This window comes from Anguilla anguilla, chromosome 9 (genome assembly GCF_013347855.1).
Source record: "Anguilla anguilla isolate fAngAng1 chromosome 9, fAngAng1.pri, whole genome shotgun sequence".
Classification (NCBI taxonomy): Eukaryota; Metazoa; Chordata; class Actinopteri; order Anguilliformes; family Anguillidae; genus Anguilla; species Anguilla anguilla.
In genome coordinates, this window is record NC_049209.1 from 26,010,211 (window position 1) to 26,298,568 (window position 288,358).

Sequence of the window (288,358 nt, forward strand, 5' to 3'; positions counted from 1 at the left end):
AAGTCTCATTTGTCAGTGAATTCTGCATGGCTTTCATTTGGTATTATCTCTTTGTATCATGCTGTAGGCTGTGCGAAGAAATGCAGTCTTGTCTCAAGGGGACAATTACTGAATAGCAAAAAATCCGTAGCATGTCTGAAAACTTGTAAGGGAAATACTATGTCAAGTTACCTGACTGTAGCTAAGTGAGGTAACTTTACTATCTGTGGCTTCTAATGGCGTTGATTCGTCATACAATTGTCGCAATAGGCTATTAAACTCCTCCTCTTTACTGACTTAGACAAAAGATCATTGTTTAGGCTATCTTCAAAGCATAACGAATTCACGACGTAGTCCTACAACTGGGCCAAACATAAAACTGTATTTTTCAAAGTATGTATGTCACTTTACAATATATAGCATATCGTAATTACATATGAAGGGTAACTTCGAATAGCCTACTTTAAATGGACAGTCGAGACAGCAAATTAATAGAAAGGATTGGGTGCCATCTACTGTCCATCGCTGGTAATGGACGTATTTCTGCCTAAACCAGGCAAAACAAATTGCTCCTCCGTAATGATGAGCAATCTTTCTCAACCCGGGGCACGTGAGCGCGTGTACTTTGCTCCACCAACATTTTGATTATTTGGGCTTCATTGAGACTTTAATTCAGCACAGACTAGAATACATGACCTCTTCTCAGATAATCTGCAAAGAAAAGTGAATAAATAGCCTACTGATTTGGGTTCTCCATCCCTCAGATCATTTTGATCCTCTGAGAAAGATTTTCAGTGATAGTGTGTTGTACTAGATTAAAGACAATTAAGGACAAAGTTCGTTTATTTTATCCAGCCCTTGTGGATCTTGTGATCCTTGAAAAGCTGATTTATTGAAATAATTGTTCTTGGTCCTGAAGCAATTATTGGCACAAGTAACTAACCTTAATTAGTTTGATTTAATCATTTGAGGGACACAAATGCGGAATATCTTTAAATACTGCTACAGACATACTCCTATTGACGGTGTGCTGTAGCCTGGTAAATAGCATTGATAGCATGATGGTCTGCATAATGTCTGCTCTCTATTTGAATCTGGGTATCCTTGTATCACCCAAGGCACCCAAATAAATCATGGCTGTTGAAAGAAAATATCTAAGGGCTAATCCTCTTTAATCCTCAGTGATTACCACTTTATATAGGCTGGAGAGCTACATAGGCACAGTGCCAACCGACAATAACCGAAGGGCAAAACAATGCGTTTACAGGTACTCATGTCTTCCTGTAAGCTGCAACCACCCAGTTCTTTCACGAAACCTCCCAGGCAAACAGATGCCTGTCAAGTGACATTAAATCAATGCTACTGTTCAATTAATAGCTGTCTAACCTATAGAAAAGGACCCCAACTGGAACAAAAACCAGCATGAGCTATGTGTTTGAAAGAACCCAACTGGGCGGTTGGCAATAGCAATCACCCATGGAAATGTCTGTTGACAATAATTAAATACATACCAGGACTGCTCATATATATTGAGATTTTACTCTCTGAGAATTTTTCTTTAAAACAAATGCCACTTGTCTCAACATGTTTCATTCCTCAGCACTTAGAAACTGAAACTCAGTACTAGATACTGGTTTTGGGAGCAGGTTTCATGCAACAGTATAACTTTCCATGGGGAATATTATTCAAATGACAAAATTAACTTGAGGAATGTTTTCTAGGAAATGTTTTGCAAACCATAGCATCAAAATAAGAAAGCTACTTTTAACTTTTTTTATCAAAATGGAAAAAAAAGCCCACGGAATAGATGAGATTCCTTCTGGGAACGTTGAAATACTAACATAGGCAGTGGTGTGTCCTACTCTCTTTAGGTGCGGTGGATGACCAGAGGCAGAGTTTATATATGGTTACACACTATGAGACCCAGCTCTAAAATCCCCAGTGAATACTATCCATTCTGGGGAGTATGTGATAGCCAGCTACAAGCCTATAGCCACTGAGCTATTTCCAGGAGCAAGAGTGCAAGTTAATCACTGATTATGGTTCTGTGTGGTATATATATTCCAAGTAGTATGATACAGAACATGCTGCATTCATACAGTAACTCCCCATATCAAATTAGGGAACTTTTCTAGAAAACAGCCACAGCAAATTGCATGGCTTAAGCACAGATGCTCAAATACAAACAGGAGCAGATGGTTAGATGACTTGTATTTTTAATTATATGGGTACACAAATTAAACTACATTTTGAATTGCACAGTTGAACAGATTTCAACTCAATTTGACAACCTCTTCTGCCCTCTCCTTACTCAAGCTATTAGACCTGTTGCTAGTTAATTGACATATGGATGGAATTTTAACAAAACTGTTTAATTAAATTAATATTTTTATATTAGCAATATATTAATATATTTTTATATGAGTACAATAGGGACCATATGTACTGCATTCATTTAAAAATAAGAGTTAAATTGACACTTTTACAGTTTGCACATTTCAGCGTAACTGCTCAAAAGTATACACTGTCTCATTTATGTATGGCTTAGCAGTAACAGACTTAACATAGACCTCAGAAGAGCCAATGATATTTTTCCATTGCACCGTCATTCTATGGATTATCCAAATGATGTGCATATTTGAAATGATTTGTTTTCGCCTAGTAATATAGGCGGTCACAGTAATATATAAAAGAGAAGAAAAACATTTAACCAATGCTCTCTCTCTCTCTGTCTCTCTCTGTCTCTCTCTCTCTCCTCTCACTCCCTGCATGTGTGTGTCTTTCTATGTGATTGTGTCCATTTCTTCCGTGCAAAAGAGCAACTCAGTGGTCTGCTGGTTCACTGAGCAATGACGTGCTTGTTTTGCTGGAAGAAGCAATTATGTCTCTCACAGCAAGAACAGCCAATGGGGAAGCCTGGGAACAGCTCTCATCTCCAACATTCTAAAAGATCACTTTGTCATCCTTGTCCCTCTCAAAGCGGGCTGCATTCAGATTTATCCACTCTTTTCATTGATCTACTGGTAGTCAACTACCATTACTTTGAAATTTAATGAAATTAAATTAGCTGAATTATTTTTGACACCATAGTATTACATTTTCATATATTCACAGTGAAGTGAAGTTGGAGATCATGATCTGCTTGAGAGATACCTGACACTGCAATATTCTTGGATTAAGAGTGGATTGTATTTAACATCACAACAAGGGAAATGAGGCCTGGAGCACTGGAGTAGCTCTTTACACATTTTAGACCCTGAAAAACTGTAGACCCTGAAAAAGTTGATTCATGAAATCTGCCAAATGTGCCATCTAATTCTTTGAAGGAATGTAGATTGCAGCAGGTTCCACTACACTATGATGCTGGTAGGTGAAGGCCCTTTAAGCATGAAGCCAGTTGAGTGCCTTATCCTGCAAAAACATGGGGAAAGAAAATTGTTTAGACTAAACAAAGACCCAATCAGAGCGCTTAAGTGCTTAACACTTTGGATCTTGGGCAGTTCCTTTTGGCCTCCACACAATGCTCTTGCCATCACTGTGAAGAGAATTTCAGTCTCATCGGTCCATAAGAGCTTTTTCAGGAACTCTGCAGGCTCTTTGAAGTGCTTCTTAGCAAACTGTAACCTGGCAATGTAGCTACCTAGCCATTTGCTTCTTGTAGTGTAGCCTCTGTAGTTCTGTTTGTGAAGTCTTCTCTGTACAGGCCTTCCTTGGTCTACCAGGCCCTTTGCGATTACTGAGCTCAGTAGTGCTTGCTTTCTTCTTAATGATATTCCACACAATAAATTTTGGTAAGCCTAATGTTCGGCCTATTTCTCTGGCTGTTTTTTCTTATTCTTATGACTTTCACTGGCACAACACTGGTCCTTGTGTTGACAAATGGTAATAACAGACTCCAAAGGCAATAACAAAAATCTATAATCATGTCTAGATTCTGAAATCTCTCTTATACCTGCACAAAGGAATTTAACCGAATTAACCGGGATTACCCATGAAGCCATTTATCCCAAAACATTGTGGTGCCCTGAATGAGGGGAACTATGTACAAAAAGTGCTCAATTTCTATATTGTGAAACCAAAATGTGTACAAATCCCCTGTTGGTAAAAGCCGAGAATCTGCACTTCAACCACCAAATTGTTTGATTACAAATCTAGAATTGTGGAGTCCAGAGCCATATCATGAAAAAATGTCTTTGTCACAAACATTATGGATATGCCATATATTTGAAATTTATATCATATTTACTGTATTATTCGTAGGTAATACACTGTGAAATGTGTAAACACTGTGTAAACAGTACAAGAAACACTGTGGGTGCCTGCAAATGGCATGTCTTTAAAAAGAGCCATCAGTTTCCAAATGTTTTTGTAGGCAATTTGGTAGAAAGATATCACATTAAGATGTTATTTGTGTATTGTTTTCTAAATCAAACAATGGAGATGTGCTACAATAGATATGAGAATAATGACAGAATGTGCCGCGTTAGGCAGCAACGGAAATTTAAACCATTTGCAAGTGGGTCACAGATGAGACAGGATGAGAAGCTGTGAGGCAGCTTTAGAACAGACAGCTTGCGGGAACAAACAGAAAAGGAGACATTAGTCATCAACTGGCTTGATGTTAAAAGGAAGCATAAACGATTTTCAAGAAACTTTAGAAATATGTAAAAATACCAATGACTACGTCAAAACCAAAGCCAGCCATAGCCTTTGAGCTGCTTATATCCTTTGGGTTGGGCTGGCTCTGCTCAGTCTAGTCAAAAAACACTTACAGTTTCTTCTGTGATTGGCTGCCTGATGCATGAATTTGTCAAGTGTCCAGGGCTGAATTTGCACACTGTCAGCATGCTTCCCATGAGCAAAAGAATGAGTAATAGCTACCCTTCTTTTGAGAAAGAATCAACTTTATTTACGCACATGCACTTGTGTTATTCACACATTGTTTTATGGACAATATAGAGGAATGTTTGGCACCATTTTTAAAAAGCATTTGACCTTCATGAGAAAATAGTTCAATAACCCCTGAAATACACACTGATATAGATCAGGAAGTGAAGGAGAACAGAGATAAGTTTGGAGTTTAATATCCATGACATGCAGTGGCAGGGGTAGAGACATGAGCTGGCGTGAAGATGTACTGTAGCAAGTCGCTATCCCCTGGCCAAGACACCCGCTCTGGCCCCAGGGGGGTTCTGCCAGTTAGATGAACGGGCAAACCTGCTGCAAAACAGCACGTTAAATCAATGCACGTAAACATTATACATTATACATCCCTGATAGAGTACATTTAGTCCCGTCTGCACTCACATAAACACAGCCAAAAGGAAGCAGCACTGTGGCCCCTCCAGAGCATTTACTGATCCCACTGAGCAAATAGACTACAAGCCTTTTACACAGGTCATGAAACTGTACCATTCACCGCTGCCTCAGAAATCAGCTACCGCCCAGAGGCACTTTCTACCAGCCATTTTGTGGAAGTTCTTAAGTTCTGAATGTTCTCAAAAGTATAAAAACAAATGAAGGTCTCGCTGTAGCTCTCCCGCGAGGCTGGAGTCCTGGTGCTGCTTTTCCGTCTGAAAGAGGCCTGCGGGCTCCAGCCCACAAGCAGGACAGCGAGGGAGGCTTTGAGCCCCTGGGGATGTTAATAATGGAAAAAAACCACCACACCCACTCTCACCCCTCCTCTCCAATGGACCTACATATCTGTGTGTACATTAGTTGCAGGTTGCATATAATTTAAGGTTCCCTGACCCAGGAAATTAAAAAAAGAAAAATACAGTACTGCACAGAGATACACAAACAAACAGTAACATGAAATATATCCTGGAAACTGAGGAATTTCTTTGTTAGCACAAGTAGGAAAGATGTGTACATAAATTATATATTCATTAAATAAGACCAAGAGAGAAAATAAGGATGGTAAGTGGAAGAATAAGGGCACAGACTAGATTATATACAGTGGGAAGTGACTATTTAGCTTATGTTATGCCTGATTAGTTTAGCCTTCTTTTTTGAGCAAAGGATAATACCAGTGGATTGTGAAGCCATTTTTACTATGACATATTTGAAAACCACCTTTGACTAGGGAGATGAGACAGAGCTTAGATGGGTAGGGAGGCAGATGTGTACTGTGGGTGACGTCTCCTAGAAGGCTGGTGATTGGATGATTATGGGATTAAGATCGGAGACAAGGCAGTAGCTGTTATGTTCTACTGCTATTTTAACGGGCATTTAGTGCTGGAGGGCATGAACGCATGTGACAGGTTTTAAGTCTGTGTGTTGATTACAGGTTTGTGCTTTCAGAGATTGCCATTACTAACGTGTTGGGTGGGCCTATGTTGTACTAAATGAAACTTGTATGCATGGTGGTCTATGTTCCTTTTTGTGCTAGCATTCTTGTAAGCAGGTAATTGCTGAGAGAGAAGAATGATCTGTCCATTTTCAAGACCCTGAGATAGTCTGTCCTGATATTTTGAGTGGGTGTGTGAAGTAGTGAAAAGAATTCAGAAGCATTACATGTTTCAATGGGAATTTAATAGGATCACTCAAGTGAAGATCCTTTTACAAATAAAGTGATTTGAGTGAGTGAGTGAGTGAGTCTCTGTTACTACAAAGTAAAGACTTGTTCAGCTGTGAATCTGGGGGTGGCTGCAGGCAGGAGGTAGTGGTACAGTTTAGTTTGGCACCTTTATGAATCTAAATGTCAGTGGAAGGGTATGAGGGAGCCTGTGAGACCTGTGGAAATTTCTGCAGCCAATCCAGAGGCTGTACTGTCTAGTTCATGGCATGCTCTTTGGACGAGAAACTCAAGTTTGGATGACAAGCGGTAAGTCATGAAGACAGGAGAGGCATGTGCACTGGGAGTTTTATGCTTATTAATTTGTGCAGTTTAGTTCTTTGGGTTTTGTCTTTTCAGAAGAATGTGCATTGCCTAAGGATAAGGACACAAGACAGCTGGGCTGAGGGAGTAGCAGGACTGAAAACAAGTTAGTATCTGCCAAATGACTTAATTGCAACATTTAGCAGTCTAATCAGTGCAATATAACCCATGATTTGGAGGACTTTCCATCTGTCAAAATATTGTGGGATTTTTTCAGGGTTGATATCTGTTAGATAGTTACATTTGTGTCTTTTTGAATATGGCAGCATTTGCTCCATTTGAAAGTGAGATCTCGGAGTATTCAGATCTGATTGTGTTCACAAGAGTCTGTTGGTAGCGCCTGATCCATGCGGACAGAGGCAGATCCTTATCTGATTTACAAACTCTTACCAGAATGCGGTTTGCTCAAAAACTGTAACCCTAATGATTGTTTGGAGCAAACTGTAAACCGATTCTGGGTTATTTCATTCATCGGAGCGTGTCCCCACGCCCACATACACGCATCTTTGCCTGCCCGCAGGGTTACATGATAATTTCATTTGCTTTCATGGTTCAGACTGGGCACAGCTATTTTCCTAACCAAAGGCTTATAGGCAAGCTTAAACAGTAAGAGACTGTATCAGTGGGACTACATACAAGAAGTGTTTCACTATCTTGAGCTTGGTGCAATGAATTCTTTTTGAAACATACACAGAAAATTTAGAGTTTTAATTAGACAATAACACTATTTATGAATCTAGAAGGGAGGGTAATGTACTCCATCAGAGTAAGATGTAATACTCTGCTGGAGCTGATTTAACACACACTACATATTTAGCTACGTAGGCCTGTGTGTGTTCTGGTGTTCTACAGTGTGATGCCATTAACAAGAACCTGGCAGCTGCAGTGGCAAATGGATTGATTTGATGAAGTGATTTTCCTTTACTATTCCTATTCAATTCAGCGTGAGGCTCGGGCGGGCGGGAGCCGCGGGTGACTTTCTGATTTTAATTCTTTCGTAATCTATGCGATAAATCAACCCTGAGAGCCGGGTGAACCGGAGAGATTTATGTTTGTGCTTCATTATTAAAAAATGCGGGATAATTTCCTCCTCTGAGTTGGTGGGAAAGATATTGCTCTAACATTGGAGTGGAAAGTTGACAACATTTTTATTTAAAAGACCGCTCAACTCATTGGTTTATGTTTGCATTTTCATCTGGTAAATGGCAGGTTCCAGCTCCTGCTGTAACCAGCACAGAACGTTTGAATTCCTAAATACTTTACTTTTTGTCAAAACCAACAAGTATTTAGGCAGAGATAACAAATGGATATTTAATGACAGCACTACTGCCATTTACAAAAAAAGATGGCAGCAGATCTTTTCTTAGGAAGGAAAAATCCTTTCAGGTATGCTAAAAAGCTGACCACATATGTTATAGCGCAATGATTGAGTCTGTCGTCACTTTTTCAGTGACTGCCTGGTTTGTAAACCTGAGCTCTGCCAATAGGAGCTGGCTGTATAGTATTGTTAAGCTGGCAGGTAAGATCATTGGGATGAAAACTATACCAGCTACCTAAGATTTATTACAAACAGACAGTCAAGAAAGCCAGAGCCATTCTGCAATACCCTCAGATCCCTTTACAGGAAGTTTGGGGTTCTCCATTCCGGCTGGAGATTCTGACTCCAAATGGCCCGATCTGAAAGGGGGAGAAACACAACCCCTCATTACATTACTGGATGGAGGTTCATGTAACATGAAAGTGGCATAGGAGGTACATGTGCAGCATGAAAGAGGGGGATTTAGGTCATAAAAATTATCCCAGATTGGGAGTGTCCCACAGAGTGATGGTACTTAGTTAGTCCGGGTATAGTCTGAAGGGATGAGTCTTCAGACCACGGTGGAAGATGGGCCTCTCAACTGAACCCCTGTGCCACAAGCCTGCTGAGGAGTCTGGTGGTGTTGGTCTCAAGACTGCACTCATTATTACTGCTGCTTTAAATGTTTTGAATGGTAACATGATGCGTATGGCCTGATTGTAGGCTGTTTTGACATTTTATTGTTGTGCCTTTCTTGTCTGTTGTGTGTATTTTTTTTATGGTTTTGTGGTTTTATATACAGTACACACCAGCCTGTAAAAAAATTCCCTGTGGGGACAATAAAACTGAATCGGAATCTCAATCTTTCTCATCCCACTTTTAACCATATACAACAAACTGACCACATAAAATAAACATATATAATTCACCATTTGGGGGACAGCCAGTCAGCTCACTCACCCATTCACCCGTTCGCTCGCTCACTCACTCGCTTGCTCACTCACTCGCTCACTCACTCACTCACTCACTCAAAGAACTGATAATGTGTAGTACAAATGCAAACATCAAATGCAGAGACTGCTGTGTCAAATGAATCATGTTTCCCATGCGAAATGGCAGCTGAATAAAATGACTCATCATCATCAGTTTAAATCTTTTTTATTGCGTGAAGTTAAAAGAGAAATGTGAATGAAAATGTGCCATATCAGCAAAGTTTGTTGTTCTCAAACTGCTTTATAATTGGATTCATGGCTCAACACCGCCTTTCCTGACTTTGATTAGGGAGTTTGAGAGTCGTAATTCCCTGAGGAGGGTTTTGACTTGACATCAGGTCAGTGAAATTAATGGAGGAAAAAGTGAGGAGGGAGGGAGGGAGAGAGAGAGAGCGAGAGATAGAGAGAGATACAAAGGGGGGGGGGGGGCTTTAAGTACTGTAAGCCATTAAGTGCTGTAGAATGAGCCAGCTAGCACAGACAACTGAGCAGCACAAAGGGCCATTAATGAATTAAAGTTATTCCCAGTGTACTTCTGAAGGGCCAACCTGAAGCTTCAATGTCATTTCTCTCCCGCCCCCGTCACCCCATCTCTGATTTGTTTCTCGTCTGAAAACCAGCAGGCAGCCAGGGCTGATGAACTGTTCTGGCAGCTATTTCTTGTGCTTAATAGTGTTTGGAAGAAGATGAGAAAGAGAATTATTTTCCCTCATTCACTCAAATATAATTAATTTTTGTTGATTTAGTATCAGAATTCTGAATTTGTCAAGCAGCCACTCTGGTCTCTGACATTTATCAATACCATTTCCTCCTCTTAAAATCTTCCCTCTCATTATGTTTAAAAAATATTTTAGTATTTCTACTCAGAGTCAGAGCCCGTGAATAATTGTTGAGGCTTCAACCACTAATTCAGGGAACCTAATCCTGGCATTTTGAGTGCTGACTGTCCTTATGTTTTTCTGCACTGCCCATACAGGGATGTTGTTTGTTTTGGGGAGCAGCTGGTCTATTTTTATCTCTGCTGCGGCTCCACCTTCCTCTCTCTCTCTCTCACTGAAACGCAGAGCTAGGCCACCGGCAGTCTGCTTGCATTTCATGCACAGGCACAGCGGAAGATGCTGTTATTGTCCTGTGTTTACCACGGTCTGTAATGAGTGCTAGCACTAGCCACGGGGTGTCATGGTGATGACAAAAATGGCACTTGAAACACAGCGGTGGAAAATTCCGCTTCTAATGGTTGTCTGAGTCTGCTATTCGCCTGCCTCTCCCCTACAGTGGAGTCACTATGGGGTCCAGAGGTGGGCCAGGATCCCCTGCTCTTTCTGATATTATGGAACTTGACTGGAGCTGTTTGTGACTGCTGCTCTCGGGTGTGTGTGTGTGTGTGTGTGTGTGGTTTGTGAGTGTGCCTGTGTTCAACCATTTGTGTGTGCGTGTGTGCATGCGTCTGTGGCTGTGTTCACGCATTTGTGTGTGCATGTGTGCCTTTGTGTGTAGGTGTGTGTGTGCGCACGTGTGCATGTGTGTGTCTGTGTTCACGCATTTGTGTGTGCATGTGTGAGGCTATGTTCACGCATTCGCATGTGTGTGTGTGCGTACATGTGAGCCTTGGTCATGTATAGGACAGGAGAATTCTCTTTTTCCTGTTATGTCTGTCACTGTGTGTGTGCCACTGTGCTTCTGGTGCCGAATCACAATCCTGGGAAAGGTTTACATATGGAGTCTCTTACCCATATTAACTCAAATTTAGATTCAGGAAATCACTTAAGCATTCCTTCTTTGAACAATCGTTTTAATCTTTAATATAGTCACCTTCTTGACATAACACATCTGATATTTGTCATTTCATTACTTCTGTCAAAAACCCTTTTTTATGTAAAGAAGACCCTGAAGTAGGCATGCCAATCAGCAATTTCAAATCAGAGATACACTCACCCTCATTTTGCACACCTGATATGAGAATGTCAGCTGTTTGGCCCCTGTTTTTATCTGCATTCTCAATAATTCCTTCACTGTACAGCTTCAGTAGAAGAGATGTGACCTTAAGCAGTGCTGGAGATTTTACACCGCAGGCATCCAGACTGCTTTACATCTTCATGCTTTAGTAATAACCCCACGCACAAATTGTTTCCATAGTTTTTAATACGGTGTAAAAAATGTTAAAATTTATGCATGCATTTGAAAAATATGGGTATATATCACAGATTTATCATAGTATATTGTATACGTATGATAATATATATTATGTGCGTGCGCTGCACTTCTTAAATGTATGTATAAATGGCACATACTGTGAATTATGCTTCTCATCAAGTGACTGACATTATACCAATACTGTACTTGAACTTTTTATTTCTTTTTATGCTTTTCTTTCATAAATGGCTTTGTGGTAGATTGATATTTTCCTAAGTGTATGTCTGGTTTGTATGCTCATGGTCAAGACAGGTACGGTGATGTAAAAGACTCCCCTGAAAGTGCATGTTTCTCTGAAGGGAAATGTAATTACAGCAATCAATGTCTAATCAACATCAAGCCGCACAGCCCAGAGTTAGCAGGCAGGGACACGGACGCGCAGGAGAAACGCAGGCAGGGTGTGAATCTAATCTGACAGAATCAGGAAAACAGCTCAATCAACCCTAATAAGATAAACAAATACTGCTCCTTTAATGATGATTAACAGCAAACATTGTGAAATTGCACACCCAGAATGGCTCACAAGCACAGAAGACTAAACTACAATATATGGCATCTGAAATGAATTGCGCTTGCAACAATAAAAAAATCTACTTTTTTACTCTGCTATTCTTTATACAGTGTTACAAATCAAAAATGCTGTTAAATACATATATCTCCACTAGAGGGAGTGCTTGATCTTTTCTGTTCACGTGGGCGAACATCATCTCATCTTCCTCCTCTTTTTTTCTTAAATGTATAAAAATGATGATTAGCGCAGTAAATTGAGAATCGGAAATTGGGCACAGCTGCTGATTAAGAAGTGTGGGGAGCTCATTAAGAGCTCATTAAGTGTTGCCTCAGTCCTCATTACCAGTGTTTACAACACAGGCAGCCTCGCTCAGGGACTTCCTGCAGATTCTCGCTGCACACATGCAGAGCGGAAGTGTGGCAGAAACACACAGAGATGCGCCGGGTCATACCACAAACACACCTGGTCATGCTCAAGGTCTGAGATTTGCACTCAGGCTCGGACACATACGCACACATGCACACACACACCCGCACACACAGACACACGCACACGCACACACACAAACACACATGTGCACACACACGCACACACACAATGCTGACACACAGACATACACAGAAAGTAGACATACACTGTACCCACACAAACAAAACAGACATTTACATGCACTCACATACACATGCGCACACCCTACCACAGGAGTTGAACCCTGATGTAATTCCATATTTTTTAACAGAGTGCTTTATTTCAACCTTAAAATTCAACGATAATGAGGGAAACCTCCATTAGGAATGATGTATTTTTATGCTGCTTTCCCCCAGAACAAGGCATAAAAAAGAAGCCAAAAGTTCATGAGAGAAAATTTAATAAATCAGTTTCTACTTTGCATTAACTTCACAAGGTACTAATTGAAGGTGTAAATTTAATGTTCTATGGGTAGAGAGACTAGTCCTTTAAAACAATGACTCTGCCGTTCAATGTCTTTAATAAAATGGAGGAACTTAATACATTTCTCATTCTAGACTTATCTTTTGAAAGCCCACAGTGGTGCCAGATTTGAGAATGAGAAGGACACAGCAGTATATTCTGTTGAATGGAAAGCTTTTGTTGCTCTCTTTATAAGGGCTCTCCTTATTAACTGTCCAACTAGGAGACTTGAGGGGCTTAGAATGAACACCTCCCCGTATCTGCGCCTGCGTCTCAATAAGGCCAGCCATGAACAGCAGGGCTTTAGTGGTGAAGGCCACATCATGGAGGTGGCGTTATAAGAGCCGCATCGGTGCGGAGAGGGGTCGCGGTGTTAGAGATGACCTCGAAACGTGACTGCGCGCGTCACAGATCTCTCGCAGCGGTAAACAGATCAATAGAGATCACAGGCCCTCCCGCGGGTTACCTTAAGCTGCGACCCACTCCGCCGTCGCATTTCTCAGCTGGCCAACCACCCCTGCAATCATTCTAATATAACAATCCCGCTCCTCTTTCCTCCGTCAGAATGTGTGCCCGCGCGCTCGGGAGAGTCTCCTCTTCAGTGCTGGCGTATAATGGGGCCATTACCTTGTTACGGGAGCCGGCCTCTCGTTCGGAGGCGTGAAGCTCCGCGTCTCTCCGATCTCCCGTGAGAGGAGTGTGAACGCTCTCTCGCTCCCTCTCTGCCGTGCAGACCGCTGTGGTGCTGACTGACTCTGCCCATGGTTCTCTGGCTGTGTCTTCCTAGCTAAGCTGAGACACTGAAATCTGGGGGAACATTCCCGTTAGAGTTCCACTTTGGTTGTGGGAACGTTGTTTATTGTTTCAGACCAGTTCTATCAGTCACAGAAAAGTGGTACAGATGTCAAAGCGAACGTTCCCCTGAACATGCACTCATGGTTGTCATTTAGTCATGAAAATCAAATGTGATCGAATTTGTGTCAATAACATTTAAAGATATTTGATTTGATGAACATCGTTAATTCTCCAGGTTAAATGAACATCAGTGATAACAATCAACATGATTTTTAAACTGGAATAAACAAACTCAATAACATTCTAATACCATCAGTGGAATGCTCTGACTGCCTTCCAAAAACATTCCAGGGTTATCAAGGAAACTAGACAAATGACCTTGATGAGTACAACATATTACCATAACATTCTGGGAATGTTTTCAGAAACCAAAATTTTGTTGCGCTAGCTTCTAATGCGCACTGAAACCAGTGCTACAGTATTCATTTTCTTTTTTTATACCTAACTGACTTTCATCACCATCAACAGCGACAAGTTTGACAGCGTTGAAAGTTCACCTGCCGTAATGTAGACTTGTGTATGGTCAAACTGAGATAAAGGTCATCTTTCCCGAAATGTCAGTTGGTTTGACTGGTTTGGACTGCAAAATGAGACAGAAGAGAAATATGTTTGTTGCAAGACTGATTTATTGTTTCTTCGGTCTGTACGAAGTTTGCCCAGCAGTCTTTGAACTTTTCTTTCTTTTCTGGCATATCCAGCAGGGATGAAATGCTGAAATAGCTACACTCGGGTTGAAATCAAAGGCTGAGAGAGACTATTACAATTTACCTGCAAGCGTCAACACCTAGGGTCCAAGCACCTGTTCTGCCTTCCATGTGCCTCTACTGATGGAGTGGAGCACGACATCAACTGTGAATCCTAAATGATGCCCTAGTGATTGCATTTTTTTTTTGTGTGTGTGATTTTGGCCCCATGTAGGGTCACACTGCCAGCTTGACACGACAAGTTTCAGTAAACATGCAGCGATACAGTAAGTTTGTGATATCTGTCAATTAAAGGCATACAGGTTTATTTACTTTGAAAATATTATAAAATAACCAGGCTAAGGCATATGTATGATGCATTGCCAATCACTGTATTTACATGCTTTTGCCGAAGTTGTGCACCTTTACCTGTATTTGTTATTCTAAAATGTGTTCGGGATGACCCTGGGTGTGGCACTCTTTTCTGCACAGGAAGGGGTCGGTGTGGTTACAGAGCCTGTGGTTTGAGATTTCAGATTTCAGCATTGTTTGTTGCTGTCTAGCTGCTGCATTGACAGAGATGACAATACAGCGAAGCAAATACAGTAAAGCAAAAAGACAAACCGACAGGGCTTATTCAAGAACTGGAGTTAACCTTGAAATTGGTTTTCCTCAGTGGCATCAGTTGAAGTTCACCAAGGGGATGAAAAGCACTGCGGAGTTGGCTTGTTTCCAGCTGGACCTGTAAGTAATATAACCTCTAGTTATCCTGCTAGCTACATTAGGTTACTAAATGCCCGAAGTTGAGTAAGCTTACTCTGGGAAGTAAGGGAGTTAAAGACAGAGGAGCAGAATTCTTTGATTTGTAAACAGAGGACCACAGCAAGGCAAAAAAATCTTGCATAGTATAACTTTAATGTTGCTTCTTTAGGAGCGTTCTACTGCCACTATTGTGCTGAAAAAGACGAAGTGACCGCTGCAAGATCATTTGCACAAACCTGTCAGTTACAGCCACAGAAATACCTTATCAGAACACCTTATGTGATTTTCAGCATATGAGAAATAAGTCACATGGCAGGTTGGCTTTCATTGTCAAAGAATGTCACTGGAGTGATGTCTCAATCATGTTGGTTTTATTTCTGTTGGCTAGCTATCTTTTAGCTTATGATTAATTAAGTAGTAGGGTATATTCATATGTTCTGATAATAATATGCACTGGCATATTATGTCTGGCTTGGTCTGCAGCAATGGTGCTCACCAGTTAATGGTTTGGCAGCTATGAAACGGCTGTCTGAGGCTTGTCTGTAAGACCAAATGCCGCACAGGCTGGTTAATAGTACATGATGCTTCACAGGCTGATCAGTCTACATACAAATAGCTGGCAATAATGATGCTGCCTCACTGATTAGTTAACAATGCAGCCTCAGAGTAGTTGGTTAATAGCGATGATAACTCACTGGCTGGTTAGTGTAACAGCCGCAGAGTGGCTGGTTATTAATGATGACACATGCGTGAATCATGTGTTATTAAGTATTTACATTATGTGTGGATACTGAGTTTCTAGCTGTTAGCTTGTTTTCCTTTCCTTTCCTTAAAGCATGTTTATTTATATTCCTGTAATTATCTTGACTTTGTCCTTGTGTTTATTTTAGTTTTTTTTAAATCACTACACCATTGATTCTGGTTCTTGCATTCCCTTCTCTGCTCTTGAGTCCAGACCTGTTCCCTGTAACAATTTATTCATATTTTATATAGCGTCATTTGTGTGCACTGACATCACAGTATTGCGCTGTGAATAATTATGGTGTAGTCACCCACCAACGAACACATTAAAATTTAGGGGGCTGGAAATGTCATCGATAGCTTTTATTCATAACAAAATGCCTTCTGCAATCAATTTATTTGCATTTGCATTTTGAAGATTTTTGTCAAGATAAACTTTGCTACCGTAAACTCTAAAGCAAGGCCAAGCAGGGAATTTATTCTACGGCAACATTCCCTTGGTGCGTGATGGATGATGGGTGCTGATGATATTTAATCTGTAATATAAACAGGAACAGAGTCAAAGTGCTCCGCTGAATCTGATGATAAGAAACAGTAGACACCATTGGTTACTGTGAATTTTAATCAACATCACTAGTGGCCTGAGTTTGCACAGAGATAACAAATAGATAATCTTATATACGGTTGTGACACACAAATAATAGCATGCTCACTGGGCAGATTCCAACTCACCATCCAATAACTGTCTATATTCCCCAGTCTCTTTAAATGGTTTGTTACCTTCTGAGAGATTCATAATGGTACCAGTTAACCTCTAACCAAGTCTTACTTTTACCACACAAGTAGTGAGGAGAATAACTGCAGTTACTCAACGTAGCTGGGTCACTCTAGGTAGAAATAAATAGCGCCTGTGTAGTAACTTTGGGAGGAATTTCAAATAACTTTTTGGAGAACACACTATAAAACATAAAGTTTGGAGCCAATGACAAATCAGTATGTTTAATGACCTTTAACCTGTGGTAAACAAATCAATGTTCTTTGGTGTTTGTCAGTGAGTACTTAACAATTTTCTCTCACGTGTAAGGGAAAATATCAGTGAAATCTCTGTGAAAGCTCACTAGTCACTCTAAGTAGGCACATACCTCAAAATAATATGCAAGCAAATCCATATTAGCTAAATAAACTGATAGTTAGTTGAACTGATGGCTCAGCTGGATGGTTCCTCTCAGTACCCCACAGTGAACTGTCCGGTGTTAATTCCACTCTAACAGAGTTTACTGTATATGATTCCAGTAGGACCACATGTACAGAGTAATTGTTAATTTAACGCTGAGCATTTCACCGTGAATAAGTATGCGCACGTTTGCGTATGTGCATGGTTGCATGTGTGTGTGCGTGGGTGGGTAGATCTGTGAAAGTGCGTACGTCATCACATCTATTCCCCAATGTCAGTGTCGGAGCCGTGAAGCACACACTAGACACTTGAACATTTGAAAAGACATCGAACCAGACTTAGCTATGGCTAAGACTGAGGGATAGAAGGAGGAGAAAGGGGAACGTCGTCTTCTCATACTCACTCCTAATTAAAGGATGTGATGGCGAATTAACGCTGCTCGCTACAATCCGCTCTTCTGGAATCTGCTCCAGTGGGTCAGGGCAGGGTGAGACCTTTTCCCTCACCCATCTGAGGCTCTAATGTCCCTGCACCTCCAGAGGTCACGTACCTCGTTGTGTAAAAATGTCAGGAATGCTATGTCCGCTCTCGGCTGCATTGTTATTCAGATCGTGTGCCCCCCCTACTCCCTAGAAACAATAAATTAGCCCAACAAATCAATGCGCAGGATTAATCTGTGGTTAGCAAGGGAGAAAACGGCACCGCTGCCTGAATCTGAAATTGCGGTGGCATCGGGCAGAGCGCGCCCACGCTCTGAAGTGCCGAGGAAAAAACAAAAACTGCCATAACTTTGAATCCCATTCAACGCAGGACACTTATCCTGCCATTTGGCGGGGGAAAGTGGCACCTTTGGCTGGGGTAAAGAGGTAATTTGCAGAGCTGGTTCAGCGGGGACTGTGATGTGCTTTCAGAGCGAAAGTGCAGAGAGCGAGCGGATAGGCTCTGTGCGTGGGAAGGAGGGAGCTGGCATTTGTGTGGGCATTAGCGCATTAGCCCAAACTTCCTCCCCCCCCCTCCGCTCTCCCCCTCCCCTGCCCGCTGGCGCGCCTGTCACACGCCGCGCAGGCTGAGGCGGAGGGGCCAAACGCACCCGGGCTGTAATTGAACGTCAGAGCCGTGATCCACTCTGCCGGTGGGGCTTCCTCTGCGCGGGGAACGAGCGGCGTCTCTAAATATAGCAGCGGAGCGAGCCGAAGCCGCCGTGTCCGCCGCCGCCGCCCTGCTGATTTCCTCGCAGCGGGGATTATTACCGCAGCCTCCAAATCGCACAGCTGAGCCCCTGCCGCACCCCTGGGTCTTCGTCCCTCTCCCTGCCCTGTCACGTCCCGGAGAAGCCCTGGGTCAGCCCCTCCCCGCGCGCGGATCAATCTGGCTCCGCCCGCCACCTGCCTCCTGATGATAGCCGGTCTGGATGCTGCGCTGGGCCCACAGCTGTCTCATTTGCTTGTCTCAGGCTGTTCTCCTCTGCTTTTTATTTCTCCTCCCTGACTTCATTATTTCAGTGGGTCCCGGAGCTCATTTTAAAAAGGAGCTTCTTCGCTTCATGATGCGTGCGTGGGGTGGACTGTGCGTGTGCACTTGTGTGTGTTTTGATTGTTTGTGTGTGTGTGTGTGTGTGTGTGTGTGCGCGCGCTTGAGAGAGTGCCAGGGCATGTGTGTATGTGTGTGTGTGAGAGAGAGAGAGAGAGAGAGAGAGACAGTGTGTTAGTGCTTGTGTGCATGAGTGACAGAGAGAAAGGGATGAGAGTGTCAGAGGGTTTGTGAGAGGCAGAGAGAAAGAGATAGAATGTGTCACTGTGTTTGTGTGTGGGCATGAAAGAGAAAGTGTTAATGTTTCTGTATGTGTGCACAACCAATGGGAATAATTCAATACATCATTCATTCATGACATAATGGCATTTCATTAGTGTAAAAAATAAAAATAAAATTTGAGATTCTTCCTCAGAAATACATTTTTTTTACAATCTACTGCTCCCCTTTGATTTTATGTTTAAAGATTCAAGATGTCTCATTCTCATTTGTATTTTTTATTATTATTATTTTCATTTTTTTTGTATTACTGTGTTCTGAGACCTCTTCTGTCTCGTCTGCCTCAGTATGTTTGCCTTCTAAATTGTGGCTTTTGGATGTATGTGCACAAGCTCTTCCTCTTTGTGTCTGAAAGCCATCACTTGCAGATAACACATGGTGTTTTTGCAGTTTACCACTGAAAGACAGAACAGAAAAGAAGACCACATTTTATTGATTAAGCCCCAGACGGCAAACGACATCCCCAGTATTGTCTCGTAGACACTGTTTTCAGAGCTGATTGTTGAAAGAGTCCCTGCTGTTTGCTCATTGTCCTCAGTCTGTTTTCTACCACGCGTTTCACTTCTACCTCCCTGGTTAGTTTCATTTTTAATAGAAATGTAAAGTTGGAGCAGGAAATCGCTTAAGCCTCCCTGAACCTCTCTGCGTCATCGCAGCCCCTCTGATAAGTCCACGGAACATAATAACACTTGATAAAAAAAGATAGGAAAAGTATGTTTTATTCATTTGCGAGAAAGATGCAGAAATATTCCCAGAGGAGATGAGCGCACATCAGTGGCGTTACCCTGTTAGACTCTCCTGGTGGGTATGTGAGACTTGGAGTTGTTAACGAAATCAGTTTCCAAAATCGACAGTGACAAGAAGCACACACTTACTGTACGTAAAGGGATAGAGTCTCCCTTAGAGCAGTTACTGGAATTTTATACTGGGGGAAGATGTGCATTTTTATCATCACAACATTACATTTGAGAAAGGTATAGCATTAGTATCATTGCTATACCTTGGAAGAGGATATGCCTTTGTATCATTAACATAACTGTTCTCTCTAAAGAGACATTCTATCATTATATCAAGTATCATTATTGCAACTTTACACTGGCCAGATGTTCTCCCTCATGCAATGAAAATATATTTACACAAACTGAAAACTGTACAATGAATGCACATTTGAACATATGGAGCCATTCAATGCATATGGAGCCACTTTCAATGCATGCCAATATATTGTCCTTTAAAAAAAAAAAAAAACATTCTGTTGGTTATGTTCAGATATACCCCAATGAGACCAAAAGGGCGATGATTTGTGTATTTTTCAATATATATACGTATATATTGTGTATTTTGCAATTTCTATATATTATATTACATACGTCAACAATTCTCATAAATAAATCCATCAATAAATTTCACAAATAAGGAAGGATCACAACCTGAAATCATGTGTAGTTAAATGCTGAAAGTCTTATGAGAACAGCCTTCCATTGTCACAAAAACTGATTAAACTCATCAACAACAATATATTGAATCTATGTAAACAGAAAATATGAGGGTGCCTAGATATCATAATTGGGATTTTACGCTCAGGCTTCTGGCTCTGTACACTTGGTGCTGAATCTTTACTCGAAGGACCAGTCCTGACATGGTGGCATAGCTGAAATTTCATGCTGCTGCATTTGCATATATTCAAAATGTACAAAAATAGTAATTTACATGTGAACTTAATGAGGTAAGGATAAATGTCAGGATATTGGAGCTTGCTTGGAATGAATCCACTTGTCCCCAGTGAGTCTGCATCTAGACATTTTTAAATACCAATCATTTTTTAATTTCTCACCCAAAAGACTTCCCAAAATACTCATATAACATCCCAACCAAAATATCCCCATCCTCTTTTTTTGCTAGGGAAGTTATGCGATGCCTTACATCAGGCAGACTTCTTCCATAGATTAGCACATTAGTGGTGTAAGTGAAAGTAATGAACTCTATTTTTGAGAGAGAAACCTTTATCTTTTTTTTTTGGTAAACTTTACACGTGAAATCAGGGATCAGTAACTACATATGTAGTGACTCCGATGAGGTAGGGGTGTCGGGATTGATCTGGATTGATGCGCACTTTTGTTACACATTGTTCATAAAAACCAATAAAGCAGACACTTTCTCTGCCAAGGTAACGAAGACAAAATATTTGAGAGCACCAGTGAGCTGTGTGAATTATAGACACAAGGGGTTCATCCCAGCAAATGTGCTGCCAGAGCAGAAATCACCAGATGCCATTTGCATTTGATTTAGATGACAGATTTGGTCAGAGGCCAGGGTGGGTGAGCTGTAATTAGTTCAGGGAAGTACAGTTTTGATGACTTTCAAATGAACGGTATAATCGGGCTGGTTTACATAGGATTATAAGATTACACCCTTTCTCTTCCATAGCTTCCACCAAAGGATTACCGGGTCATTCCATTTCACGGTCACATACAACTGTAAATTAATTGCAATGTGAATTTTGTTAAAAAAGCAGCAGGTCAAGGACACCACAAGGTTCTTACACCAATATATCAGAGGGAAGATACTTGCGCACGTGGTACAGTAGCCTACAGACATCGGATGTGTATACGTACTCCAGCAAAGAGAGTTCCTACACACCAGCTCTCTTGCAAATTTCAACATGATTTATTATTGAAATGTCAACTGTATTGAAAAGAAGTCAACTACACTCTAATGGTGTCCTTATGGAAATGGACCTTGGTGCTCTACGATGTCCGGCTGAAGGTCTGTCGACCAAATCTGGTATCACAATTTGCTAATAAATAATAGTAACATTTGCATGTCAGGCACTCTTTTTCCATTAGATATATTTATGAAATGTGCATTGTGGAAAAAGCTTACTTTTAATTTAATCAAGGTCTTGCTTTTTTGGTATTTTTAATTTTAAAAAAGGTAATTTTTGCTAATTTGCCACAACTAGGTTTTCAAGAATATACCGTTGTTCAATAAAACCAACAGTTGCTCACTGGTACGTTGATGGTTGAAGTTTTGAAGTGAGAATGAACAGTGGGAGCTCTCCAGCAGAACTGGGGCAAACATGTATTTGAAATATTTTAACTCTCATGATGACAGGGGAATCTGAAATCACTCCAGATCCAAGCAAATTTCCAGCAAAACAAACCAAATTGTGCCACAATATAAAATAACTTTGTGTTGAAAACACGCATTTCTCTTTGTGAGGACTTGACACAGGACTGGTCCCCAGTAGGGATAAACATACCCAAGGCAACAAGGTTGCCAGCGTGGAGACTTATAGACACGTGATGCTTTGTTCTCCTGGTTACTGCATGTTCTCACATTCTTTTCTCAAATCCAGAAACTAATAAAGAAAGCTGACAGCCTGTATGCTAAATAAACATTAAACATATTTATGAATGCAACATACAGATAAATGCAAAGGTATTGAGACAATTGTGTACAATTGGCTTTTTTAGTTTATGAAGTACACTCTGCAAATGCTTCCTAAAGGATATAACCCATGCCTTGACACTCACAGCTTTCCATTTGTAAGTAATTACAGTAATATAGTAAACCTGTGAAAATTGAAACAGCTCATGGTCATGTGTGCCAATACTTATGCTGGCTAAGAATTGGGGGACTTGACTCATTGAATGGCATTGCTGTAATACAGTTCAATGTCTGTTTAAAAAAATCACATGAAATAAATGTGGACATCTGCCACATAATTGCTTGATTTGAAATACAAAATTGATATGTACAGAGAAGAAAAACTACAATTTGACAAAACTGTACCAACAGTGCATTTAACTTTATATATAGAATTATTATGCATAATTAAAATTATTATGTATTATACATAATGGGAGTTGTGTGGGAGTTTTCTCATATAGGTGGTTCAATGATGAGTTTCTTTGGCCATTGCCAGTGTGCACCTGAACACACAACCCCGGGCGCTGCCTGTGTACATATTTAACACAAATCGTGATGTAGCACAGTAAATTGATTCGGTCTTCAGTCTTCTTTGGTTGGCTCCATTCAGCCATTTTCTCAAAACTGTACTTTTCCCTACTCTTTCTTCTGCCAGAATGAAAGCAAGAGAAATTTGAGGAGAGAAGGAAACAGTTTATAATTATCCACGTAATACCACTGGATAAACAAAGAACATGCAGAAGTCAGTATTAATCGTGTATCTGAGCAGGTGGTGTTTGGCACATTTTCTCTGCTACACAGGGGTATTTTGAAAGCCCATTTGCACAAGGCTAGACGCATCTTTATGGATGAGTTTTCTCCCCACTGTGGTTGGAGCTGAAAGGCACTTTTCACTTTCACAGAGCGTGCAGGTGGTCATTTTAGTGGCATGAACAATCCTATATTTTAACAGGCTCAAACTAACATCAGCTCGAGATTACCATGACCATATCGCCCATTACACAGGTGGTAGCGCAGAAAGAAAGTCTCAGCAAAGGTGTGAAGATGCATCCTATCTGCACTCTCTCACTCTGTCTGTCTCGCTCTCTATCTCTCTCTCCCTCCCTTTCTCCCTCTCTCTCCCTTCTGCTTTCATGCTTGTGCTTTCTTTAGCTGGTAAAGCCACAGGGACAGCTCCAGAAAATCAGTCCATGGAGACTCATGGAAGGGAAAGAAAATCCGTGACTGAATTAAAGCTGTTTACGCCAGGTTTCTGGAGTAAAAAAAAAAAACACAACAACAAACATTTACTCTCTTTCACACAGAACTTGCTCCCTCAAAGGTTATTTATGTTTTACCTCACAGTTACTGATTGACATGCAATCAGAGCTTGAAAATTATTTTTATTTTTTGAAGAAGAAAGGCAGGGTAAGTGGCCCTCACAAGTCAGTTCTATAAAGGCTTGACACATAAAAACAAACACTTTCCCTCCACAGTGTTTGTTTTCAACAGCTCTACAGTAGGGTGCCTTACAATCCATGTGTCTGTCACCTTCCGGCGATTGTGGGACTTTGTGGCTCCGTGTGGGGGAGCTGGTGGAGAGCCTGAGAGACTCTCTGCTTGATGTAGATAGCACAGATGGGCAGGCTGGTCGCAGGCCCTGAGGCACATGACAGTGCAGCTGGGCGCATGGCAGCCCTGGACCTGCAGCTTTGGCTAGTGGCCAGGCAGTCCGCCCCCGAACGTTCCCCCGTTTGACACGTGTCGCTCTCCCTCTCTCCCTCTCACACCCTTTTCATCCGTGTGCCAACGCTAAGCTACGCTGTCAATAGGATAACTGCTTCACTGTGCAATTCTATTTCTGTGCCATGTCCATTACAGCAGTTTTAATGGCGTCCCAAATGCTCAATGTTTTTAAGAGTAAACCCTCGAGGCCAGTGATTTTCTTGGAAATGACAACACATATGTAAACAGCGTACCCTCCCCCTCTTCTGTTTTTTATTTCTTCAGTTTTCATACACACAATGCTTCAGCGTATCCTTCAGTGTTGTGTTCACAGCCACACATGCTCTGCAATGTTCCTTACAGGCAATGTTTGAACAACATATGCTACCTATTCAAACTTATTATTACTTGGTATGTATTATTTTCCAACCCTTGTACAAGGCAAACTCACTCGTTAACATATTGTACATAAATTAAGTGCTCATGTTCCTGATCGTGGTCTCTTCTGCATTTTTTGCAGTGATCATGTTTGTTTTTTGTAAAATGTTGAGTGTAAGAAAATAATAATAATAATAATAATAATAATAATAATAATAATAATAATATATCATTATTATTATTATTATTATTGCCACCATCATCACCACCACCACCATCATCACTATCATAATCATCATCATCATCATAATTATGATATCACACAGCGATGGTGCAATCATTTTCCTGCCTTTGCCCCTCTCAGCTCTTTGTGAGTCAGATAAAATTGTTTTTTTACCATTCAGAAGAACCAGATTATCTTTTGTCTTTTACATCCACTCAGCAAGGCTGAACAGAGTAATCATTATCATCCATCTTTCTTGGTCCAGAAACTGTTTTTCCCACCTTTGAGTCTCTCTAGCTTAAATTACAAGAAGCCAGAAGTATTTTGTCACTGACTTTAGGTGGTCTACCTCTTTGTGTTGCACAGTCAGCACACAGAGCATGTGCAGAGTTATCCCTGCCTCTGGTCATTGGTTCCATCAATATTCATTTGCAGTCAGCTACCCATGTGTGAATTGTCGTGGGAGTTCTTTCCTGTTGCTCTGACGTCATGGCAGCAGTCATGCGCTCTAGATTTCTTTACTGTACAGAGCTTATGACGTACAGCAGCCAACCATCTGCAAGCAGCCAGCAGCAGAAAGTCCATTTTATCGATGTGGGCAAAGTGTCAAGAGCTGCTGGTCTGCCGTGCGGAAAAGCAATGCTTTTATTGGTGCAATGTCAGGGGGGTTGGGGACATCTTCCCATGTGTTGGGGACAGGAGTGTGTGGTTGATGGGGGCAAACTGCCCATGAATTGACACATTTTCAAGTGCTGTGCAGTTTTGTGCATGGCTGCCCAATAAGACTCTGTAGGAAGTTTACTTTTCAGGTCAAAGGACAATAACAAAATGGCAGAATGCCTCACAAATGCAATGGCTGGAATTCCTGATTTATATGACCCAGCTCTGGGAAGCTACTGAGACTATTTTTGGAACAATTTAACACTGTTGTGATGACAAATTGCATTAGCCATCAATAGCCAGGGGACAGAATAACACAGTTGACGAATGGCACAAATTATGACAATGCAAAAATGTGAAACTCTATTCACAGTTCAATTGCAAATCAATGACCAAATAAGGGACTTATTGCTAAAAGTTTGAAATTGAAAAACTAACAAACTGGAAGCAGTTTTGAAGTGAATTTGCATGTATTGCAAAACAGCCAATAATCATAATATTCAGAAGAGTTCATAGTTTTTACTTTACAGGATATGGACTATTGTGAGACTTTTTTTAAAACACCTTTAATACATTCACTCATGGGATCACTTACCATGACTATCTTCAATGGTACTACTTGGATCCTTTAACTTTGATATAAAATAAATTTATCACAGATATTCTACTATGACTTCAGCCCAAGCTTCTCCAACTTCTGCTACAGCCACCTCATAATTTACATCAAGTTCATTCACAGTACAGTTGCCTTCAGTTCTTTCACCTTTCACCTCCTAAAATGCAGTCAATAAGAGGGCAGACTCTGGATTCTGGATAGACTATTTTTAAATGACCAGGTCAGCTTGTGTCTAAAATATGCACTTATCATAAACAGCAAAATGAAGAAAATATGTCAGTGTATATGATGGTACGCTCAAATTGTCCGTGCAACTGCTGTGCAGAATTTTTGGAAATGATTTTGCAACTGATTTGACTAATGTGGCAATTAAAGTGGCAGCAATCGCAGATGTTGGCTGAGCTGTTACAGGGTTCTTCCATAGTAGCGTTTAGTTGTTGATTTAATTGGACAGCCATGTTGTAAATATTATTAAAATAATAATATTTACTACATGATATGAGTGTGTGAGTGAATGGTGAGAGAATTGTGTGTGTGCCCTGCGATAGATTGGTGGCTTGTCCAGGGTGTATTCCTGCCTCTCACCCAGTTCATGCTGGGATAGGCTCTGGCCCCTGCCCAGAAAAAGTGGGTGCAAATAATTGATGGATGGAAATATTAAACCTTGCATACATTTACTTTAAAAACTTTGTAGCTTCCTTTGAGGTAGGCTATTTGGAAGTCAAACATCGGCAAGTGAAGTTAGATTGTTTTTTTAAATATTTTAAATGTGTTTTTATCACACACCATAGCAACATAATATGGCATAAAATTCCACTCCACTGAGAACAGCCATGTTCCTGGATGTCTATGGTCTTGCAGATTTTCAACCCAACAAAGCACACCTCAACAGCTAGAGATCTTGTTCAGCTGCTAATGAACAGAATCAGGTGTGGAAAATTCAAAAGCAAAATCAAATCAACTGAAATCCATTTTATTTGTACAGTTCTTTATACAGAGAACTGTTACAAAGACACTTTACGGAGTAACAAAAGGAAGCTGGGCAAAAACCCGGCCTGATCTCCATGAAATGCAAGTGAGGTAAAAACTCTCCAGTGGGGATAAAAACAATCAAGAACAGTGGCAAGAAAAGCTCCCAGGAGGAACCTGGCTACAGAAGGGGAGCCCATTATTCCCTCTGGCTCGGTGTATAAAATGGATGGCAACAGAAATGTAATGAGGCATCTATCACAGAAAATAATCAAAAGACTTGAACAGGTTACAGTTGAGCCATTAAACTAGCTGGTAAAGTACAAGGTCCAAAAGAAAGGTATAATATGCAGTTCATAGGGATGAGGTGATGCATCTGGGGCTCCAGGTTGTGTCAAGATGTGGATCTGAACCAGGAGAGGGACAGGGCTGGAGTGGTCTGTAAACTCAGGCCAAAGGACAGGGCTGAAGTGGTCTGTAAACTCAGGCCAAAGGACAGGGCTGAAGTGGTCTGTAAACTCAGGGAGATGGAAGGGCAGAAGCCCAAGGGAATAAGAACGAGAGAAAGCGAAGGCCTGGTGCTGTAGAAATCTGGAGAGTAACAACTGCAAATTTGTGGAAAGAATACGAAAAACCCCAGGGCACTATGCTATGGCAGCACATCTAAAAGATGTGAAGAGAGGGTTGCTCACAACCATGAGAGTGATCCTGGACTGACAGTACCCCGACACGGCACAGAACAGCAAACCTAAGCATTTACTGTACATGCCGTGGCAGGGAAACGGCACAGTCAGCTCATCTCACATAACAGTTCTCTGGTCCTGATTTACTTTAAATTAGGGTTGAAATGAAAACCTACAGGACGATAGATCTCCAGGAGCTGGATTGAGCAGTCCTGATTTAATCTATGTACTTGTACTCTACAGTGCATATATATTTCTATTTCATATCTTGCCTGCCATTAGGCACCAGGCAATAGATTTTCCACCACATCACTAATATTCTGCCTGGCTAGACACATTGGATAGAAAAAAGCTTTGTGCAGCCAATCCCAACATGGATTCAATTTGCCGCACAATGCAATGCCTTGTGAATTCATGTGTGTGGCCTGAACATGCTGACATGCTGCAGACACAAATGTTCCATCATCATGCCAAAAATTGATCCGCAGTGCAACTGTATGTAAAATTTAGTATGTTCAGTGGTACAGCACTGATATCCTTGGGTGAGCTTGGAACCACCAGTGACCCACGGTGCTGCAGCTAAACCTCACATTGTCTCATATGGCCATGATGTTGGGCAACTGTCGCCCCTCCCTCTTACCTTCAACTGCTTTGCAAGCCCAGCATTCTACAGAAGCCATCATTCACAAAACTTGCGTACGATCACATTTGATCGTAAACTGTGCAAGAACATTTCCAAGAAAATTTCGCCATTCATCATTTTTTTCTTATCTGTATTTGTTCACGGCTATTTCCTTATGCTAATCACATGAACAGGATTATGCATAAAATTTACAACAGTCAGCATTCATCATCTCATACACTTGGGGTACGCATAAAAACAAAGGTCTGCACATGTGTCATAAATCCCATATTGTTTTTTCGTAGGAACATTTTTAAGAACAAAAGTAAGAATAATTTAAGAAAAGTTTAGTGAATGAGGCCCATTGTGATGTTCCCACCATGCTATTCCCAGATCTCATTTGTAGCTCTCTGACCTGTCACATTTTGACATCTATTTTCTTCATCAGACAGAATCTAGAATTTTCCATGAAATGCTTTGCATTAGATCAGTGGTGTCAAACTCGTGCCATGGAGGGCCGTGTGTATGCAGGTTTTCATTCCAACCAATTAATGCTGCCTTAATTGAGTCCAATTACTCATTCAGCCATATGCATTCAACTGCATTGAAGCACAGAATATAAGAAAATTTTTATTTAGACAATGCGGGTCACCATAGACGTCGGGTCACCATTGTGCACAAACCTGCATCCCTAATTCATCAAATAATTTAACTAATTATATAATCAAGATCTGAGGCTGGAATGAAAACCTGCATACACACGGCCCTCCATGGCACGAGTTTGACACCACTGCATTAGATGGTGCTAGCCCCTGGCTCCATTATCTTCTGGATAAGAAAATGATCATTTACTGTACGTTAAGTGAAATATAGTACAATGATATCACAATAGCATGCAGTAAGAATGAATGCAATGCAGTTTGCTTTATAGTGTTCTTTGGAGTATACTGCACTGTAGGGCATAGAGCAGACTGTAGAAATCTATTGGTTCAACAACAAGTTCAACAACAAAGCCTGCAAGCATACCATATGCACACCTGAACATATTGACAATACAGCTCTTTTACTCTGGCACTGCTTGTTTCAATTCATACTTTATATACTTGCTTCTAGGTTACCACAGTCCACTTTCTGGTCAACAGCTGCTGAACTGACAGAGAGATATTTTTATAAGACATCATTGTCTTTCAGGTAGAGGACATTGTTTTCAAGGATCATATTTTAAATAGCGGCCTACTGTTCAGCTGTAAATGTTTGTTGAAACCCACGGACATATGGTCTTTCCTCAACCTTACAGTAGACAGCACAAAATACTTTCCATTACAGTAGAAAGGAATGCAAACAGATGTCCAAGCGAACTGTATACAACAGAAGATGGATGCAGTGCAATTTGTGCTATTCTCCCAGTGGTTGCAGTAAATTATGGATAGTGGTTGCATGCAATATCATTACTTATATGTGACTTCAACTGATTGAGTCTTTTTACTTGTTTGATGTGGACAGTTGCAAATTCACATTGAAAAACGGAATTTTCAGATGTGTTGCACCATAGTGTTTGTAGCTGATGCTAATTTCCAATGCACATCCCTAGAAGGGCTTATGGTATAACAGAAAAATGGAAAAGACAGATTCAAACATAATTACATAGGATTTTACACATGGGTGCAAATATGAATTCCGTGCTACATAATACAGCACTACAGTGTGTTTCATAATACAGCTATACAGTGTGTTTCATAATACAGCTATACAGTGTGTTTCATAATACAGCTATACAGTGTGCTGCATAACTGGGATGGCAGGTATGCCATCCCGCCAAGGTACGCCTTGGCGGGGGCATGCCCCATACCTATACAGCACCGAGAGTTTGGCACTTTTCAGGGTTCCCCACAGAAATGAACAGCTAAGTGACTTGAAAGAATTGAGGAAATATTGGGTACCATTGCTTTGGAATACATCTTATTTAATTTCGGTGAGGCAAGATAGCCTATATTGTTTGTAGTACCGTAACTTGGCGTCATTTTGATATCAATACTTTTAATGGCAGGCCTGGATTTTGGCAGTCTGAATGAATGAGTTATAGATGGTGTATGTCTTAACTTGGCATTTTTGTACGTTGGAAACGTGTTTATGAGATCCAATATACTTTCACCATTAGAGCGGCAAGGGGAATGCACAGATTAAATGTGTCCAAATTAGGACCACAATTTGGGGCTGTACAATGAGAGAAGCAGGGCAAAGGCTGCAACCAAATTAAACTGGCTGTGGTATCAATAATTAGGATATTTAGATAGGAGCATATTCCATAATTCACTGTATCACAGCATTGTGCCCTAGTTAGGGGAGCAGCAGAGGTACCCGTAGTGGAGCTACGAGTTCAGCTGTATATTCCAGTCATGTGTAGTAACTTAACGTCTTCAAAAATCAAGTAGCTTTTAAGTACTTATGCTCAATTCAGCAAGTAAGCTAGTAGTGGGGCTCAGTTAAGTGTCTTCCTCCTCTAGCATTTTTTGCAAAAAAAATGGGGAATGCTGTGAAACTACAAGTGGGTTCAATTAAATGCTTTATACTTCAAATGCAATGCTTAATTAGCCATATATATTTTTAAAATGAAAATGTACATTATATTGTCCTTGCTCAACTCAACCACTATTTTAATGGCTACTAATGGCTTTGGAAAGATAATAATGTTCTTTATGTCAATAAGGTCAATTTGCCCGCATGTAATAATATAAATTTGATCTCATGTTTTTTTTTTTTAAACGATGTACTATGCAAGTGTTCTTTCAATCAACGATTAATTAACATACCACAAAAATAGTACATTCATCCAGGTCCTTGCAAAAATTACTCTTGCATTTTTAGGATCGCTATCTCCATTGACCATTATCTTGACCTGTGAAAGTCCTGAATTGAAATGCCATTGATTTACTAATTAACCCTTTAGAAAACAATGGAATTGTATAATTCATCTCTAGAATCCCAGGATAATTCAAGGAAAGCAGCTGTTTAGTCCGTTTCAATGAGGCAAATGAGATAAAAGCAAGAGAGCTAGCATACTATCACAGTTTTGTTTGTACAATAACATCAGCTAGACTTGCAATTGGGATGAGGAATATTCAGATATTCAAATGGAAACATTTGAATGCTGACATATTCAAATATACCAGCCATTGCAAAAGCTAGCAAGTCATCAGAAACCTCTCAGAGTATCTAAAATACCCTTCATCGCACACCAAAAAAAAAAAAAAAAAAACTGCCTGGGCCAATTGGAAACGTACGCTAAAATTTAAATGTCACTTTTTTAAAACCCACAAAGGGAACTATCACTTTAACCTTTTTTTCTTCTCACACAACTTGGTGGTTCGCTGGAACAGAGTTCTGTTTACCGGCTTTGCAGTGCCAAGAGGTGAAAAGGCTGAATTGTCAGTCAGCCTTGAATCATTGCTTATGCTGTTGGGCAAATGGCCAAGCAGTTTTACTGACCTGTCACCTCACTTAACTTGCCCGAGGCAAGCATTATTGTTGAGCAGTGTTTATCTGAATGGAATACCGTGCTTCATTTTGCAGTGGGATTTGGCTGTTCTGTAAAGTGAAAGTCTATTTAGATAGCTGTGTTAAATGTTTTGAGAGCATGGACCTTAGATTGCAGAGATGTGCTAAATCAATTTACTGTAGTAGAACAACTGTAACAAAAGTCCTGAAAACATATATTGCTTTCTTTTTTCTACCATATATGTGTGAATTTCAAGTAGAATTGCACTCTAAAAAACAATTTGCTGCCTCTACACAATAAATTAAGAGAACAATTTGCTTTGAGATGTTTGAGTAATGTCTACTTGGGGTATTATGCTATAGCCAAGTCAGACTAACATAGCTAGTTTAAGGACAACCAGTGTGGGTTTCCTCCAGAGCTTTCCTCTAAGCTTAATTACATTGAACCCACTTAAATATTCATGTTCAATATTCATTGGGATATTAAGATAACTAATCCTTAGACTCAAGTTGAATCATCAAGTGACATTTTTTTCATTTCTACTTTCTATCTTTTTTAAATTGTTGCTTCAATATTTTTGAATAAATTACTCTTGTCTATGGAATCAAGAACAAAAGCTATCATTTAGATGATTTCACCTTTTTTTAGTCAACTTTGGTGGTCCATGACACACTGCTAAACATCTTGTGTTTGTGACAACGTTCCTCTAACTAATGAACTTGGCCGGAAGTAGGCAGGAACTGAACTCATTTCTGCTGGGTGAGACGCAGCTGTGCTGACCCACGGCTAAAAAAAGATGAATTCACCATTAGCAGAGCATCTAGCCAGCATACTGAGTGGATTGCTACGCTACTCCTCAAGGTATCAAAGCAGGAACTGAGGTGAAGCCTTGATAAATTCACCTTAAGTTCAGTGGTCAGTGCAACTGCCTCTCACCAAGGTAGATCCGAGTGCAATTCCTGCCTGTTCCTAATTAGAGTTCATTAGATGGATATGTACTGAAATGCAAGGTCTGTTGTTTGGATTTACAAAGTTGACCAAATATAAATAAAAACGGAGAAATCCCCTGAATGATTTTTTTTTTGGAAAAGGTCATTTATACAAAAATATTGAAGTGACAATTTGCAAAAGATTTGAGTAGAATTAAAATAAATAAAAAAAACTCTTAATAATATCCAAAGCAGAAATTACTGATAAACCTCAATGCTATTGTTGCCTTCATTTTTTGAGTAGAGGCATTGAATTATTTTTTATTGTGTGATGATCAGTGCTCCTTTGGATGGAAGACTTTTAAATCCATACATTCTATAACAGTGATCACAATAAAATCCAAAATCATTTCCTTGTATCTCAGACTAAGCAAAAGGAGAAAGATAAGGGGAATCCCAGCACTACCCCTATGCCCCCCTCCCCCGTGAACACCACTGGAGGCAGTCGAACACTAGAGCTGGAAAAAAGCGGATCCTATGTAGACAACACCAGAGGGGAGGGCAGGTGAGCCCACGGAGGTACTAATGTATAGAGTGCATTTCCAGTTCAGTGCCAGCAGCGGCACATCCTAGGCATCTCCTATCACGTATTTGGCTACAGCTCTGCCAAAAAACAAGCTCAGTCGCGCGCCAACTTGCCGGCGGTAGCTGACCCTTAAGGTGCAGACGCGAGGACAGGGAAAAGGGGGGTGAGGGGAGAGGGGCGCAGGAATCGGGACTAAAGACGACCGACTTCGCTGAGAAGACACGCATGAATAGACTTAAGGCATATTTCAAATAAACACAAACAGAACGGGATGGCAAAAGAGACTAAAGGAAGAGGTAAAGTAGATCGATATTTTTAACTGAGAAAATACTCAAGAAGTGATTCAGATTTATGTTTGTTAGGAACTCTATTATACTGCATGTTAACAGGTAGGACGACTATGCGGACAATATACGTATGCACACACCGACACTCTATTCTTTGAACAATCTGTTGGAATGCATCGTTTCAGCTGAATTGTGAAGGAATTAAATGGTGTGAATAATTATAAATGGCGAATTTACGTTCAATTTTAATGGGTTTTCTTTCTCCGAAAAGGCACTTTAACTAGCTCATAAATGCCACGAGAAAGGTGTGTACAATATAGTCTGATGTGTCAGGGTGGAATAAGGTGGTTAACATAGCAGTGCGCATTTCGCGGATTTACAATGAGGTTCGCAATGTATACGCTGGTATTGTGTGGTATTTGTTTTTAACTGGTATTTGTTAACACACAGCATCGAAAATGTATCAGCTGAAGGTGATTACTGCTCTGTTCTAGTTTTGTCATCAGACCAACACGGAAATTCAGTGTCTACCGAAGCGCAGCTTCCACTGTTATGTTCAAGCGAAAGCAAAGCGCAATTCAGCTTTTGTATTTTCGAACTTGAACTATTTGTAGCCTGCATTCGACTCTCGCGACCCTCCCCTATACAACACGGACCGGGACTTCAAAGCGCCGCAATCCCAGCCAATTAACGCATACTCATGTTATAGCAATTTCCTAATTCGCAATTGTTCTGCATTTTTAAGTTGGAATCATTTTCTAAACATTCAGCGTGTCTGCTTCATGCTGAATGACCAGACTAGGGAGCTGAAATGGGATCGAATTTGTACGTCCTTGGACCACTTCTCGCCTCTGAGAAAATTTGGGTTTTGACTGGGTTCCTCCAAAAGCAAGGTCAGGGACGGGGCTGTGATACCTAGCAATGTCGTTGTTGAGGATTTTCGTGAATGGTATTCGAAATTAAATTGTGCATTGCTCCTTCAAGGATCGTAAATCAGCAATGTAAGCCAGAAATCCTATAATCAATTGTGTCCAAGACAACCCACTTTGTTCCGAGGTGACAACATACGACATGTATCGTATAAATGTATCGTGTTTGATGTTCTTATTGAGCGACAGCTTTCGAACAGCGATCCCCTTGACACACGCGTTACTGCGACGTCTTGCTGAATGCATTTCTGTTTTGTGTAACGTTTACATTTTGATTGAAATTGTTTTTATGAAGTGTTGCATTAAAAATAAAAAATACGAGTCAAATCGTTCGTTTGTTTGGGCACAGTTCATAAACGGGAGACTGTCTGAACACCTTCCACGGGTGTACAGTAGCATAACCTACACTTGTGTTGCGCTGCTATTTGAACGTACTTTAGGTGTGAAACAAACGTGCTTTATGAAACAGATCTGCAAGATCAACAGTCCTTTCGTTTTTTTTTTTTTTTTTGTGGTGAAGGTTTGGGTTGAGTAAGCTAATGTATGTGTGACTGCATGTCTCTATTGTGCCTTTTAAAATGTCCCACAATTGCTACAGTATGCCGCAGTTTATTGTCATGCATTTTGATAGAAAACGTCCCCAAATTATATTTTGAACCGTTATAATGCGGTCTACCCTATTGTGAGGAATTTTTTCTGCTGTTACTGCTGTAGCTGCATTAGACTGCTTGCATTGGCTCTAAAGTATTTTATGAAAGTGGAGGCAACTTGGATTTGTAAAATTTGAACATTCTTAATACTTTTTACAGAGTATTGTTCAGAGTTGCTTTGACGATGTGGAAGCCTTTGCACTGTTGTACTCCAGCAGCCAGGATATCTAAAAAATGAATGAATGAATGAAAGAATAAAAACCTGGAGTGGATGGCTGAGACTGTTGAAAAGCAAGGCCCATTAAGTCATTTTTAAAAAAAGATTATGAATCCAATTCCCTACCCTAGTTCTCAAAAAGCTCAATAGTCTCCTGTTCTCTTTAAAATAAAATGAAATGCTGCTTCCTTTTCCATCTGTCATATACTTATCCAAAAAGGCAAGCTTGTTTTATAGGTTAGCAAATGAAACAACACCCCAAAAAGCTAGTTGTGTAATTTCAGCCATTGAAATGAACTATATAACCATAGCCATTAATGAAGTACAGAGGTAGGCTATACAAGACAGTGAAAGGGTACTTCATGTTCACCTAATGACGCACGAGTGGGCAAATGTCTGTTCCCCATCGATCATAAGATCTTACAGCACCAAAGTTAATAACGATACAAGAACCAAAATGGCCGTGGCTCTGAAAAGAGACAGGTGTCTCAGCTGTGGTATTTTCACACAGGAGATCAATTGATAGATCAACAGAGACAGGGAAAATGTTGAATGGCATTTCCTTAAAGCAGCTCTGTTGAAATTTGAAAGTACGAGGCAGGAAGAGGGAAGCATTGAGCAACTCCACTATGGGAGGATTACACCATAGCAGTATGAGGTAGTACAGTACTGGGTATGTGTTTATGTGTATGTGTGCATTTCAAGACTTTATGACTCAATATTTGACAGGAATGTGATTTTCTTTGTTTTATTGACTGCTTTACTAATCTTTTTGAAAAAGAAATGACTGCTGTGCCATTTTAAATAAGTCCAATAATCTGTAATGGGACAAATGTTCCAGCTGTAATCAACTTTACTCCCTTTGAAATATTCACAAAAGTGCCATTGAGACCACAGGAAATAGAGACTGAGCAACCTGAACAGTTGGGGATGTTGCTCTAAAAGGGTTGTTTCCTGTCCTCAAATACTGATTTATGTTTTTATTTTGGAAGTTGGCTTCCTGTTTGGAAAACATTAAGAAAGACTATTTCTAAACATTATACAACAGTTTGAATTCTTCCCTGTCCGTGCAAAGGAGCTACTACAGTATGCAGCTTTTAATCTCCACACTCATAAATATTCATAACCAGACAGGCCTGGAATTAATTTTTGATTTGGGTTGACTGGCAGATACAAAGATTCTATACATGATAGTGATTTGAATCAGAGTAATGAACATTCATGAGAACCCACAGGATGTATCCAAGGAACAATTTAAACTGAATCCTTTGGACCTACTCGGTTATGAATACAGAAGATCCAATGACATGTAAATGTGAAAACAGCAAATGGGAAATATCTGGGGGTTGCTTGGTGGCTCATCATGTTAGGGCACTGGATTGGCGCCATGGCCTGGTATCAAATTCAGATTGTGTCAGCCGTACTCTGGCTGGTAGCCTTGCAGAATGACACACAATCTGCAGCAGCCTCTCCCAATGATGGAGGCATTTACGTGGCTGGCCTGACCATGTCTTATCGATCATCCATACCGTGGCTTTGACCCCAGCTGGTCTGTTGGCTGCCGATGATCAGCTCGCTCCATCTGTCTGTGGAAGCTCTACTTGGTGGCCGGTGGCAGGGAGTAGCAGTGACTTGTTTCGTAGAACGGCATGTGTGATCCTGCATTCATGATAGAGTCTGCAGTAACAGGTATGGTTGATGATTTGATTAATTCAGTTGGGAATTCCAAATTGGGGAAAAAAGTGAAGAAAACAAAACAGATTTTTACAAAATAAAGCGATACTTTATGATAGCATTAATAGCCACTCACACCTGATTGCTAACTGGTATTCTATATACAGTGAATCTTATCTACTACAGATAAGTGCATGTTTTTGGTTTTATTTCCATCCAATACTGCTGTTCAGATCTTGAATTATACTTGATTGTGACTTTTACTGAGTGTTCTGTTTGAATAGTGAAGCCACTTTTGTCATCAGAACAGGAAGCCATTGTGGATCTGTGTAAGCAAATGTTGTCACAAGTCTTGTGCTAATTCAAATTTCAGGCTGAAGTTTCAGACAATTTAAAAGAGTCTTCACTAATGAAAAAATACACAAACCGAAACGCAGTGTTCTGCACTTTCCATGCACTCACTAGTAATCGTAAAAGGTTAAATACTATAAAATTAAGACGGAACTCTTCTTGGCATGTGTAATCTACAGCTTTGTCTATTCTATGTGTTTATGGGGCTTGTAAATCCACAGCTATTCTTTATGGCTGTTTTTTTTCACCTACTGCTTGCATTATGAGTCCCTTGAATCATAAACAGAGTTAGCAGGAAGACCCTGTCCAAGGTTTTTCTGAATATAAAGTACAGTACTGGTATAATCTGCATAAAATATGGCCCCCTTGAATACTGTAACTCTGCTGAATGGCTTTTTACCGACAGTGAGTTTTTATGTTTATGTTTTTGGGTTGTCTGTCTTTCCGTCCGTCCGTCCGTCCTTCTGTCCGTCTGCCCGTCCCGATTCTCGTGAACGCGATATCTCAGGAACGCCCAGAGGGAATTTCTTAAAATTTGGCACAAATGTCCAATTGGACTCAAGGATGAACTGATTAGATTTTGGTGGTCAAATGTCAAGGTCACTGTGACCTCACAAAACACATTTTTGCCTTGAGCGAATACAAAACACGTTTTTGCCTTGAGGGAATTTCTTCACATTTGGCACACATGTCTACTTGGACTCAAGGTTGAACTGATTAGATTTTGGTGGTCAAAGGTCAAGGTCACTGTGACCTCACAAACCACGTTTTTGGCCATAACTCAAGAATTCATACACTAATTATGACAAAGTTTCACACAAATGTCTAATAGGATAAAATGATGAAGTGATGACATTTTATATCCAAACTGGCTACCGGTTGGCGGAGGCACACAACCGTGAGGCGGTATTTCTAGTTTTTATTTTTTACTTAGAGCTAATTTGAAAGTACAACCCAAACTAGAGTAGAAAAGATACACACAGGAAAACTTTCCTTTCGGTGTTCAGTGTTAAATCCATTCGAACAGAGTGCCATAGGGACTTGCTCTGTTCGAATTAAAAGTGCTCTATCAGGCTTAATTTTATACTGCGCATTTCGCTGTGCAGTAAAAATGATGGGCCACGCAGCACATCCTGTTTGGGAATTGTTCCAGCGTGCAGATGAACGCCAGCGTCTATCAATTCTAGATGCTGCCACTGATGGCTGTGGCTGGCAGCAACGCAGGGCGACGCATAATTGGCATTGGCCTGGGAGGGATCAATTCAGTCGGCCGGCAACTTTGAGCTGCGGTATTCAAAGAATCAGTGTGTTTGACATCACATGCCCGAAATTAGCCATGGGGGTTACAGCAAATAAGTGGATACATCAGTGCAATCCAAACTGAGGAGAAAAGGGGAAAAATGACTATATGCATTTTCTGTTATTGTGTGCTTTACACCTCTGTAACAACGCAGACTTCATTTATAACATTAAATGATCATCATTTGTTTAAATTAACGCGTTTATTTTTACTTGATTATTGCACACCTCGTTGTATCCTCAATTGCCCATCTTTACTCATTTCATGTTGAGTCATGCATAATCATGCGTGAGTGTTACAAGAGAGTACCATGCTTAGTAAGAATAGCATTGAATGTCTGCTAATGTGTCATTGCACATTAGCGACAGTTAAAGGAACTTTGATTATTTTCCTTTTTTATGTATCCTGATGCGTTTTGTGGGAAAATAACTATGAAGACATCTTTTGCTAATTTTTGTAAATGAAGTCAATTTATGACATATTTTAACAAAAAAATCTGTTTAGTTTATTCTGAAATATTTAATAGTTCAACATGTATTGTAAAGTGACTGGTTAACACTGTTTAGCAGAAACATGTTTTTTTTAAAGGAGAGAAGATAGTCCATCCTCCTTTTGTAATCATTCTTTATTCAGATAGAGGGAAGCAGAGAGGGTATGAGATAGAGAACAGCACAGAAATTGGCTTCAACCCCCCACCACATGGGGGGATTTTTATATGGCTTGACATGCTACACTGCACGTCTCACCAGCAGGTTCATTTTGATTTGAATTACTATTGAATCATTGTCCACAGTCTCTGCCTCTTCACATTAGTGCAGAGTACATATGAAAAGCTAACATAAACATACTCCGCAAAACACACGCACACTCACACACACACACGCGCACGCGCACACGCACGCACACACACACACACACACACACACACACACACACACACACACACACACAATTCTTTCATTCATCACTCCGGACCTCAGCTAAACATAACAACACTGGCGTGGGTGGCTCCCTGTTATTTGGATCCCAATATGACCCTGTGAGCTGTAGCGGATGCTTGCGGAGATGTGGAGAAAAGGGAAAGGTCGGTTTCTTGGGAACTGAGAGAAAACACAGGCGGGGGGACGTATGGCTGCGTCACTAATGACGCAGTGAATATTGGCAAGTTTCATTGATCACTGGAACCGAGACTCAAGTCACTAGAGCTTAGAAAAGTCTGCTTACTTCATTGATGAATTCAGATTATTTTAATTTGAATGTCATTTTGGCATAATAATGTTTTTTAATGATGTTTTCCACAAAACTAGCAGAAAACCAATAATTCATGCATCTGTTAGAATTATGATAGCTTACATTGCCAGTGTATGCATTCATGCATCTTTTCACACAAGACAAGCAGAAGAGCAGAATAGCTGCAATATGAATCTTATTTCCCCTCACTTCATATAAAGGCAGACTGGGAAGGGCATGAGAAAGGGGAAAAAGCCAGACTTCCTGTTTCTTTCAGGGAATGACCCAAAGCATGTCCCAGATCACGTCACACTCTGCGACACAAACACACACAAGCACACACGCTTACAAATGCATGCACATTCCCACGTGCACATACGCACACTTACACATGTACATGCACGAACACATAGAGACATGCAGGCAAGCACACACAGAAACACACACGCATGCACACACTCATGTACACACACAAATGCACACACACACACACACACACAGTGCAGAGCCCTGTCTCATGGCAAACTCCTGTGTGAATGTTACATAAGCGCCTGCTGTAGACTGCTTCTGTTAAAGTGTTTGCGGGCACTTTTGTTTCAGTCTCTGAAGCATTGGGAGTAGCAGTAGTCCAAATCCATCCCCCTCGCTCTCATACCACCTGTAAGCACTGAAGGGGATGTTTGTAGGAATATCAGACGGCTTACTGGCTATAGTGTTTGCAAGAGGCTTGATTCATTTGCCTTGGGAAGTTCAGCATTGATGTCAGCTATGCTTTCCTCTCGCTTGGAAATAGGTATCATTTATTTCTTTCGCATAAGGCCCCGCTTCTGTCAGAATTTTAAAAGGAGAATTAAGGATGGGGCTCCTGGGTGGCCTGTGCAGGCGAAGCACTTGTTACTAGCACAGAGATCAGCTTCCGGATTGTTCCTGAACGTTCTAGCGAAGACTGCGACTGGCACCTGTGCCAGCAAAATAGTCTTACAGTAAACATCAGTGTAAAGATATGTGAAATAAAGTTTGCTCCATAGCTGAAAGGGGTCTTATAGTCATAACACTCAAATCGCAGTCAGTCAGTTTATTTGTGTGCAGCTCATTCAGTTGAAAGCCTTCAGCCTTCTCAAAAAGTTGAAATAAAAGAAAAATGGCTAAATTTGACCAAGTGGAGGACTGAATAGTGCACTTAAAGACTGACAGGAAGTGGTGCCGCTCAGACTTATGGTGTGTCCATTTCTGTGCGTCTGAAGGACCTGGTGCTGTGAAAATTGTTCTATAATGGCCTAATACTCGCCGCCATCATTTCAACCACCTGACACATTGAGTGATAATAGAGGAGGGCAAACGAAGTAAGGGAATATTGGGCAGCTCTTAGCAACCTCGGGAGTCTGCTCTGGAACCACAGACTTGTCTGCTTAAAACCCTGACTAAAAAGAGTTGTGTCCAAACCCAGACAAATGATGTCACAAGCGACACAATGTTTCTTTTTCAAGGGAAATATCCCCCCCCCCCAAAAAAAAAAAAAAAAAAATAGAAACATCTTGCTGAAAGGTATGTTGGATACATATCTGTGCAAAATAAAAGTAATCAAACATCCAGGTCTTCTCTGATAAATGACAAACCCTACCCTTTATTTCAAACCTGCTCTGTGTTTCTTTCTTTCTTTCTTTCTTTCTGGGGAGACCCTATACCCAGGAGGATAAAGTTCATAGTGGACAAACAGTGGACCAACGAGGCTGAGGAGGTGTGCGTGCATGTGTGTGTGTGTGTGTGTGTGTATCGTCATCTGCTCTGTCATTTGCTAACATTGAATTTTTGGACGGATAGATATCTGTTTTGAGTATTTATATATTTTTACGGAAACCAATAATGATAAACTTCCAAAGTCATGCATGGCTGTTTAAAAATGTAAAAAAATGTTGCCATCCATATCTTTAAGCTTTCTTTTTTGGAGACTGAAACTAATGTAATGCAGAAAGTTTTCTTCTACATGATTATTTTTTGTTGTATTTCTTTTGAAGCAGTGACGCATAATTAAATGGTGAACCAGGGAAGGAGGGTGCAAATTTACAGTGCAATCACTAACGGTGCTGTTTATTCTATGATTAAAAAGCAGTGATACTGCTCTGGAAATGTTGTTCACATTGTTCTGTTGTCACATTATTTTATACAGAGGAACTTTTATTGAAAATCATGATTGTTTGCAAATCAGTTTCCAAGACAATGGACCTATGGGTGCGAAAAAATACCAATCAATCGTAAATGAATAGCGCGTTCACAGATCTTGTGATTTGCATAAATTGACGCCCGAAAATACCATATAAGGAGCTTGGAATTCCATTGCAGGCAATTTAAACAGATGGCTGAGAACAGAAAAAGAAGAAAAAAAAAAAACTTTTCTGAAGCGGAGATTGAAGTGCTGTTAATGGAAATACGAGCCAAAAAACATATTTTATTCAGTAGTGAAAGCAGTGGAGTCTCAGAGCCGGGGAAGACTAAAGCCTGGCAAGATATAGTCGTTGTGTGTCTCAAGTTGCGCGTACTATGCAATGGGTAAAACGAAAATGTTTTGTTATGAAATTGGAGGCAAAGAAGAAAAATCCTAGCAAAATGAAGCACACCAGCCACAGGGGAATGTAGCCTAGCTGTCTATGCTGGATGAACGCATCGGCCGTATAATAGGAAAGGCGTCCCTGTTTGGAATTTCCCCAGAGGGTGCCAGCGATATGTTTTCTCTGTTCTGTGCCAGTCGCCAAGAAGGCGAGGATCGAAAGCACTTGAGCATGTGTTGGGATTGCACAGGGACGGCGTGCGGATATTCTGAGTTCTGGATCCAGCGTGTTGCACAGACTCAGAAGGAGATGTTTGGCCAGGGCAGTCGGAACCAACTCATGAACATTTTGTCATCCCCAGCAAACAAATTGGCCCAGTTATGAAGATATGTTCTCTCCGAAGTGCGCCATGTGTAAAATCTTCTGATAAAGCGAGGTCAGCCATAGCACGGAAGGCCTAAGCAATGACATTTTGCGCACTATTTAAAGCAAACCTGTTTTATGGAATTTACATTCAATTGCAATTAAGCATGAATTGGATTAATCTGGATTATGCTAATGAATCATCACCTGTTTTAATGTTGAATTTGAACAATTATAATATAATTTTCAATTGACTTAATTCAAATCATTTTACTAGTCTTTTAAAATCAAAATAAAAGATGAATGAATTGAATAATAAAAGCACAAACACGTAAAACGAGCTTTACAATCAAGTATTTTTTGCACACAGTACAAACAGTTTAGAGTAAACTGACATACAAAAGCTTTGATAAATTCCGCATTGTTTGCCTAAATGTATTTACGAACAATTAATTTAGTTTGGCTCATAGTGCATTTGATAAATGAGGCCCAATTTGTTTTGTAAAAACTGGATTGTTTGACAAGTAGTTCAGCACCATCATAGAAACGTTCCACACAATATCCTGGTACACCTCACAAGACTAGAGTTTTGTCAATAGTACAATATTATTTTTCCCAAGAACTTCCTGGCTTTGAATTCCAGCCCCGGCCTTTCTGTGTGGAGTTTGCCTGTCCTCTCTGTGTCTGCGTTTTCTCCCACAGTCCAAAGACATGCAGGATAGCTTAATTGGACAGTTTAAATTGGTATAGGTATGAGCGTGTGAGCGAATGGTGTGCATGCCCTGAGATGGATTGGCGGCCTGTCCAGGGTGTATTCATGCATCTCCAATGCATGCTGGGATCCCCCATCTCCCACTATAGACCATGACCAAGAATAAGTAGGTAGAATAATACATATAATAATACACTTACTGTATTATATATATACTCATTTTAACAATTATTCTTAATAAATATTGTATGTCCTAAGGAGGGTATCATCAGTTACCCAAGTTAAGAGTGCTATTGCAATTCCAATTTTAACCTATTGCTCTCTGATATATCAAATACAGTACGTGTGATAAAAGATGTGAAAATATCTTTGGCTTCACATTGTTTAGATTTGGTCTGTTTGCTACCCTCAAGATAAGTTGCGCAGTTGAGCTTCGGCTGAAGTAAACACTCTGCTAGAAAAGATGCAGGCAGCTGTCACCATCCATTATTCAAAAATGAAAAGAAGCTAATTCTGTGACCTATTTCAGTCATCAGTTGAAGCAAATTTGCATTGCCCATACTTCAATGCTGAAGTACAAACAAATGGTAAAATTAGAATATGAAAGAATCTTCTTTTTGATAATAATAATAATAATAATAATAATAATAATAATCATCATCATCCTCATCATCATTGATTTAACGTACAAAATAGGTACATTAATATATTTTGCATGAATTGGATTTTTGTCCAAACCTTCTCCCCCTTGCATTGTGAAGGTCAAGCAAGCTGTTCCCTGCCTTCTGGAGGGTTTATTTTGAGAGGGGACAGGTTGGGCCGGAGTGTGGCCAGTACGTCGTGGATGAAGGCATTATTTATTTGGAAAAACCGGCAGCGATGGCCTGTCTCCAACAGAGCTCGTCTCTGGCGTCTCCACATGGCTGAAACTTCCTGAAAATGCAGAGTTTTGGGAAATCCACTTTGTTCTAGACCACTTGTACAATTGTGGAGGTTCCGTAAATGGGTATCGAGAGTGTCATTTACATGCTTAAAATGCACTTGAATGTTTCAGCATATTGAATGGGGAAACGGTCTGGGGTTTCCAATGCAGTCATGTTCTGCCAAGCTACACATACACACAGCACTGCTATATCATCAAAACTGTACAAATATAATACAATGTGTAATAAAATATTTTGCAATGTATAAATATAATCACAAAATGCTAAATCTGAATGTGAAATAGCAAGTGTAAAATGTATGTAACTTCATTTATAATGAAGTTGAAGGAGCTGTGCATTACATTTGCAACGTGATGAAGGGAGCAAATGCTCAATTGTGAAATGATCCAGTACATTTCTGGACATTCTTTGACATTTTTTTGGACAGTCTGATACTTTTTTTCCAACCTGGTCATTTACATTTATTTTCATTTTGGGGTTTAATAAAAAATATATCTCCATGGAATGATGTCCATTTTATATACATGATTATCTAGAACAGTAAATCAGTTCATAAACAATAAGTAAGCTTGCACACAATTCTCTTGAAATCTCAAAATAATGTAGCTACAGTGTAAATCATTCCATGTACTATGCTGATAAGTGTTAACCAAATGCTCGAGTAGCATTTTGTCTGATTAATTGCCTTTCTTTATTAGGAAGTGTCAGCATATGTGATAAAACACTTTTCAAAAAACCTGAAGAGGACCATTTTCAGTGTTAAATCTGGTACATTTTGCCCTGATAGAGTATATTACATCCATATTCAATTCATAAACTCTGTAAGTGTTAAATTAACGTGAAGCAATTGACTGTGCAGAACAATACGTCTCAGTATATGTGGTTTAAACCTCTCACACAGTCATTTCATGTAATTTTGCTGATCTGGGAATAATTAGTTGGTGAATAGCCTGAAGGCCAGACAAATGTTTTTGAGATCTTTTCATCAAGACATTCATTATCTGCCCATATTCTCTGGAGCAACTTCTCAATAGAATTCTAAAATGCACACTTGGTATTCTCTACTGCATACTGTAACAGAACAATAATGTATCTTATCTATACCATACCATACGTATTCCATATCCTGCAAAATCTCAATGGAGACCTTACTCAATTGGGGTGAAAAATGAAAATACTTTGAATTAGTAGCAGTGTAGCCCCTAACACTGTAGATTGATGGACCAGCACCATATATGAATTTGAGATGAAGTTGCGATTATCTGACTGAATAAATTGCTCTGTTTGGACTTTTGAAGCTTCTTCACCATCCAGTTTGCAAATATACAGCAAACAGAGATGAACAGTTTTGCAACAACTGCCATTCAAAGTGAAAACAACATGGTTGGCTGTGAAATCTGAGCTGTACAATCAGAAAACTGACTGGAAAACTGAATAGGAAAATATACGAAAAGACGTATTACAAGTGTGAGTTTCACTTTACAATATGTTCAGTGTAAAATGATTCAAGTTTTAAGTAAGGGTAGTTTTAAGTAACAGATAATGCTGAAAACTGGAGAACTTAAAATAAAGCATCACAACACTAGTTATGCCATTACATGCACTTCAAAATTGCACTGAAATGTATATGTATAAATTACTGACAAAACGTGCTACAGCTACCGCATGTTATTATGGTTATATAAGGCATTTGTAATACACATGATGTAAAAGGGGACCTTCCCACTGATGACTCTGGCTTCACAGTAGTGGGTGTCATATCTCTAGGCTGGGAGTGATTGACAGATACAGAATATACTAACAGGTAAAAGCAATTTAAATGGAAAGAGCTATGCAAATGGTGACAGTTAAATCATCACACTGAAAAGGCATAAGCAAGGAGCGTGGCATAATACAGTACCCATTTGCAAAGCCTTATTTTTACGATGTATTTTGCATTTTCTTTTTTTAATTTCGGATAATCTGCCGCGCTTAGAAGTGATTAAAATGAGGAACGGGCTCAGAGCAGGGTCCCATTTTCACACGCTATTTTCCATTTGCTTTTCCGTTCGGGATCGAATCGGCTCACGTGGCAGACAGCCTTGAAGGACTGCGGGTTTTGTCATTCAATGTCCACTCATGAATATTAATCCCGTTTCCATCAACTGCTGCATATCCATCTCCGGAGAGACATCTCCGGTCCTGCGCGCGCGTCCATCTTGCCGAGGTTCCGCCGGCGCCTCGCTCGTGTTCAGACGCTCCCGGGGCATCGCTGCGAACGACCCCCCTGTAAATTGAATCATGTTTGCATCGTCTGCTTCGCCCCCTGGATGGTTCATTCCCAATGGATGGACTGCTGTCAGTCCCGATTGGAGATAGTTTTACAGTTACCATCTCTCTGTTGTTCTCCCCTCATAGCGAGAAACACTTTTTCATATTTGGGTCCAATTTTTTAAATCTTTTTTTTTTTTGTTTTTGGGGGAATCAATTATTAAGACTTATGCATACATTCTAAGGGCCCTACTTTGGTGACAACGATTGAGCAAAAATGCACCTAGGTACTACATTTAGGCTGATATCTAGTAATACTGCATATCATGTTATATAAACATACTGACTGCATTAGTGCAAAACCATCCTAACAGTGCACATTTTTACAGGGCATGTGTTCATAATCCTCAGTTTAAACAGCATTTCTTCATAAAGCACTGCCACTATTTACAAGAATGACATTGTCACACACACACAAGCGCATGACAATCAAATATCAAATAGTGTTTATATTGGCTAGACAGGAGTAAAGCGACAAGGCGGTGGCCCGAGATTTGGTTTCCAGATAAACGTAGCAGCTCCAGTGTGGCAGCTTAATGCCACATCGTGAGGCGAAACACTAAAATCTAAATGACGTAATCTGCCAGCTGTGGTGATAGCAAAGGAAAGCAGCATTTGAAATCATAGCACACCCTGCTCAGTCTGGTACATTTTTTTTCTTCTTTGATTTAAAAAAATTGTTGTCCTAGCGCAGTGTCAGTTACTGCATGTGGCAATCACGCCCTGAAAATGTCATGATTTAATGCAGTTTTAAATGTAGAAACACTGTAGGGGGAAACACCTCCACGAATTGTAGAATAGTGAGGAGAGATCATTAAAATGTGTCTGTCTAAACAATTCTCACACATAGGCACCGATATAAATATATATTACCTCATGTGGTGATGAAATGGTGCAAAAGTATAATCAGTCTCATAAAGTTAATCATTAAATCATGATTACGAATTTCAATATTAAATATTAAAACAATAACTAATGATGTAACAACATGCGTAAGTTCTTTGCGGTGGTAGGCTCAAGCACTTATCCAAATAAATCAGACCCACCATAAGATTTAATAAAATAAAATATATTAAACCAAGAAACTTCTTAACTAAAACCCTAAAAGGCTAATAATATGGAAATGGGTCTAGTGTTGCGTGTGTGTGTCTAGTCATATGTGTGTTCACCAGCACACGTTGTGCAGGAGAGAACAAAAGCTTGTCCGATAGAGCAAAATATGAACCAGCTTTTAGCATGTGGTGATAAATATGGCCTGGAAACCAGAGGAATGGCATGTACAAATGGCTACTGAAGTTAGCTATGCCCAGCTAACCGCTAAGCCAGCGATTTTCGCGTGGCTTGTTCGTCCACAGAAGCTCTGACTTGGGCACCAACTCGGGATCACTGTTGCAGTGTCTGTAGAAAAACCGGTCTCCGTCCCTATATCGCTGGAAGCTGTACCGATCTGTACCGATCTCTCAGAACAGGGTTGTGCAGCCTTGCTATAAAGGTTCTTCTGCGTTTTCCAGAGTGAATCCTATAAAGGTTCTTTTGAATTTCCCAGAACAAATCTTACCTGGGCCCCCTGTGCATCACTTATGCCGTCTAGTCGATCTCAGATTTTTTATTTATCCTCTTTAGTCCCTATCCCACCTCTTTTTGTAGTGAACATGTTCGAGGCAGACCTCTCCTAGCTGTAAGACATTTACTTTGTTGTTGAACATTGGTATTTCAGTGCAGCTCTCCTCGGCACAATGAATTCAGCCACTCTGTGGAGGTTGGCTATTGAAAACATGCTCTCTGATCTTTTTTTGAATGCGCTGAGATGTGCTGCCAGTTAACCACGTTTTATTTTTGGGTTACACTCTGTGTAGCAGTGATGAGATTACAGATATATACAGAAATAACTCATTTCTAAAATTTATTTATTTAGCCCCTCTTTGACTTCGCCCTTTGACTATTCAGAACACACAAGTGCTCTCTGTGGTGGAGGCGAGAACGCAGTTAGCAGAAGAAGCCAGCCGAAAGCTACTACACAATAATGCGGTGTCAAAATAAAGTCACTTTTGCTGTTTTTGTGGGAATGTTTAGTGTACAGACCTTGGAGATGTATTAAACCTACTCCACTATGTATCTGGATGCATAGCAGCTCAAACAATAGGGAGGAAGGAGCAGAGAACAGCCAGAGAAGGCCAGCGTGTGTTCAGGCAGTCATGTTATTGAATAGGCATTTACTTCCAGACTTTCTTTTTTGCTGACTGCAAGTTTACTCTTAGTGCACTCTTCTCACCTTTTTGTGAGAAAAAACAAGTGACGTGCTTTTTACACCTAACCCTGAACGGCAAATTAAGCAGGAACAACTTTTTTATTTCAAGACTATTAATCAGAATAAAGTTCTCTCTTCTCATACATACATGAATGCACCCCATGGTTTCTGCTCATATCCTGTTTTACTTTGTCAGTCTGTTAAATTGAAAAATGAAAAATGGCCTCTTAAATGATTGATCCCACAAATCCTGGGATAATTCTTACTACATTAAATGAGGCAAAGTGAAAAAAGTCCATTTTCAATTAAACAAGCAGATTCCATCAAAGATCAATAGGTATATGTGTGCAGGACTCTAGACTGTAATAGCCCTCTTTTCTGCATACAACCAGGTGAATAACAATTTTGCATTGATTTTGCATTGAGATTTACGTGCAAGCTATTCCATGAATGATGTTCGTCATAGATGTAGTGAGAGACAAAGCTGATCTGCTTGTGGTATTCCAAATATTTAGATTTTACTTTATGATCTGTGTGCTTATATCATAATTTTTGTTAGGACTGTAGATAGCTCGATCATATAAAATTGCCATTTGATAGTCCTTTATCACGATCTGGTAAAGAAACTAATTACACTCTACCAAACTTGAAGGAATGCTGGTTTCGTAGTCAATCAATCTTTCAATAATTTGTATAGTGGTATTTGCACTCAGATAATCATGCAGTACCTCAGAAAAAATAACAAGAAATGAAAAACTGCTGGAATGAGAAGAAATAATGGAATTATTCTAGAATGAAAAAAAGAATGTTGATTTAAGACTGAGTGCAAACAGGCAGAAATATGTGTGCTTTTATGACAGTAATCGCTTTGGCATATAATTTTTTATTTTTATTTTTTTTAAACAATGGTTATGAAGTCTGTAAAGATGAAAAATGTGGAACCAGGAAAGAACCCAGAAAAACAAGCCATTAACCTTTTCATATCCAGATCCATCTATTTACAGTGAATTTGTTTGAATATCCTTCTCCATAAAACCTAAAATCTAGTAAAACTACTGACACCATGACGTTTGTTCCTATGTGGTTATATAAAACCAGATAATGCTACTTAAATCACTGCATGTTCAGAAGCTGTACTTATCGCGTATGCATACAAATTTATTGATTTTGCTTCGTTTCAACTTCTGGATTCAACATTTGTCATATAAATATACTTGGTAAGCACTGGCTTAATTTAATCCTGGTTATGGCCTGTTCTGCTGTAAAAGCTGTTCTAAAAAAAAAACAAAACAATTGCAAGTCAATCCAAAGGACAAATATTGATTGAATCTTGAAAATTCTACTGTGCCCAATTTTATACTAACAGACCCAATTATTGGTTGTCTTTATTCAAGGTTTTGCACAATACCTGCAGCAGTACATAAATGTAAGTTGACTGTACAGAGGGGTTATATGGAGTACATTTCCTGCCACTGTTTCTCATTTATTTGTAAAACAATTGGGATTTTGCTCAGGGCTAAAAACAACTTTATGCATCGGAGTGAGTGATGGACAGCAGGCACTCACTCCCACCAACCCATAGCCTTGAGAGCTCACCATCATATCTATTTATAATAAAAGCTTTATGTAATCCTCTTTCTCACTCGGTGCCCCCACATAGTCCAGGGTTTTTGTATTGCAAAGTATGCCTGTATTTCATTGAAATATCCACATCCACAGATATATAATTTCACGTTCGGCAGTTTGACTTAACTGAGGAATTCTTTGGTGTCATTGTGTGCAAGTGACCTACATGTTTGGCCTATGTTCAGTATTCATCATGGCCTTTCATTTGGTCCCGTTTTCTGTTGAAATGCTGTTAAACATTTGAATGTCATGGGTCTTTAACTAAGCTACATTTTGGTATGATACATTCTTTAAGTTCAATGGTACAACAATATATATATACTTGTAGATGCAATGTTGTGGGGTTGGTATGCAATGCCTACATTGTATTATATGACAATTATTTATCAGACTTATTCAAAGTGACGTACATTACAAAAGAGAACATCAGACACCAGAATACAAAAAATCTATATCAAGAAGGCTCAGAAGGTCCATTTATAGTCAATGAGTGTAATGTTAACCTAACAAAAAACAATTTGTATCATTACACGAAAGTAACATGAGACAGATAACATGTCTTAAGACACCTGTTCCTATAACATCATACAAATAGACAGCCAGAGGAAAGCAAGAAAAAAAGCAAGAAAGAAAGAAGAGATGCTGAAATGGGGTCAAGGGAGCTATGGTGCAATCTGAAGAGGCGAGAGTTCAGTCTACATCTGAAGATAGACTGGGCTTTTGTTGTCCCATCTGTACAAAAAGACTGCATATCTAATACACTTTTCAGAGACCAGGCCTGAACTGATGCATGCCTCCAATACACAGTATTACATTTAACTCAAGGCATTGGATCAAACCCGCGTGCTGTGCTTTTGGGCTGAATTTCATTAAGTACCTCAGCAGTTTGGAAGAAATAAACAGTACACAGAGGTCAGGGGATTAAGAATCCGAGAGGGATTCCATATTCTTTCTTCTGCAAGTAATTTTCTGCAAGTAACACAAACTCAAACCCTCTCCCACAAACATGTCTTTTAATTGGCCATTGCGGCCTAATTTTTCGCTGCTTGCAAAGACACGCAGCACCTGCGTGCCCGACCTGCACCTGTGCTCTACGGGATGTCCACAGCCTTCTCTGACCCGAGTATTTGGTGAGGGGAACCGACAGTTGCCTAATGCGGCGCATTTGTATTCACCAGCGGAGCATATGCGAGCGTCGCGTTCGCTCGGGGCTCAGCCGGGCGAAACGCGCAACAAGCCAAAACTTGTCCTGAAAACTTGCGAGACATATGCTAATGGGGCCGCCCCTCGACCTCGGTCCGGTAATTCACGCATGCGAAATGCTTTCATTTGAATTTGCGACTAACCGTCGTGTGTTTTTTTGGAAAGGGGAAACCGGGGGGAGGTCAGAGCGGCTCCCTGGGTGTCTGCAGGCAGGTGTCCCGTCGCTGCCTGACGAGGGCCATTAAGGGGTGCCCCGAACATGCGGAACCACGGCTGGAGCCCCAGAGGGGGGAGCGGGAGACGTGAGGGGAGGGAGAAGGGCCTTAATCTCCACATTCTGCTGCTTTGCACTGGCACAGGGGCATCAACAGCTCAAGCTGCCCAGCCCACAGTAGCTCCCTGACCTTTACTATGCTTTTGAGCTTGCCTTTCCAAATCTTCAACAACCACTAAGTATAAGTGTAAAAGTGAATAGCGCTTTAAATGAAAATGCAGTTCATACATAATTTATAATATCTTTATAAATAGTTAATAAATGGCAGTAGTAAATTGGGAATTATCCCTCTTTGCACAGAATAATTTTTTTTTTCTGTTGTCAAAAACCTGTTAATCTGATTAACCGCATTTGATCTGATTAATAGCCATTGGCCCTGCCCAGATAACAAGTTGTTACTTATTTGGTGCGTATGCATATTTTTCATATCATTTGCAAGAAAACAATTCTGAAGAAAAATCTAAACCTACTCAGAGAACTTTAAAGTCATTGAGGAAAAAAAATGTTCTTGGGAGCTCCAGAGTGCTGTGCCACATTGAGGGATGTATTCCTAGTGCAATGATGTACAATGACGTCATTTATGTGTATAGTTCCAACCAAATCTACAGCATGTCAGTGCCAAGTGTAATGAGGAGGGATCTGTATCTCACCAGACTGCAGGGTATTCAAGCCCGTGGCTCTCACATTAATTTACTGAATGCTAATCAGTTTGCCCCATCTCAGTGGTAAGACGCAGTGGGTGTTGTTTCCTTTTTTGGATATTCGGTTGTGCTTTGACCTGAAAGAGTAGAGCTTAGTTTGGATCTGACCTGCTTTCAGACTGAAGCAACCAATTTGACTACGCAAATGTAACTTTATGACACGAGTGGGAACAGAGACTGAACTGTTTTTTGTCTTTTAAAATGGTCAAACATAAGGGTTTGGTACAAGAAATGGCCTTGTAATGGCATTAATATGACAGATCTGGGTGTTATGGTATAACTACACCAATTGCATAGCTGTGGAATCACTGACAGCGTTTCTTCTGTGTATTACCCCAGCTCTTGGTTAGCTGATAAATACCCAAAATAAACATAGTTTCACAACTGGTCTGTCCTCAACTGGGTTCAACCTTCAGTCAAATCTATATCAAATCTGGACACATAAAGAAGACATACATTGATAAGATCCAATGCACAGAATGTGTTATGATGTGATGCATTTGTGTATGTGTGTTTGCTTCTCTTCTGCCAAATGTAGATTTAACTACACCGACTGACTGTTATGGCTTTCATCTTCAACAAGGCGTGTGCAGCATAACGTACATCACCGGAGCTATATGAACAGTGGCGCTTCAGAAATGCTAAGAAAAGTCATTGCAAAGTCTTCTCAAGAAAATGTGGGTATTCCCTGTGGAGCATGGGAAGTGACTCATTTACCTCTGACAAGGAAAACATACTGTTCACATTGGCTTGTCATTTATTTTAATTGCACATTTTAACAAGATGTAATGGGATCAAATGTTATTAACAAGCATGTTTAACCGAGGGAAGTCACAGGTGGTCACATGAAGCTCCATGCTGCAAATGCATTGCAGTTGGAATAGCATGGCTTCTGTGTGTAGTGTGTTTCCCAGTGTACAATGTCTGCCGTGGAAATGCATGGTGTTGCTCAGGAAAAGCTTGAGCTGCTGTCACTCTGGCCTTGGTCACATACAGGTGTCTGTGTGATAGTCCTGGGTGCTGAATACATACAGGTCATATATACAAGTCCTAGAGGTGTCTTGAGGCAAGCAAGTGTAATTAATGGCTAATGTTTGCAATGCTAATGACCCACACGTCTCATCAATGATAAATAGAAAAATCAGCAAGGTGCTTCCACAAAAATAAAATCTGAACTATTATGTTAGCTATTCATATAGCACCAACATAGAGATTCTGGAGATGCCACAACGATCTTAATTTTGGGTATGAAGGGGGAGGAAAAAATACAAGGGCTAATTTATTAACTGTTAAACTGTTTGTTAAAAACATTTTCTTGATGTTGACATTCCTGCCATCAACATCCCAATTATCTTTTTTTGCCTTCACTTAAGAATGCCAATCTGGGAATTCTTGAATTGAAGATGAAATTAAATGAATAATAGTAGTGTATCTGTTATTCAAGGTTGTTTAATCGTCCTATCTATATGCGGGGTTTATTTTAAAATGAGGTGAATTACTTTACTTGAGAGGTTTTCAGTTGCTCAATTAAAAGAGAAATGTACTTGCTTATGCTGAATTTAAATTGCTACAAGCCCTGTGAATTCTATTCCGTTACAATCACTGAAAAAATAGTTTATCGAAAATATATTTATTCTCCATGTACTGATTTTGTAGTTTTGCAAGGCGCTGCGGGTGGAACCGCTCTTATTATTTTCTGTAGGTTTGAGGACTGTCAGGATAAGAGGGAAGTAGGACACAAACACCGATGTGTGAGTGAGAGTCTGCTGCTTCTAACGAGCAGGAGAGATGAGGTGTGCGAATGCAGCTGTGGAATCATTCCACGCATTCCTGAGTGCAAAGGAAATGCATTAAAAGGGACACATTTTGGAAGCATTTTACGAACTCAAATTGCTGCCATTTTATGCAGTCGTTAAGTCTTTCTGGCTATTGGGGCCATAGAAGTGCTTGTGATTAACAATTAAAAATTTATAATTTGGATGCATTAAAAATTCTGATCTCTGTCCAGGTCTGCATACCTCCCACTGTGGACAGAATAATAAGTAAGAGTAATAATAATAAGTAATGGCTCTGCATATTTTAACAAGGCATCTACTGTGTTTAAACATATGAATATTGCATCTTATTCGTGAGTGGAAATTGTTTGGCCTGTATGTACCATTTTTAGAAAGATTTGTACAGTTTTTCCTCATGGGGAAATGTTTGAACAGCTCTGATTTACAGTACGGTAATAATATTCAAAATCAGGTTTTCTTGGCGACTGTGTGCTCCGCGGAAGTGGATGGCTTCTACTTCTGCAGAACACATAGCAGGCAGTTGAAGTCCCAGGTGGTGAGAAATGTGAAAATACCTGCATTGATTTGTGCCAGGTCTAGAAATACTGTGATGGCTCCTGTGCTTCAGGTGCATTTTTTTTCCACTGTTGGTATACATGGGGGCCCACTTCCCTCACTTCCTCTTGTTAGTATGAAAAATGGCACCTTAACAGAGACGCACGTTTGTATGCGGTCGCCTCGTCACCTGCTTTGTACTGCTAATCTCATGCATGTCACACTTCTCAAATTCAATGCAATGCTAAAGCTACTTAGTATTAATCTAATATTTTTTCATGTGGAAATCAGGATGGTGTGCATTAACATTTTAATCAGACACACTTTAATTATTCATATAAGTCCAAGGTGAGGGAATTCAGGAAAGGTTAAGTAGATTATGGGCATTAAGACTTGACATTTTGACTATGTGCCCTATGAAATCAGATGTTTATTTATGACATCATATGAGCTTGTTAATATCAATTTGTTTTATTGTGGACACATTCAACTGCTCTGGTCATGCATGTGAGTTGAACATTACACGGATTGGATATAGTTCTAATTGCTTCATAATTAAGCTGGCATTATACCAGTAAAAGAGCAGAATGGACAGTGTTTGGTTGAAAAAATGTATTGTTTTCTACACTCCAGCTTAGATCCTTGATGGTGGCTATGCTGACGTCATACTTGGCAGATCTCACTCTGTCAGCATGTCCCTGGCATCTCTACACCCAGCCCTGTGTGACATTTGTAAAATCTCTATAGTTTTTATATGACAGTTTTCAGCATTTTTTTTAGGTCTGGCTAATAAATGACATCTTCCAAAAACAAACTTTACTTAGAAGGTTGCGGTGTTTCCTGCTTACTCATCTCGTTCATAGACAAAGTATTTGGTTTTTACCGTGGTTCCCTGAGGCATAAACAATTTTACACCACTGACAGTGTGTGGGCTCCAGCGTTTTAGCTTCCAAATGTACCCTCAGCAGTGGGAATTATGCACGTTCCTGACAACACAATATGAACAATGATAAATCTAACTCTGCTTGAAATATCCGCTTTTTATTTCAGTAAACTTAATGAATGTAGTGATAGGTAATTTATTAAATGTGCTCATATAAAATATTTGTTGGACTGGAGTGGGGAGTTGCATTTAATAACTATTTTAACAAGTAATGCAATGTAACATTTTTAAAGACGTCATGTTACATTTTATCCTATTTCATTCATTTGCTTCGCTTTTACTGATTTTGTAACATAGAGGTTGCAGGTTCAATTCTATGGTGACGCACTGCCATTGCACTCCTGAGGAAGGGAATTTGACTGAATTGTTACGGTATTCTATTTCCTTCAATATATGTGGATTGTGTGTAAAACAGAACAAAACAAACGTAACCTACGCATGTCTGTCTAGACAAGAGCAGCTATTCCATACCAAATGCAATGTAATAGCCACTCTGCAGTGCATCAGTGGCGCGTCTGGCATAGGTTGACTGTGGGGGGCCTGATCAAATATGGAAATGGGGAATAGCTATCAGAGTAAAAACTCGCCCTCTCAGGATGACACTAGGTTGCTTACATTTGGCACTGGCATGGTCAAAATTCAGTTGTGGACCGTGGAGCACATTTTAGATCTGAGATCCCTGCTTCATTTTTGTGTTTGTACCCTGGGGTTTATCCTGATTTTGTTTAACTGAAAGTAAGGGTATAATTAAGCACAGAAATAATGTGAGTGCAAGGCGAACGATGACAAGATTTCAACCCAGCACTGGGTGGTCCTCGGAGAAACAATGTTATAACGGTAAAGGTCACTGACAGAAATAAGAGAGACCTGCTTCCCTATCTACAGTATGTCCCGGGGGTCTAAATATCTTTTACACTATAGTGGTTCACACCAACAGTGATCACAACAGCTGTTCAAGATGACAGCCAAGGACTGGTGGTTTCACTTACAGTATCGTTTTCACTGTCATTTTCATCTGGTCTCTTTCTCTAAACCATAAGGGGTTTGCTTGCTTGAGGAGTTTAACATTTTTTATCACTCCTAAAAAATCATACATGCAATGAACTATGCGCATGTATACATTTATGCTTACATTCTTTGTTTGAAATGCTACATAACTGCTAGAAAACGCTAGATTATTGTTTTGTTATTGTGTTGATTTCAGGCAGATGTCTCAGAATGTATGCATGACAGGAACCAGGAAGATGAATGAGTTCAATTAAAATCCTACTGAAGAGGCACCTGACTTATTTCCCTCTGTGCTGAGAGACATCTCTGCATGCTCACCGCTCACTCTTATTAGTTGGGCTATCTACAGCTAGGAGAGAGACATTCATCAAAAGGAAAAAGAAAAAGAGCTACATAGAGCTGTACCTGCAACTCTGAGCCTGTGCGTCCATAAATAAGGACCTAAATAAGGCTCTGTCGCTCATCACTTTCTGCATGGCCATCCTTTAGTGAATTTTCTCTCACATTGGCTCAGGTCTTTCCCAGAAACTCAGTTTCAGGGGCATAGGCTGCTTATGCGGAGCAAATCGCATTCCTGGGATAACATTAAATGCGAATGAGAAGTACAGCGAGTTAAAAATGCCATACGGGTCACCCCTTTTTGTATCTGTTCCAAGCTGCTATCCATAATGGACTATCCACAAATTTATCATGGCAGCTATCAATATTCCAATTCCCCATTTTAACCGTTGACTGAACATCCCTCAGGATATGTGCAAGAGCGAGTCTATTATTTTAAGAACCAAGTGCAATGGCTCCACAGACAGCTTTTTGCCTCAACCTATTGGAGTTTGATTAAATTCATAAAAATAATTGTAAATTTGATGTACTTGAATAAAATATGACAAAAATATTTCCAAAATCTAATTAATGAGGGATTTATGGTGCTGGCCTTGTTCTGGATATGAGACCAGAGGGTCACGAGCAATTATGATCTGAGAAATAAATTCAGAAAGAAAATGCGTGTGCCGTGAATGACAAAGGATATAAATTAAGTAGCATCGGTCACGAAGCCTGCAGAAAGCATGGAGCAACATTAGGGACCAAAGCTGCATTTCCACTGACCAGCCTCTCAGCCAGCTATGGGACAGCATTACCTGAGGCAAGTTAGAGGCATTTCTCTAACAAATTGACTCCAAGCAGCAGTGCATAGGTCAGCCAAGCTATGAAGGTCAGTTTGCTCTATGTGTTGCTTTCTGTGCATAAAAAAAACAAACAAATAAATCAATAAAGAATGCCGAGAAAGCAAATTATATTTGACCACTGAGGCACATCACCCTTTGTCTATGTAAAAAACAATGTGTAAATGTGTGTGTGTACAATGTGTAATGTGTGTGTAAATGCCAAGCAGAGGTACTATTTTAGTCTTTTCTGCTAGACATACAGAACCATGGTTTTCTTCACACGTGATCAATGCAGTATTTTACCTCTAAAGCTGCACTGTGGGCCATGTCATGATTGTCAAACATCATACACAAAAATACAAGTATCAGGATATCTTCTTTCACAGTAACCTAACAAGTAATGGTACACGTCTGACAAGAGGCTTGACAAATGTTTTTTGGAACAAAATTCAATATAGGCCAGTTTAGACAGCACTAGAATATATAAACTGAGAGGTGAAATTATCTAGGGGTCAAGAGGATTTCAGTCAAACTCCAGGAAAGGAAATGCAGACACCATACCGTGTCACTTTTATGTCTGAAGTGAGTTAGTGTGTTTTCCAGGCTGAAATTTGCATTCTCAAATTATCCCTTAAAGTGGTTGCCACACAGATTTGACCTCTCCCATTTCACAGAGAGCTGAAAGATGATGCTGGTATTAAACCAAAATGACTGTGAAAAAGAAAGCTTTTTTGTGTGGTATTGAAAAGATGGAATGCACACCAAAAAGGCCAATGTTCTTTTTCTGCTGTCAGGATCATTTGAATTTGAATTGCTATGTCCAGAAAGGCCACACTTCACCGGGAAGTGTGAAGATTAATGTCCATAAATAGAAAGATACAGCTAGAGTTGTGTTTTTGTGAGGTCTTGAACAACATGTGCAGTATTGAAAAGGGTGTAAATGTTTTAGCACATCTCAAATGCTTACTGTTGTAATATTTTCAATGGGCACACACAAACTACTCTAACAAGCTAATTAGAAGGAACAGGTGAAGGGTTTTGAATTACAACTGTTGCAGATTCAGTTTTTAGTTTTGAGACCACTCATTTGGTGGTACCATTTCTTAGGGTCAATGCTTTCATAAAAAACAATAACAACAACAACATAAAGATAAGTCTCCATGTAAATGGTATTATCCAGTAATTATACACTACCTGGAAGCCATGACAGAGCTTTTATTGCAATCAGTTACTGTCATATTACAGCACACTCAACAACATAAAAATAGCTGCATGCCATGCCCTATTGACAGCAAATTGAAAATTGGCCATGGATTAAGAAAAAACAGAGACCTTAGTACAAGCATTGTTAAATGATTGCATATGCACTTCGACCAAGTTTGTTATCACTGAAGATATACACGCATTTCTTGGCTTATATAAAGAATGAAAGATGCGGAGAAACCCTGGGGGCCAGGCAGCAACCTTGTGACTGTCCAGTTGTGAGGGTCGACCAACCGCCAATTATAAACTCACAATCCGCCTTGTGACTGTCCAGTTGTGAGGGTCGACCAACCACCAATTATAAACTCCCAATCCGCCTTGTGACTGTCCAGTTGTGAGGGTCGACCAACCGCCAATTATAAACTCACAATCTGCCTTGTGACTGTCCAGTTGTGAGGGTCAACCAACCGCCAATTATAAACTCACAATCCGCCTTGTGACTGTCCAGTTGTGAGGGTCAACCAACCGCCAATTATAAACTCATAATCCGCCTTGTGACTGTCCAGTTGTGAGGGTCAACCAACTGCCAATTATAAACTCATAATCCGCCTTGTGACTGTCCAGTTGTGAGGGTCGACCAACCACCAATTATAAACTCACAATCCGCCTTGTGACTGTCCAGTTGTGAGGGTCGACCAACCACTAATTATAAACTCACAATCCGCCTTGTGACTGTCCAGTTGTGAGGGTCGACCAACCGCCAATTATAAACTCACAATCCGCCTTGTGACTGTCCAGTTGTGAGGGTCGACCAACCGCCAATTATAAACTCATAATCCGCCTTGTGACTGTCCAGTTGTGAGGGTCGACCAACCGCCAATTATAAACTCACAATCCGCCTTGTGACTGTCCAGTTGTGAGGGTCGACCAACCACCAATTATAAACTCACAATCCGCCTTGTGACTGTCCAGTTGTGAGGGTCGACCAACCGCCAATTATAAACTCATAATCCGCCTTGTGACTGTCCAGTTGTGAGGGTCGACCAACCGCCAATTATAAACTCACAATCTGCCTTGCCAGTGGAGATGTGCAAAGGTTGAAAAAAAAAAAAAAAGGGCGAGTTGGAGAGCCAACCCCGGTAATGGAAGCCTTGAAACCTCTCTTTTATAACAAGCTACGCTGCACCCGTACAAACAGTCCTGGACCCAGTTAATAGAGGAGAAATGAACCTAGAGGCGACGACACGATGAAGGTCCACGATCAAAGGCAGAAAGTCGGGCGGTGCTCTGGCCCAGAATGGGTGGGGAGAAAAGGCTTTATCGCTAGAAACAGGCCCATAAAGGAGCAAAACCTTCTGTGACTCCATTTTAAGTGCCGGAGGTATGCGGAAAGGGGTGAAACCTATGAAAATCACTTACGCACGTGTCACAAATAGTCTTTTTTTTGTATCTGTCTAAAATAGGTGCTGCATGTGTGGCATTTTCTGATTTGATACACTGGGAAAAGGGAATGAGCATCTACTGAAAGTACTGAACAAGGTCATATTCATTCAATGCTGTCATTTAATGTATAAGCCGCCAGAATACGAACAACACAAAATTTAAAGCAAGCACATTATGTGGAGCCATTGTCCACAATTCAGTTGAGTAAATCACATGGATTTTTCCAGTGTATTCCGAAAGGAAGGGAATCAGGAAGTAAAGAAACGCGGATCCCACAAGCCAGCAGTTAATGGATGATAACATTCAGCTGCTTTCAACTTTTGACATGCGTAAATTGTAAGTAAAAATACAAATAGAGCTGCATAAAGATTGTGGAAAACGCATGCACTACCTCCATCATCCGTCAGCATTTGAGCCCATAGAAAATGCATTAGCTTAGTCCATTTTTGACTGATAAGAAATCTTCATTTGGCTGCCCCTGAGAGGTTTTTCTATTGATTCTAATGTCAGCCGCAGTCGTGCATGGATGAAAAGAATATTAAGTGTTTTGAAAGATGCTTAAGTAAGAACAGTGTTTCAAATGTCACTTTCTTCTACCACGTGCTGTAATATATCCAGTATGTGTTGCACATGATGGACTAAAAACAACTACTACGCAAGGAGCTGGGTGCAAACTGACGACCAACTGCAATGGGGGAAAATTATGGGTTATCGCTCCTATTTCGCTCTTATACACTCTCATTCCCTCCGTGTGAAATGAGTGGATTTGATATGCAATCAATTGTAGGAATGCGCTTTTAAGTGCAAGGCACGTCATTTAATAATATTGAACGTTTGCATAAGATTACGTAAGCAAAAAAATGTGCATCTTCTTCACTATTGCATTCATTTAGCTGACAGAAATAATCATGTTAATGCAGCCTCTCCAAAGACACAAAAGAGAAAATTTGCAGCATCTATAAGAAGCCATTCATCTTAATAAAATGCAATTGAAGTCTCAGCTGCTATATCAGGACCTTGAGATGTGAATCTGATTGCTATTCTCAATTTGCAACTCAAGCGGAGCACATTTCGTTTTTGTAAATCGGTAATTCTATGAACTTCTTGGTGGCTCATCCCGTTAAGGCACTGTTGCAGTGCACGGAAACTGGTCTAGTATCAAATCTATGCCTGTGGCAACTATGGCAGTTGGATGATGTCTCATTGTGTGCTAACGACCCTTGTGGTTTGCCTGTTGAGCGGCACATATTATGTTTTCCTCTGACTTGTGTCTGTGCCTGACTTGTTGACCGTAGTGTGTAAAGAAGCGGAGGATGACGTGCATCAGAAGAAAGCACGCACTTGCCTGCACTCTCCGGAATTGAGAACGGAGGTCACGACGAGCGCCACATGAGCTCCTTTGGACCATATATTTTAAAATAATAAAAATAATTCTTAACAGCAAAAGACGCGGATTTGGAAAATATCTTCTCTTGCTTCCTGAAAGTAGAGCAAAAATCATTTTGGGCCATTGCAGCTCTCTTCCTTTGTTTTATAATAGTCCGTTTTTCTCTCGAGACCCATATTTGTTCTGTGCCAGAAGCAAAACTGCTAGCTGAGTCACCTTTCAGACTTCGGCCCTTCTCAGGTCACTGGAAGTGAACTCAACCGGAACCAAGGCAAAGAGCTGATTTGGATAGGGTTCAAAGGGATCATACGAACATAAGGTGGTTGGAAGTCACTGTGTGGGAGAGTGTCCGGATGCAGACTAGAAATTTAGCATTATTGATTATGAAATGATAAAAATATATCAACAGCCTGAAACCTTTGTTGTTGCAGAAATCTTTTTCATTACAATGGCATTAATTCACTCAGGTTCAAAGTACAGACTGTCAGCTTTAAAATGCAGGTATTTACATATTTGGGTGAACCATGTAGGAATTGCAGCCATTTTTATACATAGTTCCCCCATAGTCCCCTGTCAATGCCAGTAAAACAGGCCATGCTGATGCTGAGAACTTAAAATGAATTGATCGGAGAACTAGCCAAAACGCTGGGTGTGTCCAGTCAAGTGGTGCATTGTTAAGCAAGAATGCACTAGCAAGCTCATAAATAGCAAACAGCCTGGTAGACCACAGAAGACCAGTGTAGTGGATGACCAAAGAATACTTTCAGCTGTGAAGAAGAACTGTTAAGAACACACTCCAGGATTCACATAGACATGGATGCAAATACCCTTAGATGAAAGCTGACAGTTTACCCCTCAAATTCATTGTTTCATTGCACATTCAATGTGCTGGAGTACAGAGCCAAAACAACAGCAATTGTGTTATTGTCCAAATAGTTATAGACTGCACTATACATATAGTATATATATATAGTGTATATGTATAGAGTGTATATAGACACAGTACTATATACATGTATCACCAAATGAACAGACAAGATCAGGTCAAAGGATTTTCAGCTTAACGCCTTTTATAAGTCTAAAACTGGAAAAATAACAAAACTCTTCTTAAAATAATGTAAATGAAAACTAGAACCAAAGATTACTCCACACCAGCAACCACAATAGCCATTGAAGAAAAGGTTTCTCTTTAGGCCTGGGAGTAAGGCCAATTATTAGGTAATGAGCAGCAGCCGTGGTAATTGCAATTGGCCACAGCTACTGCTCTACCTGCATGTAGGGTCTACACTGCCCCCTGGTGGCCAGTGCTCCATCTCCCTTCCTGGCACCACTATATATAGTAATCCTAAACATATTTAATAATGTTGAGGTCTGGACTTTGGGGTGACCAGTACATTGTTCTGGGAAAATCAGCAGCTTTGTGTTCTTAGCAGTCTGCTTTGGGTCATTATCTTCCTATAGAATTACTTTGTTCCCAATCAAACCTTGTACTGAGGGTATTACATGATATGTTATGATTTGTTGTATTTATTGTAATCATTATGCCTCTCAAATTTAGACTCCTCAGTCCATAAAACCTTACTTCACATCTCACTTGTAGTTTTGGTATACAAGTACAAATTTTCTTTTGTTGATTTCCTTTTCTCAGTCATGGGTTTTTGAGAGCTACACATCGTTTTTGACCCATAGCTTTGAGTTGTTTTCTCACAGTGGAAGGATTGACAGAAACACCTGTGGTTTTCTTCAGATCTGAAGCAAGAGTTGAGCTTGATTTTTTTTTCTGCCTCTTAAAGATAAAATCTTCAAGTACTATCTTTGTGATGGTGATCTACCAGTTCTTGCATGGTTGTCAGGAATCCAATTTTCTCTGTATTTTGCTGAATCTTTTGAACTCCAGCTTAGGAAACTCTTGTTTTTTAGACTTATTTTCCTTTATTTGACTTTTACCGTCCTTATACAGTTGAATTATCTTATATCTAATCTCATCGGAAATAGCTCCTTTAGCCATTTTACCGTAGATGCACATGATAAAGAAATCTGAAAGGCAGCTAAGGTAGTTGTTTGAATGTTGGAGTCACTTTTAAAGGCAAAGGGTTCTAACATAACATTGTTCACAGTTTGCTAACACATTTTGTTGGGAGGACACAGCTGTAAATTGTTTGTTGATTGGAAGGATTGAAGACTTGGCAGAGTGCACAAAAGGAAGAGTGGGAAAATACTGATAGACTTGATATCATATGTAGTGGTGGAGGCTTTTCTGTAATTTTCTGTGAAATATATGTTTCCTGCGTTGTCTGACACTGAAAACAATCATTTGCACTGCATGGCTGATTTGACTGGTAACTGAATAAATGAAAGGTGTCCGACTTCTGCACTGTTCTGTATATACAGACATGTACAAACGCACACACAGACACACACCTAAACACATCTGCGCATATGCACACATACCCAAGCAAAGTCAGAATTTTCATTAAAAGTACAGGTGGAGGCCCCTTTAAATTATTAAAATAAATATTGACGTTCTTGTGAGTATTTGTAAATGACTTGTAAAACTATTAATACTGAGCTCCAGGGCCAATGAGGATGGTGCTCAAAGGGTCAGTTTCTCATTCTTGTGTGAAAAGTTGAGAGTTGAGCACCACTGATCTGGCCGGGTACATAATTTACTCAAAATGCTTGACTGGGTGTTTTTCCCCCTTTTAAAAATGTTAGTGAAATCTTTTTGATTGCCTTGGCACTTAACCGTATGACATACAGTACAGTTTATTCAAAGGTTCCCCATAGACACACAGTTATTAGAATGGACCACTACAGTGCAAATGTATGTAAAGATCTTGTGTACAATCTGAGCAATGCAACCTTCACATTGACCCGCACTGAAGCAGCCTCTCACCATTTTGATGGTGAATAAAATACATAAATAATTTCATTAGAATTTGGGCACAGGATCCTTTCGTAATCAAGTTTGCAGTCCTGAAATTACTGGCTATTATCTGTTATAACACATTCTCTCTCCTCTGCCCACTAGCTGCTGCACGCAAGTACAGCGCCTCCCACTGGAGGATGCAGAGCATTGCACAAGAGTCCATCGACAGCTCTGATGATGAGTTTTTCGACGCCAGAGGTCAGTGACCTCCTTATTTTTTCCTCGCATTTCCTTTGCCAGTTCATTTTATTATTGTTTCCCCTCATTGTCCTTTTAATCAATAGAAATCACTTACTCTCTCATAATGTTTTACACTGCGCTCCACTTAAAGAGTTGGATTAATTCAAGGGCACGTCAGACAGGGTCCGTCTCTTGAATTTTCTGTGGTGCAGCTGAAACTGAATCCCTATTTTCAGGTCATGTGTACTATAAAAATCTCTCATAATTGAATCACATGGTAACATGTTTGTGGCACTTTCAGCTCCGCGTGCTACTGTTTTTGATACTATTATTTCCTTGTGTGTTGCTGAAATTTATAAATAATTGACTCCCCAAAACAATTATTGTCTTCCCTGCAATAACTGGCAACATAAAATCCCTTGACAGAAACATCCCTTAAGGTTTAAGGAGTTATAGCAATATATTGTAAATATGAGGACCTTTTTGCACATTAGGCGTGAGATCACAAATATGTTTTTAGAATAACTGAGTATTCTATTGCTGATGTAACAATCACTGCTATTAATAGAAAGCAATGGAGGTCTAGAACAGTGACTGAGAAATGTTGAAAAAATATTCCAAAGAATCCTACTCTTCAAAGGGTTTAGGAAAAAGGTAATCCAATCAATATATGGTTTGCCAAACCTTGTCTTTCGATTCAGCATTTTAATTCAGTTATCAACATCTCACAGGCATCATTGATATAACCTGTAGTGCCAATAACCTTGAGGTGGAGCTATCACAGAAATGGCTGTTTGCAATGTCTTTCAACATACAAGTGAAAAGATGGTAACATGGCATTGGAATGCAGAATTTCTCATTGCATAGAAGATTTATTTAAAAATCGTAAACATAATGGTAAATGTCGATGTACACGTACTTGCTGTATTAAACAGGATCACATTTTTTTTCCCCTATTTGTGTCCTGCATCATCATTTGTAATTTGTCTGAATCTTGGGCGCATTACCTTGTCAAGCAGATCATTACATGCATATTGTTTGGGTGTTTGTATTATCCCTGTGGATAGGAAATTCATTTTCCCCTCCAAAATGTATTATTTCGGTAGCACCCTTGTAAAATCTCTGAGACTCTCCTCGAAATCCAAGGCTGCGAATCCTCAAATAGAACTGAGAAAATGAACTTTCATTGAAGGTGAAGATGAAGTTTGAAAGATGATAAGCACCTTGAAAGACGGCTTGGTTGAAATCCCGTGAGAGCGTATCTCGAGTAAAGCTACGCCTGTAAGTTCAAGCATCTTCACCCTGACACATACAGCAGTGCATCTCTTACAGCTGCTCTGTGTTTTTGGAAATACGTTTTCATCAATATCAGTGCAATGCAAATGAAGTATAACTCACACTCCAGTTTTCTTTATAAATGCAAATATAGATTATTTTTGTTTCTTGAACAGATACAGATGCAGACAGTGTTGTCTCAGTAGTACCCCCCTTATATAGGTTATATGGTTCAAATACAGGAATTTTTTTTTTTCTCAGATGATAACACACACATAAAAAAAGCCTTCTAGCATGGAAGGTTATTTAGAGGGCTTTTTTTGGGATGCAAGATAATATTGGGGAAATATTAGCCATCAGCTTAGATAGTAGCAATCATAGAAAGAGCTGTTGTCACAGAAATTCATTACCATACACTGTTTATTCCCTCAAATTCTGCATTCTGTAATCAGCCAGAGTTTTCAAAACAAAGTGGTTCACAGCGTGAAGCAATCAAAGAAATAGGCCAGTTCACGTCGTGAGCCAATCAACATTGAGACTGACCTTGCATGTCCACATAACAGTACATAAAGCTTGATGCATTGAGAAAAAAAGAGTTTCACCAACGGCAGACAAACAACCTGCTTCTGCATCGCTGGCGCTATCTAATGCCAAAAAGAAGAAAAAAAAAGATGAATGACAATAATTAACTTAATTTCAAAAAGCAGCTCTGCTGAAATTACAATTTTCTTTACAGAAAATAGCAAAAGAGGGGGTTATATTCTTTTTATTTAATATGATTAAAAAGCGACAATATCAATACCCGGTAAACACAGTTTTCTCAAATCTAGCTAGCTGACTGACTGCACTACTGTTCAAAAGTTTCAATCTCTTGCAGTGTAAGGTGGGAATTAGAGTTCTAAAGTATTGTGTTACTATTCATGGGGCATGATAGAGGCAACTTGATTTCTCCCATAATGCAGGCAGTTGTCCTTCGGAGAAGAGAAATTGTGTTTAACTTTGTGTCCTGCAGATTTGACATTAATAATAATAAAACTTGATTGAACTGTTGTTACACGGATGCAATGGAAATATTTTATGTTTGCACTGTGCATTTTTTAAAATCACAAATGTGAAAATATTACACAGCCCTGCTAGTAGCTCTATAGACTCATGCTCTCTGCTTAGTAATGAAGTAAGCAAATTAAATTTTTTTGTTACACATAAATTAGTTAAATCTTTCCTTCACATTGCCATTTGTGCTCATCAGCTTCTTCCAGGGATGTGGAAATTGGATTACAGTTTATGTTTGTTCCCCAATGTAGGACATGGTAAAATAAGTATTGGTAACAACCAGCAAATATCAGTTGTTGATGTCAGCCCCAGAGGTTCTGTATTATATTCCATAATTACTTTCAATGTTTTTTTTCTATTCATCCCCTCCTCCCCTCACCCCAGAACACACACCACAATAAGTCCCGGATTGCTCCGCAGTCCCACTCATGCCACCCCCATGCCCAAGAAAAACAAAATCAACTATCAGCAAATTCAACTCTACTAAAACCAAATAAATAAATAAATACATAAATAAATAAATAAAAATCAATGCAAATCATTCTCTAACTTCAAAATAAATATAAGGCTGCCATTTCCTTGAAAAATGTGTCAGGGGAAAAATGAGCCTCTGAGAGAATATCTAATTCAAACGCAAATTATTGACAGGTTAATGTTTGTTATTATTTCACAGTACTTGTATGAAAGCGGATGTTGTTTATGAGCAGGATTTGCATGCAGTGTCGCATCCCTAAGAACACAATTGATATTTTTTAAAGGAACGTCACTGTCGCAGCGGAGAATGTAAATGCGTTTGACGCAGGGACACTGGCCCATCGGAGAGGCGTGTGCGCAACGTTGTTGACAATAAGCCATTTCCTGTGATGGAGAGGCCAGGCAATCAAAACCACAGAATGTAACCTTAACTTTGTAGTACATGAAAGGATGTATTCTTCAAAATTCATATTCTGGTAATTGCCTGAGATGGATGCAGCCTCTTCCGTCACAGTACTGCTCTTACTGTCGCAAGCAAGATGTTGCTGCTGCTCCTCCGCTCACACAACAGCGCTGCTAAATTTGCATCCTTTGGTCAGCTGGAACAAATGTTGATATTGGCCCAGACACGACAGCAAATTCTTTTTAAAAAAATTAAGAATGTCGCCCCCATTGTACCTCTACATAAAGTTACCATATGCTTCTTCTGTGCCAGTGTTGTTCAGCTTGTGTCCCGGGGGGCTGCAGTGTTTGTTGGTATTTGAGGTTTTCTTTAAGACAATTAAGGCGTTGAGAGCAAGGTGAGTAGATGCTTTAGCCAATCAAAAGACTTAAATTAATCACTGGTGCTGAAAACCAGCGGAGCCTTTGGCCCTCCATGATGGGACACTGACGCCTGTGCTTTGCACATATGGTAGACACATGCTGGAGACATAACTGGAGAGACACAGCCAGACACAACTGCACCCTCACTCTCTTTGAGAAAATTTCTCTCTCTCAGGGCTCTGGAGCTAAGTACATAGGTTTTCAGTTATCTGGCACATGGCGTCTAATGTTTTGTTGTTGAAAATAACGATAATCATTCACTTTCAGTAGTTGAATGCTGAATGTACTGTAAATTACATTCTGAGCATTCACGTAGTTGAATGCTTAATGTATTATCTGTTTCTGAAATACCAATTCTATTCTTTGTTTATTTTTTAAATGCATATTTTAGAGCGTTTATAGCCAAAGATGTCATAACTAATATGGTAACTGCTGAAAATGTTGTCAGCTGGCTGTGCTGCTAAACAAATGAAGTGTCCTGGCTTTATCAGATTTACGGTAATGTTCTTAATCTAGCTGACTAGCTAGCCATACGATTTTCTGGTTATTTTGCACTGCCTAATATAACATGCCTTTTGTGTTTCCATGTGCATTGTGTAACAAGCTCTTTGTGTTGGTCTCCTCACTTCCATTTTAAATAAAACACTGTGACACTCTGGTTATCCGAGCAACATGAAACATGCAGAAGCAGATTTTTTTCGCCTCATTTCGTCCAATATCCCAACAATCCTCTCTAAACATAAAGGTTTAGTTATTTTATGAATGTGGTAGCAAAAGTAAATAGCAAGGTATTTTGACCCCTACTGTTACCTGTCACACTCCCTACCCATTGTGCAGTAGGACTAACATAACTCAGCTGTGAATCAACAATTAAAACTGTCACATAATCTGTAGAATCCTGTCATATTTACTGTTATTTTAAAACGACTCTAAATACTTAACATTTCCCTTATGGCATTGTCATCTGGACATTTACTGCAATTTTTTGTCATCTCAACACAAACATTGGTATGAATTTATCATCATAATCTGAACCTTGTCTGTAGTGTAGTTGTATTATTGTTGAACCAAGATATTGGCTAAAACTTCATTTTCAAAACACAGACACAGGCTGAAACCGTGTTGACATAACCCAGGCATTGGCTGTAAGCTTGTTGTCATAACCCAGACATTGGTTATGTCTGTTGTTGTAACCCCAGACTTTGACTATAATGCTATTGTTATAAACCTGCCATGCAGGATAAGTCAGATGCTGGCCTTGAAAACCTTATATCACTGACTTGGTATTATTTCATAGATTCCTGCCGAAAATATCATTCCATCAATAAATCATCACATAATTAATTCACAGAAATACTGTATCCAACATATAAACACAATCTATGTGTAAGACAATATTGCTCCTCTTATTTCCTGTAGTTTTTTTCTTTAGTGAAAATCTTATGTATGTGCTAAAAATACCATGCATACACATGAAGGGACAGTGGATTGAAATAGCATAAAGAAATATGATGTGCAAAACAAGACAAAATATTTAACAATTTTTTTGTCTTAATTTTCAGCGTTATTTATTCATGAACTGTGAATGTGTTCATGATCTTACTGAGGCCAGCTCCACCAGCTGTGCTTTTTTTATTGAATTTACGAGTTGATAAGCTTTCCATCGGGTTAATCCAGATGTGATATTTGAGCAGGTGAATTTGAATAATGATTTCCATTTGTGTGTGCCAAATTCAGGGACAGTTTTATTTCAGCTAACTCCAGGATTCCGGGCAGAAGACATTTGCTTTGTTTTTGTTTTTTTGTTTTTTTTTGTCCACATATCAGCTAATTTTAATTAAAGTGCCCTTCTGGGTTGTTAAAATAAATAAGCCGAGGTCTGCCCGTCTCTTGGCAGTCACCGTGGTAGAGCCAGACTGGGGAAGTGGGGCTTTATGACCAGGGCGCTCAGAGAAACCATCTTCCTACCTGCTAATTCAAATAAGTCCAACACATTCATGGCTGATTTCATTTTGCTTGACTGGATTTCATGTGACAGTTAGCTTCGGGCTCCTCACATGGTACTGCTTTAGTTGTGATGATTAAAAAAGCAAGTGGTTTCATGGCTAAATATGAGCTCTTTGTTATAATCAAGATGACTTGTCACCCATTTGTTTGTCACAAAGAAATCATAATTAATTATTTTCAAAAGTGCCATTATGCTACACTGAGCACAATTAAATTAAAAATGAATCAGTTTCTCATGGGTGATCAGTGCTTATTATTAGAAAGCTGTTTAATTGTGAAAACAATCAGAAACTGCTCTAGGATCGTTCCGGTTTAAAGGTTAGCTCTCTTCATTTCTGTTCTTCTGGCTCATGGGCCACCACTGGATTGGGGGTTAATTGCTTGGCAGCCGAAGCCTGTCTTGGAGGGAGCGTTTGGACATCTGGCCGCTTCTCGCCACAGACACGGGCGTAATGAGCTCAAAGTGATAGGAAGAATGAGGCTGCAGTAAAGCAGGCGCCTGCAGGAACATCCCACAGAACAGGCTAATTCACAGCAGAAAAGAACCATCCCTCAACTTTAAGGAGCCCTTGGGGTAGATTCCCTGACTCGGGCTAATGTCAGGTCGTCACCGTGATTCTGCTAAGGTGGCAGTCGTCTGGCTCTCGTTCATTACTTAAACATTACTGCGGCGCAGTTTCACAATGCCACTTACAGTTTTTTGAGAACCATCAGCACTCTGTACAAACAAATCAAATTAGTGCCTCATCGGCACAGATACCACTCCTTCGTTCGCAATATGGCCGCATGTGATAAACGATGACGTGTTTGAAGATTTGGCTTTCATTTTCTGCTTTCGTTGTCCACAGTCTTACTGCTGATCGTGGACAATGATATATTGCTGACATACGTTTTGCAGTATTTCACATAGAAAATTTTTCACATGAGAATTGCATATGTTTATAAAGTGTCACATTGTTGACAGCATCATTTGGGAGCCCCACCAATAAAAAACAGGCGTATGTAGGGCAGCTATGGGGAGGGGCCAGCTACCAAAATAGCGCTCCTCAAAGAGGGCAATTCAAACTGGTGCAGGCAGAGGAAGGATGGAAAGAAACCAGAATTCTGTAACATCTGAAGTATTATTTATTTTTTTTTTTAAATAGAAGGGTACACTCTGTAGTGTTCTTCTCTGTTCTACCCACATCTCTGCACTATTTCTGTCTGTCCCTGATGGCAAATATACTTTTGGAGACCGACCGAGCAAATCCAATATCAGATGTCTGTGAAATAGACGAGTTCCGAGTTGACATTAAGTCAGAGCATTGGAGACAGTTTTTTGAAAAGGGTTTTCTTGAGGCGTGTTTGATTTACAAAAATAAATAAATAAAATCATTTATTAACTGATGTCCTGTAGGTCTTCCAGCAGCAGCGTATCCTCCCACACGTTCCACCTCATTACTGGCCTCCTGCATGAGTGGCTTAGCGTTGTGGACCCCAGCCCCTGAAGATGCAGTCACTCAACATCTGCTAATGCGGAGATAACAGCTAACCAAACACAGCCATGCACTGCCTGACAGCGCGAAACTGTGACACGTAGCACCAGTGAAGTGCAGCTCCTGTTGAGGCAAGCCTGGGAACGCTTATAGCACACGCCCTACTGTAGCTCTAGGTTTGAGATCAACCTCACTCTGCACTATCATTCCCACATGCAGTAAGCAAAGCAATGGTATCATGTAATTGTTTTTGTCACTGGTGCATGTTTGTTTAGAACCTAAGCAGACCTATGACTGTGTCAGGTTCCATTTGAGCTAAGCAGGCTGAAACGTTTGAGCCTTTGTCCCTTCAACCTCTACAGAGGCAAAATAAATAATAAAAACGCACACGCACACACTTTAACACAGGCCAGTGAATGTAGATAATGACAGGTAATTTTCTATGCTGACAGGTGTGAATTCTCCTGAGTGTACGGAAAAGATGGCCGTCTGTCAACATTGTGCTGTACTATAAGTAAAGATGAGGTTTGTTTAAAATCAGAGAGGCTATTAAAGGGAAGGGGGTTTCTGTGTGTCAGTCAGTACACTGGTTAAAAATAGAACAGAGGAAAAAAGAACAGGAAGGTGGTTTGAAATGGCAAAGCTTTGTTTTTTGTTTGGGGCTTTTTTTTGCTCAAGGTCTCTTTTTGTCGCAGCTGTCACTGTTTCACTCTCCATGTTGCTCTGTGACTCTTTTTTTTTTGAGTTTTTCTCTCCCTTTCCCTCTCCCTGCCCCACTCTCCATGCAGCAGTTCCTAAGGACCTCATTTTCTCTCTCTGCTGGCACTCCCCACTCTGTCTCCCAGGGGTCCCACAGCTCTGTTCCCACACAGGTGGGGCATATGCGGAATTAACATTCCAGTTCAGCTCAGCATTCCATGAGTGAAATAATCCTCTTTTTTATGTTTTAAACATTTCTGCATTTGAACCCACCCCAACCACCCCCCCCCCCCAACTGTTATTCCATGGACCATTTTTCAACTGAATGCGCACACGCTAAGGTCACTTCGTGAGATATTGCCAGACACTCAAATAATTAGATGAATTGAGCCCGTGGGAAATAGTGTCGATTGAAGCCCGCGTTTTGTTCAGTGTGCCTCTGTTGTAAGCTGCCAGCGTTACTGTAGGATTTCAATTTCATCTGCCTTCATCTCTCTCATTCTCCCTTTCTCCTATTTCCCCCCCTCTCTGTCCAAGCTGTCAGTTTGAAGGGCACCTCTCTCTCTGTCTGTCTCACTCTCTCTCACACACACACATTTTCTCTCTCTCTCCCTCTCACTCTCTCTCTCTCTTTCCCTTTTGTCCCTCGACTTTCAATCTTTCATGGTTGGCAGTCCAAGGGGAGTGTCTCGTTTTTTCTCTTACCTCTCTGAGTCAGCATCTTCTCTTTCTCTGCCGCCCACCATGTCATTCATATGGCTTTCACGCAGGCATTCCTGGGCCAGTGTGGGCTCTTGATATTGGTTAGATATTCTGTATTTGCTTTCTTTATTATTAAATCTATAGATTTTTGAGTTCATGTGAAAGTGTATCCATTCTTTCTCAGATGATTTCTTGCCCGAGCTTGTGGCTGCTCTTGTGTTTTTGCCCCTTCTCTCTGTGAGTGTCAGGGATCTGTTTTAGCTCATGTAGCTAAATTTGTGTGTGCAGGTGTGTGTGTGTGTGTGTGTGTGTGTGTGTGTGTGTGCGTGTGCGTGTGCACATAAGTACAGTGTGTGTGTACTGTGTGTTTATGTGAGTAGAGTATTTGCTTGTGTGTGAGTAGGGTCTGTGCATGCATATATTTGCATATGTCTGAGAGTAGTCTGATTTTGCATGGGAATGTAATGTGTATGTGTGTGTGTGTGTGTGTGTGTGTGTGGGAATATGAGTGTAGTGTGCACACGCATGGGTTTCAGTTTCAATTCTGTGGTGCCTTTTGATCCTGGGGTCTGATATTTTTGCGTGTGTATGCAGTAAATGTGTGTGTGTGTGTGCGTCTGCATGTGTGTGGGTGTATGAAGTGTCACGGCAGAACTGATTAAAATGTACTGCACAGAGTTAACAGGAGAAGCAGAGCTCATCACAGATGCATGCGGTGGCAGTGTCCATGTACTGTGCCCCTGTCACCCATCCACTGTGCATCTGTCAGTCTGTTCCACAGTCCACCACACATGAGCTACCGTGCTTTTTCCAAGCTCCCAAGATAATGTAGTGAGGACAAAGATATTTAGTCTTCTGTAGTCTTTATCATTCTCTTAGGGTCTTCTGTAGTCTTTATCATTCTCTTAGGGTCTTCTGTGGTCTTTATCATTCTCTTAGGGTCTTCTGTGGTCTTTATCATTCTCTTAGGGTCTTCTGTGGTCTTCTCAGTATCTCTCGGTAGGCGTGGCAGCATATGGACTTTTAATGCTGATTCTTGTGCTGCAGGTTCTTTTCCTCTGGTTAGCTATTGCCATTAGAGCCTTTATTTGAATGTCCCCATTAAATGTCCAGCTTTATATATCGATTGTACATGTATGTTAAAAAAATAAAATAAAAAAATAAAAAGCATAAATTTAATGTGCCATATTATTTATTTACAAGTGATAGTTCTGTGAATTGTTGCCTGATTAATATGAAGAAAGGAGGAACAAACTATGGTACCTTGGAGGAAATATTGCAATATATAGAAATTAAATATATTATGAATATCAGAGGAGAAATCATTGTGGCTTTCAGATATTTCAATATATTTCATGTAATAATTGCATGGCTGTGAAATTCTGCTTATTTACTATGTATTTTATTCCATTTCCATAAGGGTGAGACCTGTTATTTGTTATTATAGAGCCATGCCAATAAAACAGACCATCCTTTCCCATTCTCCATCTTTCCTCACCCCTTCACAAACCTCTCCTCCTCTTTCTCCCCTCAGAGGTGCTGGAGGGAAAGAGCGCAATGCTGCTGGGGATGAGCCAGTGGAACTCCAATGACCTGGTGGAACAGATGGAGACCCTGAGCCACATGGAGCGCTCACAAGGTATAGCAGGGCCCCTGGTGATTCCTATTGGGTGCTTTACTGGGTACAGCAGGGCGCCTGGAGATTCCTATTGGGTGCTTACATGGTACTGCAGGGCCCCTGGAGATTCCTATTGGGTGATTTACTAGGTACAGCAGGGCACCTAGAGATTCCTATTGGGTGCTTTACTAGGTACTGCAGGCCTAGGGTGCCTGGAGATTCTGATTGGGTGATGACAAGGTACAGCAGGGCACCTATAGGTTCCTATTTAGCAACCACAAGGTACTGCAAGGCACCTAGAGATTATGATTGGGTGATGACAAGGTACAGCAGGGCACCTATAGGTTCCTATTTAGCAACCGCAAGGTACTGCAGGGCACCTGGAGATTCCTATTGGGCACTTTACTAGGTACTGCAGGGCACCTGGAGATTCCTATTGGGCACTTTACTAGGTACTGCAGGGCACCTGGAGATTCCTATTGGGCACTTTACTAGGTACTGCAGGGCACCTGGAGATTCCTATTGGGCACTTTACTAGGTACTGCAGGGCACCTGGAGATTCCTATTGGGCACTTTACTAGGTACTGCAGGGCACCTGGAGATTCCTATTGGGCACTTTACTAGGTACTGCAGGGCACCTGGAGGTTTCTACTAGGTGCTTAACTAGGTACTGCAGGGCACCTGGAGGTTTCTACTAGGTGCTTAACTAGGTACTGCAAAGATTAAGAATACGCACAACATCCATAACCATGGAAATAAGTCTTGAGTGGGGGGCACTTGGCCAAAAGGACACTTATTTTATTACTGTCCTGCTGGAAATTGCAAAACTTGCTCGGCGCACAAGCCCCTTGCCAGTTAAAGGTGACTTGCCAATTCCACTGCGGTACTGCTCGATCACACTCTTTACCAGCCTCACTTGAGTGTCCCTGGCCTGTGCTGTGTCTGCTTGGGGCAGACTCTCTAACGTTTCCATAAATTTCTCTGACAGCTGTACCACTGCCTATCACTGAGCCCCTCCACACCAACCGTGACAGACAGCATTATTGGGAATGTCGTATAATATTTTCCCAGCAAAATTGTTGTTGCTTGTAACAATACATTTTTCAGGTACCGTCACTTTAAATGAGATGCGTGACTTGTGCACAAACTGATTCTGTGACCTCTGTATGACTCAGCATGTGTATGCAGCTCTCCCTCTTGTTATGTATGTGTGATTTAGAACCAGGGGACCAGGGATTGATGTTCTCCCTGGTCACCAACTCCAGAGATATTGCAGTTCAGTAAGGCCCTGCTGCCAAAAAGCAAATTTACACATTGAAGTCCATTCAAAACTATGAATTATATACATATATATATATATATATATACACACATACAGAATATTACACTATTTTGGATGGTGCTTTTAAATTCAAAAATTTCTTTGCACCAAACAAATTACTCTCCAGGGACTGATTTTTTTTTCTTTTTTTCTGAGCCCCACAGAAGATTCAAGATTTTCTTTCATTCCCATTCATCCCATCTTGTTTAGGTACCCAGTGCACATGCTCTGGTGCTAAAAGCCCCATAATCAAACATGGCAGCCTCATGAACTGGCCTCATGCGCCTCATAAGAATCCATGGAGCAGTAAGCAGAAGCCGTCTCCAGTGCTTATATACCTCGATGTTTAGGTCCCAGGCTGGACAAGAGATTCTCGAAATACCCTGCGCTGGGCCTCCTTATTCTGCCTCACAATGGCAGTTTAACCAGCTAGCCTCATATATGCCAGTGGAATGTGGAAGCTTAAGTCTTCTAAGGCTATCTCCCGAAAAAGAAAAAAAATTACAAGATTAGGTAATTATGCCCCCTGCGAATCTACATAATTTTGCATACATGAGAGGTGCCTTTTCTTTATGTTTTACTGATGCAGTCATACTTGAATCATAATTAATATAAGGATAAGTTGGCAGCAATGAAATTACCTGTAATTAGTATTTGCATAAATCAAGGTTCACATCTTTGCTAATCAGCTGGAGTGGTTTACAGCTTTGTTGATTTCCCTAGCCGTGTGAGAATGCGAGCCGGCAGTTCTCCAGCTTGAACTGTGCTGTGTGCTCCCAGCCAGGCTGTCTGCTTGCAGACCCTACAGCTCCACACCTGGAGGGTATTTCATGAAGCAGGATTACCGAGTTAGCTGGATAACTGTGCTGAGTAAAACCCAGAGCAGCTCTTTTTACTTCAGTCCATGTTCCAGATTTGGGAGAGTCCCGGGTTTTACTCATGGTTATCCAGCTAACTCAGTAATCCTGCTTCGTGAAACAGGGCCCTGAAGAATACCTACTTAAATAAGCATGCTCACCCACACAGTAAAATGTTCTGTGTAAATCAACTCTTACAGAGGACATGTGACCCCAAATGAATTAGGTACTCTGTTAGAGTAGAATCAACACTGGACATTTTACTGTGTATGCAAGTGCTGCTAGTTCCTGTGAAAGAGCGCTCCCAGTTTCCGGGCTAACGTCCCACAGAACCACTGGCATTTTTATCTGTTTTTTTAAAACAATGGGACATTATTTTACACAAGACTTTCTATAATATCTATAATTGTATATATTTGTAATTCTTTTTGCCTTGTCACTTCTCAGTCTTATTTTTTACTTTGTGTTCTTTTATTTGTAATAATAATAATAATAATAATAATTATAATAATAATTACTACAATTGCAGTCACCAAATATATTTTCTACACTTTTTATCTGTTCTTAAATGTTTCACAGTAACAAAACACAGCAAACGTTTCAGTACGTTGACTACAGACTAATGTAATCACACCATGTCAAAAATAAAGTACTCATAAGATTCAATTAGAAATTATTTGTAATGCACACTAATTACTTTTAAGATGTAACTAGATTCAAGATGTAAATGTCAATTTTTCATAAGGCACAACTGCCTCGAAAAATCTCTGCTAAGATTTGTCGGTCTCAAGTGTTGAAGAGCTTGGAAATCATCATAAAAACGACAGGGACAACAGCTTAAGTGGTAGCCTACAAGTTCTCACCCTTCAAGACTGAAAAGATGTCTTCCATTTAGTCACTCTGAGATGTATTTGTGATTCAAAAAGGCTGCACAGATGGAAGAGAGATTTAGGTGGGAAAGAATTTGAAATGACTTGTGTGCAAAATGAGATTGAAGGCCAGGGCTTTGGCCAGATGTATTCATATTTTATGCAAAGAATTTCCATCTTGTCTATGTATTCCCTTATACTGCATGTAGTTTGCTTAAGCTCTTGAATTTTATTATTATTTTGTGATCATTTTAGAAAGTAGCTTGATGTGCTATTTACTCTGTAAACTGTCGTGTACATTATATGGTTTGATAAGAATAGTCATTGTCTATTTTATCGCCTATGTACAGAATTCACAAGCATTACTGCTCATTTATATGAATGGGAAGTACAAATTTAGTATTTTTGTGTTTTTTATTGTAAAATGTCTTAAATTTTTCTTTCATTTCACCATGGTTGATGAATAAAGATTATTTCTGATCCATCTGCATGTAAAAAGCACAAATTTATGATTTTTGTACACGTCAGATGAGTCATTGAATGTTTTCCCATCACCATTTTTGTTTAACTAGCTAGTGAGAGCTACATATGAGAGGATGCTTTCATGGAGAGAGTGAAAAGTCATACAACCCTCATATTTCCCTTTACTTATAGTAAAAATGTCCATGTTGATTTTCATCAATAAAATGACCAATCAATTTTTATTTAAAATTAGTTGGCGATCACAGAAATAGTTGAATATTTCGGAGCAATTAGTATATTAGCTGCCATTAAAAATATATACAGTGCAGTCCATAAGTATTTGGCCAGTGACACAATTTTTGTTGCTCTGGCTCTGTACTCCAGCACATTGGATTTCAAAAGAAACAATGAACATGAGGTTGAAGTACAGACTATCAGCTTTAATTTAAGGGTATCTACATCCATATCCAGTGATCCATGTAGTAATTCCAGCCCTTTTTTACACATAGTCACTACTTACAAATATAAGTTAATATAACTGATGGGTCTTCTCAGTGAGGTTCCTATGAATACTTGCTTTCCAAGGCAAAGTTTTGATGGAATTAGCAACAGTACCTAAGGAGAGCAGGATTTGGGAGGTGCTTCACCTTGCAGTAGGACAATGACCCAAAATACAATGCTAAAGCATCCAATGAGTTTTTCAGAGCCAAAAAGTGGACTGTTCTTGGTTCCCGTTCCTGTTCAGGAATGGAAAATGGCTGCAATATAGGCCAGCTAGAGAATCACCAGGGAAGATAGTCAGCATCTGGTGATGTCTTTGTTTCACAGACTTCAGACAGTCATTGAATGCAAAGGATTGGTACTAAATATGATGTCTTTATTTAAAATTATGTTAATGTGTCCAATTACGTTTGGAGAGAGAGGATAGATAGGTAGATAGATGACAGATGGTATTTGAGATTTTAGTCATGTTGTAGCATACATAACTGTAGCATACATAACTTAAAATTTTGAGAAATATTATGGAGACATTGCAGTAAATGTTTCTCAGAATTTCAACTGACATATTCATACATGATATAGATATATTGCAGCATATACAGTATATCTCACTATTTCACTATATTTAGTCTCTCCATATTGTAATATTCTTGCCTCTGTAATGTAATAATACAACCCTAGCGCTGTCCCAAGAGGAATCCAGGCATCTTCCCAGATAATCGAATTAGCGCTCAAGACTGTTTTTCTAATTGACACTGTTTCCTCTAATGTTCTTTCCACACCCTTGAGTGTTTGACGACCATCACAATCCTTATTGAAAGCACGCGTCGCGCATACTGCTGTCATGTGCGCAGATGACTCTGTGTGTGTGGGTGTGCATGTTTGTGTGTGTGGTCGTGTGTGTGTGCGCTTGTGTGTGTATGTGCCAGCGTGTTTCTTACCAAACCAATGAAACAGCTGATAGGATCTACGACTACAATTCTGGGAGACGTGCTTTGCCGGCCTTTCCATTGCACGTAGAGTAATTGCCGTCTGCGTACAGTTAATCATATGGCTGATTATCTCTGTGCAGTGATTTCTCTGAGGATCAGCAGGCCTGTGGGAGGGCTGCTGTCTGCTCCAGGATCATGCACAGAGCCTTGTGTTTTCAGCGCAATACTGGAGAAACTTGTTCAAACTGTGAGCACACACTGTAGAGAAAGACCCTCTCATACTGTAGAGAAAGATTCATGTAGAACCCGACTGGAACCTTGCATGCTAATACGTCATGGCTTGAACACTTCCATAAAAGGCATTTCTGTTCTCTGAAGATGGGAAGGATGCTTGTTTCCCCCTTGCTTTATTCACGTTGCTGCTTGCTTCTATTGATCGGTTACTCGGTCTTATGGGTTTAACTGTTCATGGTTTTCAGGTTCTGACTTTTTAAAGAAAACGCCTCCTGCTGAGATGTCATTGAACCAGCTTTTACACTGATTCCGTTATTATGATCTGTCATGGCACTCTTCAAATATGACATAAAATACATAATTATAATGCTTTTAAGTTATTAAAGGGGAATTTCACTTTATAACACTTCTGAGGTCATTTTCACACCTACCCGGGCTTTTGTGTGCACCCCAGACAGTTTTTAGGTTGCTTGCTTCAATATTTAGATATTTAGATATACCCGTGTAAGCAACCCCCCCCCCCCATCCAATAGAAGCCCATTCAACATTCAACATCAAAAAATGAAGGGCGACACATTCATTAGAAGGACAATATCAGTCACGAGAAGAAGGGATGGGTGTTTACAATGAGTCTAACGTGGAGTTTGATGTTGAATGGGCTTCTATTGGATGGGGGGATTCTTTGCTTACACGGGTATATCTAAATATCTAAATATCTAAATATTGAAGCAAGAAACCGAAAAACTGTCTGGGGTGCACACAAAAGCCCGGGTAGGTGTGAAAATTACCCCAGAAGTGTTATAAAGTGAAATTCCCCTTTAATCAGGATGTTTTTCTAGGGCAGCCATTGAAGTAAATAACCTTGTGCACCAGTGCCCCATAAAAACTGGGTCCTACAGCAGTGAATCCTGCAGGGGACTGAAGCTTCAGTAAGGTGGTAGAGCTGTATCCATAACATCATTTACCCACTAATAATGCTCATCTACTCATTTCATTTTCCCCATCATTTTTACTTGCCTGGCTTGCAAATTGAAACATACAACACATACACACATGCACACACACATGTACACGTACACACACACTCACACACGCTATGGCTATGGCTAGAGCAATATGAAGAGAAGTAGTGTATAAAACACAGAGAGGGGAGTGAGAGAAAAAGTGAGAGAAGGGGTAAAAACATAAAAAAGAGGGAAGTGATGGCATGAAAGAGAGAAGGGGAACAGAGGAGAGAAAGTGTGTGAGAGTCACGTGGATGGGAAAAGAAAACAACTGCATGCCAAAAGTAAGCTGAGTCAATTCTGAAATGCGGCAAGAGCAAAAGAGAAAGATTAAGAAGGGAGGACATGAACTCCAAAGGCATCAACTTTATGGAGATTGGGGGAAAATAGTAGGTAATTCTGTAATTCCAAAATGGTTTTGTTGTCAGATGCCTTTGGAAACCATTCGAAAACACAAGGCCTCAAAACCCGGTACAAGGAAAAAAGGCTGAGGATTGCTTACAAAGAAGGAAGTGTGACAAGGATGGTCATTTCACAATAGGAGCTCTGCAGTGTCATTGGCTTAAAGAATAATTGAAAAGACATGCAAATGTTCGTAGTGTGCAACCTGTTCATTTTCTCTTTGTGGTGTGTCCAAAGAGAAAAGGAACACAGCCCCTTGAAATGTTAAAATACATGCAACATGTTCCTCTAATACCCCAATCATCATGCTGTCACGTTCAGTTCATTACTACTAGTTTAATTTATGAAAAGGTATTTGTGCAGTTTTTGACAAGTCACCCAATTTTAAGTCACATGTTTTATTTCTATTATTGCCACTTCTTTATAAGAACTGGTCAGTCATTTGTCGTATGAACATGATATTGAATGTGGTCCAACATAGCTGAGCATTTTAATAAGTCTGCATACACTTTTTTGAGACTTTTAGTCTGTTCAAGAAGCCTTTGACAATGTACGAAAGACATAGCACAATGATTTTTCGGAGAAAAACAGATTTAATCTGGCCTTTGAATATTAAAGACCTCCTGTCTGGCCTTGTTGTAGATGTATCCTTTTGTCCTGTTGGTAGTTTCTTTTAAAAAAATGTATTTATATTTCAGCATAATATTGTTTATTTTAAGGTCATTTGCCAACATGGGTTTAATGCAAGTAGATTTCACATGTACAACACCCTCTCCTCCAATTGTGTGCGGTGGAATTACCAGCATTGCTTACAGCAGCATCTGGATATAAACCAGGTTATGGCAGGGACTAACAGTATTGCAAACAAAAAGCCAGGCCAAGTTGAAAAAAAAATTAAATAAATATCTGCCTAATGAAAATACACCTCAGAATGCACACCTTCCATTCGCCATTCCAACAGAACGTGAAATGCTGTGAGTCACTGAAAACAATCGATTTGGCCCTGATTTTTATCAGCAGTTTTTGACACAGTCTTTCCCTGCATTAAGCCGCTGTGTAATTTACCCGCACACAAGTGAAAATGAAGCCACTCAGTTGAATGTGAATACATTAATATTGCTCAACATCCATTAAAACCACACTCCTGGTTATTGAGAACAGGCAATGCCCAGAAAGGGAGGTGTTGGAGCCAAAGAGCCGCCAATCCGGTAGGGGAATGCGCCAGTGAGTTTATAAACAAAGGCCTCAACCACTTAAAATGTGAGTTACATAAAAAGTAAGGAAACCAAAAGAATGATGTTCTTACTTCACCATTCTCTGATGCCTCAGAGAGACTGCATCCTGAAACCTGAATAACCTCGAGACACATTGTGTAGCCAAGCCAAATCTGATCAAATCTGCAACAGCAGATGAGACAAGAACGGTGAGTTTTCTAAACAAACAAACAAACAAACAAATAAATAAATAAATAAATAAATAGAGGTTTGAATACTACTGAGTCCACTCTGCACATCAAAATGTCAATAAACCAATTAAATCGCTGTTTCCGCAACAAAATGTAGGCTATGTGTCAGCTGAGTGAATCTATCTCATCTTTAACTCCGGAAGAGTTGAGATGCTGAATTTCAGAGACTATACCCGCTGTCAGCACTATAAAACCAGTAGTTCAGACAGAGTAAAGTTTCTTCCTGAAACTTTGTAAATCTATTTCATTGGCTGAAGAGTTTTTGATATGAACTGACCTTTAGAGAGATGACAGCCTATCCCATGACCACAGGGAATTCAGGAAAAAGATTGTACACTAACCACCCAATCAAAGAACATGAGCTCACATAAGCATGTGTAGTAGGCTGTAAACCTAAATGGTGAAAAAACAGCCCAAGGCTGGTGCAACGTTGGAAATAAATAGAAATACTTTTGTGTTGCAACTCTTTACTGAAATTCAGCATTTAATTGATACAATGAATTGAACTTCTGGGTTTGTGTCAAACTGTGCAACAAACATACTGGTCAACGTATGTATAGAGTTATCTTTTTTCATTGCTAAATGATGCACAAGTCTATTTATGCGAAGCTACACTCAAATAGCCAAGAAGGCAAATAAATGTTATGTTTCACCCTGCTGCTTAAGACATCTTAGGAGATGGGACAATACAATTTAAGTGTTTGGTGCACTGAAAAAAATGCTTCATTGGATAAACCTAAATTTTAAATTTTGTTACACCTATATTTTTTTGGTTTTTTTTTTTTGGTGTGGGAAAAGTCAATCCCTGATAAAATATGTTTTGTTCAAGAGATTCATTGACTTGGTGAGTCCTTCCAAACATCCTCTGGGCTTAGATCGACATTTAGGTGCTCAGAAAATGCCCTTATCCAGGGTCCCGTAAAAATGGATACATGCAAGTTTAGGCAAAAAACAGATGCTCAGTCATCGGTGTCAGAGCCAACAATTGCAATCAGTACTACAACCTGCAACAAGCGTTTTAATTAGTAAATGGGGCTGAGAAGCCTGATTGTTTCACTCTGCCTTCTGCATGCTGCTGTTAATTAATAGATGCTTGTTGTTCTCTGTAATTAGAAAAATACTGCATAGGCAGTCTGTTTAATGCAAGTGCATATTTTAACCTTTAATGTGTCTAATCGACTGATTGTAAAATGGCTTGAGCCTGGGAAAGGCCCCTGAAACCCTCCGGAGGCCCAGACCATTTTTTAGTGTGCATTTTTGATTTCTCCTTTCTATTTGTTACTAGTAGCACCAGATAACTACTGAAATAATGCAATGTCTGGAAGTACTTTTTGAAAAAAGTGATGTCCTTGTATGAGTGCAATAGGTTTATGTTCATGCAAAATTATATAATTTATATAAGATGTGATATACATTTATTCTAATTAATACAGTTGGATCTCTGTAGCGCCTCTTTGTGGTTGGATTGGGCTAAGCCTTTAGGGCGGGCTAGAGTCGTGCTCCTACTGTAGTGTCCATACCAAGTTTCATAACTTTGTGGAAACAGTTGTGGAATTATCAGCATTTTTGTGATAAGCCTGCAAATTCATTGGATTGTCATTCAGCCATATTTTAACATAATAACCACAATGAAAATAAAACCTGTATAAACGTATGTGATGTAAGGCAAAATACCAAATTTAACGCAAATTGGTCCATTTTTGTAGGAGGAGGGGAATCATTTTAAGTTGTTTTCAAAAATTCAAATGGTGAAGAATTTAAATAACTTTGTCAAACAGTTTTGGAACTATTCACATATTTGTGATAAACCACACCCACTGCAAATTCATAAGAACGCCATTTGGCTATATTTTGACATGACTTGCTGTTGGACCCCTATTAAAAAATTTAAATCAATGTAGACTAATTGTTCATGCAAAATAATATCACATAAAATACACACACAGGCTGAATAGTTAACATGGAGCATGAATTACAATGGTAGCTAGTTGTGCTTTTTCCCCACTACGCATGAACTTCATGGGGATTAAATCCCAATGTCCCCGTACAAGTACTGTGGGATTAATGATGAGCTGGCTTGTGAGTATCACTAGAATGTATCAAATCTGCATGCCAGACCTCATTTTAGTACAGAAGTACACTAGGGACAGGGGTTGGAAACTAGCAATAGCTATAACCTCTGTATGCGGTACATCAGTTACATCAATTTGTTTGTAACAAGTTGAAGTGGTACTATGTTAACTCGCATTGTCCTTACCAATAAACTATATGAAATGAAATGTTGCAAGTTAAGAGAAATGGAGCTCAGGGAAGCCAAAATTTTATGTCCTCGTACAAGGACGCAGAGTCTCAGAATGTATAAGTGTTATCATTATATATCTTGAGTTAGATATTCCAATAAAAAAGTGTATCAATATCTAAAATATCAATTTAAAGCTCTATTACACACGTGTTAAATGGGTATTGTCAACTGAATAATTGATCATTGTTAAGATAACAGCCCTTGTTGGCCTCAAGCATTCATCTGAGTTCTCACAGTTCTTGAAGCTGACAGCTGCAAGTCTTTCCCCACCCTGTGTGTGTTACCCCCACCCTAAATCTTCACAGTCCACTAACGAAGCCCCAGCTGGGTGCACCTTGGTGCACCTGACATGAATCATTCTGCACTCTGCGACACGACTGACTGAAAATGTGCCAGGCTTCCACTGTTACTGTTCTCACACCTGCGGCAGGGATTCGAGAAGTGCATTATGGGAAATACAGACCTCTTTATCCCTGGTCCACCCAGATGTCTGTAGATATCACCTCACTGGCATTTAATCGCCCTCAGTATTATAAAGCAGCTTTTCTCCTGTGTTTTAGATTCAGCATTTTTGTTGATTAAAGAGAGGGCATACAAGGGAACTAGTGAAAATGGAAAAAAAAAAATAATAATTGTGTGCTCCTCACCTCACATGTTTGATTTCTGAAACTGTCTTTTTCAGAAGGCTTTTCAGAGGTTTAAATTCTCAAGCTGTTGAAATTTTTATTTTATGTACCACAAAGCTGTTGTTTTCCTGGTAAAATTTATTCTCAAGAGAACAATAGCCGCATGGTACTTTTCATTTTGATAAGATGTTTTATCCTTTATTTTAAGTCCCTCGAAGAAAAATAACTCACAAAATACCCTGTTGCATCTGCCTCCACCCATTCTTTTTCCAATTAATTTTTCCATTGTGATGCTGTGATAAGTGTGCCTTGTTTCTGAGGAATGGCACGCACACAACCTGCTACAGTTAGCGCCAGACTGGAGATGTGTCAGAATAAGCCACAGATGTGTGAGACATCCGTTTTGTATACATTTCTCCCCAGTCTGACTTAACTTTTGCAAATTATCAGTTTATTGAACAACATTTTCTGAACCACCGAATGGTACAGTCAGAACCACCCTCAAATGGGAAACAGTGCTACAGAATGGTGCTTTCTGGTTTTAAGGCCAGTTTTGTAAGCATTATACTGGAAACTCGTTTTCTTGTATGCTATCTCACCCAGTGAATAAAACTGCTTGTTTTATATTTCACTCATGAAACATTTTGACAGACACTACAATAATGGACAGGAAACCATTTTGATTTGCTTACGGTGTACAGCTCTTTGTGTTATAAGGCTAAAATGGTAGCTGTTGCCTATGTATTTGAGCAGATAACCAGTCCAGCATCCTGAGTGAATGAATTTTTTTTTTCCATTAACAACTTCATTTCTATCCCCATTTTTCTCATGGTATTAATCACTTGGGGGGTGCTGTCCAATAATCTCCTTAATGGAGGTTTGAGGCTTGTTTTAGCCCAGCTTTCCGCAGTGAGAGTGACCTTAAACTGCCCGTCTGCCCCTCTGGATCTCTCCCAGCTCCCAGAGCCACAGCATGTGGTGCCGGTGGCAGCTGCTCTTACACATTTAATTGAACTAATGGTAGTATGTGTGTCAGAAATACAGCATGCCATGAGTAACAGCCACAACCGCTGGGGAATATCACATGGACTGGAGGTTAGCCTCCGCTGCTGTTGTGCAAATTGCTGCATGGTAGCCATCGGCAAACCAGCGGGCACAGTAGGTCATTTCAATATTGCAGTGGATCCTCAGCAAGATATATATATTTTTTGGAATCAAGTATTACTACTTATGATCTTTGTTGTCTTGATCTAACATGTAATCGCATGTTGTAGTTCATTGGAGTCTATCAGAGATTATGCGATGTCCTGTTGCAGTAAAAAAAAAGGTCCAACACTATGCTGGGATATACAGTATATAGCCTAAATCAAAGTAATTTATACCGATGTCATTCAAAGCCTCTGTCAGACATACTTAAATTATTGTGTGCTGTCCTTGACATCACAGTACAAGACAGGTGCAAGTACAGTATGTTCTGCTGAGAAGGTTCAAAGTGCAACAACTAAATTGGTTCCTGTTATGAAATTTAAAGTTTCTGAGGAAAGACCAAAGATACTTAAAATCTTCCAGCTTTGTAAAATGAGGTGGTGAGAGGTTGACTGAGTTTTTAAAATAGGGATTAACAAAGTGAACTACAACAGATTTCGAATAAGAAGAGAGTGGGACATAAGTGTAAATGAGCAAAACATAAACTGTACATGTTGCCAGGTCATGTAGTAATAACACAGCTGGAGCAGCCAATTGCCCAATTACATTTGCTCCCCTAAAATGGAGGACAGTGTATAAAATGGGCTGTAATTCATACATGGATCACTTATTTGGATGTAAATACCCTCAAATCAAAGCTGACAATCTGCACTTCAACCTCATATTCATGGTTTCATTTCAAATACAATGTGCTGGTGTAATAGTGCCAAAACAGCAAAAGATTTGTATCTGTCCCAATACTTTTGCATTTAACTGCATGTTTAATATTTCATATGTATGCAGTTACTGTAAAACCTGTATTTTTATTTTTTTGGGTTAAGACAGTGCTAGTAGAGCTGTGCCATTACGTCATGCTTAAAAGAAAGGACTGGGCAGCTGTTAAGAAACAGCTGGACTTGTATGGACACAGGGAAAACAAAATAAATACAGAGTGGTTCTGGTTTTGGCTGTTGCCTGCTTTGCTGCTGCCATATTAGGATTTGTTTATGGTGAGCCCACAGGTGAAATGGGAAAGAACAGCACACAAAAGCCCTGAGAAGTACAGTACCTTATGAAAAAATATTTGTCTTTATAGTGTTGATATACAATGTTCACAATCACGTGTCTGTCCTATATTAAAAATATTTACTTTGTAGACTATAAATTATTTGAAAGCAATTGTGTGCTACCGTGATTCTTCGCTTACTGGAGTCACTGCTGATAGAGAGAACCATATTCATCTATTAATGGAGAACGCTAAACAAATCTGGGAAATTTCAGAATGAACAGATGATCCCCCACTATATTTTCTGTGTCATCCTGAACCAAGGATAAACCGAGCAGGGGCGTCATGCAAGCCAACATTCTGGGGGGGGGGGGGGGGGGGGGGGGGGGGGGCACAATTAGAGCGGGGGGCATGGGGGTCCTTCCCCAGAAAAAAAAGAAAAGAAAACAATTTTCTGCAATTTAACATATATATATTCAAATACTTTGGGGGAATTATTTTAAAACTTCACTAAATCAGTTTTTGTAGCTCAGTAATCTCCCACTTTATATTAGGGTAAATACTTCATTTATTTATTTAGATATTTTCATGTCAATTATTTGTGCTGTTATGGTTAGTGAAAATGACTTACTTATTCACTCACGTCTACACTGCTGCCACTTTTCTTGAAAAAGAGCTAAATCTTGTATGTTTCACCCAAAAATTTTAAGGGGCATAAATTCACATAAAAAGACTAGCCTATATCCACAATGCAAATTAATTTAGAGAACATAGATAATAAAGCCACAGATGAAAGGAACCTGCCAACATGGTAATAGCTGTATTTTCAAACACAATGCATAGGAAGCAGCACGAGTACAGATGAGACTGTGCTGACATCACATAGCAGTGTCTGCTCCATTGCCAATAAAAGCTCAGACTGAGCAGTAGTAAAGGAAAAATAGCCTATCACTATAAATCTTACCTAAGAATAGATAACCTACCTCTTGCACTATCAACCTCCTGACTGAGAACAGGGCTGGGGCTTTCTGCCGTTTTTTTAAAGAATGACGAGATTTTCCTCTGCATCTTGACCTGGAGATATCAAATGGAATTCAGTGTTTTGCTAACTATAACCTGTGATAGTGGTGGTAAAAACCATCAGCTCACTGCCATAAGATTCACACAGCTCTCCTTTACCATGCTATGCTATCGCAACTCACGACTAGCTAGCGAGCCAGAAGGCTAAACAACCGGATTGATGGATGGCTACTAACTTTATCTGGTACTAGCCAACTATCTTGCAAAGCAAACTATGTCTATATTTATCAAATGCAATTAAGTGTGTATAACTAATTGCATTTCATTTTCACACGTTTTAAAAACGGATTGATGCTCTACTAACCACTTCAGCAACACACCGTTAAGCTGTAGCCTACACCATCTCCAGAGTTTATGCGCAATAGAGTGATGTGTGCGTGCGTACCTGCTAATGCGAACCGATTTCATCCTGCAACTTTTGGAAGAAACCCATACCATAGGGAAAGGGGGTGTGTGATTTTTTGAGGTATGATCTATGACATAATTAGAAGAATACGTTTGACTCATAATATAAAATGATCATGACCACGAGTAAAAATCAATAGTAATAAAATGAAATAAAATAAATTTTAAAATCCAGATATCAGAAATCTGGCCTAATTGAATTAGTTTTAAAGCAGAAGTGAGCTATGAAATTTGCCCTTGGAATTGGTGGCTACTAGTGCTCTTTGCATAAATTATTTTAATGATTAAGAAAATGTGTCACACTCTTAGGTGCAAAACGATACATGATACACGATATGTGTAAAATCGGCCTTTGTAAATCAATGCTAGTGAATCTGGGCGGTAGTCTTGTCCAAAAACCACAATCAATACCATATTCCAAGACCAAGACCTTGAGGGTTGAGACAAACAATCAGACAAAGACCACATTTATGTGGACTCAAGAGGTCCAAGACCATGAGATCAAGATGCCATCTCTGCTATTTGTTATATTATGTGGCTTTTCTGGAGTTTTGGTGTATATAATGCTGTAACAAAGAACAACTGGATCAGAAGATCTGACTAATTAAGTAAAAATGTATAGAGGATGAGTGATGGAGTCCATTTGTATTGATGGTCTTGCACATGTTATCTGTTCGGACAGCCAGAGAATGTGCACTCTGCTGAAGCTGCCCTACTGAAGCTCCAATCTGGTGAAGCTGAGTGAAGGAACAGATATGCTGCCAGAGAGAGATTTGCATTCTGCACAATTCGTCCTCAGCTGATTGGATTTCAATACATGCTCCTTATAGGTTTTATCTCCACTGGATGCTATTTCACATTTAATTGCTGAATTCGTTTTAGTTTTATTTACATTACTTATTTATTTGTGCAAAAAGCATATAGGCTCCAAAAGGCCCCACCAGGACAGGAATAAGGAAATAATCCTTTCAATGATTATTATGTGATAGGGAACAAAAAAGGAAAATATAGAAATATAATGTATAAGAAAGGGGTTTTGCTACCTTGCTGGCTGGATAGTTCACTGAGTGCTTTCTCTGCATGTGTATATGTGTATCTGTGTGTATGTGATTGGCCATACATGCACACATGTTGTGACATCATCCTGTGGAGCGCAGCACATATCAGGGCACATATTTCAGATCACTAGTATACCGCAGTATGCTCTTTCGAGTAAGACCCTGTTCACTAGCGCTCTCGTGAATGTTTGCTTGTGTAGCCTAGCGCAGTGCGGGAAGTCACAGACTGAGAAGGTGCAAAGGAAGTCGCGGCAACAAACTGGCGCGACGCGTGGTAGCGTTCCTGACAGGCTGACGGACACCCTTCCCGTAAGCGTCAACCCAGCGGGAGCTGGCACTTCCTGCGCACACAGGCGAAGCGGGTAGACTGAGAGGCATAAGGCAGAGGCAGGGACCTGTGGAGAGCTGGCTCAAAGATGGGCCATGTGTTTGTGTGTGTGTTTGTGCGTGTGCGTATGTGTGCGTGTTTGGGGAGGGTGTGGGTGTGCGTGTCTTTGCTTGTATATATTTTGTCAGATATCTAGTGTTCAGATTATGGCCTTATGGAGAGAAAATGGGAATTGGATACAGTATTATACTGTTTCTAAGAATGCTGCCTGTTCTCCCCTCCACAAACATCAAAGCAATTGTGCTTGGAGAAATTAAAATGCTGATACCCTAATCTAGGCCTGCAATCACTGGGTCGCAAATCCTGCAGTTTGTCTCAGAAGTGACACCAAAACATAAAGCTATTAATGGGGCTAGAGGCCCAGCGTGGCTACAGAAGGCTCAAAGGTAATGTTTCTTTTGATTTTAAGTCTGAATGCAATCTGTCACATTTAGAGGAAATCATTGCTTGAAAATGTTTTATGTCTATGAAGATGATGGTTGTTGAGGCCTGACAGTTGAAATCTACATTTTACATTTCAAGCGGAAAACAACAAGGTGCGATTTGATTTTGTTTCATGGAAAATAGTTTTCCCTGAAGGTGGACATTGCATGTGGCTGAATTGAACAATTATTTGTCTAAAAATATCACCTCTGCTGTTAGAAGCTGAAGTAAATTTGTTTTTTTGGGGGGGGCAGTCAATAGCTGAGCTGGATTACCTCCTAACATATTCATGTTTAGTCTCCTTAGAAAGAGTCTAAAACCATGAATCTATTGATAATACTATCATAGTGCTCAGCATGATATACTTTTCTACAACATAAAGTCACTTTAATAAGTACAATCTGTTGGCATTTAGATAGGCTGGTCTTTGTCATAAATGAGCCGAACATATTTTACTTAATCCTCACTGCCCAACAGTATTTACAGTTAAATGCAAAAGTACTTTTTAGGGGAGCAAAAGCAATTTTACGTATTAATGTAATTTCAAATAAATTTGTCATATTTAGTACTTGTTTTAAATCTTTTGCATTTGATGACTGCTTGAAGTCTGTGACCGACAGGCATCACCAGGCCCTGGGTATCAGGCCTTTACTGCAGCTTTCTTTACTTCCTCTTTGTTTCTGGGACATTTCGTTTCAAGTCTTGTCTTAAGCAAGTGAAACAGCTGCATATAACCTAATAATGGTGCATATTCATGACCTGTGTATTTTTGCCACTGGTTGTTGTAGATTTTTAGAAATAAACAATAGAGCAAATAAATTATAAGGCATTTTATGTTTTTTGTTTTTACATTTTGAAGTACATTATGAGTTAACCATAAACAATTTATTACACGTTTCATAGGTTTTGATACTTTAGTCTTCATGGTACTCTTGTGCCCTTCTGGTGTGTGTTGCCACAAGGTTACAGTATAAGGCTTTATTTAAGACCAAAATAGCCTTTTATTAAAATTACAAAGAGCTTGGGGTGGCTGGACTGTACTACCCTGTCACACACACAGATGCATGCACTTTGAGAAGGTTCAGGATAGTTATTGTATTTCTGTCCATACTGTGTATCTGCAAAGCTAAAATTTTGACTCTTTTTTTTTGTAATATTCCCATGTTGCGACAGTGCCTATTATCTGTGCTATTTATATTATCTCAATTTACATGGGTCAGATACTGAATTAATGAAGCCTCAGAATCATTATTTTGTTTCAGAAGACCTCTTTGATTTGTGAACAGGCACTGTACTAGTGCTTGCCACATTGTTTGGATGCATAAATTGCACACTGTTGGTAGAGACAAGGCAAATACATTACATTGCATCATATTACATTTCGTTGTGCTATATTATACTTCATTCATTTAGCAGATGTCCTTATCCAGAGTGACTTACAAAACAAAACAATATAAGTGCATCCCCCTCAGCAAACATGAGTAATTCATATGAGTTATGGCTGACAATATTCACAGACCATCGAGTATTATCTGCAGCATCACTAAAGCAGAAAATGTAAGTTAGCTTAAATGACCTAAAATATCCTCTAGATACCCTCTTCTAAATAACAAGTGGGGATTTTGCACATGCCTACATTACTCTTTATCGGAGAGATAATCACAGGACTCTGGAGCGAGCCTGTTGCGGATTGAAACTGCCAGTCAGAATGGTTTGAGTGTTTTATAATGTTGCCTTGTTTTTCTGGGTAGCCTAGCCAGTGAGCAGCACTGACGCTCTGGAGGCGGTTATTGGGAGGACGAGGAGCAGACGGGAGTCATGGCACAGAAGGGCCCGTAACAGAAACTGCGTCAGAAAGAGAAAACAAACATCTTTTCATTTAATTTACACAGAACTGAGAATCTCAGGTGCACAGCCCGAGAGGGGGAAACTGCCAAAACCGGGTGCAGATCAATAATACATCTCTGCCTCTCCCTGAGAAAAGACCGGACAGCTGGCTGGCTGGCCGGCTGGCTGCTCACGATGTGAAAGATGTGACTGCTCTTCTGCGTCTTCCTAAATCGATGGAGGATGCTGCAGCAATGTGATGGGGAGCTCCAGACTGAAGAAATATAAAAACAAAAATAGGGTAGAATACACCCCCTAGATAGCAGTTTTGATTTGTTAAGAAAGACATCACCTGCCCACCACATCTGCTTACCTACAATATTTGAAACATTGTAAAATATCTCAGGGTCAGAGCTTTTGTATCACATCAAAACTATACCAAAAGTCCTCGTCTATTATTCCAAGCATGGCTGAAAATTGATTTTGTTTCACTTAAAAATAAGAGTATTTCAGAAAAGCATATTTTCTAAGAGAAGTGTGGTGAATGAAATAGTGATACAAATAGGTAAACAAAATACAATGCTAAAATCACAAAACTGGATACACTTAGGGAATTTAAACATTGATGCGTTGTTATATTTTAGAGCAGAGTTGAAAAGATTTCAAGTTTAATTTCATTGCTGAGATGATAATATGAATTTAGAGTTGATTTTTTTTAAACATTAGGGAACCAACCTGCCGTAGGCTTTGAAAATGAGTATCATCAATCAAAATAAAAGTATTACTCAAAGCAAAACAGGAATCTCAATGTCACACCCACAGTAATTTAAACAAAGGAGAAATGATGCAGCATACTCAGTATGTTGAGCAATAGGTCCCACCTTCAATTATTCTCATCATCAGGAGGGTTTGAGTCAATCACAGAATTCTATCCATCCATCCATTACCTAGCCTGCTTGTTCATGGTCAGAGTCCCGGGTGGGCTGGAGCCTATCCAAGCATACATTGGGCAAAAGGCATACATGCTAGTCAAAGTATACAAAGGCATGCCAGTCCATCTAAGAGTACATTCAGTCACTCACTCACTCACTCACTCACTCATACACTTATGCCTATGGGGAATTGGAGTCTCCAATTATCCTACCTGCATGTCTTTGGACTGTGGGAGGAAACCGGAGTGGGGAGAACATAAAAAATCCACACAGAAAGGCCCCGGGCAGGATTCAAAGCTGGGACCTTCTTGCTGTGGCACCACCGTGCCACCCCGCCAATCACCGAACTGAAACACATAATTGCTTTCAACATGAGTACTGAACAGCAGTGTCCCAAAATTCAGTATGTTAATGGGATTTGACATATATACAGGCATTTAGGAGACACTTCAATCCAGAGTGACTTATACCACTTGAGCTGGCTTTACGCTACATGACTTCTGGACAACCAAAGTCTGACACGCTGTCACATGTGAGAACAATCATGGGTTTTTAGTCTTAGAGGTGCACACATCTAAAATTCTGCAAAGACTGGGAGTCATACCTCTTCACAGATTGTGAGACTCCAACGGGATTCTTTTGGAGATTCTTAATCTTAGCCCGCTGGTGTGTGGATGTCAGACAAAGACAGCACACCTATTGGCTGTTGACAGTGTCGGTTTATAAATCACGTTGTCAACCAGCACAAACCTTTTGAGCCAAGACTAAAGAGTTACTGTGCGATAATAATAAACGTGTTTGATATTGTTGTAATTGTCAAGATGCAAAAAAGACAATACAATCTCACACCATTCGTGAATCATGGCAGGGGCACACTCTGACTGAAGTAAAACAGGCATGATTTTACAACGACTTCTAAGACTGAAATCACTTAAAATATCGTCAAGTGTACGGCCAGCATTAGAGATCCTTGATGCTGAGGATACGCCTGTTAAAGAAGGAACAAGCAACACCTCTGAGGACCTCCCTGCAGTAAAATGTAATAAGATGTAGACATGTCCTACTGAGGCCTGACAATTCATTTTTGTCCCCTGTAGGGTCAAAATGAGTCTCAAGAACAATATATTCTACTCTGATGAAACCTACACTACAAGCGACATTCAATAAAAATAAAATAAATAAGATTTTAAAAAATATAGATGATATTTAAAAATATATTTTCATGCAACATATTTTTGTCAACCAAGACACTTGTACTGTATTATGTAAAAAATTACTTTATGATGGGAGGATATGGAAGTGCACAGTGTACTGTACATGTTGCATATCGATTCTGCTTGAAATATTACATTTTATCGCTTGACCATACAGTACAATATACAGGTTTACAGTGTCATAAAGGAACTCGCATGACTCTCATGTACTGTCAATGTTTCATGGATCTCTGATGAGTAGACCATGTACCGGAGACTAAAATGTGTGTATTTAAAAACAGCCTTTTCCATTTCCTGAAAAGTTGCCTTTATGGAGATACACGGTTTTCTAATTGCACCAGTGATAAGTGGGTTTAATTGAAGACAGGAGAGTGGAAATGAAAAAGGATCTTTCCCGCCTTTAGTATCAGGTTTATATGGAAGTGAATGATATTGAGAGGTCATAAACGCAGGTGTGAATTCATGATTAGATAATAACGTGCAGATGGAAAATTATGCGCAATTGGAAAAAAAAGATGAACCGTACCAACCTTAAATTTCAAGCTGCCTGTTAGCGAAGAAGAACGGTACCAGCACACTGTTGTTGCTCCCAAAAGACCCTGCGCACTGAATAAATCTTCAAATAAATGTGTCCTGCACCTCACAGCCTTTGTCAGGCAAAGACCTGCCGAAATGACAAGTTGCACAGTTTCAGTTGTGTGAAACAAAGCATGTTTCTCAATGGAGACTAATGGTGGTGTGCGGTGGCATTCTCTTCCATTATCAGTTTCAGCCATGCACCTGAGATTTCTGCCACCACGCTTACCCGCTGAGCATCTGCTAGCATTGGGTGAAGGGTGAAAGGTGTGAACATACTGCGCTGGAAAGATGTTGCCCAGAGCCCCAACCCCAGCTTCAGGGATGGGGCTCTGGGATTGGCTACCTGTTTAAATTCATTAGCTGTATCAGGCATCCGGGCTGCTTGTGAGATGCTGTTTTTGATTGACACTCGGTTCAGATGAGCCTAAAGGGGAAATGAGCAGGAGTTTGGTTCCACTGAGGAAGCAAGGCACTGTACCCAACCAACCTCTACCTCTCCAACACACGTTGTGTAGACTTCTTTATTCATGAGCTGCAACATAACTATATCACAATACTTATATTTATATTTACTGATAGTTTGCCCTCAATTTAATATAGCTATACAGTTACACACATGCACACACGCACACTCACTTCTCATAGAAATGCAGTGGAGAAGTAGTCCCGTGTACCACTGTTGGTATGAGTCATGTTCACACTAGAAAGCATACAAGCAACAATGCTGCTGTGCTGATCTTATTGATTCTGTTTTATTCTGATGAACTTCTAATAATTAACATATGTCTTTTTGAGCTCTCCTCTAGCAGCAATTATCAGGCTGCTGCTGCTTGTTTTAAATATGGTTGTCCTATAGCACCCTCTCACCCCTCACTATTGTTCATGTTTTTTGCTGATTTGATAATGGCTGACAACACAGGTAGACAGTGGAATGGTTTAGGCAGTGGGACAGGTGCACAGTATACGAGCCAGACTGTAAAACAGAGAAAGCAGTGGAATAGGTAGATAGAGAGATGGGTCAGTTGGTGAGAAATGTAGACAGACATAGGAGCTGAAATGTATCTGCCCATGGGAATAGTGGATACTGTAATGTGACACATCTAAAAAACATTATTTATTTTATTTACAAGGCCATAGCTTGAACCGAGGAACAGTTTCTATTTAGTATTCACAAAAGTGAAATGGGATAGTGGCATGATGGATGACAAGACATCAATCAGTTTTTTGACGTACAGATATTCTGTTCCGACCAAAATGAGGCAGTTAAAGGGCTCTGTTTTTAGCTAAATTTCAGACCCATGCATCTGTTTGTGATCTGTCCAAAACAAACAGGGATAATCATTCATTCAATTTAGAGGAAATAAAAATTCCCTTCCATGTGATCTCAGACAAATAGTTTGTCTTCCTTACCATTCGGATAGGATTTTATCATTCCACTATCAACTGAGATAAGAATTTATTTAAATTTATTTTGTGTGTGTGTGTGTTTGTGTGCATGCGTGCGTGCGTGTATGCCATGGTAATGTCACTTGTTGCAACCATGGTGGACATAACATATGGAGGTATTTTTGTAGCAAAACTCACAAATATGTAAATTGGGTTTCACAAATATATAAATGGTTTCTCAAATATGCAGAGTTTGTCAAAAAAAATACCTCCATAATAACACACCATTTGCATGTAACATTATTGACATAAGCATTTATAAATGTCCAAAAAGGGCTTATGAAGGTGTAAAGTACTGCTTATGCAGTTATACAGTATAGCTCTAGTGAAGGACCATAAAGAAGAAAGCATGACACCGTTTTATTTATTTTGTGGTAAACCGGATCGATACACACTGCTGTATATGTAAAATGAGCCCAGCATACACTCCAGGATGGAGTTGTAAAATAAGTGTTTGAATTATAGAGCGGTTGATACAGAGGGTGAAGCTCAGTGGAAGATGACAGCACTGGCAGTGGATTCTGGGACAGTAGGGAATTTGGCCTGGAGGCTGTGCCATTTCTCATTACTCACAGTGGAGTTGCTGACAGCCTGGGTAGACTGACATTGCTCCTCCCACCATTTCTGACTCGTACTCTTATCTGACTGTATTGACAGATACAAGTGTTATACTTTCTTAAGGTCATTCAGAATTTGAATGTGTACAGAAAATACTTCTTTCTGGTCTGTTGCCTGACCTTGGCCAGCACCAATGGTCCTAAATTGACCCATATTATATTTGGAACGCTACTGATTAAATAAGATCCATAATGAACTAACTTAGATATTTCATTTCTCAAAAATTCACATTCACGTAAAAAAAGTTGTAATTATTAGAAAAACAGCTAAGCTAATTACAATAAAATACAACAAGTAAAATTATAAAATGAATAATAATAATTACAAGCTCTCTCTCTCTCTCTCACTCTTTCCCTCTCTCTCTTACAGAGAGCCTGTACCGCCTGGCTCGCCCTCGCTGTCCCCCACAGAGCAGCATAGATGGGTTGGAGGATATGGAGGTAGGTCTCCAATGCATTGATATCGTCATCTGACTGAATCATAGGGCAATCACTGTGGTCAGAATGGTGATATTTAGCACCTGTCTCTCCTGTCTAACATTCTCTCTCTGTCCCTTACAGTAAAACAGCAGTAAAAGTATGTTATGATGAGTTCAATTTACAGGGCCTTATTTTGTACATTTTGTACATTTCTGTCTGTCTGGCTTGAGAAGGACCACAGTGGAAAATATGTTTCATAAGTTCATTGTGATATCCTTGATACTTTGTTTTTCTTTATACATACATGCGATATTTATGATTTTGTTGTACTTTAAGCATCAAACAAAATCAATCAATCAATCAATCAGTCAGCCACTCACCTGTAATCTGCACGTCATCTTCACCATGTCATTCATGTCCTCACCCAATGCTGCCCTCCCCTCCCCCAGAGGAAGTGTAAGACGCACCTGCTGGTTCTGGTGGTCCACGGAGGCAACATCCTGGACACGGGGGGCGGGGACCCGGGGACGAAGGCGGGCGACGTGGCGACGCTGGCGTCGGTGCTGGAGAAGGTGGCGCAGGCCCACTTCCAGGCCGTCGCCGATCACGTGACCATCAAGCTGGTCCCCTGCCCCGCCGTGTGCGCCGAGGCCTTCTCTCTCGTCTCTAAGTGAGTGGCGCAGGCGCGCGGGAAGGGCGGGGCGCTTCAGCGCGTGCTCACCCCCTATTTCTGACCACGGACCACCCAAGGGCCTGTCTTTCCTTCTTAAGCACATTTTACATGATAGCTGTATCTGGTGAAGAGCTTTGCAGGTTGAAATGTTGTTTGCACCATTACAGCTTGCCTGGGAACATTTAGTTCAGTGCTTGGATTGCTCTGTTTCCTCATTAATGTACAGTACTTCATTCCCCTGACACATGTGAAACACCTGTGTACCTGCTAATGTTCTATTTAGAGTCTGCCCTCCTTTGGTGTTTTTTTCCGCTCTGTTCAGACAGAATAAAAGCAGAGATAGAGAAGGAATCATGGTGCAGAAAGCACCATGACAGGGATCAAACCCCTAACCACATGGAGGAATATGTACATGAGCGTTGGCCACCCTATGGGCAATGGCACATATATCACCAACTGCTGTGTATTTAAAATGCAATATATGCAAATAATTATTTAATATCTGATATATATTTCTAGTGTCTTCTTTTTGTTTTTATACCTTCCTGCCACTGCAATTTTGATTGTAGTTTATTATATTATTAATTTCAGGGGGCATTTAGTATTTTGCTTCAAGAAAAATTATAGATTAATTTTACCCATTCTTATACACAGATAGGGTGTGAGAGAAAATGTGGTACTCAAAGGAAAGGTCAGACAAGCGTGATTGAAGGCTATCAAGATTGAGGTTAGTGGTGAAGACTGAGGTTGGTGTAATGCTTGTGTTCAGAAAACGATTTGGGGGACATGGCTGGAGAGCTTCACCTTGAAAGGTCATCCTATAACATGTAATCCATTGCTCCATTGCTAGGGGCACGAGCGGCAGTGGAGTAAAATGCTGCTTTAACATGGAAAACCAAGCAATTGCTGCATCTTCAGAGGCTGTTGATCAGATTAGTGAAGCTTTGATGATGCTTGTTGATTTGATCGCATTAGGGCATTCTGAGGAGTTTTCCATGGGTGTTCAGTGCTGGTCCTGCAGAGTCTTTTCACCCAAAAATCAGCAACCAGTTCACATCTCAGAAACAAGGTGAGGTGAGTTAGCTGCATAATCAGCTGCTGTAATTGAGCAATTAAGCACTGAGTAACAATGAAAACCAGCAGAGATTGTAAACAACTCGTTTACTCACGCACTTTATTTCACGTTTCAGACTATTTTTATGCTCATTGCACTGTATTTTGGTAATGAGTTAACTGTGTAAACAGCTGTTTCCATTGATCTACTGAAAGCTGAGTAACCGTGAAAACCAAGAGACCCCGCAGCACTCCAGGATCAGGACTGAGCTCTGCTGTTTAAGCACACATATTGTTTCAGGTTTTGGATTGCCTTTTTTTCTCCATTGTTTTTCAGTAATGTAGCTGCTGCAGTGCAGAGCCCTTTCATGTCTCAGCCCAGCCAGCCAAGATTAGAGCAGTTTACGAGGAGTGAGGACGGGTGCTCTGGAGAGAGGGGGAGAGGCGAGGGATGAACTTCAAAGCCCAAAAAAGCTAGCGCCAGGCTGCAGATGCTACGCAGTAGCAGTCCCGATATGAGCATTACAAACCGGCACGGCTTTAGAGAGCTACATGAGTGGTCAGCAGGCAAAGAGCTAATGTTCAAATGAAAAGGGGAACGAGCGGCAGGGGTTCATGTGTTGGATGATATCAGACAGCCATCTTCAAAGATCCCCACCAAATCATATCAGCTAGGCCTCCATAGTCCAAAGAATAAAAGGTCATTTTTTTATTTACGCAGCAGCTGGTCTTCAGGCTAAATGTCTGAAATGGACCACGGCATGCAGGTTAATTGCATTTGTTGCTGCTGTTTGTGATATGATTGTCAATATCAAAGAGAGAAGCAATTAATTCAATGGTACAACAAAAACAGCTATACAAAAGCCAGTGTTGAAATGAATGATAAAGGCTATTGGTGCTCTTCTCTAATGAGAGGCAGACTACTCTCCCTGAGTCAATCTGTGGGGCGTCTCAATGCGAAACCTGATTCAGTTATGCTGCAAACTCTCTTTGTGAGAGATTGCAATGTACAACCAATGCTGCTAAACAGATTACATCACCGTCTCAGCATAAACATATCTTTTCTGTGCTCTGCTGGTGACAGGGGAGACTTCAGTTAGGGACATCATTGTGAATTGTGATAGAAATATTCAGTATTAAATCGACTCTAATGGAGTGAATTCTGTTTTGATAGAATACATGTGATGCCAGCAACTAAGCACCTATCAGGCCACGATTTAGCTCCAGCTGTTGGCATGGCAGCATTTTGCATGCTGGCACTTCATTGGTCCACTTACAGACCATTCACCCACTGTTTTGAATTCTCTTAACTGTGGAGCCTCATCTCAACTGCCTTGTCGGCTACTGACTTAGAAAATACTGGTGGCTGACTGACAGCTGTGCCAATGCCAGGCTGGTGGTAGGCCACTACAGTCTCTCAAGCTTGGATTCCGATTCCTACTCATGTACATTAGAGCTGAATTAACACTACACATTTTACTGTGTAGGAAACAATTTACGTTCATTTGAGTCCATCACAATACCATGGTACACCTTCAGCTATCAAGCTGGGAATAGCATACTCATTGGTTCCCAATGCTGGCAGATGTGCAACTTTAATTTACATGCAAGATAAGCACTTTTTTCTGTTAGTACATCCTGGCTTGGAAGTGGGAATATGATAGACACGTCAATATGATTTCAGCCTCACTGAAAAGAAAGCTTGTCACATTGAATTCTGAATTATGTTAATCCTGGCTTGAGAGTTGAGACTTACATGCTTTTTATGCAGTGTTATCAAGCCTTTGCTGTTGGGGTGTGCAGAGATGCTGCTATTAGTGTCTGTATCTGTTCAACTGATGAAAGTATTTGTATTTGTACTTGGACAGAAAATGGAAGAGGGCACGGTTCCATGGTTTAAACCAGAAGAGACAACAGTCACAAGGAACTCCTTTCTAGCCTTATATCCACTGTCATTGATACACTGATACCTCTTTGTCAAAATTTTTTTGCTTACAGCAGATTGACCAAGCTTGTAGGCCTACTATTTATGCTGATATATAGAAACTGGGTCAACACATTTGTGAGATTTGTTCCACTGGAACCTTACCCTAAATATGCTGCTAATGATTTTTCAATTGAAGTCAAGAGTGCAACACTGAAAATGGGTTTCAGGAGGGAAATGACAATGGAATGGGAACTCTGGGAAAATTCACATTCCATTGGCACGCATGGGTTGGAATGAAGTAACTGAATTATATTCAGTGCATGGACCAGGCATTTGGGAATTGAGGGTTAGTTCTTGTTTAGTTAGGATTGTGTAAAAAGCATTTGAATCCTCAAGTCAGGATGTGGCCCTTAATGATTAATAAACAAATGGTAAGCATTTACTCCCAATAAAATAACATTTTCTCTAGTTTCCAAAAAGAAAAATGAAAAATAACAGAAGTTTTTTTATAAAAGGGGGAAAGGGGGATGCAAGTTCACCACACATTGTCTTCCTTTACATCATCTCCCTATAATCATAATTTATGCTTCGAGTAATGGTGAAGTGAAGCAGACTCAGTTACATTTGAACACAGTGCATGAATATTTAATTATTTAGCCATACCTATCTGTTGAATTAGTTGAATTAGTTAAAATCCACCACTGCTATTGTAGCTAAAAGCACCAATTGAGTGAACTGTTGCGTGCTAAATGGAAAATGAAATGGAAAAATCCTCGGTCTTATCGGTCATGTAACACATGCTCTTTAAAACACAAAATTATGTTAATTAGTGTTCCACTGACATTTTCTGTCCTTTTGCGACTTGTGGAATATTAAACTCAACCTTTACAGATAGCGCTCTTTTTAATGACACCCCGCCCCCCCCCAACATTGGGAAGTCTTCAATGCATCTCCCTGGGGCTGGAACCGAAATTAATAAGGGTACAAGTGTAATCGATTAATTATTCTATGCGTCTGAAGTCATGACAGCTTCAGGAAAAAAACAGATTCACGAATCAGCTTCATTTTGATAAACCCTCCATCTGACCGCTTTGTTCTGTTTCTCTGTTTTTGTGGATAATAACGAGGAAAAAATAATCACGAGGCCGGAGGCTTGGACCTGAGATTCGTGTCCGGCTCAGCTCGAGCTGAATTGTAGCAGTGTTACTCATGAATCTGCTTTCCGTTGATTAGATCCGGTAGGTTGTGGTAGTTCCGCTCATCGGAGGCTCAGCGGGGAGACGGTTTTGGTATGAGCCTCTGGACGTAGTTAAGATGCTTCAGAGCCCTTTTCCATTTAAATAGCCTCATTTCAGTCAGAGAGACCTGAGGGCAAATGGACCCCACAGGCCCCATGAGCCTGACCAGCAGGAGCTGCTGATTCATGTTTCCAAGTGCCAGCAGGCATAAGAGCACACTCCATAGTAATATATCATAATGCATTTTAACATACAATTCAAATTTGCCAGCTTCGTGTATTTTTCTGTTTCTTCTTATATACTGCATTTATTTTTATTTTTATTTTTTTAAGCAGGGATCTTAAACTCCAGGCCTGAAGGGCAGCAGCGTCTGCTGTTTTTTTGGGGGTTTTTTTTTTGGCGTGTTTCAGCGCTGAAGTGCTTCATTTAAGTCATCAATTGGCTAAAGAGTCCACGCACCTCGCTTCTCAGACCTGAATCGGTTGCTGATTGAAAGGAAGTCATGAAAGCTGCAGATGCTGTGGCCCTCTGAGACTGGGGCTCTAGACCTCTGTTTTCCATTCGTGTGAGCGGTGCCTTGTGCGTGCCGATGCCCTATCTAGTCACAAATGCATACATTTACATGCATTAATGTACCAAACCCCAGTGATTGCTGCTTTGTTTCATACTGCCGCATTTTAACATGCTTGCTTCCCCCAAAGGATAGATCTTTATTTTCTGCGACGTTTAATTTTTATCAGCCTATGGTACAGTCTGCCTTTGCATTGGTATATGGTGGCTTTAATATCGTGTTTTAAAAATCCACTATATATCTTTCACAGTAGTCTTTCAGGGTTTTGCATTATCTTTTGCATCTTTTGTTTTTACCGGCCAGCTTTCAGGGCTAAATTTATCTGTGCTGGCTACGTCTGATTTGCGAGTGGCGTCAGCGAGAGTCAGTGGCCGTGGGCATGAATGCAGATAGATGTGAGCGGCATCGTTTACACCACCTGGTGTGTGCCTGCATCAGAGCCGCTGGCTGGAAATGGAAAAAGAGCATCTCACTATGGCAACCTGGATCACCTGCGGACGACAAAAGGTACACAGTGAAACGTTCAGTGTTAATTCAACTTCATCAAAGTAAAATGCACTGATTGTGAATTGAACGTTTTACTGTGTACGCACCTCTAAAATTATCTTATACACACACACGCAGGCATGCACGCACGCACGGACAAAAAAAAACAGTACGCACATATATCCATGCATACACACAAACATACGCAAATAGACGAAACGCAAACACTTATAGGATGCAGGTAGATAAACCTAACAGTAACCCCAATTTAAAAAACTGCTACTGTTTTCTTGAATGCCGATTAACCCAAAACATAACTAATAACTAATAATAAGTGGCTGGAGTGCTGATGAAGGGCTGTGTGGTGAGTTTACAGTCAGCTTTCTAAAAGAATGCACTGGAGGGTGAAACACACAGACCTCTCTGGTAAGTTAACAGCAGACAGCTCTCCTTTAAGGTCGGGGCCAGATCACCTCTGATGTCTCGGCAGTGGGGAGAAGTGGAAGGTTTCAGTGTGTGCACTTTTCGGTGTTATCTCGGGGCTTTTCTGTCTGGCTGAGGTTCGTTCGGATGCTGCGCGGCACTCTGAGCTCATTAAGGACCCGGTTTTCGGCCACAGCGGGAAGATTAGAGGCTCTTCCGCCCGAGTCCGTGTCTGCAGGTCCACGTTAATGAGAGGTCTTAGACGAGACTCAAAGAAAAGCCCGGAAACAAAACAAAAGGAAAAGGGTGGTGTGGTATAGCCACGTCTCCCTCTATTCCAATTAGCAAGCGGCATTCAAAAGTTGCCCAACTGGTTTTTTATTAAAATGTATTGATTTTCATTATTTTCAGTTTCTGCAGATGGACTATGCTGATACAATAGTTTACTCAGTTAGTGCTGCACAAATCAGAGACGTGGCAGTGTTTTCTGTCCTCTGCCTCCTGTCCCTGATGTTATTTCCTGGTTTAGTCATAGGTCTTCAAAATGGAGACCTAGCAGCATGGCTAATGCCATTAAGCATGCTGCATATTGCCATTAAACTTTCAATGGAAAGCAGTTATGATGGAAGGAGCATATTATATGTGCTGTGAAAGAGTAAGTGCATTTATTTCTCGCTTCCTCTCTCTTTTTCCAAAATCACTCTTACCCTCTCTTTTCTTTCCCTGCCTCTCCCACTCTCGAGCTCTCTTCTCTCTCCTTCTTCTGTTGGGCAGAGTGATGCAGGTGCGTTGGTGGTGTGAAGAAGGAGTCGGGGCTGAATTTTATGTCGGTAGAGTTCTGTTGGCTATGACGCGCGCAGCTTCGGGAAGCCGTAAACGCACAAGCTAGCGAAGCACACGCAGCCCGCCTTCGTCCCACGGAAGCCCTGCATCTGCAGGCTCTACACGCCTCTCTCCCTTAAATGCAGAGGGCTTAAGGGAAGCAGGGTCAGCTCAGGGTCTGCTTTGGGTTTGACTTCCTAAACCGTGCCTTTCAAGTTGAAAATAGCAATTGAGACCTATAGCTTCCAGGACACTTTTCCCCACCTAGAGTTTAGTTTGTAATAACAATTTATGATACAATAATATGAATGCAATTGCTTTATAGGAAGTGTATAGGAAAACTAACAAATTGCACTTTATGATTCTCATATGTTTGGAGGGCACTGTGAATAAGCACTGTAAGATCCTGCATAACTGCCTCCCACATTATCCAACGGCCTCATTTAAATGTCAGCATCAGTTTCTAATCAAGATTGACAGCCTTGCACAGGGAGAACGTTTACACAAGTGGAGTACATTAATGGCACGTCTGTAGCCTACTCGCCCTCTTGATGCAAGCTAGGGCCACTGGACCTCCCCCGCCACGTGTGATGGATTGCCTGTGTTCACTGCGATGTGAAAACAAGAAATCAATGACAAGAAAACGGTTTGTTGAACAAAATTCCTCTTTGCATTTTCACATTTTGAAACTGCGGCAGCTGTTTCAAGTTTTTTTTTTTGCATCCGCCTCCCCTCTGCTCCCATCGAGGTCAGTTATATGGGAGTTTGCGGTAAGTAAATAAATAAGCGCTTTAGCTACCGGCGTGAGCACGAACACCAGCTGTGTACAAGGAGAAACGAACATGTCGTGTGAGGGTGCTGATGGGTAAATAAATAAATAAAGCGACTGACATATAAAAAGAGGCCGAGTTGTTTGAGGGAGCTCTTTGAACCCCCTCCTGCGGCGTGCGCTTAATTGGGCCGGATCTCGCTGCCCCGAGGCTTGTTATGGTAATGGCTTTTACCGGTGCCAGCCGGACCACACCTGTAAAAACATGATGGGATGGGCGAAGCTCCCTCAGCCCTGTGTTGCCCTGCGCTCGCCCCGGGGATGAGATGGGGGACCTTTTTTTTTTTTTGGCACCCGTTTGAGAGAGGGGATGCTGCTTCTGTTTGATGTTGTTCCCAAACGCGTTCTGCGGCAGGCTGTTCTACGAGGAGACCGCTGTGCTCAACTTTATGGAAATGAAAAACACTGCAGTATACTGTAAGCTGTTAATGTTTTTGAAAGTACAATGATGGCTATATTTCACAGCGTTAATAAAGTAATATATTTACACATGAAGCATTGCAATATGTTGATAATATATTTCATTTTAATATATTTTCAATATATTCTGCTTCCGTCTGTAAGGCCATCACTTGAAAGATGCTTGTTAGAGTTAGGGATGTGGCTAAACGCTCCCCCACCCGCACATCCACCCGCCTTCAGCAGCGTCCTCTCTGTCCTGTGCTAGAGCACCATGGTGGCAAGTGTGGGGGCTTGCTTGCCCTTGAAACCCAAGCTCCTCCCTGACAAATGGCGGTATTGTTGGCATGGCAATCGGGAATGGCGGTGGTGGCGCACTCCTCCTCTCCCCCGGCGAGGAGCAGCTCTGATTCGGAGGGGTGGCAGCAGTCAGGGGCTCGTCTCTCTGGCCTGTGATGACAGGGGAAGGTCAGACGCAGCCGCGGGTGCCAGCGGAAGCCGTGGAGACACAGATTTTTAAAAAGCTAGCGGGGAAGCGAGAGCTGGCGGGAGGAGAGCGCTCTCTAGGGTGGCGCTGAGGAGTCGGCTGGCCGTCCCGCAGACGCGGACCATAATGCCCTGCTGCAGGATGGTCTGCTGTGTGCTGAAGTGCTTCTCTGTAAGGGTGTGCCTTTTTTCTTTAGCTGTGCAATTTTTATGAGTTTTTTATGCACTTTTTGCCATTTAGAGCGCATGGATGTGCTTTCTGGGTTTGAATTTTGTTGTGTTTATTGTGTTTATTTTATAGATGGCTCTCCTTCAGGCTTAAAATGAATTTTACATTCACTCCGACTTCAAGACCATTTTCAGGTTACGTAAGGCTATGCAGGGCTCAACCCCTCATTGTTTACACACAGAGACAGACAGATGGACACATAAACGCGCACACACACACACACACACACACAATACAGTAACAAATAAAACCTACAATTTTCCATTCTAACAGGGCAGTTCCAGGTGAGAAACATTGGAAACCTATTAAAAAAACACCCAGAGAGCGAGAGAGCCAGCTTATCAAAAAGAATTTCTGTTCATTTTAGCCTAACAATATCCAACACAGGAGGAAATAATGAAGCACCGTTGCTTTGATCAAATAAAAAGGTCATAAGCCTTGAGTGTGAAACACATTTGATTCAACTTTTTAAAATAACCAGAAATGTGGCATTTGGATTTGAGCACTGAACAATAGCATGGAGAAGGTCTGAAACCCCAAATGCTGAAACAGGACATTAGTTGAAAAAAGGAGTTGAAATTACATACACATGGAAAACCACTGTAAACGTAGGCTTACACTCTAAGGCAGGGAGACACTCAAATCTGGTCCTCGAGTGATGACTTGATTGATCAATGTCACTGATTGGCCAGAGATTGGCCCGGGCCTAAACAATTACCTGATTAAAGCGTAATAATCAAACCAAAAAAACCCAAAAACAAGCAGTAATTGAAAGGGCAGATTGAAGCATCCCTGCTTTAAGGAATGTTGTTGGTCATCTCTGTGTCCCGCCGCAGCCTAAACCCGTACAGTTATGACGAGAGCTGTTTGTCGAGCAGTGTGGACCACCTGCCCCTTGCTGCGCTGCCCCTGCTGGCCATCGCTGCCCCCCATTACCAGGACGCCGTGGCAACCGTCATTGCACGAGCCAACCAGGTCTACCACAGCTTCTTGCAGTCCCAGGATGGACAGGGCTTCATGGGGCAGGTAAGACCTCAAATAAACAGAGAAAAAAACAGCATGCACTAGAATACTTCTCACTGCTACTTTAGCTGATCCATGAGGATAGTAGGCACAAACCAGCTTTAGGGTCAGTTATGAATTGAACATTGTTTATGAATTACAATTCAATTTGTGAGTTTAAGTTTGTAATGAAAATGATGAGAAGATAAAGAACTTGAATTTTAATGAATTGAATGAAATATTATTGAAAGACATTGCCCAGAATGTATTACTTTAAAGCTGACTAAATTAAAACAATTGTTTTATGACTATGTTTTTACAGCACTATTTGATAAGATATCTATGGTAATAGTTTAAATGCTATTAGCAGTATGCGTGATCAGGACATATGCATATTTTCCAAAACCAGAGAGACCTTCATGTTATATCAGTACGATTTCTGAATATTCATTGAATTACACTTTTATAATTCCAGTTCTGCAATCTACAGATTTTTTAAATGTCTGCATCATATTTGAATCATTCTAAAATCTGAACAGACTCCAACCCTGAATTTCAGTTATTGTTATCTGTGGCGTGCTGGACAAGCAATGCCTCAGGAATCACCAGAGCGGTGTCAATGGTTTGCACCCCAATCATCAACTTATGGCCCATTGAGTGCAGCTGGTTTGATAATGCAAATCACATCTCTAAGGTAGATTTTCCTAGGACAGGAGCTCTCTAGAAGTTTTTAACCATATTGTCCATGGAAACATTAACTCAACATTAATAATATATTTTTCAATTGTTAATTCAAGAGTAGACAGACAGATGGTCAGGGCTGCTGGTAGGATTTGTTCAAATCCTTGAAATAAAATTCAAGCCATTGTTCAGCTATGAAGTTAGTTTTTTTTCCTCTTAAATTGGCACAGCCTCATATTTTTCACCTAATACTCCAGGAGTTCACTTTCGCGTTCACGTTCACAGAAGCGGAAGAAATTTTAAATGTTGACTTTTGGGAAAAGAAGAAATACATTTCACCTTTATTTTCAAAAGGATACTGTGAGGGAGTGGGGGTTTTGGGAGACCAACCGCAACTGAACAGGGGGTTCTTTAAGCTATTCACCAGAGGTAAAATAGCCACAAAGTCTCAAGAGACAAGGACAACGGAAAAATAAGGGAAAGGAAACCAATACTCCTTAGGGAGAGTATCCCAAAGAAAAGCTCTACACAACCCACATACTGGGTAAAAAAAAACTAAAGCTTAAGCAGTATGAAAATAAAACAACTGCCGAAGCAGAAAACGGGGCAACTCAAAGAAAACAGACCTTGAACCGAGGCTGAAAAAGTAACACCCTAAAGAAAGAATACTGAGCTTAGATTGTGGCACTAACTTGTTGCCAACAATCTAAAAAAAGCTAAAGACTGTTGTGCTAATTTCATAGCCACAACAATCCTTTACCTTTACCTTTACCTTTACCTTTACCTTTACCTTTACCTTTACCTTTACCTTTACCTTTACCTTTACCTTTACCTTTACCTTTACCTTTACCTTTACCTTTACCTTTACCTTTACCTTTACCTTTACCTTTACCTTTACCTTTACCTTTACCTTTACCTTTACCTTTACCTTTACCTTTACCTTTACCTTTACCTTTACCTTTACCTTTACCTTTACCTTTACCTTTACCTTTACCTTTACCTCGCTTGACAGAATACCGGCTCTCGTGCAACATAAGTGACACTGAAGCAAAGCTTATCAGCTTGCTTGGGGTTTAAATAGAACGCCAACAGGTGCAAATTGTAAAAAGAAAATTTGCACGTGTATAATTCAATCAACTCAATGGCCGTAATAACTGAAGCAAAGGCGCATGAAAAAACCAATGGCCGTAATAACTGAAGAAAAGGCGCAGAAGGAAATGAAATGGTGGCATCAGCCAAAACCATGACAGATACAGTATATTGCAATATTTTAAAATGGCAGTAATCTGAATATTTTCCATATATATTTTCATATTTATTGTAACAATTGTAATATTTGTTTCAATACATTGTGATATATTCCAGTCTTAAAAGAGAGAAGGCAATATTTACATCAAGTTGCAGTCTGAGCTGTAGCAGTTCTTCAGGTTCACGGGCATGCATTTGTGGTCCTGAAGGATTACATTTTCTGGTAGGGATAGTTTTGCTTTATATTTACTCCAGGACAAATAAAGCAGTTGCTTTTGTAATACTTGGGCGGTTTTCATTGTCATCATTGCAAATTATTTGAAATAAAAAATTTAAAAAAGAGCTGTGAAATGCAATCAATTTAGCCAGCGAGCGTGCAGTCGCCTCCAGCAGATGAGGTATGCATGCGGTGCAGCAGGAAAATGATTTGCCCCAGCAGGAGAAACATTTCATCTTAACGGAGTGTGTTATTGAAATTCAGGGTTTAAGCAGCAGAAGTTATGTGGGCCGAGTGTAAGGAGTTGTGCCTCATCCAAATTGCTCTGCTTACGCGTCTCCTCGTGTTTTAGTCCAGCTTCCAATGTGAATCACCTGAATGCAGGGTCTGGGTGTCTGATCTGTTTTGGTCCAGGCGCCACAGTGAATCGCCTGCAAGTGAGGCTTGGGTATCTGATCTGTTTTGGTCCAGGCCGCACAGTGACTTGCTCTAATGCCACGGTCACATGTCCGGCCTTTGCTCTGGTCTAGGTGTGCCTGATCGGCGACTGCGTCGGGGGCGTCCTGTGCTTCGATGCCCTGTGCTTCAGCGGCAGCCAGCGACACGGTAGCCCGGGAAACAACAGCAGGAACGACAGCACAGAGAGCTTGAAGGTAGAGGGCAAAAAAACCCCCCAAAACTCAGAGTATCCACTCTTCTTCTGAACTGTAACTGTATTTTCAGAAACCACAAGATAATATACACCGTAAAATCTCCAGTGGCAAATTGACTTTAAATTGGCAGAGTTTATTTGCGTCTACTGGGTAAAAGGTACTCCGTCATTGTAAAATGTGCACTATCAGAGTTGATTTTACAGCCCATGTTTCTGTGGATTGACAAATATACATATTAATCCAAAAGGGATTCATATTACAGGAAATGGGACTGACAGGATTATCTGAAAGGGTAGTTTCGCTTGGAACCAATTTGCTCAATCTGATTTTATGTGAGATCACTATTTTGCCATCTGAACTGAAAAGGAAAGGTAATGTTCAAGCCATAGAAAACTAATATAAAATATCTTAACAAAAAAAAAAAAGCATTCCAAGTGTAATTTTTTTCAGCATTGTCGCTTTCAGCAGAAATGGTTGCTTTTCAGTGACCATCAGTACAAACATCAAAAATACTGGGAGCTTTGCCTCACCGAGCAAACAATCTCAGCTGTATTGATCTGAAACTGTCATGTTACACATCAGAAGGTGAACTTTTGTCCTTGGAGTAACTTCCTCCCCCCTGCCCGTCTTCCCCCAGGATAACTCGGGGCTTCTGGGAGATGCCAGTCCCAGCCTGAGTTCCAGCAAGCGACTCAGCAAAAGCAACATCGACCTCTCTGTACCCAGCGACAGCGCAGCCATGTCCAGACGCCCCCTCTGCCGGAAACAGAGTGACTCCTCCCCCAGCCAGCACAACGTCTTCTTCAGCAGGTACTTGCACCAGAGAGAGGCGAGGCAATGGTAATAAAACAGAGAAGACATTGGTGCCATCTCCACCAATCATAGAATACATTGCTAGCAGCCAACAAACGCCAATAGTGATTAATGGATACTTTCTGGCTACTTCCTGGTAATTCCCACAGTGATTACAGAAGTTGTTCTATTGGTTGTTAGATTAGATTAGATAATACTTTGTTTTACTTACTTACATATTTACTTATGTTGCAACCTTTGCTGACTGAGCAGCTGAATTGATTATGGAATTTAAAAAAGAAGCATTTCTTCATGTCTGCAGTTAGGGTTACCAATGTGCTCTGTGATTTGGTGCAACTTAGATCAGGGGTCCCACAGATCCAGAAGTCATTACATTACGTGGTTTTCATTTTCATCACCGGCGTTTGTGCATTACGAAGAAATATAAGCCAAGGAGAGGGTGCCAGTATGCAAATTAAATAAGAATTCCCAAACTATTGGCATGTTCATTATGCACACACAGCATTCAAATAGAATAGCAATTTGGTAAATATGGTCTTGGGCAGAATGAGACTAGAACAGTATTACTGTAAATTGAGTGGCAATCTATGGATTTTTACATATGAAAAAGGAAGGAACAGGTAAGAGTAATGTTTTTATGCAACATTATGTAACATTATACCACTCAGGGAGTAGGATTATTAGAACAGCGGATACAAATGTATTATGTCACTGGTAGAGGGAATTTCATCTCTTGTATTCTGAATGAACTCTCCAATGCAATAAACCAACAAATGCACCAAAGGAAACATCCTGTTCAGTCAGTCTAATCCATGAGATTTAAAAGTATTTCTGGAATCGCCAAAGCCATTAAAGCTACAGCATTCAAGCATACTAATGTATTATTGAAATGTCCCAGACCACTGCTTCTTCTACTATCCCAGACCAACACAAAATGGTACCACAATGTGAGGCACTGCTATTCCCATTTGGTTGTGAGTTAATGCGATGAAAACATTTCCCAAACAATCTTAGAACATAATTATTTTTCCAAGAAGGTTCTGTCAAAGCACATTGCATACTAATTTATGCTGACTTTTGTGATAATGTTTCAGGGATCATCCAGGAAACTGTACAAACATGCTCAGAATGTTCACCATACTACTAGCACAAATGAGGGAAATTCTATAGATTAAATCAGGGGGTTTCAACTGGTTTTCTACAGGGACCCCCACCAAGGCTTAAAGGCATCCCAGGGACCCCCATCATAAGTTAAAAGGAGTTATATTTTTTTTTAAAGTTCCATCAAGATCACAGGGTGGGGGACCCTTTCGCAGTGCAATCGTGGACCTCCTTCGTGGACCCCTGGACCCCCTGTAGAGAACTCAGGGACTGAATAGATTGCTGATAAAGTTTTATTATTCTTTAATTTCTCAGTTTTTGTGGGTTTGCTGACATCTGTGGTGACGGGTGGTCACAACAATTCGTTTTCATACATCAAATCCATTTGAAATGAAGCTACACCCCCAAACAAAGAGGCATAGTTGCTTGGGGGTGTAGCACCAGAAGCGCATTCAGTGTTTCATTTTCTTAGAAGATAATCCAGCCAAAGCAAATTTTGGAGAAAGAAGACTGCCTAGAGACAATCAAGTGTCATCTGACATGGTAATGTTGAGCAACATATCAAACCAAATTTTAAAGACAAAGCGTCAACAGATGTGGTTACATGATTTGAAACATTTTACTGGTAGACACCCCAACAAGGGAGGTAATGTTAGGCAACATATGTAAGTACGATGCAAGTAGATACTCTCACTTTCACTGTTCCATATCCCTAGTTCTGTAAAACTAAAAAAAGGAGGAGGTTAGCTGACATTTATTAGCCCAATATAAACCCATAAAACATCTTTTTCCTAAAGTAATTTGAAATACATCAAGTCTGTGTTTGGAGCTTGTTCTTCTGCATTCAGCGTGGAAGTTCATATTGCGTGCGCCATCACATTTGAATACTTGGCTTGATTGTCACACCCGACAGCCCAAATGGAAAATAGCATGTAGAGGAGCAATTACAGAATGCAAATACATAGAATGGATATTGCCAGGGTGAAAAGGTATCAAATATGGCAATTTTAAATATGAAAAAACTAAGGATAACAGCTTTAACGGTTTTAATTTGTCTTCCCATACTGATTTGCCAGTTCATTGCTTTGCGGTTCTCACTTGATGTCGGTGCTTTACTCTGATGACATATTTCTCATATTGGACTCCCAGATAAACTTATTCATTTTCCAACTCTCAAGCGGTTTAATGAGGAGAGTCGTTATCCCCTTCCCATTAGCATGTAAAATCTCCACCTCCAGGTGAGCAAATGATTAACTGTCTTCCAACGTGCTGCAGAATGTGTGAAAGAAGGCTCCTGAACTGAGCTATTTCAAAACAGGAAAGAGAATGATAGATTCAAAGAGAATGGTAAATGATGAAATAAAAGAAACTAAATGAAAGCGCAATTTTAAGAGTGAATGTTTTTCCCGTTCTGCCTTTTAATTTCCTATTTTGACCGCCCTTTCCTGCTTTGACGTTTCTCACACCATGTTAATTCAGCTCGAACAGAGATTATATTTTACCCAAATGGGATAAAATGTACTCTGTCGGACTGAAATATACGCTATCGCAGCTGATTTAACCGTGAGAATTCTGCAGTGCATACTGAAGTCCTCAGCGTGTTATCCCTGCTTCATATTTAACATTTCTTCCCTTGCATAAAGTGCCTTCCATAAACCACGGTGGAGCATTTCCACACAAACAGCTCCTTATCTTCCTGCATTTCCAATCTCAGATAACAAGGGACCTGATGCGACTCTATTGCTAATGCTAAGTCAGCGCGCTAGTTCTGCGGTGTACCCATCTCATAAATAAAATATTGATCACCTAAATGAGCACTTGTATTCTCAGAAGACGGTGTTGTACTGATAATAATAATAATAATGCACGAGCGTGGTTTATCAGCACTTTCTGGCACAACGTTGTAGTGTTACAATGTAGGAGGTTAAGGCCGCCAATAACTCCTATATGTGTGATGCCAGGAGGGGGAGAAGGTGCAGAGGGAACTGCTGTTCCTCATTGGCTGCTGTCAATTCTGGCTGTTCCCTCGCACAGCCAGGCAGGAATACAGGGCTTTGGACAGCAGCAGCCTCGCACCTATTTCAGGTGTGGCCCATTGCCTTTGTTAGGCCTGTTACTGAAGCACAGCCTCCTGTGCTTTTGGAGGAGACCTTGTGGGACTCAGCTGCTGAGTCGTTAATGTTCCTCAGCCCTCTAGACCCCTTAAATAGCTTTTTTTTTCCTCCCTGCGCCATTGCAAGAGGATATGATTATCATTTTCCCAGGCTTGGGCATAGCTTCATGTTGTCTGCATTAATTTGGTTTTGGGAAATAAATCAACTTTAGGTTATTGCTTTTTTCCGTCCGGGTGTTTTTTCCTCAACTGCTGCCCCGCACAGTGATTTGACATTAAATTAAAATTAAACTCATGAACTGAAAAATGAACTGTAATGTTCTGTGGGGATTTTTAATTAATTAATTGAATTTCAGTTAATTTCCTGAAAGGACTGAATTGACATGGGCTTAATCTTAGCCTTGCTACCGGCCCCCACCCAAAGTAAGTAGGCCAACATTTGCAATACTATCAGCTTGGCCAGCACAAAATGGAAAACAAGCAGGAAGCTTAGCTAAGCTAGCCAGGTCACTGAGCATGCTAGCGGTTTTCTTTGCTGAGGTTTATCTAGCAGCCTATTGGTGGCTTGGGGACATCTGCCATGACAGTTTGGCAGATTGTGTGTCCATTTCCACTGTTTAGTTATTGTGGATTTGTGTCTGAATTTGTCTGAATTAGGGTTGACGTCCAATTCACAATTCAGTCCGTTTGGGAAACAAAGTGCAATGACATTCATTAATGGAAAACCCCCTCTGGGGCTGCTGGGTGTCTCATTCAGTTAAGGCAGCACACTGTGGTCTGCGTGTTAAAGCCACATATGAAAGGTCTTCCTCTGTCTCCACGCTGTGTGAGCTTACCTGTAGTATGGGCTGTGAAAAGCAATAGACTGGCAACACCACGTGTTTTGTCAGAGAACCGTGGTTTTCTACACTCTCCCGAATCAGCAGTGGGGTTTGCACATGAATGCAGCTGTGATGCAGGTGATTGGCCATTCCAAATTAGGGTGGGGACTGGACAAGCTCAGCTCTATGCTGTGTGACACATTTTTATTAAAATGCAGAAAAGAAGAAGAAAATGATTTTAAATCCCTAAGTACTTTTCTGTAATTTTTCAAATAATGAACTTAATTTCAGTTTATTTTCAGAACTGACTACACTGGAGGGGAATTGAACCCAACTCACAGAAATAGTAGAGCAGCAGCAATAGAATGCAGTCCTAAAAACACAGAAATTCATCTTCATACATCTTATCGCAAATGGGGGAGAGCACACGCACACTGCGAGCAACCGTGCCATGAATCTAAAGCAATCAGCTGACAGGTTAGATTACGCCAGGTCCGCGCTCTGCCCCGACAGCACGCGTTTATTTACGCCTCTTTGTTAATTCCGCTCGCCCGCCAGTCCGCGCTCTGTGGGGTTCGCCCGCGCTGGAAGCGCACGTTGTTTTGGAAGCCGCGTGGCCGCGCGAGGCTCGTTCCAGGTTACCGCGGGGAAGGGGCGGGCCTCGTTCCTCAGCCCCTCATTGATACCCGCCGCACGCAGGCCCTGCCTGTCTGCCGGCCTCCTCTCTAAAAATAGCTCCGCTCCGCCGAGCCGGCGCGCGTGTGCAGATGCACGGACGCTGCAGGTGAGCCGCCGCGTACTCAGACCGTCCCGCCTCCGCAAATAGCCCAGGTGAGAGCTGCGTCGCCATCCCCACCGCACACCCCGCCGTGCAGGAGGGGGGTCTGGGCATGCTGGGGAAGGGAGCGTCCCGGGGTGGTTAAAAAAAGGCCTAACCCCCCACATACCCCTGGAAACAACGCTACCTCGCCTTCCCCAAACATTCAGCACCCTCTTATTACTCTGGCCAAAAAAAAACGAAAGCCTCCTTCGGTGCCAAAACAACCCCGCACACAAAATAGATTTTCTCACCAAACAGCTAGGTCCCAAATGAGTGCTCTCATTGTTGTTGTTCTCCCAATCCCCCCCCCACCCCCCACCCACCAGCCCTTTACTTCCCTTCTGTTATTCTTTGGTCTCATTAAAGGCAGGCTCTGTAGCAGATCTCAGCCAACATGGGGCATCCAGGGTCACATTAACGATCGCCAGACCCCGGCTCTCCTCCAAAGCATGCTGGGGTGGAGGGGAACTGTGGGAATCTGTGTGCCGAGTGTTAAAAAGCCTTTTCACACTGCTCTGATTATTGCCTGTAGAGAGGGAGCTCACGGGGAGATGGGCTGTACGCATGCACACACTCAGGCACGCACGCACACACACAGACATATGCACACATACAAACGCTGACAAATGCAACAGCCCGTACGCACGTGCGCACCTTCCCATCCGCACGAAACGCGCTCACACGCGCAGTCGTACACATGCATGGATGTGTGCGCGCACAAGCACGCAATGCTCAGAGCACACACACACACACACACACACACACACGCGCATCGGTCTGTTGGAACAGATGGACGGAAAGTCGGGCAGCCAGCAGCTGTCCTGAGCAGGCGACAAAGGGTCCAGACGGCGATCGATAGCGCATTGATTCGGACACTTCACTCGCCGGCTCCTCTAATCCGCGCTCCCAGCGCGCGCATTAGCTAGCGCCGCGGAAGTGCGGCGGGAAGAGGGGATGAGAGGTGTTTGAGAGCGGCGGCCAGGCGGCGCTTAAAGAGAGTGCTCGTTGTGCGCGGGAAACGTCGATCCGCGGCGGAGCTAGGCTGCGGTGAAGTGCTCTCCGCTCTGAGCCCCGGTGAGAGTCCGGACCGCGGCTCCCGTGCGGTGCTGTGCAGCCCTTCCCCACTGTACGGCTGGAGCCAGGCTCGTTCCAGATGGAGACAATTCTGCTGCTCCGGTGTGACAAGACGGCCCGTCTAAATCAAGAGCATTGCCAGAGTGTAACTCGCTAACTAAAGGCTGCTGCCTAAGCTTCATAAGACCACTGTCAGAGCTTAATTTGCTACCTAAAGTAAAGATCATTATCAGAGATTCATAAGACCAACTGCCAGAGCTTAAGTTCATATGACCATGGCTATACTGTAGGTTCATTTGCTACCTAAAGACCATTACCAGGGCTTCATTATCTAAGATCGCTTCCAGCGTTTCATTTTATATCTAAAGACAACTACCAGTGCTTCATAAGAGCACTACCAGAGCTTAATTGCCATCTAAAGTATAGACCATTATCAGAGCTTAATTTGCTATATAAAGACCACTACCGGAGCACTGCTATAACTTAATTTGCCATTGGAAGGACCCCCTCCTCCTCCATCTCTGGAAAAACTCTACATGCTAGTTCTGTCCACTCATGGGTGTTCACTGTGAATCTGACTCCTGTAAGCAACTCCGTGTTCCCTTCTGTTTATCTCACCGTACGTTGTTTGTATGCAGTGCCACACTGCTCACAGTCTACCCAGGGTTCTCTTGCGTGGTCTGCAAGCCAACAGCACTAGCACTGCAGGGCTGAGCTGACACGGTCAGCCTGAAAGAGAAGCTCATGACGACCTCCCGCAGTGAGCCAGTGGTTTCCTAGCTCTGTACAAAAAGAGATTTTATTGAGTCCCTGCGGCAACTAACTTCAGTTTGGTCCTTAAGGGAGACATTGCCTCTCTATTTCAATTTCAATTTTAATTTAATGCTTTATTGGCATGACATATTTTTACAATACACATGACAACGCTTATGTAATCAATGTCATAACAACCCTTCATTCCTTCTCTCTCTCTGTCGCTCTTTCTCTCTCTCTCCCCTGTCTCTCCCCCCCCCCCCCCCCCCCCCCCCCCCCCCCCCCCGTCTCTCTCAGCCTGTTGCAGGAAGAGGATAGTTTACGTCCAGGCAGTAACTCCAGTCTGGTACTAAACCCAGGTCACTTTGACTTTGAGGTTTCTGACTGTTTTCTGCTGGGCTGTCCATTGGGGCTGGTCTTGGCTATGAGGAGAACTGTGCTCCCTGCTGTGTCAGGTTAGTATCTCCCACATCTCCTACCCACACACAGACACACACATACACCCGCATGCACACAAATGCTTGGTCTCACACACACACGACATGTGATTTGCGTATATTTGTCCTCTCTCCCTAGCAACCCAGCTCCGTCCTGCCTGCTCCCAGATCTTCAACCTTTTCTTCCCCTCGGATCCATCAGCCTCCCGGCTGGAACCCCTGCTGCACCCCCATTTCCACCAGCTGCCCCCCTTCGCTGTACCCCGCTACCAGCGCTCCCCACTGGGGGACGGCCGCTCCACTCTTATAGGTAAGAGCCTGCCCCTGCCTGGTGCCACGCACGCACACACACACACACACACACGTGCATGTACACACACACACGCACGCACACACACACACACACGTGCATGTACACACACACACACACACACACACACGCACTCAAGCTTGCACGTGCGTGTACACACACATACACACACACCTACAGGTGCATGTACACACACACACACTCAAGCTTGCACGTGCGTGCACACACATACGCACATCCACACACTGTTGGCGCAACAGCAGTCTATGTGGACCAAACTCTGAGTGGTTTTTATTTTTTTTTGCTTTGATGACCACAAAATTATTTGAATGACCGCACCGTTTATAATTTTATTTTCTAACTTTAACTGAACCAACAGCAAAACTGTATGTATCTATGGTCCATTTTGCAAATCTTAACATTGATCTTTTCAAAACTCTTAAATTTAAGTTCAAGACCTAACATAAAATAATAAAAATAGACTGCAATTTCCTACATCAAAAATACCAGATTGAAGTACTTTCAAAATCCTAAAAAAGTATATATAATATCATGGTTATGGAGACAAATGGTGAAAAACTGTTGATTGATGTTATGTAAATGAAACCACTCACAGCTGATTCCCATGTCAGTTGGAGACTTACCCTGGTATTTTCAACTTCACTACCATTTATACAGTAAAAGGGGACATCTTTGGAATTATTTATTTATGTAAAGATAGAATAGAGAAATGGGTAACAGAAGAAGAGGAGTTGCATGGAGAGGGAGAGGAGTATGCATGTGTGGTGGAAGACAACAGAGAGGAAGACCATGAGCTGTAGTCTCAGATGAGATTATGGCTGCAATAATTGATCATGTGGTAAATCATGATCTCCTAGCAATGAGAGGGGCTGGCCTGAGAGTGCAGCCAAATCTGGACTGCTCAACACCGGTATCTACTGTGAGAATTTTCCAGTGAACCAATAGATAAAATATGCATTAAGGGAATCTGACCCCACTGCATATGAAACATAGTTTAAACATATCTTATACTATCAACACTAACAAAAGAAAATATATTAGGGTTTTTCCTGCATTGAAATGTCTTAGACAGGCTGTCTAAGTATTTTCTAATCCAGCCACCTAAGCCAAATAATCACCAAATTGCACAACAACAACAAAACAAATTTTAAAAATAAAAGAAAAAGAAAAGCCATAAAAAAATTGTCTGTGAATTTATTAGCACAATTTGGGCGAGAATGATAAGATACAGCATTAACTACTGTAGAATCTGCTTAATTGCATAAAAGACTGAGGCAGAGAGTACCAATGACAGTGCCTGCTATTCAGGCAACTGCTGTCGATGTGATTTTCAACAAAAACTGCCTCCCTTCATAAATCTAGGTGGGTTTGTGTCTTTAAAGAGCAAATGTCGGTTTGTTAATGCTGCATCTGTCGATTTTAACTATAGGTCATTATGTGTTGTAATTGGACATAATTGCATGAAAAAATATGCTAATGGTTTATGCAAATATGCAATCTCTTTACAATGAATTGAATGGTTCTAGTTTTGGCAATTCTATGCAAATACCCAGATTATGCAATTCTATACTATCATTAAGCCATCCTGTTTTTGCTTATTTGTGCTGTTTGAACTGAGAAATAAAATTCTGAAAAGCCTTTAATGTTGTTTAAGAAACAAGTGACAACAAAAAGAATGGCACAAACATTCACTGAGTGAATGAATAAAGTTAGAAGGTTAATTAATATTGTAAACTGAGTTTTGAGTGACAAAAATGAAATGCATTTCATGATATATTGCAATTCCAAATACCAATATTCCTGTAGAATCATTCAGAATTCAGTATAGGCTCTGTCCAGTATATCAAAGTCTGTCCTCTAGACCTGCATGCAAGTTCCTATCTGCTTTTGGCATTTGTTTTGCAATCAGGGATTTAACATAAATCAATTTTATCCTGAATTTTCTCCATGGCGATCTGCAGCTAGCTACAGAAGGGGATTTCATTCTCTATGTCCTCTACTTTGCCCTCTCTCCTTCTTTCCTTACCCTCCTTCTTCTTGTTCCCTCACTTATTACCTCACAGTCAACTAATGGTGTGTCTCTTTCAATTGGAGAAATACTCAATTCTTCTGCTTCTCTTAACAGCAGGCTTGTTGTTCCCTTAATTTGCATTCCGTAGTGCAAGGAGAGGCCATATGCAGATATCCCTTTGGCCACCGGCTTCATACTCAGTATTTAATTGGTGTAGATTATAATGGAACTCCCCAACACACATTCTACACTTCAAAGTGAAGGGTCTTAGAATTTACCATGTTGTCAATGCATTTATTTTAATAATAGGTGGCACGCATTATCTAAGGTGATCAAAAAAAAAACTCAAAGTAATGCATTTGCGCTCTGTGTTATTAGGCGCTAGTTAGCGCTGCCATTTACCTGAAAAATGGCTGACATTGTGGGGACCGTGAAATGTGGAAGGAGACGAATGAGGTGTGAGGTAATGCAGACAGAATGGGACTATGGCTGTGCAAGCTGTATGTTTCCTGGGCCCGTCTTTGAAAGAGATATCAGTATTCTGCTGCATGCGGGCGCACCATGCAATTAGACTGCGAATACGCTCGGCTTTTGACTCGGTCAGTTCTCTAGTGAGAGGCCGAAACTCGCAACACAAAGAGGTAAAAAACTGGCAGTCTGAGAACAGAAGCAAGGCCAGCCAATTCCGGCCTGATCTGCTCCCACCGTATGGCTTTTTATTTCTCCAATGCTTAACACCCACTTAGCATATGGACATACCCCCAAACGCACATGCCCAAACACGTGTGCACGAGTACAAAAAACACATGCACACACACACACCCTAAACATACATTGCCACATACGCGCACACATGCACACCCACACGCACATGCACACACACACCCATACATGCATATAAAAACATACACTCTCCCTAAGCACAGACAGAGCTGAACACACAATTCCAGAGTTCAAAGGTCGCTGTGGCACAGGAATAAATGGAGGAGCGTGCTGACTGATGCCCTGCGCAGATGGGCTTGATTTGTTCATGTTACAGGCTGGCCTTGTCATCTTTACCTGTTCTTTTCTCCAGAGGACCATGTGTACTCTCACTCTCTTGAAACGTGGTTCCAGCGGCCATCAAGTGTGAGTGAAATTGCCTGCAGTGTTTCTGCACTGCAGTCAGAATAGCATATTTTTCAGAGTAGCCAAACGACATGTCACTCAGTCAGCAATCAGCACGGCCCTGAAAAAGCCACTTGCTGAATTGGTCTCAAACGGCAAACAGGAGCGGTGCATGGAGAGGTGCATGGTAAACATGAATCCCTGAAGGCGTATTTCAATGAGCAGCTGCACATTCACACACACACACACACACACACACACATGCACACACACACACACACATACACATGCACATATATGCACATACGCACACGCTCATACCCACACACACACACATGCACGCATGCACACATATGCACGAACTCACACGCACACACATACACACACACAGACACACACACACACACACACACAAAAGCAGAAACTCACCATAGGGCTCTAAAGTAATCTTAGCTGAAAGCACAGTGGAACAATTTACTGGTTCAATTTCATGCCTCCTGGAAAAAGAAAAAAACAAAAAGAAACAGTAGTTTAAAGTTAGTTATCCAAGAGGTGGGCTAAGGCACAAAGATATGAAATATGACAGAGACCAGCCTTGTGTAAACACAATTAAATGCATAGTGCATAATTATGCGTAGTCGTGCAGCAGAACACAAAAATGGACCTTGCATATTATAATATCTGGTACAGTACTATGAAAACAATCAGAGACACTCTGGATAAAATTTATCATACAACATGGCACAGCAGTCCTCAACAGATATGACCTGTTATTTAAAAATGCTAATGCTATTATTATTAATTGTTGTTGTTGTTGTTATTATTATTATTATTTGCTCAGAAGGCATGGCCATGCAGACATACATATAATGCTAATAATTTCTCATTCTGTGTCCTGTTTGTGCAGCTGGTCTTTTGCAAAGAAAGGTACAGTGTGTCCTCCATGTTAAAATACAGAAGAGCCATGAACTGCAATTTTATAACAGCCCAGTCAGTTGCCTCATTCTAACTAACATAAAGGGCAAGAGGGAAAGCAACAGCATGCCAGAGATAAAGTAAATGAAAGTAAATGGAGGTAATAAAGCATGGTGAAGATAAGGACAAAGAGGGATGTTGGTTACCCAGACATGCCCAGACATTTGTGTTTGAGAGACATATTGTGTGTGATTTCCATCTATCCATCCCACCCTAGAGGGTGTAGTAAGCAGTTTAACATAAATTTATTTTACAACAGGCTGCAGAGTACGGGTTGTCTTCTTGCGGTTACATTTTTTAATGAAAACTGCTCATTTAAGAGCTTGAGCTCTGATTAAGCACGAGCGAATACACTACTTACGTCTTAACTTACCCTTAAAATGCACAGCACATGCAGTCATGCACATTCACATACACCCACACACAGAAAATATACACACACACTCACATGCACACGCGCGAGCACACACACGCAGGAACACACACACACACTCACATGCACACAGGCGTACACACACACACACTCACATGCACACAGGCGTACACACACACTCACATGCACACAGGCGTACACACACACACATGCACACAGGCGTACACACACACACTCACATGCACACGCGCGAGCACACACACGCAGGAACACACTCACACACTCACATGCACACAGGCGTACACACACACACTCACATGCACACACGCGTACACACACACTCACATGCACACAGGCGTACACACACACACTCACATGCACACGCGCGAGCACACACACGCAGGAACACACACACACACTCACATGCACACACGCGTACACACACACACACTCACATGCACACACACACACACTCACACACATGCACACACACGCGCGAGCACACACACGCAGGAACACACACACACACTCACATGCACACAGGTGTACAAACACACTCACATGCACACAGGCGTACACACACACACACTCACATGCACACGCGCGAGCACACACACGCAGGAACACACTCACACACTCACATGCACACAGGCGTACACACACACACTCACATGCACACGCGCGAGCACACACACGCAGGAACACACTCACACACTCACATGCACACAGGCGTACACACACACACTCACATGCACACACGCGTACACACACACTCACATGCACACAGGCGTACACACACACACTCACATGCACACGCGCGAGCACACACACGCAGGAACACACACACACACTCACATGCACACACGCGTACACACACACACACTCACATGCACACACACACACACTCACACACATGCACACACACGCGCGAGCACACACACGCAGGAACACACACACACACTCACATGCACACAGGTGTACAAACACACTCACATGCACACAGGCGTACACACACACACACTCACATGCACACAGGCGTACACACACACACTCACATGCACACACGCGTACACACACACACACTCACATGCACACACACACGCGCGCACACACGCACAGACACACACACACACACACAAACAGATACAGGAGGTACAGAAAAGGAGAAAATCTGATGGTTAGCTCTTTTGGTCGGGCGTCTGTGTAGGCGGTGTGTCAGGGCCATTTCCGCGCGGGGTCTAATGAGGTGTTTTGCGCGTCTTCGGAGGTGTTGGGTGAACGGATGTCACCTCACCGTTGACCTGCGGACGCCCTCATAGCCGCGTGATCACATTATCGCTGAAAACAGGGCAATAAGTCCGCCGTCACAATGGCCCGCTCCCGCTAGCGATGCAATCAGCCAAATCGCCAGTAGGGAACCGCCAGGGAGAACAATGGCCTTTCCGCGCAGTTCAGGATCCCGCGGATTCCAGGCGGCGAGAGCGAGCGCGGCGGCGGTGCCCGCGCCATCCTTCCCTTCTGCTCCTCATCTTCATCGTGAATCGTTTTTATTTTCTTTTTCATTCCGTTATCTTGGCGAGTGGCGACAGGGACAGAGACTGACAGGAGGCTAAGCCGTAAATGCACACGCCCCTGGCTGTGTGCGGTTCAGGCAGTGAGGAAGGCCTCGAATGGAAGTGTCACAGGGGGAAAAATGTGCTCACCCCCAACGCGAACAGCAGAAGCGACATTCGCTGACACAGATCCTTATCAATTATGGGAATGTCAAAAAAACAGTGACTTATGGCCAGCAAAGGATTACTGCATTGTTTAAAAGTGGTTTCTAAAGTAAAACTTTAAACCAGTTAAAAAGCCTGTGATCTATTATCATGTCCATCATGCAAATACCCTGTTGTGAATACACAACTAGAAACTTCTCACATCATAAAAAATCACATTTGAATTAAGAAAAAAATTCTGATTAGATCATATATGCAGTACCTAGCATCTAGTTTGGCTCCTGAATGCATTTTATGGGCTATTTCAGTGAATAGAACCTTTTGAACAGATTATTTTTCTCTTTCTCCCTCTCTCCCTCTCTCTCATTCTCACTTGCTCTCTCCCTCCCCCTGCCTCCATTGCTCTTTCCTTTTTCCTCTCTCCCTGTCCCTCTCTTGATCCTTCCCTCCCTCACTCCCTCCCTTTCTCTCCCCCTTTCTGTCTCTGTCTCTCTCTCTGTCACTGCCTCTCTTGCTCTTTCCCTCTCCCCCCTCACTTCCTCCTCTATCTCACCCTCTGTGTCCCTCTCTTGGTCCTTCCTTTCCTCCATTGCTCCCTCCGTCCCCCCCTCTCTCTCTGTTTGTCTCTCCCTCGCTGTGCGTTCCCTCTCCAGCTGATGCCATCCACAGCAGCCCAGCGGTGTTCCTGGGCGGGGGCTCCAGAGCGCCGGGCCTGCCTCCCCCCACCCCCCCGGAGCTGGGCGGCGGCGGCGGGGGGAGAGAGGGGGCCGGGCAGCGCAGACCCAGTCAGGCCAGCATGGACAGCGAGGCGTTTTCCGAGAGCCAGCTGGCCAGCAGCATCGCTAACAGTGAGTGACAGAGCATCGGGAAAAGCATTCCTCCACTACTCACACAGCACCATACGGCCCGCCTGCCATTTCCTCCCCGAGCTCTCGCCATAAAACAAATCCCCTTCGCTAATCATTTTCAGGTTTTTTTCCTATTTTTAATTGCACATAGCATTTAAGTACTGTGCATTCACCGACAGCTTCAGTTACTCAGATCTTTGCTGATGTCGAGACCACAAGGAAATTGTATTTCTCTTCCAAGAATTCCATCAGTTGTACTGTTGTTATTTTTCTTTACATTTTACTGAAATTTGGCAGTTGGTATTCTTCACGTTATGGTACCAGCAGGAACAGGCCTGATATTAATTTTCAGTGTTTCATTGAAAGTTTGCTAAATTAGTTTGGCAGTCACTGAAAATAGCAGTGATTGTAAAATATCTGAATGAAGAATTCACAAAGCCAGGTGTGTTACACTGTATGTGACTCACATGGTGAATAACACTGAATCGCAAAGCTACATAATTTTCAATTTAAACAAGACGGTGACTGAGCACATATGGTAAATGCATTTATATAGCGTTTTTATCCACGGCGCTTTACAATTGATCCCTCTCATTCGCCAGAGCAGTTAGGGGTTAGGTGTCTTGCTCAAGGACACTTCGACATGCCCAGAGCGGGGCTTGAACCGGCAACCCTCCGACTGCCAGACAATCGGTCTTACTGCCTGAGCTATGTCGCCCCGTATGACATATGAAAAATGAATCCCCCCTTATTTCTCTTTTTTCATCAAATACATATCTGTGTGTGTGTGTGGGGTTAATATTTATTTTATATATACATCACATTTTGTCTGGGACAGGCAGTAAACAAACAACTCAATGGCAAATATTTCATGTGTGATATATTTGCACACTAGTAATCTGTGGTTTTTGGCATTTACTTCTGTCTGTCTGTCACGGAAGCTAGTTTTTAAGTAAAATGGAAAATGTGGTTTCAAATAGAGTAAGCGGAGCGTGGCGGTAACTAGCCGAATAACGAAGCGCTCATTGATCGGGACAGAAATGCGCATCTGCACTGCGCGCTCGTCCTGTTTCCCCTGCAGTCGGTCCCGGGCTCCTGTAAATCCTGCGCCCGGACGGCAGGTACCTGCATATCAGTCTTTCAGGTGTTTTTCTGTTGTTCACCAATGAGAACTCTCTCGACAGCCCTTTCCATCTCCTAAAGCTCTCTCGTTCTCTCTTCATCAGTTTCCCTCTCTCCCGTGCCTCTGTCTCCATCACTAACCCTTAATTCGCCCTCCCAGTGCCTTCGCCTCCCTGTCACATCTGTCGTGCTTTTCTCTGCGTATGGTTCTGTTCTTTTGTGCAACTTAAGCACTGTACTGCCCCCCCTCCCCCCCACCTCTCTCTTTCTCTCCCTGTCTGCCTGCCTCCCTTTCAGTCTCTGGGACATGGTGGGGGTCCAAGCGGCTGGACTACGCTCTGTACTGCCCAGACGTTCTCACGGCCTTCCCCACCGTGGCGCTGCCCCATCTATTCCATGCCTCCTACTGGGAGTCCACTGACGTCGTGGCCTTCATGCTCAGACAGGTGAATTCTCTCTCTCCCTCCCCTGTCTCTCTCTCTCTTTCTCCCTCCCTCTGACTTTCTCTTTCTCTTTCTCTCCCTGTCTCTCTCTTTCTCCCTTCCTCCCCCTCTCTCGCTTTCTCTGTCTCCCTCCCTCCCTTTATCTCTCTCTCTCTCCTCCCTCTATTTCTCTCTCTGAACCCAGGGATATCGAACACAACAGCTTCAGTCTTTTTTCCTGAACAAACTGTGCTACAGCGCAGGCTCTGAGTGCCACTGTAACATGTATGGGGGGGGGGGGGGATTCTCCAATGCGGTTATTAGAATTTTTTTTTTTTAATTGTAGGTTGTTTTTTTTTAACCCCTTCTCTCCACAATTTTGGAATGGTCAGGCATTCCAAAGCTGCAGCACTCATCCCAACCCCACATCTCATGTCAGTTCAGGGAGAGCACGGGTGTGCTTTCCTTCGAAGCGTGTCATGTCACCCGCCACTTCTCATCGGAGCACCGTTCACCAGACGGGCTCACGCAGTCGAGTCGGCGGGGGGGGGGGGGGGGGGGGGGGGGGGGGCGGAGACGCTTCGCGAGCGGCTTAATAGGCGTGCTTCCGGGTGCCTGATCCAGCAGCGGGAGCCGGTGGCGCGCGGCGTGACGCTGTCGTCCCGGGCCGAATGACACCCTCCCCTCGCGGGGGTGATGCTGGAGGCAACCGCGCATCGCCCTGAGGGGCCGACGGCTGCAGATTTGATGGATTTCTGTTACTGTTCATAAACAGAAACGACGAAGAGGAAGAGGAGCCGTACCTGTTACATGGCCCCTTTAGACCAGAGATTTCTCGCAAAAACTAAACTAAAGCAGAATGCAGATCTGAAGACACATTTATACTGTTGTATGAAGAGGCCCCCCACAACCTATTCTCAGCTTTAAAATGAGCCTTTACTCCATTAGCCTGGCCTTAATGAACCATTGTTGTCCCAGAGTTCAGTCAGCTGTGACTTTACATTCTATATCTTTCCCAAGGCACATTTTCTTTCCTCCTTATCAATTCCTACAGTCACTGCTATATTCTCAAGGACAAGATGTCTAAAAATGGGTCTGACCGAGGGAATGTATTTATTTTTTTTCTCTTTCATGAAATTCTAACTCTGGCCATGAATAAAGTGACTATTTTGTCCTTGGTATGGGCAAAGACATCAGTGGGAGAGCTATTTTTACAACAGCAAAATGGATTGAGTAGCAGATAAATACATCTTTTTCTTTGCTGTTTGCAAAAAGAAACACTTCAACACATTTCAGGCCTTCAGTTTGCTTTCTTGATAACAGGCTTCAAGCTACTGCTGTTATATGGTGAACCCTGCCGGCCCTTAGAGTCTGTTTCTAGTGTTTGGAGCTCTCAGGCTCAGCAAAAGCTTGTAAGCATTGCAGTTTGGTTGCTTGTGTGCCAGAGCTACTTCACCTACACTGAGAAAGGCAGTGAGCCAAAACACAGCGTGGTGTTTCAATAAAATCATCCGTTTCCAAACGCACAAAACGATACACTTCAGCAAGCCTTGTGAGCTTGTATCACATTTATTTAAGATATATGAAGATGCATATTTGGAGCAAATAGGTGGACATTACATTACAGGCATTCAGCAAACGCTCTAATTCAGAGTGACTCGCATAGCTTTTTATAGCATCCATTTTTACGGCTGGATACTGAAGCCATTCAGGCTGAGGGCCATTTAAGGGTAAAGCAGCAGTGTCCCACATGGATTCAAACCTGCAACCGTTAGGTTATAAGCACAGCTTCTTAACTATTATACTACGCAGCCATGCCTATTGGACTACACAGCTACAATTAAGCAGTTTGAACAGGAGTGCTCAAATTCTTTCCGTCCAATCATGGCACCCCTGAACACTGATTGGAGACTAAGAATGCTTTGGCTTATCGTGCAGACTTCTATCTCCACAGTCTCTGTCTCACAGGATGCCAGCTATCTTACAACAGCACAGTTATATCTTATATAGGAGTGGCATCCTGTTGTTACAAGCTTTGCATAAATGCAAGGCTTTATTTGATTCATACATAACAGATATACATGTAAGAGACATCTAACACTCAGGTGCCTCTGTACACTGAATTTAGACTCATTTTAACATTCATTTACAGCAGATGTTAACGTTAACATAAAGTTGCTTACAGTAGATGGTCACATTAAATTTAACCAAGAAACTTAATTTAGAACCATTGTGTGGTATAGGTCTTGGGTTTTGTTATTATTTATTTTTATAATTATCTTCTGCAGAACAATTCCCTTTGGATATATTAGACTAATAATTTGATGAATGGGTACTGCCAAAATAAATGAAATTGAATTTTGATTGCGGGTTCATGGGTCTACCATGATTAAAAAACCTCTCTGCATTGCAATCGTGATTAATGACCGCTCTTGGTTAATATGTTTAAAATATGGATTTGTGTCTGTTCTGTCCAGTGGCAGTGAGCTACGATTTTGTGTTCGATGTTCTGCTTTAATGCCTTTGCATGGTTTCATGGTTTTATGTATTAGTGAATTAACACAACAACGGCAGTAAACAGTTAAAATGACATTCGTGGCTTTTGAGGGGTCTTCATATGTACTGTTCCTATGGCGGTGAGCGTCTGGCTGTTACGTAATGTTGCAGATTTACTGTGCCAAACTGCAGCTACTTCAAGGCAAACCAGAAAGTGCCACATAAAAATCAGCAACCTCTTGTAGTAATGGAAATAAATGGAACCATTAGATAAGCTGCTTTTTTTGATCCATGGTTCCTGCATAGAATGATAAACAATGAAGGCTAGACTGAAATCAAGCACATCCAAAAGTGTCCGAGGCACTTACTGCTTTGAAGATTAAAAAAAGCTTTAATTCGCATGGTTTGTAAATACCTTTTGGTATTTAGTGCTTATGCTCAGGCATTTTGATGCTTCCAGTAGCACTCAGCAGAAATGCAATTAAATGTGAAGCTCTGAGTCTGAGCCTTTCAGTTTTTTCAGGCTGTGGAGCCTTATGGGGTTCAGAAACAATGTGTTTTTAGTCTTTTTAAGTCACTGTATGTCAATAAGGCGTGTATGTATCTGAATTAGCAGGCTGTGTCATTTTTGGCTGACAAGAGCTCCATAGACAGTCTAAATGGGGTTCAGATTCTTCCTCGGATGTCATTGGTTCGTTAAGGAGACTGGCGACTGAGGACTGAGAGGTTCTATTGGCTGAGGGCTGAGAGTGACAGGTAGTTAAAGCCTCAGTAAACTTCCTGGCGATTGGCTGTGAAGGTTTCACAGGCATGCTTTGTGCTTTGTCGGCAGGTAATGCGGTGTGACAGCCTGACAGCACGGGAGGCAGACGGCTCGGACTCCGCCCCCTTCTCTCCCTCCGGCCCCCGAGAGAAGTGGCTCCGCAGACGAACTCACGTCAAGCTGCGGGTGAGCGAGGCAAAACACGCGTGCAAACAAAAAACATCTCTGCGTCTCCTCTGCCCACAGAAAATGCCCACGTCACTACTGTGTGTACAAAAAGGAGTCTGGATCTCAACTGTTCAGGCAAAAGCACATCTGCATCTCCACTGTACAGACAAAAGCACATCTGCATCTCCACTGCACAGGCAAAAGCACATCTGCATCTCCACTGTACAGACAAAAGCACATTGGCATCTCCACTGTACAGGCAAAAGCACATTGGCATCTCCACTGTACAGACAAAAGCACATTGGCATCTCCACTGTACAGGCAAAAGCACATCTGCATCTCCACTGTACAGGCAAAGGCACATCTGCATCTCCACTGTACAGGCAAAGGCACATCTGCATGTCCACTGTACAGGCAAAAGCACATTGGCATCTCCACTGTACAGGCAAAAGCACATCTGCATCTCCACTGTACAGGCAAAAGCACATTGGCATCTCCACTGTACAGACAAAAGCACATCTGCATCTCCACTGTACAGGCAAAGGCACATCTGCATCTCCACTGTACAGGCAAAAGCACATCTGCATCTCCACTGTACAGGCAAAAGCACATCTGCATCTCCACTGTACAGGCAAAAGCACATCTGCATCTCCACTGTGCATTCAGAAGCACCTCAGCATTTCCACCGGCTCTTTCACTGCACTGGAAACATTTCGCTCGAAGTCCTGCGATGCTCAAGGTCATTTTCTAATGCAGTTTCAAACTCCTGATATATAGTAGGGAAATTTTCAAATCACACATTAATTTCAAATCCGACTATTATCCCCACCAAGCACACTTGTATGCATGACAGTGCCTGCATGTCCTAATATGCAGCTATTTGCATTCCTTTCAGAAACCACAGTGCCAAGACATACAATGTATAAGTGGGCAGATTAGTGTCTCCTGTTTAAAACGCAGTGGTTGGAGAAATAAATCTCTACTGCGAGACTCAGGTTTTCAGATGTGGTCTGCATGTGCGTGTTTCACGATTTAACTGATGTCCTTGTGAGTTTGCCATCTACTGTGCTAAATGTGGAAAGAAATGGTCAGACAGAATAAAAGGCCTTCTGCATCAGGGACAGTCGTGAAGGCTGGTTTGTCAGCTCCACGGCACTGCTTCTTCCACTGTTTTTTAAGAAGAGCTCTGAATTTGCGAGACTCATGACAAACGACGAATGTAAATTCAGCGTTTTGCATCGTGTCGATGTGAGGAAGGCCAGGCACGGCTGGGACGTGTCGACGCCCCAGATTCACAGGCGCCCCAGTAACGCCTCGGCCGCAGAGGAGTGATTGTAGCGGAGGCCTTGCAGCGCAGTCTGCTCATTCCAGAGTTGCAGTGTAAGCATTAACAGACACGCCGGCTGTTTATTAAGAGGATTGGGAAGGGGGTGTGAGTCACCCTCGCCATACCACAGAATTTTCTGAAGCCAATTTTGCTGTTGCTTTCGGAGTGCTGAAGTCAGAGTTCCTGCTAATGCCAGCTCATTCTAATGAAATTTGGAAGAAGCACACAGGGGTTTGGATTTCTTAATAACTTTAATAAAATTTGGCTAGCACATTGGAGTCCAACCCTCCGCTACAGCGACTAGTATAATAACTCATCAGAGCTACGGAGTATCAGAAGTAAACTGCCTCTCTGCTAATTGAGCTGTAACGAGCTAAAACTGAACTGCACAACCACCATTCAATGGCTGGTCCTCTCGCCCTCTAGTGGCTAAATGTCACTGCTGGCGTTCAGTGCTAATGCAGCCTACCGTTCGGCAAGGGAAGGTGGGAAAATGAGTGATTGAGTGAGTGAACACGTGAATGATTGAGGGCGAGAGAGCAAGTGAGTGAATAATAGAGTAAAGGAAGCTTAAAGACAAGTCAATAAGCAAATGGGTGTGGGAGGGGTAGTGATTGAGTGGATTATGGAGCGAGGGACGGAAGGTGGGAGGAACGGTGAGTGAGTGAATGACAGAGAGGAAAGAATATGACCATTTCTTGGGTCTCCATATGAAACAGCTTTGCTGCTTTGAGTATTGTGTAATTATTTATTGTATAGGTGTGCAATACTGCATCAGCCAAGGTAGGGAAGGGACTGCTGAGGATAATCCCTGTTAAATCAGTGCACTAGCCACTGGAGAGCCTGATATGTTCAACAGCATAATTAAATCAGAAATCAACAGCGGCAGGTTCATTTTGTTTGTGTAATCCAAAACAGTTGCTTGCCATTAGTAAGGCAGTGCATGTTCACTCTCAAGAATAAAACCTGATGTTTAGACCTCTCCTCTGTAGGTAAAATGTTGGTTGCACAGCAGAATTGCAAAATCATGCTGACTTGTGGAGTGAAGACAAAGATTTCTTAATAGCTTATGCAACTGGGACATAATGCAAAGTAAATTTATATTAGATGTATTGTAGCATGCGTAGCATCCATAATTTGTGTAGTTTATTGCTATTATGAAAAAGCGTTACATAAAAAAAGTATTTTATATTTAAAGTACTGTGTCAGTGATTATTATTCTGTGGTCCTGTTTCTATTTTTCAATTTGACCAATAAATTAACGAAAGTGCCCCAAAAAAAAAAAAATCAGACCTATCACAACAGCCTAATAGTAGATGGTAGCTCATCGCCCCCTTCTGGCCAAAAACAAACACTGCCCACTACTGTATTGTCAAAACACTTAGCTAACTCACTTCTTTTGATACATTTCAAAGCAGTCACATGATCAGGATTGGATCTTACAGGCTAGTTAATGCAGTTTCTCTTCAATGGTTTACTGAATTAAGCTGCAGAGTAGGTGCAGTTTCCTCAGGAAATTCAATATGAAATATGAATGATGAAAATGGGCAAACCTGATGGCACTTTCATGAACTGTCCCTGTGTAGAATGTCACTGCCAATCACAGAATCAATGATGTCATCGCGACGGAGGACGGCCCACAGACGCTGGTTGGCAGGTTCATGTATGGACCACTGGATATGGTGACCCTGACTGGCGAGAAGGTGAGACACTCTTTACTATGTCTGCACAGTAGTTACACGTTACCTGGACCTGTCCAAATGAAGATTATTTTCAGATTATGAAATGAAAATTATTATTATTATTATGGTCTGCTCAACCAAGCAGTAGGCCATATTTTGACTTGCAATATTGTGCATGTGCATGTGCCTTCCTCGCTGCAGTAATAATCGATATTGCTTATATGGAATGGTAAAAATGGTCTGCACTTGCATAAAGAAATTCTCTGCATCACGGTTTTTGTGAAGCCCAAGCAAAAAATATACTAGAAAATATACTGAAATAATATTTAAAAACTCCAGAAAGTGAACTCTCCCTTTAACATTACCAGTCAAAAGATTTTTCATACCTGTTACTTTTTTATCGTTAACTAACTACCTCATCCAGTTTGTTATTTTTTACCCAAGACATAAAAAAGAAGCAAAGATATTTCAGTGTGCCAGTTGAAAAGTAAACCTTTCAAGTGATACATAAAATATTTCTTGCTGTGTCGGTTAATTATATATTTGGCATACTTCAAGCTTCAATGGATGGATGCAATGCATGTGTTTCACTGCCTAAATTCCCCCGCCCTTAAAACAGGTGGATATTTTGCTGATGACCCAGCCCCCGTCCGGCCGGTGGGTGCACTTTGACACTGAGGTGACCAACAGCAGTGGCCGGGTGACCTACACCATTCCGCAGAACAAGAGGCTGGCTGTGGGGGTGTACCCCATCAAAATGGTGGTCAAGTGAGGGTGCTCTGTCTTTTCCTCTCCCATACTATAGGGTTTCCATGTTCATTTTAAGCCACAAAGCACCTATAACATCAGCATCATACAAAAAGCAGTGTATCTCCAATCAAGCAACTTTTCCGCAAATTAAACAAGACTTGTATTATTGTATTTTATGAGAAGTTGAAGTCACATGGTGTTTTGGATAAACTTTATTCGTCAGAGAAATATTGACAGTCCACAAAGTATGATAGCAGTACAAGGTGCATTATTATTTTTTTTATATCTAAGGAGGAGCATTAAAACAATTTTTTTTCCCTCAAATTGAATTTTTCCCTCAAACGAGGCACAACTATATCAGTTGCATGCCGATTGAATGAAAGCAGGACCAAAGAAAATGTGTATTTTTGAAAGCAGCGCTTGTTTCAGCATTCCTGATGGGTGAACGCGTCTCGCTGACTGGGCCCTCTGCCCCATTGCCGCAGGTCGCCGGGGCTTGCCGCAGATACAGGGATTCATTCGCGTATGCTGTACCGTAGTGTGGGGGCGGTTTTAGACTGGGGCAGTGCACGGGAACCCATGAGCCCTGCGATTGAAAGCCTCTCTCTGCCTGTCACTGAAGGGGAGACCAGACCAGCGCGGAGGCCTTCCTGACGGTGCTCCCGCGCGGGATGGAGTGCGTGGTGTTCAGCATTGACGGATCCTTCGCCGCCAGCGTCTCCCTCATGGGCAGCGACCCCAAGGTCCGCCCGGGAGCGGTGGACGTCGTCAGGTAAAAACCGCTCCCAGGGAGTGTGTGTGTGTGTGTGTGTGTGTGTCTGTGTTAGAGAAAGAGAAATAAATAGACTGATACAGAATAAACTGCACACGTAGGGACATGCAATATGAGAGGAAGTCAGTGGGAGGCAGAGGGAGAAAGCTAGACAGATGGAGAGAGCCATTATCGGTTCAAAAGTTTCTACTCATTAAAATTTCCACTCCGTCGAATACAAGATGCAGGCCAGCTCCTGTGCATATGCCCTTGTGGCCACAGATCTGCCATGAAACACACATTCAGTTTTCCAACCTGTTAGCAGATGAGCTAAAATTCCAAAGAAGAGGAGCTCAAAGTATATATTCTCATTAACACAAATTATAGATAGACCCGCTCATTTATAGACAGCTACTCAGCTCCGTGTTTATAACATTGAGTTCTCCCTACCAAAACATTCCAATGTTGTGCATCTTCTGAAAATTCATCAAGGGGCTGTGACCAAGTGCAATATATTCCACTAGACATTCAGAAGCCCAGGAAACTCATTTTACAAATCAGCACCACCTGCAGAAAAAGCGAAGCGGGGTGGAATGTAGGAGCTGACCATCTGGTTTGTCTGTAAAATCTGCGTTTTCAGGGCCTGCAGTGGATGGTGGCGATTGCGTGACCAGTGGGTAAAACGTGTGCTTGTTTCCAGGCACTGGCAGGACCTGGGCTACCTGATCATCTACATCACGGGGCGGCCGGACATGCAGAAGCAGCGCGTGGTGTCCTGGCTCTCCCAGCACAACTTCCCCCAGGGCATGGTCTTCTTCTCCGAGGGGCTGGTGCACGACCCGCTGCGCCAGAAAACCATCTTCCTGAGAAACCTGGTGCAGGAGGTAGGGCGGCGCTGAGACAGGCTGCAGCCAGCGCGGCTAGCTAGCGAGCAGGCAGCGCGGCCGGCTAGCGGCCTACTGTCAGCAAAGCTGTCAGCCGGCCAGCGCTTCGCAAATTGCCGCGGCGGCGACGCGCGAGCAGACAGCTCAGGCGGCGTAGCAGAGATGAGGATCAGCTGTTAGAAGGACGGGCGGTTCTGACGCTAGCCGAGCGCCGTAGCGTGAAACGCCAGCAGACTGACAGCTGGCGCCAGTATGAAAGGTGCTCGTTTGCCGGGACACGAGCGCACGCTCGCACGCTCACGCTATACACGCACCGCGAGCATTCAGCGGCTTAATCCGGCTATAAATAGCAGCTGTAATCTGCAGAAACGGAAGCGCTTTGGATAAAAGCGGGCGCCTCTTTGTGAACCGTTTGTGTCTTTGCCCCCCTTTCCAACAGTGTCACATTAAGATCGGCGCTGCCTACGGGTCCATGAAGGACATTTCCGTTTACAACATGCTGGGCCTGAGTCCTTCACAGATCTACATTGTGGGAAGACCCTCCAAGAAGTACCAGAATCAGTGCCAGGTACTGCAGGCTAGCTGCTTTCCGGCAGGGATAATAAACTAGGGGTAAGGCAGCTGTGACATTACCTTAATCAAAGTAAAAAGAGCCACTCCACCAATCACGAATATGTCAGTGCCAGCTAATAAGAGCAATGCAGCCTGTGATTGGTGACTGGCTATGTCCTGGTAATTCTCACAGAGATTGCAGAAATGCATCTAAAAAATATCCACCAATACCCTATACAGTTTTTTGCTTTTATTTGTTACCTAGCCTTTTTATCAGACCTCTCAGCGTCTCCCTGAGGAACCTCTCATTCTAGAATTATTCTCAATACCACCATTAACTCTGAAAATAAGATTTGCTCTTAAAGCACTTGAAGAGGCAAGAAAGTTGGAGTTAATTCAATTTCAGTTGAGTCAGTTGAGGAAATGACTTCAATTTCAATTCATTTAAAAATGGTCATAGAGCACTATGGAACTTTTTCAATTCGTTAATTGGGCTTCAGTTCCTGTCCTGAATTGACTGCTATGAAATGAATTCATCCCAACCTTGAGCCAGGAACATAAAAGCTGATGGATGAATCACTTGGTGGAAATCCTTACATGTCCCTTGGCCTTCATTGCCTTCTTCTTTCTTCTGTTTCTGATACCCCCCGTATCTCTGATCCCGTGCAGTTCCTGAGCGAGGGGTACGCAGCGCACCTCTCCTCCCTGGAGTTTGGGCACCGGGCGCGGTCCAAAAAGACCTCCTCCACTCGAATGGTCCTCCGTAAGGGCTCCTTCGGCCTGACGGCCAAACCGGACTTCCTGTGCAAGCGGACCCACCTGCGCAGGACCATGTCCGTGCAGCAGCCCGACCCGCCCTCTGCCCCCAACCCCAAACCCGAGCGCGCCCAGAGCCAGCCCGAGTCCGAGCCCAAGGACCACGGGGGCGGGGCCGGAGGGGGCGGGGCGCAAAGCACCTGGGTACGGGGGAACACGCTTCGGGGGGACACCACTCCCTGACAGAGGGAAAGAGAGGGATGACGGGCGAGAGGGAAGGGCGCGACAGAGCCTCCCAGGGTCCAGGGCCAATGTGAGTCCTCCAAATATGTGTCCTCAACTCCAGCCTCATCCTTGATTTCCTTTCCTGTCTCTGTCACTGTTGGTCATCTGAGCCATTCTGTCATTATTACACACTACCCTAGTCTCGGAGGAATCAGGGAGAGCGTTTGTCTTTGGGTGTGCTGGAACCTCTCGGAAAGTGGGAATGCTTACCATGATTTGACTTGATTTTTGCATTATGTTGTGATGCATGAGGGTCAGACTGGATGAAACAGCCACCGCAGGGAGCGTCATTTGTAAACCAGACGGAGAGCGGCCCCTCGGGTCGACAGAAAGAGGATCGGTCGGCACAGTCTGCACACACAGTGTCTTATAAATATTAATGTGGGAATCTGTGCCAATGCTGCTATTATTAACAACAAAGACTTGTTTTCAAAGACTGCCCGCATTCTATTTTTTTTTTCATTTTGAGGCAAGGGTTCTGCATAAATGTTCTTCTTTTTGTACTGCAATTTCACTGATTAAAGCTTTTAAAGTGGTTGTATGGCTGTGGGCCTCAGCCGAGTGCTTGTGACGCAGATTCAGAATGAAAATTTTGTGAATGACCTCAGAGGACGAGTCGTTAAAAAACCATCTGTAAGATGTAGAAAAAAAGAGATTCTAGTTATTGTAAAAAGGTCAGCTCTGATTATGTGTGATGTTATGAGGTAGAATATTAAACTGTTAATTCTGTTTTCTTTTCCTTTGCAGCAATGGTACCTAAATGGAACATATATTTATTTTGTCAATTATTTTATTTTATCTAATGTGCTATTAAATGAATAATATGGACATGGAGGGGCTTGTGCTAAAACAGTCTTTTGCCATGGATTATTTACCAAGAGTTGAGAGACATTATGATCCAGATATCCTGGTTTGAAACCCTAGCAATGCTTCAGTGTTAGCAACTAGACCACTAAAGCCCACCCTTTGGATGCAAACCTCAGGGACCAATTAGGCGCTTTCTCTCCGTCCCTTGAAGCAACGTGGGAGGGACTTGGATGACTCTCCACTAGATACAAAAAGAGAAAGAAATGAGATGGAAAGGAGGAATGGGACTGAGATGAAACAAAAGATTGGAAATAAATATCCTCTGAAGAACTCCCCCAAAGCTGAGGCCTGGGTGTGGACTGCTGGAAAGTATTGCTGGAGAGAGAGAGAGAGACAGAGAGTCTGGCTCATTGGCCTAAAATCCACGTCTGTCCCACACAACCTGCCCTGCTGAACGAAGGCACTTCTGACTCCTGCAATAATAATCTCATGTACAGAAATACTAATGTCTATATATGTATATATTTTAAAAAAGGGTTGCTCTTCCCTGTGGCCTGCTTGCTCTCGGGTTCAATTCATGAACATAAACTTCTTGTTTTTGTGCTGGACTGTCCGAGTTTTGTGCATCTGCTAGGTCAGTAGGGCATTGTACAATAAATGGATTTTCTCCAGTGGATATGAAGTGTCTCAACATCGCACCCTCAGGCCCTCGGGTTTTCAGTGCCAGACGTTTTTCCCCCATCGATGACGCAGGCACCGCATTTGCACTTGTGTCAGCACTCTAGCCACTGTTCCATTATTTCACATACTTGAACATGATCCTGGTCATTACCAGGCAATGAAACTCATCTGGCTCCATGACATCACAATGGGAGCTCTAACATCACGCAGTAGGAGCGCTGAGTGTTATTCACTCGATTAATTCAGAGGATTATTATTTTTTACATTTTTTGGATTTGTATTTCCAAAGTGGACATCTATGGAAGAGTTCAATAAAACTACAAGACTTATCACATGTTAGGACACAAAAAAAAGTCATGTCATGGCAGAGCAATGTTTTTTTTTTCATGTATGTAATACTGGTGCATGAGGTGCAGAATACCTGAAGACTTCTGTAATACTGGAGTGTGTCATGTAGACTAAATAAGACGAAGTTGTGCCTCTGCATTGTTAGGGAATGTGTTTGATAATAGGTGGGGAAGATACTTTCAAAGGAACAGTTGTAAAGCTGCAAAGACTGCTGAGAATTTTAGGCTGTGTAGCTATGTAGCTAGTGGACAGTTTGAATCCTTACTGTGTTATGTTCCGTTCCTTCTGGGGGCAGGGCAAGGAGGGGGGTTAGGCTGGGTGCTCTCCTGTTAGCTCACACTTATTTTTCTATGAGGAAACCCCCTTGTAAATACCTGTCTATATTTGAACAAAAAGGTGTTTTTGAAGTGGTGTTTAACTTGTCGTCAAACTGATATTTTTGCCTTAAACAGTGTTTGATGTCCAGGAAGTGCAAAGTCAACATGTTATTATCCTTATTGCTTGACCAAAGTCTTAGTTTTACCTCCATGAAAGAGTGCAGTGCATCCTTGAAACGCTATTTTTCTGTATTTCATGTTCTTACATGTGAGGTATATATAGTCTATATGAATAAATTCACACTTGTGTGTTTACAAACCAATAGTTTATATAGGAGCCACTTTAACTGATGCATTAAGTACTGGTGGTAAACAGCAAGCAGTGTAAACGTGAATGTTTTTTGGCTGTTTAAATGTTTTATCTCTATACTCATTTTATAATGACAGTGAAAGCTGGCACATACATGTTGGCTGTTTTATATATATATATACACAATAAACACACAAGTACATATCAAATATTTTAAAAATAAATTCCCGTATTTGTCCAGAGAGAGGTGCTTAAACTGTGGCAAGGTCTCAATGGTTATTCAGAAATTAAAATGATTAAAAATAACCCAACAATAGGGTCCAATCCTGTTGCTCAGGTGGGACTAATTTGATTTGATTCCAGAGATACAGCAGGAGTTATACTAGGATGTTATTCCAGGGTTTCAATAGAGAAAGGGGGAAAAAGCATAATTCTATTCACGCATGGATTTTCTGTTCTGCTTAAGACTCCTGCTCCAGATAATGTCATTATTTGGTTTTCAAAATATCATCTGGTAGGTACTTTAAAATCAAATTAATTTTTTACAGGTTGGTTAGCTGTGCAGGGTTGAGAAATATTGGTTTGTACACTATGGTGCGGATTTTAATTGTGACGTTTTGGTTTTCAATAAAAGTACGTCAATAAAAATGAAGGGGAGAAAAGAAATTCAGTTCTTCAGTTTTGTTTTGGCAGTAAGATTCAGTTGTGATTCAAAATCACCTCGAGGCTTAGATTCGGAAAATCAAGTTTTATGCACCTTCAAAAATCCTCTTTCCCGCATACCTTAGAAGAAAATATTGATATATTGGAATATTGAAAATTAGGGCAAAATCTGCCAGATAGCTTCAGTGAATTTCCAGATTTGCTTATCCAATGTATTACCTGAAAACACACTAATTATTATACATAAATATTAAACACACTTTACAAAATACAAATAATTACAGGAATTTGACACAGTATAAATTCTCTTTTAAAACTGAATGTTTCCAAGCCTATTTCCCAACCCAGTGTGTACTCTATTGCTCAGCTGGACCCTTTTTCTTTGTGAGCTGTATCTGAAAAGCATTTGGCCAATAGGAGGACAAGAGGAAGTGTGTATGGATTGGCTACTATGGTGGTGCATTTTCAGCTTTCAGCTGGGTTAGTGCTGGAGAGTTAAGGTCACCTTGGTGGGTAACCCAATGTTGTTGTACGTCGCTCTGGATAAGAGCGTCTGCCAAATGCCTGTAATGTAATAACAAAGCGCCTCGTTAGCGTTTGGTAACGATAGATTGGCTAACTAAATTCAGTAATGTTTAGTAGCGTTAGCTGGCTCTCTTGTCGCTGCTTCGGGTGTAGGCAGAGTGCAGAACAGAGGAGATGACTAAGCACAGAAAGAAATCCTGCATTGTATGCCTTTAAGGACTGAGAGTCTGTGGTCATTGCGGTTATTTCTGTAGGAACTTCTCGGTGCTGTATAGCTATGGGGCATATTCCGCCAAACCTTAACTTAGAAGATGGCATACCTGCCATCCCAATATATAGACACATTTACACAGTCAGTTACAGAGACAAGATCACTGAAACATGGCATAAAATAAATGATTGAATGATTTATTGTACAATATCACTCAACAGCAGGTTACATTTTTCCTTGAAGAGGAAATAATTTGCTGCTGTAGACCTTTCTGATAAGTTACCCATCAGTCGGTACAGCTGCCAGAATACACACCAAAGGCTAAAGTCCCCACAGGACCCATGCATAACACAGTAAAACCCATACTAGCTGATCTGTAACATTATCGTTGCTCCTTCATCAGTTGGGCCTGATGGGGAAAGCATTAGACACGTGTAACATTGACGTCAAACAGAGGCTTTCAGTTGCACACCAAGGCCACATCAATTACTAATGTCCTTAACAGTTAATCAATTAAAGCGTGTAAACACCTTTGACACCTTCAGTGTGACTTATATTGGAAATACAACATTTAACGGCAACTGCTTTTTTAAATGGCGCTTGGGGGTGTGTAACAATCAGTCTTAGCTGGGCTAGATTAGAATTGTGTGTAACCAAAACCCTATCAGAATACAAAAATTCATACAAAAATATACAATTCTTTTATATAAAAAAAATTGCACTCACACAAACTGTTAGCTCTATATATTTCAGTAATATGCTTCCCTATAGAATGCTTCAATGTCTTCATGACATTTCATATTAATGTTAGCTTTTTTTATGCTATGTCACATTTTACCTGAATCCGAAACACAGGTTGGGATTACATACTGAGGGAGTTTAAGGTAAGGAATATGTACTGTAGGACTGTAGAGAGGGAGTTTATAAACTCAATGCCGGGGACCCACTGTGTGCTGCTTTTCACTCCCACCATAATTACAACCTCTGTAAAGTAAATGGGATGTTAATTGTTCTTAATTAAACACTTAATGTCTACTGAAGGATGGTTTGCCCTCTTTAGGTCACATAACGCCAGAAATAGCTCTGCACGCCATAAAGAATAAAGGATCCACATTTACATTCCAGAATTTTAATCATTTTCCATAACTAATGCTCTAATTTTCTGTAATGCGTTGTATGACAAATGATTCCTGTTATTTTTTAATTGATTCAATTATAGACTGGGGTCATTTGGGTCTAAATTGCTGAAAGTTTGGTCACTGAAACTGAACTATTAAGAGTTCAATGACAGACTAAATGGCCAAACCTGAACTATGCTGGCATAAGTGAAAATATGCAATTATGTAGGAACTTAAACATTTTTTCAACAACCTTAATTGATCCAAGATATTGGCTGTGACAAGCACCAGTGGACCCCCAGGCCAAAGCTGAGAAAATATTGGTATAGAGGGACTTCCGGGATTAAATTCTTCAGACATCGGTCTCAGATCAACAATCTGACCGACATAAACATTGGAGGACATGGAGACAGTAAAACGGGGAAGAACGGCACGTAAACTCACTTTTCAACAAGTTCTGCATACACACAGGCTGGACGTTTCTAAATGTTTTCCCTGGCCAACATAAAATCTAATTTTCAGGTATTTCAGTCAATATTTTTATACTGAAAGTGAACATTGAGAAATTACGACTCATCATAAGCACAGCAGCACATAGCTAGCACATTAATGGGGATGGTAAATCTCAAAACTGTCTCAAGAACAATCTGACATACACAGATGAAACATTAATGCTTTGGCAATGATAATCTTCAGACAATGAGAGAAACTTAAGTTTGCCATATGTAAACGATATGAAACTAATTTATAGTATGGCCACATTAAGAGCACTACTCAGAACTGCTGCTATAAAAAGGACGGTTCTTTTAATAAGCTATGTGATCCCTGTACAACTCTACATTAAAGTACACCAGATAATTATTCTTGACTTAAATTCACCTTAAATTCAAGGTTCCTCTTTTGGTATATGCAGAGTACACTATTAATATGTATACACATTTTTCCTTCGGGAGTATTTCGAAAAGCATGATCAAGGAGCCCACTAACTTTTAAAAATAGTTTCATTGGATGAAATCGGATTGGTGGAAAGTTTTGACATAACATTAAAAAAATAGTTACGAAGGTTAGTTGGCTAACTGCTCAATCCAGCTTCGCGAAACACTACCTTGGCAAGGTGGGTAACACAACAAAGAAAGAAAAACAGTTAGAATTCACAGATAAACAGATGGTAAACAATAAGAGGATACATTTTCCCTGTATATGACACACACACGCGCTTAGAGAGAGTAAACAGACTGACAGATGAGGAAGAACAGACTCAGAGCCGATACCCGTTTCAGGTGGTTTTGTGGATGCTGGACAAAGCCACGCTTGTCCAGCTGCCCATGGTCTCCCTCATTCTCTGGGTTCTGCACCGGATGGAGGCTCTGGTGATCTTGGAGGGCGGGTCCCTCTGCGTCGGACCGTTACTGCTCACATTGACCCCCCGGCAGCGTTCCGCGGCCTGGACCCTGCTCGCCCAGAAGAAAACAAAGGCGATTGGTCACGCTGACGCAGCCAACACAGCTGGATACCTCCTGGGTCAGAGGAGTTGAGGAATCCTGTCTCAAATTGTCTCGATGACTCAAAAGACTTTTAAACAACCTATTTTTCCACTTTTCATGAAAAGTTTTTGTTAAACTTAATGGCATTAAATTTAAACCTTTAAAAACAAAATGGCTGGCGCAAGACAAAGGCAGGCCCACTTCAGAACGGTTACGGGGTTAGGGTTTTCACTTTCACATTCAGCCGTCATCTTGAGTGAGTACCTGACCCTTTTCTGCTCAGTCCGACTTAATCAGCTCTTTATCAGCAAGACTCAAAACGCCGACGTGGCTTCACAACAAAAGCATGCAGGGCCATGCAGTTTCTGGTTAAGTTTAACGGCAGGCAGCGGTTCGGGTTACGAACAAGACGGATAAACAACTTAAAAATCGGCAGCATAGCAAACATCCACATCCATGCAGTATCAGAGTTCCTTTCCCACTGTTCTAACCAGAGATGCTCCAATATTTACAGCTGGTCGTATGGATTAAGGATGCAGTGGAGAATATATCAGGACAAAGGACATGTGGGGACACGGGACTTTACCTCTTTATTTACTCCACTATACGAGAGTATCTGATCTTGCTGGTGACAAAGGGAAGACAAGGTCAGAATTTAAAATTAGAATTAAAAATTCAAGACTAGCACAATAGCAGAACAGAAACATAGCGTCTAGGCACATTTAACCCTTGTGTCGTCTTCATATTGTATGCAAAAAATACACCAACCCTCACTGGACCCCTGTGATGAAGCCTTTTCATTGAATTTCAAACCTAAATTAATATTTTGTCAGGCAGAAACAACCAGTCACTCATCAATAAATTGGTGAATAACCTTTTCTCCTTCACAATGCATAGACTGCATTTCTTCAGTCTACACCACAAGTCTTTACTACAAAACATACATCACAACTTTTTTTCTCTTTAGATGTGTGGTGCTTAACTTTGTTTATGACTTCTGAAAAAAAAAATACTCATAGGACAATCTTTGCACCCTAATGCTGTACCGCTTTTATAAAAATATTTTTTAAATGGCAATTTTAACTTACTGTAATGGTCGGGCCACTCCAGGAAATCAAATTACATGCTGAAAAAAAATCTAGGGGGGTTCCACTGCTGCTAAACTCCTAAATGGGTCCTAAATTTTTTTGACAACAGAACAATAGAGGCAAAGTACCAACATACCACAGACAGAAAACCCACTCCAGGATTAACACTACCCATCTGAATGCACCTCAGACTAAGACTGACCAGCACGAACAGCCTTGAGATCCTGTAGGTATGAAGAATGATTCTCGGAACCCTTAGCCGTGAGAACAATGCACGGAATTTAGAAAGCTAAGACCCAGGCCGCCCTGGAAAGGGGATAAAGTCATCCATACTCTCTCTTACACACTCACACACACATACACACATGCGTGCACATGCACACAAACACACACACCGCTGACCAATTTCAGTTGGAATGCATAATTAATACGAGGGATCAAGGCAGCGGGGCCATGAAGCTTACAAACTTCTTGTACGTCGCTTTGGATAAAAGCGTCTGCCAAATGAATGTAATGTAATGTAATGAAATGTTTATCATGGGAAAGCCTGCCTGTGAATGTGTGCACAGACCACCTATTTATACGCTTCTCCAAACGATCGAGAAGCATGCGATTTATATTCCAACAGCACAGGAAACACAAACATTGCCTTAAGGAGAATATTGTATTGCTTTATATTTTCCATATAAAATTATTTACATTAAAATAAATCAAGGGACTCTGACTGGCCCCACCCACATCCGTACCCCTCCCTCTGGGCAAACATTTTAAAATTTGAAATATTGAAGCGGGACGACGGTTGGAGGCGCGGTGGGGGTTCGGGGGTGGGGGGGTGGAGTTATGCGGGGGGGGAGGTCTTGCATTCCAAGACAAACAGGAAGCTCCCCACTTTCTGGGAAGGGTATTTTTCATGGAAAGGTCGAAGGTCAGGTGGTTTCCGGAGACAGCCACCGCTCCCAGCATCTGGGGCACAGCTGAAAACCCAGGCCCACACTTCTTTACAGAGGAGATTAAGCACATTTTCTAAGCAGAGATCTGTTGCGTTTTGCATCATAGCAAATGTCCTGAAGGCCATCCTCCACTCACCGGTCATCTCTGCCGATGACATCATCGAAGGCCTGAGAGAGACGTTTCAGTTTCCTGAGGCCGCTGGACACAGACTCCAGGTCCCGGTCAAACTTCCTGTCGGGGGGAGTAGTAACAGAGCGTTCAGATGCACACCTGTGACCTAGGCCGCAGGTCCGATCCTCACAAAAAAAAAAAGAACAACAAAAAAACCCCCTGAATTTCACATACTTGAAATGCTAGAGTTAAAGTGAGATAATTCTTCAGAGGTGCTACACCAGCCTAAGGGCTTCAGGAAAAAGCCAGAAAAGATGCAAATCCCATTTCACTTGTACAGAAAATTTGTACGGAACACTATACTTAAATTGCACAACACAGCCACTGCGATAATTAGTAATACATACATTCATACACATATTATTATGCATTATCAAATGCATGTATCATCATACAGGCATGTATGTATTCAGTAATTACATGTATTATTATACAGATTATCAATTAATTTGCACTGAATATGGGCCAAAGTGGGATCATTTTCATTCATTCCATTTTATTTTAGTGACATTTTCAGTCAATCAGTCGGGTCACACGATACACCATTTCCACATGTTAAAACTCACAGTTCAATCTCTATAAACCATTTTACCATGCCAATGTTTTTTTTACGACAACTGTTCCTTATTTTGTAGCATGTAGAGTGGCAGAACAAGCGTCCCTATCTTCTTTGCGTTTTGGAACACCACAGATGACACGATTCACAATAAAGTCAATATGCTTGTCACAACAAGAATCCAGTAAACAAAACCCATAGGCTTTTATAGTCCCAAAAACATACTAACTTGGAGAAATCACCATAGGATGACCAGTGTTTCACTTTAGTGAAATTCACCAGAGGAATTATCATTGTTGTCAGTTTCGCCACTGCATTCACACCGAAAGTATTGTGTACAAAATAATGTCGTTATCTCCATTTATAAGCTTCTCTGAGCAGTACTGGCCAAGCAGTCTCTCAATATAGCCAATGGGACCCGCAACAACTTGCATGGACTGTGTAACTTCTGCCCAATACACTGCCAGCCAGTGGCAAGCTATTATGGTGACGACCGAGAGGCATTTTAGATCATGTTGTTCGGCTTGCATAAAAGGACACGCATCGTTTCTCCAGCGTAAATAAACCATAACTTTATCAGTGCACATGCAGAAACCGTTACGCAACAGTCTCAAGGTTCTTGAGACTTTATGCCTATAAAGGTCATTTGACAATAAAAGTTTATTTTGCAATGGCTAAATCTACACAGTAGACTCTTGAGGCCTTGGAAGAAATTGGTACACTACGAGTTCTCTCAGTATGAAAACAGGTCATCACGCGGGTGTGCAGCCATACCTCCTGTTGCTCATGGTGTTGGGAGAGGCGAACGGGCTTCTCAGCGCTGCCATTCGCACCAGCTGTCTCCTGGAGTTGCCGGGCCTCACGCCCTGGCAGGGTCCACCCGATTTTGGCGTGCGGCTGGCCCGAGGCGTCCGCTTGGTGGCCGACCTGGGAGTTCGCTGCGGGCCGCGTTTGGGCGTGACCGTGGCCAAGGTGGCAGCGGCAGGTTTGCAGGGGGTACGGGCGGCCTGGCTCCTCCTTGGCCAGCTGCTGTCCTCGCATTCGGGGGTCTTGCCTGGCGTTGCCACCAGGCACTCTTCCCTGGGAGCACGGATCTTCTGCAGCTTCTGCGGACGAAGGAAGTAAGGGTAGAATTAACCAGCACTGTGTTTGGGGTCTTAAACACAGATTAAAATGACACCCTTAAACCCAGACCTTGTGTTTCTGATCGCCTCATTGATGTGTACATGCCATACCACTATACAAGCTAGCTACTACTGAACCAGCCAGGAGGAGCCACAGTGTTCATAACATTCCAATAGAGAAGCCTTATTACCTGCATTCACTTTCAGTCACCTTTGCCTCTACTTGCGTTTTACATCAAGATAGTAATGTAAAATATAATTAAGCAATCCTGTCAGGGAAGAATAACTAGTGTTCGTTTATTACAGTTACACAAAAACAATGGAGCGTTTTCCAGAGGAACACAACATTTGCCACAAGGTCAACCTGAATGCTGCAGCAGATCACTGGTAAAAAAAGGAGAAAAAAGCTGAATACTGAAAGTCTTAATAGCAAGCATGTTAACAAGTAAGATGGATACATTGTACTTGCTGTACAATGTCTTTTCCAATTAGGTAGATTTAAAATGACAGGAAGCATATTTGATGATTGGCTGTCCATGGTCCATGACTTTTCTTGATGCAAATGTTTTCCAGGATTTTCAGGGTCCGTGAGAAGGAGTGGGGGGGGGGGGTGTACCTGGTAGGCGGTCCCGATGGAGTTCCGGGCGCTGCGTGTGAGGAGGCTGACCGCGCTGGGCTTCCGGTTCGTATCCAGGGTCTCCCAGGTGGGCGTGTCCTCCACGTTGGACTGAATGGAGCGCAGGGGCAGCCGTTTCCGCAGCGACATGCGCAGGGAGTTCAGGGACGTGGAGGAGCGGAGCTTCCGAAAGCGGTCCGGAGCTTCGGGGGAGCTGTCCGCCCCGTCCGACTCGTCCAGGACCGCGTGCGCGCGCCACACGGCACTCACCGCGGATTCCACGCCGTGGACCATAGAAGACGACATTCTGAAGAGCCTCCTAGATAACAAGCCACAAATTACATTTAAATTAGATGTGCAAATGATTAAACTATAAACATCTGCATTCACACACACAAAAAAACCTTTAATTCTGCATGTGAATTTCCAGTGTGTCACCCTTTCAATATACATATACCACATTCATAGTTTGATACCAAACCTTTTTGCATTTTAATGACGTGCACATACAGCAACACTCAAAGGTGTTAGGCAGGATAAAGAACGCCACTGCACCACAGAATCATTGTTCTGAGGAGGCACAGAGGAGAGCACATCATTCACTGAATGTTGACAAAACAGTTCCCTGCTGGAGATGCTGGATGAGCCAGCACATGAGCCAGCAGGGGGCCAGTTTAGCATGCGTATGATGGATAGTGTAGCTCCGAGTGTGGATCCCACCGCGCCGACGCCCGTCATGATGGCCAACAATTCACAGGAATGGCAAGACAACAGAACTTTATTAACATCTTAATACTGGTCAGGAGGATGCATTCAAAGTCGTGTGATGCCTACGGGCTTCTTTCTGAACTCATTCTGACCTGCATAAGAATGAGTATATGTATATATATATATAATATGTATTTTTTGTAACTTGCAGCAAGGCTTTCTCCAAGGTATTAAGTTTACCATTGTTTTTTCTTAGAGACAGAAGATGCAAAGCAACCACAGAAAAGGGTGTGTCTCTTTGGCTTGCTGTTTGTATGCTTTTGGTAGAAGAAACTTCTGTAACTCTTCCCAGAGAGAGGTTCACACCCTATGCCCTGCTGCTTGACAATATCACACAGCGGCACGGATATGGGATACGTATGCACACAAAAATTTAAAAAAAGCTTTGATTTCCCTAAGGAACAGTAGAAATTATACGAAAGAAATGTATTCATGCTTCACTATCTACGTCATATTTCACTTAACCCGGGTATTCATGCTATAGATAAGTAACAGACTTTAAAAAGCAGGCTAATTTCTATACTGAATGAAACTGTAAACGTGCGGAGTGAGCCTAAAGGAGTTAGCGAAGTCGTTAAATAATGTGGAAGAGTGTAAAATGATGCAGTAAATACCAACACCCACCTGAAATAAAAGAACTTAAGCCTAAATTTTGAGCCAGCTATCTAGCTACATGCAGAGACGAATAATCTGAACGTTCCTGATTTCACGACAATGCACCATCTAAACCATGCTGGACAAACGAACTAGGCTAACTATGCTATGCTATCTGAAAAATAAACCACTTCGGGTAGTTAAGACTTATTTCACTGACCATAATTTCCTTAGTTCAAACGAAATATTCCCATTATTAAGAATTATATTAACACAATGTGGGTTGAGGAAATAACGTTAATATTTACGACTGCTGAATTATGATACATCGCTGGCGTAACGTTAAACAGGTTTCAGAGCATGTCCCATTTGGTACACGTTGCTATTACTATCCAAGGTTAGATACCACTTTGCGTGCAGTAGATTAGTTTAGCGTTTAGCGCCTTGCTAGCTGCAACTACAAGTCTACAAACTACCAACACATTTAGCGCAAAGTGCACATATAGCCAGATTGCATTGTATAACCACATTCAACAAGCTGTCTAGCTAGATACAGTGAGCCAACTTAGAATTCACGTTTTGCGACGTTTTAGTCAGCGAACTGGAAAACATTCATCCACTATCCCACCGTTCTGGTTTGTTAAACACTTATCATAAACAATTGATTTTCTTAGAAACGGCTAGTAATAGATTTTCTCCGTCGTCAATGTAGGCTAGTTCATTCATTACCAAGTGATTAGCCACCATTGCTGCGTTTCACAAAGCATTCGGAAGCTGCGCCGTTGCTAAGCAGTCTGCTCTTAAACTGGGGTGATCAGTTTCTACTTTTATTTTATGAGATTCGTTTAAAAATGGTCAAAGTTTAACAATACAACAATGTAAGTATCAATCGAAAACATATACAGTGAATACAACATCGAACTGTACCTTAATTTTGTTGCACACGCTTTCCGGGTTCCCAAAACCCCAAACTTTTCCCTTGTCTGTCTCGATTTGAATTTGGCGGATCGCTTCCAACCACTCCCAAAGCCCGCGGACCCTTGCAGCCACCTTATTGGTTGGCATTGTCGTCAGTAGCAAAGAATGTAAAGACATAACCAAGTTCTCATTACAAAAATGTAAAAAAAAATTCACTTGCAACTGCATTTCGGTGTTGCTGTTTCACACAGCAGATAATGTGATCAAACTTGTTGTAATGAATAGGCGCCCTGCCTGGGGTCTAATAGTCGCAATGACAAGAAACAGTACGTTTTTAATAATGTTAGTCCGCTTCGTGGCCTCTTAGCACACATTCATCTATGTGAACTGAAAAACATCATCTGGCGCTGAAATAACCAAACAGACAAATGAAACATGTTTAAATAATTATATTTAACTGTTAAAGTGTACATACAGAAGGATTAACAGCACATACGAGAAAAATGACATGCATCTATCAGTCCAAAGGAATTGCTGTACAGACCCACTAATCATTCCAAATTTATATAAATTCAGTTTATCAGCAAAGTCATCAGTATCCTTTATCAGCCCTTCTAGATGTACATCTGTGCATCAGCAAAGCAGCTGCTCTTAACTGATGCTGGAATATGAGCGGAATTGTTTTATGAAGGGAACTACACTGCAGTGCATATGAACATGATGGAATGTTATGATTTATCCAATAAGCTGATTAAATGAATCATGACACCAGATGGGACACACTGTGTTTGGCCAAAGGAATTAATTGTACCTGAATTGCACATAAAAGTACTGTACGCCGTGTCTACAGTATCCTGTGCACTGTGACGTGCGTGTATCATTGCTCTCTGGTTATTGATTTCCTTGCTGCGGGAATTCAGTAGAAATGACATGTGTGTTGAGTGTCTCATAGTCCTTGAGTATGTCCTTCTAAAGCATCAATCTTTAACAGATTTAATGGTTTTATTCCTCTGGCACTGAAATATGTCTGTCAGGTGTGCCTCTGTCCCATGCACAGTGACAATCAATGTGTAACTTTTGTGGAATGGGATTCGAGGACCATTGCACAATAATTTTATGTGTTGAGTTGTTATGTTGTAGTAGGACAAAGGTTTATCAGGAGTACATAAATTTCACCTGGGACTTGTGTCTCTCACAGATGGCAGTGCTTCCTGCAAGCCTGCTATTTCATAGAGAAAAAAATAAAATCGAATCAATGCAATTACAGATCTGACAGGATTTTTCAGTGTTTGCTTCTTTAATTGCTTACTAAAGGCCTGCTCATATCCATGTCTAAGGCTCAGAGGATGTTGTGTCTTGCATCACATCTGCTTGAGCTCTTCAGTAGTTTCTCCAGCATAATTTCCAAAGGTTCATCTCCTCAGAGCTCGATGGCTCAAATCCATAGGCTTTTTGTCAGTTTATTGGGGAAGCTCTCTTACTTACAGCACTGAGGAAAGGGGAAAGATTTGCATTTAGTATTTGTAAATGGAAATGCAGTGAACTGACAGTGATCATTGTGAACAAAAGACCACTTACCTGCTTGATTCTGTTCCACCTTGAAATAAAGGCCAGAACAACAGTGAAGAATACTACCACTACCCCAGCGATGATGGGGCCCAAGGGGAACTTCATGGTCTTATCTACAGGAAGTGAACGGAGTATTAGAACTACACCTGGACCTGTGCTCATGAAGAGTCTCAGAGTAGGAATGCAGGCCTAGGATCAGTTTTACCTTCTGGCTCATAATGGATTTGGTTAGGATATGGCCAGAGGAACATGATCCTAGGGCAGTTCTTGTACTCTGAGACACTTTAAGATGAATGTGGGGTCTGTGCTTCTCAAACCTGTTTGGGCAGGGTTACCATGCAGCTTACTAAATCCCAAGCCAAAAGTTTATATAATTTATTTGGTGAATACCTTTTAAAAATGCAGATGTGCAACCGAAAGCAGATGTCAATGGAAAAAGCTGTAAAGATACCAAACTATCATTTGGACTATTACAGCCAATTGGTCACAAAGAAAACAAAAATATGCCGATTTCTAGTCTGGAACAAGGCCATGTTGCTATTTTGATCCAAAGGAGATATAGTTATTAACACACAATAGTCAAATACCAGCAACCTTGGCAATCCAACAAATCAGTGCAAAGTCAGTGATAGTTCAGGCAATTTGGCTGAAAAAGCCAATGCCAGTACAACTGGTTCCAGAACCTCACCTACTATCGTTTTTATTTCAGGTAATCCCTTCATCAATTTAGATTATTGAAAATGCACCTTTAAACATGCATAATTTCCATAATTCCACCTTTAAACCACTTTTAACAGAGAGCAGGTTTGACCCATTGGCATTTGCTTTGCTTTTGAACTCCACAGTAATTATTTTTTCTTTTGTGACTGGGTTTCCACACTTTCATTTCACCTGTCATTCTATCAATAAATATTTGTAACCTCTTGGCAAAAGAAATTTCTTGCTATAGAGCACATTACAGAAAATGAATTAATTAATTGTCTGAGAGCTAATCTGTCTAATTATCAAATAATTAAGTTGGGCATTCATTCTTCATGAACAATTGTATCCATTTGTTACATAATGGCCTTTGAGGGCAAAATCAGTGAAACTGTTTAGTTCAGAATAATGAATGTCTTATTACACTTGGAGAATTGCAATTGAAGTTGGGGATAAAAGACTAGCATAAAGCAGGGACACCTCAGGTCCGAGTTTGGGAAGCCTGTTTCTACACTCTTCTAGATTTGCAATACTACTGAGACTTGATAACTTCCCTGACTGATGTAACAGATCGCAACAATCCTATTTCAGGTAAACAGAAAAACACAGTAGTTTTAAGTCACCTATATTAATTAAATTAACATAAATATGCGCACCAAATGTTTGGCATCTGTCATTACCATAAAACATTGCAGTTTTAAATTACCTAAATTAATTTAATAAAACAAATATTACATTTAGCACTTTAACATACTGTTATATGTGGTATTTCACCAGCTACACAACAAAATGTTCAGTGTAAAATCAGCTCTGATGTACCATATGTACGCTATTTAACTCTAATAGAGTGCATATGGTCTCTATTGCACTCATAATCTCTGTCAGAGTTGATTCAGCACTTGTATTTTGCAGTGCATAATGACACCAAACCTAATGCTGCACTGACCTTCCACGGTTAGCTGGAATGACTTGGTTATTTTCCCGTATTTGGAGGAGAGGGTGACACAGCTGTATGTTCCCTGGTGGAGACTGCGCTTTATCTTGTAAATGGAGAGCCGAGCCTCCGTCGCGCTCTGAGACAGCACGTAGCCCCCGCTCTCCATGTCCAGCTCTGCTTCGTCCCGTAGCCAGGTTACGTTCACTTGGGGGTTGGCATGGATGTTGCAGGTCAAAACCGCGTCGCTGTCCTCCTCCACCAGCACGGTGTCGTGGCCGGAGAGCTCTGGGGGGACTGTGAATAGGGGTCATATGTGAGCAGAGCAGCTCAGAGCGGATAGGCGAGACCAGGCTGACTGAACTCAAACCCACATGTACTCAGGAACATGATGAGTCACCTTTCAGCTCGTGCTTGCTTTCTCATTTCAGTGTCCCGTCAGTCTGTCAGAATTCATTTAAATGAATTCCTTCATGGTTGAAAATGTGAAAATTTCACATTACATATTTATTATATATAGCAGTGTCAATATATCCAAAATGATAATGATAGCTATAATGTTTTGTTTTCAAAAATATACAAAAGAAAAATTAGAAAAACAATTATATTACATTTGAAAAGTGTTAGTAAAATGTTGTTTGGAATCTATTTTATTTGTCATGAAACTTTGACATAGAGAAATTATATTGTCTGCTTTCTATGCATCAAACTCAAAAATGGAAATAAAAGGAGATAGGAGGTTTTCATAATTAAAATATATATGTACACCAGAAACCTGTTTTCAGAAATGGAAATTTTTACGAGGACAGTGTGATTTCCTGTTTAACAGAAAGCCCTTATCACCCACGCCCATATTAGGACTCACATAGCACGTCCAGCTGCACTGAGGCGTTGGAGCTGGCGTCCGTCCTCAGCTGACAGGTGAAAATGGCACTGTTGTCCTCCTTGAACACGGGGTTAATGCAGAGGCTGCTCTGCTCCAGTCGGTTCCCTTCCTGCAGCTTCACTAAAGCCCCATTCCGGAACCACTCCAGCTCCTTCTCTGGATCGCCCGCTTCCACCAGGCAGGTGAGAGACACTGTCTCCTCCAGCTCTGTTGTGATCCAGCCTCCATTGGCCTGTGGGCTCGACTGCAACCTGATGGCTACCAGAGTGATGCTAGTTAGTAAAGATAGAGATCCACCTTCCATTAGCTCCCAGCAACACACAACATACTCAACACACAACCGATCCCCTTAGAAAACAATACAATTTGCCATTCCAATAAAAATATGTTTAAGTTCCTGTTTTATTCCTCTATCTTTATTTCTCCAGTTGCACCTAATAAAATCCTATAACATGAATATAATACAAAATACTATATAATAATAATAATAATAATAATAATAATAATAGTAGTAGTAGTAGTAGTAGTAGGCAAGTGGTTCTGCTTACCTCCAAGTTCAGAAACACAGTAAAGAAGGAGAGAAAGTTTAAGAATTGTCAACGCTGGACTCATTTTCACCACAAATAATCCCCAGAAACCTGTGGAGAGAGAAAAAAAGCGAATCGAGAATGAACATAACCAATTTTACGGAAAGGACACCAGCCTAATCCGCAGGAGAAGGAGCTCTGTCTGCTGTGAATATCAAGAACACGGCACATGCATGGCATGGAGTAGAAAAACAGGATTTGATGAAAAAGGAATGAAAATAAGCAGGAATAGCAGTGATGTTTACCCACATATTTATTTTTATTATGTGGTGTGGCAGGCTGCTGATTGCTTACCGAAATCTTGAATTCTCTGTGTGGGTCTCTGTTTGAAATCCAAAGGTTGGGGCAATATGCGCAAAAGGAGCTCACTCTCTTTTCCTGTGGGGTTTTTATGTTGTGAATGGGACTTTATGGCATTTTCTCAGAGACGCACCCCTTCGGTTTCTCTGTCACAGCATTTTATTGTGTTAATTGAGCTTTGAACAAACAGCATAAAACCCTAGTGCTGTCACTCCCAACAGGAAATTGTTTGTAGTCAGATTGAGTAACATTATTGAAAGTCATCAGAAATTAATTTTCTTATTAAAGGAGCAAATTTATTTGGAAAATGAAATGACTGGCCGTTATGAGGTAATTTCATGTAGACCAGAAAGATGAGTACAGAAAAAACCAGCGCTCATTTAACAATTACTTTTTCAAGTGGGTGATATGGGTGTCTTGTAGCTTTTTTCATTAAATAAAGGAAATAATCATTTTAAAATGTGTTTTGTGTTTACACAATTTCCCTTTGTCGAATATTGCATTTTGTCTAAAGATCTGAAACCGTTCAATGTGATAAACATGCAGTAATAGAGACCAACACCCCAGTGCCAGACTCAGGAACCCCAAGGAATGAGATACCAACAGCAGGTCTAATAAGTGACAACTTATTAACCAATGCGCGCACACAAGGAGAGAACCTCCTGGACAGTCCAAGGAAAAAGTATGCCTTATTGTCCATTTCCACAGTAGCAAAATAGGGTTAGTAATAGTCTTTAATCCTCTGGGTAAGGAGCAGGCTTTCCCTGGGAACAGTGAACCCACGTGTCAAGCCACTCAACCTTCACTTTCTTCTTGATGCAGACCCAGTCTCTTGGCTGTGGTCCAGGGATTAAGTCTCAGGCCTCCCCCTTTGGGCTGCTGTGACCTTGAAAAGTGATCAATGATTACCAGTACATATTTCTCTCTTTACTTTGCCTGTGAAATGAGTCTGTTAGTCGTAGCCTAGGCGCTCAGGTACACCCCACTGTGGAATGATCTCTTGCGCTGGTATCTGTGCTGTGGTTGTGGCTGTACAGTCCTTAGTACAGTCCCCACATGTGAATGAATCATCGCATTTATAAAGCACTTTTCCATATGCTCAAAGTGCTTTACGGTGATGAGTGGGGTCTCACCTCACCCACCACCAATGTGTAGCACCCACCTGTGCGATGCACTGCAGCCATTTTGCGCCAGAACACTCACCACACATTGGTTAAGGTGGAGTGGGAGAGAACCATTATTAGCCAATTAAATCAGGGGATAATTAGGTGGCAGGTTGAGAGAGCCAGATTAGGAATTTATCCAGGACACCAGTGAACCACCTACACTTTGCAATTAGTGTCATGGGGTCTTTAATGACCACAGTGAGTCAGGGCCCCGATTTGCCCACTGCTGGCTCACCAACACCACTTCCAGCAGCAAATTAGCTTTCGCAGGCAGTCTCCCATTCAAATACTAATAAAGCCCACACTTACTTAGCTTTAGCCATTCGGCAGGAGCAGAGTGCATGGTGGTATGACTGCTGACAATATGCTAGTCCATGGCAAGAGATTGTTTTCATTGAGTTCTATTTTCCGCTTCAAAGATAGGATTTTAGGATATTGTTTATACAGTGCATGCCAAGGCTTAGGGGACAACAAATGGCTCATCCTGCATCATCCCACAATCATGTCAATGTTTTGCCCGCACATCCTGGAACTGAGTGCAAATTGAGCGCAAATAATTCCACATCGCCCTTCTGTTTCCCAGCTCCTGTCTAATAACTCTGAAGCCCTGTCTCAATGTTCAGGCCTACAATGCCCCACTGGACAAAGATTGTGCCACTGCATACCACAGTTTCTCTTGTCAATTACTGCTCCCAGCTCCACCAGTAAAATCACAGGAAATCAGGAAGGGGGCAAATAATATAATCGAGGCACTGTATGTTAAACAAACACAAACAGCAGGTGTAATTGACCCAGTTAATGATAATCGACTGGACCCTTTTCAAATCCATAGAAAGGTGTCACTTCCTTCTGAAGTATACTAGCCATTTCTTGATATTAAAGTCGCCCAAGAGAGATCATTGCAGTTAATTAGATAGTGAGGAATAATATACTGAACAATAGGTGAATAATGATGTTAGTGGTTTCACAGGACTGGTTGTTTCACAGGGTTAATACTGTGGCAGGATTTGTGCTTGACCTTGTAAAACAAAAGAATGCATTGTCATCCGCAACAGTACATGAATGTAAAGTTTTTGGCAGTGTCTGATATGGATTTCATTGTTTCCCTGTGCAATAAAATCAAGGTCAGGGATGATAGACATGGCAGTATAACTACGGCACAATGGGGAGTGGAGCTTGAATGCTAGAATTATACTGCCCTCTTCTGGCAGCTAAAACTCAACTGTCTCATGTGCACAGACCCCAATGAAAGGTGTCCCAAGTCTTGCGTGTCAGTTGAGAATGCCTGAGTGTGTATGTGTGAACATGCATATGTGTGTGTGTGTATGTGTGTGTGAGAGAGAGAGAGAGAGAGAGAGAGAGAATGTGTGTGTGTGTGAGAGAGAGAGAGAATGTGTGTGTGCGTGTGTGTGTGTGTGTGATAGAGAGAGAATGCATGCGTGCATGTGTGTGTATATCTGTGTGTGTGAGAGAGAGAATGTGTGTGTGCATGTGTGTGTGTGTATGTGTGCATGTGTGTGTGTATGTGAGTGTGTATGAGAGAGAGAATGCATGTATGTGTGTGTGTGTATCTGTGTGTGTATGTGTGTGTGTCTAAGTGGCAGAGAGGTAAAGGAAATTTTATCCTCACAAGCAAATTCACAGATCAGAGTTCGCCATCTTACGCAAGAGGTGCTATGGTGGCCTCCAGGTCTGCAGGTCAACTAGTGCTCAGTTTTGGGTGCTCTGCATGACCACCCTTCTTTTCTGCAGTCTCTGCATTCTGGGGTTTGTGTAGTAAGTGCACAGTAATTATAGTTAGTATATTTAAATATATTTAAGTCAAATGTTCTTCAATGTTCTTCTTGCACTGTTCTTCAATGTTGAATCGGAGCAAAAATCAAAAGCGAAATATTAATTTCCATCATAAATGATGGAAATATCTGAAATCAATGTGTAAGATTTTAGAAGTTTAAATCTGAATCTACCGAAGCTTCTTAAAACTGTATTTCAGAACATGCAGGCATTATTTGTACTGCTTATTCAGTTATAATTACATCAATTAACTTTACTTGGTGGGGTAAGTATTTTGCAAATAAAAACTATGAATATCATGAAAAACTGGATTGGTACAAATTTGTCCTGTGGAAAATAGTGGGATAGCCTAAAAATTGAACAAAATAGTACCATGATGCCCCCTATTTGAACAAAATAGCACCATGATGCCCCCTGGTGTTGACTCAGTGCTATATACATTATTTGGATGGAAAACTACTACCCTTCAATTAGTATGTGCACCTGTGTCTGGCCTGGGTTTTTCAGTATACACTTTTTGTAAACTTTGTTTTGTTCTTAGTGCTCTGAGAAATAAATCACTGTTCAGGTCACAAGTAAAATGCACTGCTGCGTACTGAAAGAATCAGGAAAACTGAATTTTCATTCTCTCCAAGCCCTCTCCCTCAGTCAGCAGTGAGACAGTTCAGGCCCTGGTACTCTAACACCTGGACTGCTGTAATTCCCCTCTTCCTGGTCTCCCTGTCTGTGCCACTTAGCATTTGCTGCAAATACCGAATGCAGTGCTAACTTGGCTATGTTAAAATGTTCCAAAGCATACTTATCACACCCCTTCTCATCCAACTTCATTGGCTGCCTGCCTGTTACTGTTACACTCACATCGAGTGGAAAACCTTGGTATTGGCCTACAGGGCAAGTAACAGAACAGCTCCACCATCCAACCAATCGTTACACGCTGCTCTCCAGCCCGTCGCCCTGCGACTGGCTGTCTCCTCCCTCTGCAGTCACTCCTCCCAGTCACAATGCCTGCCTGTGCTGGCCTCCCCAGTGGTGGAACGAGCCTCCCAAATCCTAAGGCATCATGCCCATTCAAACTCAGATTTTTTACATTGATTTTTGGCCTCTTTCAGATATAGAATTTACATTTTTCCCCCATTTGTAATATTAATTAACGATGATCTCAGATTATGCAAGTCAAAAATATTCTAAATATGACAGAATATACTTAGGTAAACCTTGAATGATCATATCCAACGTTGCTATTTCCTCCCACAAGTCAGGTGGTATCAGAGATAATTAAACAGCCATAATAATTTGACCTGCAAGACACATCAGGAGTGGATAGAACTGAGAAGATGTAACAACTTTTTAACATTAGAACATCATTGTTGGCAACTTGGGGCGAAACAGTGGTGCAGTGGGTAGCACTGTCGCCTCACAGCAAGAAGGTTGTGGGTTAGAATCTCGGCTTAGGGCCTCACTGTGTGGAGTTTGCATGTTCTTCTCGTGTTTGTGTGGGTTTCCTCCCATTGTCCAACCAAAGACATGCCGATAGGCTAATTGGAGACTCTAAATTGCCCGTAGGTATGAGTGCGTGAGTGAAAGGTGTGTGTGCCCTGCAATAGATTGGTGGCCTGTCCAGGGTGTATTCCTACCTCTCGCCCAATGCATGCTGGGATAGGCTCCAGAACATCCCACGACCCAGGTATAATGGAAGGATATTGGCATCTGACGCTCTGCTGTACAGTGAAGGAGTTCAGGAGGCATTCAGACAGATGTGAAGGGAGGCTGCTAAGACCCTTAAACCACTCATTCTTTCTCTCTCGCTCGACACAGTACATAGTATCATAAAAAAACAAGTTTTCAACGAAATACAAAAATGCCAAGTTTTACTGCTTGATTGAGGAAATAATCAGCAGGCCTGCAGAATTACAGCTCCCTAGGTCGCAACTTGTGTAGCCTTCTGTTCTGCTCCGTTTTCTGTTATTTCGTGGAGATGCAGTTTTAGTGTTTGTAAGGTTTATAAGGCATTTTGATTATGTGCAGGTAGGAGTCCTATTCGGTGTTTTGCTAAGCGACATGAGTCAGTTCACGTGAGAATTGGAAGTTGTGAAAGCGGAAAACTTGATAGTGGAGAACAGGAGCAGACGCATATGTCACCAAGATTTGCATATGATAAAATAACAATTGTACTAAAGAAATTAGGAGAAATTATGAAATTGAGTAGTTGAAACAATATGTTTTAGCAAAATGGGCATGTAGGTGAAGGTTAACATTATCACAGACTATAGTGCGAAGTAAATGAAGTGACCAAGAGCGAGTTGGGTTTCCTTATCGAACGGTATCATATAACAACAGACGGTAAGAAGCGTCAGTCGTTGATGTGGTGGGTAAAGTAACGTGTGATATTGCGTAGGAAATCTATTGCACTGATGTGCTTTTTTCATGTTGACTACTAGTAGTTATAATTATGATGGAGTCATGATTTTAAATGTAATGTTTTAATTGGGAGTTGCAGACCGCACATACAATTGTTTGTATGTGGCTAGATACAGAACAGGGCGAGGTGTTAATGTAGAAACGTGGCTTTTGCTGATAACGTTTTCTACAGTAGGGTAAAGCAAATATAAGCGTAAGAAAACGTATTATAAATTATGAAATTATCTACCTGGGGGCAAGGCGGGATTCGATATTTCATGGTCAAACCTGTTCGTGGTTTTAAAGAAAAACATAGGTCAGTAAACACAGCTTAGCTCCGGTTGAATCCATATGGACTGGCGATCCGGCTATGGAGCCCATGGTCCATAGATTGTAACGCTAACCGCTAGGGCACGGCCATGGCCACGACCGGATTAACTGTTAGAAACAGGACATTTCTTGGATGACAGTGGCTCCCATTGAATCCATATAGCTTTGCAATATTGTAGCCGGTTAATACCTGCCATCCCAATTTGGTTCTGGTTCCATGCAGCTCTTAATTTCCTTGAAAGAAAGCATGGAATTCAGTTGTGGTGTACAGTACAGTTACACTTCCTCTTTTAATTGGATGTTAACTCATTAATGTCAACTAAATATTATCATTGGTGTCCTTATAGTTGTGATATTCTTTATGTTATTTTGTTATAGCATAGTTAATTGGCTTTAGTAATGTTGCATATATACTGGCTGATCTGGGAATGTTGGTAGCCATGTCTTAAATCAGGGACCTCATTCATAAAATGGCCTTGCGATTAAATTATCTTATATAGTGGCTTACACCAGCGTTTCCCAACCGGTGTGCCGCGGCACTCTGGTGTGCTGTCAGGCGAGGTCAGGTGTGCCGTGTGAACAATCCTTTAAAAAAAAATTTTATGTTCAAAAAAATGGACAAATCCATTCACAAAAGATAAAATAAATGTCATTCAAATGCATATTTCTTAATTAAAGCCCCAAAAGAACATTTAGGCCTACTGTTGGCACGTCACATCTGACACTGCAGGGTGTTTATTTTTTATGCTTTTGAGAGTGGTGTGCCATGAGATTCTGTAAATTTGGAAAGTGTGCCGCGGAAGGAAAAAAGGTTGGGAAACGCTGGCTTACACAATATAGTGGCACAGAAAGCAGTGACGAAGCAGTTATCTCTAACATCCCACTTTGTGGATATGATCATATCTTGACGTAAAGTTTATACTAAACAAAAGTGAATTACCTGCTGGTTACAGAAAGGTACTGCATGTTTGAGGGGCAGCAGCAGGCAATAAATTCCTGGATGGAATACAACCTTATTTAGAGGAAAATTGATGTTTTTGGCCTCATTGACAAGACGGTGCAACTGAGAAGCATGTTCACATGAGGACAAATTGTACTTGAATGTACTTTTGTTTTTCTACAATTGACATTTCTCTGGATAAGAGTGTCTGCTAAATGAACATTTTGTTTTGGTTTGCTAAACTGACTAAGGAAATCATCCTGGAGAATTTGGGCTACCCCAAAACCGAGGTTACATCTGCAGGCCTCATAGTTAATCTCATCTCCCTGCGATAGCAGGACCGTCATAAAACATTGTTCCAGAAGATTTTCCTTGGTTTAGGTCAAGGGGCATTATATAACGAATCTGAGCTGTGTGTGTGGGCTCAAAGGTCGCAAATGATATTCTGTAAGGGGACAACACTGCTTGCATGGGAAATGTAATCATGAGACAATGGTGGTTCTCTGGAGTCTGAGTCGCTTTGAGAGAATATATCTTAGAACTACAGCAGATCTTTCCAAAGAAGATAGAGCAGTCAATAACACTCAAAGAGCGACTTGTGCCACCCTGGAACGACAATTTAAGCAAAGGTGAGCAAATGTGGAAACAGGAAAGGACTCTCGGCCTCGCCACAGAGGAGGACCGTGTTGTTTTCTGCTCAGCGTCTGTGAGCTATTGATTAAATCAAACTGAAAATCCTGCACCCCGTGAAACTAGAATGGGCCTTCGCAGCAAATGCTTAGCTATTTATAAGGGCATTCCTGATAAGATTAGTGACGTTTACCCACTCCACCCCTTTTCCTTCCAATTCTGTTTCATACTGTGAATTATAAAGACTTTTATTTTAGCTGGACTCATTGACACAGTGGCTTGGTGCAGGCTGTAGTTACTTAATCAGTAACCTAAACAAAGCTGTTTAAAAAAAGTTGTGAAACCTTGCTTTCATGTATTACTGAGAGTACTCGTGCGCAAGGTAAGACAGGGTCTCTCTCTCCCTCTCTCTCTCTCTCTCTCTCTCTCTCTCTCTCTCTCTCTCTCTCTCTCTCTCCCCTCTTTTTCTCTCTGTGGCGTTCCCACAAGAAACTGGGCTCTTGAAGCAAGAATGGAGAAGCCAGGACACTCAGAAGTACCCGGTCCCCTACCGGGCGCCGGGCAGGTCTCCGAGGAAACCGGTCCCAGTGCCAAGCTGTTCTGCTGCCGTTTTGTGAGGCGCTGGGTCCCCCTGGCTTACAGAGAAGAGCTATACCAAGTCCTGCGCCTGACTGGGCCTCTGGTGAGAGAGGCTTCCCTTTCCAAACTTCTCTTGACAACCCTGCTCGGTTTGAAGATTAACGGCTTATTTTTAAAGTCATTGATTACGAGTGTAAAAGATCCATTGTTTTAACTTAATCAAATGTGACTTAACGCAATTGAACTGTCGAGGAAAGTCGTGCAGCATTCAAACTCTTTTTCAGGAGTCACAGGCTAGAGTTAGGTCAGTTACAGTGGTGAAAGAGTAACGAATGGTGCAGATTCTCCTCTGTGAGTCTGTCTGTGCTGTGCTCACCGGTGGAATTAACTAAACTCTCTGACCATGTGCTGTCTGTATCTTCAACGGCAGAGCACTGAGTGCCTGTTCAGAGTGATGTAAACAAAAGCAGGCTTCTGAGGCGGAGGGTTGTGTCTTTGGCTTTTCAGCTCAGCGCTCAGTGAATGGGGCATGTGCGAAATGCCCTTTCAGCCAGTCACCGCTGAGAGAAGTGGTGGCAGACACCTCGTGGCATGCGTATTGAGCTGTGTATGACAGCTGCTAGTAATACCTGAGGCAGAAGCCGGCTGCACTATGGACACAAAATAGCTGAATGTGCACGTCCCATGCAGTTATTATACATTGCATATTTACTGCTAGTAATTCTGCTGGTGCATTGTGACGTTGTGAAACCTGCTGTGAAGTACGAGAGTCACTTTGATGTTTCTCACCTTGTTGGACCTTGTGTTGGTGGAATTGATGTGCGTCTGTTTGCCTCAGTACCATTTGTCTGGTCTACTTCTGTGTCCTCAGCTGGCATCACGGATTCTGAACTTCCTGCTCTCATTTGTGATCACGATATTCTGTGGACACCTGGGAAATTCTGAACTGGCTGGCTACGCCTTGGCCTCTGCGGTAGTGTCTCCTATTCCTTTGCTTTGTTGGCACCCTATTCGGGTCAGTATGTGAATATTTTACTGCAACGGGTCAGGTTATGGTCAGTGCTTCAGTAACACCGTCCTGCTCTGGACTTCCACTGCCTGGCTTCAAGCCCTGCCCCCTAAGCACTTTACACCCAGCCATTAAGGTTGCAGTGACGACACAGATTTAGATTGCCATGGCGACATTTGTAACAAGTCATATACTTTATATCTTGGGCCACCTGTTGATGAAATTAAATAATAGTGACAAATGTCATGTCAAGTCTACATACTTGCTTTGGATAAAAGACAGCTTTAAGACATCTTTGAGCTGGTAGGTTGAAACGTGGCTTTTTAAGGGTTATAGTTCATTGTGAGTTTCCTTGCAACATGATAGGACAGACAGATATGTAAAACATATCTGTCTGTCATCTCTTGATTCATCTATGGCCACAGATATGCTGTCAGTTGTATTGGTCACTTCTTTCATTTTAAATTTTATGCAAAAATAGTGGTCGGCAGCATATTCTTCTGTCATAGCTGTCTGTCTTATAGAACTGTTCCACAGTTTACTATGTGCTGGTGGAAAATGCATGTAATCCAAGATTATCCAGTCATTACAGTGGAACATTTTTGATTTAAGATGGCATCTGTTAAATCTTGAATGACATCCAGCTACTGACTGATGATCTCTGTCCTTAACTGAGGCATGTTGTTAATTATCAGTGTTGTGAGAAATTTTTGGTGCAGGTTACAGTATTTGTATTTTTTTCTTTCTTTCCAGGGTATTCTATGTTCATTTCGTATAGTTAGGCACCAGACCTGGGTCAAATACACATTTGTTTTGGATTCAGACACTTTTCTACACTTCACTGATCTTGTCTGGTGTATTGGTCAATAGAGCACAGAAAGGTTTTTGAATCCAAAACAAATACATATTTGACCCGGGTCTGTTGGGCACACACACTAGTTTTTTATTTTTATTTTTTTAACCTAAAATTCAGTCATCCCTCAGCAAGAGGTCGCCAGAGCCTTCTTGTCAATCAATTATCATATTGCTCCTCTCCCGTAATCTACAACAATTGCCACTAATTAAGTATGGAGGATGATTGATAGCATTGCTCCACACTGTCTTACACTGCTTTCAGGGTATAGACACTCTAAGCAATGGGCAGTAGACATGAAAATTCAAATGCATTTCCTGCACCAAAATAGTTAAATAAGACTAATCATAAAAATGAAACAGATTGCCGTAGTGTAGGCTTATAAGAACGATGGGCTAAAGATGAACTCGAATGAAATAAAAATGCAACATTTAAACATTGCCATTGTATTTGATCATGATCAGCTGTTTCCTTTGTCATCCTTGGGCAGTGCTTAGAGTAAACCTGTCCATAGAAAGCGATGCATCTTTCTACATCAACGGAGTTGGACTGCTTGTACAATATCTGGATTGATTTCTTTCCAACTCTGTGTCATAACTCCCCAATAGTCGGTGCAGTTCCTTGTTCATGCACCAATAATTTATGATCAAGTAGTTTGACAAATAGCCTACAGGCTAAGGCTAGTCAAATCATTGAGTCTAATAAGGTTTCATTGTAGGATTACGCTTTCAACATGTAACCCAGACAAATGCAGTTACACTGTTGAAATCAACCTCAAAGTTCAATAGGTATTCAATAGGTACTGAGTTGTACCTTGCAGCCTTAATGTACTCAGTGCTGGCAAGAATAACATCATTTCCTTGCATAATGAGTACAGGGACCCCTGGAGTATAAGAATTGAAATAGCTTAAATTCCTACAGGTCTCGTGATAGAAACTGGTGGCCCTACTTATATAATTGACGATAGTAATTAAGAGTATAAGTACATAAGTAAATCTGTCATGGAATTACGGAGGCATGAAACCAATGCAAATGATTGTTTTTTAATGTTTCAGACTATTAATGTCACAACAACTGCTACTGGATGTGGACTAGCGCTTGCATGTGACACTTTAGTATCACAAGTAAGTACATTAACAAAAGTGGAAAGCTTAGTTATGGTTCTGTTGTGCAGTAGCACATATTTCTTTGCTTGCAATCTATAATAAAGAATGCCTTGGAAATAGTTAAATTGAGTCATTGTCACATTGATGCACAATTTGTGATATCCATTATTACAATTACATATTCAAATTAATACAACAATTTCCTATTTAAAGTAATGTTATATGTACTCACAAAGAGCAATAATAATAATTTCTCATTCAGAGTAAAGCTGCATTTAGCCAGACTAAGGTTAGGATTCATGATCCACAGCAACGTAAGCCTCTGCAGAGCAGCGCTGATGCTGGAATGTTCTGGAAAACAGCAGGAGGGAATTCATGGCCACGTCATATCACAGTCGAGTAGTCTTAGTAGAATAATTTGACTTTCTGAAAGCGTATTTGATTTTCACTGGAGGCCAGTGGCTACAGGCTTTACAAAACGTATTTGCTGTATCCCAAGTGAAGTTTTTTTCCCCATCTCTGTGTTCTGCCCTCTCTCTGTTTCCATGGTGATGTCCGACAGACGTTTGGGAGTAAGAACCTGAAGCGTGTGGGGGTGATCCTACAGAGGAGCATACTAATCCTGCTGCTGTTCTGCCTCCCCTGCTGGGCCATCCTTATCAACACCCAGTCCATCCTCCTGGCTCTGCAGCAGGAAGCAGAAGTAGCCAGGTAACGGATATGCTGCGTACCTGGAGGCAGCTAACACTGATCCTGGAGTGCTAGAGACATTACTAGAGACCCAAAATAACCATTACGTCATGACCATTGCATTTTCCCATCCATATACAAAAATCGGAGGCTTTGGCATGTAAAACCATAAAGCAGCAGGGGTCCACAGCCCTGGTCCTGGAAAGCCACTGGATGCATCAGTTCTTGTTGTTACTCCGTGTTAAATCAATTTATGAATTAATTAAATCGATTAAACGGTTTACTCACCTAGCCTGGTTTCTTTGGGCTGAAATGGTTACTGATTTTACGGTGAAAACGAACACCAGCCGGCCTGTGGCTCTCTTGGACTAAGGTTGGGGACCCCTGATACGCCATTCCAATTAAATGACACCGTCACATGCCCATGTGACATCCCTGGGAGGGAGATGCGGCAGTTCCCTTGGAAGCGCCGTTGGTTGCCACATAGAGAGAGAGAGCACACCCACACCAAAATAAAATCAAATAAATTAACATTTTAAATTGAAATAACAAAGACAAAAGAAAGTTTCTTTCTTTTCTTTGTCATAATCTTGCTGCACTTTCACTTTCCTTCTCCTCTTTATCCTCCTTGTCCCTAAATTAGCATTTTCCCCCTAAAAAATCAAATCAAACAACACGAATCTTGTATCAAAATGGCGAGTGAAGGGGCTAATTTAGTGCACTTTACTTGTGTTGTCAATGGATTGGATTCCATTGGCTTTACAGTGGATTTCATGACCCATTATCTTTATGATATACGGCCCGAAAATCAAGAAATCCATTTTACAATGTGGCTTGTGAGGCAAGGAAATAGAACAGGAATCTGACCACGGAATGACATATGGTCTTTTGAATCCACTTAAGCTGTGAGAATTAGCAAGAGATCAATTCACTTGAACTGACTTCATGACAGAAAGAATTATGCTCCAAATACATTTTTATACCCAAAGGCCTGTGCCCTCCTCTGTCACAACCAGCAACATTAAATCAGATTCGATATAGAAAATATCAGAAAATGGAATGAAATTGGTTTTTAGTATTTTAGTCTTATAAAAAGGTTTTGTTTGCATATGTAGCAAATGTTGCATAGGTGCTAGAAAGAAGAAAATATGCTATAGTGTATGAAGAAATACTGCCACATACTGCCACACTGCTAAATTGCTAGTTTTTGTGCTGCTGATAAAATGAGTGCCAATAAAACTTAACAGTTAGAAAGAGATGTATAGGAGCACACTATTTTATTTTATTCTTTAGAGCACATTGATAAAGGTTCAACAATAATATCAGCTCCTATTTTGGGCAATGTTCCCCAAAGCATAAGATAACATCATGAGTTTACCTGCCCTTTAGAAAGTGGAATGGCTCTGCCTTTTCTTTTGGTTTCTTTTCCCTTCTCTACCTGACATCACCAGCACAGCTAAGAGGGAATGCATGCAAAATGTGGTGTATAGTATGCAATGTTAAATATAAATATAATAATGCTGAAACTATTCAAATGCATTAAACCAGTTAAACAACTTAAGTATCCCTTGCAGAATTTAAATATATTTCTGTGGCTGTTCAGCATGGAGAGCACAGTTTACAGTACACTGGGATCTCAATGGATGGTTCTGTTTGGGCCACGGAAATTCCATGGGTAGATTTCAGGAAATGGTGAAACCAGTTTACCAGAAAGTTTTATTTAACGAGTTACGTGTTCTTTTTGTTGTAAACCATAGAACTCTCTCCATTTCAGGATAGCTCATCTGTATGTGATTGCGTTCCTGCCTGCCGTTCCAGTAAGTAAGCACAGACATCACCAAGTGGTTCTGTCATGAATCATGTGTTTGTCAGTGCTGCTTCAGGCTCTCTCTTTGTTTTTTCCCAGTTTCACCCACAGCTTGTTGAACTGGGCTGTTTTCATTCAGCACTCTCTCTCTCACTCTGTCTTTCTGTGTGTGTGTGTGTGCATGTGCACAAGTGTTTGTGCATCTGTGTGTGTGTGTGCATATGCACATGTATTTGTGTGTGTGTGTGCACGTGTTCGTGCGTGCGCACGTGTGTGTGTGTGTGTGCATATGCATGTGTGTGTGTGTGTGTGTTCATATGCACATGTGTGTGTGTGTGTGTGTGTGTACTTATATGTGTATGTCTGTATTTTACAGGCTATGTTTATGCACCAACTGCAGGTGGCATACCTCCAGAATCAGGTACAGTGTTTCGGCCTTTTTTGCGACTGGGCCTTTTTTGCCTGGAGATGTTGTCATGTATATCTATAACCATGACATTTCAATTAGCTAGACACGCATTTCTGTGACGTGCCATGGAATTATGTAATCGATTTCATAATCTAAGAGAGGCCTGCATCAAAATGTACTCCAAAGTTAGTGATGGCAGGATGAGGCTTTGTGAACCAAAAATGGGCGGCCCCATTATTGGTGACTCAGTGATTTGATCCATTAATCTTGTTTGGCTGTGGAGAGCAAACTCTTCTGATTTGTCTCTGACCATGTCGATGACAGTTTGCCGTGGCTCCACCCATTATGGAATCCCTAAAACCTCACTCTTTCATCAATTTCCCATCCCCTACCTGAATTCTAGCAGCAATTAGACACCACAAAGTGCAAAACTCTTCATGGCATATTTGTTTTGCAGGCCACATTTGAAAACTGTTGCTTGTGTGTTTTTTATTTGCAGGGAATTATTCTGCCTCAGTTATATACTGCAGCAGTGGCCAACATCATCAATGTGGCTACAAACTATATCCTGATCTTCTGGATGGAGCTGGGAGTGATGTAGGTGTGCTGTTTAGTTTTCCTTGTGGGGTCAGGGTATAGAATACAGTACTGGGTGTTTTTTTAAACTCAGTTGTTAAAGATTCAAATCACAGGGACAACATGGTTCCCTTCTATTCTGCCTTGCAGTTGTAACACCTCTAATTGTTTGTATTCTTGTATCAATAATAATGAAAGTGTGCACATTTGTTGATAGAGGATCTGCTGCAGCCAATACCTTGGCTCATGTGACAATCTGTCTTCTCCTGTTTGCCTACATCCGCTGGAAGAACCTGCATGAAAAAACTTGGGGAGGTGAGCAGATGTTTGACAAACAATTCTGTAACTACTTGCAAAGGCTTTTGAGAACGTGCCAAACTGCCTATGAGCCAAGAATGAGTAAATCAAGTCTTGAAATGTCAGCTTCCAAACAGGTTTGTGGCTGTGTGTAATGTACAGTAATATCAGCTGTTTTATGAAACAGATGTTAATCAAACCAATTTTTTAACATTAAATTTCATTGCAGCAACATAGGAATGATGATTGTATCTGGGCCTCTTATTTGGCTCCCCCTACAGGCTGGTCTACTGCATCACTTCAGGAGTGGGGATCTTACATGCAGCTGGCCATCCCCAGTACACTAATGCTGTGCTTTGAGTGGTGGATCTATGAAATTGGGGGGTTCTTTGCAGGTACCTCCACTTCACCTGAACTGTAGACATAAACAGCGGTATTTGAAGCCTGCATATAGCAATAATATATCCAACCTAATGTTTTGCAAGTAACTTGAATGAATGCTGTTAGCCGGTGTAGAAAATGGCGATAAAGCATGTTAATACATGTTGAAATATGAAATTAAAAATGAAAGAAAATGTTATAATATGTGATATCACAAAGGACACAGCTATCATAAATATAGTAACTGTATAGTAATTGCACTGGATGACCAAACTTGTTTTTTCCAATAAAAAGAATTAAATTCATCTCAAAATTTCAGAGATGTTAGTATGTTCTGCACCGTAAGACGGAATTAGTCATAGCATTTCATTTTCTCCCCATAAACCTGAAATTGGTCCCCTGTCTCCTGCGTAGACTTATGGGTGTTAATTATTTAACCTTTCCCCTTCCGACAGGAATGCTCGGAGAGGTGGATCTGGCTGCTCAGCATGTGCTCCTGGAGCTGGGGGCCATAACATACATGGTAAGCTAAAGTAGAAATTCTTACACGTGTCTCAGTACTCAGTAACATAGCGACCAAATCAGTCAGACATTTTGGATTTTGTCACGGGGAGGAAGACAAGTTAGTTAATCCATTCATTTTAAAGTCTGCAACCTTGTTTCACTCCCAAAAGCAAGTAAACTAATTAATGATTGTCTCTCAGTACTTGGCTGTGCTATAACTTCATGTTCAAATTCTGTCAGATGTTAAGAAATGAAAAGAAGTCAAAAGAAGTGAAACAAAAAATAAAAGGGGAGTGAATTTATGAATTTAGGTTTTTTACTTGCCATTACTCCTGCCCTTTTAGCTCCAAAGACAGCAGTTAAGAAAATAAGAAGGGGGTGAAATTATAGCAGCGTGGCATTTCTTCCTCCCCATAATTTCACCCCCTCCCCCCCCCCCCCATATCTGCAATGCAAGGACTGATAGACACCAAATTACACCTTTTACAATATAATTTACAAGCCTCATATGAAGAGTAATGTGTTAAAGTAATAGAATTTAACAGCTGACAGTATTTGAAATATTTCAGACATCAATGTTCAAATATGTGATATTTAAATACTTTCAGATATGTGAAATAATCTGCTATTAAGTATTTAATAAACAAAATAAGTAAAATAATTTTATCTGAATGTGTATTTTCCTCATAACTAACATAAATAAATGTATTTGACATGATTATTTGACCCAGGTCTGGGGGGCGCATGCATTTGTTTGTCTTACTTGAGTATCTGTTTAGGGATTTTCTGTGTCTGTGCTGTGTTTATGTTGTGACTGTTGTGCTTTTTCTGTGTTTTGTTTTGTTAAATAGATGGAGCTTAATTTTCTGTTGTACAAATCAATTTGATGTGAATCACAGCTTGCATCTCAGTAATAGTCAGTAAAAAACAAAAACAATCAGGCGGTATATGATTATAATCATAACCTTGATGATCTCATCTCAATCTTGAGATCTCATTGAAGTTCATTCAGCCCTGTCCTAATCAAGCATTATCCAGACTGAAAGTACAAAGTCTGCCTGGTTACAGTTGCATCTGTTCTGCTTTAAAGTATTTTATTTTGTTGTGTTGTCTGTTGGGGTATGCTGGTGTATGCTTTATCTGTTTGGGGTGTGCTGTATCTGTGCTGGGGTGTACTGTATCTGTGTTGGGGTGTGCTGTATCTGTGCTGGGGTGTGCTGTATCTGTGCTGGGGTGTGCTGTATCTGTGTTGGGGTGTGCTGTATCTGTGCTGGGGTGTACTGTATCTGTGCTGGGGTGTACTGTATCTGTGTTGGGGTGTGCTGTATCTGTGCTGGGGTGTACTGTATCTGTTTGGGGTGTGCTGTATTTGTGCTGGGGTGTGCTGTATCTGTGTTGGGGTGTGCTGTATCTGTGCTGGGGTGTGCTGTATCTGTGCTGGGGTGTACTGTATCTGTGTTGGGGTGTGCTGTATCTGTGCTGGGGTGTACTGTATCTGTGCTGGGGTGTACTGTATCTGTGTTGGGGTGTGCTGTATCTGTGCTGGGGTGTACTGTATCTGTTTGGGGTGTGCTGTATCTGTGTTGGGGTGTGCTGTATCTGTGCTGGGGTGTACTGTATCTGTGCTGGGGTGTGCTGTATCTGTGTTGATATATGGACTGAGTTTGGGTCCTCTGTGTGAGACAGTTCCCTTTGGGGGTCCATGCAGCTGCCTGTGTCCGTGTGGGGAATGCACTTGGAGCAGGAAACACAGCCAGAGCCCTTATGACCTGCAAGGTGACACTTGTTCTTTCAGGTGAGTCTGTCTTCTTTTCTGGGCTATGATGTCCCTTATCGGTGTAAGCCACCCAACCAGAAAATGTACATTGACCATTAGGTGCTCACTTGGCGGCTGACTTCGGTTCAGTGTTCATTGTACACTACAGTAATCTGCTAGCAGACAGTTCATGCAAAGCATGAGATGAGATGAGAATCGGCTATTAAAGGGAAATTACACCCTAGATCACTGTTTTTTATTGTATTTTTTATTTTTTTTTGCTGTTAACGTGTTTGTATGCCTGCTTTATAATGAAACATTTTAATCTATGCCAGGATTAAATACCGGGTCTCATTACTCATTAGACTTCCTTGCTGGTCAGTCGGGTTAGTCCGGCCAGCCCGGTCCTATCCAGGCACATGATGTATCCTCCTTGAACTCTGGTGAAATTCATCTTGTGCACCGTCATGTGAAATGAAACTACGACACGTTTTGGAGAGCACGTGCTTGCCTACTCTTTCGTAACTGAGGACAGAGGTTGCTGCAGTGAGAATGGCTGGTGCACATGATTGACCATTCCAAACTGAGAGGACAGGGGATAAAGTGCAAAAACAGAAAATTAGTCGGTGAATGTGGCGAATGGGCTTGCCGCTAGAGGACCGCTGTAGGGCCAATTAGCAAAAATGTAGCGGATCAACAGTGGCCTGATAGGCATTGGTTTTCTACACACATACACTCTCACACACACACACATACACATCACCTGTCATGTGAATGACATCTGTTGTCCATAATTACACAGTCTAATGGCTGTTTGTTATTGTAGGTGTGCTAGCAATATTTCAGGGCATCGTTCTCGGTGCTTCTAAAACAGTGATCGGATACATTTTCACATCTGATGTGTAAGTATGAACTCACCACCTTTAAAAATAAAAATACAGCATATTTCCCATATATGGAAATCATGTGTAAATATCTATATATCCATCTTTAGCCTTTAGCCAGAACAACTTCAGTTTTAGCTTTTCTTTAAGGCAGCGTTTCCCAACCGGTGTGCCGCGGCACTCTGGTGTGCCGTCAGGCGAGGTCAGGTGTGCCGTGTGAAAAATCCTTTAAAAAACATTTTAATGTTGGTAATGGTGTTTATTTTTTATGCTTTTGAGAGTGGTGTGCCATGAGATTCTGTAAATTTGGAAAGTGTGCCATGGAAGGAAAAAGGTTGGGAAACGCTGCTTTAAGGGATGAAGGAGGTGGAAATCTACTTTGCACTTACTCCAGAACATCCTACAAAAGTTCAGTTATGTTTAGATCTGCTGATTGTGAAGGTCATGGAAAGTGTTTGACTACATCCTGGTATTGATGCAACCACACCTTTAATTTGTTTAGCAGTGTGTATGGGGGCTTTATGATCTTGGAATATGGGGACATCATGAAGGAATGTTTGCAACATACTGTAGGGTGCAACTAATCTTGTAAAATGGGTTCATATTCTCTGGCCATTACGCGTCTGTGCTGGGCAGTTATTGGACCAACTGCCATGAGATGGCTGCCCACACCATTACCAATCACCACCAGCGTGTTTAACGGTTTGTGGGCTAAAGGCTTTCTTCAGATTTCTCCAAGGATAAACCATATATTTTTCAGTACATGGCAATATATTTTATTGCTTGAGGGCAGTGTTCATCAGTTCAGATTTCATTTGGTAGGCGTAGGCTCGTCTGATTGTTGTTGTTTATGTTTTCTGTGTACATGTTTTTTGAAAAGTAGAAAAACAGAATGTTGCACTTCAGTTAAATGCTTGTCAAACACTCGATCAACACTTGTTTCCAGGAATATTGTGGAACTGGTTTCTGGCGTCTTAACAGTGTACATCTTCCTGCAGTTTTTCGATGCCCTTGTGGTGAGTAATCAACTGTTACCCTCTGGGAGTCAGTATTGTCAATATTGTTTTTTTTTTTTGCTGGGTCTTAAAAAAGACAAATTAATTATAATTAGATTATATTAGGTCAATTTTTAACTGAGTGAAATAATAACAGAGCCAGACTGAATGTGATATCATGGTCTCTCTTTAAAACGAGCATAGATCTTATTTCCAAGTTGTCCTTTAATTCATTTGAAAGATTAAACCATAAAAAATGTAATATTCATTTTAATATGATTTCATTAAATATAGTAAAGAGAGTCATTTTTTTGTTTAATTACATCTATCACAACATTACTGTGATTTGCAATGCCATGCAGAGAGATGCATGCATGAAGTATAAATACTTTTGACACAGTATGCACAGTATGTAGTGTTAATACCTTACCTGACATATTTAGTATTATTTTTCTTGTACTTCAGTATCACAACGTGTATGACATAAATATCTCCATCCATGAAGGCAGTACATGTCACATTCTCCACCAGACCTTCTTTACCGTAGGATGGATAACCATGCTTTCTGAAACCCATAAAACTAGTCCAGCTCCAGCCATTCTTGATGTGTCCAATATTTCACAAATGAATCCGCGAATGGCCAGGGGAGGGACTGCGATTGGTCGCTGTGAGCGAAGGCGTGAGTGCGAGCGGCCCATTCTTTGCTCTTTCACAGTGCGTCAGTTCTGGCATCCTCCTGGGCGCGGGGAAGCAGAAGATAGCCGCCATGGCTAATCTCATATGCTACTACTGTATGGGGCTCCCACTGGGCATCGCCTTGATGTTCGCAGCTGAGCTGAGAATAATGGGTACATTTCCTACTTCACACAGGAGAGCGTGTGCGCTCACACACACACTTGCACACACTTGCACACACACATGTTAATTCTTCATTTAGGTCCACATTTATAAAATACATCATAAGGGCCCAAATATATTTCAGTTGCTGTCTGTTGTCCTTCACTTGAGTAGCAGAAAGCATACCAGTAGGGATAAAGCAAACAAAACACACACACACACATACATGCACACACACTCGCACACGCCCATATGCACACACGCGCGCACGCACACACACACATACTCGCACACACACACTCGTACACACCCACACACACACACTCGCACACGCACACACACAAAGACACACACACACACACACACACACATATATATATACATTTATTGTTGTTTTTAGTAAAAAAAGGAAAAAGGAAAACTGTCTTCTGTTACTGGGTTGTCATTTTATCGCTATATGAAATATTTAATTTTAAAAAAAATTTAAAATTCTGGACAGCCTATACATGGATACTGTGATCCCTTCTTAGTAATCTTGATGGGAACTCTTTGATCATCAGTCTTTCCATTTCATTAAATGCAAACCCACAGAGATGGAATGGCAACACTGAACTATTTCTGATAAGTGCCTATAATTTTAGATGTCATACAGTATCAGCTGTAAATCGCACTGAGCTCTGGGACAGTTACCCTGTGATCAAAGGGAAGGAAATATATATGGACCCCCCCCCCATCCCCCCCGCCCCAGTATGGAACATAGCGGAAGACAGATTAATGAAAATCACACAAATTATATGGTCCTGTAATTTGGGATTATAGGGGCCAGGAAGTGCCTTTTTGCGTTATCTGTTATCTGGTCTGTCAATCTATGAATCTCCCAATGGGAGATGTGTGGATGAGAGTGTCACCCCCCCCCCCCATACCCCATGCCTATTTTTGTTTATCTCACTCATATTGTTTTCTGAAACTTGAGAGCTGTCCAGTCTTGAGTCCAGCAGTGTGTGGAGGACAGTTTCAGTGGAGGGCTTTGATGGGGACGTTTTTGAGCCTCACAGAATGAGTGGGGAAACTTTTCCTTGTTGTGGGGGGAACAAACTCCTTGTTGTGGGCAGGAGGGGCACACCCCCAGTGTTTGTGGAGGCAGGTTGATTCTTTTTCTCTTGCCAGGGCTCTGGATGGGCCTACTCACTTGTGTCATCGTGCAAAGCTGCTTCTTCATCACACTCATCTTCAAACTGAACTGGCAGAGTGTGACTGAAGAGGTAAGGAACGCTGAACTCTCTCACTCTCACTCTCTCTCTCGACTGTTCAGACCTCACAATGACCAGGTATTTAGCTAACCACACCACTGCCATCTTAATGTGTTCTGAAAAGAACTGATAGGTATTCATGTTATTATTATGGCAGGCCATGAAGCGTGCTGGGAAAGGTAACCGTGTGGTGCGTGTGGGGTCAAAGCGGCCCATTGGAGAGCCTGTGACAGACACCTTGGTCCTGGAAAGCACTGGAATCTTGGATCAGGCAACAGACAGCGGGGTGGTGAGTATCACTGAATAGCTTTGATTTTATTGGTTTGGTGAACTTGTCTTTTGATCTGATCAGCCCTTTCACCATAATAGCAACATTATATGATTTTACTGCAACCACCAACATAAACTTATAAAGTAAGGACTGTAAGTATACTTAGGGGAAATTTTCACAGACCCTATTTAGAATTTAGTCCTGGTCACATTGGCTTGCTGTATACAGCCCTACTTCAAGACTAAGAAGGTTCTGTCAAGTAAGGAGAGACAAAGCACATACTATGATCACAGTCGAGGGGCACCCATTGCCATAGTGAAGTCATAATTTAAAAAATCTATATTTATAACCTGCTTAAAAGTGAAATCATCATGTAAGAACACGATGGAAATTGTTTCAAGACATTCAGGCAGTTATTTGTCTAACATATCAATACAGATCACCAAAACCACTGTGTTAACCTACAGGAATTGGTGTTCCACTGTCTCTTCTAGAAGAGTGAGATTGATCCGATAATATTAATTCAAAGATAAACATGAAAACATCAGTCCATCACTCTTGGGGAAATAAGTTAGTTAGTCTGGGTAGATGTAGGCTAGAGGGCCAAATGTAGACTAGTAGGCCTAAATTAGGCTAGTGGGCCAAAATAATAAATAAAACTCAGATGCAGCAAGGCAAGCCTACAGTAGGCCGTCAGAGCCTGTGCCATCCACTCTGTGCATCAAACCTAATCAAACCAAAACCTGAAATAAAGGGCATCACTGTCTTCCTTGGAAATAATCTTCATTCTCCTAAGACCCGTCAATTAATTTTGTCCCACGTCCCAAATCCAAAGAACCATACACTTTGATGTCCATTACAAGGAACATTCAATAAAAATAAGATAATATTAAAAAAAAATATTTTCACTGAAATATTTTTTTTTTCCCTCCAAGCAACTTAGCATTTTTAAGACAATTCAGAAAAGCACTCCACCGACACACCTGATCACAACATCACAAGACAACCCGCATCCCTGACTACAAGAACAGGCCAAGCAGCAATTTAGACTTGGACTGCATAAAGCCTAGACTAAAACAACCACAGAGGGCTCTGGCACTATTTAATGGCCAGGAAGGTCCAATCAGCTCTTACAGAAATCAAAAATACTGTTATCAGTGCAACTGATTGGAAATGGTGGATATGGTGCCAGTAATGCAATTTTCATCTTCTTCTAGACACAGACCGTGAATGACAGGGACAAGGCGAGTGGTTACTCTCCAGTGAGCACTCAAGAGCAGGGCAGGGCAGCCCTTGTGGAGCCCAGCAGAGCACAGGAGGTACCGGGGGATGCTGAGGGGGCAGGGGAACCAAAAGCCCTTCTCTCTGTCACCCAGCTGGTCCTGCGGCGGGGCCTGACCACGCTTGCGGCCGTCCTAATCTTGGTTGCTGGGGTGGCGGCCCATCTCGTCCTCCCTCCTCCAGACACGCCCCCACAGGGCAACCTCACCCTCGACTGGAGCAACTTCTCCACCCCAGCGCCACCTCTCAACACATCCCTGCTGATGTCATGAAAAATAGGTTCCCCCTGAAAAACGAGTTCCCCTTGTCATAATGACATCACATGTCATAGGGAATGTCTGTTCCAGCGAGAGCAGACATTGTGGAATAAGCATGATACAACTAAATAGTTGATGTGAACAAAATGACTTGGAGGCGCAAACATTGTATAAAATGAACTTGAGTTTTATCTTAGGAAAATTTTAGTTTTGAAATTAATTTGATGTACCATGTGCCCGAAGGAGCACAATGCAAATGAATAATGAACTAAAAAGCAAATATATTGCTGACTAGTCAGCATGCAGTTATTAGCTAGCTAGCCCACCATAAATCCTAACCATCTCATTTCCTCCCCCCCCCCCCAGTCCTCTAGTTTAAAAAAAAAAAAATCAGACAGTGTGATTGTGGACTTATTTGAAATACCAGCTGCAGTGCAATCCATTTTTTGATGATTTTTCATTTGTCTGCGTAACTAATTCAAGTGACAAATTTGTCGTGGTTAAGATAAGGAATGTAAACTAGTGGGCTGAATATAGTTGCTCAACTTACACAATAGCAGAGAAATCTGTTTGTATGACTTATCAAATGACATTTATTGGCCTACTATGCTTTGTCTTTACATTCTTGAAAAGTTTCAAAATTTTTAAGTTATAACATGCAAGAATTCATATTTCTGATCCACATGACATACACCACAATGTCTAAGCAGGGTCCCTCAGTCCAGTTTTGAAATTCAGTTGAAGGTGATACCATGAGCTAAAACAACTGGGGCGGAATTATAGAAGGGTGTAAGTGTACAGTGGGGACCAAAAGTCTGAGGACACAACCAACAAGAGTGCAAATACTTCTTATTCAAGGATAAGTAATACGTCAAAAAGTTTATATTTATAGTCTAAGAGCACATTAACAGGTAGAATGGCATATATTCATTCAATTAATAATGGTTTTAATTGTTAATAGCCCATATGTTTGCATATTGAGCTTTAGGAACACATACTTGTCAGTATTTGAATGGAATAATGGGTGTGGCAACAAATAAGAGAAATGCTTACCTTATGGTGGATATTCTCATAGCTTCCCATCTCACATGACTGTTAAATGTGAAATGTGTTGCAATTTTAGTTTGTAACTGTTGTCAATAATGTATTTTTGAGTAAGAAGTGTGACTGGAGTATCATAATTGCATGATTCCTTGATAAATAATTAAAACAATGGGGACTTTGTAGTGTCCTCAGACTTTTGATCCCAACTGTACGTCTGCCATTGAACATCCTTAGCAAAATGAAGTTAATCATTAAAAGGTGGATGCATTGTACCACCTGGAAGCACTGGTACTGAAAAACAACAACTATAGTACAAGGCAATATAGCTGCAAGTTGTGATCCTGGGTGCCAAACACCAATGCCACAGTTATCAGCATCGAGCAATTGGCACATACACACAAAAAAGGAGCATATTCGAGATGGCTTACTTTTCATCAGCAGAAGCTGCAGATACAAAAGTAGTATTTATTTTTATTAGAGTTTAAAATGTGTTTTATACTTTTGAAAGATATGCTATTAGAATGCATTGCTGAATCAGGAACCAATTATATAAATTGTACAGTGGAACTGTTTGGCCCATATGCACCAGAATTAGACCATTGCCAATTTCTTCCACAAGAATGCCAACTGTCCACTTATTTGTGCCTGTGTTCAATATATTTGTAAGACTATAATTTCACCTTTGTGCAGACAGAATGAGATGATTGTTCAATGACGTTCATTAACATACAATCACAAAAAAAAACCCATAATAGGCCATAATTAATTAGCCATAATCCAGTATTTACTGTTAAAACAATCGTATGCTGTAGTATATGTAGTTTTAATGGGACAATGATGTGATTTTTGTGTCCAAATAAAATACTTTGGAAAAAAAAAAAAGAGAACATTACATATACTATGTTGTGTCTGCTCTCCTTTTTTTGAACCATAAATGTGTTTATTGTGGCTCATGGTCACATCAGGGACTTTTGTATGGTCTAACCAACATATTCCACAGGAGAGGTCGCTTGTTGGCTGAGAAATGCAGCAAGAACCTCAGTCTGCTCATTATTTAAAATACAGTAACGGACAAGAGGACTTAACAGAATAATCTCAGTACATAGCTTGTGGTCATGATGCAGTTCACAAGCTAACTTGTTATAGATACATAGCTGTCAGACTGTAGCTACGCTAAACTAGCACTTGTGAAGGAAGGAACAAATATATTAGCAAAATGGTAGAGCGGTCTTCTTAAACAGGTGCTCCATCTCTTCAAAGGCACCTTAAAAAAACAACCCTTCTCTCCCTCATTTTGCAGGTCTTGAGGCATACACCTTTACGATAACACTAACTACATTGTGACTTTGCCTATTGCTAGTTATAGTGGTGTTTGCTTATCATAATGTACTTTTGGAAGTCATTTCGACTAAAAGTATCTGCCAATTGACGAAATTGTAAATTGATACATGACACAAACCACAGCACACCAGCAGTTTTCTGGCTTTCATTTTAATAAGCCATTACAGTCTCACAGAATTTTCTACATGCCAGTCATTAATGGCAAATGCATTCTTCAATGTAAGAACAAATGGAAAAAAATTTAAAAAAATCAATAAAAACAGCATTTAAAAAACACTTTTTAAAAAGGTAATAGGACACTGAGTTGCCTGCAGATGGCAAGTTCAACTTGATCACCACCTTTCAGACTTTTCCCATCCCCAACTTTGTGAATGAAGACAACCCAGTGATCTTCTGTCAGAATTCAAGAATGTTTTGATAAGTTAACCCTTTGGATCCTTCAAGCTGTCAGTTTCGTAGTCGCGTTCTCGGATGCAAGTCTTGGAGGAACAAGGCCCGGCCCGGCTTCGACTCCTTACTTGAGGAGACGGGGGAGCAGGATGCTGCAAACGATTCCCGCTGCCAAGAGGAGCAGCATTCCAAACGTGGCCAGCGTCCGTCGCAGGAGCAGCTGCCTGAAAGACAGCACCACGGCCACTGTGGCGCGAGCCTGCTGAGCCCCGCCCTCACCCTCCCCCAGCCCCACACTCCGCTTCTCCAGGTCCTTACAGCTCTCCCCAGGGAGCCCCTCAGTCTCCTGGGCCTCCACAGTTAGGGCTGGAACACATAACGATAGCACATTAACATATTATTATTATAAGAAGAAGAAAAATAACTGATGCTGCACAGTATGATTATATGTTACATTTAATGTTGCACAACAGCGATTCCAGTGCATATGCTCTATATATATATATATATATATATATATATATATATATATATATATATAAAAATAAATAAACTACTACTATGAATACTAATAATCTTAATCATCCTTATGTAACTGCCAATATAATTATATCAACGCACCGAATTATTTGTAGTTACTACTACTGCAACTTTTAAAAATGATAGTATCATCACCCATGCTCAATTGATTTATATGTATTAATACACACACATGCACTCATTTGCACTACCACAGTGAGATTAGAGTGACAGGGCTCAGGTAATCCCTTCATGGGTGTGCGGAGTCTTACCCAGGGAGGAGTCCAGTTTATCCAGTGGATGGCCCTGCTCTGCACCCTCCTGTGCACAGGGAGGGGGCTGCACCCCAGCACGAACCTGCGCCTAGCAACATAGCAGCAGAGCCCTATCAGTGCACCTGAGTGCGTGCATCTTCATCACTAAACATGTAAATGTGGAAGCTTTATGGCCACATTACTGGGTACAGGCAGTGATCTTCCATTTTGGAAATAGGTATACACATACAGTACACAAACTTGTTTGATTAATTAGATGCCTTTGTTATGTGCATTTCAGATGCAAGATAAATTCTATGCACAGACAATTGGAGAACAACCAAATTTCTACTATAGCGAAAATGTACAATCTTTGTCCCAGAGAGCCACAGGTAGTGCTGGTTTTTGTTTTCGGTTCAACCAAAGAAACCTTGAGAAGTGAGCGAACACAGATGAAGAGTGAACACAGATGAAGAAGGAGGGGGGATATGAATAAGAGAAAGAGAGATGGAGTGTATGAAGAGAAAGAGGAATGGGGGGAAACTCACTTCTTCAGTGGCCTTCTTCCAATTGAGTTTCACCAGGAATGTGATGAAGAACACACACTGCATGATCACACACAACATGAAACCCGTCCACAGCCCTGGTGAGTTTGGGAGAAGGGGGGAGGGTTGGTGTCATTCAACATATAAGACTTGCCTAAAACATCCACAAGACAGCCAGACCACATACACAGGGGAAGAAAACGGAAATAACAAAAGATTACAGAGGTTACACAAACATAGGATAGACACGCAGTGACAGGCCGTGTGTAAGAGAAAGGGGTGGGATCAATTCCATTACATTTCATCCCCATAGATATCCCCATAGAACGGGAATATTTCAATTCATCAACTGAATTCCAAATAATCTCCTGAGTTGATTGAAGTGAAATGGAATTTCTCACCCCTAACATAGAATGGATTATTGATTTTTTTGGGAGGGGGGGGGGGCACAGCCCCCTAGAACACAGGGCATATAAACACACCAGCGGTCACATTCTTCATCCTCACCTATGATCCCCAAATTTGCAGCAAACATCAAGGATGCTCCGATGGGAAGGCCTATGAAGTAGTATCCCACCAGGTTACAAAGGGCCCCAATGGCCTGCTTCCCGGCCCCCCTCACAACGCCTCCCGTTACACCCTGAAGAGACAAAAGCGGGGCGAACAAACGGAAAACAGCACTGATGCTCACCACATTAATGATATTATATCACAGCAACTGCTTAGGCAGCAGACATCCCAACCTATATAATTTTATGTCAAACAGCTGCAGCTAAGAAGCCATACCTCCCTATATGCATCCAATGTAAAACTGTAAGTCAACCAATTGTGGATTTGGTTAGTACATGGATGGGAGACCTTCTGGACAAACTAAATTGATGTTGGAATAGTAGGGATGATAATCCCTGATGTCCTGGTCAAATCTCCACAAGGAAACGGTCTAACATCAGAACACCTAACCATTCACTACATTAGATTTTCCATTCAAGCCCATGCATTACCTACCCATTTCCACCATTCAGGGTGTTAATGGAAATAAGAGCCAAGTTCTCAGTTGAATTTAATTTAACCTCCAGGTTAAATTAAAAATAACAATGCAGACCTCTTTTTTGTGAAGCACACTACTTAAAACAACAAAGACTGGAAGAGTGGAAAATAGGTGTGTCATCAATCTAAAGGTTACGGTGCCCCGGTGACCGACCCCCCCCCCCCCCAAACATATAATCTTGACTTGCAATAACCCTAAATGCGAAGTGCAGTGACTTATAACAATCAATGAGCAGACCTGGCCACATGATGCAAATTTAATAATGAAAGGAAAACTAAAACTAAAGCACTTTATCAGATCACCGTAACAGTCCAATATAGCCTAGCTTAGAGTATACAGGAGGTCAAACCGATCACAATTTATTTATCAAATCTCAAGATATCCCATGAGTCTATTTGTTCAGTAGGGACAGGTAGCAGCCATTTGAACTTTTTCCATTTTAGACGTCTGCCCATTGAGTTTGAGTTCACATCAATATATTTGAAAGCAGAAATAAAAATGATGCAACTGGTGATCGGCGATCATGTTTTGTGTCTCTCTTTTATAAAAAAAACAGTTAACCAAAGAAAAATGTTAAGACTACACATTACGTAACCAGTATCAGCAACCATGTATCCGATTATTTTTGTATTGAGCAATGTGTTGGACAGGGCAGAAACTTTACAATTGTTTGAAGGGAATGTTTTAGTTTGTCAGACACATAGGCCTGCTCACTGTGTCCAGTGTAAATGTAACAGTTTAAAATGTTATTTCATTCTCATATTTTTGTTACTTTGAGTCCTCATGGATTACTAGCCAACACAAACACGTATCAGTAATTTCAGAATATCCTTTGCATAATAACAAACTGAGCTCCCTCCTGTGACGGGCTAAGAAATCTGAGATGGGGGTGGGGGAGCAGTTCACTCAGAGGACAAAAGTTAAGAGGTAATCCAACAGTATAATTACATTACATTACCTACACTTCATATAGAGTGCTTTTTCTGGTTTGTTTCCATATGCCTATATTTTAAGAAACTTAATTGTAGGTCTGCACTACTATGAATTTCTCCTTATACATTTGTATATATTTACTTACTACACACAATTATTAGACATAAAAGAAAAAAACAATCAATGTGCATATTATCCCAGTTGAGAACTGTCAACTACATTACTACTACATTACAGTAAGTTAGGATGATAATTACACATAATACATAATATGAAAGACTTTATCACTCTTCTATTCTTTAAAGGGCAGGAAAGGTTGTTCTTCAGGGAAAAAGGGCAGGTGATATTAAAGTAATTATTGCGTCATCCACTTTTTTCCCCCAAAAGTCATCAGAGGCTTTGTTAAATTAGCCCATTGAAAGAAATTAAGCTGCAAAATGAAATGATGATGAATAATTTATTAGAAATATCACTCACCGCTACGCAGTCAAAGAGGTGGAAGCAGGCATATATCAACATGACATCCTTTACCCTGACCACAATCTCTCTATGGAGAGAGAGAGAGAGAGAGAGAGAGAGAGAGTGGTTTTGAGAATGAGAGTATGAGGATACAGTTTCTTTATGCTAGAATGTGAAAATGTGCTAATCTTATTTATACAATTAAATACATTTTAATGTAATTTTCTTTTAGAAAATGTGGGATGACACTACATGCATGACACATGCATGTAGAAGTGGACACACAATGCAATGTAAGATTGCAGTGTTTTTTTTCCTGCAGAGCAGCCAGAAATAGCTATTGCTGCAAAAATGAAAACCCAAAATCAGCAAACTCTAGAAATGGACACAGGACTGGCATTGCTTAATTGTAAACTTTCCAGCATTACAATGTCTCAAAACCATGGGCTAAGGTTAACTACGAGAAATGCTGGAGTTAATATATAACTGTCTATCCAAGAAAAGTACGTAACTGCTTGTGAACAGAACTGGACTGGCTGCAGTTGCTGTGGTTCTTAGACCTCCACCCCCCCCCCCCCCCCACCCCCCAACCCCCGAACCCCCCAACCCCCATGCAGTCATGACTATTTGCTTCTGTGTAAATGCTGTGATTCTTATTCTCATAACACAAAGGTCAAAACAAGTTATGAAATAAATAAATATATCATCAAATCTTACTTTTCCTAAACTGAGAGCCTTCGGCACCATTATTACAGAGAAAATGGGAGTAATAACCATTTGTGTGTGTTTGCCTGTGTGTAATATTGTGGCTATAATATTTATGGCTTGCATATTTGAATATTAAAGTTGCATATAATATAATCAATACTCACGTCTCATTTGTGAAAATATATCCGATTACATCCTTCAGATTCCCCATGATTAAAGCCACAAAAAATGAGACCACAACTGCATGGAGACGAAAATGATAATTAATCACAAACACAAAAGGTACTATGGTTACAGTTTAATCATTTGAACAGAAAACATTACCATGCAATTTCAAAAATAAAACTATTTGTACAATAGGTCTGAGCAGAGAGCATTCTCACATATACTCAGTAAAGAAGTCTGAACAACTCTCAATGGAATGCAATTATAACATCCAACCATCCATCCATCCATCCATCCATCCATATCTATACCCGCTTATTCCTGGTCAGGGTTGTGGGGGTGCTGGAGCCAATCCCAGCGTGCACTGGGCGAGAGGCAGGAATACACCCTGGACAAATCTATCACAGGGCACACTCACCATTCACTCACACACTCATCCCTATGGGCAATTTAGAGTCTACAATTAGCCTGCATGTCTTTAACTGGATAATTAAAACCTCTCAAGATGTGTGTGCCTATGTTGTATTTAGCAGAAGGATACTTTCACCGATTCTTACCAGCACAGAGTAGAGCGACCTTACTGGACAGCTTGGCCTGAGCAGTCTTCCCAGCACCTAGAGCGTTGCCCACGCGTACACTGGCAGCTACAGAAAACCCTAGAGGGAACTGTATGGCAAAGATAACATTCAAATGTACATACTTGCAACAGTCACCCTAACTTTCCTAACACGCCCAGAAACATCCAAGAGCAAACAACAGCTCGGGATGCTAACAGTTCCTGGCAATATCATTAGTATCATTTACTTTACTTTATTCAGTTTATTGCACAGTGCACATTAATAAACATTTCTGTAAATGTGACAGTTTAGCCAGCATGGCTAATTTTCAACTGTAGTCCCTGGGCAGGTACATTAAAAACAACAAATACAAAATACAAATTCAGACATAATACAAATACGTTAAAACAAAGATCGTTATGCATAAAACAGACAGCACATGTGTTAGGACATCACAGAGCATGGTCACGCATCTGGTTGTCTTTTAACCACACTTTCAGGTAAGTGGTACTGGAATACTCATATCACCCAAACACAAAGCAGGGCCCTGTTAACAGTGACAGTTATTGCTGGCTTTGAGAGAGAGTGGCTTGTACACTGGAGATGTACTGTGTATTTACCATGTATGCAATGACGCCTATCTGATATGCTATAGCCTGTGCTCCCAGCTCTACTTCACTGATCAGTCCTGAAATGTAGAGGGAAAAAATTTATTTGCAAATTATAAATTCAGATGTGGGCAGATCAGTTGTGTAGATCTCAGACTACAACAAATTAGCATGACCAGTCTGCATAGCTTCCTCAGTTGTTGATTACCAACAAAATAAAATGACCTCTGACCTGCCAGGAATCCTCCAATCTCGTAGGTCCACCATTCCAGACAGAGCATAAACATGCTAGGAACGGCCAGATGGATGAAGGTGTCCCATTCTTGCAGACATTGATTAGACCAACCTAGAGAGATAGAGGTAGAGATAGAGTGAGAGACAGAGAGAGAGAGAGATAGAGAGTTTTACTGTAATCCAATTGAATGAGTAAGGCATTGCAATATGCAAAATTATTTTCAGTCATCCTGATTTATGCTCACTGTATTGAGAGCAGCATTATACAGCAGACTGTCAACAAACATGTTTTTGTCCATGCAGATCAAAGATATTTTCATTCTTCATTCAACATTTTTGATTTGACAGGTTTGAAGATATGTTCAGCAATTAACTACACATGCCAGTGATAAAGAAACAGCCCAGAGTTATTTTTTTTGCTTAAAAGCGGTTACTCAAACAGTGCAAAAATAATAATAATCATAATTTGTATTGCAAAAATGTCCTGAATAATATCAATATATTGCGAAATATACCAATTACAGCTTTTGTCTCGATGAGTTATATAGGAATATAACCGATAAAATATATTAGGCAAAAATGACAGCATATTGTCATGTATTAGAAAATAAATTTGCCATGCCAGCATACATAAAAATGTTCTATTCAATATACTGCAGTATATATTTTTAACGTATGTGTTACGACCTCCATCGTATAGCTTTTGTGTTTATAGTTGTGCATCTTTGCTCTCAGCTCGATTATCTTTGATTCACTTCCGGTTTGCCCCAGATTGGCAATTTCCCGTTCCGGTTTGTTTATTCAAAAGACCGTTGTTTGTTTTGATCGGAGGTAGACTAGCTCTGCAAACTCGTGTGTGGATTGTGAATTATTGATTGATTATTTTACTTTGTGTATGACCGTATTTCTGTTTGACTTCTGACTCTTGCTTAGCCCCTTTTGATTTGTTTGTTTATTGGATTTTGTGTATGACCACTGCCTCGTCCTATTCGACTCTTGATTATTGCCTAGCCATTTTGTTTTGTTTGCCCCAGTGTACCTCTCGTGCTCAACCCTGTTCGCCCACCCTGACTTGTTATTTTATTTTTCCTTTATTATTTTTGAAGGTGATCCAGGGCGGAGATCTGATCTCTGTTGGGGGTAGGCTACACACCACATCGAGCCCGGTAAACCTAGCCGAGGCTTATTTAGTTTTGGTTAGGCAGACATGACTGGAGTTACTAGTCAGTCAGCAGTTTTGTCTTTGTTTTCCCTTTCCACACTCCCATTTCCTTACCCTTTACCCTGTCACGACCTGACCCTATACCGGGTCGTAACAGTATGCCTATATATTTTCATTGGATAAAGGAGTGCTCGATGAGCTCACCTTCCCAGGTGGTCTTGTGAAGGCCCTTCCAGTGAATGTAGACAAACAGGAACACAGCCAATGAGAACTGGGAGATTGTGTTGGAAGCCGCTGATCCGCTGCAGACAACGGACCAATGGCACAGGTTTAGAGGCGGAGTCCTCGCAACAGAACAAAAATGACAATAACTACCAGCAGCAAGACAGCACTTACGCCACTCCCAGCTCCAGCACATACAGAAATATGTAGTGGGCCACTGCATTCACAACATTGCCTGCTAATCCTGAGATGACCTGGGGCCAAATTATACCCTGAAAGACAAAGAGTCATCAATACAGAAAAAGCTTTTTCAATCATTGACTCTGAATACTACAAATTTGCTTTCATTATGTATAACAAACATGACATTTGGCCTTAAGACACACAAATGATGCTTGCACTTATTTATCAGAGACTGCAGGGTCAATGCCCTAATGGCTGGAGATGTCTTGCACCAACAGTGCCTCAGGAACCAATCAGATAGGGGCCAATGTCTCCCCCCCTCCCCAGGATGAAATAATAATGCAAATGTAGCTTGATAACTGCATAAAACTGAACATTTAATGTCTGCCAAACACGCTTGTGTTCCCTCAGCTGCCTGTGTAATTAAACTTTCAAATCATCTGTTTATAAGAAGATGTATTATGAGATAATTTTACTCTGTTTGGTACTTCGGATTGATTAACAATACAAACACAAGCAGGAAGGCTCCCTTAAAGTAGGCCTACTCACCTGATTCTGCAGATATCGTGCCTGCAGCTGATACATGAATGCAGCCTACAGAAACATCAATTGAATTATTTTTAAAAAGGATAATTGTGTGGAAAAAATTGAAAAGATACCATAGCTGTAATGGAGAGATTGAACTCACTGGAAGTGCAGGCATAAATATCTCCACATACAGCTGTGAGAGCCTGGAGGAGGAACAAACAGATCTGTCAATATCCATGACTGACACCATCATTCAGATTAATGAGAAAGAAGCTTGTGTACAAGGCTCACTCAAAGTTTCACAGGGGCAGTCTATGTGTTAATGCCTATTTAATTTTATTTTGCTTTCCCTTTATATCCTCCCAAGAATCTGCTATAAAAACCTGATGAGAAATATATTTTTTATTGAAGTAACTGCAAGTATAAATGAGAAACTTGTGCAGTAAAGGGGGGGGGGGGGGGGGGGTTTGTTAATGTATTTGTTATGAAGGAAAGAAATTTAGTATTTAGGTTTTACCTGGCCACCTCTGGATTCTGCTTCACAGCCAGAAGGATGCACTCAGTATTTATGAGGACAGCCCAGCATGGAAAACATGCCAACAGCAGAATGAGAATCCCCCTCTGCAGAATGACCCCAACTCCCTTCAGGTTACTGCTCCCAAATGTCTACAGAAAGGAAAGGGCAAGGGGAATGTGCACCAAGAGTATCAAATATATACTGTACATATAGACGCACACGGGCACGCATGCTATTTTTCTTAGTTTAGTGTGTGAAATGTAGGAAAATGCTCAAATTATATTGTTCTGACTACCAGAAAAGTGGGACTCTGACTCTGCCACAAGAAATCAGTCTGATTCAAAAATACTCACAATCATTAACTGCCTATATTGCATGCAGTATGTGAATCTGTTTTCTGAAATTGGAATGACCTCTGACCCATTGTGGTTCCACTGCACTTGAATAAGAAATGAAATGGCTAAAGCAGCCCATACCTGAGATATCAGCGTGTCACAAGCAGACGCTAGTCCAGATCCAATAGAAATCCCCGTAACATTTATCACCTTGCAAAAAAAAAAAAAAGACATGCAAATCAACATACATACTGACATTAAATACACTACATGAGCAAAAGTATGTGTACACCTGACATCCAAAATTATGGGCATTAATTTGGAGTTGGTCCACCCTTTGTTTCTATAACAATCTCCACTCTTACGGGAATGTTTCTTACTAGATGTTGGAGCATTGAGGCCAGGATTTGCTTCCATTCAGACAGAAAAGCATTAGTGAGGTTAGGCACTGATGGGGTGATTACACCTGGCTCGCTGTTGGCTTTTTAACTGATCCTAAAGGTGTTGGATGGGGTTGAGGTCAGGGCTCTGTACAGGCCAGTCAAGTTCTTTTACAACGTTCTCAACAAAAATATATCTACATGGACATCACTGTGTGACCAGCACACAGTCACGTCCACACAGGGCCTTCCCCAAATTGTTGGAGAAGCACAGAACAGTCTAGAATGTGATTGTAATTTGTAGCATTACCATGTGCCTTCACTGGAACTAAAGGACCTAACACCATGAAAACATATTTGAACAAAAGTATCAGACATAACATAATGATGATGACAGGCCATTCAGCCCAACAATGCTGCGTCATATCACTTTGTATTCTATTGTGTGATTTCAGCAAGTCATAGATGACATGGAACACGGATCTCATCACTGAATCAGTGAGCAGTTTGCGGGGAAACAAGCACTTACAGCTATAGCCAGAGACACTGCTGCCAGTTCAATCTTCCCCAAATGTCCGCAGAAGACCGTACTGATGAAGCTGATCATAAAGATCATAAGCTGTGCGACGATCTGGAAATACAGGGCCATTCAAATTTGCCAAAAAGAACCAGGAAATCAGTTGTGCATTTCAAGCAGCAATAAATAGATAAATAAATAAATAAATAAATCACTGCGTTCTGACATGTGAGCCAACATATTGCATGTCACATAGCAAATTTTTTTTCAGACAAATGTTAATTTTAGGACAGATGTTAATGTAGAGCTGCTGCTCCTTCGCATTGAAAGAAGTCAGTTGAGGTGGTCCGGGCATCTGATAAGGATGCCTCCTGGGTGCCTGCCTCCCTCTGCGGGTGTTCCAGGCACAGCCACTGGGGAGGAGACCCAGGGGCAGACCTCAGACACGCTGGAGGGATTATGTCCAAAGGCTGGCCTGGGATCGCCTTGGGATCTACCAGGATGAGTTAGCGGAAGTCGCTGGGGAGAGGGACGTCTGGGCTGCTCTGCTTGCCCATTTGCCGCTGTGACCCTGATGTAGACTAAGCGGTTAAGGAATGGATAGATGGATGGATGTTAATGTGTCATTGCGGTTTGCATTTTTCAAAATGCACATAAAAATATTTTGGCTTCAAGCTGGCGCATTTACAATGCAGCAACAAACAACTGTACATTTCTCAGAACATTTTACACTGCAACCTAACTTTATTTGGGTTCAGTGGGTATAATGTGTCCCTACATAGGACTGGGCAGCATGCAGTTTTTTAGGTATAAAATATGAATCCATGCTGTGATATGAATTTTTACTGTACAGCATTTCAGTGAAATGGCACATTCAATGACGTTAAATGGCACACTTACATATTTACACAGTAATTCAAAAGAAAATCAGCGCTGCAATGAAAATAAACAGAATGAGAATAGAATATTTGGAAGGCAGCTCTGCAGATATGACAAAAAACACAAACAAGCTTTTACTCAAACAAATGTGTGAAGATGGGTATAATCAGGGGCGGAGACAGAGGAGTGCGGGGTTGGGCGTCGCCCGCCCTAGGCTTCTGTCTTGCCCAACCTATCACAAGGTTTTAACTAACATTATCTCACAACTTACACAATTCCAATCTAATTTGAAAATGAAACTGTCTGGTTTCCAATTTTCATTCACTCCACTGACACAAAAACAAATTCATACAAGGACATGAAGACATGCATAAAAGGAAAATGTTTAAGATTTAAGCATATACTTTTCTCTGTTAAAGTTACAATCTCTCAGAAACAGACCATTGGTCTGTCAGTTCATCAATTTGTTTCAGTAGTCTGCTCATACCAATGCTGAAATCGAAATTGATTGATTAGATTTTAATTGGAAGCCCAACTGACTGAAATGGAGAACAGCCAGAGAGCAGCTTCTAATTACCAAGCTAGACTCAAACTACTTCTAACACTGTTGTTGAGTAAATGCATTTGTTAATGTATCAAACAATGCATTAAAAAAACTTGCTTTAATGCATAAGACTAGGTACTGTAGTTTTTGCCACTCCTTCAGAAACTGTGGTTTATATTGCTTTTTAACAATGAAAAGCGAGATTTGTTAACTGAACTTAGCTTGTCTGGCCACAGTCATATCACAGAAACTCCAACTTGGCTGGGATAACAACAGAAGATAGAGAGCGCTCTTCAGGAGGAAAAGGCCACAACTTAAATCCTGGCTGCAGAGAAGAAAACGAGGTACCTGGATCCAAAATGGCAGGACGGGAGGTCCATGAGGTAGTGAACAAAGCCCTGGGGAAGAGTGCACTAATGCCTTGTCTGGAGTGGAATGTGGAATGTGTCAGCATCTCCTACCTGAAGCCTGTGCTGCATGTTTTAAACACGATTGTTTTGAGACTGAAAGACAGCGGCACAAGCCTGACAAAGCCTACAAAAGCTCTCTTTTCCACCAGAGGAACCAGGGCTGATTTTGGTTCCTGAGGCATGGTTGTTATCCTGCTTTTTTTGTACAGGCTCACAAGGTAGTACTTTTCTAAGGTCCACAAACTATTGTGGTGGAGCTTGTAGTAATGAACATCATAGATTCATCAAACACAATATTGACGAGAATGGCCAAGCATGCCAAAAGCACTATTTTTAAATACTGGCCAAAAAAAAGGGAATTCAGAGGGAATTTGAGCTGGCGACACATAAGAAAATATGTACAAAAAGGTTTCTTTGTTTTGCTTAACTGGGCATACTCAGCTAAACAGTGTGGGGAATTTTATTTTAAAAAATTTTAATTGAAGCAGGATTACAAAAAAAAAAAAGAGGATTGCATAATCTTCAGGATTCTCAAGGTGCGATGGGAAAGTGAACAGGACCAAACTCCAGGAACCATTTTAGGCCCCACTGTGGACAGTTCCTACCTGCTTTTTGTGTTCCTACAACCTGGTGGAAAAGGGGCTAGAACATATGAATACAACTCAGCCCCCACTTTAAGAACACATATTGTCAACAATTACAAATTGGAATAGATCAGGAAGAGAGAAGCAGATAAGGATGACCAACTGAGGGGCAGGGGGTACCCCAAACAGAAAGAGGGGGAGGAGGAGGAAACATTTTTCAAGGTAACACAAGCCCCAACAGCTGCACTGTCTGGCAGAGATGCCATGGAAGCAGAGTATTAAAAGCGTCCACTGACAGCTGACGCTGGCAGTGAGGCAGAGCCCCTGTAAAGGTGTAACGTCTATCAAGCAAACTTTCCAGGAGTTTATAATCCGTCACGAATACCCAAAATAAATATTTTTAAAATGTATGTAGTGCCAGACTCTCTGGCTAGAGTAGCTGAGTGGCACGCATTGTCATGTCATCAGAGCTTGTCAGGGGTTACTTTCTCCTATTTACTAGTGGGGGCACTAGTCATTGAATAGACTACCCTGTGAAGAAGGTCATTCACAGTTATTCTAGGGCTAGTAAAAAGCGTCACTGAAGCAGTAACCATCGCCATTAGCCTGAAATAGTCGGGCTGGCCCAGCTGGGTGCTAATATGTAGCCAGACATTATCACAACTGTAACAGTACTTATTTTTCATTTTTTTAACATTACATAACAATGACCAGAACAGGCCATTCGGCCCAACAATTCTTGCAATTTTCCTGACTAAATTGTACCTACTGCTCCAATTACCTACAGATTAGACACTAGATAGTGTAGAAGAGAAAAGACAAAAAGGACCAGAAGAGAAAGGTAAACAAGTGGTCAGTGCACGACGGCTTTTCAAAAAAGCAAGTGTTCGTTTTACACCCAGGTCTGCTGAGCTACTCGTCACGGATTATATGATAAAAAACACGTTTTCAACGTACAAAAATGCCAAGTTACTCAAAAGTATTGATATCAAAATGACGCCAAGTTACGGTACTACAAACAATATAGGCTATCTTGCCTCACCGAAATTTAATAACATGTATTCCAAAGCAATGCTACCCAATATTTCCTCAATTCTTTGAAGTCACTTGGCCCTGTGTTTTGTAATCTTACCATATTACAATGTCATGCAAACGTTGTGTCAGATCAAAGTGTCAAATATTTCGTATTGCCTCATGGAACACATGGAAATTCATGTAGAAAACTGCTGGTCAGTCACTACAGGAAGCATATTTCTCCAAAAAACATGTTTATACTTGCTTCTGAACTGAATTTGACTAAATGTACAAGTGATTGTATATTTGCAACGTACAATAAATACATGTAAAACACATATTGTACATACATACATAGAGAACTTCTTTATCCCCATGGGGACATTTCCCTCGCAGCATGTTACATTCACATTTACGAACAGACATTTATACCAAGAAACATACAATCATTCACGCAACAGAAAGGCTGGCCACCAAAATACATACATACCAATACAAATTGGACATATAGATGCCTATTCAATCAATCATGACTGTGAGAAAGCCATCCACACATATGTTTGGCCTGTCCGTGTACTGCACACTTATATACACACAGGGCCAAGTGACTTCAAAGAATTGAGGAAATATTGGGTAGCATTGCTTTGGAATACATGTTATTAAATTTCGGTGAGGCAAGATAGCCTATATTGTTTGTAGTACCGTAACTTGGCGTCATTTTGATATCAATACTTTTGAGTAACTTGGCATTTTTGTACGTTGAAAACGTGTTTTTTATGAGATGGTAAGATTACAAAACACAGGGCCAAGTGACTTCAAAGAATTGAGGAAATATTGGGTAGCATTGCTTTGGAATACATGTTATTAAATTTCGGTGAGGCAAGATAGCCTATATTGTTTGTAGTACCGTAACTTGGCGTCATTTTGATATCAATACTTTTGAATAACTTGGCATTTTTGTACGTTGAAAACGTGTTTTTTATGAGATATCATTTCTTTTTGCAAAGCGTTTTATTACGAGAGTGAGAAATGCGAAGTGACCCTGCAAGAAACGGTTGTGAATTATGGCTATCATTGTGTGAATTTGTACAGTCTGAAGAGCGTGTACGTTTAGCAGTTTCGGTTCGCTATATATGTAAAACAGTGGCTGTGACAAATGGTGCGGTGGCGTAATTGTAAACGCATCAGAAAAGGTTTAATATGGCAGGGTGTAGCTATGTAGGCTACTCACGGATTTGACGGGCATCCAACGAGCCTTGATTGACAAAAGAATCAGCAAGCCCGTAGAATTAGAGCTGCCTAGGTCGCAACTTGTGTAGCCTACCCTTCTGTCCTGCTCCGTTGTCTGTTATTTCGTGAAGATGCACTTTTAGTGTTTGTAAGGTTTATAAGGCATTTTGATAGGCTTATCTGCAGGTAGGAATCCTCTTTTCTGTTTTGTTAAGCTAGAACCGGAAAAGTTGATAGTGGAGAATAGGAGCAGACGCATATGTCCCAGCAGGCTTTGCATATGAGAAAAGAACAAGTGTGAGATAAATTAGGCGAAATGATGAAATTGGCTAGTTGAAACATGTTTTTTTTTTTAGCAGAATGGGCATGTAGGTGAAGGTTGACATGATCACAGACTATAGTGCGAAGTAAATGAAGTGACCATGAGCGAGCTTACTTTCCTTATCAAACGGTATATATAACAGTCTGTATTTCACATTCATTGTCGAAGTGGAGGATTAAATAATGTGTGCAATCTATTGCACGAATGTGTTTTCCTCATGTTCAGTGCTAGTAGGCTAGCTATACTTATGAGTGAATCATGATTTTAAATGTAATGTTTTAATGCGGAGTTGCAGAACGTACATACGTAGTAATTGTTTGTAGCCTATGTGGCTAGATAGAGAACAGGGCGAGGTAACATGAATGTAGAAACGTGGCGTTTACTGATATGAAGGTTTTGTATGGTAGCCAAGTGAAGAAATATAGTTAGTGGAAATGGCACAGTGGTGAACTAGTGTAACTTTTTAATAAAAGGAATACATTTGCGTCATGAAATGCATATGGGTGGCCGTGAGTGAGTTTTGGTGAAGCAAATATAAGCGTAAGAAAATGTTAGTGTAAAAGAGGGAATGATCTGCCTGAGGGCGAGTCGGGATTCAAGCCTTTAACCAGAGGTTTACCAGTCCGTGACTTCGTTAGTGCAGCACCATGACATAGCTATGCAATGCGTGAAATATCATTAGCAAACCTGCCGGTGGTTTTAAAGAAGAACACAGGCCAGTTAGCACAGAAGAGCTCCCGTAGAATCCATATGACTTAGCAATATTGTAGCCGGTTAATAACTGAACGGTGAACGGCGGGTAGATATGGTGCAAAAGCAATAATTGATAAGTAGTAGACAATAATTTGTGAGGGTCGAAGCCGGTTAAAGAAACATGTCCCTAGCTGGGCTTGAACATACGACCCCGTGTTCTCAAGACTGTAACCTTGCCCACTAGGCCACAGGCAGACTAGCTATTTAACCTGGAAATGTTTCAGAGTAAAAAGGTATGGGTATTTTGCGTGTGTATGCACGTTTTTGATTGGGTCGTGTAGGTGAAGATTTGGCTGGTGTCAGTGAAATGTCCAATGGGGAGACATGTTGTTAGTGGGAAAGGCGGCAGAAAAAATAAGAATGAGAAGAAGAAAGAGAAGAAGGAGAAAACGCAAAATCCCCTTAGTTTGGGGCTTTATTGTGTGGACATGTGAAGTTGTTTATGAGTTCTGTTTGTTGAAATGGGGTCAGAATGTAGCTACAGAATTTAATGTTTTTAAGGGCTGAGTGTCTGTGGCTGTTGTGGTTATTTCTGTGGGGAACCCTGAAAAGTGCCAAACTCTCGGTGCTGTATAGGTATGGGGCATGCCCCCGCCAAGGCGTAACTTGGCGGGATGGCATACCTGCCATCCCAATATGGGGCATGCCCCCGCCAAGGCGTAACTTGGCGGGATGGCATACCTGCCATCCCAATACATCCGGGTGCTCCAACTCATGTAACGGTACCCACAGCTCACTCTCCGTTTGCCGTGAGCTTTGTTTGCCAAATAAAATTGGTATTGAACAACGGCTGTGTAAATAGTATGATCAATAAACACAGATGTCAGACCAATATCTACGTTCATAGAAAGTAGTGTATTTCCCCCTCCGTTTTTGCTCTCCTTATCTGTGTAAACAAGACCAGTCACTCAGTCACTGACCAGGGTTTCCGCCAGTGTATTGCAAGCCCGGCGGGCCGCCGCGCCTAAATTGACCCCCCGCCGGGCCTAAGCATCGGGGATTATTATTATTAAAAAAAAATTTTTTTTTTTAAACGTATTTTTAAGATGTTTTTTAAACTACAGTTACAGTGGGGCGGCCTGGTTGGAAAGCTCACCAGCGACATCTGTTGGTTAAAACGTGAACGCACTATAGGAAAACAGCAGGTCTGTTCTTTACCCTCATTGTGCATAGAGTGACGTTCAACACTTTATGCTTCCAACTATCACAAGCTAACGGTACCTAGCAAGGCACCATTTCTTTAGTAGGCTAACTAACCTCGTTACAAACTGTTTTATCACTTCATCGTCGGTAAGTAGGCTACATCCTTTTTATATTAACTTAAGCAGTGTGTAGGTAACGTTAAACTAGTAGCATGAATTTAACGTTCGATACATTGTAACATTACATGATGTATTAATCGCCATCTAAATAACGACTTCACTTCTTTATTAATGACGTTAGCTTGGTGACATTGATGTGCACGACAACGTGCTCATTTAGCTAACTTAGCTAGCTAGCCAAACAGTCAGTAACACAGATAGGCCTACATAGATATTTTGTTGTTGTTTAAATGTGCCCAGCATTCCAAGGCTGTACATTGTTGTAAGATTTAGGCTAGTAGCCAATAAGTAGGCAGTGATGTGCATATCCCGCTCTTACAGCTCGTTTCCAGCCCAAACCACTACAAAGAGAGCAAACTTTTTTTTTTGTCAGTGACATTTCCTTCTGACATCTACGACGGCAATCGCAAACACGACATTTATTTTGCCTTTTTGTATAGCTATTTCCATGGATAAAATCGTATTTTATTTATTATTATTTATTGGTAAAAACATTTACTTCGTATCCAGGGAGATAGCCAACTACTTGCACGTTACATGACATGTGTAGCCATTTTGTAATACGATCGCATTTCATCCTAGAAAATAACCCGTTAATCCAGAGAAATTGCGGAGTCGTCTTAGAATCTTTATCGCAACAGAATGTATCAAGGCTGGCAGCCCGGATCAAATTTGTTGTGAAAGCTGCCGTCCAAAACAAACACCTGAGAAAGGCCGCCTGCGTGCGTGCCTCCCCCAAGGCGTTACGTCATTGTTTTGCAATGCGCAGCTGTCGTAAAAACATGCCAGCTTCGATAAGCGGAATCGATAAACTCGGAGCCATATGATTCCAATGAATAGGACAACTTGGAACCGGTTCGTGATTCCCATCCCTATTTAAATGTGCCCAGCATTCCAAGGCTTGTTGTAAGATTCAGTAGCCAATCAGGACTTGAATACAAGTTTTTTGTGGAGTGCAAAAACTTTGATATTATTTATTTTAATTTCTTTTGTTGTTGTTGAAATGTGCCCAGCATTCCAAGGCTGTAAGAATCAGTAGCCAATCAGGATTTGAATACAAGTTTTTTTGTAGAGTGCAAAAACTTTGATATTATTTATTTTAATTTAATTTATTTTGCTGTTGTTGAAAACACAGCATTCCAAGTCTGTACACTGTTGTCAGATTCTTTGTAAGACTATGCTATGCTGTAAATAGTTGTTGATTTTTTTGAATGTGTGTTGAATAAATGACTTATTTATAACAACATTCACATTACGTAGTTATATTTTAAAATCTTCAGTCAGCTTTTAGTACTGACTTAATGTAGGGCCCTATGGAATCTGTGTTATAGCTTTTTTAAATTCTCAATTCCGCGATTCTGTCTGTGATTCTGTTAACACAGAAACTATAGGGCCCTACCTTAATGCTGCCATCAGTCTGTCGCAGGTCCGTGCCGGGCCCCCATCAAAAAAGAAACTTGGCCTGCGCCGGGCCGCCGGCCCCCGTCAAAAGATACTTGCCACCGGGCCTAACAACTTTTCTGGGGGAAACCCTGCAGACATTCACGTTTGTAGGGCCAGCTGTTGCGGTCCAGCGAAAAATGCTGAATCCTACGTTAACACAACCTGAGTCTGATATTAACCTATAATTGGGCAATGTGGATAAAATTAAACGGAAAAGACTGCGTCAGTGATCTTGAATTAAAAAATAAAAAGGCTAAGCAATGTATGCCTGTAAACTGTAAGCCACACTGCCTTGAAAATAAAACTTTTTGGATTACTTTAGTAGATTCCAAAAAGATCTCCTTTCGAAGCTTATTTAAATATAGGCCCTTACATAAAAAGACCACCGAGTGTGGAAGCAGCAATCTTACCACAGGTCCTGCTAATGTTGAAAGTTGCACGATTTCTTCTTTGTAGTCGATGGGTACCCAGCTGTGTAAGAGCCTAAGACATCCACCACAAACAGGCTTTGAACCTGACGTAGAATTCGTGACCGAAATTTTATCGCCATTTGCCTCGATTGTTTTAGTCTTGATGTCGTCCATTTTAAAAGACTGTTTTTGATGTATGTCAGTATTTAGGGTCCACTGTCCGACTGAGCTCGCCCTCGTCATTGTCTACTTATAGCTTAGTGGACTCGCCTATCAAGACGACTGAGGTGCAACAGCCTATGAGGAGGTGGGAGGAACACATCAACAAAGTTGACAGCTGCCTTTAACTCGATGGTCAGCCAACTGAAACACTACTTTGACCTCAGTGTGGCTTAGGCTGCAAGTCTTGAGGTAGTGCCGTAGTGTAAGAATTTGCAGGGCGTGCTTCACGCAAAATAACAAGAACGCATGGAACGCTTTCACACTTGCTTCTCCTGCGAAGAAAAATGTGTGTTGTAAATCGGAAAAACTAAGTATTAAAATTCGTTTCCTTGTTTTTTTGGAGCCTGCGTGTGGATTCTGTAGGTGAAGCTGATTGACCGTACGTGATTGCTGATGATGTGCACCTGTGTCCACCTGACGGGACAAACAATACAAGCCTCCAGACTACCGTTCTCGGTTCCTTTTGGCTTTCATCGTTTTAGCTTATTTATACAGCAGTGTCGCTACTCATAAATGTCCCCATACATACCGATATTGTAATTCTTTTATTAGCCTATCTGTATATTTGTAAAATATTTGTAAATCCGCTGGCACACTATTCGACAATTGAATGACCCGTGCTTTCATGCGAATTTTCCGATAATGCGCTATCGAAACTATTTTCGCGGCAATTGCAATGAAGCTGATACACCCACATCCCTAAGGAACAGCGGTAACGAGTGACTAAATTCCAATATACTGGATCCCGATATGCGGTGTGCGTCTGTAACAATAAACATTACCTAATATGCCTGAACATAGTGTGATGTAACATAAAGTGTGTGTGTGTGCGCGCGCGCACGCACTGTTCTGTGTTTTGTGACCGCAAGGACCCTGAATCTTAAGCGGTCAGGTCGAAGACAGGAACACCTGAGCTGTACGCTTAGCAGGTTTTCAAGTGAAAGCATTGAATGAAAAAGACTGAAAAGTATTGAAAATCTGTATGTGATCTTTTAAAAATTAATCACTGGCATTTCCCTCTTGACTGGCTCAAGTCTGTGCTCGTACGTACTGGAGTGGAGTGCAATTGTGTTTTTTTGTCAAGTGATGCTGCCTCTTGCCGTCATAGCATTTGTGCTAGAACTGGAGGAAAGAGAGGACAGGCTGAGGTTCAAACATACTTGATGCTTTGAGCTCGAAGTGAGACCTCTTATGTGGTCCCCTCACACGGAGAGACCGCTCTGAATTCAGCAATAAAAAAACAAGAGCTTTTCAATGCAACACCTCCTCCTTCATTTAAAGGATAAACCCGGTGTGATTTTATTTTTTACGTATTGTCAATACGATATCCTATGAAAAGCCGAGACTCTACAATGTCTATGTCCAGCTCTCAATAGGCTACTGTCTAACATTCTCTTGCTTCATTTAGCTTTCATCCAGGAAGCCATTCATTAAAATCGTGCTCTAACATCATTGCAGCTCAGAAAGACATATTTTCAACTTCAGAAAACGCAACCTATTATCAGGAAAAACATGGCCAGTTTAGTTTTTCATTTTTTACATTTTATAAAATTGTTATTATTTATTTATTTTACCAAATTCACTTGAAAACGGAGCAAAATGTTCATTTTGATGTGGACTATTTTCAGTATTTTGATGCCGCAACGAACTACTTTCCACATATCGAGAAAGCAATCGCTGTGACTTCATTAAGTTATTTCAGTAAAAAGTACAAAAGCCATGTTGAATTATGCTGACCAAAGCAACAGTATGCCTCAATTAGTTGTTTTATGTTTCTTTGGACAGCAGTAGATTTCCATAATATTAGCTGTATATTAGCTATATCGGGCGTTGACACGATTGACAACACTTGTCGTTAGTCGCTAGGATATTTGTAGGTTTCGGTGTTTTCAACCTACATTGTAGGTTTCGGTGTTTTCATAGGATATTGACAATATCGAAAAAAATGTAATTACTTATCCTTTAACTTCAGGTGAAACAGCAGTTCACCCTCTGCAGATAAATATGAAAAACATTACTGTGCTTCGTTGTATGATTAATTTTATTTTCTATTTCAACAAAACGGCGCACATTGTCTTAAGCCCTCTGCCCAGCCAGCGCATTGCCAAAAAATGAATGATGCACGAGAACCATTTTCAGTGCGTTGCGTGCGCTGACAAATTTTCTCCACAAGAGGGAGTCTAGCACTCACTAATGCCTGAGACAAAGTTTGCAGTAATGGTTGTTGGTATGATACCTCTCTTACAGAACTGTCATTTTAGGATCCAGTTTACCAAATCACTGCATAGAAAATATTGGTAAAACCACAAAATAGGTAATGTCTCAGGGCTATCCAGTGGCGATTGGCGAGTGTGGAAACAGGGTGGGACAGAAATATTATTACTGATTTATTAGTGATTGTGTAAATTTTACAAATTTTACTGACAAATATTTGTCTCGGCTTTGTTTTAAATGTCCTAATTTTACAACTGTTTTTATTGTGTAATCTTGTTGGCTATTCTGTTTGTTGGTATAATTTAGGTTTTATTCTTGTCCTACATATGAATTGTTTGATGTCAAATCAAAGTATTGAGCCAAATAAATGTCTTTGTTCCAAAAATAATGGAACTCCCTTTACATTTACATTTTGACTGACTTTCAGTAAATTAACAACAGCATTAAATTGTATTTATAAAAAGATCAGGAGTGAAGTAAGTGCTATTGCGTGTTATGTGAATGAGGAGAGGGTATGATGTTGACAGCTCAAGAAAGGCTACAAACACACACACACACACACACACACACATTGCACTGACACAGAGAATTGTTTTACATCTGTTCTAGCATTCAATTACCCTTGCTGGTGTAATTCCAGGGGTGTCAGTTTCCTCAAAATGAAAGATGTGACCTGTCTCCCCTGCCAAAATGAGTTCACAGTGAAAGGCATATTGTCTTTCTTGCCCTTTCAGCCCAGAGGATCATGTGGACTTTACTCGTTTTCTTTCTCAATGTGATTAGCTGGAGAGTGAAGCTGAAATCTCCTCATCCCAGAGGTTGGGGGGTGGATATCAGGTGAGGTCAAACGAACGTAAGATACAGCATACATATATTTAGTGATGGTCATAATGCTTGCGACAAAGACATATTTCTATTGATTTGGCTCTGTACTCCACAATTTTAGATTTGTAACCAAACAATTCACATGTGATTAAAGTTCACATTCTCAGATCAAAATTTTATACATTTTTGTTTCACCATGTAGAAATGACAGTCCCCCATTTCAAGCCACCATGATGTTTGGGACAACTTCACAGGTCTTTCTGATCAGTCAATGGTGTTCAATTGCAGGTACAACAGAACATTCATAATCTAGCCTAGGCTTTTTATTGCCATTGGAGTCTATTATTGCCGTTTGTCAACATGAAAACCAGAGTTTTACCAATGAAAGCCAGGGAAGCCATTAAGAGGCTGAGAAATAAGAAAAACTAACAGTCAGTGAAACAGGACAAACCGTTTGGAACATTATAAAGAAGAGAGCACTTGTGAGCTCAGTAATTGCAAAGGGCCAAGTAGGCTAAGGAAGACATCCACAGTTGAAGACTAAAGAATTCTCACCACATTGAAGAAAAACCTCCAAACACCTGGCCGACAGATCAGAAACAGTCTTCAGGAGGCTACTGTCTTCAGAAGACTTCACAAACAAAATGAAAGAGGCTACGCTGCAAGATGCCAACCACCAGTTGCCTGCAAAACCAGGATTTCCAGGGTACAGTTTGTACCCAAAAGAGCATGCAGAGTTCTTCAAAAAGGTCTTGTGGACAGATGAGACCAAGATTCACATTTATCAGAGTGATGGCAAGAGCTTAGTGTGCAGGCCGAAAGGAACAGCTCAAGTTCCTAAGCACCCCCAGCCCCATCACCTGTGAAACACAGTGACAGGGGTTTTATGGTTTGGGCATGTATGGCTGCTACAGGTTCTGGCACTGTAGTCTTCATTCATAATTTAAGTACTGATAGCAGCAGCAGAATGAATTCCGATGCGTACAGAAGTATCTCATCTGCGCAAGTTCAAGCAAATGCTCATTAGAAACTCATAAACTCATTGGCAGGTGCTTCATCCTGTAGCATAACACTGATCCCAAACGTACTGCTAAAGCAATAAAGTATTTTTTTCAAAGCCAAAAACAGGAAAATTCTTAACTGGCCAAGTCATTCACCTGATCTGAATCTGAATTGAACTTGTGTATCATATGCAGAAGAGAAAACCTAAGGCAACTAGCCCCTGAATCAAGTAGGAGCTGAAGATGGCTGCAGTTCAGGCCTGGCAGAGCATTATGAGAGAATATACTCAGCACCTGGTGATGTCTATGGGTCACAGATTTCAAGTAGTCAGTGCATGCAAAGGATGTAGGCCAGAGTATTAAACATGACTACTTTCATTTACATAACATTAATATGTCCTAAACATAATGGTGCCCAGTAATGTCCAGGCTATATATAAATAGTTCTGTAATTTCTACATGGTGAAACCTAAGTGTATAAAAAATTAAAGCTGAGAATGTGCACTTTAACCACATGGGAATTGCTTGATTACAAATATAAAATTGAGTACTGAGAGAAAATATGGCTTTGTCCCAAACATTGTGGAGCTATCTGGTTATTATATATATATATATATATATATGTGTGTGTGTGTGTGTGTAATGAGTTACTGCACAGGAAAAAGGCTCTGTAATTACTTCTTTTTTTCTCCCTGTAACTCCACATCATAGCGATCTCAATGCACGCCCTACCATAACTAAATGTGACAAATGTCATCAGATTCTGTGGTGAAAACGAGGTCAGTTCAGTTGTTTCGCAACACACAGTTGGCCTTAACACCACCCAGGGAAAGTGCATCACGGCTGCCTGAGTAAAGTATACCCAGCCTCCATTGGGTGCCTGCAGTCTGCCTGTCTGGCTGGGTAAGAACCGTAGTGCTCTGGTGCAGTGGTTACACACATTTTAGAGAATGCCAAGCAATGTGGGATACAGTAGTGCCGGAGCGTGCCAAACCGGTACAAACATTCTGCTGGAGGGCCAATTAACTTGAAATTTTCACGCGATTGTTTCATAACTTTAATATGACCAAACAGCTTTGTTGAATTAATGCTTAAAAGTGAAATCATCATGTAAGAACACGATGGAAATTGTTTCAAGACATTCAGGCAGTTATTTGTCTAACATTTCAATACAGATCACCAAAACCACTGTGTTCACCTACAGGAATTGGTGTTCCACTGTCTCTTCTAGAAGAGTGAGATTGATCCGATAATATTAATTCAAAGATAAACATGAAAACATCAGTCCATCACTCTTGGGGAAATAAGTTAGTTAGTCTGGGTAGATGTAGGCTAGAGGGCCAAATGTAGACTAGTAGGCCTAAATTAGGCTAGTGGGCCAAAATAATAAATAAAACTCAGATGCAGCAAGGCAAGCCTACAGTAGGCCGTCAGAGCCTGTGCCATCCACTCTGTGCATCAAACCTAATCAAACCAAAACCTGAAATAAAGGGCATCACTGTCTTCCTTGGAAATAATCTTCATTCTCCTAAGACCCGTCAATTAATTTTGTCCCACGTCCCAAATCCAAAGAACCATACACTTTGATGTCCATTACAAGGAACATTCAATAAAAATAAGATAATATTTAAAAAAAATATTTTCACTGAAATATTTTTTTTTTCCCTCCAAGCAACTTAGCATTTTTAAGACAATTCAGAAAAGCACTCCACCGACACACCTGATCACAACATCACAAGACAACCCGCATCCCTGACTACAAGAACAGGCCAAGCAGCAATTTAGACTTGGACTGCATAAAGCCTAGACTAAAACAACCACAGAGGGCTCTGGCACTATTTAATGGCCAGGAAGGTCCAATCAGCTCTTACAGAAATCAAAAATACTGTTATCAGTGCAACTGATTGGAAATGGTGGATATGGTGCCAGTAATGCAATTTTCATCTTCTTCTAGACACAGACCGTGAATGACAGGGACAAGGCGAGTGGTTACTCTCCAGTGAGCACTCAAGAGCAGGGCAGGGCAGCCCTTGTGGAGCCCAGCAGAGCACAGGAGGTACCGGGGGATGCTGAGGGGGCAGGGGAACCAAAAGCCCTTCTCTCTGTCACCCAGCTGGTCCTGCGGCGGGGCCTGACCACGCTTGCGGCCGTCCTAATCTTGGTTGCTGGGGTGGCGGCCCATCTCGTCCTCCCTCCTCCAGACACGCCCCCACAGGGCAACCTCACCCTCGACTGGAGCAACTTCTCCACCCCAGCGCCACCTCTCAACACATCCCTGCTGATGTCATGAAAAATAGGTTCCCCCTGAAAAACGAGTTCCCCTTGTCATAATGACATCACATGTCACAGCGAGAGCAGACATTGTGGAATAAGCATGATACAACTAAATAGTTGATGTGAACAAAATGACTTGGAGGCGCAAACATTGTATAAAATGAACTTGAGTTTTATCTTAGGAAAATTTTAGTTTTGAAATTAATTTGATGTACCATGTGTCCGAAGGAGCACAATGCAAATGAATAATGAACTAAAAAGCAAATATATTGCTGACTAGTCTGCATGCAGTTATTAGCTAGCTAGCCCACCGTAAATCCTAACCATCTCATTCCCCCCCCCCCAGTCCTCTAGTTTAAATTTAAAAAAAACAGACAGTGTGATTGTGGACTTATTTGAAATACCAGCTGCAGTGCAATCCATTTTTTGATGATTTTTCTGCGTAACTAATTCAAGTGACAAATTTGTCGTGGTTAAGATAAGGAATGTAAACTAGTGGGCTGAATATAGTTCAACTTACACAATAGCAGAGAAATCTGTTTATATGACTTATCAAATGACATTTATTGGCCTACTATGCTTTGTCTTTACATTCTTGAAAAGTTTCAAAATATTTAAGTTATAACATGCAAGAATTCATATTTCTGATCCACATGACATACACCACAATGTCTAAGCAGGGTCCCTCAGTCCAGTTTTGAAATTCAGTTGAAGGTGACACCATGAGCTAAAACAACTGGGGCGGAATTATAGAAGGGTGGAAGTGTACAGTGGGGACCAAAAGTCTGAGGACACAACCAACAAGAGTGCAAATACTTCTTATTCAAGGGTAAGTAATACGTCAAAAAGTTTATATTTATAGTCTAAGAGCACATTAACAGGTAGAATGGCATATTCATTCAATTAATAATGGTTTTAATTGTTAATAGCCCATATGTTTGCATATTGAGCTTTAGGAACACATACTTGTCAGTATTTGAATGGAATAATGGGTGTGGCAACAAATAAGAGAAATGCTTACCTTATGGTGGATATTCTCATAGCTTCCCATCTCACATGACTGTTAAATGTGAAATGTGTTGCAATTTTAGTTTGTAACTGTTGTCAATAATGTATTTTTGAGTAAGAAGTGTGACTGGAGTATCATAATTGCATGATTCCTTGATAAATAATTAAAACAATGGGGACTTTGTAGTGTCCTCAGACTTTTGATCCCAACTGTACGTCTGCCATTGAACATCCTTAGCAAAATGAAGTTAATCATGAAAAGGTGGATGCATTGTACCACCTGGAAGCACTGGTACTGAAAAACAACAACTATAGTACAAGGCAATATAGCTGCAAGTTGTGATCCTGGGTGCCAAACACCAATGCCACAGTTATCAGCATCGAGCAATTGGCACATACACACAAAAAAGGAGCATATTCGAGATGGTTTACTTTTCATCAGCAGAAGCTGCAGATACAAAAGTAGTATTTATTTTTATTAGAGTTTAAAATGTGTTTTATACTTCTGAAAGATATGCTATTAGAATGCATTGCTGAATCAGGAACCAATTATATAAATTGTACAGTGGAACTGTTTGGCCCATATGCACCAGAATTAGACCATTGCCAATTTCTTCCACAAGAATGCCAACTGTCCACTTATTTGTGCCTGTGTTCAATATATTTGTAAGATTATAATTTCACCTTTGTGCAGACAGAATGAGATGATTGTTCAATGACATTCATTAACATACAATCACAAAAAAAACCCATAATAGGCCATAATTAATTAGCCATAATCCAGTATTTACTGTTAAAACAATCGTATGCTGTAGTATATGTAGTTTTAATGGGACAATGATGTGATTTTTGTGTCCAAATAAAATACTTTGGGAAAAAAAAAAGAGAACATTACATATACTATGTTGTGGGTCTGCTCTCCTTTTTTTGAACTATAAATGTGTTTATTGTGGCTAATGGTCACATCAGGGACTTTTGTATGGTCTAACCAACATATTCCACAGGAGAGGTCGCTTGTTGGCTGAGAAATGCAGCAAGAACCTCAGTCTGCTCATTATTTAAAATACAGTAACGGACAAGAGAACTTAACAGAATAATCTCAGTATATAGCTTGTGGTCATGATGCAGTTCACAAGCTAACTTGTTATAGATACATAGCTGTCAGACTGTAGCTATGCTAAACTAGCACTTGTGAATGAAGGAACAAACATATTAGCAAAATGGTAGAGCGGTCTTCTTAAACAGGTGCTCCATCTCTTCAAAGGCACCTTAAAAAAACAACCCTTCTCTCCCTCATTTTGCAGGTCTTGAGGCATACACCTTTACGATAACACTAACTACATTGTGACTTTGCCTATTGCTAGTTATAGTGGTGTTTGCTTATCATAATGTACTTTTGGAAGTCATTTCGACTAAAAGTATCTACCAATTGACGAAATTGTAAATTGATACATGACAAAAACCACAGCACACCAGCTGTTTTCTGGCTTTCATTTTAATAAGCCATTACAGTCTCACAGAATTATTTCTACATGCCAGTCATTAATGGCAAATGCATTCTTCAATGTAAGAACAAATGGAAAAAAAAAAAAAAAAATCAATAAAAACAGCATTTCAAAAACACTTTTTTAAAAAGTTAATAGGCCACTGAGTTGCCTGCAGATGGCAAGTTCAACTTGATCACCACCTTTCAGACTTTTCCCATCCCCAACTTTGTGAATGAAGACAACCCAGTGATCTTCTGTCAGAATTCAAGACTGTTTTGATAAGTTAACCCTTTGGATCCTTCAAGCTGTCGGTTTTGTAGTCGCGTTCTCGGATGCAAGTCTTGGAGGAACAAGGCCCGGCCCGGCCCGGCTTCGACTCCTTACTTGAGGAGACGGGGGAGCAGGATGCTGCAAACGATTCCCGCTGCCAAGAGGAGCAGCATTCCAAACGTGGCCAGCGTCCGTCGCAGGAGCAGCTGCCTGAAAGACAGCACCACGGCCACTGTGGAGCGAGCCTGCTGAGCCCCGCCCTCACCCTCCCCCAGCCCCACACTCCGCTTCTCCAGGTCCTTACAGCTCTCCCCAGGGAGCCCCTCAGTCTCCTGGGCCTCCACAGTTAGGGCTGGAACACATAACGATAGCACATTAACATATTATTATTATTAGAAGAAGAAAAATAACTGATGCTGCACAGTATGATTATATGTTACATTTAATGTTGCACAACAGCGATTCCAGTGCATATGCTATATATATATATATATATATATATATATATATATATATATAAATAAATAAGCTACTACTATGAATACTAATAATCTTAATCATCCTTATGTAACTGCCAATATAATTATATCAATGCACATAATTATTTACTACTGCAACTTAAAAATGATAATATCATCACCCATGCTCAATTGATTTACATGTATTAATACACACACATGCACTCACTTGCACTACGACAGTGAGATTAGAGTGACAGGGCTCAGGTAATCCCTTCATGGGTGTGCGGAGTCTTACCCAGGGAGGAGTCCAGTTTATCCAGTGGATGGCCCTGCTCTCCACCCTCCTGTGCACAGGGAGGGGGCTGCACCCCAGCACAAACCTGCGCCTAGCAACATAGCAGCAGAGCCCTATCAGTGCACCTGAGTGCGTGCATCTTCATCACTAAACATGTAAATGTGGAAGCTTTATGGCCACATTACTGGGTACAGGCAGTGATCTTCCATTTTGGAAATAGGTATACACATACAGTACACAAACTTGTTTGATTAATTAGATGCCTTTGTTATGTGCATTTCAGATGCAAGATAAATTCTATGCACAGACAATTGGAGAACAACCAAATCGGTTCAACCAAAGAAACCTTGAGAAGTGAGCGAACTGTGATGAAGAGTGAACACAGATGAATAAGGAGGGGGGATATGAATAAGAGAAAGAGAGATGGAGTGTATGAAGAGAAAGAGGAATGGGGGGAAACTCACTTCTTCAGTGGCCTTCTTCCAATTGAGTTTCACCAGGAATGTGATGAAGAACACACACTGCATGATCACACACAACATGAAACCCGTCCACAGCCCTGGTGAGTTTGGGAGAGGGGGGAGGGTTGGTGTCATTCAACATATAAGACTTGCCTAAAACATCCACAAGACAGCCAATGACCAGACCACATACACAGGGGAAGAAAACGGAAATAACAAAAGATTACAGAGGTTACACAAACATAGGATAGACACGCAGTGACAGGCCGTGTGTAAGAGAAAGGGGTGGGATCAATTCCATTACAGTTCATCCCCATAGATATCCCCATAGAACGGGAATATTTAAATTCATCAACTGAATTCCAAATAATCTCCTGAGTTGATTGAAGTGAAATGGAATTTCCCACCCCTAATATAGAATGGATTATTGTTTTTTTTTTTTTTGGGGGGGGGGGGTGGCACAGCCGCCTAGAACACAGGGCATATAAACACACCAGCGGTCACATTCTTCATCCTCACCTATGATCCCCATATTTGCAGCAAACATCAAGGATGCTCCAATGGGAAGGCCTATGAAGTAGTATCCCACCAGGTTACAAAGGGCCCCAATGGCCTGCTTCCCGGCCCCCCTCACAACGCCTCCCGTTACACCCTGAAGAGACAAAAGCGGGGTGAGCAAACGGAAAACAGCACTGATGCTCACCACATTAATGATATTATATCACAGCAACTGCTTAGCCAGCAGACATCCCAACCTATATAATTTTATGTCAAATAGCTGCAGCTAAGCAGCCATACCTCCCTATATGCATCCAATGTAAAACTGTAAGTCAACCAATTGTGGATTTGGTTAGTACATGGATGGGAGACCTTCTGGACAAACTAAATTGATGTTGGAATAGTAGGGATGTTAATCCCTGATGTCCTGGTCAAATCTCCACAAGGAAACTGTTGAATGTTCCATTCAAGCCCATGCATTACCTACCCATTTCCACCATTCAGGGTGTTAATGTAAATAAGAGCAAAGTTCTCAGTTGAATTTAATTTAACCTCCAGGTTAAATTAAAATAACAATGCAGACCTCTTTTTTGTGAAGCACACTACTTAAAACAACAAAGACTGGAAGAGTGGAAAATAGGTGTGCCATCAATCTAAAGGTTACGGTGCCCCGGTGACCGACCCCCCCCCCCCCCCCCCAAACATATAATCTTGACTTGCAATAACCCCAAATGCGAAGTGCAATGACTTATAACAATCAATGAGCAGACATGGCCACATGATGCAAATTTAATAATGAAAGGAAAACTAAAACTAAAGCACTTTATCAGATCACCGTAACAGTCCAATATAGCCTAGCTTAGAGTATACAGGAGGTCAAACCGATCACAATTTATTTATCAAATCTCAAGATATCCCATGAGTCTATTTGTTCAGTAGGGACAGGTAGCAGCCATTTGAACTTTTTCCATTTTAGATGTCTGCCCATTGAGTTTGAGTTCACATCAATATATTTGAAAGCAGAAATAAAAATGATGCAACTGGTGATCGGTGATCTCTTTTATTTAAAAAAAAATCAGTTAACCAAAGAAAAATGTTAAGACTACACATTACGTAACCAGTATCAGCAACTGTGTATCCGATTATTTTGTATTGAGCAATGTGTTGGACAGGGCAGAAACTTTACAATTGTAAGGGAATGTTTTAGTTTGTCAGACACATAGGCCTGCTCACTGTGTCCAGTGTAAATGTAACAGTATAAAATGTTATTTCATTCTGATATTTTTGTTACTTTGAGTCCTCATGGATTACTAGCCAACACAAACACGTATCAGTAATTTCATGATGTCCTATGCATAATAACACACTGAGCTCCCTCCTGTGAGGGAGAAAGCTGAGACGGGGGTGGGGGAGCAGTTCACTCAGAGGACACAAGTTAAGAGGTAATCCAACAGTATAATTACATTAGGTTACCTACACTTCATATAGAGTGCTTTTTCTGGTTTGTTTCCATATGCCTATATATTAAGAAACTTAATTGTAGGTCTGCACTACTATGAATTTCTCCTTATATATTTGTATATATTTACTTATTACACACAAGTATTAGACATAAAAGAAAAAAATAATCAATGTGCATATTATCCCAGTTGAGAACTGTCAACTACATTACTACTACATTACAGTAAGTTAGGATGATAATTACACATAATACATAATATGAAAGACTTTATCACTCTCTTCTATTCTTTAAAGGGCAGGAAAGGCTGTTCTTCGGGGAAAAGGGCAGGTGATATTAAAGTAATTATTGCGTCATCCACTTTTTCCCCCAAAAGTCATCAGAAGCTTTGTTAAATTAGCCCATTGAAAGACATTAAGCTGCAAAATGAAATGATGATGAATAATTTATTAGAAATATCACTCACCGCTACGCAGTCAAAGAGGTGGAAGCAGGCATATATCAACATGACATCCTTTACCCTGACAAATATCTCTCTATGGAGAGACAGAGAGTGGTTTTGAGAATGAGAGTATGAGGATGCCTTATTTTTGGCTGGAATGCAACAGCAGGACCAGCCCTACAAATGCGAATGTCTGTGACTGAGTGAGTGATGAAGTTACACCATTGGTCGGCTGGATCACATGTTAGGTCCAGCCATATACGTCAAAACCATATACACTAGGTTTTGACCTGGTCTTGTTCCCCTATAGCTACAGTACATCACAATTCTTCATGTCATGAAAGATAAAGCAATCATGTTCGTTTGTTATTAACGGTCCACAGTATGCAGTTTCTTTATGCTAGAATGTGAAGATGTGCTAATCTTATTTATACAATTAAATACATTTTAATGCAATTTTCTTTTAGAAAATGTAGGATGGCAGTACATGCATGACACATGCATGTAGAAGTGGACACACAATGCAATGTAAGATTGCAGTGTTTTTTTTTTTTTCATGCTGTGCAGCCAGAAATAGCTATTGCTGCAAAAATGAAAACCCAAAATCGGCAAACTCATGCCCCATGCAGTCATGACTATTTGCTTCTGTGTAAATGCTGTGATTCTTATTCTCATAACACAAAGGTCAAAACAAGTTATGAAATAAATAAATATATCATCAAATCTTACTTTTCCTAAACTGAGAGCCTTCGGCACCATTATTACAGAGAAAATGGGAGTAATAACCATTTGTGTGTGTTTGCCTGTGTGTAATATTGTGGCTATAATATTTATGGCTTGCATATTTGAATATTAAAGTTGCATATAATATAATCAATACTCATGTCTCATTTGTGAAAATATATCCGATTACATCCTTCAGATTCCCCATGATTAACGCCACAAAAAATGAGACCACAACTGCATGAAGATGAAGAAAAATATAGAAAACAGCACAATTTAGCACAATGTAGTCTGCACGAAAATGATAATTAATCACAAACACAAAAGGTACTATGGTTACAGTTTAATCATTTGAACAGAAAACGTTACCATGCAATTTCAAAAATAAAACTATTTGTAGAACAGGTCTGAGCAGAGAGCATTCTCACATATACTCAGTAAAGAAGTCTGAACAACATTAGACTGAACTCTCAATGGAATGCAATTATAACATCCAACCATCCATCCATCCATCCATATCTATACCCGCTTATTCCTGGTCAGGGTTGTGGGGGTGCTGGAGCCAATCCCAGCGCGCACTGGGCGAGAGGCAGGAATACACCCTGGACAGATCTATCACAGGGCACACTCACCATTCACTCACACACTCATCCCTATGGGCAATTTAGAGTCTACAATTAGCCTGCATGTCTTTAACTGGATAATTAAAACCTCTCAAGATGTGTGTGCCTATGTTGTATTTAGCAGAAGGATACTTTCACCGATTCTTACCAGCACAGAGTAGAGCGACCTTACTGGACAGCTTGGCCTGAGCAGTCTTCCCAGCACCTAGAGCGTTGCCCACGCGTACACTGGCAGCTACAGAAAACCCTAGAGGGAACTGTATGGCAAAGATAACATTCAAATGTACATACTTGCAACAGTCACCCTAACTTTCCTAACACGCCCAGAAACATCCAAGAGCAAACAACAGCTTGCAATGCTAACAGTTCCACATTAATAAACATTTCTGTAAATGTGACAGTTCAACTGTAGTCCCTGGGCAGGTACATTAAAAACAACAAATACAAAATACAAATTCAGACATAATACAAATACGTTAAAACAAAGATTGTTATGCATAAAACAGACAGCACATGTGTTGGGACATCACAGAGCATGGTCACGCATCTGGTTGTCTTTTAACCACACTTTCAGGTAAGTGGTACTGGAATGCTCATATCACCCAAACACTAAGCAGGGCCCTGTTAACAGTGACAGTTATTGCTGGCTTTGAGAAAGAGTGGCTTGTACACTAGAGATGTACTGTGTATTTACCATGTATGCAATGGTGCCTATCTGATATACTATAGCCTATGCTCCCAGCTCTACTTCACTGATCAGTCCTGAAATGTAGAGGGGAAAAAAATTATTTTCAAATTACAAATTCAGATGTGGGCACTGTTGTGTAGATCTCAGACTACAACAAATTAGCATGACCAGTCTGCATAGCTTCCTCAGTTGTTGATTACCAACAAAATAAAATGACCTCGGACCTGCCAGGAATCCTCCAATCTCGTAGGTCCACCATTCCAGACAGAGCATAAACATGCTAGGAACGGCCAGATGGATGAAGGTGTCCCATTCTTGCAGACATTGATTAGACCAACCTAGAGAGATAGAGGTAGAGATAGAGTGAGAGACGGAGAGAGAGAGTTTTACATTAATCCAATTGAATGAGTAAGGCATTGCAATATGCAAAATTATTTTCAGTCATCCTGATTTATGCTCACTGTATTGAGAGCAGCATTATACAGCAGACTGTCAACAAACATGTTTTTGTCCATGCAGATCAAAGATATTTTCATTCTTCATTCGACATTTTTGATTTGACAGGTTTGAAGATATGTTCAGCAATTAACTACACATGCCAGTGATAAAGAAACAGCCCAGAGTTTTTTTTTTTTTTTGCTTAAAAGCGGTTACTCAAACAGTGCAAAAATAATAATAATCATAATTTGTATTGCAAAAATGTCCTGAATAATATCAATATATTGCAAAATATACCAATTACAGCTTTTGTCTCGATGAGTTATATAGGAATATAACCGATAAAATATATTAGGCAAAAATGACAGCATATTGTCATGCATTAGAAAATAAATTTGACACGCCAGCATATATAAAAATGTTCTATTCAATATACTGCAGCATATATTTTTAACGTATGTGTTACGACCTCTATCGTATAGCGTTTGTGTTTATAGTTGTGCATCTTTGCTCTTAGATCGATTATCTTTGATTCACTTCTGGTTTGCCCCAGATTGGCAATTTCCCGTTCCGGTTTGTTTATTTAAAAGACCGTTGTTTGTTTTGATCGGAGGTAGACTAGCTCTGCAAACTCGTGTGTGGATTGTGAATTATTGATTGATTATTTTACTTTGTGTATGACCGTATTTCTGTTTGACTTCTGACTTTTGCTTAGCCCCTTTTGATTTGTTTGTTTATTGGATTTTGTGTATGACCACTGCCTCATCCTATTCTACTCTTGATTATTGCCTAGCCCTTTTGTTTTGTTTGCCCCAGTGTACCTCTCGTGCTCAACCCTGTTCGCCCACCCTGACTTGTTATTTTATTTTTCCTTTATTATTTTTGAAGGTGATCCTGGGCAGAGATCTGATCTCTGTTGGGGGTAGGCTACACATCACATCGAGCCCGGTAAACCTAGCCGAGGCTTATTTAGTTTTGGTTAGGCAGACATGACTGGAGTTACTAGTCAGTCAGCAGTTTTGTCTTTGTTTTCCCTTTCCACACTCCCATTTCCTTACCCTTTACCCTGTCACGACCTGACCCTAGACCAGGTCGTAACAGTATGCCTATATATTTTCATTGGATAAAGGAGTGCTCGATGAGCTCACCTTCCCAGGTGGTCTTGTGAAGGCCCTTCCAGTGAATGTAGACAAACAGGAACACAGCCAATGAGAACTGGGAGATTGTTTTGGAAGCCGCTGATCCGCTGCAGACAACGGACCAATGGCACAGGTTTAGAGGCGGAGTCCTCGCAACAGAACAAAAATGACAATAACTACCAGCAGCAAGACAGCACTTACGCCACTCCCAGCTCCAGCACATACAGAAATATGTAGTGGGCCACTGCATTCACAACATTGCCTGCTAATCCTGAGATGACCTGGGGCCAAATTATACCCTGAAAGACAAAGAGTCATCAACACAGAAAAAGTTTTCAATCATCGACTCTGAATACTGCGAATTTGCTTTCATTATGTATAACAAACATGACATTTGGCCTCAAGACACACAAATGATGCTTGTACTTATCAGAGACTGCAGGGTCAATGCCCTAATGGCTGGAGATGTCTTGCACCAACAGTGCCTCAGGAACCAATCAGATGGGGGCCAATGTCTCCCCCCCTCCCCAGGATGAAATAATAATGAAAATGTAGCTTGATAACTGCATAAAACTGAACATTTAATGTCTGCCAAACACGCTTGTGTTCCCTCAGCTGCCTGTGTAATTAAACTTTCAAATCATCTGTTTATAAGATGTATAATTTTACTCGGTTTGGTACTTTGGATTGATTAACAATACAAACACAAGCAGGAAGGCTCCCTTAAAGTAGGCCTACTCACCTGATTCTGCAGATATCGTGACTGCAGCTGATACATGAATGCAGCCTACAAAAACATCAATTGAATTATTTTTAAAAAGGATAATTGTGTGGAAAAAATTGAAAAGATACCATAGCTGTAATGGAGAGATTGAACTCACTGGAAGTGCAGGCATAAATATCTCCACATACAGCTGTGAGAGCCTGAAGGAGGAACAAACAGATCTGTCAATATCCATGACTGACACCATCATTCAGATTAATGAGAAAGAAGCTTTTGTGTACAAGGCTCACTCAGTTTCACAGGGGTAGTCTGTGTGTTAATGCCGATTTAATTTTATTTTGCTTTCCCTTTATATCCTCCCAAGAATCTGCTATAAAACCTGATGAGAAATATATTTTTTATTGAAGTAACTGCAAGTATAAATGAGAAACTTGTGCAGTAAAGGGGGGGGCGGGGGCTTTGTTAATGTATTTGTTATGAAGGAAAGAAATTTAGTATTTAGGTTTTACCTGGCCACCTCTGGATTCTGCTTCACAGCCAGAAGGATGCACTCAGTATTTATGAGGACAGCCCAGCATGGAAAACATGCCAACAGCAGAATGAGAATCCCCCTCTGCAGAATGACCCCAACTCCCTTCAGGTTACTGCTCCCAAATGTCTACAGAAAGGAAAGGGCAAGGGGAATGTGCACCAAGAGTATCAAATATATACTGTACATATAAACGCACACGGGCACGCATGCTATTTTTCTTAGTTTAGTGTGTGAAATGTAGGAAAATGCTCAAATTATATTGTTGACTACCAGAAAAGTGGGACTCTGACTCTGCCACAAGAAATCAGTCTGATTCAAAAATACTCACACAATCATTAACTGCCTATATTGCATGCAGTATGTGAATCTGTTTTCTGAAATTGGAATGACCTCTGACCCATTGTGGTTCCACTGCACTTGAATAAGAAATGAAATGGCTAAAGCAGCCCATACCTGAGATATCGGCGTGTCACAAGCAGACGCTAATCCAGATCCAATAGAAATCCCCGTAACATTTATCACCTTGCGCAAAAAAAAAAAACAAAAAAAAAAAAACAAAAAAAAAACATGCAAATCAACATACATAGTGACATTAAATACACTACATGAGCATCAGTATGTGTACACCCGACATCCAACATCTCATCAAACATTATGGGCATTAATTTGGAGTTGGTCCACCCTTTGTTTCTATAACAATCTCCACTCTTACGGGAATGTTTCCTACTAGATGTTGGAGCATTGAGGCCAGGATTTGCTTCCATTCAGCCAGAAAAGCATTAGTGAGGTTAGGCACTGATGGGGTGATTACACCTGGCTCGCAGTTGGCTTTTTAACTGATCCTAAAGGTGTTGGATGGGGTTGAGGTCAGGGCTCTGTACAGGCCAGTCAAGTTCTTTTACAACGTTCTCAACAAAAATATATCTACATGGACATCACTGTGTGACCGGCACACAGTCACGTCCACACAGGGCCTTCCCCAAATTGTTGGAGAAGTACAGAACAGTCTAGAATGTGATTGTAATTTGTAGCATTACCATGTGCCTTCACTGGAACTAAGGGACCTAACACCATGAAAACATATTTGCCCAAAAGTATCAAACATAACAATGATGATGACAGGCCATTCAGCCCAACAATGCTGTGTCATATCACTTTGTATTCTATTGTGTGATTTCAGCAAGTCATAGATGACATGGAACATGGATCTCATCAAATCAGTGAGCAGTTTGCGGGGAAACAAGCACTTACAGCTATTGCCAGAGACACTGCTGCCAGTTCAATCTTCCCCAAATGTCCACAGAAAACCGTACTGATGAAGCTGATCATAAAGATCATAAGCTGTGCGACGATCTGGAAATACAGGGCCATTCAAATTTGCCAAAAAGAACCAGGAAATCAGTTGTGCATTTCAGGTAGCAATCAATAAATAAATAAATATCACTGCATTCTGACATGTGAGCCAGCATATTGCATGTCACGTAGCAATTTTTTTTCAGACAAATGTTAATTTTAGGACAGATGTTAATGTAGAGCTGCTGCTCCTTCGCATTGAAAGAAGTCAGTTGAGGTGGTCCGGGCATCTGATAAGGATGCCTCCTGGGTGCCTGCCTCCCTCTGCAGGTGTTCCAGGCACAGCCACTGGGGAGGAGACCCAGGGGCAGACCTCAGACACACTGGAGGGATTATATCCAAAGGCTGGCCTGGGATCGCCTTGGGATCTACCAGGATGAGTCAGCGGAAGTTGCTGGGGAGAGGGACGTCTGGGCTGCTCTGCTTGCCCATTTGCCGCTGTGACCCTGATCTAGACTAAGCGGTTAGGGAATGGATAGATGGATGGATGTTAATGTGTCATTGCGGTTTGCATTTTTCAAAATGCACATAAAAATATTTTGGCTTCAAGCTGGCGCATTTATAATGCAGCAACAAACAACTGTACATTTCTCAGAACATTTTACACTGCAACCTAACTTTATTTGGGTTCAGTGGGTATAATGTGTCCCTACATAGGACTGGGCAGCATGCAGTTTTTTAGGTATAAAATATGAATCCATGCTGTGATATGAATTTTTACTGTACAGCATTTCAGTGAAATGGCACATTCAATGACGTTAAATGGCACGCTTACATATTTACACAGTAATTCAAAAGAAAATCAGCGCTGCGATGAAAATAAACAGAATGAGAATAGAATATTTGGAAGGCAGCTCTGCAGATATGACAAAAAACACAAACAAGCTTTTACTCAAACAAATGTGTGAAGATGGGTATAATCAGGGGGGGAGACAGAGGAGTGCGGGGTTGGGTGTCGCCCGCCCTAGGCTTCTGTCTTGCCCAACCTATCACAAGGTTTTAACTAACATTATCTCGCAACTTACACAATGCCAATCTAATTTGAAAACGAAACTGTCTGGTTTCCAATTTTCATTCACTCCACTGACACAAAAACAAATTCATACAAGGACATTGCTGAAGACATGCATAAAAGGAAAATGCGTAAAAGTTTAAGATTTAAGCATATAGTTTTCTCTGTTAAGAACACATATTTTCAACAATTACAAATTGGAATAGATCAGGAGGAGAGAAGCAGATGAGGATGACCAACTGAGGGGCAGGGGGTACCCCAAACAGAAAGAGGTAGAGGAGGAGGAAACATTTTTCAAGGTAACACAAGCCCCAACAGCTGCCCTGTCTGGCAGAGATGCCATGGAAGCAGAGTATTAAAAGCATCCACTGACAGCTGACGCTGGCAGTGAGGCAGAGCCCCTGTAAAGGTGTAACGTCTATCAAGCAAACTTTCCAGGAGTTTATAATCCGTCACAAATACCCAAAATAAATATTTTTAAAATGTATGTAGTGCCAGGCTCTCTGGCTAGAGTAGCAGAGTGGCACGCATTGTCATGTCATCAGAGCTTGTCAGGGGTTACTTTCTCCTATTTACTAGTGGGGGCACTAGTCATTGAATAGACTACCCTGTGAAGGTCATTCACAGTTATTCTAGGGCTAGTAAAAAGCGTCACTGAAGCAGTAACCATCGCCATTAGCCTGAAATAGTCGGGCTGGCCCAGCTGGGTGCTAATATGTAGCCAGACATTATCACAACTGTAACAGTACTTATTTTTCATTTTTTTAACATTACATAACAATGACCAGAACAGGCCATTCGGCCCAACAATTCTTGCAATTTTCCTGACTAAATTGTACCTACTGCTCCAATTACCTACAGATTAGACACTAGATAGTGTAGAAGAGAAAAGACAAAAAGGACCAGGAGAGAAAGGTAAACAAGTGGTCAGTGCACGACGGCTTTTCAAAAAAGCAAGTGTTCGTTTTACACCCAGGTCTGCTGAGCTACTCGTCAAGGGATTATATGATACATCCGGGTGCTCAAACTCTCCAAACTCATATAACGGTACCAAGCGGCCAAAACCAGACTTCGTTTTTGAAGCTCATTTCCTGGTGTTGTAGTTCACTAGCGCCACTACGGATGGCTCCAGTATAGGTGTTTTCATATCCGGTTTCCATGTAAGTCTACGGTACAAATGCGATCAAAATACAAAGTCCATAATTTTTTCTCACAAGAACAAATAGTCATAATATGTGTATTTTATTCGTCTTATGACTGTCCTTGGGTCGATTTCATGATTTATAGCGTAATTTGGGCACAGTGCCAATATTTGTTCTGGACCAATGAGGTACAGCTTGCGTCACTTGCGGATTACAGCAAAAGCCTGAGCTACAGTAGGGGCTACAGTCTATGGTCTCTGGGGTGGGCGGTGGCGCTTCTTGGCCTTGACATTGCGGCTCCGGCCATGGTCCACCTGTGCGAAGTCAGAAAATGCCGGCATCCCATTTCGTGGTGATTTCATTATGGCGTGTGCTATTTACAGCTGCACTAGACGACCATAAAGTAATCCTCCTCTTACTTTTTTCGGTAGCCGAATCATTTTTACGATTTCCTTTAGCCTACTTAACCAAATAATTAGTTGGCAGAAAGCGTAATCAGTTTGCTCTATTTGGTAGTCTAGTAGCCTATGCTAAAACAGTTCGCAACTTCGGCTACCAAGCCATTTGACTAGCTAGCTAAACTTAACCGGCAAACATTCAATCTGTCAGACGTGTTTGACGGCTTGTCAGTCGTATACATTCCGTAAATGTCTAGGCCTACCTGGGCCATGCTTCACGCATGTGACAAAGCTACTATAATCCCGATTTTGGGATAAACACTTTTTCAGTTTCACAAAGCGAATTAAGAGTCTGAATAACATACAACACACGATGAAATCACACACACAGAATTTAACGAAATTAACCATCTTGGCATTTAGAAAGGAACATGTTTTTAGCATAAGAGACCGACAAGCTAGGCATTTAAGACAGTGGTTCTCAGAATCGGTCCTGGGGGCTCCTTGCGTATATTGCCTTTTCTCCATTGGTTTTGATGATTTACAAGGGGAAAAAAATAGCCTAATAATTAGAAATTCAATGTAGGCTACATTATTTTTGTCTTCATGCACCAGGTGGAAAACTTGCTGTAGGCCTACAAAGTGCGTTGTCATATTTACACGCCTGCAGATCAGTTATTAAAATACTTGGTAGACTTGTTAATCACTGCTGACATTGTTAATTTTTATTCGGTAGAAAGTGATTTGCGAACGATCGGTCCGCTAGCGTCACCCAGCAAGTGAACACCACAAACGGCGATGGAGTAGCTAGCAGCAGTTACTGGCTCATTAACTGACTGTGGCGAAAACCTACGACGATAACTTGCTCGGTTAACAGCAGGTCTACCAGACAGTTATACGAAAATTAGCCTAGTCAAATCACCAGTAGCCTACACATCTGATTGATTGACCATCAGTGTAGTCGATGTTCTTCCCCTGTGGTTCATATTGCTAATGCGTGAGCTAACCACGGATAGCCTACCTAGCTCACTGGCAAGCTGATATGCTAGCTAAGCATATTCGTTTTGCTGAGAAACATAAATTGAAGATAACTGAACATAATTGTATTTTGAATGTCACACATATAACGTGATTACATGACACAGTACAGTCACGGATGGAAATTAAACTCCGTAAACATCTGATAATATATTTTAAAACATAACTGCAGACAGTCAGCTAGCCTCAGGTTCGTTCTGCAATCGTTCGTTCAGGTTGATGGGCTTTTCCGCACCGGACTGTCAATCACATTGTAAAAATTACAGAGCCGCTTAACTCTATGGTTTTGGCTCCAAATCGACAACATGGCCGCGCCCGCCATTGAGCTTCAAAACGTGTTGTAGGGACCCACGGAGAGTCAATGGGTGACGTCACAATAGCTTTGTCCATATTTTTTTACAGTCTCTGAACGGTACCCACAGCTCACTCTCCGTTTGCCGTTAGCTTTGTTTACCAAATAAAATTGGTATTGAACAACGACTGTGTAAATAGTATGATCAATAAACACAGATGTCTACGTTCATAGAAAGTAGTGTATTTCCCCCCCTCCGTTTTTGCGCTCCTTATCGGTGTAAACAAGACCAGGCCAAAACCTAGTATATGGTGGACCGGCCGAGAAATGGTGTGATTTCATAACTCGGCCGACCAGTAGTGTAACTTCACTCACTCAGTCACTGACCAGGGTTTCAGTGTATTGCAAGCCCGGCGGGCCGCCGCGCCTAAATTGACCCCCCGCCGGGCCTAAGCATCGGGGATTTTTTTTTTTTTTTACATTTTTAAGATGTTTTTTAAACTACAGTTACAGTGGGGCGGCTTGGTTGGAAAGCTCACCAGCGACATCTGTTGGTTAAAAACGTGAACGCACTATAGGAAAACAGCAGGTCTGTTCTTTACCCTCATTGTGCATAGAGACGTTCAACACTTTATGCTTCCAAATATCACAAGCTAACAGTAGCCTACCTAGCAAGGCACCATTTCTTTAGTAGGCTAACTAACCTCGTTACAAACTGTGTTATCACTTCATCGTCGGTAAGTACATTCTTTTTATATTAACTTCACTTATATTAGGCTAACTTCGACTTCACTTCTTTATTAATGACGTTAGCTTGGTGACATTGATGTGCACGACAACGTGCTCATCTAGATAACTTAGCTAGCTAGCCAAACAGTCAGTAACACAGATACATAGATATTTTGTTGTTGTTTAAATGTGCCCAGCATTCCAAGGCTGTACATTGTTGTAAGATTTAGTAGCCAATAAGTAGGCAGTGTTGTGCATATCCAAGCGGCCAAAACCAGACTTCGTTTTTGAAGCTCATTTCCTGGTGTTGTAGTTCCTGGTTGCTCACTAGCGCCACTACGGATGGCTCCAGTATAGGTGTTTTCATATCCGGTTTCCATGTAAGTCTACGGTACAAATGCGATCAAAATACAAAGTCAATAATTTTTTCTCAAAAGAACAAATAGTCATAATAGGTGTATTTTATTGGTCTTATGACTGTCCATGGGTCGATTTCATGATTTATTGCGTCATTTGGGCACAGTGCCAATATTTGTTCTGGACCAATGAGGTACAGCTTGCGTCACTTCCGGATTACTGCGGAGGACTCAGCTACAGTAGGGGCTACAGTCTATGGTCACTGGGGTGGGCGGTGGCGCTTCTTGGCCTTGCCATTGCGGCTCCGGCTACGGTCCGCCTGTGCTAAGTCTGAAAATGCAGGCATCCCATTTCGTGGTGATTTCATTATGGCGTGTGCTATTTACAGCTGCTCTAGACGACCATAAAATAATCCTCCTCTTAAGTTTTTCGGTATCCGAGTCATTTTTACTATTTCCTTTAGCCTACTTAACCAAATAATTACTTGGCAGAAAGCGTAATCAGCTTGCTATATTTGGTAGTCCAGTAGTAGCCTGTGCTAAAACAGTTCGCAACTTCGGCTACCAAGCCATTTGACTAGCTAGCTAACCTTAACCGGCAAACATTCAATCTGTCAAACGTGTTTGGCGGCTTGTCAGTCGTGTAGCTACATTCCGTAAATGTCTACCTGGGCCATGCTTCACGCATGTGACAAAGCTACAAAAATCCCGATTTTGGGATAAACACTTTTTCAGTTTCACGAAGCGAATTAAGAGTTTCAAGGTTCATTTGCTGAATATACAACACACGATGAAATCACACACACAGAATTTAACGAAATTAACCATCTTGGCATTTAGAAAGGAACATGTTTTTAGCATTTAAGAGACCGACAAGCTAGGCATTTAAGACAGTGGTTCTCAGAATCGGTTCTGGGGGCTCCTTGCGTATATTGGCTTTTCTCCATTGGTTTTGATGATTTACAAGAAAAAAATAATAGCCTAATATTATAATTAGAAATTCAACGTAGGCTACATTATTTTTCTTCATGCACCAGGTGGAAAACTTGCCGTACAAAGTGCGTTGTCATATTTACACGCCTGCAGATCAGTTATTAAAATACTTGGTAGATTTGTTAATCACCGCTGAGTGTTAATTTTTGTTCGGTAGAAAGTGATTTGCGAACGATCGGTCAGCTAGCGTCACCCAGCAAGTGAACACCACAAACGGCGATGGAGTAGCTAGTAGTAGCAGGCTCATTATCTGACTGGCGAAAACCTACGACGATAACTTGCTCGGTTAACAGATCTACCAGACAGTTATACGAAAATTTGCCTAGTCAAATCACCAGTAGCCTACACATCTCCGATTGATTGACCATCAGTGTAGTCAATGTTCTTCCCCTGTGGTTCATATTGCTAACGCGTGAGCTAACCACGGACAGCCTACCTAGCTCACTGGCAAGCTGATATGCTAGCTAAGCATATTCGTTTTGCTGAGAAACATGAATTGAAGATAACTGAACATAGCCTAATTGCATTTTTAATGTCATACATAACGTGATTACATGACACAGTACAGTCACGGATGGAAATTAAACTCCGTAAACATCTGATAATATATTTTAAAACATAACGGCAGACAGTCAGCTAGCCTCGTTCAGGTTGAGGGGCTTTTCCGCACCGGACTGTCAATCAAATTGTAAAAATCACAAGACCGCTTAACTCTATGGTTTTGGCTCCAAATCGAGAAAATGGCCGCGCCCGCCATTGAGCTTCAAAACGTGTTTTAGAGACCCACGGAGAGTCAATGGGTGACGTCACAGTAGCTGTGTCCATATTTTTTACAGTCTCTGTGCATATCCCGCTCTTACAGCTCGTTTCCAGCCCAAACCACTACAAAGAGAGCAAACTTTTTTTTTTTGTCAGTGGCATTTCCTTCTGAAATCTACGACAGCAATCGCAAACACGACATTTATTTACCCTTTTTGTATAGCTATTTCCATGGATAAAATCGCATTTTATTTATTATTATTTATTGGTAAAAACATTTACTTCGTATCCAGGGAGATAGCCAACTAGGTACTTGCACGTTACATGACATGTGTAGCCATTTCGTAATACAGTCGCATTTCATCCTAGAAAATAACCCGTTAATCCAGAGAAATTGCTGAGTCGTCTTAGAATCTTTATCGCAACAGAATGTATCAAGGCTGGCAGCCCGGATCAAATTTGTTGTGAAAGCTGCCGTCCAAAACGAACACCTGAGAGAGGCGCCGCCTGCGTGCGTGCCTCCCCCAAGGCGTTACGTCATTGTTTTGCAATGCGCAGCTGTCGTAAAAACATGCCAGCTTCGATAAGCGGTATCGATAAGGTCGGAGCCATACGATTCCAATGAATAGGACAACTTGGAACCGGTTCGTGATTCCCATCCCTATTTAAATGTTCCCAGCATTCCAAGGCTTGTTGTAAGATTCAGTAGCCAATCAGGACTTGAATACAAGTTTTTTGTGGAGTGCAAAAACTTAGATATTATTTATTTTAATTTATTTTGTTGTTGAAAACACAGCATTCCAAGTCTGTACACTGTTGTCAGATTCTTTGTAAGACTATGCTATGCTGTAAATAGTTGTTGATTTTTTAAAATGTGTGTTGAATAAATTACTTCTTTATAACAACATTCACATTACGTAGTTATTTTAAAATCTTCAGTCAGCTTTTAGCACCGACTTAATGTAGGGCCCTATGGAATCTGTGTTATAGCTTTTTTTTTAATTCTCAATTCCGCGATTCCGTCTGTGATTCTGTTAACACAGAAACTATAGGGCCCTACCTTAATGCTTAATGCTAATCAGTCTGTCGCAGGCCCGTGCCGGGCCCCCATCAAAAAAGACACTTGGCCGTCTTTTTTGCGTCAGTGATCTTGAATTAAAAAATAAAAAAGCTAAGCAATGTATGCCTGTAAACTGTAAGCCACACTGCCTTGAAAATAAAACTTTTTGGATTACTTTAGTAGATTCCAAAAATATCAGATAAGCTTCGAAAGGAGATACCTGTTATTTAAATATAGGCCCTTACATAAAAAGACCACCGAGTGTGGAAGCAGCAATCTTACCACAGGTCCTGCTAATGTTGAAAGTTGCACGATTTCTTCTTTGTAGTCGATGGGTACCCAGCTGTGTAAGAGCCTAAGACATCCACCACAAACAGGCTTTGAACCTGACGTAGAATTCGTGACCGAAATTTTATCGCCATTTGCCTCGATTGTTTTAGTCTTGATGTCGTCCATTTTAAAAGACTGTTTTTGATGTATGTCAGTATTTAGGGTCCACTGTCCGACTGAGCTCTCCCTCGTCATTGTCTACTTATAGCTTAGTGGACTCGCCTATCAAGACGACTGAGGTGCAACAGCCTATGAGGAGGTGGGAGGAACACATCAACGAAGTTGACAGCTGCCTTTAACTCGATGGTCAGCCAACTGAAACACTACTTTGACCTCAGTGTGGCTTAGGCTGCAAGTCTTGGGGTAGTGCCGTAGTGTAAGAATTTGCAGGGCGTGCTTCACGCAAAATACCAAGAACGCATGGAACGCTTTCACACTTGCTTCTCCTGCGAAGAAAATGTGTGTTGTCAATCGGAAAAACTAGGTATTAAAATTCGTTTCCTTGTTTTTTTTTTTGGAGCCTGCGTGTGGATTCTGTAGGTGAAGCCGATTGACCGTACGTGATTGCTGATGATGTGCACCTGTGACCACCTGACGGCACAAACAATACAAGCCTCCAGACTACCGTTCTCGGTTCCTTTTGGCTTTCATCGTTTTAGCTTATTTATACAGCAGTGTCGCTACTCATAAATGTCCCCATACATACCGATATTGTAATTCCTTTATTAGCCTATCTGCCATGCACAATGAAGTGATTAATTTACCAAATATACAATTGTGAAGAACGCTTTTTTTAACGGGGAGGACAGTGTCAGAAACCAACTGGTGTGACTACTCTGCTTGGCTGTAGACAGAATACCACGGTGCAAATTATTTGAACTTTTCCTTCCTTCTCTTGATGACATGAATGTGTGCCCTGGCAAATATGCCAAATTTTGCTAGCCGAAACCGCAAACCTTTGGGCTGAAAAAAGTGATGGAGTGAAGTGGTTTTGTAGGATGGTTTAGTTCACGGGTGAAATATTTGTAAATCCTCTGGCACGCTATTCAACAATTGAATGACCCGTGCTTTCATTCGAATTTTCCGATAATGCGCTATGGAAACTATTTTCGCAGCAATTGTAATGAAGTTGATACACCCACATCCCTAAGGAACAGCGGTAACGAGTGACTAAATTCCAATATACTGGATCCCGATATGCGGTGTGCGTCTGTAACAATAAATCCTTACCTAATATGCCTGAACATAATGTAATGTAATATAAAGTGTGTGTGTGCGCGCGCGCGCGCCCACGCACTGTTCTGTGTTTTGTGACAGCAAGGACCCTGCATCTTAAGCGGTCAGGTCGAAGACAGGAACACCTGAGCTGTACGCTTAGCAGGTTTTCAAATGAAAGCATTGAATGAAAAAGACTGAAAAGTATTGCAAATCTGTATGTGATCTTTTAAAAATGCATCACTGGCATTTCCCTCTTGACTGGCTCAAGTCTGTGCTCGTACGTACTGGAGTGGAGTGCAGTTGTGTTTTTTTGTTTTTGTATTTTTAACTTCAAGTGATGCTGCCTCTTGCCGTCATAGCATTTGTGTTAGAACTGGAGGAAAGAGAAGACAGGCTGAGGTTCAAACATACTTGATGCTTTGAGCTCGAAGTGAGACCTCTTATGTGGTCCCCTCACACGGAGAGACCGCTCTGAATTCAGCAATAAAAAACAAGAGCTTTTCAATGCAACACCTCCTCCTTCATTTAAAGAATATACCCGGTGTGACTTTATTTTTTACGTATTGTCAATATGATATCATATGACATGAAGACATATTTTCAACTTCAGAAAACGCAACCTATTATCAGGAAAAACATGGCCAGTTTAGTTTTTCATTTTTTACATTTTATAAAATTGTTATTATTTATTTTACCAAATTCACTTGAAAACGGAGCAAAATGTTCATTTTGATGTGGACTATTTTCAGTATTTTGATGCCGCAACGAACTACTTTCCACATATCGAGAAAGCAATCGCTGTGACTTCATTAAGTTATTTCAGTAAAAAGTACAAAAGCCAGGTTGAATTATGCTGACCAAAGCAACAGTATGCCTCAATTAGTTGTTTTATGTTTCTTTGGACAGCAGTAGATTTCCATAATATTAGCTGTATATTAGCTATATCTGGCGTTGACACGATTGACAACGCTTGTCGTTAGTCGCTAGGATATTTGTAGGTTTCGGTGTTTTCAACCTACATTGTAGGTTTTGGTGTTTTCATAGGATATTGACAATATCCGAAAAAATGTAATTACTTATTCTTTAACTTCAGGTGAAACAGCAGTTCACTCTCTGCGGATAAATATGAAAAACATTACTGTGCTTCGTTGTATGATTAATTTTATTTTATATTTCAACAAAACGGCGCACATTGTCTTAAGCCCTCTGCCCAGCCAGCGCATTGCCAAAAAATGAATGATGCACGAGAACCATTTTCAATGCGTTGCGTGCGCTGACAAATTTTCTCCACAAGAGGGAGTCTAGCACTCACTAATGTCTGAGACAAAGTTTGCAGTAATGGTTGTTGGTATGATACCTCTCTTACAAAACTGTCATTTTAGGATCCAGTTTACCAAATCACTACATAGAAAATATTGGTAAATCCACAAAATAGGTCATGTCTCAGGGCTATCCAGTGGCGATTGGCGAGTGTGGAAACAGGGTGGGACAGAAATATTATTGTCGAGTAATTGCGGGGGTGTGGCTGGTCCCATGAAAACACTGATTTATTAGTGATTGTGTAAATTTTACAAATTTTACTGACAAATATTTGTCTCGGCTTTGTTTTAAATGTCCTAATTTTACAACTGTTTTTATTGTGTAATCTTGTTGGCTATTCTGTTTGTTGGTATAATTTAGGTTTTATTCTTGTCCTACATATGAATTGTTTGATGTCAAATCAAAGTATTGAGCCAAATAAATGTCTTTGTTCAAAAAATAATGGAACTCCCTTTACATTTACATTTTGCCTGACTTTCAGTAAATTAACAACAGCATTAAATTGTATTTATAAAAAGATCGGGAGTGAAGTAAGTGCTATTGCGTGTTATGTGAATGAGGAGAGGGTATGATGTTGACAGCTCAAGAAAGGCTACAAACACACACACACACACACACACACACATTGCACTGACACAGAATTGTTTTACATCTGTTCTAGCATTCCATTACCCTTGCTGGTGTAATTCCAGGGGTGTCAGTTTCCTCAAAATGAAAGATGTGACCTGTCTCCCCTGCCAAAATGAGTTCACAGTGAAAGGCATATTGTCTTTCTTGCCCTTTCAGCCCAGAGGATCATGTGGACTTTACTCGTTTTCTTTCTCAATGTGATTAGCTGGAGAGTGAAGCTGAAATCTCCTCATCCCAGAGGTTGGGGGGTGGATATCAGGTGAGGTCAAACTTACATAAGATACAGCATACATATATTTAGTGATGGTCATAATGCTTTGGACAAAGATATATTTCTATTGATTTGGCTCTGTACTCCACAATTTTAGATTTGTAACCAAACAATTCACATGCGATTACAGTTCACATTCTCAGATCAAAATTTTGTACATTTTTGTTTCACCATGTAGAAATGACAGTCCCCCATTTCAAGCTACCATGATGTTTGGGACAACTTCACAGGTCTTTCTGATCAGTCAATGGTGTTCAATTGCAGGTACAACAGAACATTCAGTATCTAGCCTAGGCTTTTGATTGCCATTGGAGTCTATTATTGCCGTTTGTCAACATGAAAACCAGTTTTTACCAATGAAAGCCAGGGATGCCATTAAGAGGCTGAGAAATAAGAAAAACTAACAGTCAGTGAAACAGGACAAACCGTTTGGAACATTATAAAGAAGAGAGCACTTGTGAGCTCAGTAATTGCAAAAGGCCAAGTAGGCTAAGGAAGACATCCACAGTTGAAGACTAAAGAATTCTCACCACATTGAAGAAAAACCTCCAAACACCTGGCCGACAGATCAGAAACAGTCTTCAGGAGGCTACTGTCTTCAGAAGACTTCACAAACAAAATGAAAGAGGCTACGCTGCGAGATGCCAACCACCAGTTGCCTGCAAAACCAGGATTTCCAGGGTACAGTTTGTACCCAAAAGAGCATGCAGAGTTCTTCAAAAAGGTCTTGTGGACAGATGAGATTCACATTTATCAGAGTGATGGCAAGAGCTTAGTGTGCAGGCCGAAAGGAACAGCTCAAGTTCCAGAGCACCCCCAGCCCCATCACCTGTGAAACACAGTGACAGGGCTTTTATGGTTTGGGCATGTATGGCTGCTACAGGTTCTGGCACAAGTCTTCATTCATGATTTAAATACTGATAGCAGCAGCAGAATGAATTCTGATACGTACAGAAGTATCTCATCTGCGCAAGTTCAAGCAAATGCTCATTGGAAACTCATAAACTCATTGGCAGGTGCTTCATCCTGTAGCATAACATTGATCCCAAACGTACTGCTAAAGCAATAAAGTATTTTTTTCAAAGCCAAAAACAGGAAAATTCTTAACTGGCCAAGTCATTCACCTGATCTGAATCTGAATTGAACTTGTGTATCATATGCAGAAGAGAAAACCTAAGGCAACTAGCCCCTGAAACAAGTAGGAGCTGAAGATGGCTGCAGTACAGGCCTGGCAGAGCATTATGAGAGAATATACTCAGCACCTGGTGATGTCTATGGGTCACAGATTTCAAGTAGTCAGTGCATGCAAAGGATGAAGGACAAAGTATTAAACATGACTACTTTCATTTACATAATATTAATATGTCCTAAACTTTATGGTGCCCAGTAATGTCCAGGCTATATATAAATAGTTCTGTAATTTCTACATGGTGAAACCTAAGTGTATAAAAATACACGTAAGTTAAAGCTGAGAATGTGCACGTTAACCACATGGGAATTGCTTGATTACAAATATAAAATTGAGTACTGAGAGAAAATATGGCTTTGGCCCAAACATTGTGGAGCTATCTGGTTATTATATATATATATATATATGTGTGTGTGTGTGTGTGTGTGTAATGAGTTACTGCACAGGAAAAAGGCTCTGTAATTACTTCTTTTTTTCTCCCTGTAACTCCACATCATAGCGATCTCAATGCACGCCCTACCATAACTAAATGTGACAAATGTCATCAGATTCTGTGGTGAAAACGAGGTCAGTTCAGTTGTTTCGCAATCTAGCTCATTTCCGTGCGCAGAGAACTTGAACGCACGTGCGCCAGCGGGGGGGAAGAAATCCCGTGGCTGGGGATCCCAGAGGCGGACGGAAAAGCAGTGAACTTCTCTGCACATTACTGATATTTATATGAGCTATTTCTTTACACAAATATTGCAGAAAATGTTTATGAGAATGAAGGTCAACATACAACCGTGGACAATTAAAACATTTTTTCCTTAGATTTTCACAAGGTAAGCTTTTTCTACTATGCCTGCGGCGACTGCATGTCCCTGGAACAGGTGAAATGGGGCTAAATCAGCAAAGCTTGTCCAAAGCACACTTTTACACCCGGGACAGATGGCTGTGCCTCTCAGTGTCCTGGATCATTCTTAATATGTGTGGCAATGCAGGAAAATCCCAAAAATGTTCCAGCAAGGGTGTAAGGCCAAAGTCACTTAACTGAGAAAGTTAACATGGAACCGTAGATAAACATAAGCTTACCTGGGTAAATTTGGATGTATAATGTAATCAATTCTGCGTATTATTATTATTATTATTAATAACATGTTTATTCTTTTGGTCATCATTAATCTAAGACGTGGCAATCCCATTTCTTTGTTTTTTAATAGGCTACTTTTTTTCAACTTCAATATTCATAGAGTTGTAGAGACACCAATTCTTTTTCTTTTGCGGAACCATTTAAGGTGGAGGAAAAACATGGGTTTTTACAGTATGTTACCCAGACGTGTATATGGCACTGCTGGCCATTTTGTCTCTGTTGTATAACGCAGACGGGTTTATTTTTCCTTACTGCCCTGTGCCTCCCAGTGTCCTTCATACAAATAATATCAAATAACCAGAGAGTTTCGGAAGCACCATCCACCTGGGATAATATTGAAGGATGAGCCCCTTGCTCATCAATGGTACACTGTGGAACACTAGGAGTTTCAAGCCAGATGCATATTCAACAATAATTTCCATGGCATACAGTGTTACCTTGCGTCAGTTACTGATGATGTGAAATGGAAAAATGTATTTTGTTCAACATTGATTTAAAATAGACACAAGAAGCAGAGCAATTTTCGACATGAACACCCAGCAATTGAAAAAAAGGTTAGCAACAAATATAACATTTATTGAAATTAATTATAACAGTTTTGCTATTGTGAAGTCACTTGTTCTGTTATGTAAAACACATTGTTATGGTAAGCCAATCAGGGTGGAGGGGCCTGTGAGGAATTCTATGCAAACTCTTCTCTGACCTCACTCCCCTGCTGACCGCAGTACAGGTCACTGAACTCCCAGCTGTGAGCTAAATGCACACACACGAACAGCTTCACTGGGTTTATATGTCCAGGCAGAATTTACGACTCAGCACCTTCATCTCAGTGTAATTTATATTGTTTCATAAGCAAAAAAACAACTGTCTTCAAGTCCATACAAATGTAGTTCATTACAAAAATTTCTCGGTTTAGGACAGGTCCGCTTTTGTGCGAAATCCTTTTGTTTCCTCGAGTTTAGACAGTGTTACAGCATAAACTGTTCCAACGCTGGCACCCGCCCTCGTGTGATCGTCCGCTGACACCTCGGAAAGGACGTGTATTTGATCTGTGTGGTTATCTGGCCAAAGACCAGAGCTTTCCCACACCTCTCTTGTGAGGCCATACAAAAGCAGTGCCAGGTCATTTCTTCCAGCTCGCAGCAGGCCCCTGAACATTAATCTTAGTCTCATTGTTCACAGAAAGAAGGTGTCCATACAGTTGATAGTTTCTTTCCTAACCATCCCTTCCCATTAGATTTAGCATTTGGATTTCCTTCCTAATGACAGTTATAATTGCATAAATAATAACATTCAAAGTGTACATTTAAGTCTCAGTACCACGTGTTGTTACATTACAAGCTTGTGGGCTGGCACTGAAAAAGAGTCGGGCACAGCAACATGTCAGCTGTGGTCACATGTTAGAATAAGCAGGCTGTTTTACAAGAAGGCACAGCTGTAGTGAAGGCACACACAAATGCCTCATTCACAAAACCTGTCTTAAATTATTCTTACTTTTGTTCTTAAAAATGTTCCTATGAAAGCACAATATGCGATTCATGACACACGTGCAGACCTTTGTTTCGGTGTATCCCAGGTGTATGAGATGATGAATGCTGGCAGTTTGTACATTTTATGCGCAATCCTGTTCGTGTGATTTGCATAAGGAAACAGCCATGAACAAGTGAAGATAAGAAAAAAAATGATGAATGCCTAAATGTTCTTGAAAACATTTTCATATGCAGTTTGAGATCAAATGGGAATGAGGCCCAATATCCAGTTCTGTGTACTGTGTCCATTCACTAGGTTCTTTTTTATTGAGCATTTGTTTTTTATAGGAACAGACACATGTTGACATGTAAGTTGTTTAAAATGTGGCAGAATCCAGTCCTGGAGAGCCGCAGCGTCTTCTGGTGTTTGGTGCGTTCCAGCACCAGTGATTCATTTAATTGGTTGATTGGCTATAGAGTCCGCTTTCTGAAAGCCTAAATTGGCAGCTGATTGATCTGATTGGTTTAAAACTATAATCAGATGCATTGTACCACACTATTTCTAGCTTATGTTAATTTACAATGTTTGTACCTAGAAGGCTTTTAAAATAGATTGCTTGGAAAATTCAGGAAACAGTAAACAAAAATCAAGTTGACAATTGTTAAAATGTCATGAGAACAATTATAATTAGACTGGAATAAAATGACATTTCCCTGGGGGAATGTCAGGATACGAATGTATTACAGTATAAATAATAGATTATTCATAAATATGGGGATGTTGAACACTGTGTTAGTAAATACAAGCCTTTTTTACTGTTCCTTTAGGCAAGGTACCTAACCCAAATCTTAAGTAAACTGCTGAATTTATAGATAATGTTCTAAATAAAGCTAAGTAATGTAAGTCTCTAAATCAGAGTGTCTGCTAAACAAAGACAAGCTGCAATGGCTCGACACTGTCGTGGAGACTTGGCATGGGGAACTGGCGGACCACACAATTACACAAACCCACCATCAGACTTCTAATTACTTGTAATGGAATTTTTAATACAGGTATATATACACACACATATACATGTACCGATAGCAAATAAGACATTGGCTGGTCCGGTCTGTCCAAAAATAACGCTCCCGGATGCCACATGGGATGGTTAAAGCATTTGCTCTCTGTGTAGGAATCAGTGCTACAGTCTGAGATTAAATCCTCTTCTTCCCAGTACCAACGGGCTACACACAGTTGGCCTTAACACCACCCAGGGAAAGTGCATCACGGCTGCCTGAGTAAAGTATACCCAGCCTCCATTGGGTGCCTGCAGTCTGCCTGTCTGGCTGGGTAAGAACCGTAGTGCTCTGGTGCAGTGGTTACACACATTTTAGAGAATGCCAAGCAATGTGGGATACAGTAGTGCCGGAGCGTGCCAAACCGGTACAAACATTCTGCTGGAGGGCCAATTAACTTGAAATTTTCACGCGATTGTTTCATAACTTTAATATGACCAAACAGCTTTGTTGAATTAATGCGGAACCTAACATTATGCAGGATTTTTTGATCTGGCCACAATTGTTGTCATGAATACCATAGAAAGTGTGACTCAGGAATTTTGAGCAAATCCTTGAAATAGTTCATCATAAAATATACCCGTTATGACTTGTACACCTCATGATCTTCAGATTTGCGGTGGAGTGAGTCACTGTAAAGTGCTCTGAGATCATGGCAGTAAAGGCACTGTATAAATGCAATGATCATCCTCATCAAGTAACAGTGTTATTTTGACAAGTAGTTAGTTGTTACACCTCACTAAATTGCTGTCTTATAGTTTGAAATATGATTAATGTCAATCATTTTGTATATACATTCAAAAAAATATATGGTACCTTGAACATACAGTAAAGATATATGTTACATGAAATTGCAATGCACAAGATGTTTCCTGCATAATTTCATTCATAGATTTGGCATTTGTTTTCAGCATTGTAATATTCCAATATACTTTAGAGATTTTTCAAACCACAAAAATACAATGCATTCCACTTGTAAGAGTCACTGATGAAAAAATGTAATGCATCCAATGATCAAACCACTGTAATACTATCAATGAATGGCCCTTCACAACGGTTATATAACCCCTTCATAAGCACTACATACACATTTGGAAACGCTTATGTGATTAACTGCAGATAGGCATACAGTGTGTCAAGCATATCATGGTAGTGTCATTTGCAGCATAAGTAACTATTTGCAGTTCATAATGTTATGAATGCTCATGTTGTGCTCATGAAGATGTTGTATACAGCTTGAGAAAAAATTAATAAAAAGTGTTATCTAAATTGTTTTAGTCAAAACTCATTTAAATGCGTTATAGTACTTACAAGAAGCAACTTACTTTCAATAATAAAATCACGGGGGACAAGTATATCAGAGTTATCAAGGGGAATGCTCTGGAATGCATTCAATCAGATGACATGTGATACTGCACAATATTAACAAACATCAGTTTCAAGTAAATGTAGAAAGACTTTCATTACATTTGATTACATGGCTATAAATATAATGCAGCACCCACCATGACAAAAAGTTTATTATTATTATTGCCATTATTATTATTATTATTATTATAAACAATAGAGTTACATAATAAAAAACTAGTACGAATGAATGCAAGAAAACAAAAACAAGGAAAAAAGATCATACCCATATTAATAACTTGTATTAGCTGCATCCTTTTTGTAGTTCCATTTTTTATTTTCTATTTTTTTCAATATAATCCCTCACAGAAATGGGAAATACTGCAATACATTGTAAATATGACAAGATATTTTTGAAAACATAATTAAAATATATTTCACAGTGATGTAATACTTTGTGTCTTAAAGCAGCAATAATTTATACAGTTGCCAATGCATTGTGAAGTTTAGAAATATGCTGACAATATATTTCTTTAAATATATTTTCAAATGTATTCCATTTCTGTAAGGGATGGTCCGAGAGGTCATAGATGTAGACACTTCAGGCTAACCAAGTTAACTAGTGAATGTATTGCAAAAACACACATATTACAAGGCACTTATAATATTCTCTGAGAAACGAACACCCTATAAAAGTATTTGGATGGATGTTCCAAGCAGGGCTAGGACAATCATTGTCTCTGCTTGGAACATTTAACCAAACAATTTTTTGTCCAAGAAATGTATTCAATACTTTATTCATTTAAAAACATATATAATAATATATCAACTTTTTCAAAAAATTAATTTCAGCCCTTGATAATCTTTAAAATGCATTATATGAAATACACATAATGTATATTTGATTTGTCAAAGCATGTGTCAAATATACAACATGTACAGCAATATCATGTTGATGTATGTGTATACTGTTAAATACACAAAATACATAGCTATAAAAATATCTTTTTTAAAAAGCCATACTGTATATATTAAAACACACTTTCTGTGTAATTCTAATGAAATTATATGAAATCCCTTCCTCACCTTGAAGCCTTCACCTCAGTAACTCTTAAAAGTGTGATTGCACTGCAACGCACAGAATTTTACAGGGACCCGCACCAGAAAGGGAGACGACAAAGCCAAAGTCTGTACAGTAATACCCTCTTCTAGTCAAACGCACAAGGCTGTTTGTGGTATTTAGATAGATAAGGATTCAAAATACAAATTGGAATAGAAAGTGCATTTTAAGTGCACTTTGGGGAGTATAGCATTTGAAATGCAAGATTTTCAGTTTTTGTTTGGTCTGCCTCATTGGTTACACCTGTACTCATAAAAAAGAGACAGATTGGACTGCTAGTGTCAGGTCCCATTTAAAGTACAATTGAAATACAGTGTTTCAAACTCACGTTTTTGGGGGGTGAGTGAATTTTGGAAAACGACCCATGTGCACTCATATTTGGTGGATGTTATTACCTCTAGGGTCTGCATAGAAATGGCTGTGAAATCTGAAATTGCAATAAAAATCTTGCAAAGACCAAAAAAAAAACCCCCCCAAAAAAAAACCGTGGTCCTCCCCCCACCCCCAATATAGACTTAATTTATGTGTACATACAGTATGCGAGAAATTAGCATTACAGTAGACCCCTCCCTCACCCACCCCCTTCCAGTGACACATTAATGCATTATAATGCAGCAGGCAGCCCCGCCCATCAGTGTACCTGCCAACTGCCAGGCTGCAGGGTCTCTGCCGCCCATCCTCAAACAATTGGGGGAGGGGGCAGGGAAATGGGGCGCCTGGTATCCCCCATAGGGGGCGACTTCACACTGCCTGCTCACAACCCTGTCGCATTGGCCCAGGAGGGGAAGGAGTCCAGGTTGAACATGATCTTGCCCCAGCTGTTGATAGCAAGGGTGATGCAGAGGATTCCTATGATGTTCATGACCACGCCAGTCTTAGCCTGAGATATAAAGAACAAAAGGATAAAGTGCAGAGAGGTGAGTCGCACAGTTCTTGCAATATATTGCTAAGCACTCATCGCCCTAGCTCACAAATCACTCTTTCTTCATCTTAAAGTGGAATACTGGTCATGTTTTCTCTTAAAACACTTTTTAAAAACAATCTTTTATAGACTTTTATAAACTGCTTTAATCTCCTTTTAACTGCTTTTAAGTCTTTTAACATTGTAAGACTTAATAATTTTGAATGTCTTTATTTTTACCAGTGTTGGGTAATAGCAGAACTACATGTAACAGAGCTACCAGCCGAACTGCATTTTCCAGTAGTGAGTGGTACTTAAGTGAGGCTTCACAGGTGTTTCTGATTAGTCAGGTGTATTCAGTTGAAGTCCTTAGTGTGGGTATAAGAGAGCTTTCAGTGTCTAGTCTAGTCTGTTATTGGTGTTTGTCAACATGAGGATCAGAGTTGTGCGAATGAAAGTCAGCCATCTTATAACCACGATCCACACTGCAACATTGCAGTATTACAATGAGTAATATCAAATCTCATCTGTCGTGACAGCACAGCACCTCACCATGACAGTGGCTGCTTCGCCTGATTCACTGCTGCTTGTGTGTGATCAATAGATACCATATGAGTCCCCGGAAATTAGTTTGATAACATACAGCTATGAGAACAGTCATAAGCAATCGATATAATGACAATAGATTAATGTGTGACATAGATACACGTGTGTGGAATGGGCTATTTGTAGAATACTGTAACAGTTTTGCTCTTTCCTGTAAGGTCATCACAAGTATTACAAGGTCATCGCCAAATATTTGGCATCACAGTTAACCTTGATGAAATGAAAGACTTTGTGGGAATAACAGTAAATCCACTGTTTGGCCTGTTTTATCTTAAGAATAGATGCAAGGAGAAGCCATTATTATGTTTCAAAGCAGCAAGAAAGGAATTTTTTTCTGCTGCACTTCTGCAGCAGTGCAACATTTCTGAGAACTCGGTCCTAAATATCAACTCATACTGTGACTCATAGGGAGTATATCCCTGGCCCTAGACTGTAAAATATAAGATACCGCCAGCAACCACCATGGTTTCATGTGGTTATGAACCATACTTTTGCATAGTTGCATTCGCAGTTGCTACATAAGGCTACACACTGGAATATACTATGATACACTGAATTGGCTGTCTTTTTGGAAAAAAAACAGAGATACATATATTTTGCAGCAATATATATTTTAAATATCTGAACGCTCTGTATTTATATATGCTGTAAAATGTTTGAAGGCTGGGAGTATGATGTTTTATGTGACTACAAAGTGGACTGGCTTTAGCTGTGGTTTTGCCTGACTGAAACACATGGTGAGATTTGAACACTTACCATGTCGGACACCTTTAAGTAGCCATAGGAGAAGACGATAGCATTTGGGGGTGTGGCCACGGGCAGCATGAAAGCAAAAGAGGCACTTAGAGTGCATGGAACCATGACGTACAGCGGGTTCACCTCTATAGACTGACACTGTAACACACAAATGAGGCTCATTAAAACAGAAGATATAGAATTAAAAGAAGGTAATTAAACAGAATTAAAAAAGATATAGAAAGGAGGTATCACTCATTTACATACAAACATACTCTTACATACAACGGCAGAAACATGGGACACTTGTACAGGATGTTCAACTCTATAGACTGTACCGTAACACATAAACCCACAATGTTCATTACAACAGAAGAGCAATAAGGCATGGGCAGAGGAAATTGTTCTTATAAAATGTCAGAACCCAGATGGTCACATTTTGAGAAACCTTAAGACACTCACCTTACCTGTAAATAGCACTTACTGTAGCACTCTTAGGCCACACAAGCAACATGGCTGCTTAGACATTGGTCAGATTCTCCGAGGGCAGTTCACAGAAGAGTTTCTCACTTTGAATCACTTTGACTAACTGGATTCGCCTTCGAGCCCTCTTTACCAGTTTGATGTCATTGCTTAGAGAACCCGTTGATTGGTTACATCCTGAACAGTGGGTGGGGCTTAATGCTGTGATGCACATAGCAGTCTCTTACAGTGAAGAGGTTTAAGCCTGGCACAAGGCTTATAATCCCACAGAGACGAACATCAACATTAAAATAATCAACAGAACCGTCTGACTGCTCTTTAACTCCTCCACAACCTTAATATTCAACAATCTGATGAGCCCTGCGGAAATAACCTGACATCAAGGAAGGAAAATAAGAACAGTGTTTACCATTTAATGGCCCTGTAATCACTGACTCAGAACTCTGATGTCAGTAGCGCTTCTAATTTAGACTGAGCACTTTATAAAGGGTGTAATTCAGACACTGGCAGAGCACCCAGGCTCCGTCTGGCTCAGAAATCCTCTGGCAGAACAGGCCTGCACCGTGCACAGAAGAAGGGTGCAGCCGGCAGCTTTGGATTATAATGTTCATGGGGAACTGCAGAGTCTTGTAAACTTTCTCGCGGTAATCACCCTGTTTACGAGGATTGAGAGCAGTGCTGATTCACGTCTGAATGCGATGTAGAGCGTGGCCAGGGCTGTCTCTCGGTCGCTCTCGGTGACGGTCGGGAGTTTGCCCTGACCTGCTGAGGGATTTGGCAGGGGGACGGGGGGTGGACAGCGGTGGTGGTGGTGGTGGGGGGGTTTATTTAGTTGAGTTACGGGGCGCATGAAGAGGACCATGTGCAGCATACAACTCCAGCCGGAGATTTATCTTGCTTCCACCCTGGTAGGACCCATTTATAAATGGATCATTGAGCTTTTCTCTTCTTCCCATTCTCTCTCTCTTCTCGCTCGCTCTTCTTTTCTCTCTCACTCTCTCTTCCTCTCCTATTTTTTTCATCTCTCCCATCATTTCTCCCCCTCTTTATTTCTCTCTCTATATATCTCTATCTCTTCCTCCTGTGTCCTCCCATTACTCGATCTCTCTCTTTCTACCTCTACCTCTCTCTGTCTCTCTCTCACTCTCTCTCTACCCCAACAATAGTGGCTTACTGGGATTTCTTTCCCTCCCACTTCAGCTTTGAACTGAAATAAACCCTCCTCAGAATTCCACCGTCCGTTTCGAGCATTCCAAGTAGGGCTCAGCGGTAGCAGGGCATTCTGGGGCTTTCAGCCAAGCACGGCGTGTCAGTCCCAGGGACAAGAGACGGGGGCCAAAGGGGCTGAGCCTAGGAAACAACCAAATCCATCAGAATGTCAGGGGGAGGGAGAGTTAGGGTTGGGCGGGCTGGATGGGGGAAGAGGAGGGTGACAACGGGGAAGTGTGGTAAGAGGGGTGGGAGGGTGGGGGGGGGGGTGGTCATCCAAGTAGAGTGAATCTAGGCCAGTTTGTACTGGGATTTGTTTCATAAGCTTGTGTCCCATTGGTCAGACAAAGCCTGGACACCTCCGCAGTCTGACCCTGTGCCACCAGTTCACACGCTGGATTGGCTTCACTCTTTGGTTCCTTTCACTGTGCCCTTTTCTACGTGCGAGCTGCGGCCATCCAGGCATTTTGTGGCTTAGTGCGCTGCAAGGCTTTGTAAGAATTTGGCTCATGTTGCAGGCCTGCATTACAAACTATAGTCCAGTGCACCTACTCTTCAGCTGTAATCAGAATGACACACTATCCTAACCCAGTGATTCAGTCTACAACCAAATCCCCAGTCTGACAGTGAAGCCAGTGTAGAGTTGCCAAATGTCCGGTTTGGACTGAACTGGTTTTCAAATTATTTGTACAGGTCAGGTCCAGTTTGTGGTCCCGACTAGAAAATATAAATCTCCAAGTTTGAATAACTGATTGAAATAGTACCGATTGTTTGTAATAAATTTCCATATCCACTGTAACATTTTTTTCCCTCCTTAACACCCCAACCCCCTGCGATTGTTTCCGACAGCAACCCACCTGCCCCCAGATTTGCGATCAAGCTTCAATCAGTAATCCCAAATTTTTCCCATTTGTGCGCATGCATGGTGTCTCAATTTGACAAATTATAGATCTGGCAACCCTAGGTCAGTAGCCAGTGACGGCATCCACTCTCACAGAAGACCATCCCACATGTTTTTTGCATGAAAATACAAAGTAAGCAAAGAGCACATTCTGATATAGTTCAGTACACCATGCTGTACATGCTGTGCACACCATGCCGTTTCTCACAACTGTCACAGTTACACAGTTATCATAAGGTACACAGAGGAGGGCGTGTATACCTTATGATCCTTGAAATGCAACAATGAAAGAATAAGAACATTCCCACCACAGTCAAGGTACACAGTGCTTTATCAGATACTGTTCTGACTGTGTGGTGGTGTTATCAGCTTCAAAGCATTACCAAGCTTCAGATGACAGGTTCATACAGTACATAAAAACATATAAAGAATTCATGCCAGTGAGTAAACCCCATCAGTCTGCAGTAAATGCACTATCCTGCAGAGGGCAGCAGAGAGCAAAAGCCAGCTGAAATGGAGTATGGAGTGGGACCACCACAGAGTCAGGATGCCAGTCCAATCACAGCGCATACACCCACAACGATAACTCAGAGAGACCACCAGCCAAGAAACATACATCGCCCACTCTCCACAAATGGCCTGCCATTGACACAGCTTTTGGCCTGATGTCCTTTTGAAAATTGGCGCCACAGTGGTCTGCTAGCGGAGAGTTCAGACGAGGCAGTCAAGATGAGAATCGGCTCTTAAAGAATGCAAAACAGTTGGCGAATGGTCATGTTGCTAAGGGATCGCTGTAGCGCCGGTTTACACTGACGCTAGCAGACTGACAGCTGGGTGATTAGTAGGTGCTAGCTTAAGGGGTAGCTTACTGTAAGTCGAACCAGAAACTATGAGGAGACCCTGAAAAACCTGAACAGACTGATCTATGGTTGGACTCTGAAAAGCTGTGAGGCAACAAACTGCGCCACCTTGCCAGGGTCAGGCAAAGTTCAAAGAGTGCCCTTGACTATAAAAGAATAACCCTGGACTCCATAATCTCCCCCTATCAAGTCTGGGTCCTACCAAAGTTTCCTTCTACATTCTATCCATGATGTGGGGCAAAATACAGGGGTATACTGTGATCATTTTACATAATTTACATAGAAAATTTTGTTATTTTCCACAATCTTCCGGAGATGGCAAGGGGAGAGCAAGGAGAGGGTGGTGGATGGGGAGGGGAAAGGGAGGAGGAAGAGGGTGACAGGCAGGGGGAAAGGGAGCTCCTTTCAGCACACTTCTTCCATGAGCATACAGTATACAAAATATATGTAATATTTTACACCCCTAAAGACCCATAATATCATTTGGTTACCAAGTGTCCTATTTGAGTCACCAAAAATCCTTTTTGAAAAAAAAGACATAGCTTAGAAAAAACAAAACAAAACAAAATACTCCTTTTCAGAGGTATTGTCATCAAATCTGAACCAGGATTTGTCCAGCATTGTGGTTGTGGCTCCATTGTGTTTTTAAGCTGACCAGCTGACTACAAGCATCTAAAAGTATCAAATATTTTAGGTGAGAAAAAAACTTCCACCTCCACTTTCTTTTTGCTTCAATTACTTTTCCGTAATATTTAAAATAATTCTGACTCTAAAACTTCCAAGGTTCACCTTTCAGTAGAGACCAGGATTATGCAAGCAGTCAAAAGGGTTCAAGAATGGTAACCAAGTTTTTTTGGTTATGCCACTTTCAGACTCGTGTTAAAAAAGGGGGTGCTACGCAAGGGGCTAAAAGGAGTGGATAGGGCTGCGCTCTCACCATGGAGGCAAGGATGGGCAGGAAGATGGTGGCGGTGGTCACATTGCTAGCGCACTCGGTGAAGGTGGCGATTAGGAGGCACAGGATGATGGCGATGGCCCAGGGAGGGACAGTGTGGAGGGGAGTCATCTGGTTTCCCAGCCACTTGGACAGACCTGACACCTGGAGAGAGAGGCAACAGACACTTCGTCACAGAGGAGCGGCACACAGTCAAGCACTCACAAATACACACACACACAACCACTACTAGAGGTACACACACGCGCGCACACACACACACACACACACACACACACACACGAGCACACACACGCGCGCACACACACGCGCGCACACACACGCGCGTACGCACACACACGTGCACACACACACGCGTACGCACCACTGCAGCTAAAAGCACTGACGCACAAAAAGTTTACTGACGGCAAGCAGCCCCGCTTCCCCTGCCAGTCACCTTGCTGCCTTCGGCCAAGGCAAACCCTCCCCCCAGCAACAGCACGATGTTCCAGGGGAGTTTCTTCTGGACCACCTTCCAGGTGAGCAGAGCCGGGGAAGCAGCTTGGGGTGGCTGGGCCTCTGTGATGGAGCGAGAGCAGAACCACTCTCGAACACTAGTCTTTACATCAAATCCAGATTGTTTAACTGCCTTCTCAGGCAAAATGGTTTGTTATTCTGCACACTATTCAAGACTACAATTTAAACTCAAGTTCCCCAGGTTTTCAATATGGTTAGCAGAGTCCCTTTACTGAATAAAACAAAGTCCCAAATGCAAACAACTGATACTCTCAATAAATAGAATTCCACTCTCATTGTGACTGAGTTTTTCTATCAACTGTGTGTGTGTTATTTTCCTGAATGTGTGTGAGAGTGTGTGTATATATGTGTTGTGAGTGTGTGAATATATGGCCATTCCCATTGTGTGTTTATATCTATGTATGTCTGATTATCCTGAGCATGTTTGTGTGATTGTGTGTTCTATATATGTATGTGCGCATATATTTGTCCTGAGCAGGTGTATGTGTGTGTGTAACTGCCCTGAGCATGCATGTGTGTGTGTGTGTGTGTGTGTGTGTGTGTGTGTGTGTGTGTGCGTGTGTGCGCGCGTGCTCATGCCATGGCTCACCTCTATCCGAGCTCCTGGACCGGAAACAGAGGCGGGGAGCCTTGGAGGGGAGGACGAAGAGGAGTGCAGCCACAAACACCGCCACTGTGGCATCTGTGACGTACCTGCAGAGGGTCAAAATTCAGTCCCAGGTCCCTGTGCTACCCTGATTCATCTAGATCAGCCCTCACTCTGTTTATGTGTTGCTGTGTGGTGGGTATCATGTGATAGGAATAGCTAAAGTCTTCGTGCCACTTTTGACTGCACATTGTGGCACATAGTGTACTCACGTTATTTGTCTCCAATTCTCATCCCATTCACAAAATTCTGGACATTTGACCTGAAGATAAGAACACTCGCAGCCATTGGCTGAGGCAGCTGATAACAGCTGGGACACTGTCTGCTCTGTGCTTGAGGTCAGGGTGCTTGTGATTCCATAGTACAAAAACAAGAAAATGCATTCATTTGTGCACGCGCGCATACGTGTTTGCTTGCAAGTTCACTTCTGTTTGCCTTCGTCTGGATTTCAGAACTTGTGTATGCAGTGGGGTTAGGTGAAGTGTGTGTCAAAGAGAGGAAGTTGAGTTGAGAACTGGCCATAGATACAGATGTATATGTGGTCGATTGGAGCCTGTGTGTTTGGGTATACAATTGTCCTGAATTGTCCTCAATGCATGATTGGATGGTGAGTTTGTGTGTCTATGTGTATGTGTGTGTGTGCGTGTGTTTGTTCGCCTATGCGTGTGCGCGTGTGCGTGTGGGTTTGCCAGTGCGTATGTGTGTGCGTGCTTGCGTGTGTGCGTGCGTACATGCATACATGCGTTTGTGTGTGTGTGCGTGTGTGCGCGTGCTTGCGTGTGTGTGTGCGTGCGTACGTGCATACATGCGTTTGTGTGTGTGTGTGTGTGTGTGTGTGGGTTTGCCAGTGTCCGCGTGTGTGTGCGTGCTTGCGTGTGTGCGTACGTGCATACATGCGTTTGTGTGTGTGTGCGTGTGTGGGTTTGCCAGTGCGCGCGTGTGTGTGCGTGCGTGCGCGTGCGTATGCATGGACGGTGCGTACTCTGCGTCAGAGCGGAAGAGGTGTGTGGCCCAGCCGGGCATGAATCCGGGGTCGCGCGTGAACCACAGCACCACCAGCAGGGTGAAGAGCGACAGCACGCTCATCTGGCCGAACGACATGGGCCCCAGCCGCCTGTGCTCCTCACGGATCACGCTGTACGCTGCCATCTCCTTCTCCGTCTTCACTGCGCCACAGCCCCACGTCTTCTTAAAGCTGGACAGCCAACAGCAATGCAGAGAGCGAGAGAGAGAGAGAGAGACAGAGGAAGAGAGAGGGAGGAGGAGGAGGAGGACGGAAGAGAAAGACAGAGAAAGAAAGTAAAGGGATGAAGAGCAAGAGAAAGAGAGAGAGAGAGGAAGGAGAGGGAGCCATCACTTCAGTTCCTTTATTTTCACCATGTTGTGGTGAAAATAGTCAACAAGGCCTGGTAATTTGTTTTGATACTGATGGAAGAACACCTGGAAAATGGCATAGCTATATTTTCTCTACGTTCTGCTTTACTTTTTCATGTGTATATGTTTGACATTTAATGGTCTATTTTAATTATAACTTGAACTCTAATTACAAATGCAGACATAAAGAATACCTAGAAGTTCTGTCTATGTAAAGGCTTAGGACTTTAGCAGCTTTTGTTTGACCACAGTAGGACTAACAAAATTGCCAGTTAGTACTAGATAAACATGGCAAAGTTAAACGTCTTCACTTTTTTATAAATAAAATAGAGGGCAGGGTGGAAACTTGACTCTGAAATATAGATTTTTTTGCATGCCACGTGCTTCCAAAGAGATGTCCCAACCTTGGTAAGTATCTCTTTGCTGTCCTAAAATGACGGGATGCGTCATCTGAAAGATAATACGATTTTGTGACTTCTGATCTTCTCATCAGAGAGGACGGAATATGTTTGTAAAATATATTTTTGCCATTTACTAAACATACACATTAACATTAATATACACAAAATTTTTTTTTGGCATTTTCTTCAAATTGTGTTAATGATTACATGTTGTTTCATATTATTAACATACAATTGCATGTTATATTTTTGAAAGGGTAAAATCAATTTTTTTTTCTTTTTAAGTCACGGATAAATATTAAATAAGGCACATTAATGTTCCCTCACTTGAAGCCAATGAAGACGAACTGCAGCCAGAGCCAGGCCAGGATAAGCATGAGGATCATGTTGGGGAAGGCGAACCCAAACCACGACGCAAAGTTGATGACGTCGCCGTTATCAGGGAACAGTCTGAGAGGGGAAACCAGATTGCACACACACACTTCCTTTCAATATTCATTTATTATAAGGAAGATCTTTTCAATACATATTCCACAAATAGCATGGATCAGATGATGCATGTGCTCTCCTCATAGGAGGTTCAAATCAGACATGGGTTCCTTCCAGGTCAGTCACGGAGTTCAGTGAAATTAAGGGTTATTAATTGAGGAGGCTCTGCAGATTGCTTAATTTGCCCTGACCGCAGATAATCCAATATTTAATTAGTGCTTGTGCAGCGTGATCTATCCTCCACTCTCCTTAGAGATTAACTCTTCAAATTTACATAACTGACGCTACTGTACGTCAGCTTGGCAGCTCCACACAGAGGCTATTCAACTTGATTTGGTTATCAGCTAACATGACGCCAATTCAAAAATCTCATACAGTAGCCATTATATATATGATTTTCTATATATAACCATATACTGTATATACCTGGCAAAGAAAATGTTACTTCTTCAGAAGAAACAGCATTGGAATGAAATGCCAGAGATCAAAAGAGGGACTGTAGAGACCACACGTGCGACAGGCGCGGCGGTAAAAGATGGTTTTGGTTTGGGAGGGGGACGTACTGGCTCATCTGCCCCTTGAGCACCAGGTTGGGGCCAGTTCCAGTGAGGGTGGCGGTGCCCCCGATGCTGGCCGCGTAGCACACGCACAGGGTCAGGCCTCTGCACATCTTCCTCTGCTCCGCCGCCTCCTCAGACCTCTCCGCCTCCGTCAGCATCGACAGGCCGTTCACCACCACTGAGAGACAGAGAGAGGGGGAGAGAGAGTGAGGGGGGGGGGAGGGAGAGAGAGAGGGGGAGAGCGAGAGGGAGGGGAGAGAGGAGGAGAGAGAGTGAGGGAGGGGGGAGAGGGAGAGAGGGAGAGGGAGGGGGAGAGAGGGGGGAGAGAGCGAAGGAGGGGAGAGAGGAGGAGAGAGAGAGGGAGGGGAGAGAAAAAAGGAGGGAGGGGGAAAGATAGAGGGAGAGAGAGAGGGAAAAAGCATTATTGAATTGAATTGAGAGAGAGAGGGAAAATGAGTATAATTATTATTTCTCAAATGTTCTTAATTTAGAAGCTGGTAATTAACAAGTAAATATGATTGTCTTGTAATTCATATAATAGTTACTGTTTATTTATATTTAATATAATTGGTGCTTTGGCAATATTATGCCTTTGTATGGTCGTGTCAAAAAAGCATAATTGAATTTCAGTGAGAGAAAGAGATTGAGAGTGAGAGAACCATTTTTCACCACCACTGTGGAGGAAGAGAGAGAGATTGTGGAGAGTGAGACAGAGAGGGAGTAAGCGAGAGAGGCTGCTCACCAGCACAGTGTGAGAAAGAGCCAGGGACAGACAGCTAAGGAGACAAGCCTGAGGAGGGAAGTAGAGGGGAAAATGCATTGCTTCTGTTTCCTCCCGATCGAAGGTACCTGTCAGTTCCTGGAAACCCCCTACATCCCACCTCAACTACATTCCTGAATTATCCTACCAACACCGCCCCCTCCCCTCCCCTCCCCTCCCCTCCCCTCCCCTCCCGCTCACCGTGCCCGTCGGCCTGCTTGCCGGGCTGCTTGGCGAGCTGCTTGTCCTCTCCCTCAGGCTGCAGAGTCTGCTCATCGCTGCTGAGGATCTGGGGCCCCTCGGTCTGGCTGCTGTTGAGCTGCTCCAGCACGGCCTGCACGATGGGCACCATCATGGCGGTGGTGGCCGTGTTGCTGATCCACATGGACAGGAAGGCCGTCACTCCCATGAAGCCCAGCATTAGCCTGGAGGGGAGAAGAACGGGCCCTTTTAGTCCCGTTCACCAGCCTGCCTGCCATCCAGAGATGGAAGAACAAGGTATGGGGAAATCGATAAAAGGGCGGAGCAATATCACAGCTGCTTCCTAATTTGAACCAATCCGGTTTTACTGTGGAGATACAGCAAAACTGCTCTCGACTGGTTTGAAATCTGGATCCGGTTGAGGGTTTCCAAGGAGACGTTGGGGAACCACTGCATTTACAGCACATCTAACTGGTCTCAGTTACATAAACCTAGTCTTAATGAATATACCCACACCTATAGTTTGTGGTTGTTTTTTTACATTGCACCATTCATCCGATATAAAGTTAAGCATACTATCAGCAATTGCAATTCCTTCTAGCAGATTGTCTTTGTGTTCTCCTTCCCTGTGTTGCCCTGTCCTTTTCTCTGTTGCTATGCAATACTGTCTTCCAGGCTGTCTGTCAGTCAATCTGTCCGCGGTGTGATTGGCCACTCACAGCGCTGGCCGCACCCCTATGATGAGCAGCACCCGGAGGGCAATGCGTTTGTGCAGGTTCCAGTGTTCCACGGCCACGGCCACAATCAGCCCTCCCACAAACAGCATGTTGGTGTCCTTCAGATACTGCATGCACACCTATGCACAGCAACACAGGCACAGATAACACATGTGCACATCGATAAGTCATGCACGCACACAGATGTATACTCACATGTACACATGAAAGCACATGCAAACACACATACACACATACGCAGACACAATTAAATGCACAAACACACATGCTCTTGTATACACACGCATACATGTGCACACACGCGCACACACACACACACCACTGGTACAGGAATACACTCCCAAATACAGATGTGCTTTCAGAAATCACATCTCACACACACACAGAGACACACACGTGTGAGCACACACACACATAAACATACACCACTCACACAGAAGCACACTTACAAACACAAACATGCTTTCAAAAATCACCCCCCACACACACACACAGACACACACACAGACAGACACTTTGAAAAATATTGTTTCTGCTTTATGAGGTTACAGAATAACCAAGTGAACTGTATCAGTTAGGGAAGGGGACTCTAGACTTGCTGACATGAGCCTGAATCGCAAGTGACTGCTTATGTATCCTCAGTACTTATACCAATTTCTCCCAAAAAAATTGTAAAATGTGTTACATAACACAATGCAGTGTCCAGGGTGAGAATGCTTACTTAGCAAATAAAGCTGGAGAAATGAAAAGAATAACAAACTAAAAAATGAGAACAGGCCATTCAGCACAAACAGGTTTGTCATTTGTATTACAGTGAAAGGTGCATCCAGCACTTTTTCAGGCCTGGTTCTAGAGCACGACAGGTCTCTCTTTCCACTGTAAGTTCCAGTAAGCTATTCCATCCAGGAATTATGTAATGCATTTCTTTTCAGCCTTTTTAATCAAATCCCCACCGTATTCATTTTTAAATCCTGAAGAAATGCAGCAGCGCTGGCTCACCTCTTCGGACTCCATGATGCCGAGCATGGGGAACAGTATGACCGGCAGCAGGGCAGTGACGGCAAGCGGCAGGACCTCCGTGCACCAGTACACCGCCATCAGGCCGATGATGTAGGCGCAGCCGGCCTCCTGCAGAGAGAAAGAACAGCCCCTTCCACCTCAGAATGGGCAGCAGCGCTCGGTAGCACAGCCACCCTGGCACAGCACTACAATGAAAGCCACTGTAGCCATTGTTGGGACCCCCTCCCCCACCCACACCGCTGCTCATCGACAGGCATGAGAACCACAGCAGTAGTACATTTAGCCATAGTAGCTGTGCCCCACACACACCACAGTTTCTGAAGTCACATGCAGTTCACACATAGAAATACCCATTTTTGGACTAATTTCAGATTATTGGGGCATAGGAAGATTTTAAATGATATCCCACATGCACAAACACACACACACACACACACCTCTGCAAACAAACCATTAATAGAAGAATGAAGGGAAGGCGCTGAAGTGAGAACATATACACGCTCATTGTTGAAAGACTCTAAACCAGGGCTGCCTGACCCTTTTCTTGGAGATCAAACATCCTGCAGGTTTTCATTTCAGCCCTAATTTGGCACACCTGATTCTACCAATTAGCGGGTCAGTGAGATGTCTAGCTGTTGAATGTGGTGTGCTTCGTTAGGGCTGGAGTGAAAACCTATAGGACAGCAGATCTCCAGAAACAAGGTTGGAAAGCCCTGCTGTAAATGGTATGAAGGAACATTAGATTGACTCGCAAGAGATTGGTTAAAACTAGCAACTCCCCTCTCCACCACACCATGCCCATGAGCAACAACAACAGTTAACACTAAGGGGCGTCCAAGAAAAACACACACCACAGAGTTTTTTGAGAAATATTCAATTGTGTGGATGACAAATTGTACCCTGCAAGAAATGTGTTATCATGTTATTTCTAAGCATAACAAACAACACTATTTTTGGTAAATGTCAGTTCTGTGGCAGACCAATTGAATGTTAACTGAATTTGCCTGCACATTATTAAAGCGTGTGAAAAGAAAACAATGGTTCCTGAAGAGAAAGTGATGGCAAAGCATGTGTCTGAGCTGTTAACATTTAAGAAGGAGCAAAGTACACTCTGTTATCCAGTGACCAGTCTCAAAAAGATGGACATGCCATTCTCACAACATTGACAACATGCTGTAAACATCACGAGAAAGTGCCATGTTATCTGAATGCGCGTTCATGTTATAATCACAGCTAGTCAACCAAACTTCAGCCAATCACTATCTCCTGGTTGTGCAAGAGATGCATCTAAGATGAAAGCACACCTTAGATAAGCCACAGTGTGATTGCTCTCCATGCTCCACCACTCCAAAGCTGCAAGCATATGAGGTCTTACATGGCACTCTGACTGTGACTCAACTTTCAACAGAAACCCATTTCGCCTTGTAGCTAGGTTCTTCATGATCGATCCAATTGAATGGCATGGTGGGAAAGGGCACTGAGGTAAAGGGGTTAGGGGTGATCCAAAATTGCTAATGTTTGAATGCCGAAATACACTCTGGTGTTTCCTCAGGTTTAAAGTCTAAAGGACTGGTCTGACCTGGAAGCCGGGGGGGGGGGGGGGGGGGGGTATTCAGTATTTAGCCTGGGAATCACAATTTTCTAGACACTGAATACTCAAATCATATGCTAGATGCCTATTGCCACTTTATTTTTTTATTTTTAATGTTTAAAGTGTGAATGGATGATGAAAAAAAAATGAAAAAAAGTTGTTTCTTGACAACTAGGCTATGTGTCACCCAGTAAGAGAGATCAATATTTCCAGTATCAATACTGCACACGTGTCAGTATACTCAGTTCTGAGAAAAAAACGTCTCTTTCCAGAAGATGAACTGAGGTAAGGCACCACTTTGCAAGTCAGACTGACAAATTTCAAAGGTTGAAAATGACCTGATTGGCTATTTGATCATTTAGTCAATACAATCATTGCTATTAGTATGGAACTGTACAGTTTGTCAACTCTCTGGAAAGGTACTGAACATATCCACTACCACTGCAGTAATTAATATGAACGACCCTCGCTTTAACTTTTAAGTCAGGGCTGCCCAACCCTGTTCCTGGAAATATACTGTCCTGAAGGGTTTTACTCCAACCCTGACAAAGCGCAGCTCATTCAGCTGCTAATTGGTAGAATCAGGTGTGCCAAATTAGGGTTGAAATAAAAACCTACAGGACGGTATCTGTCCAGGAACAGTATTGCGTAACCCTGTTTTAAATAGAGAAACTTGGACACTGTATGGATTCGCTATCTTCATTGAAACTTGCGGAAGAAAGAACGAACTGGGCGGTGTAAAATCGAACGAATGGACAACTAGTTTGACCGGTTTAAGTACACCAGCAAACGACTAGGAAAGCTGCGTGAGTGATCAGAAGCCTTGGGGGGCTTTCGGCCATCAGTTTCCCACGGTGGGGCCCAGAATCTCTTGTCATGCCGACAACAAAGGGTTAAAACAACAAGAGGTTGGTACGAGGTATTGTACGCTGCCTGCAAACTCCAAAGACATGCAGGAATGTTTCAGTAGACTGACGATAGGGAGTTGCGACCATACGATTTAATATTTTAATTACCAAACTTACATTTTGACGTATTGTACTGACGCTACGGCGAACAACAAATGAGTAAGATCCGTCATATTCTTCACATTTCCCGATTAAGGTAAAATCGATAAGAATTTGATCGTGCTCGCGTTTCACTGCATATGCCAATCCATGCAGTTGAGCTTAGTCTTCAAAATGATACAGTATATGGTTAGCAAAACTCAGAGCAGGTGTTCAAGGGGGCGTAGGCTATGGTGCAATGTTGGCTATGTGATTTTCTTCCTTTAACTTTCGTGTTAAATTAGCTGAAACATTATTTGGAATTTTAGCAGAAACACGAACAGTTTACAATAGGAAAGATCAACAGATATTGGTATCTTTAAAACATAAAAGTTGTTTCGATTCCCCTAACGGTGGGATAAAGAAATGCATTTATTCCAAAAGTATTGTAAAGGCATTTGAGATGAGCATGTTGCCGTTGCGAGAATATGGGATGAACATATCGCTTACCGGGGTGCCGATGATCAGAGGGAGAGGTAAGAGAATAAATGGGGTGCAGAATAGAATCACCCTATTCTTCAGCTGCCAAATACTTTTCAGTGACGCTTTCATCGTCTGACGTTTTGAAGACAGGAGAGACCGGTAGAAACTGTGAGCGCACTTGTTCAGTCGGATGTAAACTAATGAGTAAGAGACAGAAAAAGTTGGAGGAAAACTAGTCTACTGTCGGCGGGGATGCGGCATGGGATTTTGGTCTGTAACCTCCCTCTTTTCCGGGAATACTTAAATATTAACCATTTCAGTGCTGCACTACAATCATTGACGGCAACGACAACGTTGTAGCTTACACACAACTGGCTCATCAATAGGTATAAGGGAAAATGTCATATGACTACCTGGCCATAAAACGATTGATAATATTATTTAAGTCAAATACAGTTATGTACTTTGTAAGTTTATGTAGCTACAATCGTCAATTATAAAGACAAATAACTTTATTAGAACTATTTATTTATTTATTTTAAACGTCTGAGGAGGAAAAAGCGTAACTCTTAGGGAAGCAAATTCGAAAATAGATATAGAGTTTTTTGTGCGGGTGCATTTGGGGGTAGCAAAGCAACCTGCAGGTTTCACGCAAAAAATAATAAAAGATCCTGTAACCATTAAATTACACCAAGAGGTACGTGATAATGTTAAATCAGAAGACACAAAAGCAACAGATCTCCATTTCTTTTCGTCTCCATTTGTCAATAAGCAATTCATAATGTGTGGTGTCAGCATCATCCTACTATAAACAAGGCATAGTGAGCCTTTTCGAACAAAATGCGAATTCTAAATTTGAAATATTTTAACATGTCAAAAAGGTTACCCACAATGGCACATTTACAAGTTTACAAAAAGCCAAAGTAAACAAAAGGTAATTTTCGAGTGAACCTGCTAATTTGTGTTCAGTTCAGATTACTGCTTTTGGAAGTCCAAATATTTTTTTCCCCTGCTATGAAGCAGAACTATTGTATACTTCGCGCTCTTTGATGATACCCTTATTTTCCTGGTTATTTGCCTCTTCCATTTCTTTCCCCCAAATAGGTCTGTGTTGTTCTGGTGAACAGGTGTTTATGGAACAGAACCCACATGTTTTCTTTACCTTATCTCCTCAAGACCTATCGTTTGACTACAGTTACCTTAGTTGTTTTTTTGGGGGTTTTTTTTCTGCAAACAAGTCTCCTTCATTGACGCTGGTTCTACCAGTGTTAGGTCTTCATGAGGGCACTCATGGTACCACATAGCTGACCTTAATTTTTTACTCGTTTTGGTGGGAGTACTATAACCAAATTAATCATTCGGTCAAGGATTCAATACAGAAATGACTCTGAGAATGGATCCACCCTAGCAATGCTTTAGATCAGGGGTGGACAAAGAGGCCTATGTCAGATTTGAGTCCATTTCAGGCTTTTGTGATTTGGCATTTGGACAAAATGTCCCACTAAGGTAATGAGGTCCCTATGGGAAAGGTTTTTCTGTGGTGTACGGACCGCTAGGTAATTGAGACAGGGTTATCAGTGGAAACCGAAACCTGCATACTCACGGGGCCTCCTGGAATGGAACTGCCCATCCATGCCCTGGTTGATCCATATGACAATACTGTGGGATTTTCACAATTAGCTGTTGAGGTGCTCCAGCACGTGGGAGATTGTGTCACGTTCCACACAGACGCATCATACCAGTTCTTGTTTTTGTTTTGACTTCGTTTCTTTGTCGGTAAGATTAATGAGTTGCAACATGGGGTCACTGAGTCACAGGTTAGAGTTAAGCTGAGGTGACGGATAACGAACAGGGCACACCGGGCTTTCATGTCAGATGCTGAGCTGAGAAAGAGAAATAGCTAAAAATGTTTCCCAGCAGACTTTTTGATCACACTGGAATCTTAAAGTCTGTAAATCCTGTAGATGGCAGTGTAGTGTAATGGTTAAGGACCTGGCCTTGTAGCCAAATGATTGCAGGTTTGATTCTCAGGTAGAACACTGTAGTTGTCCCCTTGAGCACTGTACTGTATTTGGCCTGCATTGCTTCAGTAAATGTCCCAGCTGTATGAATGTTTACTATGTAAAAGAACTGTGTAAGTCACTCTGGATAAGCGCATCTGGTAAATGCCTCTAATCTAATGGAATGAATCACATACGAAACTACAGTGTGTGTCATAACCCTCACCTGTGAAAGAATACTTACAAAATACATCAGTTGTTGCAAAACACTTTTAAGCACACATTCCCAAACATCTTTTAACTTTCAGCAGCACTTAAATTAATTCAAAGTTAAATGCAAAAGTATTGGGGCAGTGCCTTTTTTTGGCTCTGTACTCCAGTACATTGTATTTGAAATAAAACCATAAATACAGTATGAGCTGAAAGTGTGGACTGTCAGCTTTAATTTGAGTGTATTTAAATCCATACTTGGTGATCCATACAGGAATTACAGCCTTAGCCTGGGCAGTCCAGGCCTCTAGCCGGTGCTCCAGCTGGTGCCTAAGATTTCCAGTGGTCTCTCCAGCCATGGCCACCTCCTGATCCCCTAAGAGAATATCTAATTGCAATATCTAATTTTTTTGGCTGGTCAATATATATGTAGTAAAGCATTGTAATTGTATTATGTTGATGGGATATTTTATTTCAATGTATTTTCAGTATATTTCATTTCCGTAAGGTGCTAGATAAACAGTATACAATGTCTGAAAGTTACATAAATTGAAAAATGTACATATTTGCCTTTGAAATTGAATGTAAGATAAGATACTTTATTGAACCGCTTGGGGTAATTTGTCCTCTGCATTTGACCCATCCTTAGTTACCTAGGAGGAGTGGGCAGCCACAGTGCAGCGCCCGGGGTCCAACTCCAGCTCTGAGGCAAGTGCCTTGGTCAAGGGCACCTGCAGGAGCGTACCTAACATGCATACCTAAAATCCATGTCTTTGAGTGTGGGAGGAAACCGGAGTACCCGGTTTCCTCCCACACTGTCTCTCTCCTTCACCGCTTTTCACCATTTATCTCTCTTGTCCTTCCACCCTCTCCATATACGCAAAAGTGAATGCAAGTTATAATCAGTGGCTTGTCCTCAATTATACTAAACCTGCATCTGCCGATAGTCTGACTCTGCATGTCTCATTGGCCATCTCCACTTCCTGATCCTCACCACTCAACCTTTATTTGTGCATTTGCCACAAACTACTAACAGCTTCCTTTTCTGAACAACATATTAATGCTGAAGCATTTAGGACACAGTATGGATTATGTGACTATGGTATACATAGATTTCACTATGAGTGATGAGTCCGGTGTTATTTTAGACAGAAATATCCCATTTTGTATTGAATGAGAAGCTGTAAATAAATCTCAGGATTATGTCAGTTTCCTGAGCCCTCTACTGGTGGGCCACAAATCTAAAGATGAAGCATTATGGATTTACTTTGGACATAGTTGGTTAATGACATAGCTGAGGCTTGAGCACGCTGCTATTGCCAAGCCCAGTGAATTTGATGACTACCTTTAACAACTCATTACCTTGGGACGACAAATGTAATAATTCAGTCATTACTCATCTCCAGTCACTAAATAAATAGCTATAGATGTTATGTTACTATAAATGGCCATAGAATAAATTGTGTACAAATTTGCATCGACCTGGATACCCCGTTTTCTCAACTGACGATATAGTGAAGTATGGTTTCAAGCAAAATTGGTTATGAAGCAGACAGGCCTATGCCTTGTGCACACTGGTGGAGTCAGCATGTTCTTCATCAAAAACCGCATGTATTTAACCTTATTTGCCCCCAGTGACCAAGCAGGAGCCCATTGAGCGTCAGCAGGGAAACATGGCCGCCGTTTCCCTCTTTCTGCGGCTACAGTACCTCGCTAAACCCCCATGGAACGGGGAAGCTGCATGACCGTGTCCTTTGCTTGCCAATTTATGGAGCCTTTACACAAAAGTAAATGTCATGCCCCTCTCCTGGTAGTAAAACACATCAGAATTGCCTTTCATTTACGGGCCTGGAATTGGCAGTAGTGAGTTTTCTGTGGGTAACTTCCCAAGTCTAGGATTTACACATTCATGACATGCCTACTTTTCTACTTTCCCACTCTTCTGAATGCAAACGAGTCATTGCATAAGAGCTTTAAACCACAGTCAAAGCCAATTTTGTGCTAAGTCAAGACTCTTCACTTGCAGTGTTGCAGTATCGTAAATCTGGATATAATTAAACATAAAGTGGTGCAATTATAACACAGAAACTGAGGGATTAAAAAAATTTTCAACAGTAGTCAAGCCTATAGCCTTCATAGGATATTATAGTGTTTAAGGGGCACACACATATAATGTTCTCTCACACATTCATTCACATACATCACATGCATTCATGCACACACACACGCACGTACACACACATGCACACACACATGCGTACATGTCCACACACATACACAGAACATTCATTTGATTTTGAGAGAAAAGCTATATACCGTAACTTTTTAGTTTAAAATAATTTTTCACAAAGGCAGTGATACCAAGCTAAATGCAATCAAGTGCAAAGGAGCCATCTTACCTGTTGCCATGATGAAAAGATATTTATCGAAGAAGCTTTTTTCTCTAACGGCCTATCTAATTCACATTTTTCCCTTCCTTCTATTAGAAAGCAATGTGCAGTGACCCAGAAGGGTCATAAAAATGGCAAACTATTTTTGATGTATCCTGGTAGCCTTGTGAAAGAAGCTTGCAGCTAAAGACATTGAAGTGTTGCATTCCTTCACTGTATTGGAATGTATGCTTGAAGGCAGTTTGGACAGGTATTCCACTTATCAAAGTAAATCTCCAAAATTGAAATGAAATTATTAATTAAGGTAATTATTGAAAGTTTTGCAGAGAAGGACCACTTTATATCCAGGCACATATCTTTTAAAGAAATAGAACAATGGCAAGTAAAATCATTTATCTTGTGAATATTATTAGTTGTGGGTGCATTGCTCTGATTAATTATATATCTTCAAAATTTCCTGAAAAACAAAACAAAAAAAAAACACAGCTTGTCATATAGTAGGAATAAATGGAAGATCTCACTTCCATATGTCTTGGCACTGATCATATCAAATATTAAATTTAATAAATGCCCTGGTGCTCCATAATCTGGTACAAAGCCTCTCTGTGAAGGAGTGCTGATCTGAGATCAGTTTTGCCTTTTGGCGCATGCTGGATATTCAGGATATGGACAGAGGAAACCTGATCCTAGAGCAGCACTCTGAGACGTTTTATAAACACAGGCCCAGACCTTACGATCCCAAGGGACCATTTCACTGAGCAACCTCTGATCATGTGGCAGTTCCCTGGCAGCTGTCTATCACAACTTCTCATTCTATGCTCATCAGTACCCCAGTGGTCAAATGTGGTATCTGCGACTGAAAAGTGCACAATCCCACAAACACTATCTCCCACTGACAACAAAACGCACCTGTTCTGACTGCAGCTTGGCTGCAATAACAGACTTAGGGTCTCATTTACTGAGACCATTAGCATGTACAAAACCTTTTAGCACATGCAAAACTAATAACGCCACCAATGATTGGTGCAAAACAAAAGTGCTAAAGGGTTTTGCACCAGACTGATGGTCTTAGTAAATCAGGTCCTTTGTGCTCTTGACCAATAACCTAGTAACTGACCTATCCGTGCCCTGTAATAGTATGATACTTAGTTTAAGGATAATTATTTGGCAATCTGAAAGCATGTTGGTATTATGAAAGGTGACATTGCTCATTCAGATCATTATTTGGCCTGATAAAAACAGCAAAGGAAATGAGTCAGATGATATACCAACATGCAAGGTATTGTGATTTTTAATGGTCTGGACACTCACTTTATAGTGATTATCTTGGATTATCTTGCATATGGAATTTTAGCTGGTTAAGGTGATGCTTTGTAAGTGTTGTGAATAACAGTCTATAGCAAGCTCAACATGTACATTTTAGATTAGGAACAACATCTAAATAAAAAAAATAGGTCTTTCTATTATGCTAAAACAATGTAATTAATTTGGTCATGGCCTGAGACAGGTACAAAATAGCCCAGTGTTAATGAGACCCCCTCATACATGAAAGCGATAAATAAAATGAAGAGACAAGAAATAACAAACAATGAAAGAAAGCACATTGTTTAACAGTTATCCATACACTATTGTAGCCTATAAATTCTTTGAAAAGGATAATACAAAGGGAAACTCATGGCTAATTTTTTGAACTAACATATCCAATATTAGTAGATCTTTGAGATTTACTATGGAGCGACTTACACTTGAAACTCAGTTTTTACTAGACTCCTTTTTCATTTTATAAAATAGGCTAAGTGGCACTTGAGGTGCAAGTACTCTAAAGTACAAATTGTGTTTTTTTTTCCTTATCCCAAGATGACAACGTAGAGTCTGTAATTTAAAAGTTTAAAAATATAACCGTTTGGATGAGAAGATAACTCTGTAAAGAAACATGTTTTGTTTGGTAATGTGAGCGGAGGGACGCCTGACTGTGCCAAAGCTTCAACTTGGCACCATATCACTGTTGCCAGTGCAGAAAGATGTTAATGAGACCCATGGCTGCAAAGGAGAGATACTGACACAAAACAGAATCACACAAGGAAGGAGGACAGTGTGTCCCAGACCTCTCACCATTGGAGAAAGAGAGAGAGAGCATACAGCGTTATGGGGAATGTAGTCAATGGGTTTTGCTCACATCTACATTTTAAATTAGATTCTTTTTAGTGTTCATTTTTCCTAGTGCTGAGGCCAATTACAGACTCGAGTTTGTTCTTTCCCAGGAACAAAAATGAGTTTGCTCCTTCCCAGCAGGGGGTAGAACTTAATGTGCTGTGTTGTGAGATAATGTACTTAGCAACAAATTTCATAACAGCTTTCTGATTTTAATTTCAATTTAGTTTTTTTCTGATATCATGATTATCCCTGGGAATTTCAGTTCGTAATACAACCAACACTGCATGTATAAAATTGCTTTCATGACTTCCTAACACTTATTTAAAACTTACTATTAGCTATGGGAGCAGTACTTCTATTATTCTATTTTTACTATTAGATGTTCCACAATATCACTGCTTCTCAGCCTGTCATAATACCAGCTGACATGTAGGCTAATGCCACTTTGCTGTCATGAAGAATTGTTCTTTTGTAGTCTGGAGCAATAATAAATTTGCTAATGAAGAGCCAGCATTTTTAGAGTGCTGTACAAACACTTGAGGGGTACAGTGAATGCTGTTTAAAAGCAGGAAGATTAAGATCTCTAATCTTGGCAGTGTTTGTACAGATTGTGTAAATTAGATTCAAAATTTAAGTCTTTATTTTCTAATGCTAAAACCACTCAGCAACCTTACCTGTCTGACATGGCCCACAAAGCAGGTTCCAGCTCAAGGGTGACCCCAGTGTCCTGGGATGAACTCAATTCAACATAAATTGAAGTGGTAATATTTGAAAACTGCACAGCGCCATCTTGTGGGTATTTAAAATTATTAGATTGTTAATCTGGTAATCTAATACACAAAAATTGTTTTCTAAAGCCTATTTCATTCAGAAATTATGAAATGTGGTCTTTATATTGCCTGGATGGAAAATTAGCTGCTGTATGAGATCATAAGATAACCCATCCGTGTATACATCCGTGCATCCATCAGCATTCTGATCTGTTCATCTGCATAGCCTCTCTGCTCTAAATAGGCCTTCCTTTCCAGCCTTCTCACTGACTTAGAGAGCTGAGATTGGGAACCTGTACAACATGATCTGTGAGAGAGTAGAATGATGTGGGATCCGTGAGAGGGAGACTGATCTGACATCTGTATGAGAGGGAAAGCTCAAGGATCTGTGAGAAAGGAAAATGATCTTGGATCTCTGTGAGGGAGGGATGATCTGGCATCTCCGAGAGAAGAATATTCAGATGCCTGTGAGAGAGAGGAATGGTCTGGGATCTGTGAGAGCAGGAATAGTAGTCTAGGATCTGCAAGAAAAAGAAATGGTTTTGTGTACGTGAGATGGAACATCGAGAGGCATTTTCTAGAGAGTCAAATTCTACCACTAAATCTGTGTGCTGATGCTTACTGACGGCTCGTAACTCAGTTGTAAACATGTAAGAACTGCAACATTGAAACTGTGGACCAACTAACGTCTGCTTTGATTTATTACTTTAACCGAGTCAGTCTCTGCAGACAGTGCGTGTGAAAGGTTGTGGGGTGTTTTGAGCGTGTGAGGTTGCTTTCTGTGAAGCTGAGATCCAAGTGGACAGGCTGAAGACTCGTCTCATTCTCAAACGGCAAGCCTGCCCCTTGGTTTAGCGTCTTATTAAATTTGTTCAGAAACGTATAGCCTCTTCAGCGTTCTGTAAAGCAATTTCATTGGCTGCCAGTTAGAAGACTCAGTAAGCACTACCTCCAGTTCCTCTCCTGAGAATTCAGCCTTATCTGCTGCCATGCAGGGACATAACTGGGGTCTCACTAGTGAAGACAAATATAACTCTGGGCAAGTCACTTTGATTTAGCATGTGTGGTCCATCAGTTTTCAGTTTGCTACTTAAATAGCCAAAACAGCTTTGTTTGGTTATCTGTCCTACATTATGACTCATTGAAGATTAAGTCAAGCATTTGAATGTTGAAGGATTATCTAATGGCATAATAGTCCTTTTCAAACAGGAACAGGGAACATTAACTTTTCCAACACCACTTGTGGCTTATGTTTTTCACACAGCCAATGACAATCCATTTTTTAGTGGATTGATGGCATTCATGAATGACAGTTGGGTAATTGTTGTCTGAGCAAGCCTCTGTCAAATACTTGAAAAGTCATGTTACACAAGTACATGTTGTTGTTCATATACTCTGTATGCATTTTGTGGTTAGGTTCCTGTACATAAAGTGGCACGGAGAGGAAAATCAACCTTTATTTCTATAATCTGCATGATATTTTGGTTTAATAAATGTTCTGAGGAGCAATTGTGCCGCTATGTTGGCAACCTCAGTTGGAGTCTGACTATCAGCATACCATTTATGAATTTACTACCACTAATCCTGCTTGGTTGTATTAAATCATTGACAGGGGGATCAACGGGTCTCCTGGCTATTTCAGCAGGCTTATCCTGAAACACAGTGCTTTTACCAGAGAATCTTTAATAGAGAGTGCTGTGCTTTTATGGCTTGGCTTTACATCAGCAAGGATATAACAAGGCAAGTCTTGTGGAAGACTGATGTACCAGCTCTCTAACCAGCTCCACTGGTGGGACACAGTCACATGCACATACATGCATGAGTGCATGTGAACAGTACCGCCATGTAAATTTTCCTGGGTAACACCATCTGCTGTGCAAGTACATTGCATAATGTGAATTAACAGGCTGTTAGAAAATGAGAGCAATTATATAAGCTCAGGCCGCAGTACCCTATAATGCCACAAGAGGGTGTAAAGCCAAGCAGGTCGGGGTGGCTGGTCACACAGGCTCAGGGATAGTTGCCTGAATCTTTTTTGACCTGAGCCCCTTGTGCCCCCACCAAACCCCCCCCCCCCCCCCCCCCCCCCCAACCCTTGAGTTTGAGTGTTTGTTTTGACCACGGTTGATGTTGCTCTTTGAGATCCTACTGCTGGTCCTTGTGCTGTATGTCCTGTGAGCTCAAACAGTATGTTCCCACACCATACCTGTCACTGACCCCCACTGAATGGGGATGTGGAAATATATATTGCCCTTCAGAAGTATGGGGACGGTAGAGTGAAAATTTAGTCAAATTTGTTATTTTTGAAACATGCTTACGGCATTTGAATTTGAGATCAAAAGATGAATATGGGACATAAGTAGAGTCAATCAGCTTTTATTTCATGGTATTTACATGCATATGTTACCTTATGTACATATGTGTCACAGTTTTGCTGTTTTTGTGTTGAGTCCTCATGTGTTCGGCTGTACATGTGTAAGCGAATGACTGACGGGTGTTACCTGTTGTTCAAAAGTTTCCTTCTGCAAGAATTGTTCACACACAAAAGAGCAGTGAGTGTCTAGTCTTGGTTTAAGCCTTTGTTTTCATCTGTGGAGGTTGCATTTGGAGTCAGAAGGCATACACCACCATGAAGACCAGAGTACTACAGAGTACAGAGCTGAGAGGACAGAAGAATTCATTAAGGAGGATAGTACAGAAACTGAGTATATAAAGTTCAACACTTTGGAAAGTCTTGAAAAGAAGGAAGAAACTATTGGTGGACTCACAAACAAAAATCATACAGCAGTAGTTCCCCACCCTGTTCCTGGAGATCTACCATCATGTTGATTTTCATTCCAACCCTACCAAAACACACCTCATTCAAAAAATAGAGATCTCATTGAGCTTCTAATTAGTAGAATCAGGTGTGCCAAATTAGGGTTGAAATGAAACCCTACAGGACGGTAAATCTCCAGGAACAGGGTTGGGAACCAGTGCCGTACAGGTTGGCCAAGGAAGACGACGACCGTTGATGACAAACGAATACTATGAGCTGTGAAGAAAAACCCTTTAATGAAAGTGGGAGTGAAGCTGTTGTCGCTTACTGCAGCTGTGTGTGGAGAGAGCTGGTGGCGTCTCCAGTCTTTGTGCTCATACACTCAAACTATATTTCTCTCTGTTGCAGGTCATTATGCTCCAATTCCCCTTTTCTCTTTGAGCTCAGAAGACAGTCCTCCTTCTTAACCCAAGAGGGATGTGTTAGTGGAACTATGTGGAACAGCTTGGCGTCAGTGAATTGAGTCATCGAGGCACTTTGACAGTTCCACAAGCTTTATTAGTTCACATTAACATTTAAATGAGGGAACTTGGGATTTGTCTTCACCAAACAGTAAAAAACAGTAATCAAAACTCCAGATCAAAGCAAACTTTATTTAACCCTGATTTGTGGGGTCAAGGACTGTGTCTCTTGCATTTGAGTTGCAGCTTCAGGTAAATATGGACAAGGGTTACTCATTAGAGTCAGGCTACTGTGCACTGCAGTGTCCCTTCTACACAGCCCACGCTGCATGTCTTTCCTGTGTATACATCCAGTTATTCTGACAATAATAGAAAGTGAAGTTTTACGGCTTAAAAATAAAAAAAATGGTGTCGCCTCTGGCTGTTATCCAGGTGTCATCTTGGAAATAGGCAAGGCATCTTGTGTTTGGTGGTGGGTGTTCGCAGTGATGAATTGTAGATTTGTCATTTCTGTGCTCAGTGTGCGACTGGTAACTGTGTGTGTGTGTGTGTGTTTGCGTGCGTGTGTGTGTGTGTTAGAGAAAGAGATTGTTTCTGTTTCTCTCTCAAACAGAGAGTGAGTGGGTGTTCTATGGTGTGTTGTCTCTCTCTCTCTGTCTGTCTTTCTCTCTCTCTTTCTCTCTCTCTCACCCCTCTCCCCCCCTCTCCCTCCCTATCCCCACTCTCTCCCTCCCTCTCCCTCTCCCTCTGTCACTTTGCTGCAGGCTGTTGAGGAGAATCTGTTTATCAGCTCAGATCAGATGGTGACAGTGTGGAAGCACCTGAAGCACAGGCCTCTTCACAGGTAAAAAGCCCCCCGTGACTCGGTCAGGGTCATATCTGCCCCTCGCCCTCTGCAGGGCTGAAGTCAGGGGCGGGCCCTGGGCCGACGCCATTGGCTGCTTCTCCACACTGGATGTTTCCACCAGCCAGCCCCACGCATTCCACAAAGCTCAGCTTCTGACTACTTCCATAATTCTGACCCTGGCTTTAGGCAATGCTATTCTCTAAGGCTTCTCCCATTGGCCTCATGACAACGAAGTTATGGACTCACTTGACTCAAAAGGTTTTTCTGTGTGTTTCCCAGTCAAGGGGACAGCTCTGTGCCTCTCCAGTCTGGTAGTCCCACTCAGGACAGTTCTATAGACTGAACTAAAGAAACAAAGTGAGGCCACACTTAGCGGGCTTGTTTACAAAGAGACTTATGATACTGTATACATTTTATTTTCATTTTATTGCTTCATTCCTTTAGTACAGAATTTAAACAGCATTTGAATATCATAAAACTGCAAACTTCAATAATAAAGTCACTCTGTATGAGAGTGCCTGCACAATGAAATGAAAGGTAATGTGAATAGGCAATGAGGTAAAGGAAACAGTGCACGTTTGTGCACATCTCTTGATCTTTTTTACAGGTGTTTCTCTTTCTAAAAAAGAAAAAAAAAAAAGAAAAAAAAGCTAGCACTCAGTAAATGTTTGAAAGGCATTTTGTCACCCAGACGGCTAATTACATGCCGACTGCTGCTGCTTGTCCCGCGGTGTTGGCAGCTGTGGGACGTAGGAGCGGCGTTCAGTCACAGGTGCATTCTGGGTCAGTTTCTGGCACGACCCGGCGAGGCGTACCCGCGTCTCCGTGCCAAGGCCGCGCGTGGGCGAGTGGCACCTGGAACCGTGCAGTTTGGAGGAAAAGCATGTGGCAATGAGGGCGCAGTGGAAGAGCAGCACTGCTCTGCACTTTCCCCCCTCAGCCATGTGTCCAATGTAAAATACCACCTGTAACGTGTGTTAGCTACATGCCTGCGCACTAGCCTACCAAGGGGAAAACTAAAGGTTAATGTTGAGCTTTTTTTTTGTTCCTTCACTGGGCATGTGCAAGGGAGGCACTTACATCATTGGCCATTGGATAATATTCCAGTGGGTGCAAGACGGCCATTTCCTACAACACTAGCCGATGACATAATACATAATTCGGTCATCATAGCGATAGATTAGCTCAAGCCAAACCACATTAATTCAAAACCGCATCACAGGTCCATAAATGGGCCCTGTGATTAGTCATAATGAGGCTACAACAATCCTGGCTTTTCTTGTAGATCAACCTTGGTAGTCAAAACAGGACAGCAGGTGTTGCCATTCCCACAGGTCCTGAAACACAGGACCACCCAAAGGTTAATTCACTAAAACAGGCAAGGCAAAGAAAATGTTACTCTTGTGCCCAAAAGAAGTATGGAGTATCTGCGCGGTGCACTGGAGCACAACGGTTACTAGCCATGTAAATGTTCTGAGCCCCAGATCACTGAGAGTGGGGTTCTCATGCTCTCAGCCCTTTAGCCCCTGACAGTGTGAAGGAGTGGCCTTAACTGCAGAGACAGGACGCGTTTAGTTTTTTCCAGATATTTTCATTTAAAGATTGTCTGTGTAATAAGCTTTAATCACCATATCCAGGAACTGACTGTTGGATTAAGTGTGCATAGTGTCTTGCAGGTAACTGATTGATTGGAATGTTTCCATGTGTGTCTAGTTGTGGGCCTGTTTAAGATCAGCTGTGTGGATTAATAGGGGGGTGATCTTTTTGCAGTTTGGACAGTATGCTAGTAAAGCTTTAAAAAAAAAAAAATTTCTAAAGGGTCCAAATAATTTAGATGTAAATGTCCTACAATTATGTAAAATCTCAGTGTATTTCTGGCTTGTGCGTAGATAAACTGTCTTATATTTTTTTGAGAGCTCTGGTAATTAAAAAAAACTTTTGGTTGTCCAAAGAATCGGCCTGCTTTGTGACAGCCAGCTTTGGTGGGAAAAACTAACGCAGGTTCTTCCAGCCATAAAAACCCAAACGTGACAGTCAATCTCATCCAATAAACACAAGTGAAATGCAAATGACTAAGAAACAGAAGGGCTCGTAGATCGATAAAATGTGTTCTGGGGAAGAACGGCATCATTATCTCGGTGAAGAGGAGAGAGGCGGGAAAGGGGAAGCCCGAAGCATTGCCCGTCACTGTCTTGTCTTGGGTAGGAGTAAACGATAAGTGCAGTTTGTCTTTCCTCTAAATGGCAACCCACTTAATTAAGGGAGCGATGTGGTCAGGGGCTGTCAATATACCATTCAGCATTAGTACAACGAGTCTAAAGTGGAAAACACAAATGCAAAAACAAAAGAACTGTGGCTCTGCAGTTCAGAAGCAGCATACAATAACAAAAAGCTGTGGCCCTCAAGTGCAGATGGAACATAAAAAAATCAGAATGTGGCTTGATCAGGGAAATGGTGAATACTGATCCCAGAGCCATTAAATGCTTGCCATTTTCGCCATAATTTGGAATGTCCACCTATCTGCAGCTGCAGCCGTGTCCGTGCGCAAAACAACCCAACTGCCAATTTGGGAAACTGCAGACTTCCACGGTTCTCCTCCAGCACATTTGGTGTTGCCGGTCTGTTTATGTTTACACCGCGGGCTACATCCAGGCTTGCACAGTGATGAGTTGGCAGAAGACCTTTCATGTGTGGCTTTGGCATGCAGTCCACGGGTGCCTGGCTGACCAGCAGGGGTCGCAAAGGAGCAACGAAATGTGGACCCCTAATCGACTGAACCATGATTGGCTTGTTTAGTTGTCGGCTCGTTTTCAGTGTTATTGCTTAAGTTCTGAGACAGGGATGTAAAACTCCTGTCCTGAGCAGCCACAGCACCGACTGGTTTTTGGGGTGTTCCTGCACAACTCTTTGAGTGAAACTTGAATGAAAGGAAACCACAAAAACCTGCAGGCATGAGGCCCTTCAGGAAAACAGTTTGAAACCCCTGCTAAATGACACCCCTGCTAGGATGAGTGGTGCTGTGTTTTGGGTCTCTGTATTCTAAGCTGTTATCCCACACAAAGCTATTCAAACAGACCAAAGCAATCAACACACAGGAATATAGATTTTTTTTAAATCTCTCTCTCTCTCTCCTTTTTTCTCCTTTTTTCTCTCTCTCTCTCCTTTTCTCTCTCTCTCTCTCTCTGAACATTCTGTTTTCACAGCACTGTTGGTCTGTTTTGGTTTTCAGGATTTCTCTTTTGGATGAATGTTTGACCTCTGGTTCCTATGTCTCAATATTTACATTCACAAACAAGTTGTGACTTATATGAAGCACAGATCAATGGTGGCTGAATATTAACCGCTGCCTGAGACACTGCCAACACTGGACACAGGAATTTTATTCCGGCGTGCACTAGCAGTTCTCCCTCTCCATTCCAGGCTGAGTTTCACTGTCTCCCAGCAAGGGATTGGCCAGGTAAGTGCACCCTTTTCCGTTTTTTAAAATGGCTGTTCATGTTGCTCCTGTGTGAGCTCGGCTGTTTCCTGTGGATTGCTGTGGAGAGGTTCCTCTGCAGTGTCACACTGTTTTGTGCCGGTGGGACAAGCCTGTCAAACGCTCACCCAGCTCTCTCTCTCTACCCTGGCTTGCAAACATGCATATATGCAACGTGAAATGAGGAACGCATTAATTCACGACCCATGGCAATTAAATAATTCAAAATGATAGCTTGTAACTCATAATGAGTGTCAGCTTAAAGGATAATGGTTATTTAGATGTTTTAGGATATGTCTTTTTGATCCCTGTGAGGTGCGAGAGTTCTCAGTCGTGTGCACTAAGCTATTGCAGTGACAGAGTGTGCTGTGTGAAATCAGGGGTGGGGGGTGGGGGAGTAGACAAACAGCTTCCCTGCAACGTAGCACACCGGACTTTAAAAAAGCCACTGCAAACCTTTAGCTTGTGTTTTAGTGATATCTCAGTTGGAAGTTATCTCCATTTGGAAAATCGCATTCTGTGGAACCGCCCAAGCCTCACTGGCCCAGGCTAATGGCACCAGGGCTCTGTGCAGGCTGACACTGGCGCACAGTGAAATGTTCAGGGTTAAATCCGCTCTTACGGAGTGCAACTGGACTTGTGCTCTCCGGGGTCAGGCTTTTGTGTCCCCGTCATTTGGAAGGCAGCGGTACGTGCATGCATTACATCTACATCACGTTTATTCAGCAGGCGCTTTTATCACGAGCCTCGTACAACAAGTGCGTAGCGAAGGTCAAATGGGCTACAGTGGGCTGAAGGGTGTGGTGGTGCAGACTGTGTCCTGTTGTAGGTCTGCGTAGCAGTGGAGCCGAGTGGAGGCCCTGAGCTCAATGCTGAGGTGCGGGTGTGAGGCGGTGACAATGCACCCTCCCAGGGCCCGACTCAACCCTCACTCCCAATGCACGTGACCCGGCATTCGAGGAACAGGACGGGCGTTTCTGAGAGTCCGGCCTTTTTTTTCACTGCCACCGTTTTGTTGTGCAGGGCTTAAACTGACCCCCCCCTCCCCCATCCCACTGGATGAGCAAATTTTATAAACTAGTTATATAAAACATTTATTTTTTTACATGTCCACCTATAATGTGCATTTACTCATCAGTCTGTCATCTGCTGTGTTGCGATATTGCATATTTAATATTATATATTAGAGCTCTGCTCTGTTCTGCCTGTGTGTGTTAATAATGTGGGAAAGGTGTGATGCAGTGGGCAGATGGCAGTAATGAGCAGCCATGAATGAACGTTCAGCAGGACTTCGCCCGAGACAGTTAACAATCGATCATTAGGCAGAGATTAAAGCACCAGACATCAGTATGTATGGGTAGTGGGTTCATCAACCAACTGATGCTTATTCCGCTCCTTTAGAAACTACAGCTGTGGTTAAGCAGGCTGTATCACCAGAAAAGAAAATGTGCCACATGCCCTTTGCACCATAAAGATATCAACTGAACCACCGCCACTGAAATGGCAGAGAGCTATGGGCCTGACACCCACGCCATTTGAACTTTGTAACTGCCAGTAAGAGTGGGCCTTATCTCTTGTCAGAACCTGGGGGTCTTTGGTGTTCCCACAGCACTGGCTGCTAGCGGGAAAGCATAATGTAAGATCTCCTGAACCAAATGCCCGATCTGATCGGTTTTCACCTACCCAGCTACCCAACTGAGTTCGGTCCTCAGAACATTCCCAAAACATTAGGAGTATGTTGGTGCACCGTGTGTATATTTGTCGAGTTTCCCAGGTGATCTTCTGGTCTTGTTATTCAAGTTTTTTTTTTAAAGAGTATTTGGATTGTGGATGGGTATTCATGTTCATTTTATCAGAAATATTTGCCACAGCTGCAGTTTAATACTTTCATTCAGAACATGATGAGTATCATTTCTCAGGATGTTTTCCATGAATAAATGATACCCGTCAGGGGATGCTGCCAATGCATCTGTATGCAAGCCTGGAACATTATTTTCTGCGACTTTGAGCTTTTTTTTTGCAACAATAAAAATTTGTAAGACTGTTCAGGGAATTTTAATGTTGTCTCAGCACCAGACTGTAATCTAGCCAAAATCTTCCAAAAAAAATTGTCACGGGGTCACATAGGGTTAGGCCTGCTGCGAGTTTCAAGCCCCAGCTGCATTGCAAAACGAGCGATATGATTGGTCCGCCGAGCGGTTCCCACCAAAGGAGCCAATCATACTGCTTTTGCTTCACGACCGGTGAAGTCACAGTCTGGTGCAGATGTTCACAAGCTAACACTTCTCTGAATTTCACTACACTGGTGCTATGGCTATGTAAACCGGGCCACCCAGTTGTGTGCTGTGCGATGTGTACTTACTGTTTTCAAACAGGGGGGACCTGCTGGCTGTAAAGTGGCATGGTGGTGCAGTGGGTAGCTCTGTCTTTTCACAGCAAGAAGGGCCCCGGTTCAAATCTTGAACTTTCTGTGGGGACCTTGCATGTTCTCCCCGTGTTCACGTGGGCTTCCTCTGGGTACTCTTTCCTCTCACAGTCCAAAGACATGCAGGTTAGGCTAATTGGAGACTCTAAATTAGTATGAGTGTATGTGTGAATGGCGTGTGTGCCGAGTGATGGATTGGGGACCTGTCCGGGATGTATTTCTGTCTATTGTCCAAAGAATGCTGGGATAGGCTCCAGCTCACCCGTAACCCTGACCAGGAATAAGCAGGCTATACAAATTGCATGGCCTCTTTGACTGTTATATAACTGTTATATCATTTTATTTTATTTAGCTAGTTATATTATTATTGCTCAAAATAAAAAGAATACAAATACAATTTTCCCAGTCATTATGGTAAGTCTTCATTGTAGGGAAACCATGTTGACAGTTGCAGTGGTTGAGCAATGACAGTAATGTAGGCACATTCATGATGTATGGCTAGCTCCTCTATAATACCAGCACATTTTCCCCTAGTCATCTGTTTGTGATTTTGCTTTCCAGGCTGACAAAAGGGACATGGACCTCCGTCTGCTAGCACTCCTGTTACTCTGCCTCTGCAGACAAGGACTGACAGTGAGTCCCCTTCCACACATAAGTTCGTTTAACGTGACTGCTTCTCCCCTGAAGGGTGACAGCATTGATACTGCTGATGGGGTTACTCTGCCAACTGCACCCACAACGCACGCATGCACACACACAAACACACACACACACACACACACACACACACACACATACATACATACACACACAAGCACGCACACACACACACACACACACACATGCACACACACACACACACACACACACACACAAACATGCGTGTACACACACAAACACACACACACATGCACACACACACACACACACATACACAAACATGCGTGCACACACACAAACACACACACACATGCATACATGCACACACACACACACCAACAACCCGGCAGTAAGACACAGATTAATAATGGTTGCCGCCGGAAAAAATTAAAATATTTGCATTTGAAATTACATTTACCCCACTCATTAATGCCAGTTAATGGGAATCCTTCCAAATACAGAATGCAAATATTTTTGGTTCAGATGCCAATGCTTTTGAATTATACAGCAGAACAAAACGTTTTTAAATAGACTCTGGTTAAAACATATTTAACACAATGATTCAATGAATGAATAATTATTCATGATACAAAACTTGCAATTACTCGATTAACAAATAAATTCATACCTCATATTCTTCAGTGTGGTTGCATTGAATCAGATCCAATTGCATTGTGCAGTGCATTCATGGGTCCACTCTTCTGATACAGACCTATTCTACCCATCTTCTACATCCCTTTTACAGGACCCGACCGCAGAGGATCCCAGCACCCCCGGCCACGGGCCGGCACTCAACGCCTCCTCCCCAAATGGAGAAGACTCTTTAGAAAAGGTGGAGGAGGAGGTGAAGGATGGGGAAGGGGAGAAAGAGAGCTGCACAGCTGAAGAGCTCAGTCCAGAAGCCAAGAGAGAAGTGGGTGCGGCTATCTTGAAGCTGGGTCTGCAGCTTCTGGAGAATCTGAAGACAGGGCCGGAGCAGCCCAACGTGATCATATCTCCCCTCAGTGTCTCACTGGCGCTGTCCCAGCTGGCCCTAGGTGAGAGGAGGGAAGTGAGGGGAGGGCTTGGGGGCCCCACATTTGTGTGTGCGTTTGTGTGGGTTTTGAAAGCGTATGTTTTCACGTGTTAGCATACAAAGCAGTCAAGGGATCAGCCCCAGCATACCTCCACAAGATTTTCAAACCCTATATGCTAGCCAGACCCCTCCGTTCCGCTACCTCAGGATGCCTGGCACCTCCCCCTCTTCGCACTTGCGCTTCCCGAACACGTCGCCTGTCTGTTCTGGCCCCACGATGGTGGAATGACCTCCCCGTGGAGGTCAGAACAGCTGACACCCTGACCCACTTCAAGCGACAAATGAAGACTCACCTCTTCAGGCTGCACCTCTCCCCATCCCTCCCTACCTCCCTGTAATCTCTAAATTGACTGTAAGCTTAGGGTTGTAACTAGGTAGCTGTTTCTTAGTTGACCTAGTTAATGCACTCATGTCTTAAACTACTACTTGTATTTTTTCATAGACTGCGTTGTTGCTGTTCTTGTTTGTGTTAGTGTTAATCAGTTTAACCTAGAGGTTCCAAGTTAAACTACGCGGTTGTTCCCTGCACTTGGAGCGGTACTTCTCTCTAGGGTTTTTCGACACACTTGTTCCTGGTTATGGTTATACACTTTGTTGTACGTTGGTCTGGATAAGAGCGTCTGCCAAATGCCTGTAATGTAATGTAATGTATGTGAGAGTTCATAGATTTTGCCAAGTTGATGTTTCAAGCACACCCTTATATCATCACAGTGCTTGGCAACGTCAAACAGATGGTAGCCAATTAAGATAGATAGATAGCATTTTCTCAAGTCCTCACTGTAAGACCTCACATGGTGACAAAAAACAGGAAGTGACATCATACGAAACTCATGAATAAATGTGTGTGCATTACAGTTATATGTGTAATTCATGTTAAAGGTATGAATGTGCTAATGCACAAATAGTCTTGGAGTGTTGTGCCTTTTTCTGCTTGAGTGGATCAGTGCGCTTCCATGAAGAAACTTTGAATGGGTGGTTACTTAAGGAGACTGCCTGTTGTGTCGGCATTGTGGGTTGTAAAATAAGTACAGTGCATTCGGTAAAGATGATAGGCTTACTTTCTGTTGCTTTGGGTGTGTGGGGGCAGGGTCAACTACAAGCCACACCTGGTTGCTGGGACAACGCGCATCTAATTGTCTAGTGGTGTGTGCCTTGACTTACACAAGATGGCTGGTAAGGGGCATAAATATTCATGTTCGCATCCTCATTCTCACACTCAGGAGCGGCGAACGAGACAGAGAAGTTGCTCCTGCAGACCCTGAAGGCAGATGACCTGCCCTGTTACCACCAGTCCCTGCGCAGTCTCCTGCAGCACCTGAGAAACAGCACTGTAAAGATCGCCACACGCATTTACCTGGAGGCAGGTGAGCACAGCACGGGAATGCAGCAGCTTATGGGGTCGTGGGAGGTAAGGGAAGGGAGGGGGGTGCTTACTGTACAGGGTAGGAGTCTGCAACCCTGGATCTGGAGAGTTACAGGATCAGCTGGCAGACACTGTTTCCATCGTAGATTCATAGAACCCCCTGGTTCACGATTACTTCCTCCACACGCGCTCCAGTCCGCCATTAGTTCTCCCCAGTTCATTCTTGTTTAGAGCAACAAAAATCCTAGAGCTGGCTCTCAATTCAAGCATTTTTGAGTCCATAATACAGTAGCCACCAACTTGAGGTTCATTATTTCATTCCATAGTTTCACAATCCTGGTCCTGGAGAGTCACAGGATCTGCTGGTTTTGGTTGTTACTGAACCCTTAATTGACGAATGACAGCAGTCTTTTACACAGCTCAGCATACCTGGTATGTTGAGTGTGATTCTAAAGTGAAAACAAAAAGCAGCAGATGTTCCAGAACCTTCCGGAGGCAGGGTGGGTGATTCCTCTAACAGTGGAATACTGGCTCTGTTTTCTAAAATGGATTGAAAATACAAGTAAAATGGTTGAGGAAATTAGCAGGTCTTTAACTTCAAGTTCACTGTGTGCCTGTCTTTCTTCTCTCTCTTTTTTCTTAACACTTTTTTTTTCTCTTGTCCTTATTGCATTTCCTTGCTCGCTTACTTCTGTTTGCAAATGAATAATTTAACTTCACTGCAGTGCTGACTGAATGTATCCCCTCTCTTGTTTTTAAGGCCGTATTGTTCAGCACTTAATTAGTTTGATGATGACTAAGCAATGTCAATTACATTTATCATCACCATTATTATTATGTTGTTTACAGTGGAGAAATCAATATTAGCACTTAATTAGTCTGACACCACGTCATCGCCTGTCTGTTATAATTCCCTTTTGCTCACAGGATTTAAGGTGAAGCCAGAATTTATACAGCAGTCCCTACGCACGTATGACTCAGAACCCGCACTGCTAGCAGGGCGAGAGGAAATCAACCAATGGGTACAGAAAGCCACAGATGGCCACATGACTGACTTCCTGTTAACTCTTCCTCCAAATTTGGTCCTTATGCTTATCAACGCGGTACACTTCAAAGGTAAGCCCTCTGACTGGTGGTCTGTCACTGTGAAGGGAAGTGTCTTGTCTGGTTCACTTTTTCCCTTTGGGAAAGTCCTTATGGTTGCTGTTCAATAACTAAAAGGTGAAAAACATATATTTTTGCTCTCTCCCTTTTGGATAAGCTGAGTTTTTTGATCTTTGCTCATTTATATAAAGTCATTCTGAGCTCCTGCTGTGACTGCTGATGGACAGCCATCTTGCTTATTGAACAGTCACTCATTGATCATCTTAGCAGATTGTGCTGGTGCAGTAGGCTAGTTGTGTTACCTGCTATGTTGTCGAGATCCAAGACTGTTGGGAATACAGTCTATTTTAGGGATATTTTTGGTCTTTTATGAAACACAACACTCTGGATAACTGGCCCGGGGGCTGGGGGTGTTGGATCAGAGCTCCAGACATGCCTTTGATGAGGGTGTCTGAAATTTCAATGTAGTCTCACTATGTAGTATCAGAGATTACATCATTTCAGGCACTAAGGTCACTAAGAGAGATATTAACATAGGGCTAAATTATACAAGGGTTCTCCTTTTTAAAAAAATAAAACCATATGTATCTATATACATATATGGTACATATACATATATATCTAAGCACCCAACATTTGGCTGAACAATGCCTACCCTAATTTGGAATAACCAAATTACCTACTGGTGCAGAATAATTTCCACAAATGATTAGAGAGAATGAAGACATCTGCAATTCTCCTCCAAGACATATAGCGTCACCAGCCTACTTCTTTTAACACTGCAGCCCACAGCCAAGCTCACATAGACAACTGAAGGAAGACATCTTGAATGTGGCTTTTAGCATGCAGTCAGTAGGTGCCCGATCAACCCATAGGGGGCACTAGAGGGCAATGAAACGTGAACCCCAAACCAGCTGAACACTCCCATTCCCTGGGCAATAATCAATAATACGTTTTCCCTGTGGGACTAAAAGCCATAGTCCGAATTCAATCAAAGACCATGCAGCCGTGCCTTAGCCGAATGAGCCACTGATAGTAAAATCAGTTTTTAACAGAAGTCAACAAGGTTTAAAAATTCTGAGAAGAGGCCAGAAATGGGAATTAATTGATTTCTTAAAGTCCATCTGATTGTGGCTGGAAAGCTCAAGACTAAGCAGTCTTCAACAGTTCAATCAGTGTGACCTTCTGGAAAGTTCTGAGCCCGTACTACTCCCTCCCTTTTCCCACTCAGGAGAATGGGTGGCCCGCTTTGATCCCGCCTTGACCGCCAAAGACCGGTTCTACATCGACAGCAAGAATATCGTTGATGTTGACATGATGGTGGGGCACAAATACCCCTTGAGTCTGCTGATGGATGGTGAGCTGGGTGCTCAGGTACGACTGCTCTCTCACATCTCCTCTTTTCCTCTCTCCCTTCATCCACCTTTTTGTTTTTGTCCGAGTCCTTGTCATTAATAATGAATAATAACACGTCTTATTTATTATGTGCCTTTGGAAGTATCCAAGAAAAAACAACAATGTTATACAGCAAGGCTGAAGGTGTAAGATCAACCCACTCCTCAGAGTGAAATAAAATCAATCAACCAAGGCAGTCGTTCAAGGTGCTTATTTGGGTAATTTTCCAAAGGCTGGGAAAAGAGGAATGGGGAAAAATCCTATAGAATTCTGTCCAAGGAACAATGTGCATTTTTGTGTGCCAAAGTCCATACCAAACCCCTAAATACCAATCCATGTTCCTAATCTCACCTATTACCTATACAATAAATCTGCATATCCAGTAGTAACAAAAACCCTCCTTACTTCTTTATTTCTTTGTTTCCTCATTTCCATCTTTCCATCCTTACTTCCTTCCTTCCTTCCTTCCCTCCCCCACTGGTACTTCATGCTGAGATCTTGGGCACTAGAATTTATATGAAATGAACAATTTGGGCTGATTGTTTGCAGGTGTGAGGAAATGAGTCTAGGCACTAAATTGTGTGGAGCCGCATCTTGCCTGCTGCCACAGCAGAACAGATAAAATAAAGAGGGTAAAGTAACTGTATAAATGTGAACAGACAAGGGAACTCTATAACACAAAGGGGAAGAGTTGGGATACAGTACTTGGGAAACGGGGGGAGACAGTGCAATTTAATCTTTCTGTCAGCCATTTAAAATAGAAAATAGGCTGCATTCTTTATTTAGCCCTTTGGGTTAAAAACTGAGTGGCATAGATCTATAGAGTTCAGTAACTGTATTCAGAAAACGATCCTCAGTCAACTTTTTTTTTAGGTCAGATGCAGCAGAAAGATTAAAATATGTTGGCACGTTGACTTCATCAGGGAAATGGTGTTGTACTGTACGCTAATGGAAGTCTTAGACACCAAACTCTATAGCGTCACCACAGGTGCACAAGTCAATTAGAGAGGAACTACCAATCAGAGCCTCTGTTTTCATGTAGCCTATTATCAAGTACTTACCTCCTGGCAGCAAAGCCAAGAAATAATATACATTTTAGCTATAAATAGACTTTTATTTCAGACCTTTGGGTTAAAATGGTACATAATAAAGAGTTCAGTGACTACATTCAGAAGAGTTCAGCACTCAGTGTTTTTAGTTGGCATGTCTAAACACTGCGCTGTGCCAAAACGCATTAATCTTTCATCGCCTCATCACTGTGATCAAGTTTTTCATAATAGCATCCGTTAAAACTCCACGCAGCCACCCATAAAACGCTGGCCCTGCCGTCCCGTCCCCGTCTAGGTGGCAAGTTTCCCCTTCAAAGCGAACATGAGCCTGCTGGTGGTGATGCCCATGTCCGGGAAGGTCAACGTCTCTGCCATCGCCGCCAAACTCAACACCTCGGACCTGTACGCCCGCCTGCCCAGCGAGAAGGCCATGCAGGTCAAGCTGCCCAAATTTAAGCTGGAGTACGGGCAGGAGCTTGAGGATGCACTCACTAGCATGGGTAAGGGAGAAGGACTGTGGGCGTGGCCACTGCAAGGGTTCTGGGCCGGGACAGAATGCACAAATACTCATTCAAATAAACTTGCTGTGGTGTGTGGTCTCTTTCTTGGTGACATTTCAACCATCAGTCCCATTTAATTAAATTCAAGAATGCTTTATTGCCTTGGCATATTTATATTTTTATATATTGCCATATTTATATGTTGCCAAAGTTTTACATGAATATAAAATTTACATCATAAACACTGAATTATAAAAGAGTGTACTTGGAAGTAATAAACACAAGCAATATTTTATGTTCCAACATAAAATATGAAAAATAAATAAATTAGAAATGCTTGTTTAAAAAGTGTTTTACTCTTGCCAGAAGCTTCCTCTTCACTGTCCTCCACTCTTTCTTGGTGATGTCTCTCTTTCTTTTTGTCTCTGACTCCAACCCTTGCATCTACCTGTCTTTCTCTCTCTCTCTCTCTCTACCTGCTAGGGTTGGGGAGTCTCTTCTCGGCCCCGGATTTGTCGGGCATAACTGACAGCCCCCTGGTGGTGTCCAGTGTGCAGCACAAGTCCAGCATGGAGCTGCACGAGGAGGGGGCGGAGGCTTCAGCTGCCACCGCCGTTTCCACCACCCGCGCCAACCTTTCCTTCAGCGTCAACCAGCCCTTCCTTTTTGCCCTCTTGGACGATGCCACCCAAACACCCATCTTCCTCGGGGTCATCAGAAACCCCGACCCGGGCGCCACTGCCATGCAGAACGACGATCCTGAGAGAACAGGCTGCCCTGATCGCGGGCATTCTGACAGCTCTGATGATCTGACCAAGTAAGAGAGAAGCACATTGACTGTAAGGAGGGAGTGAGACAATCAAGCCAGAATTGCACTGCTGACCATCAACCAGCAGGGGGAGCACAAGAGGGACAAATCCAAATGAAGATTTTGTACACGTGAGCTGCATATCTATGTATAATGGATTGGATCTGCTGAGTCTCAACACATTGAAGGAATTAAAGATTACCAATTGAGTAGCAGGAGATTAATCTAATGGTGGAGTAGTTATTTTTATTTATCTGAGTCTAATTGGCCATGTTTCAGCAAAATAGATGTCAGCCAACTGAATTGTGGGGGTGGGAGGGTTACCTGAGTGTTGTGAACTAGACTGGTATAAACATGTTGTTTAAAGTACACACACATACATTTAAACATGTATAAACACAAATGGATTGATGTCCAACAAAACTACAATATTTGTTTGGTACTGTTTGCTTTTATTTCTGAACATGTTCAGTGTTATTTTCCATCAAAGGATATTGTTTGTTTTTCAGTAATGATACAGAACTGGTGTTCATTTCCTTCTGAACATCATAACCTTCTCCTCTTGACGCAAATCTCTAATGTTATTGATTAAAGAAAGGTGAAAACTAAAAGAGTATCAGCTGTTTTATTGTGCAATGCTTGCTGGTTCTACCGTGATACTATCATGGCTCTGGTACATCTGCTCCTTCCTTGATAGTGCCATGTTGTTAATGTGAAAGCAGCTGTGTGCCACTTTAAATTTCCCTCTACCACATTAAGAATACAGTTTTGTCTAAGCACACAATAGTAATTAGATGAAAAAATAGACAATAATTACATCACACATGCCTAGTAAACACTGAAGACAATGTGGCTTCTATTAAAAATCTGCTTCTGTGTGTTTAAATCTGAAGAGGGTTCAGTAAAGGGTGAAAATGATGACAGTCCCATTTCTTGTAAACATATAATTAAGGCAAGGATGTAATTCACTTGTTCTTTGTTCCTCTCCAGGATGTGGACATGGCGCTGAGTATATTTATTTCAATGATGGGTCCCAGTACAAAAACCTTCATTGAGTTGTAACATCCCATCATCATTTTCAGACCACACAAATCAATACAGCAAAAAGGAAATTCACTAGCAAAATAAATAAAAAAAACTGGTCAGTAATTATAATTAAAACTTTCAGCAGTAAGAATGCTGTGTCTTGAAGAGATTGTCCTGAGACTTTTACAAGTGAAGCAAATCTCCTAATGGTTTTAATATTGACTGCTGCACTACATTCCTCCTTGTTGCTTAAAATTATATTTACAACCTTCCCTCTGCAAGAAAGCAATCCCCTTTCTGACACCAGATTATGTGCAATGCTATTTTGCCTTGTTGAGCACACAATTCTAAAGAAAAAATATAAATCTAATATGTACAAAACAATCCTCTCTACGAGCAAATTCTTGCCAGTAATGTATAATATTTCCATTATCATCTACAGTAAATAAAGATGTTGCTATAATGTAAATACTAGTAGTGCAAAACCGTATTAATTTACAAGAAAACAAAATGATTTATTCAAAAAATATATTAAATAAAAACACTTACATATATTGCACTTTCTAACTATTCAATTGCATTTGCAATTATAGAAATGGCCAATATTGGCCTATAGTTACAGAGCTGTGAAGAAGTATTGGCCCTCCTCCTGATTTCCTGTATTATTGCATATTTTTCACACTGAATGGTTTCAGATCTTGGTACAACATGTAATGTAAGACAGGGAACCTGAGTAAATATAAAACACATTTTTCAAAATTATTATTTCAAAGTTAACAAACATGTTGTAGTTCCACTTTTTACTCATCTGTCCATAGAACATTATTCCAAGAGGTTTGGGGATCATCTAGGTGTTTTTTTGCAAATGTGACACAAGCATTGATGTTTATTTTGGTTGGCAGTGGCTTCCACCTTGCTACTCTCCCAGTCTCTCGAATCCCGTTCTTGCCCAGTCTCTTTCTTGTTGTGGAGTCATGAACACGGACCTTAGCTCAGGCTAGACGGGCCTGCGCTTCTTCGAAAGTTCTTCTGGGATCTGTTGTGACTTCTTAGAGAAATTGTCACTGCACTGCGCCATTGGAGAAATGTTGGCTGGCCAGCCACTCATGGGAAAATTCCCCTCTGTTCCAAGTGTTCTCTATTTGGAGATAATGGCTCTCACTGTGGTTCGGCAGAGCTCCACAGCCTTAGAAATGGCTTGGTAACCCTTTCCAGACTGATATATTTCAACAACCTTTTCTCTCATCTCTTCTGGAATTTCCTTTGATTGTTGTCTAGTGTGCTTGTAGAAACTTTGTGCTCCCAGTTTGTATGGTGTACCAGCTTAAATCTACAAGGTCATTTTGGATCTCCTGAAAGGGGACATGACAGAACTATTTGAGCTAGAATCAGGGGCGCCAGGAGAAATTCCCGTGGCTAGGACGAATCGTCTTCTGTCCGCATCTTTCAGAAATATTTACCACAAATTCACAGACCATTGCCTCCGCCCTCTAACCTTCCAACCCAAATTGTGATTTTAGTAGCTTTGATTCCTACAGAGTAAAATACTGAACTAACTCGAACGGACTTAATATTATATTAGTCTAAAATGGATCGACTTTACTCTGAGTTGATGGAATAATAAGCAGTTTACTGTGTATACGAACATTTTACTGCGTACATCTTTAATTTCTATTTGGTTTTGAACCTTTGAACTATAGACGTTTAAACTGTCTACGCCCAAAGTGTCCACATGTATGATTCTAAATGTACATGTGTTTCTCTTAGTAAATAAGTTTCCAACAGCCTACACGGCGAATGGTCCTATGGAGACACATTTGGAAAAGCGTATGGTGCATGCTCGGGCGTGCCAGACCTATCAGTTATTTAATCTGGAAAAGAGCCTGCAGCGACGTCATAGCCCAGTCGAGGGTGGGATAGGCGCCGAGATTTTGGAATAAAGTGGTCAACTGGACCGGTTCTTTGCCAGTTTAGTCTGTAATAACTTGTCTGAAGAAGGCAAAGCCACGCGCGCGCAACCATTGCTTGGAGGTTAGTAGCATTTTAAGTTATCCGCAAAGTTGTTTGTGAAGTGGAAGATAAGGTCGAATGAGGTTTCAGTTAATTTGTTGTCTCGTAGATAAAGCGTGAAGACAACGTGAAGAAGTTTATATGATTTTAAATGAAGCAAAGAAATGCCACCATACATCTTTGTAATTTCCATGATGTATTTGTGCATTCACGCACAAAGAAAAGTTGTTTCACTTGGAAATTGTAATTTAGAAAATTGTTAGACATCAAGAGTTTTCGAACCTTACGTTGTATAATTAGGCTATTGAAGTCAATGCCAATGCCAAACAGCATCTCTGCACTAGCCTACAGCAGGGTGACAATAGAAAACTAAAAACCAGACAGTGAATTTAAACGAAAATAAGTCAGCGGCTGTGTTTTATTGTGCTTTTGATAGCACAATCTCTACATTGCTGCGATTCCAGTTAAAAAATAATAAAATATGAAATAACCTACCCATATCTTGGGTTTCACTTCAACGAATCCGTATAGGCTATCCTCTCGTCTGCAACTGCTCCATCTCAGTTACGTCGTGGCCTTTCAAATGTAACGTATACATTATTTTATGAATGCAAGCAAGAATTGTGCGTTGATGGGATGAAAACAGAATAAAGGTAATTACAGAGGTAATACGCAGTGCCAATGCCTTCACTTTCACGAGTTATTGTTTCCACGTTGGTGATGGTCATACCAATTTACTGGTGAATATTTCCCACATGATGGAAACGTGAAATAAACTCGACAATAGGATAACATATATTTATTTTTGTTTGTGCTAGGCGAGCACAATTACTTTTTTTGGTCAGTGGAAATAATATCAATTAAGTTATCAAACATTTAAAACAATTTCGAAAGGAACGTAACGCAAACACAGTGACAGTGAACCAATGTGCATTTTGCACAATTAAAAAGAATGCGATTGATCGCTAAGGCTGGTACAGAGCAGGCTACTAGCCACAGTGGTTATGCTGGAGTTGACCAGCAGGCATACTGGAAGAGGGAGGAGAGAGATTAGAGGAGAGGGGAGCAGAGAAGAGGAAAGGAGGGAAGGGCAGGGGAGGGGATGGGGGTTGTCTGTGGTTCAAGGATGGGCATTTTTTCAACAGAAAACCTTCAGCGGAGCTCAATGACATCCAGATGTGCTGAGCGAAATGGAGAAAGTCACTGTTGGGGCCTGAGCCATTCTTTTGGCAGTCCTTGTCGAAAACATTCTGCTAGTCTTGCCTCTCATTTCTGGACAGGAAGCCAGATCATGCAGGCAGTGTAATCAGTTACAGCCTGTCTTTGTTTGGCACGGAGCATTCTCCGAGGCTTCCTTTCCAACTTTGTGTCCTGAAGATCACCTATGGACTGCACAAGTCAAACAGAGCATTTTTGCACACAGAGCTCTCGTGGAGCAGAGCTGGCTGCCTGTTGAATTACGCTGGGTCTGATTTCACCTTTAATTTCCCTGTCTGTAGGGTACCCAGCGGGAGCTGAAAGTGCTGGAGCATTGCTCTGACATGCAGCTCTTCGCTTTCACAGAGCTGAAACTGAGACAAAAATATCCTCTTCTGTTTCAATACCTTGGCATTGATTTCCAAGACTGTAAGCATGAGGCGTGCACACACTTGTGCACAGACACGCTCACAGAGGTGCTCACATGCACACTTACGCACGCACACGTGCACACACACACACCCAGGCACACACACACACACACACACACTCAGCCTTAGACTTTCAATTCTCCCTAAAGGAAGAGCGAAGAGCTCACACAAAACTATATCTGTGAGCATTTTTTAGGTGGGGGGTGGGTGGGGGGGGGGGGGGGGGGTGGGGGTGGTTGCGGGGGGCAGGTCACACACGCAACCCTTAATGGAACATCACTTACTGCTGGAAATAATGAAGTCTTCTATGTCCTATGTGTCAGCGTTTCTTAAGGACATGGTTGCCTGCCAAAATCTCTTTTTTTTTTCAGATATACTCTGCTAAACTCATATATCGCGAACACTGTGCTTATAGTCACAATATCAACCTTTTGGTCTTGTATCCTGTTGTAGACAAGAAGTTTGTTAATAATTTTAGTAAATACTGCCATTTCTGTGTGTGTGTGTGTGTGTGTGTGTGTGGGTGCACACGTGTGTCTGCATGCGTGCATGCATGTGTGTGTGCCTGTGTGCGTGCATGTGTGTGTGTGCATGCGTTTGCCAGTGATACAGGAGCCAGGATGAAGAGGATGAGCATGCTGCTGTGCTTGGGGGTTCTGTTCTCCCTCTCCCATGCTCAGCTGGTGAGACAGCAGCCCTCCCAGACACCATACACGCTCTCTCACTCTACTCACTCATCTTTTTCAGACTGACCCCATCTGAGTCTCTCAGAGCCTCTGTCTCTTCCCCATCCCTCCATCTCTGCTGCCTGCTCTCCGTCTCTCCTTGAGTGTACCTGTTTTGTGCTCTTCTCCGCACAAGACACAACTTTCTAATTGCTCTGATCAGAATGAGCCTTAAAAATCATTTAATTTAATGATGTACAGCACGACTGTGGATTGTGATTTGTTAGGGAGCCCATTAAGTAATGAGGAGGCAATTAATAGATTAAGAGGGTTGCACACACAGGTATTGAGCAAGCCTTATCTTGTTACTCTGTTTATTCCTTCTCCCATTCCCTCATCATCGTGTACCTTTACCCCAATTCCCAGACATTTAATCATCTCTCTCTCTAACTGAAATCGTTTTCACGGTACCTTTGCTCTGCTGCTGAACCCGATCCAGTCTGAGCCAGAAGAGGATGGCGCAGAAGAGCCAGTGGAGCTGTTTACCACACCCAAAACCAAGATGGCTGCCGCCACCTCTGACTTTGGCTACAACCTGTTCCGGCAACTGGCCTCACGCGACCCGCCAGCCAGCTTCCTCCTTTCCCCCATCACCATCTCCGCTGCTCTCACACAACTCTCCATGGGTGATCTGATCCTTTCTAATCTAATCATAAATGCAACCTCTGAATTGTAACAAGCTGTTGTTTGTTCTTAACTGGGCATTGGAGGATTAGAGGTGTATTGGAGGATTGTGTGCGCTGCTAAGGCAACAAAATGTCAGACATAGCTATGCATGCCTATGAAGAGCAAATGTCCACAGGATAGCCTAAACAGTGGGTGCCCTGGACTGAGTTTGAAAACCCCATTGCTACAGCATCTGTAAGCACCAATGCAGTACCAATACACACCCTCTTTGAACACTAAAACAATGCACCTCCAGTGCTGTAGTGGGCAGTGGTGAGACTTAACTGATTGCCAGAATTGTGGTTCTTTTTTCAATAAAATTATGAAACAGTGAAAGAAAAGGACATTTTTACATACTGTAAATAACTATATCTTGTACATGTAGTCACATGGTCACATGGATTTGTGTTACTCCTGTTTATAATTGCTTTGATCGGTTAGACTACTGCAAGTTCTATTACAAATACTGGCAATAATTTTATTCATGCACTGCTCAGTAGAGTTCAGGTCAATTCCTTTTCCATTCAGTAGGTTC

The 288,358-nt window shown here is 41.4% G+C and overlaps 8 protein-coding genes and 1 pseudogene across 17 annotated transcripts in view; 4 read left to right on the top strand and 5 right to left on the bottom strand.

The window, feature by feature from the left end:
- The first annotated feature begins 33,028 nt into the window (after positions 1-33,028).
- Positions 33,029-142,257, top strand: LOC118235890 (membrane-associated phosphatidylinositol transfer protein 3-like). Of its 4 annotated transcripts, none has more exons than XR_004766936.1 (20): positions 33,029-33,400; positions 65,181-65,273; positions 75,300-75,404; positions 98,889-98,959; positions 99,388-99,608; positions 108,911-109,100; positions 111,753-111,875; positions 112,513-112,685; positions 119,668-119,825; positions 119,947-120,117; positions 126,976-127,170; positions 128,590-128,738; positions 132,043-132,159; positions 135,055-135,171; positions 135,770-135,918; positions 136,523-136,672; positions 137,352-137,535; positions 137,975-138,103; positions 138,757-139,156; positions 139,876-142,257. XR_004766936.1 is itself a non-coding variant. In XM_035433758.1 (19 exons), the coding sequence occupies exons 1-19, from the start codon at positions 33,376-33,378 to the stop codon at positions 139,084-139,086; spliced, it is 2,853 nt and encodes a 950-aa protein (XP_035289649.1). In that variant the 5' UTR covers positions 33,030-33,375; the 3' UTR covers positions 139,087-142,257. The 4 variants fall into 4 exon arrangements, 1 of the variants encoding a protein (XP_035289649.1); XR_004766935.1 differs by having other exon boundaries at positions 33,030-33,400; positions 65,178-65,273; XR_004766937.1 differs by lacking the exon at positions 65,181-65,273 and having other exon boundaries at positions 33,030-33,400.
- Positions 142,258-143,166: 909 nt separating this feature from the next.
- Positions 143,167-152,712, bottom strand: LOC118235891 (protein PIMREG-like). 3 transcript variants are annotated; one of them, XM_035433761.1, is made up of 6 exons: positions 152,388-152,712; positions 150,099-150,417; positions 149,133-149,464; positions 147,767-147,862; positions 146,179-146,217; positions 145,463-145,559 (listed from the first exon to the last, which is right to left on the bottom strand). In XM_035433761.1, the coding sequence occupies exons 2-5, from the start codon at positions 150,402-150,404 to the stop codon at positions 146,187-146,189; spliced, it is 765 nt and encodes a 254-aa protein (XP_035289652.1). In that variant the 5' UTR covers positions 150,405-150,417; positions 152,388-152,712; the 3' UTR covers positions 145,463-145,559; positions 146,179-146,186. The 3 variants fall into 3 exon arrangements, 2 of the variants coding, with proteins under 2 accessions (XP_035289651.1, XP_035289652.1); XM_035433760.1 differs by lacking the exon at positions 146,179-146,217 and having other exon boundaries at positions 143,167-145,559; XR_004766938.1 differs by lacking the exon at positions 145,463-145,559 and having other exon boundaries at positions 146,178-146,217.
- Positions 152,713-152,812: 100 nt separating this feature from the next.
- tmigd1 (transmembrane and immunoglobulin domain containing 1) lies at positions 152,813-157,472 on the bottom strand. Its single transcript, XM_035433762.1, has 6 exons — positions 157,348-157,472; positions 157,015-157,104; positions 156,446-156,724; positions 155,593-155,877; positions 153,957-154,060; positions 152,813-153,867 (listed from the first exon to the last, which is right to left on the bottom strand). The coding sequence occupies exons 2-6, from the start codon at positions 157,076-157,078 to the stop codon at positions 153,856-153,858; spliced, it is 744 nt and encodes a 247-aa protein (XP_035289653.1). The 5' UTR covers positions 157,079-157,104; positions 157,348-157,472; the 3' UTR covers positions 152,813-153,855.
- Positions 157,473-164,156: 6,684 nt separating this feature from the next.
- slc47a1 (solute carrier family 47 member 1) lies at positions 164,157-180,959 on the top strand. Its single transcript, XM_035432898.1, has 18 exons — positions 164,157-164,609; positions 165,100-165,292; positions 166,061-166,162; positions 168,107-168,175; positions 168,720-168,868; positions 170,622-170,664; positions 171,031-171,075; positions 171,563-171,660; positions 171,857-171,954; positions 172,218-172,331; positions 172,773-172,840; positions 174,508-174,616; positions 175,404-175,479; positions 176,408-176,477; positions 177,172-177,304; positions 178,461-178,555; positions 178,701-178,832; positions 180,032-180,959. Exons 1-18 carry the CDS (start codon positions 164,473-164,475, stop codon positions 180,365-180,367), a joined length of 2,067 nt encoding a protein of 688 aa, XP_035288789.1. The 5' UTR covers positions 164,157-164,472; the 3' UTR covers positions 180,368-180,959.
- A 1,912-nt stretch (positions 180,960-182,871) lies between these two features.
- slc47a2.1 (solute carrier family 47 member 2, tandem duplicate 1) lies at positions 182,872-202,351 on the bottom strand. Of its 2 annotated transcripts, XM_035432899.1 has the most exons (17): positions 201,913-202,347; positions 193,014-193,115; positions 192,246-192,314; positions 191,770-191,918; positions 191,413-191,455; positions 191,274-191,318; positions 190,716-190,813; positions 190,524-190,621; positions 189,156-189,269; positions 188,936-189,003; positions 188,316-188,424; positions 187,758-187,833; positions 186,904-186,973; positions 184,953-185,085; positions 184,449-184,543; positions 183,919-184,009; positions 182,872-183,493 (listed from the first exon to the last, which is right to left on the bottom strand). In XM_035432899.1, the coding sequence occupies exons 1-17, from the start codon at positions 202,153-202,155 to the stop codon at positions 183,252-183,254; spliced, it is 1,845 nt and encodes a 614-aa protein (XP_035288790.1). In that variant the 5' UTR covers positions 202,156-202,347; the 3' UTR covers positions 182,872-183,251. The 2 variants fall into 2 exon arrangements, with proteins under 2 accessions (XP_035288790.1, XP_035288791.1); XM_035432900.1 differs by lacking the exon at positions 184,449-184,543 and having other exon boundaries at positions 183,358-183,493; positions 201,913-202,351.
- Positions 202,352-210,933: 8,582 nt separating this feature from the next.
- On the bottom strand, positions 210,934-229,534 carry LOC118235493 (annotated as a pseudogene).
- A 7,876-nt stretch (positions 229,535-237,410) lies between these two features.
- Positions 237,411-256,583, bottom strand: LOC118235490 (solute carrier family 13 member 5-like). Its single transcript, XM_035432901.1, has 12 exons — positions 256,352-256,583; positions 253,244-253,372; positions 252,227-252,363; positions 251,508-251,731; positions 250,550-250,724; positions 249,825-249,947; positions 248,705-248,917; positions 247,666-247,769; positions 246,997-247,118; positions 246,543-246,704; positions 242,174-242,311; positions 237,411-240,790 (listed from the first exon to the last, which is right to left on the bottom strand). Exons 1-12 carry the CDS (start codon positions 256,451-256,453, stop codon positions 240,665-240,667), a joined length of 1,755 nt encoding a protein of 584 aa, XP_035288792.1. The 5' UTR covers positions 256,454-256,583; the 3' UTR covers positions 237,411-240,664.
- A 14,559-nt stretch (positions 256,584-271,142) lies between these two features.
- LOC118235491 (alpha-2-antiplasmin-like) lies at positions 271,143-282,379 on the top strand. Its single transcript, XM_035432902.1, has 8 exons — positions 271,143-271,371; positions 274,376-274,447; positions 275,220-275,511; positions 276,770-276,913; positions 277,840-278,028; positions 279,248-279,390; positions 280,756-280,960; positions 281,444-282,379. Exons 2-8 carry the CDS (start codon positions 274,391-274,393, stop codon positions 281,779-281,781), a joined length of 1,368 nt encoding a protein of 455 aa, XP_035288793.1. The 5' UTR covers positions 271,143-271,371; positions 274,376-274,390; the 3' UTR covers positions 281,782-282,379.
- A 2,289-nt stretch (positions 282,380-284,668) lies between these two features.
- Positions 284,669-288,358, top strand: part of serpinf1 (serpin peptidase inhibitor, clade F (alpha-2 antiplasmin, pigment epithelium derived factor), member 1) — a 9,594-nt gene continuing 5,904 nt past the window's right edge. The window contains exons 1-4 of one of the 4 annotated variants that reach the window (XM_035435234.1): positions 284,691-284,825; positions 286,304-286,430; positions 287,037-287,115; positions 287,597-287,783. In XM_035435234.1, the coding sequence (XP_035291125.1) occupies positions 287,053-287,115; positions 287,597-287,783 (250 nt within the window). In that variant the 5' untranslated portion in view covers positions 284,691-284,825; positions 286,304-286,430; positions 287,037-287,052. Of the gene's footprint in view, positions 284,826-286,303; positions 286,431-287,036; positions 287,116-287,596; positions 287,784-288,358 lie in introns of all 4 variants that reach the window. The other 3 variants (XM_035435235.1, XM_035435233.1, XM_035435236.1) reach the window with 3 other exon arrangements.

Coding starts and splice junctions, on each gene's coding strand:
- tmigd1 (XM_035433762.1), bottom strand. CDS start 157,078: ATGAGTCCAGCGTTGACAATTCTTAAACTTTCTCTCCTTCTTTACTGT. Junction 156,725..157,014: donor CTGTGTTTCTGAACTTGGAG/GTAAGCAGAACC, acceptor TCACTCTGGTAG/CCATCAGGTTGCAGTCGAGC. Junction 155,878..156,445: donor AGTGCAGCTGGACGTGCTAT/GTGAGTCCTAAT, acceptor CCCTATTCACAG/TCCCCCCAGAGCTCTCCGGC.
- LOC118235891 (XM_035433760.1), bottom strand. CDS start 150,404: ATGTCGTCTTCTATGGTCCACGGCGTGGAATCCGCGGTGAGTGCCGTG. Junction 149,465..150,098: donor CCATCGGGACCGCCTACCAG/GTACACCCCCCC, acceptor CTTCGTCCGCAG/AAGCTGCAGAAGATCCGTGC. Junction 147,863..149,132: donor AACACCATGAGCAACAGGAG/GTATGGCTGCAC, acceptor TCCCCCCGACAG/GAAGTTTGACCGGGACCTGG.
- slc47a2.1 (XM_035432899.1), bottom strand. CDS start 202,155: ATGACGAGGGCGAGCTCAGTCGGACAGTGGACCCTAAATACTGACATA. Junction 191,319..191,412: donor TATTTATGCCTGCACTTCCA/GTGAGTTCAATC, acceptor ATGTTTCTGTAG/GCTGCATTCATGTATCAGCT. Junction 185,086..186,903: donor ACCTCTTTGACTGCGTAGCG/GTGAGTGATATT, acceptor TTGTCTCTTCAG/GGTGTAACGGGAGGCGTTGT.
- slc47a1 (XM_035432898.1), top strand. CDS start 164,473: ATGGTGGTTCTCTGGAGTCTGAGTCGCTTTGAGAGAATATATCTTAGA. Junction 165,293..166,060: donor TGCGCCTGACTGGGCCTCTG/GTGAGAGAGGCT, acceptor CTGTGTCCTCAG/CTGGCATCACGGATTCTGAA. Junction 174,617..175,403: donor GGTGACACTTGTTCTTTCAG/GTGAGTCTGTCT, acceptor TTGTTATTGTAG/GTGTGCTAGCAATATTTCAG.
- LOC118235890 (XM_035433758.1), top strand. CDS start 33,376: ATGGCAAAAGAGACTAAAGGAAGAG. Junction 65,274..75,299: donor TGAGTTTTTCGACGCCAGAG/GTCAGTGACCTC, acceptor TTCTCCCCTCAG/AGGTGCTGGAGGGAAAGAGC. Junction 75,405..98,888: donor CCACATGGAGCGCTCACAAG/GTATAGCAGGGC, acceptor TCTCTCTTACAG/AGAGCCTGTACCGCCTGGCT.
- LOC118235491 (XM_035432902.1), top strand. CDS start 274,391: ATGGACCTCCGTCTGCTAGCACTCCTGTTACTCTGCCTCTGCAGACAA. Junction 275,512..276,769: donor GCTGTCCCAGCTGGCCCTAG/GTGAGAGGAGGG, acceptor TCTCACACTCAG/GAGCGGCGAACGAGACAGAG. Junction 278,029..279,247: donor CAACGCGGTACACTTCAAAG/GTAAGCCCTCTG, acceptor TTTCCCACTCAG/GAGAATGGGTGGCCCGCTTT.
- LOC118235490 (XM_035432901.1), bottom strand. CDS start 256,453: ATGAAAGCGTCACTGAAAAGTATTTGGCAGCTGAAGAATAGGGTGATT. Junction 246,705..246,996: donor CCTTGGCCGAAGGCAGCAAG/GTGACTGGCAGG, acceptor CTCTCTCTCCAG/GTGTCAGGTCTGTCCAAGTG. Junction 240,791..242,173: donor ACTTAAAGGTGTCCGACATG/GTAAGTGTTCAA, acceptor TTTATATCTCAG/GCTAAGACTGGCGTGGTCAT.